The sequence below is a fragment of the Ochlerotatus camptorhynchus genome, unplaced genomic scaffold, assembly GCF_037179485.1.
Source record: "Ochlerotatus camptorhynchus isolate MF236.1 unplaced genomic scaffold, CSIRO-AGI_Acam_v1.1 ptg000538l, whole genome shotgun sequence".
NCBI classification, from domain to species: Eukaryota; Metazoa; Arthropoda; class Insecta; order Diptera; family Culicidae; genus Ochlerotatus; species Ochlerotatus camptorhynchus.
The window spans coordinates 54,638-342,995 of NW_027041021.1; the positions used below are offsets into that span (position 1 = coordinate 54,638).

General features: G+C 40.3%; 4 protein-coding genes, 1 non-coding gene and 1 pseudogene across 6 annotated transcripts; 3 read left to right on the forward strand and 3 right to left on the reverse strand.

Moving 5' to 3' along the window:
• The first annotated feature begins 7,327 nt into the window (after positions 1-7,327).
• On the forward strand, positions 7,328-11,076 carry LOC135713111 (uncharacterized). Its single transcript, XM_065236222.1, has 2 exons — positions 7,328-7,755; positions 7,854-11,076. The coding sequence occupies exons 1-2, from the start codon at positions 7,328-7,330 to the stop codon at positions 11,074-11,076; spliced, it is 3,651 nt and encodes a 1,216-aa protein (XP_065092294.1).
• Positions 11,077-40,034: 28,958 nt separating this feature from the next.
• Positions 40,035-40,115, reverse strand: LOC135713125 (U6atac minor spliceosomal RNA). Its single transcript, XR_010518706.1, has one exon. It is a non-coding gene; the product is annotated as a U6atac minor spliceosomal RNA (small nuclear RNA).
• Positions 40,116-40,664: 549 nt separating this feature from the next.
• Positions 40,665-46,454, reverse strand: LOC135713113 (uncharacterized). The gene has a single exon (XM_065236223.1). It carries the CDS (start codon positions 46,452-46,454, stop codon positions 40,665-40,667), a length of 5,790 nt encoding a protein of 1,929 aa, XP_065092295.1.
• A 4,243-nt stretch (positions 46,455-50,697) lies between these two features.
• On the reverse strand, positions 50,698-147,844 carry LOC135713118 (uncharacterized). Of its 2 annotated transcripts, none has more exons than XM_065236229.1 (16): positions 147,732-147,844; positions 147,556-147,676; positions 127,749-127,966; positions 127,451-127,680; positions 124,036-124,304; positions 123,613-123,981; positions 121,318-121,824; positions 120,838-121,236; positions 115,236-115,457; positions 114,933-115,183; positions 114,314-114,537; positions 78,058-78,785; positions 77,197-77,996; positions 53,536-54,700; positions 53,411-53,478; positions 50,698-51,013 (listed from the first exon to the last, which is right to left on the reverse strand). In XM_065236229.1, exons 1-16 carry the CDS (start codon positions 147,774-147,776, stop codon positions 50,966-50,968), a joined length of 5,664 nt encoding a protein of 1,887 aa, XP_065092301.1. In that variant the 5' UTR covers positions 147,777-147,844; the 3' UTR covers positions 50,698-50,965. The 2 variants fall into 2 exon arrangements, with proteins under 2 accessions (XP_065092301.1, XP_065092300.1); XM_065236228.1 differs by having other exon boundaries at positions 127,749-127,972.
• Positions 147,845-156,026: 8,182 nt separating this feature from the next.
• Positions 156,027-157,084, forward strand: LOC135713117 (transcriptional regulator ATRX homolog; annotated as a pseudogene).
• A 32,755-nt stretch (positions 157,085-189,839) lies between these two features.
• On the forward strand, positions 189,840-253,367 carry LOC135713119 (serine/threonine-protein kinase Warts-like). The gene is made up of 8 exons (XM_065236230.1): positions 189,840-190,215; positions 224,002-224,169; positions 224,232-226,413; positions 251,929-252,049; positions 252,119-252,234; positions 252,423-252,495; positions 252,565-252,760; positions 252,842-253,367. The coding sequence occupies exons 2-8, from the start codon at positions 224,050-224,052 to the stop codon at positions 253,268-253,270; spliced, it is 3,237 nt and encodes a 1,078-aa protein (XP_065092302.1). The 5' UTR covers positions 189,840-190,215; positions 224,002-224,049; the 3' UTR covers positions 253,271-253,367.
• Positions 253,368-288,358: the final 34,991 nt, after the last annotated feature.

The following is a 288,358-nucleotide window of genomic DNA, read 5'->3' on the forward strand; positions in this document are numbered from 1 at the left end:
GAAATATTTTCAGATTAATAGTTTTCAAAATTTAAATAAAATTGGGTACTCATATTTACATGATTTACAAAAATAAAAATAATGTTTATTCATATATTTTATAAACAAAAAACAAAATCATCCATTGTTAAAATTACCAGAGCAAATTTGGTCCGAACCAGAGCAAATTTTGGTCCGAAACAAAAGAAGGTATTCGGTCCAACCTCGGGTCCACGGCATTTTCGGAATTTTCCTCGTTCAAAATGACGATAAACAAAATAAAAGGCGATGATTACGAAGAGTGCTTATCCCAATATCACTCCATGGAAACGGCATTCTTGACGACGTCTTCCTGCTGGAGCAACATTGTTCTCCATGAACTGACGATAAGGAATCTACAAAAACAAAAATACAACCTTTGAAATACAAGCCACAACCATTGCATACCTCAAAAGTGGAACATTCACCGTAGCAATATCCAGCAGAATGGTGAAGACTTTCATAAATGTCATCAGCATCGATTGGAGGTAGTTTTCGTACACTGATTCCACCGTAAAATGCTTTTTTTTTTACTTCGTCTGGTCCACTCAAATTCAATTTTGGCGGCAAATAAAGTTGGGTTCAGAGCTTCAGTGCTGCCAAAAACTTTGCTATGAACAGGTATTTTTGACAGTTGAACAACTTTTATAAAAACATAATGCACTTTTAAAATCACAAGTCCAAAGTGAAAGAAAAACTTTCAAACCAAAGATATAACTTTCATTTTGAAAATTTTCACAGTTAAAACAACGAAATTTGGGAAACTTTCATTTTGAAATTGCATTATTTTTATAGCAACAATTTTTGTTTTTTGTGTGTACATTTGGTCAAAATGCTAGTTCAATCTAGTAGTCTTTGCTCAATCAATGTTACTCAGATTTTGACATTTTGTTCAAAAATACCAAACTGAGTAGAAGTTACTCACTTTTGAGTAACATTGAGCGAGTGTGTGCGAACAAAAATAAATATATTTATTTTAAACACGCTTCTTATGTTTGAAAGAAACATACTTAATTTTAAATTATATTAGCATTTGAATGTAAGATAAAGCAGAAAAATGGATTGCCAAGAGATGAAAAAACGATCTGCAGGAAGATCCCGAATTCAGTTTGATTGCAATGCCCGTTGCAATGTAGGATTGGAAATGCAGGAATCGGAAGAAGGTGAGGATGATGAGAAACCGTTGAGTTCGGTAAGGAAGGAGGATGAATGCAGCACTGATTTTAGTAAGAAGTTGATCCAACAAATTAATCAGTCGAGTCAGGATTGTGTGAATATGATAAAGCTTGCTGAAGTTTCGAAGCGAATGGAAAATGAGCGGATGAAGTTGGAGCAATTACGGAAAGAGCAAGAACACCAGGCAGGTGTAAATGAGGAGCATGTTTCGGATCTGCTTGTGGCAGGAGAGAAGATCGAAGACAAAAGCTCGAAGCAAACAGGAAGAAATTACTTTTTCAGAGGGGCTGGAGGATCCGGAATAGATTCAAAATCCATTTCTGATTTTCGTTTCCCTTTGTTAAGATACTTACCTAGGTGGGTTTCCGCATCCATGACTTCGGTTTTGTTGCGGGCCGTTTTCCTGTTGATTGGCAAAGCTGGGGAATTTTTTTTCCGAATGTAAACAAGAAGGAAAAAATGCAGGGCACGCTAAAAATCGTTTACCCAAATTCTATATCAAGAGCAAATTTTCATTACGTCGAATGTAACAAAGGTAAACAAAGTCGAGCTATCAGTGTCAATCGATTCTCCTGCTATTACACTATATACTGTCCGAATATAGGATCAAATCCCATTTTTAAATTTATTTGCCAGCCAAATTGCTTTTTGACGTAATCACCTTCCGATCAAAATAGTTTTCGATGTTACTTAAGTCACCCAATTTCTATGGAGATAATGGAGATAACAGCGCTGAGAAACCCGTGAAAAGTGTACTTTCGTCGTTTCGCTTTCTCATTATTAAAGTGAATAAATCGAACTGTTTGTTGCTAAGATGATTTCGGTGGTCCTAAAATGATGAATGGGCTGCACGTAAGGAGACGTAATTGATAATTCTCCCGAATATCCTGGTAAATACACTTTGACTTAAGTAACAATAGGGGCCACCAAACGACGTATAATAACTTTTGACTCAAAAACCAGTATTTTTTAGCATGAAAGCTAGCGATTTGCATTTGTATGATTAAAACCCTGCTAAATATGTTAAACATTGCTATCACTATGAGATGATATGTGTTTACTTGGAAATAGGAATAACTTTTCGGTCATCAAAACTAAACTTTATTTTTCTCGGATTGGTGCGAATGTTACTTACGACATAATGAAAATTTGCTCTTGATATGTAATAAACATGCTTCTGACTTTAATTAAATACATTTATTTTTGTTGCAAACATGGTTTTAATTTATTTTGAATTATTCATATGTTTATAGAATGAACATTTTTATTTTTGAATTAAATGAACAAAATTCGGTTCCGTGTTGGGAGTGACAAGTTGACAAATGAACATCGTTCACGCAGAAAAAAATATTTTAAACGTAATAACAACAATCAATACGAAACTAACGATTTTAAATTGGCTCCCCGAAAAAAAAATTACAGTGAAATTTTCAGTGGAAACAATGCTCTAACATTAATATTTATTGTCGACAATAAAAATGATTGTTATAATGTTGTACTCTTCCGAAAACGGCAAAACTGCTACCTAGCTGTACAATGAATGTACATAATAAAATGTTGTTACAATGATTTTTATCGTATTTTTCATTTATTTTATTGTTAACATGATTCGATCATGAATAATAATGAACAACTCTATTACAATAAAAATTGTTGTTACATTAAATATTGGTGTATTTTCATTGTGGGTTACTTCACGAACAATAAAAATAAATCTGATTGAAGCATGCAGACTATGAGAGGGTCAGCAACACTGCCAATGTAATTAAGATAGGCGCTGCTCGTATCTCTGGCTTTGACAGTTCGTTTGGCTCAAAACCAGGCAGTCCGTGTCCGCTCATATCTTATCCTAGGCCCTCTCTAAAGCTTAATGGAGACCTTGTCCGTGCAGTCAATAATCATACAATAATAATAAAAAATTCCACCACTTGAAGATGTCAGGAAGGAACTCTCAGGTGGAAGCATATTTCATGGGTGATTCTCTCCAGTCGAATGCATTAACTTATCAACGACGCTAAACCACCAAGGAGACGTGACCTAGGGATATCGAGCGCAGGGGAGTTGGCCTGCATTTCTCACAAGTTCCGGATCGAATCTCGATCCATAACCAGTAAAAAAAAGGACCACCCGTAACAGACATACCACCCCCTTCCCTTCCCGGGGCAAAGTTTTATTTTTTCGATTTATTTTTAAAGTCGATAAAGTAGATCTGTCAAGCCAACACATACACTCTAAAGTACACTGTTATTTTTTTAATCAATAAATTCGCCAACCAACAGTAAAATAACAATAATATATAATGTTATTGAAAAAAAATTATATGGGAAAATCACGAAAATTTCATTGTTAAGATACTTAACAACCCCCCTTTTTTATTGTAAATTTTCCATTTACCATGAAATTTATTGTTTTGTACAACATAAATCAAGGTAAATTTATTGTAGACGTAACAATATAAATCATTGTTAAGACAATAATTTTCGTCTTATTGTTACATTGTTTTTTAATGTATTTTTGTTGTTATTTTTTTTCGGGTCACCACTTTAGTAGCCTATTGGTCCCAAGTAAACGATTAACGTACCCTATTCTAGTTGAAATTCTATTACTACACTATGTTTGTTTTGATTCGCTATGAAAGTTTGACAGATAACATCAGGGGTGTGTGGATTCATGCAGAACATGCAGGGGTGAGAGAAATAGCTTGGGACTGCTTGGGACCGTTCAGGCATAACATTTGATAACGGCACAAAAGCATTTGTAAACAATCTTTCTAAGGCCCTTTACACGTGAACCAAAGTACGCCCACGCAAACCAACAACATGATCGGATAGGAGCAACTATCACCTTTCCGAAAATGGTATTGGTTTGCGTGGGCGTACTTTGGTTCGCGTGTAAAGGGCCTTAGAAAGTTTGTTTACAAATGCTTTTGTGCCGTTATCAAATGTTATGCCTGCGTTGTTCTGGTACTGAGTGAGCCAAAAATAATAATGATTTTCTTCGGGACCCAGTGGTCTTAGAGTTACCTCTATGGTAATAATATTTGACGTAAAATCAACAAAAAAATTTCATTTTGTTTTGGCTGCAAAAAGAAATCATTATTGTTTCAACAATCCAGTATTTTTGTTCCTCAAAACCCATGGATTGTTAAATCAAAAAGAAAATCTTTTCGAATTTACAAGAGCTTTCATGGTTTTGACGTAAGCTGTCAAATTTAGGAGCTGGGTCATCAACAAAAATATGTTTGTTTTTAAAAGAGATTTCTTGTTGATGCAATCATATTTATTTTATGAAGTCTGACAATTCATGCAGTAGAAATAAAAATATGTTTATTGATTCAAATAATATGATCAATTTTTTTATGTTTTGTTTTCTATTTCACTGATCATCCTTCGGAAGGGAAGTAAAGCCGTTGGTCCCCAGTTAATTAGTCTGGGTCGATATGTAGGGTCCAGGTGTGGGAGCTGCCTTCCTGGCGTCAGGAGCATTGATACTCAGTACGGAAAACAAGATCGACGGAAAAAAATCAAGGAAAAAAATTGATTATATTTAGCAACTGCAGCTCAAACTGCAGCATACTTACTTACCTCAAGTCTCAAGATTTTCGGAAATTTTGCACTTATTTCCCGAAATTCACAAGTTTTGTTATTGTTTACATTTTTTTCCGGGTGAAAACGAGGGAATGGTTGGTAGTTATTTTTGCATTCATGGCCCGGGGAACGGACACAGCAAATAAATGCTATTGTTGGATTAATAATAGAATATAGTTATTTTTACAATAGTTGCAGTTGAAAAGTGGCTTATTAAAACAAAAAGAATCCTATTTTGAATTAATATGAATAAGTATTATTGAAACAACAAAATGCAATATAATTTCAACCGGAATTGTTTGTTCAAATACAACTAAAGTTTTGTTTGGTTCAATGCAAACAATTTTCTGTCCGTGTTGATATGAATCCGATCGACGTTGTTCATTTGTCAACTAGTCACTCCCAACACAGTTTACCCATTTTTGAGTAGGTTCAGTTTTGACATATCTGAGTGGATTATACCCAAATTTGGGTAGTTTTGAAATAGCGTGTGTATCAGTGATAGAAAAAAATGATAGATAGATGATAGAGGGTACTATCAACAATCAATACCAAACTAGCGATTTTAAATTGGCTCACTACTTGACTAGCCTATTGGTCCCAAGCAAACGATAAACGTACCCCATTCTAGTCGAAATTCTACTACTACACAATGTTTGTTTTGATTCGCTATGAAAGTTTGACAGATAAAATGAGGGGCTAGTGGATTTTCCTATTGTGGCGACCCCTCGGTCGGCGCGCCTCACCACCTGGGTTAGATCAACCGTGCATTCACATCGAAATGATTTTTATCACCAGCTCGCGGTTGATGACAACTGTCAAGCTACTGACAACGAACGGGAGCAGTGTGGCGTGCGTTTTGAGGTCATTTTGTCAAGTGCAAATTTATTACCCTACAATCTCTTACAAACTACAATTATTAAAAGCTAAAATAATAGTGAACTATAATCTGAATTACATTTACTTATACTCTAATATCGACAGTTAAGTGTAACGCTACGGTAAACAGTAAATTATAACATAACATTGAGTTGAAAACTTACAGTTAAAATCTCTTAAAGCTAACCTTAAAACTAGAGTAAAAATCTCTTTGTGGAACTATACATCGTGGAAATCGAACTGGGCTGCCGTATACGGTAATAGAAATTTGAAACCAGAAAAGATAGATTATTAATATAATGAATTACAGCAAAAAACACATATAGAGGACAGGAAAATAGGAACAAAGGTCGTTTTACCAACAATTGAAAACACTAAACGTAAGTAGCCACTGTGTACAATGTTTGAAAATTGCCTAATTAGCTACACTATTGTAGGATTTTTTTAATACACGCTAGTTATTAAAAAACCGGAATATTATTTCAATTCCCGTTGGCCGAGCGCCAACATCTTAAAAAAATCGTTTATCCCCGTCCGGATAACGATGTCGAAGCGGAGTGAATCGGAAGCGACTAGTACCAGTTCCGATGCGGCAATGCCGGAAACCTGCAAGGCGTGCAACGGAACGGATGACTCCCGAATGGTCCAGTGCGACAAGTGTGACGACTGGTACCACTACGACTGTGTGGGGGTGAATCAGGACGTCGAGAATCAAGATTGGCTCTGCTCGGTCTGCCAAGAGAAGCAGCAAGCCAAGAACAAGGAATCGACGGAACCTATTCCTCCTCCGGTGCCACCCGTAAGTACATGCGTCACCTGCCCGGTGAGTACTACCAGCATGATTCCGTTGAACTCCTCATCCGATGTAATGACGAGCACATCCGTCACATCATCCGTGATTTTTCCGCCAAATACACTATGTCCTCCATTCATGCAAAATGTGCCAATGCCATTCCACTCACTAATGCCACCCCACTCGCTCATGCCACCCCAGTCGTATATGTCACCTTATTATTTGATGCCACCCAATCAGTCAATGCAAATTAATTGCCCTATGTCAATACCACCAATATCGTCGTATCGTCTGTCAAGTTCGTACGCTTCGTTTTCGGGAGTGAACAACGGGTCATGTTATACAGTGCCATCAAGTTTCGCTCAGCCTATTCCGTCAGTGCCCAGCACCGTGCCACCAACGCCCAGTCATGTTGTACCAACGACCGTCCCAAGGGAAAGACTTCGAAAACAGCTACCGGAGCCACTGCATCCAGAGAATCCTCTGAAAACCAAGCAACAAGTTTTGGAGGATAACACGAGCCAGTATTCCGAAGCAAGTTCCAGAAGGTCCACCAAGCAGAGGCAGTTGAAGTTGGAGTTGCAAATTCTGGACGAAGATAGGAAAGTACAGGAAGCAGAAGAAGCACACCGACGCGAATACATGCGCAAACGACACGAGCTGTTGAAGGAGATGATCAACGAGAATGGTTCGATGACCGATGGGGAGAAAGAGCGATCGGACAATAGGATAGCTATTGACGATGGACGATGACAACAACTTGACACGTAATCAAGTCGCCGCTCACCAAGCCGTTTCGCGAGAACTCCCCCAATTCAGCGGAACTCCGGAAGAATGGCCGTTGTTTTACTCAACGTTTACAACAACGACCACCATGTGTGGCTATACGCAAGAGGAGAATCTGATACGCCTGCAGAAGTGTCTAAAAGGGAAGGCTTACGAAGCGGTTAAGTGTAGATTGATGCATCCTGCCAACGTTCTGGGAATTATATCTACTCTGAAGATGCTGTACGGAAATCCAGAGATTATCGTGCAGAATATGGTGACCAAGATCCATGCTACTCCAGCTCCGAAAGCGGATAGGTTGGATCGAGGGTTGGATACACTCATCGAGTTTTCGCTGGCTGTGCAGAACCTGTGTGCTACGATCGACGCATGCCAATTGGAGGAGTATTCGTACAACGTTGCCCTGTTGCATGAACTTGTGGATAAGCTTCCTTCAGGGTTCAAAGTGGAATGGGCTAAACATCGTCGAACTATACCACGGGTGAATCTCGAGGCATTTTCGAAGTGGCTGTACGAGTTAGCGGAAGTAGTGTGCCCGATCGCAAATTTACAAATCAGCGAGTCAAAACCATTGCGTGGTAACAAGAAACCCTCGCCTTCCTCAACGCGCACAGTGGAGAGACGTCCTGCAAGCTGGAAGACAAACTGCATCATCAAGTGAAGAGTGGCCCAGCCGGCTCCGACTCCAAGACGTGTGTGGTATGCAAGGGCAGCTGTCCAAATCTGGATAAGTGTCACCGTTTCAGTGAATTGGGGTACAACGCCAGGTGGGCTGCGGTGAAGGAGTTCGGGTTATGCCGGAAGTGCCTCCGGAAACACAACGGTACGTGTAAATACAAGCAAGTTTGCGGGAAGAATGGGTGTACATTTAAACACCATCAACTTCTCCACAACAACCAACGTGATGGAGCTGCCACCAACGTTTCCAGAGCTTCGGGCGAGAACTCCGCTACAATTGCGCAAAACACTTCCGTTCGTGAATGCAATGCTCATCACAAATTCACAAACAAAGGACTTTTCCGAGTAGCGCCGGTTATCATCCATGGACCGGGTAAGTCCATCAAGAACTTTGCGTTCCTGGACGATGGGTCGTCACTCACACTTGTGGATTCATCGATAGTGCAGGAGTTGAAGCTACAAGGAAAATCGGAACCGTTATGCCTCAAGTGGACTGGCAACAAGAGGCGAATGGAGAGTGATTCACTAAAGTTGGACCTTGAGATTTCCGGAACAGGACAGATACAGAAGAAATATCGCCTCGCAGGAGCTCATACTGTTGCTAGCCTGGATCTGTTCCATCAGTCCGTAGATATGCGAAAGCTGAGTGAAAAATATTCTCATCTGCAGGGTATTCCGATCGAGTCTTATAAAAATATTCAACCACGAATCTTGATCGGAATCGATAACGCCAACCTCACATTACCACTCAAGGGAAGGGAAGGAAAGATGTACGAACCAATCGCAACGAAAACGCGTCTTGGATGGATCGTCCACGGAGGTGCGGATACCGGAGAAGCTCTAGTGGGACACCACAACCACAGCGTCCAGACTTGCCCATGCAGCGAGCGGTCCGATGAAATGTTGCAGCAAGCTGTACGTGACTACTTCTCTCTGGATGGGCTTGGGATCTACAAGTCGGAAAAGCTTCTCATCTCTAACGCAGAACAGCGCGCGCAGCGAATACTGGAGTCAGCCACCCAGAAGGAAAGCGGTCGATACCAAGTTAGCCTTCTATGGAAGTTCGACGACATCAAGTTACCCAACAGCAAACCGGCAGCTTTACGGCGTTTCCATTGCTTGGAGGCTAGAATGAAGAAGCAGCCGGATCTAGCGGAAGTATTGCGAGAGAAGATCGAAGATTACCGACTGAAAGGGTACATCAGGAAACTTTCCGACGAGGAGTTGCAAACTTCACAAGAGCGGGTGTGGTATCTGCCATTGTTCCCGGTGTTCAACCCAAACAAACCCGGAAAGGTGAGAATCGTGTGGGATGCAGCAGCTAAAACCAACGGTGTTTCACTGAACTCAATGCTCCTGACAGGGCCGGACCTTCTCACACCGCTCGACTACGTTCTCTACCGGTTCCGAGAATTCCTAGTGGGGCTCAGTGGTGACATCAGGGAGATGTACTTGCAGGTGTTCATGTGCAAGAAGGATCAGCATTGTCTCAGAGTGCTCTGGTGCGACGACTCGTCTGGTGACCCAAGCATCTACGTGACACAAGTTATGCCGTTCGGTACCTGCTGTTCGCCAAGCTGCGCACAATACGTGAAAAACCTCAACGCCCGCAAGTTTGAACGAGAATATCCTGCAGCCGCTCAAGCGATCACCAAGCAACACTATGTGGACGACATGCTGGTGAGCGTCGAATCAGAACAGGAGGCCATTCAGCTCGCCAGGGATGTAAAATTCGTGCACACTCATGCTGGGTTCGATATGCGAAACTGGATTTCCAACTCACCTGCAGTCGTGGAGGCGATGAAGGAAGAGAAGACCAACGAGAAGAGCTTAAATCTCACGATGGAACTGGGAACAGAGAAGGTTTTGGGTATGTGGTGGTGTACGTCTACCGACACGTTCACCTACAAGCTTTCACCAAAGCATGACCGGGAGCTGCTCGAAGGTAAACGCAAACCGACGAAGCGGGAGGTTCTACGGACGTTAATGGTTGTCTTTGATCCGCTAGGACTGATATCGAACGTGCTCATCTACCTGAAGGTTCTCTTCCAAGAAGTTTGGCGAGCTGGCATCGGATGGGATGACGTGATTCCGGAAAGTCTCAACGAAAAATGGGAGAAATGGTTGGAGATTCTACCGAAGGTGCAGGACATCAGCATACCTCGCTGTTACCGTTCCTTGACGGAACTGAGTCCACACACGAACATCCAATTGCACACGTTTGTCGACGCAAGCCTGTCAGGCTACGCAGCGGTCGTTTATCTACGTTTTGAGCAGGGCAGCACTGTGGAATGTGCTATCGTAGGTGCGAAGACTCGGGTGGCTCCCCTCAAGTTTGTGTCCATACCGAGGTTGGAGTTACAGGCCGCGGTCATCGGAGTCAGGTTGGCTGATAGGATTACGAAGTCCTTGTCGTTCAAGGTTCATCAGCGGTTTTTCTGGAGCGACTCGCGTGACGTCCTGTGCTGGATCCGGTCAGATCATCGGCGGTATTCGCAATTCGTTGCATTCCGCATCAGTGAAATTCTGGAAACAACGAACATAGCAGACTGGGGTTACAAGCGGTCGAAGGAAAATGTTGCTGACGATGCTACCAAGTGGCAGGGTATGCCAAACCTCACCGAAGATAGCCGGTGGTTCAAAGGACCCAGTTATTTGTGGGAACGTCAAGACCGCTGGCCATCTAATCCGTACCGTGAAGCTGGCACCCATGAAGAACTCCGTGCAAATCTCTTCTACCATCAGGTGCAACCTCAACCAATCATCAACGTTCGTGAATATTCTTGTTGGGGGCGCCTGTTACGAGTCACAGCTACAATATTTAGAGCCTCACGCAACATGCGCAGCAACGCGAATAACACAGAACGCATCACTGGTCCGCTATCAGCTGAGGAACTGAAGCATGCAACTAACTATTTGCTTCGACTTGCTCAGGCAGAAGCCTTTCCAGACGAGATAAGTGTCCTTAGCGCGGGTGCTGCCAGCAAGGCGTTGCAAACGTCGAGTACGATCTACGTACTGAACCCTTTCATGGATGAGCAGAAGGTACTTCGGATGCATGGCAGGATCAACGCATGCGAGAACGCTTCCATGGACGCTAGGAATCCAATAATTCTCCCGAAAGATCATCATGTCACATGGCTCATACACGGAGAATAATGAGTCTAGTTTGAAACAACAAAAAATATGGTTGAAATTCAAACTAATATTCTTGTTGAATCAAAGTCAATATTTGTTTGTTGTAAACCAGTGAGTTAATTCGAAATAAACGACTTTATCACCTGGTTTCTACCCATATAACCGTATTGTCTCAACATAAATTTTGGTTGATTCAAACTAAGGTTATAGTTATTTTCAAACATTTGCTTTTATCTTCGATTTGTTTTGCTTGAAATTGTATGTTTGCTGGCTGCATCTAAATCGTTTTCAATCGCAAGTCGCATTTACACAAGGTAATGTGTTTAAATTTCAGTGAAATTAGTGAATACTCGCCTAAATAATCTACCTCAAGGCAAGAAAATATGTTTTCGGTAAAGGTAGTCCACTGTTCGAGAAGAAAACCATTTACAAAAGACGATTTGAATGACTTGCTACTGATCTAGGAGGCTGCTGCAGCATTATGGTAAAACTTTTATCTTGCGAAGTTATCTTTTTACATCCGGATTACGAAAAAGTAGCTATTACAAAACTTAGAACAGAAACAGAAATGTATATGATAAAAACATTATTGTATTTGCCAAGGAATATCTCATGTCTAATTAATAAAATAAATCCCAGTAAAATCTTCAACTGTCCATGATCTACGGAATACGACTGTTTTGCTTACATCGGCAGTCTAGATATATAAAAGAAAACACTAAAATACAGGGGTAATAAAAAAAATTTTGGTTGTATCAAACGAGATCGTTGGTTACTTGTAGCATTTCGTTGCTTATTTCAAGCAACGAGTTAATTGGCATTGAACTAAACTTTGTTTGGAATTAACTATATGATTTGTTTGAATTTACCTATGTTTTATCAGCTGTCAAAATCAAACAACCAACATTATGGTTATTTAAAACAAATGTTTGTTGAATTTAGGTTGGAAACAGAAACAATAAACAACCTCACATTTTAGTTTATTTCAAACATCAAAGTTTGTCAGGATAAAATAAAGATATGTTTGTGCAATTTTCAAAATGGAAATTTGATTGAAGCCATAGTTTTCTCTCCGTGTAGTAAAGGATCATCATGAGCGGTACCATCATCAAAACCACACTACCGTCGTGAACGAGTTGCGGCAAACATTCCGGATCCCGAAGATCAGGCAGCTATTTCAACGAGTAAGAGCAAGCTGTCAGGAATGCAAAAACCTAAGGGCTGTCCCACGTCCACCTCCTATGGGCGACCTTCCTGAAGCAAGACTGGCGGCATTCACGCGGCCGTTTTCGTTCATTGGCATTGATTATTTCGGTCCTTTGTTGGTGGCGGTAGGGCGTAGAACTGAAAAGCGGTGGGGTGTGCTTATAACATGCATGACTATACGGGCGGTACATATTGAAATTGCACATTCGCTTAGTGCGAATTCGTGCGTAATGGCATTGAGAAACTTTATGGCACGGCGAGGCGTACCGAGAAAGATCTATAGTGATCGAGGCACAAACTTTACGGCAGCAAGCAAGGAACTTGTTGTGTCGAATGAGGATCTTGAGGCGGCGCTCACGGAGATGGACCAGGAGATGTTAATCAAGGAGATAGTCAGTCCCGAGACGGAATGGACATTTCTTCCTCCAGCGTCTCCCCATATGGGAGGAGCCTGGGAAAGGCTAATACAGTCGGTGAAGAAAAATCTCTCAGCGATGAAACCAGGGCGAAATCCAACCGACGAAAGTCTCCGCAATATGCTGATCGAAGTGGAAAATATCATTAATTCCCGTCCGCTTACGTACGTTCCAGTGGAGGATCCAGGTGCTCCTGTATTGACACCCAACCATTTCCTGCTGGGTTCCTCCAGTGGTCTCAAACCATCCACGGTGTTCGACGATAGTGCAGTGGTTCTACCATAGAGGTAACTCTAAGACTACTGGGTCCCGAAGAAAATCATTATTATTTTTGGCTCACTCAGTACCAGAACAACGGTCCCAAGCAGTCCCAAGCTATTTCACTCACCCCTGCATGTTCTGCATGAATCCACACACCCCTGATGTTATCTGCCAAACTTTCATAGCGAATCAAAACAAACATAGTGTAGTAATAGAATTTCAACTAGAATAGGGTACGTTAATCGTTTGCTTGGGACCAATAGGCTACTAAAGTGGTGAGCCAATTTAAAATCGTTAGTTTCGTATTGATTGTTGGTTCTACGACGGTCATGGTGTGCATCACAGGTAGAGGCGAATATTTTTTGGAGACGATGGGTACGAGACTACCTGCCGGACCTAACCAAGCGAACAAAGTGGTTCAACGAGGTCAAGCCGATTGAAGTGAACGATATTGTGGTAGTAGTCGATTCTGGATTACCCCGGAACTGTTGGCCTAAGGGAAGGGTCATCTCAGTCAACAAGGGTAAAGACGCACAGGTGAGGTCAGCGGCGGTTCAGACCCAGACGGGCATCTACGAACGTCCGGCGACAAAGCTGGCCGTCCTTCAGGTTCGTCGCGATGAGGAGGTAAACCAAGGTCTTGGCGTACCCTGGGGGGAGTGTGGCAACCCCTCGGTCGGCGCGCCTCACCACCTGGGTTAGATCAACCGTGCATTCCCATCGAAATGATTTTTATCACCAGCTCGCGGTTGATGACAACTGTCAAGCTACTGACAACGAACGGGAGCAGTGTGGCGTGCGTTTTGAGGTCATTTTGTCAAGTGCAAATTTATTACCCTACAATCTCTTACAAACTACAATTATTAAAAGCTAATATAATAGTGAACTATAATCTGAATTACATTTACTTATACTCTAATATCGACAGTTAAGTGTAACGCTACGGTAAACAGTAAATTATAACATAACATTGAGTTGAAAACTTACAGTTAAAATCTCTTAAAGCTAACCTTAAAACTAGAGTAAAAATCTCTTTGTGGAACTATACATCGTGGAAATCGAACTGGGCTGCCGTATACGGTAATAGAAATTTGAAACCAGAAAAGATAGATTATTAATATAATGAATTACAGCAAAAAACACATATAGAGGACAGGAAAATAGGAACAAAGGTCGTTTTACCAACAATTGAAAACACTAAACGTAAGTAGCCACTGTGTACAATGTTTGAAAATTGCCTAATTAGCTACACTATTGTAGGATTTTTTTAATACACGCTAGTTATTAAAAAACCGGAATATTATTTCAATTCCCGTTGGCCGAGCGCCAACACCTATGTTTCGAGGGGTGAATCGATTAGCTTGGGACTGAAGAGAGTACCAGAGCTGAGCCAAAAAGTTGAGCACGTTATTTCGGGACCTTCTAGTCTTAGAGTTACCTCTATGGTACTATCAACAATCAATACGAAACTAACGATTTTAAATTGGCTCACCACTTTAGTAGCCTATTGGTCCCAAGCAAACGATTAACGTACCCTATTCTAGTTGAAATTCTATTACTACACTATGTTTGTTTTGATTCGCTATGAAAGTTTGACAGATAACATCAGGGGTGTGTGGATTCATGCAGAACATGCAGGGGTGAGTGAAATAGCTTGGGACTGCTTGGGACCGTTGTTCTGGTACTGAGTGAGCCAAAAATAATAATGATTTTCTTCGGGACCCAGTGGTCTTAGAGTTACCTCTATGGTACTATCCCTATCATTGATAGGAGTGAGAGTGATATTATCAGCAGCGAACCTATCAATGATGGAGATGTTATTATCCATCCCTATCTTTTGAGAGAACGTTTGTGATATTATGATCACAGACAAACAGACATAACACATTGAATATTTTTCACTGTAAAACATCGTCGCTAAAACATTACCACCATCTGTTGAGTACACTGTGGTAGGTAGTACGCTGAACAGATGGCGGTAGTGTGCAAACGTCAAACGCAAGGGAATTGACTATGCGCGCCACAGGTGGCGGTACTACCAACTATGATACTTTTAAATTGACCGTTAAATGCTTGTTCGATGAACAACTTGCGAGTGTTATGTCTGTTTGTCTGTGTTATGATTATCAATTAAACGATTTACGGGTTTTAGACGTCATCCTGATTCTGGAAATACCCATATTGAAGGGTATTTCGTAGTATTTCCGACTTTTTCTGAAATTGGAAGCTGCACGGAACCAAATTTTGTTCTTTTAAGTTAAAAATATATATGTTTATTAAACGAAAATATGTATAGGTCAAAGTAAATTAAAAACATGTTTTCAACAAAAATATGTATGCTTAAATTAAATTCAAAAGCATACTTATTTTAACAATACATAATCTGAGTAATCAATTTTTAGCGTGTCTTTTTTTTTCCTTCTTGTTCACAATCTTCAAACTTAACCGGCCTGCAAGCGGCGAAACCGAAGTAGAGGGTCCGGAAACCCACGCAAACAAGCACACTAATCCAGCACACTAAGATTTTTTTACAGGAGTCAGTATTTTTTACTGGGTTTTTGAATTGCTGAAAAAGTCGGTAAAAATTCAAATGACCGTTATCCGTAAGGAATCAATGAAATCGATCAATTTTATTTTCTATCATTAAATGAGGTTAACAGAACTAAGTATGTACAAGTTCAGAACAAATTTTCTCATTAATAAATTTTCCACAGATTTTTAAACTTTTACCGAACAGTTCCGCAATTCAAAAACTCGGTAAAACCGTACTGACTCGATTAGTGTGAGCATTTAGTTGTTCGGTTTTTTTTTGTACTGGGCTTACACGGTAAAACGAAAGCTTTACTGAACATTCAGTTTAAATCAGGTGAATAACCGACGTTCTGCAAAACAAAAACTGAACTTCGGTATCGTTTGATGCAAAATACTGAACACAGAATATTTATTTACTGAGAAAGTCGTTAATTTCCAAATTTTCGTGATTTCACGAAAAGTCAGCAAAAATAATTACTGTACCCAAAGTAGTCTTTATTTTTTTACCGACTGGTCAGCAAAATAGCCACCTTGTTTTACCGACCACGAATTGTAAAACTCTAAACTGTCAATTTTATTCCCGCCGCCATTTTAGCTTCAGTAAAATCCGGGAGCAAGTGTTTAATCGCGCGGTTTTGTTAAAACTTGAATTATATCATGACGGAACTGAGTAAGCTCGACAGCGAAATTGAAGTACTATCAACAATCAATACGAAACTAACGATTTTAAATTGGCTCACCACTTTAGTAGCCTATTGGTCCCAAGCAAACGATTAACGTACCCTATTCTAGTTGAAATTCTATTACTACACTATGTTTGTTTTGATTCGCTATGAAAGTTTGACAGATAACATCAGGGGTGTGTGGATTCATGCAGAACATGCAGGGGTGAGTGAAATAGCTTGGGACTGCTTGGGACCGTTGTTCTGGTACTGAGTGAGCCAAAAATAATAATGATTTTCTTCGGGACCCAGTGGTCTTAGAGTTACCTCTATGGTACTATTTCGTTAGTACCAACAATTATTATTTACTCTTTTTGCAGTTCCTTGATCTCCAACAAATTTTGATTAACGAAATGGATGTTTGCATTGTTTGCTTTCACTGTCGACGCGCTATTCCGGGGTACGTCAAGGGATTAAGTCGTCATATTAATTGGCATATTATAAACGGTGAATTGCACCAGGATTCATGCTTTTATGACTGCAAATTCACTACTTTTAATATAACTGGGTAACACGGTATAATAATGAACCAAATAACTGTCTTTTCAGTTAAATTGCAGCAAAATAAACAAAAAGAAACTGCTGGGTTTTCCAGTATACGCAACTCGAACCAATTACTGAATGAACAGTTATTTTTGACAGATTGACTTTACGGACAGTTCGGTAATGCAAATTATTTCTGTGATGACTACTGGGCGATCCGCAATTCAAAAACCCAGTAAAATTTTACTGACTCCAGTAATCTAAAGTTAGTGTGAGTGTTCCAAGCTCGACAAAACCGGTGGAACCTCACAATATTAATATCACGTCGGTCTCTAGACGGCATCCCGATTCCGAAAATATCCATATTAAAGGGTATTTAGCAGTATTTCCCACTTTTTCTGAAATCGGTAGCCGCCATCTTGGATTTCAAGATGGCGCTGGACATCGATTTTCGGTCTATAGACGTCATCTCAATTCCAAAAATACCCATATTGAAGGGTATTCAACAATATTTCTCAATAATAATGTGACCGGAAGCCGCCATCTTGGATTTAAAAATGATGGCGAACATTGCGTCTAAGATTTACACGTCATCTTCGTTCTTAAAATATCCATACTGTAAGAACAGAAATCAATTTCTGGCATCTACACTTTGTCCCCGGTCCGAAATATAAATATTGATTAAGATTCGAATGTTTTTTATGTTGACCAGGAGGTGGAATGTCCGTTGTGCAGTAAAAAAATTAAGGCCGGCGCACAATAGATACGTTTTCAGGTTTTTTGACAGTTAGCCCATGCATTATCTGTCAAAAAACCCGAAAACGTATCTATTGTGCGCCGGCCTTTATAATTTCGAACTATCATTGATACAGATAGAATTCCCATCTCTATCATGTGATAGTTCAACTATCAGATGGACCATTTATCATGACAGCAATGGAAAATGATATTGTATCTATCTCTCCTATCCCATCATTGATTCTATCTATCATTTTTTTTCTATCATGATAGTATCAGAGTTAGGATAGAGGTTCTATCAACAATCAATACGAAACTAACGATTTTAAATTGGCTCACCACTTTAGTAGCCTATTGGTTCCAAGCAAACGATTAACGTACCCTATTCTAGTCGAAATTCTAGTACTACGCAATGTTTGTTTTGATTCGCTATGAAAGTTTGGCAGATAAAATGAGGGGTTATTGGTTTTTCCTATGTTTCGAGGGGTGAATCGATTAGCTTGGGACCGAAGAGAGTACCAGAGCTGAGCCAAAAAGTTGAGCACGTTATTTCGGGACCTTCTAGTCTTAGAGTTACCTCTATGGTTCTATCATGATAGACTGAGAGAGACTCTATCAAATAGAAACCTATCACTGTGATAAGCCTCTATCTGATAGATGATCCCGAAAAAAAAAATTACAGTGAAATTTTCAGCGGAAACAATGCTCTAACATTAATATTTATTGTCGACAATAAAAATGATTGTTATAATGTTGTTCCTTTCCGAAAACGGCAAAAGTGCTACCTAGATGTACAATGAAGGTACATAATAAAATGTTGTTACAATCATTTTTATCGTATTTTTCATTTATTTTATTGTTAACATGATTCGATCATGAACAATAATGAACAACTCTATTACAATAAAAATTGTTGTTCCATTAAATATTGATGTGTTTTCATTGTGGGTTACGTACCGAACAATAAAAATAAATCTAATTGAAGCATGCAGACTATGAGAGGGTCAGCAACACTGCCAATGTAATCAAGATTGTCGTTGACGGCACCGTCGAAAAATTTGCTCTTCCAGCAAATATAGACAGTTTCTTATGGGAATTTTCGGTGGAGTGAAAGGATAGTACAAAGTCCGCCATGTTTCACGCACAGTCTGACGTTTGCTTATGGATTTTCTCATAGGAGTAAAGAGTTACAGAGTCGCCGTCAACGCCAATAGGCGCTGCCCGTATGGCTCCCCGCATAAACGCGAACCATCACATGACCTTACCGATAATGGTTATAAATTGTTTATAATCCCTGCTAAACTTCAACTGAAATGGTTATGGAACTTTACATGAACGTTTGTGTGATAAAGTTTTAACCTTATGTGTTATGGTTTTTTGGAAGCGGACCTTACAAATAATAGGTTGTTAAGAACCATTACCATTCCAAATTCTTGTTTTCTCCATCACAGAAAAACAAAACTACCCACCGCTTGGGTTTTTTAAACTCAAATTTGAGTTATTTGACCTCTGTCCGTTTCATTTCCTCTCGCTATTGTTGTCAAAAATAGAACGAAAGATTCGACTCAACCGTCTAGTTCCGTACAAGAAGCCAAAATTGAGTAATATGCGATATACCCAAATTTGAGTTAATTGAACTTAATTTTGGGTAGAAAAAATTAAAAATTACTTAGCGATGGGTAATTTTTTTTGCCGTGCTTAAATGCAAACTACTTTGAGCCGGTTTACCCAAATTTGGCTTATTGTACGGAACATGGGAGATGAGTGAAAAGAACTTAATTTTGGGTTGTTTTGAATTTCTGTGTACATTTTTGGAAAGAGAACTATATTAAAACGTTTTTACTTATGGTTTGAGAACATTAATGGTTATGGTTATGGTAGTCAGTAAGGTCCATTAATGGTTTTGTATTATCACTCTACTTTACGTGAAATATATCGTGAATTGGTAATCAGTAATTTACAGGCAACCAATTCGCGATATATTCCACATAAAGTTGATCGATGTTACAAAACCATTCATGGACCTTACTGGTTACCATAACCATTACCATTAATGTTTTAAAACCATAAGTTAAAAGGTTTTAGTATAGTTTTCTTTCCGAAAATGTATGGAGAAAACAAGAATTTTGAATGGTAATGGTTCTTAACAACCCATTATTTGTAAGGTCCACTTCCAAAAAACTATAATACTTAAGGTTAAAACTTTATCATTAAACGTTCATGTAAAGTTCCATAACCATTTCAGTTGAAGTTTAGCAGGGATTATAAACAATTTATAACCATTATCGGTAAGGTCAATTTATGGTTCGCGCTTATGCGGGTCTGGCTTTGACAGATCGTTTGGCTGACCGATATCGGACTGGCTCTATTCGTTGCCAAGTCAATTGAACGCCTACGACCAGATCGGTTTGAGTTGAATTCAACTCACCTGCCTCATCTAAATCCCGCTTAATGCAGACCTTTCCGTGCAGTCAATAATCATACAATAATAATAAAAAAATCCACCACTTGAAGATATCAGGAAGGAATTCTCAGGTGGAAGCATACGTCATGGGCGATTCTCTCCAGTCGAATGTATTAACTTATCAACGACGCTCAACCACCAAAGAGACGTGACCTAGGGAGATCGAGTGCAGGGGAGTTGGCCTGCATTTCTCACAAGTTCCGGATCGAATCTCAATCCAAAACCAGTAAAAAAGGACTCACCCGTAACAAACATAATACTACCCCCTTCCCTTTCCGGAGCGATGTTTTTTTTCGATTTTTTTAAAGTCGATAAAGTAGATCTGTCTAGCCAACACATACACTCTAAAGTACACTGTTATTTTTTTTAATCAATAAATTCGCCAACCAACAGTAAAATAACAATAATATATACTGTTAATGAACAAAAATTATATGTGGAAATCTCGAAAATTTCATTGTTAAGATACTTAATCCCCCCCCCCCTTTTTTATTGTAAATTTTCCATTTACCATGAAATTTACTGTTTAGTACTACAAAAATCAAGGTAAATTTATTGTAGACGTAACAATATAAATCATTGTTAAGACAACAATTTTTCGTCTTATTGTTACATTGTTTTTTAATGTATTTTTGTTGTTATTTTTTTTTCGGGATAGTATCACCATTTATTAGATAATGTTGATGCCTGGTCCTGACTAGACCTGTGCACCACCGTGCCACGCCATCGCCGCCGCCGCCGCCACCGATGAAATTGAACCGCCGCCGCAGTAAAATCTTTCACGCCGCCGAATACATTCACGGCGAATGAGAACGACCCAAATTTGAGTTAAGTTCACTCATAATCGCCAAAAGTGCAGGAACTCAGCGATGAGTAAAATTTGTCTCATGGCCCCACTCCTCCCCCTGTGTAGAAAATTGTCCATACAAAAAAAAATTGTATGGGCCGTGGATGATTGCCAACCCCCTCCCCTAAGCTGTCTACGTAGTTTATGAACAGCCCCTTTTCGGTAAAATGCATCTTGAAAGCGTTGAAATTAGAACTTGTGTGTGGTTACCATTTAGTTTTTTGACGTTTGTTCGCACTTTCTCGATCTAGCATACAGGAATGAATCATTCGGATCGGATTTACATTAAGGTTGATAAGTGACTATTATCAACAATCAATACGAAACTAACGATTTTAAATTGGCTCACCACTTTAGTAGCCTATTGGTCCCAAGCAAACGATTAACGTACCCTATACTAGTTGAAATTCTATTACTACACTATGTTTGTTTTGATTCGCTATGAAAGTTTGACAGATAACATCAGGGGTGTGTGGATTCATGCAGAACATGCAGGGGTGAGTGAAATAGCTTGGGACTGCTTGGGACCGTTGTTCTGGTACTGAGTGAGCCAAAAATAATGATTTTCTTCGGGACCCTCTATGCTATTATTAACAACACGTTGATTTTTTACTTTTTTTTTAATCTCTTATAGCGGTAAGCTCCATGGAGGATAATACGCCAATCTCGTATTATCCTCGATTTTGCTAATTACCATGGCGTATTATCCTCAATTTAAATCTCGGATTTCACTTTAATACCCCGATTTCGGGGTATTAAAGAAAATCCGAGATTTTCAACAAGTACGCAGCCAAAACAACATCTGGCTCTCTCCGCTATCACACACACACACACACACACACATACACAACAAATGTCATTTGCATAAAAAAAGAACAGGACTAAAAATTCTCGCGTCACTTATTAATAGGTCCTATCTACATTGATCGATTATCTCCATCGACTTTCTCTTTTAATCGAGGCCGTGTTAAGATATTTCCGAATATTTTCAACTAATACTTATATGGAAGAAGCAAAAATCTAGCTTTTAAAACGACAAAGACTACAGGAAACGTTTTTGTAGCCAAGTTATTTAAGAAAGAGAGATTCGATAAAGAGAATCGATCAATGTAGATTTGTTTATTTGAAAATTGACGCGAGAATTGTCCGCTAACGACATCCGTAACCGGCTTCTGAATCCAATCGCCCTTTCAGCGGGCAGGACTCTTCAGGTTTGTCTAAAAAACCCACCGTCAAATCAGCGGCTTCATCTGCAGTAACCAGCGCGGACAATTAACAGCCAAACGGATATCGTTCCGTCGATTTGGAGCGATTATGAGTGTCACTAGAATAACTTTTTTGTCACTTGGTGACGAGTCGCGTCACTGGAGCGATTATGAGCGTTATTTTTCCATCACTTTTTGTAACTCAGTAACGACCCTAATAAAAAAATACCATAAACGAACGATAACCCAAGTGATCGAACTATTCCACAAATGGTTTGAATGATTTCCTTAACACGTCGTTAAGAAAAATAACCATAACAAATATAATACACGGAAAAACGAGTTTATGCATTGATGACTATTTTTTTAACCACTTTTGGGAGCTTGGTTGAAATTTATAGCAAAAAAGTGTATAGAATTTAGACATTTCCAGAGAAAACCATTTTTCAACACAAGTGTTTAAATTTTATTCACTATTGGTTGAAAAAAAACTTGACAACAATCATTTTTAGAAAACGCGGCAGCCATCATTGATCAACTTTTTCGCAGGTAGATATATTGTTTATAGTATATTAGATACAGTTTAATAGTAATTTATCATTCTCTTTTCATTTCCAGAGTTCGATGAGAACTACCAGAAGAAGCCATCAACGTCGCCAGCAGTGGGAATCAGGAATTGCTACTTCCTTCGCAATCGAGTGGCGGACCGAAAATGAAGTTTTTTCCATTTCCGACTTTGGAGAGATGGAAACAACTTTCAATGGAAAAGCAATCACTAAAATGACCTTCCCAACATGATTTCCGGTTCATTACAGTCTTTCCCAAGCAGAAAGTACTACTGTAAATATTCTTCTTGCCATGGTATTAACACCACAATGCTTCGCTTATAGACTGAATCAGACTAAATCGTCCTCCTTCCAGCAGGCTGAAACGGCTTTACAACATCATCAACATGGCAAGGTATCATCGCGGATGGACCACTGGCGGAGCACCGACCGATACAATCAACAAGACTTCGTCTACACCCACCGCGGGTTTGGCTGACTGCGGGATCATCTGTGATACAGAGCATGATCTATTTCATCGATATACTGCAGAACGTCGTGGCGCAAATAGTTCCGGCCAATGGAAATCATGTGTGAGTATTGCCGTATGCCCACGATCATCAGATTTTAATAATAATTGTGCACCTGATAACTGTGTTTATTCATCAAGAAATACACATAACTTTTTATTGGTTTTTTATTTTATTGCTATCATAATAAATTATTTTGAAAATATGAGAAATCAACCATTTAAAATCCTTCCGGTGTATAAAATTTAACCACTTTTGAGAAAAACGTCTTTATTCATTAATGATTAAAATTTAATCACTTTCGAGAAAAACGCGTTTATTCATCCGATGAGTAAACAGCGTTTATTCATTTTATGAATATGTGCGGGTTTTCTCGAAACTGTTTAAAATTTAAACATTAATGCATACTTTTTTCTTAGCGTGTAGGGGAGTAACGTCACATGGTTGACAAGTGAATGCAGTGTTTTTAGAAACTTGAATGACGAGTCGTGTCAGTGGTGATGTTTTGTATATAGTCACTATATTTATAGTCTGGCGGATACAAAATCCGGAAAACTGGTAACTAGGATTTCTAAATAAAAAAACTGACAACCCTTGAAAATGTTCAAGCCCTTGCAGAACCCTTTCGTTTGGCGTAACTCAAACATTGTTTTTAATCGGTCTGTCAACAAAAATGAAGTGTTTTTATAAGAACTGTACGAACAGTTCACGTTGTTCCATGAAAAATGTGGGATATTTTCGCTTTCCAAAGGAAGATGTCACAAAAAAACAGTGGCTTGTTTTCTGTGAACTTCCAATTGATTTTATCGTTCCAGAAAGTGCAAGATTGTGCAGTGTATGTCATCAGAATCGTATGTTGATCGCAAAAATTATAATGTGTATTTATTCAAGCAGCTCCACTATGATGAACAAGACCTGTATTTATCACCGAGTGGCAAGATAATGAAAACCAAACAAGCAGTTCCGGTGTTCAAAACTGTGACGCAACTGAAGATTATATCACCAGCATCCGTTGAACCGGACGGAAGTGACAAAGAAAACTGTTATTCCGGTATTTTTGAGGCAATCACCAGCACACACAAAGTCAATAATAAACCGAAGAATAGAAGTCATCAAATGGGATTGCTTCACACAGAGGCAGCTTTGGAATATGTACATATGGAGTTCCTAGACGAAGCATTTCATCATCCAGAAGGGCTAGGAGGCGTTGCATTGGGGAAACAGATGGTGACAGTTCCGAACTGTGAAAACTGCAGTGAAAAATCAAGGTAAGCATATTTTCAATGGAAGGTACATGGTATTACTTATAGTTTAATTTTAGCATCCTGCATAAGTGCTGTGACGAGAATAAAACTTTAAAAAGAAAGCTGGAGGATGTGGTGGCGAACACAAACAAGGACCAGTTTCGTTTGATGACCGAAAATTTGAAAAAAATTAAACGGTGGTCGGAGCCGAGTATTGTAGAAGGACTGAGATGCAAGTTTGCTTGTGGATCAACTGCATACGAAATTGAAAGGAAAAAAAGATTCTTGCCTAGTAGCCGAACACTAAGAGAGCGTCTGCAGTCACTCCATTTCGAAAGTGGCATTCTGAATGAAGTTTACAATCTTCTATCGCACAAAGTAAACAGCATATCTGTAGCCGACAGAAATTGTGTGTTGATTTTCGATGAGATGGCCATTCAGCCCGGATTGAACTACTGTAACAACTTAAAAAAGTTCATTGGTGAGAACACTCTTCCTCAACACACTGGATTGGCGAACCACGTTATGGTTTTTATGCTGGCTGGACTCAAAGCACGATGGAAACAAGTAGTGGCATATTTCTACACGGGTGATGCAATTCAACATGGATGTCTAAAAACGATTTTGTTCGATATTATCCGTACAAATGAATCCACGGGACTTCATGTGCATGCGGTTATCAGCGATTGTGGGGGTAGCTGTATAGTTCTTTAAAATAAAATGTGGATAATAAATTTTCATTATTAATATCCCATATTCTATTTAACAGGAAATAACAAGCGATTTTGGAATGACTGTGGCGTTTTACATACCCGAGATAAGGTTCTTCTCAACAAAGCGATCGAACATCCAGTAGATTCATCCCGTACTCTCGAAATCATGCCAGATAGCGTACATGTTTGTAAAAGCTTGATTCAGGGATGGATTACAAACCGTATCATCGAGATAGATAAGCGAATCGTTGAAGTAAATGGTCTCATCACACCCGTAGCTGATATAGATCATTTGAGAGAACTTGTCGTGTACGAACAAGACTGCGATTTACGTATGGCTTGTGGATTAAAGCTCGAGGATGTGGATTTTTCAAAAAGTACTTCAAATTTCGAGAAAATGAAAGTCAAAAACTCCACGAAGTATGCCAGCCACGCAGTAGCAGCTGCTCTACGGATTTTCGGAAAAGAGACGGGAAGAACAGACGTTCTGACAACAGCTTTTCTGATAGATCAGATAGCTTCATGGTTTTCGTACATGACCACACGTTCGATTCAGCTTGCGTTCAGCCTAAAAAACGAAAATGCTTATGCCAAGGCAATTTCATCGATGAATACGTTTCGGTCAATCATATACAGCTGTAAGGTTGGAGCCGAAGGTAGAAATAAACCATGGCAATCCGCAGTAGTGATGGCTACCGACAGCATACTTAGGCTCCAGGAGTGTTTTCTCCGTGACCACGGATATGATTTTTTCTTGGGTGGTAGACTTACACAGGACTCGCTAGAAAATGTGTTTTCGCAGCTTCGAAGTCGCCAAATTCGGCCAAATGCATTGCAGGTCAAAGACAGCTTAAAGCTACTAACGGTTTCGCAATACCTCAACGATATCGCTACAACATCATATGAATGGGATGAAGGTAGCTGGTTACTAGAATTTCCGAATCAAGTAGCCTCCAGTTCTGCAGACGGAGTAATTACTGCTGATGACGCTCTTGAATCTTCAGCTACCCGTGAGGAGGAATTGCTATCAGATGAGGATATGATTGAAGAGTGTAATGTCCTCTGCAACCGATCGTCTGAGCAGAACGTAATTTATTATTTGTCTGGCATGGTGATGCGTCAGATTGCACGACAGTCTCGGGTTTGTATGAATTGCGTAAATAGTTGTATTGCAACCGGGATTCCCATGGACGATGTTGCTTTTTTTACTCAACTTAGAGATTATACTGGTAATGCATTGACATATGTCAATGTCGACACTTTTAACTTTTTCACAGAACTGGAAGAAACGTTTAAAATGAATATCGATCAACTTAAAGTTATTAATGTGGATTTGCATAAAAAGCTATATGAGCTGATGACAACTATACCTGCGTTGCATATGCCAGAATGCCATTCGATCCGTACCAAAATTATCAATAAGTATATTCTTTTCCGTCTGCGCATTAGCCGTGTCAATACTCCTCGTGAAAAACGTAAAGATAGCAAGTCAATGGCTATTTGAAGTTTGTTTTTATTATTCTTTTGTTGAGAAACAACGAATATTGTTGTTCATGTTATTAGTTCATAAGAATTTCCATAAATAAACCATGGTTTTGATTCTCCGATAATTCTTTCAATTTTCAAAAAGTCCGAAATAAAACAAAATGTGTACCTACCGTACAACGCTTTAATAAATTATTACCCAAAACTATTTCATTTTCATCTTATTTATTTATTGCTACGACTACAATACTCTCTTTCCATTTATTCAAATAAAACAGTAATGCTCGATTGGCTCCGGCAAGTGACAGTTCCAATTGGCTCCCGTCATTGTATCCGCCAGACTATAAATATAGTGACTATAGTTTTGTAATAATATTTCAAAAACTGCCCATAAGTAAAAATATTACTTAAGTTATTCACTTCGATTTCTTCAATAAAATATTTTACTGTAAAGTATTTTGTTGGAGAAATCGAAAAAATCAATCAACGGACAATTGCGCTCTTTAAACTCTTCTTTGGTGGCGTGGGTGATGGATGCAAATTATCAAAATGTAGAAAAAACTTTAATAAGGTAAAATTTGCCTTTTTAAAAGATTTTCATAAAAAATTGATGTTTTACCATTTAGTCTTAACCAGGCTATCCAAAATATCTATCATATGGCTATTAAAAATATCGTAAACCGACAAAATGACTAGCAAAAAGCAAGCCAAAACAAGTAACGGTAAGCATATAAAATTTAGCTCTCAATTCCTTCCATCTTAAACGAGTACATTTCTTGATTTCAATAACTATTTTTCTGATTTTTTAATTTGATTCCTTTGTTCCAACTTTCTTTAGAAAACACAACTAGCAGTTGAACTAGCTTCAAAATGTGGATTTCGTACATTGCAATAATGCCTGTGTTAAATTCAAATAGCGGAAAATAATAATTCAAACTGTAAATAATTAGCAGTGCATAAGCTTTGTTTAGATGAAGATTTTTGTAATCTTTGAAACCAGAGAAGAGCTATAAGGGATGCATCAAATCCATTGAAACTATCGACTGAAATGTAAGCTGAGCCTCAATATATTGGAGTGATTGTAATATTCCAGGTTTGCGCAGTATTTCAGAATTTCGAAAGATTTTTTATTCGTATCTGGATTCTAAACGTCATTTCATGAAGGAAATTGGTTGGAAATGCTATCTACACTAAACTTTAGTGTGATAATTTATTAGCTAGATGATGATCTGAAGAGTGTATGTATAGATAGTTCCGCTACAGTACGGCAATATGGAAATTGAATATAAGTTGAAAATGAGTGAAGGGCTAATTAATGCGACCGTACTAGTCAAACGTACGCTTCTTTACTCGCATAAATGCGAACCATAACTAACCTTGCCGAAAATGGCTAAACATTGTTTATCATCCCTGCTAAACTTTAACTGAAGTGGTTATGGAACTTTACATGAAGGATTGTGTGAACTTTTAACCTTATGAATTATGGTTTTTTGGAAGTGAACCTTACAAATAATGGGTTGTTAAGAACCATTACCATTCCAAATTCTTTTTTTCTCCATACATGTTTGGTAAAGGAATTATATTGGAGTCTTTAATTCCAAATAATTATAAAAGTAATATAATAATTATATACTTTGACAATATGTTTTAGTATTACTTCTACGTGAAGTCAACGATTTACATAGTTGAAGATGCTAATTTCAAATAACAGACTTTTTTTTCCTTTAGTTTGTTTTTTCCGTCGATCTTGTTTTCCGTGCTGAGCACCAATGCTACCGACGTGCCAGGAAGGCAGCTCTCACACCTGGACCCTACCTATCGACCCATCAACTTATGAACCGGGGACCAACGGCTTTACTTCCCATCCGAAGGAAGGCGTGATTAGAGATGTTATGCCTCAGAACATCCCAGCGGCGCCGACTGGAATTGAACCCAGGCCTGCTGGGGTGAGAGGTAATCACGCTTACCACTACGCCACCGGCGCCGTTTAAATAACAGACTGTAGTGGTAATTTTTATACGACAGATGGTGTAGATGAAAGCATAGAGTTGATAGTTCCGTTAGAGTACGGCAGTGTAAAGATTGCATATAGATATTAGAATAGCGAGCTAGCTCTTTACCAAACTCCCCCTTTGGAGAAGGATGGTGAGGGGTGTCCCAGTGGTGGCGGGGGGGGGGGGGACATTGATATGTGCATTTTATGAGCAGACCTAAGGGAAGGCCAGCTTCAAGTATAAGCATCAATACCGATGGTGGAAATATTAAATATTTTAATATTTGTGGTATTTGTGAATGTCATACTTAGTCTGACAGTTTTTTTTTTTTTTGTTTTTGACTATTTTTGGTATTAAGTGTACATTTGACATTCGTTTAATGGAAAATGGATTTCACACGAGAGGCAAGTGATTCCCTTCACTATTATTCATTTTTTTTTAATTTGAATATTTGGTTCTTTGATCACGGAACCAAATTTTGTTCATTTAAGTTAAAAATATATATGTTTATTAAATAAAAATATGAATAGTTCAAAGTAAATTACAAACATGTTTTCAACAAAAATATGTATGTTTAAAATAAATTCAAAAGCATGTTTATTTCAACAATACATAATCTGGGTAGTCAATTTTTAGCGTGTCCTTTTTTCCTTTTTTTTACATTCGGCAAACTTAACCGAAAACGGCCTGCAAGCGGCGAAACCGAAATAGAGGGTCCGGAAACCCACGCAAGCAATTGTTCCAAGCTCGACAAAACCGGTGGAACATCACAATATTAACGTCAATCCGTCGTTTCTGATACCGATCCCCATATCATCCTCACCCCCTACCCGACGTCGAATAAAAAACAGATCATCCCCGAACACTAAACTTAGAAAGAGGCCGGTATGAGGACCAGCGTCAGAAACGACAAAATGACGCTAATATCACAAAGTTTCACCGGTTTTACTGAACTGGATCGGATCGGGCACCCACCCCGACGGCCTCCCGTATCCAAACATCCACAGACTTTCCATAATCACAGGAATTTCCATTAATTTGCTATCCATTTTATTTTGATTTTTTCAGTATTCAAATGATAAAATAATTTCAAAATATGTTTGTTTATTTTAAACATGAAAACCATGTTTAAAATAAAATATTAATTTTTGATTGCATATAGTTTTCAAATAAATCAAAAATATTCACGTTTATTTTCAACACGAATATTTTTAAAATAAACGTAACATTATTTTTGTTTTAAACATTATTATCAATGGATTCAAACGTAGAATACGTTTGAAATCAACCTAGTTTATGTTTGTGGCCAGAACAAACTGAGTTTACGTTTAAATTTACCTAAAATATTTTTGTTTCGGCGGTAAATTTTTCTGCGTGATAAAAAAAAAACTTGAATGCGTGAAATATACGGGATTTACGCAGAAAACCCGTAAAAATTTACTTTTCTCAGAGGGGATAAAAAACTAATCCTGAAGCTGGCAAACACCATTCGTGATGCAGGCTTGCATCAATTCATGCCATCCAGCAAAACGAACAATTCGAAATCCGAGCCAATAAATTCATTTGAAACGGAAGTGCTAGAAAGAATCCAATCATAATTCAAAGAACGGTATACATTTGTTTGAATTATTTTTCCAATTATTTATCAAATGCTGTGGATCTGTGTTGATTGATTCTAATTGAATGTAAAGTTTTTTGCCGGACTCGGAAATCTATCGGCAAGTGTATCTCTGTCGAAAGGAAGGTACAGAATGGCAATCATTACCTGTGTTCTCAAGTTCTCAATTATTATTCCCTATTTATTTATGAACACGCAGATGCACATGTAAAACAAGGAAAAATAATCGAAGTTGAAGAATGGAGCGGGGGTCTTATCTGGGTGGGATGACTGTAGCCCGAGGGGGGCGACACATCTAAATCTCAAGTTTAGATGCTCAACAAATCTTACACTAGCGAATCAATCTTCGAAAAATCTTCTTTCATTTGTCGCATCTACTTGCATCGCGCATCATCTTCTTGCAGGAAATCTTCAGAATCGTCATCAATCTTCTTTCTATCTACTCCGCGTGCGCGCAGCTAGCCACAGCATAACACAATTTTTTCTGCATCGTAGATAGAGCCGTCCCCCTCGCTGTAGCCTGTCTTTTACCAACACGAAATTAAAAAAAAAAACATCGACACGCCTAAGCCTCCGTGCATCCTCGATGGAACACAACACTTGATCTTGCTGGCAGTCACCACCGAAATCCACTCCTTGTCCTCCTAAATTCGACATTCCTTGGTAGCTTGGTACATGATATCAATATACACGTTTCGTGGTCGTTTTCGCTTGATTCGCCATGAGCCGTTAGTCGACATTCAAACTCTTGATATTTACAACCGAGAGTATATTACCTTGTTTATGTATATTGTGTATTTACTCGAAAGCTGGATTATAACGGTTACTTCTGTAGGGCTGCCAAGTAATCGTTTAATTACGAGGGATATGTGAACGATAAACAGAGTTTTCAAATTTATGGATTATTTCTTCTTTTCAGCTCCCACATAAGTCCTTCAAATAAATAGAATTTTCAATATATTTTTACACTACGTAAACTATGGTTGAAAATATTTTAAATATAATATTCACATTATTTACAAAAAAATAAAACTTGTTTTCATCATCCTTCTCCTGCTTGCACATATGGCTACCCCCCGCGTGCTAAAAGTAAATAAAAAACAATAATAACTTTAACACTGTGTGTACTGCTTGGCGGAACCAAACGAAAATAAATAAACATTGAACAGCAACTTTGACCGGATTTAGAAGGTAAATACTCTTTTTATTAAGTCTCAGTTTATACTTATCTGATTTAATGAATTTTTTAATGTTTAGAATGGACAAATCTGACAGCCCAGACTCTGGAGACGAGCAGGAAGAGGGGAACTACTGCAACGTGGAATTTTTACATCTAGATAGTGCATCGGATCTTCTGTCGGAACGTCATCCCAGTTTTGAAGAATCTTCGGTTGAAAACCCCGAAGCAACACTGCAAGATGGTGCTGGATCCAGTTTTTCCGAGCAGTCGTTGTCCCTGAAAAGCACAGCTATGGAATTCAATGTAGCAGTGAATCTTTCAGCGAAGGAATTCAAGAAGTACGCTTTTCATTTTGTTGGTGTGTTTTACGTGAGATGTTTCAAAACACAACGATTGGCCGATCCAGTATACTCGAAGAACGTTGTTGGAAACACCATTGAGGAACTGTTCCAATGCTTATGGCAGGAAAGCAGCTCTCATGTTTCTCGTGAAGTGGTGGTAGATCATACACAGGAAGAAAAATCTGTGTATTGGTCCACAAATGAGAAGCCGAATTTGATCGATATCAACAAATTTGTTGTAATCCGTCATCAAAAAACCAAGAAGCTGTATTCGATAGATGATTTGCGTGAAGGCTCGAAGATTTTGACCAGTTGGCGAGGAAAACGCATTCAAATTCATATCTACAAGTATTCGACGTCAGTTACATCGAGCACCATTTGGGGATTGGTGGACAAAAATTTACTACGACCGGGTAAAAAAGATCGTGCTGGTGCCCCCACAACGGAAGAGCTGTTTGCTTACATCAGCAAGCTGAAAGAGGTACATTGCCATTACACAGCATTGTATTCGTCCTGGGCAAAGTGGGCGAATTTCATACTTTCACAACAAGGAGATCAACATTCGAAACTAGTCAATGAAGCTCCGCCAGATGAATATCTACATCTGTTCCGGGCACCACCCATTTCAGAAGGAAGCCAACTGCAAGTCACTCGTCGAGGAAATCAAATTGCATTCAGCGTATGCGACAGTATGTCATCAGATGTTAACCGGCTGTGTGATGTTGTCGATGTGCTCGCAAAAGAGGTGAATAATGTTCAAATGCTAGCCCATCAGTTGAAGGCTAAAGTTGACACTTCTCTCTCACTTCTCAATGCAATGCAAAGTTCAATGCCACCAGAGGAATCGGAATTCAGTAAGAAATTAGCTTCTTCAGTCGGTGATATGGTTGACACTTGGGCTATGAAGCTGGGTATCGAATTCTCTCTGGAGAAAACTGAGTTGGTTGTTTTTTCTAGGAAGCATCATCCTGCACAGTTACAGCTTCAACTAAAGGGTAGAACAATCACTCAAAGTATATCTTTCAAGTATTTAGGTGTCTGGTTCGATTCCAAAAGCACGTGGGGAAAACATATTGCGTATGTGAAACAAAAATGCCAACAAAGAATCAATTTTCTTCGTACAATTACTGGAACTTGGTGGTGAGCACACCCGGAAAATCTGATCAGGTTGTATCGAACAACCATCTTGTCGGTTCTAGAGTACACGGTAGCTTCTGTTTTCAATCCGCGGCGAAAACACATATCCTGAAGCTGCAACGGGTTCAATACCGTTGCCTCCGAATCGCGCTTGGCTGTATGCACTCAACGCATACAATGAGCCTCGAAGTACTCGCGGGTGTTCTCCCACTGACAGATCGTTTCGCGGAACTGTCCTTCCGGTTTCTTATCCGTTGTGAAGTAATGAACCCATTGGTAATAGAAAACTTTGAGAAGCTGCTCGACAGAAATCCTCAAAACAAGATTCATGAGTCTCTATTACGAGTACATGACGCTGGAGATTGGCCCTGCTTCATTCAATTCCTCTCGTGTTTGTCTCCAAGACTTTTATAGTTCCTCTGTAAATTTTGATCTGACCATGTTGCAAGAAATCCGTGGAATACCAGATCACCATCGGTCGATAGTTGTTCCCTTAATTTTTACAAACAAGTACCACCATGTTAGTAACAATAAGAGTTTTTTTCACAGATGGGTCAACTATAAACGCTTCCACTGGATTTGGAGTATTCAACGAATTTCATAGCGCCTCATATCAACTGCAAAAACCCTGTTCCGTATACGTTGCGGAACTAGCAGCCATATTTTACGCAGTAGAGCAAATTGCCTCACTACCATCTGATCACTATTTTATTTTTACAGATAGCCTTAGCTCGTTGAAGGCTATTCGATCAATGAGGCCGATGAAGCACTCCTCGTATTTCCTGACCGAAATCCGAGCTAAATTGAGTACTTTATCTAACTGCTCCTATACTATCACCTTAGTTTGGGTCCCATCTCATTGTTCAATTCCGGGTAATGAGAAAGCGGACTCGCTAGCTAAGGCGGGCGCTATGGAAGGCGATATTTTTGATCGACAAATCGCCTTTGCGGAATTTTTCTCAATTACCCGTCAGCACGTCCTCACCAACTGGCAACAAAAATGGAATGAGAGTGATCTGGGAAGATGGTTACATTCTATTCTCCCACAGGTATCGAACAAACCATGGTTCAAAGGATTGGACATGAGCCGTGACTTTATACGTGTCATATCAAGGGTCATGTCCAATCACTACTCGTTAGACTAGCATTTCTTCCGAATCGGGCTCGCAGGCAGCAATTTGTGCGCTTGTGGTAGTGGCTATCACGATATCGACCACATGCTTTGGTCATGCACCCTCCATTGTGTTGCTTGATCCGAGTTATCCGCATCCCTCAGGGCCCGAGGAAAACAACCCATGTTAGATGTTAGAGACATCTTGGCGAGCCGAAATCTCGACTATTGCAATTTAACTTATGTGTTTTTAAAACGGATAGATCTGCGGATTTAGTAGTTAGTGTTATCTTGTGTTCCCCCATATTGTTAGCTGCCCATCGGTGTACCCCCATGTTTGTCTTTTTCATCAGTTGGTCGCTTAGTTCGAGATCAAGAGCACATTGCTCTCCAAACCTTGTGCTCTCAATCCCTACCCTGCCATCCATTTGTTACAATTTGTTACCCCTAACCTCGAGATAGCCGCGAGTAATCGGCCCCCACTTTACTAACGTTAGTTTTAAGAAATTTTGTAACCTAAACAATGAATATCGGCTCCGCAAAGCTACGGCACATGAGCCTGGAAAAATAAACTCATTTAAAAAAATAAACGCATTTAAAAAAAAGCATTGTCGTTAAATGATGCTCTACATGTGGGGCCAGTTGTCCAAAGTGATTCGTTTACCATAACCACAGACAAACAGACGTAACTCTTTGAAAAACTTGTTCTTGAAAACATAGTATCTCAAAACATATAACTTCAGTAACGACATCTATCTGGCTTCTCGCGGAAAACAAGCTTGCCCGCTAACTCGTAAACAATATTGCATAAAATTTCTATAGAATATATAGAAACGTCAAAGTGATCCGATGCCAGCGCTGCGGCGAGTAGTTCGCGGAACTGATAATATTCAAATCAATCGTTAAATGCATGAACGAAGATACACAATGAAGAGTTACGTCTGTTTGTCTGTGCCATAACGATTCGTTTTCGGAAGTATAAGTTCGTATTTTCTGCCGACGTATCGAATATGTACTGACAGGTGTTGGAGGACACGTGTTTTCTGCGGATTTTTTGGAGAGAAGACTCATCGCTGCCATTACGAGTACTGGAGCTCAATACGGTTACGTATGGTACAGCTTCAGCGCCGTTCCAAGCCACTCGATGCCTTATCCAACTTGCCGAAAACGATTCTAGTATTCTTCCCGAAGTAGTTCGGATTATTAAGGAGGACTTTTATGTGGATTATGTGCTTTCAGGTGCAGATACCATCGATAAAGCCGTCGAATACTATAAGCAGTTGAAATCATCACTGGCTGGAGGAGGCACCCATTGACCAAGTGGTGCTCTAACTCAAGGGAATTTCTCCAGCACGTCCCACCGGAAGACCAAGAGAAGCAGCAATCGATTCCAGTATATGGAGTAAACGAGTTGATCAAGCTTTTGGGACTCATTTGGGATCCGAAGGCTGATACTTTCAAAATTGCAATCCCACCTGCCTCATCGTTATCCAACGCCAATTGTGCCACCAAGAGAACCATCTACTCTGAAGTGGCAAAGCTATATGATCCCCTAGGTCTTTTTTCTCCGGTGATCGTAACTGCCAAACTCCTAATACAGCAACTGTGGAAATCGAAGTTAGGATGAGATGATGATCCAGTGGAAAAGGAGTGAGCATGAGCATAAGCATGATTGACCGCCCACGTTTGCTACTCTGTTATTGCCAGACCAGCTGTAATTACACAGAGAACCAATAGACGATGCTTGGGACTAGCAATCATCCTCAATGTGTAAAAACTGGTGATCTCAAACTAGGCAATACCAGCGCCGGCCGCGCCCGAACACAGGTCAAGAAAGGAAGGGGTAGGAATGTGTTGACGTAACACTCGCTTTGATGGAAGCCGAGAAAACCTCTGCACTTTCACGAGGAATCACTGGGATATTGGGTAATAGGGTTGGGTTTGCAGCAGGGTTCGTTTTGGTAAACGATAAACTGAATTGATGTCCTAACAATCATATAACGCGAAGGAGCTTGGGATTGAACCCACGGTCTTCTGCTCAGTAAGCAAAAACGTTTGCCACTAGGCAGACGAGCTCCTTTTTTTATCATCGAGTTGCTGTTATTACCATGTAGTCATGTTAACAAATAAAACGATTGACGAATCTTGAATGTGGATGGGCTTGAGATTAGACTCATGATGTTCTGCTCAGTAAGCAAAACCGGTTGCTCTAAGGCCACCGAGCCCCTCATATCACATTATAGCGTTACTCAAGTTTTTATGACTATTCAGACCCGGCACCGACGACAACGAAAAGTTTTACGAAATACACGATAAACAAGCGATCTAACCATACATTTTTAATATGAAAGGATCTGAGACCGCGTTTTTCTGCTCAGTAAGCAAGTCACTGCAACCGACGATCTTTGAAATTCTTAAAGTAAAAGCTATGAAAGAGGCCTTCATTAAGATCCATTTTCACGCGACGTTAAATGTTTCGATTTTCTCTTTACGCATGGTTCAGGTAATCATAACAAGCTATGACCGACATGACGATTGTTTAAGACCTGGTTGAACAAGCTATTCAAATGAAATTACGTTCTCGAATTTTACTTGGCATGTAATGAACAACAGAAATACGCGATAATTCATATTTTCAGCGGTTGCTGGTTAATTTTAAATATACTAACGGTACTGCCTACGACTACGACGGCGATTACGACAGCGACTACGACGGCGCTTACGACAACGACAACAGCGAATTTGTAACTTACCATTTGTCTAGGATAAACACCTTTGCCCGGCACCTCCACTGGCTCATCATATCCGCTATCTGTCACTGTTTGCAAAATATCTAATAGCAATTACCTTCCAATACCAATACTTCCTGTATTGCCATGGTCATCTGGGAGGAGGGTCGAATCTAGTGCTTTCCCCAGGAACCGTTCACGGCCACCAGCTACTGCCCGTCCACTCTTGGGCTAATCTCCGACACTCAATGCAAATCGCAGGCACACTTACGCTAGTTACAAAAAAAAAACACACCCGTGAAAAGAAACGGATCAAATAAACGTCACTCTCGCGAAAGCACACCCGTCGTCGTCGAACGGCAAAAAAAAAGGAATCGGTGTGTAATTTTGTGATACGGATTTCCAAAATCAACCCGGAATGCACGAATTTCACCACACCCAACTACGAAACACGTTCAGAAGCACTTTTGGTACACTTTCGTTCGAAAACACTTAATTTTTTTTTTCAAAAATAGTTGCGAGTGAACCAACATCATCACCGCGTAAATAAACAAAATTAAAATTATCGCTCGCGATGCCACAAATTTCTGGACCGGGAGAAAAAATCAAATAACGCAGATAGCGTCAAATCTTCTGTTGCTTGCAAACATGATGAATCATGTTTTTTTCGATGATCCAGTGGAAAAGGAGTGTCAGCAAAAATGGAACGAATTCCGGCAAGCACTACCGCAACTAGCCCTTATCCAAGTTCCGAGGAGAGTAACAAGTGATAACGCAGTATCCTTCGAGCTGCACGAATTCGCCGAATTCGCAGATGCGTCTGCAGTTGCCTACGGTGCTACGGTGCTTGTTGTTATGTACGAAGTGTTTTCCCGAATGGATCTGCACAGCTTGTGTTGTTGGTAAGCAAATCAAAGGTGGCGCCACTCCATGACCTATCGATTCCCAGGAAGGAACTGTGTGCAGCATTACTTTTGACTCGTCTGATGCAAAAGGTGATTCCAGCGATGAAAATGGCATTCCGTGAAGTCGTGTTATGGTCCGACAGCACCATCGTTCTTGCGTGGTTGAAAAAACCGTTAGACCAGCTCCAGATTTTCGTGCGAAACCGTGTAGCGGAGATCTGTAGTATCACGGCGGATTATCAATGGAAGTACGTAAGTTCGAAGAATAATCCAGCTGACATCGTTCGAGGGGGCAGTTACCTGAAGTTCTTAGCCAGAAGCGTATTTGAAAACACGGCCCAGAATTTCTAACACATCCAAACTATGAAAAGGAGATAGCAGAGAGCATTACGCCTGAGCCACTTCCCGAAATGAAGATCGTTGTGACAGCACTAGCCAAAGTGGACACCTCTATGTTCCAGTTCTTGCATCTCTACAGCGATTTCCGCAAGGTTCAGCGAATCATGGGGTATGTTTGGAGGTTTTTAGATAACTGTCGCAAGAAAGATCCGTGTCAACGAGTGAAGAAATCGTACTTAACCGTCTGCGAATTACGCCAAGCAAGCGATGAAATCTTTAGATTTGTTCAGCATACTCATTTGAACGACGAGATCAAGCTAGCTTCGTCAGGCGAATCATGTAAGAGAATTGGTAACCAACGTCCAGTGTACATGGACGGTTTACTTCGTGTTGGTGGACGTCTGGATAAGTCAGCATTGCCCTTTGAATCTAAGCATCCTATTATCCTGCCCGATAAGGATCCAGTGGTAAGAATGTTTGTCCGAAGCATGCACAGGGAGCTCCTTCATGTTGGACAGACCGGTTTGATCAATGCCATCCGGCAAAGATACTGGCTGCTCAACTCACGTTCTACCATCAGGCAGGTAACACGCAGCTGTGTGAGGTGTTTCCGTACCAACCCGAAAGACACTACGCAGCTCATTGGCATCATTGAAAAGATTCGTCAGTCGTCGAAGCTTAGTACAGCGGCTTTATTCCGATAACGCCACAAACTATAAAGGAGCGCATCATGAAATGAACGAACTCTTTGTACAGTTCACAAATCAGAAAACGGTCCAGGGAATCCACCAGTTCTGCCAAACGCGTGAGATAGAATGGCACTTCATTCCGCCGGACGCTCCTGAGTTCGGTGGACTTTGGGAGTCAGCGGTAAAATCAGCAAAAACACACTTGAAGAGAATCGTTGGAAATTCCAAATTGACGTTAGAGGAGTTTGCGATCGTTTTGGCAGATATTGAAGCAGTATTAAACTCACGTCCTTTGTTCGCCATCTCAAACGACCCAGCTGATTGCGATGTAATAACTCCAGCTCATTATCTGATCGGTCGTCCACTTATTGCCCCTGCCGAACCATCACTGGAAGACCTCAACGTGAATCGTTTGGATCGCTGGCAGCACCTGCAATTAATGAGAGATCATTTCTGGAAAGCTTGGAGTCGTGATTATCTCAACACTTAGCAGCCTCGTAAGAAGTACTTGAAGACAACGTCGAATATCCGAGTGGGAATGGTTGTGTTGATCCACGAAAACACGCAACCGCCTCTTAGCTGATTCCTAGAGAAGAATGTTGAAATCTTCATTCCAACGGGGGGTGTAAGTTCTAACTGTCATTCAAACGCCCCTCGGTTGCTGCGATGGGTAAAAAAGCTACGAAGAGAGAACGACGACGAACAGCAGCGAAGTTTTACTTTTAGCATTCTACGATTCTACTGCAGAACAGATAGCTGTCATTTAGACGGAAGAGAATAAAGTAGTAGATAGTAGCACTGAGTTTTAGTTGGTTCCGTTCCCAAGATCCGAAGTGTCACAGTGGGTGACCGTCGTGTTCCGCCGTTTCCGATTGTATAGTGCCACAGTGTGTGGAACCGTATTGCCTTTATGTCCGTTTGGTCACAGAGTCACAGTGTGTGGCTGCAGTGCAATCTTGTCGAAGAGATTACAGTCCCGTCAATGAACTTCGTTTTTCCGTTACAGTCCCGAACAAGGGAGTTTTGTAGATGGAAATATTGTAGAAATTTCATTGATAGTCTGAGATGTTGATCAAATTTCAGGGAGCAGTACATTAAATTTACAAGTTCAGACATCTTTGAAAAAAATAGTTTCGAACCAATTCCATTAAGGTTTCCGTTTTTTTCATGTTTTATCACCTGAAAATCACTTTCGGTACAATAACCACGCTTCTTCGGCGGCAAAAACGCTGCAGACAGCGAATCGAAAATGAACGCAAAAAAAACGCTGCCAAAACGCGCGAACAGCGTCAACTTGCCGCGATGATTTGGTTCCGTAAGGCGCCATGCATTTAAAACGCGGCGAATTATTCGCGCCAGTTTGGGGGGACCTTAATAGCGGTGGCGGCACACTTCGATTGCATTTCTGAAACACAACCTCAACGCACAAACACGACGATGACAACGTTCCGGGAGGCGGAACGCACAAATAAAGGGAAGACAAAATGCACACACAGAACACGGTACGAACTGAACTGCTAACGTTGAAAGCCAAACGCGAACTGTAGAATTTTGTGCCATCCCGGCCCAATGTGTGTTCCATCCTTGTCAAGGGGAGTGCTAACCTGCTCTCCTTTCAAAAGACACACTTTAAATTTTGACCTATAGGGTTTACTACCTCATTCCCGGCCTATTAAGCACAACCCGCACTTAGTCTTTCTTAATCTAGCGCAGTTTAGCACCAAACGGAATAGTGTTAAAAGTCTAACACTGCTTGTTCGGATCACTAATGAAAACTCTTTTTTTGCAGCAGCGTTGATTTACAGCAGCTCAAAACTGTAAGATTAGTTTGTATTCAGTTAATTGTTAATTTTTGGTTTAATCTACAAAACTCACATGAATAGTTTTCACTTCACCGTGTTTTCTCCTTTTGTGTCTGCTAGTGCCGTGTTATTTGCCTGACTACAACAATAATTATGAATTTCACATTTTTAATCTAATTGTTCCATACAAACTTACTTCTTTAATACCGCAATTCACAAACGATTCCACTTAACTAACTAATTATGCCCTCTACTGATCAATTTCACCATAAATTCACTAAATCGCTTCATTCAACTACAATCGACTATTTCCATCCACTAATGTTTACTTATGTTGCTATGTTTACGTTTTTGACCGTTTGATTCGGGTCGGCTATCCGCACTCAGGTACGCCCGACGACTGCGCGTGTGTTGGTAGCTGCGCGTTCGGTGATGACGTCACCGGTGCCTCAACAGCCCCTCCCCGTAACACTGGCGTAGGCTCTCCGCTGGAGCCAGATTTACTAACACGTATCTCCGGCACCGCAAGCTTTGCCACCGGACGCCTGTATGTTCCTTTTGCTGTGCGCACCACTGCTTGTCTAATTCTTCCATCGGCTCCTTGGATGACCTCCTCTACTACTGCTCGAACCCAGCACTTTCGATTGTCGTCGTCTGCCACAAACACGACTTCGCCTACTTCCAGTGGGTTCTGTTCGCTATGCCACTTCGATCGCCGGTTGATGAACGGAAGGTACTCAGCCAACCACCGTTTCCATATACGGTCAGCCAGCATCTGCGACCTTTTGTAGCTGTCCCGTAGCGCCTCAGCTTCGTTGGTCGGTAGTACACAACCTCCCATTTCGCCTGACGAAAGCCCTCTCAGAAAATGGTTGGGAGTTATCGAACCAGTATTCCCCGGTTCTTGAGGAATATAGGTTAGAGGTCTGGAGTTCACCATGTCCTCTGCTTCAGCTAACGTAGTCTGGAGTATCTCATCCGTCAGTTTACGCCCATCGTCCAACACCTTCACCGCTTCTTTGACCGAACGGACGAGTCGTTCCCACACTCCGCCGAAGTGTGGTGCCGATGGTGGATTGAAATTCCATCGGGTCCTTGAACTCGTTAGCTCCTCAGAACAGTTCGCTTTGATCTCCTTCACGATCTCCTTGCTTGCGCCTACGAAGTTTGTCCCATTGTCAGAGAAATACTCAATGGGAACTCCACGCCTGCAAACGAAACGTCGGATGGCCATTAGACATGCCTGTGACGACAGACTATGGACGACTTCAAGATGGATGGCTCTAGTTCCAAGGCAAGTGAAAAGAGCACACCAACGCTTTTCTGTGTGTCGTCCAACCACTACGTTGATTGGACCGAAGAAGTCAACTCCGGTGTAGCTGAACGGTCTAACGAAAGGAGTGGTTCGTTGATTCGGAAGCGGAGCCATTCTTGGAATCACCGGTTTGCATTTCTGGACCTTGCACCGCATACAGCTTTTCGCAACTCTTTCCAGCTCTCTGCGGACTCCTGGGATGTAAAAACGTTGTCTCAACTCGTTCACTACAGTTTCCCGGTTCGCGTGACCGAACAGCTGGTGATAGTGTTCTATCAGCTTGACCGTCACCGGGTGCCCCTTTGGCAGGATTACCGGAAACTGTAGCTCAAACGGAACGAACTCTCCCTCCTGCACTCTGCCATCCATTCGCATCACATTATGCTCGTCCAGAATAGGCGACAGCTTGAAAATATCACTGGAACGATCAATGGCTTCGTACTTCCCTTCTCTGCATCTAGCTAACGTCTTCACTTCGTCTGCGAACGATTCGCCTTGCGCCATTTTCCACAGATGGCGCTCCGCCTCTTGGTACTCCTCCCTCGAAAACGGACGTTCTACTGCTGATACGGACCCTCTACCTAATCTCACTACCCTGGGATCAGCTGGTAGCGATTCAATTGGCAAACCTCGCTGCTTCCGGCGAATGTTCGACACGAACCTAAGAACGTTCGCCACCGTTCGGACTACAATATTCCACTTCGAAATGCGGCTACAGTTGATCAGCGGCCTTGCGATCTCGATACTGTGGAACAGTAAACTGGCACGTAACTCTTCCTTCACGTTCGGTCTCGGTGGCTCCGGATGTGGCCACGTATCCTCCGTCTCGTACAGAAACTTAGGACCCATGAACCACGGGCTGTTCGATGTGATCCTGGTTCCTTCCTTCCACTTGGTCAAATCATACGCTATGTTTAGCTTTGTGCGGATCCAGCGCCAATCCGACGGGTTCGTCTTGCTCAATATTTCGCCGATTCTGTATGCGACGAACACTTTGTATTTCCGGTGATCCGACACGATCCAGGAATACACCGTACTTGAATCCGTCCAGAACTGTACACGGTTGATGCGCAAACTGTGATTTTTCTTTACGGTTTCGGCCATTTTTGCTCCAAGCACTGCTGCCATCAACTCCAAACGTGGCGTCGAATACTGCCTCAGCGGTGCCACCTTGGACCTGGCTTGCACCAAAGTACACCGAGGAATCCCATCTACTAGCATTCGAAGGTATGCCACGCATCCATATGCACCTGCACTGGCATCTACGAACACGTGGAGTTGCAGTGATTCGTAGTCCAGTGATTCGCCACCACCGAAATAGTGACGGGGAATTTTCACTCGCTCAATATCCGGTAACAGCGCTGTCCATCTTTGCCACTTTTCGAAACTCTCATCGTCGATCGACTCATCCCACTCACAACCTGTACGCCACAAGTCCTGTATCAGCATCTTACCGTGGATGGTGAACATCGTCAGCAGGCCTAACGGATCGAACAGACTCATCACGATGCTCAAAACGATTCGTTTGGTCGGACGCTCGTCTCCGGACAAGTACGGTTGCAGATTCTCTCGCAGCTGCAACGCGAACGTAAACACGTCCTCTTGAGGGTCCCAGACAATACCCAAAACCCGCTCGGAACCCGTAGCCTTGTCGGTATTGAAATGGACAATTTGGTTCGATTTCGACTCACCTAGTTGCTGAAGTACCTCGCTTGAATTTGATACCCAGTTTCGGATTTCGAAACCGCCCTTTGAGTGGATGTACCGGACCTCGGTTGCCTTTTTCACCGCCTCCTCGACGGTCTCTGTGCTGTCAAAGTAGTCATCCACGTAATGTCGGTTGACAATCGCATCCACGGCATCTGGGAACTGCAACATAAATTCACTGGCGTTGCGATCTTTCACGAAGAGAGCCTGACTCGGCGAACATGTCGCTCCGAATATCGCGCAGTCCATCACATAGACCTCGCCGTCGAACATGAACCGCAGAGCTTGCCTATCCTCCAGTCGTATCTTCAGTTGGTGGAACATCTCTCGGATATCTCCACCGAACCCGACACTGTATTGCCGGAACTTGCACACTACCGACGGCAACGATGTGAGGAAATCAGGACCTTTAAGCAGCTTTGAATTCAGCGAGACACCTCCAACAGCGGAAGCAGCATCCCATACCAGCCGGAGTTTATTAGGTTTCTTCGGGTTGATCACGATGTTGAGGGGAAGATACCACACCTTCTTGGGGTCGGTCTCATTTAGTTCTCCAACCGTCGCTTTGTGGCAGTATCCCTTGCTTTGATACTCGATGAGTTGGTTCCGAACGTTTTGTTGCAGTTGTGGACTCTGCGAGAGGCGTTTATCCAAGCTCTTCATCCGGCGTGCTGCCATTGGATAACTGTCCGGAAACGATGGATCATCTTCCTTCCACAGCAGTCCCGTTTCGAACCTGTCCCCAACTCGCTTCGTTGTCCTTTCCAGAATCTCGCGGGCCCGTTGATCTTCAGCTGATTCAGGCAAAACTTCCACCGACACTCCTGCTTCTTCGAGTACATAGTGCGACTTCAGCAGATCGTGCAACTCCTGATTGGACACCCCAGCGCATGAATGATGGCCAACGTATGCAGTCCGCAGACTGCCTCCTTCTTGTGGGCCATACACCGTCCAGCCAAGACTGGATCTGACAGCTATCGGCTCTCCTGCTTGACCGATCCGAGATTCAATAGGTGCGAATAAGTGAAGATGCTTCAAACCTACCAAGATCTTCGGCGAGTCGTTCGGATATTCAGCCACCGGAAGGTTTCGAAGATGGCTGTAACGCTGCACCAATTCCTGGTAGTTCAAGGACTGTGCTGGCAACTTGAGCTCCTTCACGGTGTGTACTTTTTCCATCGGAAACTGTTCCTTCGATCCGACGGCAGATATCGTCAGATTCAGCAGCATTGACTCTCGTTCTAGTCTCGTCATTCCAGCGGTCCAGGTTACCCGTAGTGGCTGTGGTTTCCCAGTCGCCTTCAGCTGGTTCGTGATGGAACTTTCCACCAACGAAAACGAACTGCCCTCGTCGAGAAAAGCCATAATGTTAATGGACTTTTCTCCAAAGCTCAACGTCACTGGAATCATCCGGAAGAGTATCGGCAGCTGAAGACTCACACTGTGAGCGTTGCAGTCCGATCGCATTTCGGTTACCTGCTGATGAAGCATGGTATTGTGTTGCCCTTGACACCTATCGACTTTACACCGGATGTTTGCTTTACACCTACTCCTCCCGTGGGCGTTCAGGCATGATCGACATAGATCGAAACGTTCGACAACTTCCAGCCGCTGTTGAACTCCCATCTTCCGAAATTCGTCGCAATTTCTCAGCCGATGATCTGTGCCTCCGCACGTTGGACACGGCTTTCTTTCTGCGAACGATTCTTCGCTGTGTGAGTTGATGTGGCTCTCGTTCTCTTTCGGTCTTCCTCCTTTTGCCTTACCGGAACGATTACCAGTCGGATTCGATGGCATATCGACGATCCCAGTCACTTCGCTAGCAGTAGACACCAGTTCGGACAAGAAGTCGGCCAACGTCCGCAGCGTTACCCTTTCGTGTTGCCGCTTGAACCGAACCCAGTCCATTTTCGTCCCCGGTGGTAGCTTTTCGACTAACTCCTGGATGAGGAGAGGATTCACCAGGTGGTCGTTAAGCTTTGTTGCTTCGAGATGGTCGCATAATTGCTGTACTACCATCCCAAAGCTGATGAACGTACCCAGCCGGTCCGCTTTCGGGCAATCTGCCTTTCTCACCTTCACAAGCAACGTGTTCAGCAACTGCTCCGGTCGCCCGTACAACATCCGCAACGTTTCAATGATTTGCGGAACTGCTTCTGGCAACAACATCCGACTACAAACTGCCTCCCGTGCAGGGCCTCGCAAGCTCTCCTGCAAACGAGCAAGGTTCTCCAAATTCGAAAATCCGCAAGCCTTCGTCGTGGTGTTGTAGCTGCTGATGAATATTGGCCACTCGTCTGGCCGACCTGTAAAGGTAGGCAGCTTTCGCGAAAGGAACTGTCGTGCCGATATCTGCGCCTTCGTTGGGTTTTCTTCATCCTGTTTGTTCTTCCGCTTACTCTTCTTTAGATCCTTGTCTTCTTCCTCGTCTTCAGAACATGTTCTGCTACTGTCCTCGTTAGAATCGTCCGACTGTTCATCCTGCGAACTCACCTTCGAACCATCGTCGTCACTATCACTTTCATCCTCCTCTTCTTCCTTTGCTGGCTTCTTTACAACAGGTACTGACTTAACCTTAGTTGTCTTCTTCTTCATTCCCTCCGTGGATGTAGACGGCTTTGGATCGACTATCGGTGTGGAGCTAACGCGTAGTTTTCCTCCTGATGACTTCGTTCCTTTGGAACTTTCACGCTTCTTCTTTTTCTCCAGTTCCATCTGCGCTTTAGCCAATGCCAACTTTTGCTCCATCTTCCTCTTCAGACGCTCTTTCTGCTTCTTCACCGCTTCCATTGCTTTCACAATCTCCTTTTCGTCGTCCGGGTTAGATTTTGCACTGACCTTCGCTTCCTTCGCTTTGGATTGGCCGTCAACACTATCGTCAACGGGAATAACATCGTCATCGTCAACATCATCTTCCGAATCACTATCATCCGGCTCTTTTTCACAGCACGATGAACATCTCCAGTTCTCGTCGTATTCCACGGCCGATCCAACTCCGGCACAACTGAAGTGGAACCATTTCGTGCAGCCTTCGCAGTACACCATATGATCGTCCTCATGATCCGGACGTGTACAAATCGCGCAGTTGTACGCCGTCTCATCCGGATTGAGGTTAGATCCATCCCCTTTAGATCTATTCATTTTTGAGGATGTTCGGATCACTAATGAAAACTCTTTTTTTGCAGCAGCGTTGATTTACAGCAGCTCAAAACTGTAAGATTAGTTTGTATTCAGTTAATTGTTAATTTTTGGTTTAATCTACAAAACTCACATGAATAGTTTTCACTTCACCGTGTTTTCTCCTTTTGTGTCTGCTAGTGCCGTGTTATTTGCCTGACTACAACAATAATTATGAATTTCACATTTTTAATCTAATTGTTCCATACAAACTTACTTCTTTAATACCGCAATTCACAAACGATTCCACTTAACTAACTAATTATGCCCTCTACTGATCAATTTCACCATAAATTCACTAAATCGCTTCATTCAACTACAATCGACTATTTCCATCCACTAATGTTTACTTATGTTGCTATGTTTACGTTTTTGACCGTTTGATTCGGGTCGGCTATCCGCACTCAGGTACGCCCGACGACTGCGCGTGTGTTGGTAGCTGCGCGTTCGGTGATGACGTCACCGGTGCCTCAACACTGCTTCTTGACGCCAAACTCGGTCTACGGATTCTAAACTCGGCCTAACGCATTGAAACGCCAATGAATTCACTTCGGCCTATCTAATGAAGATACAAATTGATTCGATCGGAGCGCTTTTTTTGTTTTTGGGAATAATGGGTGTAAACCTTCATATCACGCGTTCTCATTGACTTCGTTCCGTACCTTATTAAATAAAGTATCGTACCAAACGCATAATTGACTTTTTAACTCTGAAATCATGGATTTATTTGAAGTTTTCTACTCTATAGGCCCAAAATGGGCGATTAGCCCGAAGTAGTTCTCTACCCTACCTTTTTTATTATATCTTAGTTCGAATGCTTCATTTTGAAGTAAGTTTCCTAGCTGATTTTTAAATTACATAGGGTATATGCTCCAACTATGCTCGGACGCTTCCACTATGTCGCACCACAAAAATATGAGTATGAGTATGTCACAATAGAAGCACGCCACAGTGGAAATCCCGAGTCATAGTTCAAACACTTATCCCAAATCAAAATGAAGCACATATAAGATTAGTTACAACCTACCATGTACCAAAATGGTGTTTAGCATTGTTCCCTGAGTAATACCTCAATGAAAACAACAATGAAAGCTTGTCACGCGAATAGAAGGAGCACTGTTGGGCACTTTCTGAAATATTTCAACAGTACAATTGCCTTGCAAACCCAAATAAATCTATCTGCGTAAAAATAAATAAAATAAGAGTGATTTGCGGCAAAACCAGCTAGTATCGCACCCAACGTCAGTGCCTATACGTAAGCGTACTACAACGCGGCTCTCAAATAAAGGAGTAACAATTGTGATACTATCACTGCTGGACTAGATCTTTGGTTTTGTCATGCAGTGGTTCATCAGAGAGGGGAAGCTTAGTAATCCCCATCGCCTGCCCATGACGCCATTCTATCGCTGCATGAGCCAGCAACGCCGACCATAAACCTACCGTCTCCAACACTCCACTATAAAGCTTAAAATTAAGCCCGCCCACCAACAACAAGGTGCAAAAACTAGCTAAGGGGAAGGAAAAAATAATGCATTTTCATTTAAAATGCAAATTTTCTTGAAAATTACCTTTGCGTCTCTGGCCTATTTTACTGCCCTAAATGTTGTTGTTAATTTGGCTCTAGTTTTCTCAATTTTTTACCAATTCAAACCAAACACCCTGCACATAATCGAGAAATTACCAGAGTTTCATAAGTCACACTTGTTGGTCACGTCGCAGATGTGTATATACATAGATATTCCTTGGGTTCTATCCAATGGTGAGACATTTTCATTATTTTTTTTGACGTAGAACTACGTCTTTGTCGACTATTTATACTGGGCTGCAAATCAAAAAATATGTGTGGTGAAGGAGTGTTAGGTTTTGAACGTTTGTAACATTGTCATTTATAGATGAAATTAAAATCCAAATACGCCAATCGATAGGATACTACATTACAAACCTGTTGAAATAAATATTTTTCCATTTTTTTTTGTAATTAAACTTTTGAAAATGTACATATGATAATTTTATCACTGATTTCATGAAATAAGCCTTTTTACCAAACCCAGCCATTATAAACGAATACCACTTGGTTGCACATCATTCTGCATGAACCTGAAAAGATATAAATCAGCGCTGCTCTCATGCCTCTGCTCATTACCGCTTCGGACGGCGTGGCACTAGGTCCTGCATCAAGCAGGACTAGGTCAGCGGCTAAAGGTGGATCACGGCGTGTCCACCACAATGAGGAATGAGACTTGAAAAAACGTGCATGTATAATAGTCAAAAATGCATGAAAAACATCAATTTTGTGTGGTTCTACGTCATACCCTCATACCGTCATAACCCTTTAACTTTTTCTAATATGAACCGAATCGTATATATGTGGCTTTGTGGATCATGCACGACTTATTACTATGTATACCGAAAATTAGAGGTTTTCCAAATCGTCTAGAACATCAGTTGATTTGTTCTACTAGATCAACCAAGACTGCAATAATGTCTGTAGTATCGGAAAATGTCCAATCAGATTCAAAGAGTCTATGTGGATCATGCATGATCTATTTCCGAGTAATCCAGATGTTCAAGGTTCTTCAAATCGTCCTGGAGTTCAGATAATTAGATCTACTACATCAACCGAGATTGGGACAATGTATTTAGTATCGAAATATTTCCAGACAGATGCACAGTGTCTATGTGGATCATGCATGAACTATTGCCATGTATACCAGATGTTTCAAGTTCTCCAAATCGTTCTGGAGTTCAAATGATTTATTCTACTAGATCAACCATGACTGGGATAAAGTCTGTAGTATCGAAGTATGCCCAAACAGATTCATAGTGCCTATATAGATAATGTTTAATTATTTCCACGTATACCAGATTATCTAGGTTCTCCAAATCGTCGTGCAGTTCAGATGATTTGTTTTACTAGATCAACAAAGACTAGAATCATATCTGTAGTACTGAATTATCGATTTGGAAATCCTAGAGCATTTGGCATACACGGAAATAGGTTGGCATGATCCACATAGACACTGTAAATTTGTTTGGGCATTTTTCGATACTACAGATATTGAATTAGTCTTGGATGATCTAGTAGAAAAATAATCTGATCTCCAGAATGATTTCAGAACCTATAACATCTTGTATACGTAGCAATAGTTTGGGTATAATCCACATAGACACTTTGAATCTGTTTGGACATATTTCGATAATACAGACGATATTGGATTCTTGGTTTATATAATAGAACAAATCAACTGAACTCCAGAACGATTTGAAGAACCTAGAATATCCGGTATACATGACAATTACTGGCATATATACGATTCGGTTATGATTTGACAACGAAAAATGCTATGATCACATTGAAAAAAAAAGGAAAATGTCTCACATTAGACAGACCTCAGGTAATTCCCGTGTAAATCCGGTGTGACTTATGGATTTGAGATCATTTCTCGATTATTTGCAGGGTGTTTGGTTTGAATCGGTAAAAAATTGAGAGCCAAATGAACAACAAAATAATCCGTCCCGGAAAGGTTACAATGAATTCCACAATTTTTGTGAAAGCACATTTTCGCTACATTATTTTATGTTTCCGCGATTTTCGCAACTGAAAGTTTCTAATCCGCGACAAATCCGCGAAAATCGCGAAATCCGCGCCTGTTGTAACAGCCCTGCAAATGGTTTAAGGATCCCATAACGCCTAAATGGTTTAAGGATCCCATAATGTTGTTCTCAAGAACTAAGTATTAATTGAATAAACAAGTGCGCGGTTCAATTCCATTTCCTCACTCTGCACTCAATTTTCAATCTCGATTTTTTTTAAACAAACTATTTACTAAGTTGATTTAAGATCACGAATTGGTTGATTTTTGCAACACATGTCGTTAGTAGAAAAAAATCGTAACCTTTATTTTACCGAACCTGGTCACGATTTTTTTTTTCTGTATTCTTTTTTAAAATCGATATTGCTTATAATCGCAATGCTGTCCAGTAGTGGTGAGATTGAAACTGATAGCTTACATTAATCCATTAGCCCGAACAATTGAGACATATAGAAAATATGTTCAAAGTCTCGTTAATTGACCATTTTAAGGCATTAAATTTTAGAGATATATAATATAGAAACTTCCGTAACCTCTGGAATAAAGAAACATTTCCATAACTCTGTGACCTAGATAACTTTCTAGATCACAGTCTATGAAAAAAAAAACAATTAATCTGGAATAAAAAAAGCTGTTTCATGTTTCAAAGCTAAAGCGTATTTCTTAGATCAGAAATTAATTAGAAGTGTACAACACCAATTTACAATCACTAGAACACGCTTTGTACTGTAAATTTTTACTTAAAATTATCCATTAACAACAAACTAATTACAGAAAAATCTGTATAACAACAAAACTTAACTATCATAAACTGCTAAAGAACACCTAAGCATATAAAACAATACATTGATTTGCCCCATGTAATATGCTGTCAGCACTATCCTAGTTGATATCTGCTGCTAGTCTGCCATACGAAAGCTGCTTCCATCCCTGGAAAATATCAAAAATAACAATTAGGTAGTTATTATTATCATTATCATATAAAAGGCGTTTATGGACAAGTTTGAGCCTCCCAGTTAGCAAAGGTGCAACTATTATGCAAAAAAAAACATACTGAGGTCATTTCCGGTTCTGTCAAAGAAATTATCGGGATGGAAAGATTCTCGATTTTCCTGGACATATGAGATAGGTATGCTTGCCACATCATATAATAACGAACACAGAAATGATGCAGGTATCCTACACAGCAAAAAAAGTTGTTGAATATTACATCGAAACTGCTGCAACCAGGTCAATTCATCGGTTGTGTAATATCACATTGTACGATATACATCGATTTTGCGAACAAAATTACATCCATTGATGTAATATTGTATCTGCTTTTTGCTATTACATCATTATTTCATATATCAGCTTAAATTACGTTGATCGATATTACATTTTTTTTGCTGTGTACACCGAAAAAAGTTTTCATATAGTTTCCATTATGAACGCACATGATATTTTTTCCAAAATTAATGATTCTTATCTGAAATTCACATAACATTCATATGCTCACATGAATTCTATGTGATAAATCACATAAATTTCATTGAACACATAAGGTTCATGTGATTTTGTAGTGAGATTCCCAATTATGAGATCACATGAAAGTTATGTGAAATTCTAATGGATATTTTCCATTGGAAATGTGATTTATTTTTTGAGTGTAGGAGACATAGTCGCTATATTCATAGTCTGGCGGATAGAATCTCGGGAACCAATTGAGCTGTCAAATAGCGGAACCAATCGAGCAAATCACGACCAACAACAGAAAAGAGCACATCAGCTATGCTGCCGCTATTCGCATAACAGTCCCATGCCCTATGGATTTCCTATCTACATAGGACTGTTATGCGAATAGCGGCAGTATGGCGATCAAAACTTCGGAAACCCTTTTCTCGTGACTCAAGGTTCGCCTATGCAAACTAACACCATCTTTGGGTTGGGGAAAGTTGACCCTATCCGATGTTGCTGGTTATTTGCGATCGATTGGCGAGGAAAGAATAATCAACGTTTTGTTTATAAAAGTTGATAGTACCTTTTCAATAGTCCAACAAATATATTGAAATGGTTCCGCTTTTTGATTTTTTTTTCCTCTGTTCGGGACATAAAACCACTGCGACCAGTAATTTGATCTATTGTAGTATATCCCGTGTCCTTAGTTTAGTGCATGTCGTATTACTCCATCACTATTGAGAAATGATGAAGTATTCGGTTTTGATACAGTTGTCATTCTTGCCTTTATCGCAAGGAATCGATTCTAATTGAAAGGTCCCGCTATTTATACCCTTCGGAGTGTTGAAACACCCTCCAAAGGCGCGCCCCTTTGTCAGTCAAAATTGGATTCCTTAGCAAAAAAAACAAGACATGACACCGATAATGACCATGCATCAGAACCCTAGTCTTAACCACTTCAAACTAGGAAACAACGAATAGAAGATTAGGAATCACATAGGTGAAGACTAACTAACTCATTTTTTCCTTGTTTCAAGATCATCCTCGGTCCACGCAACCCGAGGACTTATCACTATCAACAAGGCATAAAAAGTAACAAGGACTAAGATGTGTTCCTTTGATTACTGTAAAATCCTGTTCCCCTAGTTTGAAGTAGTCAAGACTAGGAATCGGTGGTAGATCTTACTAAAGAGCCTGAATTTATAAAGAGACGACATGTCAAAATTGGAATAATCGATTGTCTGTCAAAGTCATAGGAAAAGTCATTCCAATCGAGCAGAAGACCTGTCAAATGGATAAGATGTCGCCTCTTTATAAATTCAGGCTCTTTAGATCTTACATCTCGTAACGTACCACGAAAAGGTGATCTACCCACGTTACGGGGCTCCGCTTTTTGATAGATCGTAATTCTATCCGCCAGACTATAAATATAGCGACTATAAGGAGACCTACTGCCCTCATGATGTTTTGGGTTATGTCAAAAAAATGTAAATATTATTGACCTGTGCACCGAAAACTAGACAAAACGTGGAATAAGGGGGATAAAAATCGAATGGCCAAAAAATCGAATTATTCAAAAAGGGCCAACTCACCAAACGTCGAATGATTAGAAGAGAGACAAGAGGTTAAATGAACGAACTGTCAATTGATTAGTTAGAAGGAGGATAAATATCAAAACAATAGGATTTTTTGATTAGTTAGATAACAAAATAGTCCGCAAAAAATGAGACGATAGGGACAGATTTTGAACTTAAGTCAAAAATTTTATTGCAGCTTCTATGGTCCTATATGCCAGTTTGCCAGTCAAAGGACCAGCAACCCGCCACCTCTAGCATGATGTTGTTGAATAATGTGTTATACAATAAAATAATATGCTTATGTTGTACCCACCTCAAGACTATTGTGAACGTATATGTAAATCAAATTATCCACCGTAGATATCTGTAGCGCCGGGAACCCTGTAGAGAAATAACTACCATTAAAAATCTCCAGTAATGCTTCCAAGATAAATTTACCTTGTAATCTGAATGCTCTTAATGAAGCCACGGTTGAGTCGAAAATGATCTTTTGATATAATGTTGAGTATGAATGGTCCATTGCAAATATGTCCAAAATGTTGGAACTTTTCTCCGAAATCGCTATCATAATCATTTCCTCGACATTTACGGCCACAACAGCATTATAGCTACCACTGAACGTTTTGAAGTTTATGAACCGCATCGCAATTGGATCGTAATAGTACAGTTTGAGCTTAGGAATCAGCGTATGCAATTGAAGTTGTAGAGAATCGGATACGGCCAGTAAGAGTGACGTATCGTTAGCGGAAACCAAATAAAATTCGGCACCGAATGTATTTAGTGGAAGTTCTTGCAGAACACTAAGCTCTTTATTCTTGTGCACAAGTATAACTAGAACAGATTTTCCTTTTATCTCCACCAATGATACAATCAAAATTTCGTTCTCCTCGATGTACGGCAATTCTTTCCATTCCGATCTTATCAAAACACCATCTATCAAAGTATTAGCGAAAAATTGGTCGCCACGTGATGACTTTTGGTGAACAGTAACGTTGATACGATTCACACCGTTTATACAGGTATTATCCAAATTAATTGTTCTGGACGCATCAGATTTTTCACTGTATTGTCGACTTGCGGTGCTTTGCACCATAATAATCCCATCATCTAAAGGAACGTTTTCTATGTATAACATGTGCGATTCCGTTGCACTATTAGCAACATACGCATCACTTGAAACGGATAGTTGCTCTCTGATTACTGGAATTAGTGGCAATAGATCTTCTACTGAGGAAAGTCGGAGCTTCATCATTTTCTGCACTGATATACCATTTAGCGTATATTCAATGGACAATCCATTTTGCAAAGTACCTTCGGCGGTAAATATCAACTTTTTGAAAAACAGCTCAGCGGCATGCAGCATAAAGCTCGACTTGTATGCATCGAGCAAGTTGAAATCATTGCATGTCATTATAGACGTAGGTCCAAGTAGCTGAATGGTTCCTTTTAAACGTTTGGGTTCAACCATGACCTGGTGCTCATTCGACGATCTAGAGACAATCTCATTCACTGGAATTCCATTGATTACGTGAACTGTATTTTGTTTATTTGATAGCACCAAGTTTGAGAAAGTAACATATCCAGTAACTTGTTGGGACTTTTCCTAAAAATATTATAACATAAAAGAGAAAATAATGGTTAAGCAATTTTTTATATGGTGATTTTCAGCTGTAAGATATTTCATCTTGCATATTCCTAGGCAGCACCAGGTTATTAGATGATAGTTTATTAGGCGAAAAGAACATATCAAGAAGACTGGCAACTTTAGCAGAATCAAAAGCATAAATACAGTGGCGCTGCGGGGGGATGATCGAACGGACGAACGTAAAACTATGAACACCTGAATATCGCAGAAGTAAAGAAATAAGACAGCAGGAGGAATGACTTCATCTGTAGGGTCAGGTAGGGCAAGAGTGCCACCCCCAATAATTTTGAAAATACATATATTTTCCAGTGGCGTCGCCGTAACCTCAATCTACCTGTTCAACAACTCTCAACACGTAACCAAACAAAACAATATTGGATCAAATGGATACAAATCAGTGAAACTAGAATACCCTGTGCCTTTTGAAACTGATATGAATGTAAACATGACCCTAAATAACGTTTTCAAAGTTGTTGAACAGGCAGGCATAGAAAATCATTTGCATTCATTTTGTGCATTCATTTACATTCATTTGCCCCTAACTATTTTCATCAACAGAATTTCGCAAAATGGTTTAAGGAATTTTTGTAGGTTTTGTTATTAGCTACAATTTTTGTTAAAAACTCAAATCCGTATCTCTTATGCATGACGAACCAGAGCAAACAGAATCCACTACTGTTTTTCAGTGAATGTATTTTACATTCACTGAAAAACAGTAACGAGTTCTGCCCGCTCTAATTCGTTATGCATAAGAGATACAGATTTTAGTTCTTAACAAAAGTTGTAGCTAATAATAAAACCTACAAAAGCTTAAGACATTGCTTTGCGGAATGCTGTTGATGAAAAAAGTTAGAGACAAATGAATGTAAATGAATACATGAAATTAATGTAAATGATTTTCCATGCCTGTGAACAGGTAAAAAGTGAGGTAACGCGACGCCACTGATATTTTCAATGCTATACCTCACCCATGAAACTATGGAGTACGTACTACGAAAGGCCGAATCACAAAAGGCCGAAAAAAAAACTCGGGAAAGCGACAAAGTTCAGAGTTTTTTCGGCCTTTTGTTAATTTGTTTTGAATAAATTAAATTACATTATTAAAGTAAAGTTTCAATAAATCTTCGAAATAAAATGTAATTGAAGCTACTTAATAGCCATTTGATTTCCGTAATGAAAATTAAAAAATAAACTTAAAATTTGGTAGCTTTATTTTTATGTTTGTTTGAGTGTTTAACGACGATTTAATGACAACCCTAATAAACAAATTCCATAAACGAACAGTATCCCGGATGGGTAAACTATCCTACAAATGGTTTGGATGATACCCCGAACACGTCGTTAAGCTCTCTTTTATGATTAGAAAGGCTTCAGAGGCTGAATGAGAGAGAAAGTGATAGCTTTATTTATTTAACGTCGATAAGGTGGCTTCGCAATGATGAAATTCAATATGGGAGGTATTCTCAAATCGAAAATTTTCGTTAGCAGCGATATTGCTGTTGGTGCGTTTTGCTGAACGTTCTAGTTACACACATTCGACTGCTTGCGCAACTCGCCACCTAATCAGAATGTTGAGTAGGGTAGATGGGGCAATATGGTCCCCCTAAGAAGAACACATCATAACACATGAAAAACATTCATAAATGTATGATAGATGTGATCATGCTCATGCATTGGAATATGTTTGATAATATACAACGTTCAAAATATGGACAAAATATAATAGACTCAATAAATTATTATGTTTGAAAATTTTTAGTTTTTGCTCCGATCAACAACCATACGGGGCAATATGAGCACCCTAGTAAAAGTTAACGTTTTGACAGGTTTTCACTAGAAAATAACATTCAGGAATCATGTGAAATAGAAACATAAGTTCTTTTAGCAACAGTTACGTGTATTGCTCGCTGTAGAACCAGCGGATCAGTAAAATGTAATATAGTGAATGCAATGTTTGTTTTCTTGACTGCATATCTTATAATATTCCAGAGATTTTGGGCTAATGTTACATTTCCATTATTATCTTAGACATGTAATTGAATTTTGATAGGTTTACATGGAGAGGCATTTTTTTTTGTAGTGATCACAGTGTCAGCACTTGCCTAAACTCTACACTGGACCCCTTTTATTGATAAATTTTGCTTCTATGAGCCTCTATTTTAAATCAACACACAGACGTTCCTAGACTATGGTCCCCGTTTGGTCACTGTTGTTTTTGTCTTGATCCAAATAGTTTTGATAATATAATTGCGCATTCTTGTTTTTTTAAACGGTTGATTTTTGTCCCAGTCTTGTCTTCTGTCACTTATTTTGTTTTTTTTTTTTAACTCTTTATTTGTTTCAAATTCAAAATAAATTACATTTCATTTTAACCTAGGTGCTCCAGTTACTGCAGTAACGTACCAGCCTTAATTGTTATGATATATATCTAAGTGTTTTTACATTGTTCATGTCTTGGCAATTCAGTATTTTAAACAGGTTTTTTAACCTGCATGTCAGTATAACAATTGATAGCTTAAAACTAAAAACTAAAACTAAATCTTATCTAAGTATAAAGGGAATTAATCGTTGCAATTGAGGATTGCAACGATTTTTGCCTGAAATTATTAATTATTTTGTTGGACATTTGTTCTAAAGTCTCAACATTCGAAATTCTATGTACCTCGGTAGTACTGTACCAGGAAGGCAACTTCAAAATCATTTTCAGAACTTTGTTCTGAATCATTTGAAGTGCTTTTTTCCTGGTAGTGCAACAACAAGACCATATTGGCACAGCGTAAAGCATGGCCGGTCTAAAAACTTGTTTAAATATTAGAAGTTTATTCGTCAGGCAAAGTTTGGATTTCCTGTTTATAAGAGGATACAAACATTTAATATATTTGTTACATTTAGCTTGAATGCCCTCAATGTGATCTTTAAAAGTTAATTTTTGGTCAAGTATTAATCCAAGATATTTCACTTGGTATTTCACAGGAAATTGGAACTCCGTTCATAGTGACTATGTGACTACTACTAGGTTTCAAAAAGTAAGCTCTAGGCTTATGTGGAAATATTATAAGTTGAGTTTTGGAAGCGTTGGGAGAAATCTTCCATTTTTGTAAATAAGAAGAGAAAATATCTAAACTTTTCTGCAGTCTGCTGCAAATAACACGAAGACTTCTTCCTTTAGCGGAAATGCCTGTGTCATCAGCGAACAAAGATTTGTCACTTATTTTGTCATTTTGTCTTGTGTATTGTGTCAACTTGTGTCTATTGTCCTTCCCCATCTGTTTTTTAACTCGTTCTGTTACTCTGTTCATTGATATATAAAATAGTAATATCAGAGTTGGTTGGAAATGCTAACATGAAGCTTTAGTGTGATGATTTATTAGCTAGAGAATGATCTTTAGAAGAGGGTAGATGGATAGTTCCGTTAGAGTACGGCAGTATGAAAATTGAATAGAAGTAGTAATATCAATTATACGATAATATGGTCGCATCAGCTCCTGCAAACAATGCATCCAATCGTCGATCCGGCGCAACTGGTAGCTCGCAAAAGCCTACCAACACCACTAGCAGGTAGAGGAAAATTTCCCTATCTGATGGTAGTGCTAGCATGCGTGGGCGAGCCACCAGCCACGCCAAATCGACGAGCCACCAGCCACGCCACGTTCCTCTGAAAAAGTTATCGAGATTTCTACTAATTAATGACTTATTGACAATTACCTCTCATGATCCTTGGCTCCACTATGATTTTAAGTTACCACTTTTTGATTATTTATCAAATACCTCTCCGAGTATATAACGCCCCGATGCCTTGTTGGTTTCTGGTCTCATTTGGATTGGTCCTGAATTTGTTTGATATCCTGTTCGAAGTGTTTTTATTCCTTATCCTTAGTCCATTGAGTTAGGTTATTTCTTTGAATTCCAGCTTGTTTTATGATTCGCCATTCATAAAGATAATGGGTTAAAAGGGAGCAAATCATACATAAAGGTAGATTAGTATTAGTTGTACTTGATCCAAACAATAGAAAGAAGCATAGATAAATTAGTAGGAAAATAAAACTAATATATAACTAAAAGTGCAATGGATAAGTGTATAGTTCCGGGATCATTTTAGTGTTAAGAGTTATGTCAGTTTTGATCCGTATTCAGCCCTGCCGCCCCCTCCAGCACTATTTGCAGCAATTGTTATAAGATTATGCGACACTGCTACTACTACTATGTTAGATGAATGACTTGTCAATTTTCGCTAGAATAGAATACTGTTTTCTAACGCAACGCAATGTTTCAATGAAGGTGTCTTTCAATAAATAACTCAATCAATTTAATTTTTGAAAATTTGCTCAAAAGGGTTTAGTTGACACATCATACCTTACCGAAAACTAAAGCAGAACAATCCTAATTCTTATTTCAAACCTATCAACATATTTAACACACCTTTCCTAAAACTTCACTTATTCGTGAGCACCTGATTGAAGATATGATTGCTATTGACATTGCCTGTAATTACCAAATATACTAAATAGAAAGATTTATTATACAACTCTAAAGGCTAGTTGCCTCCCTAAGCGGACTCCCCGCGTCCTATCTCATATTATGTCAATTAACTTTCTGAATTCTCTAATTGAAGTTCATTTGATGATTATTTAGTCTTATTTAAAAAATAACTGAAATCTCTACCTACCTACACAATCATAACCCATGCTTTTAAACTAAAATTTAACGTGTTTCAAGTACTTCTGGCTTTGACATATATTTATTATATCTTTGTTCGTTCAAGTGACTAAAATGCTTCTCTTTGTTACAATACCATGTACAAAAATGGTGTTTAGCATTGTTCCCTGAGTAATACCTTCAATAGTATTATTCCCTTGCAAACCCAAATAAATCTATCTGCGTAAAAAAAAAGAAAAAAAAAAGAGTGATTTGCGGCAAAACCCGCCAGTATCGCACCCAACGTCAGTGCCTATACGTAAGCGTACTACGACGCGGCTCTCAATCAAAAAAGTAACAAGTGTGATACTATCACTGCTAGACTAGATCTTTGGTTCTCTCATGCAGTGGTTCATCAGAGGGGAAGCTTAGTAATCCCCATTGCCTGCCCATGGCGCCATTTTATCGCGGCATGAGCCAGCAACGCCGGCCATAAACCTACCGTCTCCAACACTCCACTAAAAAGCATGAAATTAAGCCCGCCCACCAGCAACAAGGTGCAAAAACTAGCCAAGGGGAGGGTTTACATGGACATGCATATTAGAAGCATTTTCAACAAGTTTGTAAAAAAATTAGATTTTCGACCTTTCTGGCTTTCGGCCTTTTTGATTTTAGGCCTTTTCGATTTTCGGCCTTTTGTGGTACCTTAGAATATTTTCGGCCTTTTGTGATTCAGTCTTCTATACGGGTTCCGAGCGGTGCTCCTATATTATTGAAAGTTCTGTGCTGATGTATCGAAAATCGAAATTATTTATAATAATTAGACATAATAAAATAAGGTGGGCGTTGGCCAAATTTGGATTTTTCAGATAAAATCCTAAATAGGACTTAGATTTTTTAATACTCTAGTAACCTCAAGTCCGTGCTCTTTCACAATGTTTCATGGTGATTAATCAACACTCAAGGGGGTAAAATATAAAATTTGGGGTGAATTTCAAAGAAAGGGAACTTGGAGTGCAGAGCGCACTGCCCACTGGACGAGTCTGAAGCCTGGCCAAGTGAGTGAGGTATGGGTTTATTTGATTGAACGTCATTTCCAATGTATATATTGATACATTCAAACCATTGGCATTTGAGATAAGACAGAGATAGGATGCGGAGGGCCCGCTTAGGAGGAGCGTAACCCATGTTATGGTTTCCATTTATTAAATAGTTCAGATAGGCTAGAAATTACAGGTTCATAGTGAGAAAATGTACCATATGGCCTGTAGACATAGACATACTTCAAGTCTCCGCGTACATCGTACGGGTTAAGCAAAAGATGTGCGTTTGACTTTATACTGTCGCATTAATGGCCCTTCGCTCACTTCTATTCAATTTTCATATTGCCGTACTCTAACGGAACTATCCACCTACCCTTTTATAAAGATCATTCTCTAGCTAATAAATTATCACACTAAAGCCTCATGTTAGCATTTCCAACCAACTCTGAAAATCGCTAACTTCGCGTATGAAGTAACATAAAACACTTTGAAAGTGTATGTTGGTTTCGTCTATTAATATAATAAGTAAACCTTGTTTGGTTATTTTGGATATTGAGGGATCTTCGTTAGAAATCGTCTGTATCAGTAATAAGCAAAAACCGATACTTTTCCAGTTTTGTCAATCCATTACGAAAATATGACCAGAAAGTGATTGTGAAAAATAGGGTTAAATTGAAATTTTTTATTTATCTATTCGTCGTCAATCAAATGTTTAATTTACAAAAAAAAAACCTGTTTACGAGTAGAATCAATCCCATCCCATCGAACTACAACCCTGTATCAGCTGTAGGTCCGCTACAATAGGCTGCAGAAACTGATTCTTCCATCGTCATTGTTCCACACGATCAGATTGTGCAGATTAATCGAGAGTGGGATAACTCTGACGTCACTCGTATGGTTCTGCGGTGGTGAGTTTTGCGGACAACGGTTACGGTGATAAGAGAGTGGGAGATACTCTCATCCAGGACCCGAAGAAGAACATCGCAAGGGAGCGATCACGGTTGCATGATGACCTGTCTAACACAGTTGTAAAAGGGCAATCCAACCACCGAGTGCGATCGGAAACTGCGCGTGCGGGCACTTTTAATTCGTTTGTTTTGTATTTAGGCTTAAGTGAAAATTAAATGTTAAAATAAGACAAATAAATGTAGTGTTAATTGTATGTTTCGTGTATTAAAATAAATGTAGTGTTTTCTATTCGCGTGTGTAATTTTATTGTGAATAAGAAGGGAGGACTAGGTTGGCCGCAGGACATGGATGAAAATTAATTGTTCGCCCAACTCGACCCATACATCACCCTTCGAGTGTTGAGGAGCCAGACGTAGTCGAAGGCGGAAGAAGGTATTCGGTTCCCCAACATTTAAGGTCCTTCGAACCGGATCGGTTGGACTACGGAGATTTGGAACGGACAGTATCAGTTGGGCTGATTCAGACCCGTACGGTAGCCTGAGGCAGGCTTGGATTGGCGCCATCGCGGACGGCGTTGAATAGGAAATCGCCATATCTCCCGTGAACAACAGTTTTACGGCCATCACACAGGAAGATAATTAACACCGCGCCATCACTACATTACGGCACAAAGGACATCCAAGGATAAGGGATCCATTCTTACCCTCACTATTCAAGAGGACAGCGTGGCTTCGTTTTGGGCATCCATCGGTTGGATTGTTCCCACAGGTGAGTTGGAACAAAAAACCTATATGTCCATTCGATGCTAGGGAATTGCGCCATCCTAACACACGTTTTTTCTGCAATCTATTTGATTATTCGGTTGGACTGCCCGGCTTTGAGGATTTGCATGCGTATGCCAGGAGTGTTGGACATCGGTAATCGATCTCGACGTATGGAATTACATAGAATCATTGGATCGTTCGTAGGTTTGGACAACTGATCCAGCACCAGATTTACTTCTCCAGGTAAATATATTTAGATCAGTATATGTCCAGCCTTTGCAAGTGTTTACGCGATACTAACGCCACATTTCGACGTATTTCTTTGCATCCATCCTTTAATATCCACCGAGACGGAAAGACGCTGTTCGAAGACGAGTTGTTGGTTTGTTTTCTCGACCTACATTCCTGGAACTGGAACTGGTAGAACCACGAAGACAGACGTCATCCTAATTCCATTTGATTGAGGAGCATCACGGCCATCTTCGAGGAGACGATTTGGAGCGTGACAAGAAGAGGCGGCATCGATTCATTTTCTCTGTGGTGAGTGACAAGAATGTATATGTCTCCGAAGCGGGACCTCAGATAATATACGCTTTTTAAATGAATTTCGAATCCTCTTCAAATCATTTACAACGCAATCCCTGAGCAAAAACTGTTCGTTATCAGAACAATTGACTCATTCTGCTGTGAATTTTGGACGCTTTTGGACGTTTTTTCTGGCCGTTTTTGGATTGGATTGGTGCCGTTACTGGTTCCACGGGTTAGTTTGAACAGTATATGTTCTGCCGAAGCTTTACTTTGGATACTACATGCATTCCTTCCTCTTCTTTGGATCCCAATCTGAACTGTTTTGCTGACAAGTTGAACGAGTGGACTTTCGCTTTGTAAATCGGACACAGCGAGCTGTTTGGAATCGAGTTAGCAGTTGCTGTTTGTTCTCATAGGTGAGCTACAACAGTATATGTCCGCCGAAGCCAGGTTTTGGATACTACAGTTGGTTCTTTCCTCCTCTTTCCTCATCAATCGAACGATTACGAGCTAAGCTGCAACAATCGGTGTGAAGTCACTGTAATCAACGACGCTACAATTTACTGGGTTAGGTGTAGCAGGTCGCAGTATATCGTTCTGTTCTCTCAGGTAGGCTTCAACAGTGTATGCCAGCCGAAGCCTTGGACTATCGGATCTCTACACCACCCAATTCTTCTATTTACCGGTTTGAGTGACGCATATCAACAATGCCGACCCGCGACAAGAAGCCGCCAGCGTTCAAGCTGTTGATGGTCCAGCTTAACAACATCCAGACATCTTTGGACGACATCTGGAGATTCGTGGACGGTTACCCGTCGACAACTACAGCAAGTCAGGTCAACGTTCGCTTGAATAGGATCGATGAGTTGTGGGAAAGGTATGGAGAGATTCTAATCGATGTTCAAGCTCATGATGACTTTGAGGATCAGGATCAGGAGTTCGATAAGGCTAGGTTAGCGTATAGTGATAAGTACTACTATTGTAAGGCGTTCTTGATGGATAGGGCCAAGGAACTGCAGGATCCGGAGGAAGTTGAACAATCCATACGAGCAAATGAGTCGTTGACACACGGCCATGGTACCCTTGATCATGTGCGTTTGCCTCAAATTAAGCTACAAGTTTTCAACGGGGACATCGATGAGTGGATCAGCTTCCGTGATCTGTTCACTTCACTTATACATCGGAAGACGGACTTGCCCGAAGTGGAAAAGTTCCACTATCTCAAGGGATGCCTGCAGGGAGAACCAAAGAGCCTGATTGATTCATTGAAGATTACGAAGAACAACTACCAAATTGCGTGGGATATGCTGTTGAAGCGTTATGACAACAGCAAGCAATTGAAAAAGCGACAGGTACAAGCTTTATTCAATTTGCCAACATTATCCAAGGAAGCGGTAACGGATCTGCATACTCTGACTGATGGTTTCGAGAGAGTGGTGCAGAATTTGGACCAGGTGATCAAGCCTGAGGATTACAAGGACCTGTTGCTCGTAAATCTGCTCACAAACCGGCTGGATCCGGTAACGCGCCGAGGTTGGGAGGAACATTCCTCGACCAAGGATCAAGACACGTTAGAAGATCTCTCGGATTTCTTACATCGTAGAATCCGGATTCTGGAGTCATTACCAACGAAGGCTTCGGATTCCAAGACTTCGTATCAAGTACAACAACCGTTGAGACAGAAATCGTCTGTTGTGAAGGCCAGCTACGGTTCTGTGCAATCGTCTGGGGGACGATGTGCGGTATGCAAGGAGAACCATCCACTCTACCAGTGTTCATCCTTCCAACGGTTGTCGGTGCGAGAAAGAGATGCAGTGCTGAGGGCGAACTCCCTATGCAGGAACTGCTTCAGATCGGGCCATCTGGCAAAAGATTGTCCGTCAAAATACTTCTGTCGTAGTTGCAAGGGTCGTCATCATACATTGGTATGCTTCAAACCGCAGAAGGATGGGTTGGCGAAGGTCGCTGCTGTTGCTCGAAACAACAATCCTCCTCCTCAAACGGAATCTGGTGAACCATCCACTTCTACATCCTCCCAGGTGGTCAACATGGCAGCCACCGAAATAACAGTCTCTGGGTCCACTCAACAGTTCTCCTCCAAGGTTTTGCTGGCTACTGCGGTCGTTATCGTGGAAGATGATGAGGGTAGTCAGTTCCCGGTTCGTGCTCTGTTGGATTCCGGCTCCGAGAGTAATTTCATCGCTGAACGGTTGAGTCAACGGCTCAGGACACATCGAGAGAAAGTAGATATATCTGTGCACGGTATTGGTCACGCGGCTACAAAGGTTAAGTACCAGATTACCGCGATGGTTCGTTCGCGAGCTACGGCTTTCTCGCAGAACATGAATTTCCTCGTGCTCCCAAAGGTTACGGTAAATATACCTACGGCGAAGGTGAATACACAAGGCTGGACGGTGCCTAACGGGATCATCCTGGCGGATCCCACCTTTTTCAATCCAAGCTCAGTGGACATGGTGTTGGGCATCGAATCCTTTTTTGATTTCTTCGAAACTGGTCGAAGAATTCCCCTCGGAGATCAATTGCCGACACTAAACGAATCAGTGTTCGGTTGGGTGGTCTGCGGAGGTCTGACAAATCCAAGTCAAGGCTTAAGCATCAATTGTAGTACGGCAACTACACAAGGATTAGAGGAGCTAGTCGCACGGTTTTGGGCTAGTGAAGAGATTGGCAGTTCCAAGGTTCTTTCGTTGGAGGAAAGTAAATGTGAGGACATTTTCCGGAAGTCGGTTCGCAGGGAATCCGACGGTCGATACTCCGTTTCGTTGCCGAAAGATGAAGACGCAATTTCCAGGTTGGGCGAGTCACGGGACATCGCATTCCGGCGGCTTCAAGGCACAGAACGTAGATTGGCGAGGGATGTTGGTCTGCGAGAACAGTACCATCAGTTCATGGAGGAATACATCCGATTAGGGCATATGACGAAGATAGAGGAAACGGCTGATCTCGAAAAACGATGCTATCTGCCACATCATCCGGTAATTAAGGAGGCCAGCACCACAACTAAGGTCCGTGTGGTATTCGACGCGTCATGCAAGACGTCGTCCGGCGTTTCGCTCAATGACGCTCTGCTGGTGGGACCGATTGTACAGGAGGACTTACGATCTATCATGCTCCGGAGCCGCGTCAAGATAATCATGCTGGTAGCCGATGTAGAGAAGATGTTCCGGCAAATCTTTGTTCTACAGGTGGATAGGCCACTCCAATGCATTCTATGGCGCTTCGATCCGTCGGAACCGGTAGGCGTGTACAAGCTCAACACTGTCACGTATGGAACGAAACCTGCGCCCTTTCTGGCAACGCGTACATTAAACCAGCTTGCGATGGATGAAGAAGAACAGTACCCAATGGCTGCAAGGGCAACCACGGAGGATACGTATATGGATGACGTTATCACAGGAGCGGATACGTTCGAAAACGCAAGGGAGCTATGCAAGCAACTCAACGAGATGACTTCCAAAGGAGGTTTTAAGCTTCGGAAATGGGCATCAAACCATCAAGCAGTATTGGAAAGCGTTTCCGAGGACAATCTGGCTATTCGAGTTTCGGAAGGGATTAATCTGGACCCTGACCCGGTTGTAAAAACTCTAGGGTTGACTTGGATGCCTACTTCCGATCAACTGAAGTTTCAATTTACCATTCCGGGTTGGAATGCATCACACCAACCAACCAAAAGGGAAGTTCTGTCGGTGATCGCCAGTTTATTCGATCCTCTAGGACTACTCGGTGCTGCAATCACTACAGCCAAGGTTATTATGCAGCTTCTGTGGAGGATTCGGAACGACGATGACCAAGCATTAGATTGGGACCAGCCACTGCCTTTGACGGTGGGTGAGATGTGGAAGAAATACTACGACGAGCTTCCTCTGTTCAACAGCATTCGTATTGATCGTTGCGTCATTGTTCCAGAAGCAACATTGATCGAGATTCATTGCTTTTCCGATGCTTCGAACAAAGCATATGGCGGATGTGTCTATATAAGAAGTCAGGATTCGGAAGGGAGATTCATGGTTCGACTGCTTTCGTCCAAATCCAAGGTAGCACCGTTGAAAACACAGTCTATCCCAAGATTGGAGCTGAGTGGCGCTCTACTGACCGCGCAGCTGTATGAAAGGGTTTGAGACTCTATTAGAATTCCTGCTCAAACATATTTCTGGACTGATTCAACTTGTGTTCTGCGGTGGATACAAGCTTCTCCAAACATCTGGACCACTTACATCGCGAATCGGGTCGCGAAAATCCAAGACATTGCTGAACCAACTCAGTGGCGGCACGTCCCAGGAAAGGAAAACCCAGCGGATTTGATTTCCAGAGGGATTTCTCCGAGGGATATTACCAATAATACTTTCTGGTGGGAGGGACCAGATTGGTTAAAGAAAGGTCCTGATTACTGGCCTGTTTCTCCCAAAGAATTTCCATTGGAGGAGGCAGAGAAAGAGAAACGACGAACGGTTGCTTGTGCACTGTCGGTGAACACGGAGTTCAACGATTGGTACCTGAAGAAGTTTACGTCGTACACGGATCTCGTTCGGAAAACAGCAATTTGGCTGAAATTAATGCGGTTGCTGCAGACCGATCCACAAGAAAGGATTCCAGCAGAGTTCTTGTCCACCCAGGAAATTCGGCAGGCGGAATATGCTATAGTGCGTCGTGTTCAACAGGAGGTTTTCATCGACGAGTGGAAGGCACTTTCAAAAGGGGAAGCTGTTTCGAGAAGATCTCCACTTCGATGGTTTAATCCATACATTTCCAACGATAACGTCATTAGAATTGGAGGGCGACTTGGTCATTCTTTAGAGCGAGAGGATACGAAACATCCGATGGTGCTTCCAGCACGGCATAAGTTCACCCGAATGGTCCTCCAACATTATCATCTGCAGCTGATGCATGCTGGTCCGCAATTATTACTAGGAGTTGTTCGCCTACGATTCTGGCCATTGGGTGGAAGAAGCGTTGCAAGAAACATTGTTCACCAATGCTTGAAATGTTTTCGGGCAAAACCTACACCAATTCAGCAGTTCATGGGGGAGCTGCCAGCGCCAAGAGTCACCGTGTCTAGGCCATTTTCGCAGACCGGTGTAGACTACTTCGGTCCGTTTTATGTAAGACCCGTTCCCCGACGACCGGTAGTCAAGGTATATGTTGCAGTTTTCGTTTGTCTTTGTACCAAAGCGGTTCATCTAGAGCTGGTGACGGACTTGAGCACAGACCGATTCTTGCAAGCTCTACGACGTTTCATTGCCAGGAGAGGAAAATGTCAAGACCTGTATTCCGATAATGGGACGAACTTCGTTGGAGCCAGGAACAAGATGCAGGAGTTCTTGAATCTGTTACGGAGCTCAGACCACCGAGAAACGGTCGTCAAGGAGTGCGCGGAAAAAGGAATCCAGTGGCATTTCAATCCGCCCAGTGCACCACATTTTGGAGGACTGTGGGAAGCAGCAGTACGGTCAGCTAAAACCCACTTGATCAAGGTCGTGGGAGAAACACTGTTGTTGACCGAAGATTTGACCACACTTCTGGTGCAGATTGAAGGTTGCCTCAACTCACGACCGTTAACGCCGATGTCCGATGATCCCACTGATTTTGAGCCTCTGACGCCTGGTCACTTCTTGATTGGCTCCTCATTACAGTCGTTCCCCGAGCCGAATCTGGAAGGCCTCGCATTGAACCGATTGACTAAATTCCAGTTAATCCAACGGATGTTGCAGGATTTCTGGAGAAGGTGGCGAAGGGAGTATCTGTGCCAGTTGCAGGGCAGGTCCAAGCGCTGGAAGCCAGCTATTAATATCGAGGTTGGGAAATTGGTTGTTATCCGGGACGATAATCTCCCACCGATGAAGTGGCGAATGGGACGGATCGTTGCATCCAGGAAACGATGGAGTAGTGCGTGTTGTAACGCTGAAAACGGAAACTGGTACAATGAAACGTCCAGTAGAAAAACTGTCTTTGTTACCTATCCACGACGTTGACCAGAACTAGCAATCATCAGCGTAGACCCAAATCCTTTCCCTTCCCGTTCCCATTAGAAGAGGATTTTGTTTCTTTTCAGAAATTAGGAGAATTTCAGGGTGGGTGAGGATGTTTACGAGTAGAATCAATCCCATCCCATCGAACTACAACCCTGTATCAGCTGTAGGTCCGCTACAATAGGCTGCAGAAACTGATTCTTCCATCGTCATTGTTCCACACGATCAGATTGTGCAGATTAATCGAGAGTGGGATAACTCTGACGTCACTCGTATGGTTCTGCGGTGGTGAGTTTTGCGGACAACGGTTACGGTGATAAGAGAGTGGGAGATACTCTCATCCAGGACCCGAAGAAGAACATCGCAAGGGAGCGATCACGGTTGCATGATGACCTGTCTAACACAGTTGTAAAAGGGCAATCCAACCACCGAGTGCGATCGGAAACTGCGCGTGCGGGCACTTTTAATTCGTTTGTTTTGTATTTAGGCTTAAGTGAAAATTAAATGTTAAAATAAGACAAATAAATGTAGTGTTAATTGTATGTTTCGTGTATTAAAATAAATGTAGTGTTTTCTATTCGCGTGTGTAATTTTATTGTGAATAAGAAGGGAGGACTAGGTTGGCCGCAGGACATGGATGAAAATTAATTGTTCGCCCAACTCGACCCATACATCACCCTTCGAGTGTTGAGGAGCCAGACGTAGTCGAAGGCGGAAGAAGGTATTCGGTTCCCCAACAAAACCACTTAACACTATTTTAATTTTCAATCTCTGACTAACCTCGAAAAGAAACGTTTTTAAGAGCATTTTTGTTCATTGTCAATTGTCAATTGTTTTATAATGTTCATTATAACAAGACATCATTCTATTCGTTCCTGGCATAGTTTGTTCTTTGGCTATTAATATAAAACATATTTCTGTTTCTTAAGGAACGAGTGGGATCATAAAAATTTAGATTTTCTAAAATCACTGTGGCATTCACTCTTTGTGCTACAACATCGATTATAAAATTTATCATTGCAAACTGCCTTCGCTTTTCAAGTGTATCCAAATTGATCAACATACATCGCGACTCATAAGCAGACATGAAAAATCATTTGCTTTCATTTTATACATTCATTTACATTCATTTGCCTCTAACTTTTTTCATCATGATAGTGGCACCGGTGGGTGGTGTAGTGGTAAGCGTGAATCCCATTCGGTGCCGCCGGGATGTTCTGAGGCATAACAGCTCTGATCACGCCTTCCTTCGGAAGGGAAGCAAAGCTGTTGGTCCCCGGTTCATGAGTTGATGGGTCGATAGGTAGGGTCCAGGTGTGGGAGCTGCCTTCCTGGCGTCGCACAGTGGCACGAATATGAATAAAGACGGTCAAAAATATTTTCTACCCTTTTTCGACGTTTTAGAGACTGGGTGTCTTGGGAGAAGTTGCTCAAAATTATAACTCGCATCTTTTGAAATACACACCTGAATAATCTTTAAGCTAGTATTACACATCCAAATTCTAACTTTTTCCAGTTACGAGATAATGGTTCCATGTCTTGGACAAAGTTGCAGAGCAGTTGATTTTATGAACATTTGCTAAAGACACCAAATTTCTACATCATAACTCTGTAGAGCTATAATAGATTTTCTTTTAAGACTACCTTAATATTGGTTTTTTAAGTTAATTAGTGCTTTTTTCAAATTTGATCAATTTATCATGTTCTAAGAAATTGTTGGCATCATTAAAATATACAACTTTGCTGAATACACCAATGCTTTTCATTGACATCCATGTGATATACAGCCCATCAAGCGTTTTTGTGACGTCATATTCAACGGCTCGAAAAGAGGGTGGGCGGGCCCTGATGTAGTCGAAAACTGATTGTATTTGGAAGATCACCTTATAAAATAGTACTCCTAAAAATTTGAGCTTTGGGTACCGAGGGGTACCTAGTCAAATCTCGTTTATATATATTTAGTACAAGTTATAAACCAATGTGTGCTACGAGTGTGCTACTTACTCATGATAAAATTTACAACTGTATAAAAAACGCATTCTCTTGAAATGTAAGCAATGGATTTGTTCATCAACTGCATATTCTGAACTTTGATATTTTGAGTATGCCAATATTGAAAAAAATATGTTTTAATTACTCCTTACCTGACTATCTTCGATAACATTTGACATGACGATTTCCATGATTCTGCTCCGCCCACACTTTGAACAAGTCCATCCGACAAAGATTGAATGAATTCATTTTGAACCACAACTTCAATACAAGTTGTTCGTGAAAAAAATCACACCTAGATAATTAAATAAACTCTATCGCTCTTTGCTATCGCCAAAACGTCAAGCGCAAAATAGTCATCTGCAGCAGCGTTCAGCGATGTGCACGCGGAAGTTTCAAACATCTGTTGTGAAGTCACGTTCCATGTTCTGAAAAGAGGGTGGGGTGAGTAGGTCCAAAGTTGGAACCCTTTAGAACCGTAGTCAGAATTTTATCATTTATTCTAGTTTTCTTGAAAGTTATACCGATATTTTAGTCCATATTGTATATAATAAAGGGCAAAAAATATACCAATATTATTAGCTTGCATCATAATATTTGCAACTATCAACATATGAGTATCAATATTGCAATGAATGTACATATCAATGTAGGTACACTGAAGAACAAACACATTAAGAACAAACCCATTAAATACATCTCCAGATTAAGCTTAATAATTTAAATAATTTGCAAGTTCAAACATGTGTAGGTTAAAATCATTGATTCATAGCTCCCAACGCTGAATTTTTCAGGAGCACTATTTTATAATGTAATCTTCGAAATTCAATCGGTTTTAAACCCTGCCAGGGGCCACCTACCATCTTTTCGGGCCGTTCAATATGGCGTCACAAAACCGTCCGATGGGCTGTATATAATATTGACATTTTCGAATCGAGATTTGGCTAGGTACCCCTCAGTACCCAACGCTGAAATTTTCAGAAGTACTATTTTATAAGGTAATCTTCAAAATACAACCAGTTTTAGACCCCGCCAGGGCCCGCCCACCCTCTTTTCGAGCCGTTGAATATGACGTCACAAAAACGCTTGATGGGCTGTATATCACATGGATGTCAATGAAAAGCATTGGTGTATTCAGCAAAGTTGTATATTTTAATGATGCCAACAATTTCTTAGAACATGATAAATTGATCAAATTTGAAAAAAGCACTAATTAACTTGAAAAACCAATATTAAGGTAGTCTTAAAAGAAAATCTATTATAGCTCTACAGAGTTATGATGTAGAAATTTGGTGTCTTTAGCAAATGTTCATAAAATCAACTGCTCTGCAACTTTGTCCAAGACATGGAACCATTATCTCGTAACTGGAAAAAGTTAGAATTTGGATGTGTAATACTAGCTTAAAGATTATTCAGGTGTGTATTTCAAAAGATGCGAGTTATAATTTTGAGCAACTTCTCCCAAGACACCCAGTCTCTAAAACGTCGAAAAAGGGTAGAAAATATTTTTGACCGTCTTTATTCATATTCGTGCCACTGTGCGTCGGTAGCATTGGTGCTCAGCACAAAAAACAAGATCGTCGGAAAAAAACAAATCAAGGAAAAAAACTTTTTTCATCAACAGCATTCCGCAAAATGATGTATAGAGCTATTGTAGGTTTTGTTATTAGCTACAAGTTTTGCTCATAACTCAAATCTGTATCTCTTATGCATCACGAACTAGAGCGGGCAGAACTGTTACTGTTTTTCAGTGAATGTAAAATACATTAACTGAAAAACAGTAGTGGCTTCTGTTCGCTCTGCTTCGTCATGCATAAGAGATACGGATTTGACTTGTATGTATGTATGTATGTAAGGTAGCCACCATCCCTTCGAAGATCTTGTCTTGTATGCAGCTCCACTTAATAGCAAGATCAATTTGAGCTACCGATCTGAATTCACAATATCGCTGTATGAAGGGCCAAAAACGGTGGGGTGGATATGGAGCCCAGACTATACTACAGTACTCCAGGAGGGGCCTAACATATGCAACGTATAATGTTTTGATTGTGTATGGATCATTGAAACCCTAGCATGTTGCTTGCCTTGTAGATAATGTTATTATAATGTTCAACAAAGCTTAATTTTTAATCTAGTATAACACCTAAATCTCTAACTTGGTTGCACCTTTCAACTCTGTTTTGTCCTATTGTTAAATTTTCTTGCCTAATAATTTTCTTTCTTGTAAATGAAATGGAATTATATTTCTTCACATTAAGCTTTAATAAAATTTTCGAGCACCAAGTGTAAAAGTTATCAATTCCTGAAATACTACAAGATCAGACGTTTCATGAATTTCCAGGAAATGTTTCATGTCGTCTGCATATATTGAGACATTCAGAATATTCAATATGTGCTCTACATCATCAACAAATAGAATAAACAGTAATGGTTCAAGATGGGAACCTTGTGGCACACCAGATGTTACATTGACTACTGATGACAAATCTCCTTCAAATCTAACTCTTTGTGTCCTACCGGTCAAGTATGACTGAATCCACTTTAATAAATGTAAAACCTAACTTGGATAATTTGAATAGCAAAAGAGGAATATCAACTCTATCAAACGCTTTACTGAAGTCAGTATATAGTGCCTCAACATAATGTCCCTTATCCATTGCGTTAATAGAGAATGTTACAAAATTCAACAGATTAGTAGTCGTTGAATGTCCTTTAACAAAACCATGCTGTTTGTCTGTAATTAAATGTTTAACTTGTGCAAAAACACTTTGATTTATTATAGATTCAAAGAATTTAGGAATGCAGGACAATATAGCAACTCCACGGTAATTTTTTTTTCACTTTTGAAAATTGGAATCAAATACGATTCCTTCCAAATTGACAGAAAACATGATTCGAGCGAAGAGTTGAACAGCCAGAACACTGGCTTTACTATCTCCTGCGATACTGATTTCAAGAATACTGGTGGCAATCCATCTGGACCTTCACCCTTTGATGCATCCAATGTACTTAGAGAATATAAGATTTCGTTGAGGGTAACATTATTAACTACAATATCTCTCATTGGCTCAGGAAGGTATGAGAAATACTGGTAATCCCGGTCTTGGTCATCATGATTTGTGTTAATGTCCTGAAAAACTCAGCAAATAAGTTTCTGATCTCGCTAGTCGTTTTCCCTGTTTTGTTGTCTAAAGGGTGTCCACGATGAAATTGCCACACACAAAATTGATTCGCAAAATTCAAGTTTTCATCCGATTGCCATCAAATTTTCAGGGATTGAGAAATAACTATTAAACTTCATTTTACCATTTTACTCGTATTTTATTTACAGTCCATACGCAAATGCCCGCACCTTGGCCTTAACCCAGGCCATAAGATTCTGCACAACCTGTGAATCAACCGTTTTTTGCATGTAAACCCATACTTTCTTCAGTTCCTCGACTGTCTTCACTACCTTAGGTCGTTTAAGAAGGTGCTGCTTCATAATCGCCCAGTACTTTTCGATGGGGCGGAGCTCCGGAGTGTTGGGAGGGTTGAACATTTTCGGCACGAAATTGACCTTATTGTCCGCATACCACTTCAGCACGTCCTTGGAGTAGTGGCATGAGGCCAAATCCGGCCAGAAGATTGTTGGGACGTTGTGGGCCTTCAGGAGAGGAAGCAGCCGCTTCTGGCACTCTTTTATGTACAGTATGTACACCTGTCCGTTCATCGTGTCCTGGGTCACGAAAGGTGCACTCCGCTTTCCGCACGTGCAGATGGCTTGCCAAACCAGGAATTTCTTCGCAAATTTGGACATCTTCTGAGTGCGGACATGCTCCGGAACGCTGAACTTATCCTTGGCCGTGAAAAACAGGTTGCCGGGGATCTGTTCGAAGTCGGCCTTCACATATGTTCCGTCGTCCATGATGCAGCATTCAACTTTCGTCAGCATGTTGAGGTACAACTTCCTGGCACGGGTTTTGGCGGACTTGTTCTGCTTCTCGTCGCGATTAGGGTCCTTTTGTACCTTGAACGGTCGAAGCCCAGCCTTAGTTTTGGCCTTCTGGACAAAACTTCGGCTTAGGTGCAGATTCTTAGCCACATCCCTAACGGAGGCGTTCGGATTTCGGTTGAAGGCCCCAACTACGCGGTTGTGATTTTTGGTGTTGTACGGAATACTTTTTCCTTCACTTCTGGGCTTCCGATCGGTGGTCAACCGTTCCTCGAACCGCTTAATCACTCGCGACACCGTGGAATTCGCGATTCCCAACGTTTTAGCGATGGATCGATGCGAGAGATCCTTGTTCTCGTGATGAATGCGCAAGATTTTATCACGCACGAGCTGTTCTTTCGACTCCATTTCCGCGAGTTTTGATCACAGGACTTTAAAACTTGCAGGATGTAAATAATGCACTATGAACTAAATCCACCCAAATTTTCATTAAATTCTACCCAACGGTTAAAAAGTTAGAGCAATTTCATAGTGTGGCAATTTCATCGTGGACACCCTTTAGGTAAATTTTCGAAGGATAATTATTTGACTTCTGTTTGTCTCTAACAAAGTTAAAAAATTGAGGGTGAGGCCTATAGTAAAATTTAACGGTAAAGAAGAATTGATGGAATTATTGGTGCTCGAGTGACAATTTCTTTCCTTTATTATGTCTTCCCAGTTCCTCTGTATACAGAACAAATCTGATACTATAATCAGAATTGCTCAGTCTGCATGAAGCAGTCGATTTCATCAAGGAAGTTCTATTAACAACCAAGAATTAATCGTTTGAGGCATACTGAAGCATTAAGAAAGTGATATGTGTCACTATGGGAAATCATCATTGTTGCAAATATAAAGAGATTAAACATAACCCTTTGCTTCAGTACCGTCAACCTCCATGTCCAATATGGTCTAGTTCTTGCACTACCAGGAAAAAAGCACTTCAAAGGATTCAGAACAAAATTCTGAAGTTGCCTCCCTGGTACAGTACTATCGAAGTAAATAGAATTTCGAATGTTGAGACTTTAGAACAAACGTCCAACAAAATAATTAATAATTTCAAGCAAAAACCGTTGCAATCCTCAATTGCAACGGTTAAAATTCCCTTTATACTTAGATAAAATTTAGTTTTAGTTTTTTAGTTTTAAGATTTCAATTGTTACCCGAGAAAAGTCGGTTAACAAAATGAAAGCAAAACGATATTAAAGTTTGCAGTTCCTATCATAATAAAAACTCATTTTGATTTCAATTGTCGCGACAGAAGTCTGATATCATATTGTGCTTTCATTATGCAGTTAAGACTTTTTAAATCAAAGCAACGTAACTTGAAGTTCTGCTGATAATTTCTTGTTTAAAATTTGATTTAAGTTCATCTGTCATTGAAGTAACGATTATTGTTTATTTGTTTTGTTTAACACATTTTAGGTCATTCGTAACTAGCCCGAGGTGACATTTGAGCTTAAATCTTTCAGCGTGATAAGCATGGATGCTAACCATTTACGACAAGCCCGTATTCAGTCAAACATTATCAATGCAAAATCAGTAATCAAATTGATTTCATTGAAAGCAGAATTAGTGTAAAATTTTGCTCTCATTTTTGCTGTGTTAACCGTTAAGTCAACCAAAATGATATCAAATGGAGTATTCAAAATAAGTTACATCATAACAGCAAATTCTGATTTCAATTTGATCTCTAACTTTGCTCGGGTATACTGACATGCAGCTTTGAAAAAAAAACTGTTTAAAATACTGAATTTTCAAGGCAGGAACAATGTAAAAACACTTAGATATATCATAACAATTAAGGCTGGTAAGTTACTGTAGTAACTGGAGCACCTAGGTTAAAATGAAATGTAATCTATTTTGAATGTGGAACAAATAAAGCGTTAAAAAATAGCTTACGATTTGATTGATTGACGAATAAATAAATAAATAAATATCCCTACTAATGACGATTTTCGATTTGAGAATACCTCCCATATTGAATTTCATCTTGAACGAAGCTATCATCGTCATTGAATACTCAAAACATCTGGAATAATAAAGCTAACTATCACTTTCTCTCTCATTCAGCATCTGAAGCCTTTCTGCTGTTACAACTGAGTCACCTCGTTGAATGGTCCACATTCACAAAAAACGAAGCCATCTTGTCATTAAATCGTAGTTAAACACTCAAACAAACATAAAAATAAAGCTACCCAAATTTTAAGCTTTTTTTTTTTAATTCCATTATATTTTATTTCGAAGGTGCAGAATAATAATTATTGCAACATTACTTTAATAATGTAATTTAATGTATTAAAAACAAATTAACAAAAGGCCGAAAAAGCTCGGGCTTTTGTGATTTGGCCTTTCGTATTACTCCCCAGAAATCAAATACCAAAAAAGTGTGACCTTAAATCGTTAAAAACTTATTTAGTAGTGATGAAATATTATAATATTTCATAGTCTCATGAACAGTGGAAAACAAATAAAGTGTTTAGGTTGTTTTTACTCAAACAATGTTTAATAGGGAGGGGGTGTGCTCAAATCACCCCGTATGCTCGTTATGTCCCTCCCTTGAGAATTTGTGACATTTAGTTGTTAGAGAAAATATGAACAACAACTTGTAAGGAATACATACCCGATACTCATGCGCGAATGTTTGATTTTTAACAACACGGGTAGCAAGGAAATGTTGCAGTGAATAATCGTTGATGGCATCCACATATAAATTACCAATAACGACTGTTGGCTTTTCAAAATGATACCGTTTCCTTGGCATTTGGCTTGTTTCTGAATGGAGGTCAAGGTGATGCGGATACAGATTACCGGTCAGCTCGTCGTTACATAACAGCTGCACTACTTTGACTTCTTCTTCAAAGTACTTGGTCGATTTGATCATTTCCTGTTGGTGACCAACAGGATGTATGCTACGGTTTAAGTGTATCACGTCTATTCCATTTACTAGCGATGCTGTAATCAAATCGTTAGATGCCACTGATCCAGAACACACAATATCAAGAAATGATTTGCCAACACTGCTGAAAACTAGATTCTTTTGTATCCTTTTCACCGAATCCAACAATAGATGGATGAAATTACAACTTCTGCTAAATATTTTGCCCTCGTTCCAAATGTTAAGCATATCGATGAAATTTCCATGGAAGACGATTGTCTTATCGAAAACGTCTGTCTGACCAGTCACGGCTGATAGTATAATATCAAAGAAAAATGTTCCAGGTTTCCACTGTTGCAGCAAAAATGATCCTTGAACAGCTAGACTAGCGACCGACTGAATATTCGGTGCCATCGTGGCTGATGAACTGTTAGGGAAAATGATGCCGTGCACATTTGACGATACCAACAGTGTTTCAACCGATATATCATGTTTAATGTTAAATGTCTTCAAATTTGAATTCTGCAAATATTTGGTCGGTATATCTGGAGGAGAAGAAAGCAAAAACATTAACGATTACTATATGATAAATTATACAATACCTACCGTTGATTTGCTTTGTCGCAACATATTTTGCTACCAAATGACCAATATACCATGAACCTACGACGTTCTGACGCATGGATTTCCTAGCCGAATTGTAAAGTAAGCTGTCCATAATCAAGCGATTGATAAGCACTACATTTAGTTTTCCATCAACTGTCAAACCTTTCTGTAATGACTTACAGCCCCCAATTTCCCACTGCTTTACATTGTGGTTATCCTTCAGGGTTAATAGTTTTAGGTATTCCTTCACATTGACTGTATTCAGATATTCCATAAATATTTGACTTGTTGAAATAATGTTCTTTCGAACTACCAGATTGTCGATCTTGAACTGTGTCGCGAAAGGATCCACGCGGTAAGTGAAATCATCTATTTCGGTGATAAAATCTTCCGCATTCACGCCGTTTATTAGAGCTGCTTGAAGATGTTCCACTTTGATGTCCGGTAGAATTAAGTATTCTAGTTTTTGTGGGTTATGGACGTTCACGCTGTTCTCTACAATATCCGCGAACGGGGCATCGTGGAAATCCTTCAAAGTCAACCTACCAAGTAGTTCAATATAACATTCTTCTGCTGACAACCTCTCGATTTGCTTGGCACCATCGAGAAACGCCAGTGTACTAGTGTCAGTTGCCAAGCTTTGTATGCTTATCGAATCTACAACATCTGCTACGAACGTATCTGTATGAAGATGACCGGTGAACACTTTACGTCCTGATACAGTTGACCTGTAAAAAATATGTGTATGTAATATCGGTAGGAAATAGTGTAATGTAATGTAATAGTAAATGTTCGAGCAAATAAGACCTGCTTTTAACGAATTGAACCTAATTGGAGTTGGGTATCGTTAACAGCAATTAATAAAAAGAAAAATTACGATTACACGACAAATGAGGTCGACTCAAAGTTGAGATTAGTTGACTCTTATTCTTGAAAACGTAGTTAACTCATAGACTGAGTAAAACTTTACGAGCTTTTACGAGAATTTGTTTTCTAATATGAGAAACATCTCGATGTACATATGAAATTAGTACACGGAAAAAAGTTTTCATGTAATTTCCATTGGGAATGCACATAATATTTTTCAATTAACAAAACCAATGATTGATATCTAAATTTCACATAACATACATGTAATCACATGAGTTCTATATGATAAATCACTTAAATTTCATTTGACACATAAGGTTCATGTGATTTTGTGGTGCAATTCCCAATTATGATATCACATGTAAGTTATGTGAATTTCTAATGAATATTTTCATATTTGAAAAGTTTTATTAAGGCTCGGAAAATTTGCTGATACCAACCTTTTTACCAAGGTGAACCGAAAGGCTATGATATCGCTTGAAAACATAATTTCGTTCCAAGACCCGAAGAGACGAATGGCATATACAAGTTCCAGAAGATGTGTTTCAGATCCCCATAGATTTCTATTGATTTTTTTTACCGATCGGAATTATGGTTCCGAAAATATGAACAAAAATGTGCATTCCAGGTTCCACTGGGGAGTTCGCAAAAGATTGATATATCAAAAACTCATCATGCGACAACTCAAATCACATTAGAATTTTACTATAAGACCCAATGCTCACAATGACCTCTTTCAGATATACCGAGTACCCCCGGGAAGATTATGACATACGCAGAAATACATCGTGCGATACCTCAAATCACTCAACATAGTGATAAGTGCAAGTATTTATATTGATTTTCCATAAAACCTCATTGAAATCTATTTATAGAAGAGAAAAAGTGCGTATTCATGATCGAAAAAGTAAAATTTTGGAATGTAAACAAAATTTCCCACTCACTTTTCTCGACGATATCTGAACCGATTTGAGTGAAACCAATTTTATTTTTTTTGTTTGGTTCTTCCATAAGACGAATGAAATAATGAATTTTATCCCGATTGCACATTGGATTGCGGAGATATGGCAAAAAAAGTGAAATTTTGAAATAGAAAGTAAAACTTACTCACTTTTCTGATGATGGCTGAACCGATTTGAGTGAAACCAGTTCCACTTTGTTTAAACTGTTCTCCCATATGACGCTATTGAATTTTATCATAATCGCACATTGGGTTCCGCACATTTGGGTTTTTCTGTGACAGTGACTATAGACAGTCATGTTATAGACCGGCCAGCGAGAGTTGAGTTATCCAAACAAACCGTCAATTCGTATGGAAAATGTTCGTTTTGGATACAACATGGCAGCACATTGACAGGTCTACAACTATGACCGTCTATAACAGTGACAGCTCGTTCGTGTGGTGAATTTTAAAACGCGCGATTTTCTAATGCGTGTTGCAAAATGCATCGCATGTAATTTGATTAAAGATGTAAAACAGTGTAACCAAATAAATTTTAAAATTTTCCCTAGGTTAGAAAAGTCTGTAAATGTCTGTGAAAAAACTAAAAAGTCTGTAAATTTCTGTAACGAAAAAAATGTCTGTGAAAAAAATAAAAGTCTGTTAATTCAGCAAGCATCTCTGCTTCCAGGCTTTATTATCTGTACAATCTTTTGAGAAAATATGTGAAATTCGCATGGAGTGAAAACTGTCAAACATAGTTTGAAGAAAGCAAAAAGTCACTATTGGAAACACAATTTTTGGAGTTTTATGACCCAAAGAAGCCAATAGTTGTAGTAACTGAAGCTTCTGGATATGAACTTGGATGAGTAATTGCTCATATTGTAGATGAAATAGAAAAACCAATTTGTTTTACTTCTTTTACGTTAAATGACGCTCAAAAATCATACCCTATTCTTCATTCGGAAGCATTACCCGCATAAACGCGAACCATAAATTGACCTTACCTAAAATGGTTAAAAATTGTTTATAATCCCTGCTAAACTTTAACTGAAATGGTTATGGAACTTTACATGAACGTTTAATGATAAAGTTTCAACCTTATGTATTATGGTTTTTTGGAACTGGACCTTACAAATAATGGGTTGTTAAGAACCATTACCATTCCAAATACTTGTTTTCTCCATACATTTTCAGAAAGAGAACTATATAAGAACGTTTTTACTTATGATTTGAGAACATTAATGGTAATGGTTATGGTAGTCAGTAAGGTCCATTAATGGTTTTGTATTATCGCTCAACTTTACGTGGAATATATCGTGAATTGGTAATCAGTAAATTACAGGCAACCAATTCGCGATATATTCCACATAAAGTTGATCGATGTTACAAAACCATTCGTGGACCTTACTGACTACCATAACCATTACCATTAAAGTTCTCAAACCATAAGTTAAAAAGTTCTAATATAGTTCTCTTTCCGAAAATGTATGGAGAAAACAAGTATTTGGAATGGTAATGGTTCTTAACAACCCATTATTTGTAAGGTCCAGTTCCAAAAAACCATAATACATAAGGTTGAAACTTTATCATTAAACGTTCATGTAAAGTTCCATAACCATTTCAGTTAAAGTTTAGCAGGGATTATAAACAATTTTTAACCATTTTAGGTAAGGTCAATTTATGGTTCGCGTTTATGCGGGTAGCTCTGGTTTGCACGATTAAAAAATTCCACAAGTATCTCTATGGCCAAACATTTACAGTTTTCACTGATCATAAGCCTCTAGTTGCAATTTTTGCAAAACCGGACAAGCGTTCGATTTTCGTAACACGACTTCAAAGATATATTCTAGAATTTTCAATTTATGGCTATGAAATTCAATACCGGCCTTCAGCAAAAATGGGTAATGCGGACTTCTGTCCAAGATTCCCTTTAGAACAGTTAGTTCCCGTTGAGTATGATACTGAAGTTATAAGAAATATAAATTTCGGCGAAGAAATCCCATTAAATCATGCCATTATTGCAAAGTTGACAAAGGTTGATAAGTTTCTGCATATACTTAAATAATGGTTGGCCGAAACGAGTGGAGTGTGTTTTATAGATGTATTTTCTAATCAGCATAATTTGGAAATGGTTCAAGACTGCTTATTTTACCGAGACAGGGTTATTATACAGCAACAAATTCAAAAAGAAATTTTAAAACTATTACATGCTAACCATTCTGTAATCGTTAAATTTAGTTTTCAGTTTGCTCTCACTGATAGCAGAAATAGTTTTCAATGTGATGTAACAGGAAGATTTCTTTGCTCTCAATTTTGATATTTTAACCGTTAAAACGACCAAAACGACAGCAATCATTATCAGCGAAATCACAAAATCAAATTTAGATTTCAATTTGATCTCAGACTTTGCTCGGTATATTGGTTCGGTATAAACAAAGCCATAGAATGATTAGTTTCAAAATGTGATGTTTTTTTTTAATAATTCGTTTATTTTTCCAGGCTTATTTGCTGTAGCTTTGCGGAGCCGATATTCATTGTTAAGATAACAAAATTACTTAAAACTAACGTTAGTAAAGCGGGGGCCGATTACTTGCGGCTATCTCGAGGTTAGGGGTAACAAATTGTAACAAATGGATGGCAGGGTAGGGATTGTGAACACAAGGTTTGGAGAGCAATGTGCTCTTGATCTCGAACTAGGCGACACTCTGATGAAAAAGACAAACATGGGGGTACACCGATGGGTAGCTAACAACTTGGGAGAACACAAGATGACACTAACTTCTAAATCCTCAAATCTATCCGTTTTAAAAACACATAAATTAAATTCAAATAGTCGAGGTCTCGGCTCGCCAAGACATCTCTAACGGGTATCGCGGGTTGTTTTCCTCGGGCCCTGAGGGATGTGGATAACTCAGATCTGGCAACACGGTGTAAGGTACACAACCAAACAACATGCTCGATATCGTGATAACCACTGCCACACGCACATAAATTGCTGCCTGAGAGCCCAATTCGATAGAAGTGCGAGTCTAACGAGCAGTGATTGGACATAAGCCTTGATATAACGCGTATAAAGTCGCGGCTCATGTCCAACCCTTTGAATCATGGTTTGTTCGACACCTGTGGGAGAATAGAATGTAACCATCTTCCCAATTCACCATCATTCCATTTTTGTTGCCAACTGATGAGGACTTGCTGGCGAGAAATGGAGAAAAATTCGTTGAAGGCGATTTGTCACTCAAAAATACCGCCTCCCATAGCGCCCACCTTAGCCAATGAGTCCGCTTTCTCATTACCCGGAATTGAGCAATGAGATGGGACCCAAGCTAAGGTGATAGTATAGGAGCAGTTAGATAAAGCACTTAGTTTAGTTCGTATTTCAGGCAGGAAATACGAGGAGTGCTTCATCGGCCTCATTGAACGAATAGCCTCCAATGAGCTAAGACTATCCGTAAAAATGAAATAATGGTCAGAAGGTAGTGAGGCAATTCGCTCTACTGCGTAAAATATAGCTACGAGTTCCGCAACATATACGGAGCATGGCTTCTGCAGTTTATAGGAGGCGCTATGAAATTGATTAAATACACCAAATCCAGTGGAAGCATTTATGGTTGATCCATCTGTGAAAAATCTTTTATCGTTACTTACATGGTGGTACTTGATTGCAAAAATTGAGGGAACAACCATCGACCGATGGTGATCTGGTATTCCATGGATTTATTGCATCATGGTCAGATCAAAATTTACAGAGGAACTATAGAAGGCTTGAAAGCAATCACGATTGGAGATTAATGAAGAAGGACCAACCTCCAGCGTCATGTACTCATAGTACAAACTCATGAATCTTGTTTGAGGATTTTGGTCGAGCAGCTTCTCAAAGTGTTCAATTACCAAAGGATTCAATACTTCACAACGGATGAGAAACCGGAAAGACAGCTCAGCGAAACGATCTGTCAGTGGGAGAACACCCGCGAGTACTTCGAGGCTCATCGTATGAGTCGAGTGCATACAGCTTAGCGCAATACGAAGGCAACGGTATTGAATCCGTTGCAGCTTAAGAATGTGTGTTTTTGCTGCGGATTGGAAGCAAAAGCTGCCGTACTCTAAAACCGAAAGGATGGTTGTTCGGTACAACCTGATCAGATCTTCCGGGTGTACTCCCCACCAAGTTCCGGTAATTGTACGAAGAAAATTGATTCTTTGTTGGCATTTTTGTTTCAGATACGCAATATGTTTTCCCCACGTGCTTTTGGAATCGAACCAGACACCTAAATACTTGAAAGATATACTTTGAGTGATTGTTCTACCCTTTAGTTGAAGCTGTAACTGTGCAGGATGATGCTTCCTAGAAAAAACAACCAACTCAGTTTTCTCCGGAGAGAATTCGATACCCAGCTTCATAGCCCAAGTAGACAAATTGTCTAAGGTATCTTGCAATGGTCCTTGCAGGTCCGGTGCACTTGGCCCTATAACGGACACAACGCCGTCATCTGCAAGCTGCCTTAGCGAGCAATTTTCATCAAGACAACCATCAATGTCTTTTACATAAAAATTATAAAGAAGGGGGCTTAAATATGAGCCCTGGGGGAGACCCATGTAACTAATTCGTGAAGTTGTCGAGTTTCCATGAGAAAAGCTCATATATTTCTCAGACAACAAGTTGCTCAAATAGTTGTTCATAATTGGTGAAAGCCCACTATCGTGGAGTTTATCCGAAAGGACATCGATACAAACAGACTCAAAAGCCCCCTTGATGTCCAAGAAAACTGAACCCCTTTGCTGTTTTTGCGCATAGGCCAGTAGAATTTCAGTTGAAAGCAACGCAAGACAGTCGCTCGTTCTTTGCCTCTCCGAAATCCAAATTGCGTATCGGAAAGTAAACCATTCGACTCGACCCATTTGTCTAGACGAAAAAGAATCATTTTCTCCAACAATTTCCGTATACAGGACAGCATCGCGATGGGACGGTACGAGTTATAATCCGACGTGGGTTTACCGGGTTTTCGAATGGCGATAACTCTTACTTGCCTCCAATCATCCGGAACAATGTTGTGCTCCAGAAATTGATTGAATAAGTTCAACAAGCGTCTCTTCGCGACGTCTGGGAGATTTTTGAGCAAGTTGAACTTGATTCTATCCATTCCTGGAGCTGAGTTGTTACATGAGAGGAGAGCAAGTGAGAATTCCACCATCGAAAACGGAGAATCTATTTCGTTACTACCCGACGGACTATCACGAACGTTGGTTTGAACCGACACCGAATCCGGGCATACTTTCCGCGCGAAGCTGAATATCCAACTGTCTGAGTACTCCTTGTCTTCGTTGACCGGTGATGACGCGTTTCGCATTCTCCTGCCGACATTCCAGAGCGTTCTCATGGAAATCTCTCGCGACAAACAATCGACGAACCGACGCCAGTAACCGCGTTTTTTGGCTTTAATCAAGCTCTTAAAAGTTTTCTCGAGGTCGGTGTACCGGTCGAAGTCCCCGACCTTACCGTGTTTGCGGAAGCGTTTAAACGCGGCGGACTTCTCGCTGTTAGCGTCGGTGCAATCCTTATCCCACCACGGAGTGAGAGGTCGTTTGCGAACGGAACCACCCGGAACGCGTTTCTTCTGTGCTTGAAGAGCGCAGTCAACGATAAGTCGCGATAAAAAGGAGTACTCGTCCAGCGGAGGGAGTATCTCAACCGATTCAATACCACCGAGAACCGTGGCCGCAAATTTTTGCCAGTCGATATTTTTCGTGAGGTCGTACCCGATGTCAACCGAGCGAGTGGAAGATGAACCATTGGTAATAGAAATTTTGATTGGCAAGTGGTCACTACCGTAGGGATCTTGAATTACTTTCCACGAGCAATCCAACGATAGTGAGCTCGAATTGAGGGAGAGGTCTAATCTACTTTCTCTTGCTGGAGGTTTGGCCACTCGTGTTACTTCCCCAGTGTTTAGAATTGTCATATTGAAGTTATCGCAAAGGTCGTATATCAGGGTTGAGCGGTTGTCATCGTACAGTTCCCCCAGCCTGTACCGTGGGAGTTAAAATCTCCTAAGATCAACCGAGGCTCAGATAAAGCTGAGCAGATATCTGAGAGACCTTGGCGAGAAATCGCAGTTCTTGGAGGAAGATATACTGAGGCAATACTGAGGCTTTTACCTCGAATATTTACCTGACATGCGACAACTTCAATGCCTGTCACGGAAGGCAGATCGATTCTATGAAAGGAATGGAGCTTATTAATCCCGAGAAGCACCCCTCCATACGAATCTGCTCGATCAAGGCGAATAATGTTAAAATCGTGGAAAGGGAGATCGGTGTCTGAAGAAAGCCATGTTTCACAAAGAGCAAATGCATCACAAAGTGAGTTGTGAACTAAAAATTTGAATGTGTCAAGTTTCGGTATAAGACTTCTACAGTTCCACTGAAGAACAGAGATCATATCCCCGATCTCATTCGGAAAATTATCCATCAAAGGATATGATCGATGCAAGGAAGGACCACCTAGAAGCTAGTTGCTTCAAAAGAGTTTTCACGAATGAAAGCACTAAATTAATAATGTTCCTCGTTGAGTCAGAGACGTTGAATATATTGAAGATGCTCTCCACAATTCCAGAAAACGTGAACATGGCATCATGTTCTTGCTGATTATTCAGCTGTTTTTCTGGCTGAAAAACTGGGATATCTGGGGTTTTAGATGATCCCGGAAGTGGCGGAAAGTCCTTGTTAAAATTACAAGATTTAAATCCCGGTGGTGGGGGTTTCGGTACATTTCCGCTACCTCTTAAATTTGTCAAGGTAGGTTGGGAGTCCATACGAGAGGTCTTACGCGGATTTTGAGTGACGTTTTTTTTAATCGCTTTCTCGTGTTGCCTTTAAAGACAAAGGGACTACCTTCACCAACCTCTGAGTCAGAGCCCCGATCATCATCTGGCAAAATGGAGTATGTGTTTTTGGTTTTTGGGGTGGTTTGGGAAGATGAAGCGGTGTTTTTTAAGAGTTCTGCAAGTGACCTCCTGGAGCGAGCTTGCAAAGACCGCTTAAGTTTTTCTCCCTGCTGTTTGTACTTCGGGCAATCAACCAAAGCATGCAGAGTATCCTTGCAGTAAACACATTTTGGGGTAGCCCGGCAAGGACCATCTGCATGCAGCTCGCCGCATTGATCGCAGCTCGGTTTGTTGGAGCAGAAGTCAGCGGTGTGACCAAGTTGCTTGCATTTTGAGCAGTTCATTACCCGCGGTACAAACAAGCGTACAGGCAGTCGAACCTTCCCAATTACGACGTAGTCAGGTAGCGCTGATCCTGAAAAGGTCACACGGAACGAGTCTGACAGAGAGTACGTTTTTTTCGTGCCAATGAGAGACACTGATTGCATTTGGATGCAATCCAGAATCTTCACTTTCGGAAGGGCACGGTTTTTAAAAATACCGAAGGATTCGGCATGAAGGAAATCTTCGCAAGTTAGACTCGCTTCGGTGACCACTCCTTCGATTTCTACGTCGCAACTGGGGATGTAGACTCGATATTCCATCGTAAAAAGCTCATAGGCAACAATTCGGTTTGCCTGTTTCAGGTCATCAACGGTAACGCGCAGTTTGTTTGGCGTCACCTTATAGATATCGGTTACGGCCGAAAAATGTTTTGTCAGATCCTTCGAAATCCTAGAAATATTCAAAGGTTTTTGTTTGGGCCGGAAAAAAACAACCCACGGACCTTTTGAGCCGCTTGGGTAAGCTTTATGGCGGGGGGTCGCAGAAATTTTTAAGGGAACTGTTGGAGTAGGGGGAACAGGTGGACGAGGGGGTGATGGTGGAGAAGGGGGGGCAGGGGGTGCAGGAGGCTGTTGTTTAGACATCACCTTTGGGTAAGCTCCAGTGCTCGTTTTGGGGTCCGAAGTAGAGTCCCCTGAGGTATTCATTTTCTCTTCAGTGAGAAGCAGATTTTCGAATGATGGAGATTCAACAGACTCATCATCGGAGATATCTGCTAGCGAAATACCCCCGCCATCATTTGTTTCATCCATTGCGGGGTCTTAAGTACCTCCGCAACAGATTTCGACATAAACAAGAAAAAAAATATGCGTAAGGAAAATAAAAAAAAAAAAATAAATAAAAAATAAAATATAAAAAAAATATAAGAAAAAAAACTTATCCAGAAAATATAACGGTAAAAATAATACTTAATCCAACAAAAAAAAATGTGCCAGGAAAGTTAATCAATACTATAGGGAGATTTCATCTTACTGCGTCCTAGCAAGAAGTACGGTCGACTTGTTTCGCGCTCCGTTGTTTTGGTAGTTTTCTCGGTATTCGCTTGATATAAATTATCAGTTTTTTCTCACTAAGTGACTCCTGGCATAGTTCCCGGTAAATTGATCGAAAAGTGAGCTTTTTTTTTAGTAGAAAGTGTCATTTTCAGAAAGAGTAATCCGTGCTATTGGAAATTCGCGAACCAATTTGGGCATCATCGTTGCGTGGTCACGCATACGCGCTTACGCATACCCGCGCACGTATCATCATCATTGAGTGTGAGCACCCGTTTCTACATCTACATCGTTCATCAATCATCGTGCGCCTGTGTGCGCTGAGTACCGAGCCTCGATCAAGTGCACCACAACGAAGGTCATCCACGCAGCGCGTCTCTTCCAGCCATCTGTGTAAACTTTTTTTTTTTTTTTTTCTTTATTAAAGAGATATTTAGCCATAGGCTAGTTCATCTCTTAAGAATCTGTGTAAACGCCTACACATATAACGCTCGGTGGTAGTAGTTTAGAATTATCAGATAAGTTTTTGTTTTTTTTTGTTTCTTTTCCTCCCCCATTAGTTAAATTTTCATTTTGCATTTCTGTGTTTGTAGTGTTTTCTGTGTATTGTGTCTGTGCGTTCAGTGGGACAGCGTTTTGCGCTCCCACTAGTTGAACAAAATGGATGTTTTGTCAGAAGACGACATGGATGACCATTCATCTAAGAAAAATGATGATGTCATCCATGGTTCGTCGTCTCAGTCTGACAATGGGCAGGCTAAGAAAAGCTCCAGATTGCGGGCCTACCCGAATGACTCGACTGGCCCATGGGTTGTCTATTTTCAGCCCAAAAACAAACCCTTGAATGTTGTTCAGATATCTGATGATCTGACAAAGCGATTCTCTGCCGTGACCGAAATAACGAAGGTTAGGCACAACAAACTTCGTGTGACCGTCGCTAACCTGAAACAGGCCAATGAAATTGCTGTTTCCCAGTTTTTCACACTGGAATATAGGGTGTACATTCCAGCATCTGATGTGGAGATCGAAGGCATGGTCACTGAGGCGAGCCTGAACCCCGAGATACTGGAGAAGCAAGCGGTTGGCCGATTTAAGAACCCCTTGCTTCCTCCGATAAAGTTACTGGCCGTTCATAGAATGAAGTCAGTATCGCTCAGCGAGGGTAAAAAGAGTTTTACCCCCACAGACTCGTTTCGGGTGACCTTTTCTGGATCTGTCCTTCCTCAATACATCGAGCTGGGAAAACTTCGTCTTCCTGTGCGGTTGTTTGTACCTCGGGTCATGAGCTGCCAAAATTGTAAGCGGTTGGGACATACGGCCTCCCACTGCGGCAATAAGGCACGCTGCTCCACATGCGGGGAGAAGCATGAGGATGGCGCCTGCGCAGCTACTGCACCAAAATGCGTGTACTGCAACGGAACTCCTCCTCATGCTCTCTCGTCGTGCCCGGCGTACAAACAGCTCGGGGACAAAATGAAACGCTCACTTAAGGAACGTTCCAGGCGGTCTTTTGCAAAAATGCTTAAGACAGCCACGCCATCGACCAATGACAAAAATCCCTTTTCTCTTTTGTCAGATGACGAGTCTGACTCTGAGTTGGCTGAGGAGGGAACTTCTTTCAGTTTTCCGGAAGGTTCTGCACGGAAACGAAAGCGCATCCGTTCGCGGATTGTTGCAAATAAAGAACCCCAAATCAGCTTGCCCAAATCAAGGAGTGGTGGAAAAAAGGAGACTTCTACTCCTCCTGGATTCCGCAGAACTGACTATACCCAGGATTTTCCACCTCTTCCGGGGACATCCAAAACCCCTGATGCCCCTATTTTTCATCTGGGCTGTTCTCATTTGATGACATTGTGGACAGTATTCTCAAATACCTCAACATTTCTGATCCTCTGAAAAGCATTGTCCTCACATTGCTTCCCACTGTGAAATCCTTCTTGAAGCAATTGACTTCAAAATGGCCCCTTCTTGCAGCTATCACCTCCTTCGATGGATAATTTTCCAAACGAGGTCGGGGATTTGATCACTGTTCTACAGTGGAATTGTCGAAGTCTTATTCCGAAATTAGATTCGTTCAAGTATTTAGTCCATAACAATAATTGCGATGCATTTGCCCTCTGTGAAACATGGCTCTCTTCAGAAATTGATCTCCCTTTTTATGATTTTAACATTATTCGATTGGATCGTGAGGATTCACGTGGAGGAGGGGTACTTTTGGAGATCAAAAAGTGCCATTCCTTCTATAGAGTGAATCTTCCCGAATTCCCCGGTATTGAAGTTGTCGCATGTCAGGCTACCATTAAAGGTAAGAGCCTTTGTATTGCTTCTGTACATATTGCTCCTAGAGTCTCTGTTAATCGCAAACAACTTTTCGACATATGTGCGGTACTTCCCGCTCCATGGTTGATCATGGGAGATTTTAACTCCCACGGTACAGGCTGGGGGGAGCTGTACGATGATAACCGTTCTACTTTGATTTATGATCTCTGCGACAACTTCAACATGACAATACTTAACAATGGAGAAGTAACACGTTTGGCTGGTCCATCCTCGAATGGTAGCAGATTAGACCTCTAATTCACTATCGTTGGATTGCACTTGGCATGTAATCCAGGATCCGCACGGTAGTGATCATCTGCCGATCAAAATTTCGATTGCCAGTGGGTTCAACTCGTCAGAATCCGTTAACGTCGCGTATGATCTAACCCGTAACATCGATTGGACTAAGTTCCAATCCGCGATAGGCGATACAGTATCGTCAGTGGAAGAGCTTCCGCCGTTGGAGGAATATAATTTCCTCTCTAATCTCATCGTCGACAGCGCACTTCAAGCTCAAACACGACCGGTGCCGCGATCGTCAATCCGTAAGAAAACACCATCGCTCTGGTGGGATCAACAATGCACGGAGGTTTACCGTAAAAAGTCCGACGCGTTTAAACTTTTTCGGAAACGCGGAACACGCGAGCATTTCGACGCATACACATCTCTTGAACGCGAACTCAAGAGCCTCATCAAGGCCAAAAAACGGGGTTACTGGCGGCAGTTTGTAGACGGATTGTCGCGCGAAACGTCTATGAATACGCTTTGGAGTACGGCGCGAAGAATGCGTAACCGGTCTACTAACAACGAAAGCGAGGAATGCTCGGATCAATGGATTCTTAAATTCGCGCGAAAAGTGTGTCCGGATTCCGTGCCGTCGCAGTTGATTCCTCGCGAAACCGCGAATTCGGTAGACGAAATCAGTCAGCCTTTTTCAATGGTCGAACTTTCACTCGCTCTCCTTTCGTGTGGCAATTCTGCCCCGGGATCTGATAGAATCAAGTTCAACTTGCTGAAAAGCCTCCCAGACGTTGCTAAGAGGCGCATGTTGAACTTGTACAATCAGTTCTTGGAGCTCAATATTGTTTCCGACGATTGGAGACGAGTAAGGGTGATAACCATTAAAAAGCCTGATAAACCCGCGTCGGATCACAATTCGTATCGGCCCATCGCGATGCTGTCGTGTATTCGGAAATTGATGGAGAAAATGATCCTTTTTCGCCTCGACAAATGGGTTGAGACGAACCATCTTCTTTCAGATACTCAATTTGGTTTCCGTAGGGGTAAGGGAACGAACGACTGTCTCGCGTTGCTTTCCTCGGAAATTCAGTTGGCTTTTGCTAAGAAAGAGCAAATGGCTTCTGTGTTCTTGGATATCAAGGGGGCTTTTGATTCAGTATCCGTTGAAGTTCTTTCAGAGAAACTCCACGCTTGTGGATTGTCTCCATTAATGAATAATTTTTTGTACAATTTGCTGTCAGAAAAACATATGAGCTTTTCTCATGGAAACTCTACAGCTTTTCGATTTAGCTACATGGGTCTCCCCCAAGGCTCATGTTTAAGCCTCCTTTTGTAAAATTTCTACGTTAGAGAAATTGCCAATTGTCTTAATGACAATTGCACGTTGAGACAACTTGCAGATGACGGCGTAGTGTCTATCACAGGGCCAAAAGAGGTTGACCTGCAAGGACCCTTACAGGATACCTTGGACAATTTGTCTACTTGGGCTATTCAGCTGGGTATCGAATTCTCCACGGAGAAAACTGAGTTGGTCGTTTTTTCTAGGAAGCATAGCCCAGCACAACCGAAGCTTCAACTTTTGGGTAAACCGATCACTCATTCCATGTCGTTCAAATATCTTGGGGTCTGGTTCGATTCCAAATGCACCTGGAGATCCCACATTGAGTATCTGAGACGAAAATGCCAACCAAGGATCAATTTCCTTCGATCAATTACCGGAACGTGGTGGGGAGCCCATCCACAAGATCTTCTGACGTTGTACCGGACAACGATTTTATCGGTTCTAGAATATGGTTTTTTTTTTTTGACGTAGGACTACGTCTTTGATTTCTATATGGGGGTACACTTTGTGAAAACCGAAAATGGAACATGTAACAAATTAAGAAAGATTTTGAACGTTAATAACTCAGCTGCCCCTGGTCCAATTTCAATAATTTTATCACCAATCGATCAGAAATATGGCTACGCATTGATAACATTGCTTCCGAATGTTAATTTTCAACAAGAAACTATTGAAAAACTGGTAAATGTCCAGCATTGCCCAAAAGCGTCGAATTAACTAACAAATCCACCAATTACCTACATGCATATGCTGCTTCCCCAGCACAGTCGTCAGAGAGTAGTAAGTAGACGAAACAAGTCGAAGTGGCATTCGCCTCCAATCCTCGGGCGCGTGCGAATAGGGAGGATGGAATTGCGTAATATTTTGCACACTCATCGCCATAATCAGAACCGAACGCAAATTCTTCGAGATAACAACCATCCGTCGTCTGGCTCGCCGTGGCGGTGTCTGGCGTATCTCCGGTCTGATTTACGAGGTATGCTGAAGCTGAAAAATGAGATCCGTGATGCTGTCACCTACACTAAACACGCCAAGCGTAAGCGGTCATGGATGTCATCTACGTTTTGAAGTGACAGAGACGCACTCTGTTTGGTTTCGAGGGTTGAATCATCACCAACTTGGGCAACAAAACGGCTCTTTTCAGGGCCGCTTATTACAGTAAAGAAAAGGAATAGAATTCATCTGCCTGTTTGTCCATATTCAGAACCAACGATCACACAAAATGCTCATGTAATCAATCTGGAAGCAGGACGCCAGGAAACATTTGTGAAGCCGAGTTATTTACGAAATAGAGTGTCGATGAAGAGAATCGATCAATGTAGATAGGACCTATTGAAAAGCGTTGCGAGATTTGTTTTCCATACTGAGCTCCAATGCTACAGACGCCAGGGAGGCAGCTCCCACACCTGGACCCTACCAATCGACCCATCAACTCAACCGGGGACCAACGGCTTTACTTCCCGAAGGAAGGCGTGATCAGAGATGTTATGCCTTAGAACATGCCGGTGGCGCCGACTGAGATTGGACCCAGGCTTGCTGGGGTGAGAGGTAATCACGCTAGCCACCGGCGCCGATATCTTTCAAGGTGATATCACGGCGCATGAGATCGACCCAAATTTGAGTTTAGTTATCTCAGAAATAAGAAATAAAGTGCAGGAATTCAGCGATGAGTAAATTTGCCTCATGGTTTCCCAGGTTTTTCCAGGATTTTCCAAATTTACAAATTTACTCATCGCTGAGTTCCTGCACTTTTGGCGATTATGATTGAACTAACCTCAAATTTGGGTCGTTTTCATTCGCCGTGTACGCAAAAGGAAAAGAGCCAGTGTCGCTACTTGATAGCAAACTACTCATAATGGGAGGAGTCTTTGTAGCTTTTATACCACTTGGTTGTACATCATTCTGCTTTAACCTGAAAAGATATAAAAGAGCGCTGCTGTATGTCATTAGCTCATTTTCGCTTCGGACGGCGTGGTGAACAGCAATAGCAGCAGTAGGAAGGTGGTGGCTAGTCCACTCCTTCACACCTAACAAGCGACAATTGACTGGTCGTGGCAAAGGAGGAAAAGGTCTGGTAAAGGAGGCGCCAAGCGTCATCGCAAAGTTCTTCGAGATAACCGCCATCGGTCGTCTGGCTCGCCGTGGTGGTGTCAAACGTTTTTCCGGTCTGATCTACGAGGTGTGCTGAAGGTGTTCCTGGAAAATAAGGTGGAAGATGCTCTTCAATAAAACGGCCCTTTTCAGGGCCATCAAGCTTACATTAGTAAAGAGTTGGAATAGAATTTATCTGTGCTTGTTTGTCCATATTCAGAACCACAAGCCCCCAACGACCACACAAAATGCTCTCCAGAGTTGTAATCTTGTAACCAAACTTGGAAGCAGGGGTGCAAGTGATTTTGATTGATTATCTTAATCAACTTTCTCTTTGAAAAAAATTACTACAAACGGAAAGAGTTGAGATAATAGATAATTGATCAATTAAAAGAACTAAATGCTTTTCACATTTATTTCGTCCACTAGCGGTACTACGTCAAGCTTCCGTTCGTGCCCCTAGGCACAGACCCCTCTACTTTTTTTTTTTTTTTTAACTCTTTATTTGTTTCAAATTCAAAATAAATTACATTTCATTTTAACCTAGGTGCTCCAGTTACTGCAGTAACGTACCAGCCTTAATTGTTATGATATATATCTAAGTGTTTTTACATTGTTCATGTCTTGGCAATTCAGTATTTTAAACAGGTTTTTCAACCTGCATGTCAGTATAACAATTGATATCTTAAAACTAAAAACTAAAACTAAATCTTATCTAAGTATAAAGGGAATTAATCGTTGCAATTGAGGATTGCAACGATTTTTGCCTGAAATTATTAATTATTTTGTTGGACATTTGTGCTAAAGTCTCAACATTCGAAATTCTATGTACTTCGGTTGTACTGTACCAGGGAGGCAACTTCAAAATCATTTTCAGAATTTTGTTCTGAATCCTTTGAAGTGCTTTTTTCCTGGTAGTGCAGCAACTAGACCATATTGGCACAGCGTAAAGCATGGCCGGTCTAAAAACTTGTTTAAATATTTGAAGTTTATTCGTCAGGCAAAGTTTGGATTTCCTGTTTATAAGAGGATACAAACATTTAATATATGTGTTACATTTGGCTTGAATGCCCTCAATGTGATCTTTAAAAGTTAATTTTTGGTCAAGTATTAATCCAAGATATTTCACTTGGTTTGACCAGGAAATTGGAACTCCGTTCATAGTGACTATGTGACTACTACTAGGTTTCAAAAACGAAGCTCTAGGCTTATGTGGAAATATTATAAGTTGAGTTTTGGAAGCGTTGGGAGAAATCTTCCATTTTTGTAAATAAGAAGAGAAAATATCTAAACTTTTCTGCAGTCTGCTGCAAATAACACGAAGACTTCTTCCTTTAGCGGAAATGCCTGTGTCATCAGCGAACAAAGATTTGTGGCAACCCTGAGGCAAATCAGGGAGGTCCGAAGTGAAAATGTTATACAATATAGGCCCAAGAATGCTACCCTGAGGAACTCCTGCCCTAACAGGTAGTCGATTAGATTTGGAATTTTGATAATTTACTTGAAGAGTTCTGTCAGTTAAATAATTTTGAACTAATTTCATAATATAAAGTGGAAAATTAAACTTTTTCAATTTAGCAATCAAACCTTCATGCCAAACACTGTCGAATGCTTTTTCTATGTCTAGAAGAGCAACTCCAGTTGAGTGGCCTTCCGATTTGTTTGAACGAATTAAATTGGTAACTCTTAAGAGTTGATGAGTAGTTGAATGCCCATGGCGAAATCCAAACTGCTCATCTGCAAAAATTGAGTTCGTATTGATGTGAAGCATCATTCTATTCAAAATTATCTTTTCAAAAAGTTTACTTATTGAAGAAAGCAAACTTATTGGACGGTAGCTAGAAGCTTCAGCTGGATTTTTATCCGGCTTCAAAATTGGAACAACTTTTGCATTTTTCCATTTATCAGGAAAGTATGCCAAATGGAAACATCTGTTAAATAATTTTACCAAGAAAGACAAGGTACTCTCTGGGAGTTTTTTGATGAGGATATAGAAAATTCCATCATCACCTGGAGCTTTCATATTTTGAAAATTTTTAGTTATAAACCTTACTTCGTCCAAATCAGTCCCCCAGGAATCATCAAAAATATTTTCCCGAGAGAAAATATTCAGAAAATCCCGAGCAACCTGATTCTCAATAGGACTAGTAAGACCCAAACTGAAATTATGGGAACTCTCGAATTGCTTAGCAAGTTTCTGAGCTTTTTCCAAATTTGTGATCAAAATTTTACCACCTTCTTTAAGCGCTGGAATAGGCTTTTGAGGTTTTTTCAAAATTTTTGTGAGTTTCCAAAAGGGTTTGGAACTCGGGTCTAATTTAGAAATATTATTTTCAAAAGTTTTGTTCCTCAGGGCAGAGAATCGCTTTTTAATTTGTTTTTGCAAATCCCGCCAGATAACTTTCATGGCAGGATCGCGTGTTCTTTGATATTGTCTCCTACGGACATTTTTAAGACGGATCAAGAGCTGAAGATTGTCGTCTATTATAATTGAATCGAATTTAACCTTGCATTTTGGTACTGAGGCAGCTCTTGCTTCAACTATAGAAGTAGTCAGAGATTCAAGAGCATAATTAATTTCATCTTTGGTTTGCAAAGGAATGTTTGGATCGAAGTTATATTCCATAAATGTTCGATACTGCTCCCAATCAGCTCTATGGTAATTGAAAGTAGAGCTGTTGGGATTACAAATTATTTCTTGGGATATTTCAAAAGTTACTGGAAGGTGATCAGAACCGAAGTCAGCATGGGTAACCAATTGGCTACAAAGTTGACATGAATCAGTTAAGACCAAATCAATAGTGGAGGGATTTATTGCAGAAGAAAAGCATGTTGGGCTGTTTGGATATTGAATAGTGTAATAACCTGCAGAACAATCATCAAACAGAATATTACCATTGGAATTGCTTTGAGCATTATTCCATGAGCGGTGTTTTGCATTAAAATCACCAATAATGAAGAATTTAGACCTATGACGGGTAAGTTTCTGGAGGTCACCCTTGAGAAAATTCTTTTGCTGGCCTACGCATTGGAATGGCAAATAGGCAGCTATAAACGTAAGTTGTCCAAATTTTGTTTCAACAGAAACTCCCAAAGTTTCAAAAACTTTGGTTTCAAATGAAGAAAGAATTTTATGTTTGATTCGTCTATGAATAATGATGGCAACGCCACCACAGGGTCCATCAAGACGATCATTTCTATAAATCAAGTAATTTGCGTCCTTCTTAACCTTATGGGCAGGTTTAAGGAACGTTTCAGTTATAACGGCAATATGCACGTTATGAACTCTCAAAAAGTTAAATAGCTCGTCTTCATTATCTTTAAGAGATCGAGCATTCCAATTTACAATATTTAATGCTTTAAAATCCATTACTGAATTTAAAAGTCATGACAATATTATTTGCAAATTTTACTCCAGTTTGAATAGCATCAAACATGGAGTTAGATTTAAGCATATCAGAAATCATGTCAATTAATGAATTCTGTAAAAATTCCATTTTGGGGGCAGTAATGCTTCCTAAGTCAAAATTGTCAAAATTTCCGTTAGAACGTTGGTTAGTATTTTGATTTCTACCCGCTGCAATAGCAGCATAGGTAGCTCCATTAACTCGCTGAACATTGTTAGCAGCGAGGGGAGTAGGTACAGATGAAACATTTGAAGAAGGGGAGATATTTGTACCTACGGGTACGAATGTAGAATTTGTTCCTCGCTGACCGTTGTTAACAGCAGAGGAATTTGTACCTGGTCGGAAACGTGGAGCGTTTCCTACCTGACGGTTAGAACGAGATTGTAGGATCGCTTTGCGAGTCTTACATTCTCAAAAATTGGATTTGTGGTTTTCACCACAATTTGAACATTTAAATTTCTTAGGATCTTCCTTCACAGGACAGTCGTCCTTTGCGTGAGAGGAATCACCACAATTCATGCATTTAGCTGGCATGTAGCAATTTTTAGTTCCGTGACCCCATCCCTGGCACTTACGGCACTGGGTGAGGTTTTGGAAATTTCCTCCAGTCTTCCTGAAGTGTTCCCACTTCACTCGGACATGGAGCATAAGGCTAGCTTTTTCTAAGGCCTTAAGGTTGTTTAGTTCACTAGACTTGAAGTGAACTAAATAAAAATCATTAGAAATCCCGTTGCGCGAATCGCCAGGACGGGATTTCATTTTCATTTTGATTACTTGGAGTGGCACAACTCCAAGTAATTTTGCCAGTTCATCTTTGATCTGATCCAGGGATTCACCACTGGGCAGTCCTTTCATGACAACCTTGAACACACGTTCAGTTTTGGTGTCGTAAGTAAAAAATCTGTGCTTCTTCTCAGTAAGATACTTGAGAAGACATTTAAATCCGTCCAAGGTTTCAGCCAATACACGGCATTCACCCCGACGTCCAATTTGTAGTGAAAACTTAACTTTCACGAAATTCAAAAGTTCCATGCGAAGAGCATGGAAATCGGTAGTGGTTATCACAATAGGGGGAATCTTTTCCTTCTTGGCATTAAGCCGGGAAAGTTTACTAGAATTTTTCTTGAATGATGGATCATTCTCATCATCCGTGAGCAAATCAAATTGATTACTCAAATTAATTTCATCAGAAGGGGGGTCAAGAGTTTGCCCCTTTCTTTTGTGTTTAGGCGCCATGGCGGCAGTAAATTTTTATCCAAATCGACTTCCAAGCAGATTACTATAAGAATCTGAAGGATCGAAGAGGAATTTTCCAAATCGATATCCAAGAAGGATTACCTCGGGTAGGGTCCAAACAAGGATCGAAGAGGAATAAGAGTTGAACAAGGTAGAAAAATTTTACAGGTTGAGCACTGAAAAGTGCTGTTTAAATTTGTTGTAGCTTTAGGTAGTAGTAACACTTCCTTCAGCAAAAAGCAAATAGATCCGCACGGCAAGAGAGCACGATGCGGACTGTTCTAGAATATGGTAGTTTTTGTTTCCAGTCGGCAGCTAAAACCCACATCATCAAGCTGGAACGGATCCAGTATCGTTGTCTTCGTATCGTGTTAGGATGCATGCACTCGACTCATACTATGAGTCTCGAAGTGCTGACGGGCATGTTGCCACTATCCGTCCGTTTTTCAGAGTTATCTCTGAGGCTCCTCACCCGTTGCGAAGTAATGAACCCACTGGTGATCGAAAACTTTGAGAAGCTTCTGGAGCTAAATCCTCAAACATGTTTTATGACTTTGTACTACCTTTATTTAACACAGGATGTCAGCCCTTCAAGAAATATTCCCAATCGTGTAGTCTTCTCCGATTTCGGCAATTCAGTGAATTTTGATTTATCTATGACGCAGGAAATCCGCGGAATTCCAGAGCATCATCGTCCTATGATTGCTCCGTCATTATACGCTGCAAAGTTTGGCCATGTTGATTCTGCAAGAACGTTTTTCACAGATGGATCTCTAATAGAGGAGTCCGCTGGTTTTGGTGTATTTAATGAATTTCATAGCGCCTCTAGAAAACTTGAAGCTCCTTGTTCTGTGTATGTGGCTGAACTGGCAGCAATTCACTACACTTTGGAAACTATTGCTTCACTTCTTCCACACCACTACTTTATTTTTACGGATAGTCTCAGTTCTGTCGAGGCTATCCGTTCCATTAGGCCGGTAAAGCACTTCTCGTATTTTCTCAATTTTAGGCAATGAGAAGGCGGATTCACTTGCGAAGATGGGCGCTATGGAAGGCGACATTTATGATCGACAAATCGCCTATAGTGAATTTTTCTTTATCGTCAGCAGTCGCTCGTTAGCTGGCAACATCAATGGAGTGAAGGGAGCTTGGGACGATGGCTACATTCAATTATCCCTAAGGTGTCGAAGTTTGCATGGTTCAAAGGGTTGGACTTGGGTCGAGACTTCATACGCGTGATGTCTCGTCTCATGTCCAATCACTATTGTCTAAACGCTCACTTGTTCCGTGTGGGGTTGGGAGACAGCAATCTCTGTGAATGTGGACAAGGTTATCAGGACGCTGATCACATCCTTTGGTCTTGTGCGGAGTATCGTGGAGTCAGATCACATTTTTATGATTCCCTTCGGGCTCGAGGTAGACAACCTAATGTTCCAGTTCGGGATATTCTGGAGTTTATGAAACTCATATATGTTTACTTTAAGGATATTAACCTTAGATTGTAAGTTTGATTAACCTTGTGTTTAGTTTGTATTTTGTACGTGTGGGGTTTTTTTTTTCAATGTTTGTTTTCAAGATGAATAGAAATAATTTCATGCTTTAGGATTAATTAAATAGTTGTATCGTAAACCACATTTCAAACCTCCTTCTTCCCTTTTCCCATCCAAAAAATTGTAAATCTCCACTAACCTCGAGACAACCGCGAGTACACGGTCCAGTTCTTTTAATTTTAAATTTAAGACAGTAATAATGTATAACGCAAAGAATAACTCGGCTCTGTAAAGTTTATTCGATTGAGCCTGTACAAATAAAGTAAATATATAAAAAAAATATAGGGAGATTAATCAGACTGCAAAAAAACAGTAAGTGAAAAAAAAATGAAAACTTTTTCAGGAAAAAACAAAAAGGTGTCAGAAAAGTTAATCACCACTATAAGGAGATTAATCAGATTACAAAAAAAAAACCGAAGTGAAAAAGAAAAAGAAAAAAAATGAAAACTTTTTCAGGAAAAAAACAAAAAGGCGTCAGAAAAGTTAATCAACGCTGTATGGAGATTAATCAGGTTGCGGAGAACGGAAGATAACCGTTTGTTACTTAACTCTCCACACAAGCGCACGGAGTGTGGCTGATGACGATGATCTACTGATGTGAGGATGATGGTGGTGATCGTTCTATTGTTGCCCTCGAGTGTTTTCAACAAAGCACCGGCTGGCTCGCCGGCTGGTGAACTCGATGACCTTGATGTTGCAGTGGCGTGATGCGATGAAATTTGTTGGCTAAAGATGAACAGCTCATCTGCCGGACTCGGCCGGAAATGACTGCTTCCTTTCTCGAACGGTTGTGCGGCAAATGCAATTCCGCGATGCTCACTACACTTGTATATACTATAACACCACTTAGTGTGAAAGCGGATTGAAAAAAAAACCTCAATAGGGAAAAAAAACGAGTACTGATAACGGAGTGCAAGCAACACTAGACAGAAACAGTCGAACGTTCGATGCGGAATGAAAATGTGATGTTTGCAACAGTATGGCAGCAGTGTCGTCTCAATGGACACCAGCCTTAAGACCGATAGGTGGGATTCATATTGATTTTTTTTTTCTTTGAACGCCGGACATTTTTACTGACAATTGACAGTTTTTCCAATTGGCTAGAAGTCGAATGGATGAGAAATGGCAGTGATTGTGGAAAAGTTCTTAATGCCCTAGTTGAACTATTTGTAAGGTACGGTTCGCCGGATGTTTTGATTTCGGACAATGGTCCTCTGTTCAATGCTCATGCATTAATACGATTTTTAGAACGGCAAGGAATAGTAGTGATGAAAAGTCCTCCATTTAATCCTTCTAGCAATGGGCAGGCTGGAAGGCTTGTAAGAACAGTTAAAGCTTATAGTCGCTATATTCATAGTCTGGCAAAAAAGAATCTCGGGAAATTATTGAGCTGTCAAATAGCGGAACCAATCGAGCAAATCACGACCAACAACAGAAAATAGCACATCAACTTTTGCGAACAAAACTTCGGAAACCCTTTTCTCGTGATTCAAGGCTCGCCTACGCAAACTAACGCCATCTTTGGGTTGTGGATAGTTTCCCCTATCCGATGATACTGGTTCGGATAGGCGTTCGATTGGCGAGGAAAGAATAATCAACGTTTTGTTTATAAAAGTAGATACTACCTTTTCAATTGTTGAACTAAAATATATTGAATTGGTACCGCTTTTTGATAGATCGAAATTCTATCCGCCAGACTATAAATATAGCCAGTATATGAAAGATGTGCTAAAAATGTTCATATTGGTTCTAGAATATGCGCATTCCGTATCGAGCGCTGAGCCAGTTAACAGTGTCCTGGTCTCTTCTTTTTTATCTAGTTCGTTTATTTGTAAGGCTCAATCGCGTTAGCTTTACGGAGCCGATAATTCATTGTTCTTTGTTTGTAACAAAATTCACTTAATTCTATGTCTAGTAGGAGTTGGGCCGGATACTCGCGGCTTACTCGAGGTTAGAGGGATACATTGTCGAAGGATAGGAAAAGGGGAGGAGCTTGAGAGTAGGGTATCGTTGCCTCATCAGAGCGTTGTCGTCAGTATGAACGGTAGTGTGGTTCTAGATTCGTCTGGGGTTCGACCGGCTATGGTGACCAGTGAGCGACGATGAGGCTCATCGAGACGGGGGACAAGACAAACAAAAACTAATAAAGAGATACAAAAGACAAACGAATTAAATTCTTATACTGGACATTTGCAGAAACACATAAATCAGCTGCATATAGCAGAGATCGCGGGTACCCAACACGTCTCTGATAGGGATATAGGGTTGTCTTCCTTGGGCCTCGAGGGTATTCAAAAGTCGCTCTCTGGCGGCGTCATTATCCGTACATTGCCAAACTGCGTGATCGATGTCGTCGTAACCGTTTCCACACCGACATATGCTGCTGTCCACGAGGTTTATTCTATTGAGATGCGCATCTAGCGAGTAGTGGTTGGACATAAGTCTACTCATCACGCGAATAAAGTCACGACTTAAGCCCAAGCCTTTAAACCACGCTCTCGAAGAAACATTAGGAATAATTGAATGTAACCACCGTCCAAGATTTCCATTGTCCCAATCGGTTTGCCAACTCGAAAGGGTACTCTGACGCACTAAATGGTAAAATTCATCGTGTGAAAGTTGCCTGTCATAAAATTCGCCTTCCTGCGCGCCTCCGCCTTCTCATTGCCTGGGATTGAGCAATGTGAGGGGACCCATACAAAGGTTATCATATATGATCTTTCGACCAGCACACACATCTGCTCCCTTACCTTTGAAAGGAAATAAGATGAGTGCCTACCTTGTTTCATCAACCAAATAGCCTCAATCGAACTGAGACTATCGGAGAAGATGAAGTAATGGTCTGCGGGCATGTTGGAAATCATCCCCAATGCGAAGTTGATTGCTGCCAGCTCAGCTACAAAAACGGAACAAGGTTCCTGGAGTTTGCGGAAGGCGCTAGAGTTTTCATTGAAGACACCGAAGCCAGTGGATCCACTGAGACGAGACCCGTCTGTAAAATATCTGTTCACGCAATTGATGTGTTGGTACTTTTCAGTAAAAATACGCGGGATAATAATTGGTCGAAGTTGATCGGGAATCCCATGAGTTGCTTGTTTCATGGTCAGATCATATTCAATTGAGGAACTGCGATTGGTGAAGTGAGCACGGTGTGGAGTGTAACAAGGAAGACACATATCTGACGATATGTAGTGGTGGTAGATTCTCATAAATCGAGATTGTGTGTTCAGCCCAAGAATTTCTTCAAAATTTTCAATTATAAGTGTGTTCGTCACTCCGCATTAGATTAGTATTCTGAGAGAGAGCTCCCAGAAACGGTTCTGGAGGGGTGTTACTCCTACCAGAACCTCGAGACTCATGTTATGCGTTGAGTGCATACAGCCGAGAGCAATACGCAGACAACGATATTGAATTCGTTCCAATTTTATTAGGTGACATTTTCTTGCCGAGAGAAAGCAGAAAGAGCCGTGCTCTAGAACAGAGAGAATTTTTGTTTTATAAAGCGTTATGAGGTCTCCCGGATGAGCACCCCACCATGTGCCGCAAATTGAACGGAGAAAGTTGATCCTCTGTTGACATTTTTGCTTCAAATACGTAATATGGGCATTCCAAGTGCAATTTGAATCAAACCAGACCCCAAGGTACTTGAAAGACAATGATTGAGTAATGTTTCTGCCCAAAAGATCAAGTTGCATTTGGGCTGGGTACCGCTTTCGAGTAAACACTTCAGTTTTCTGCGGCGAGAATTCGATCCCTAGATTCCTAGCCCAAGAAGACAAGTTATCTAAGGAACTTTGTAATGGTCCTTGCAAGTCCACGGCATGTGGACCTCTTACGGAAACCACACCGTCATCTGCAAGTTGTCTTAGCGTGCATTGTTCTGCCAAACAGTTGTCGATATCTTTGACATAAAAGTTATGAAGAAGAGGGCTGAGACATGAGCCTTGGGGCAGGCCCATGTAGCTAATTCTGGAAGTTGTCAGTTGTCCAAGGGAAAAGCTCATTTGCTTTTCTGACAACAAATTGTACACGAAATTATTTAAAATTCCGGAAAGTCCACATCTGTGCAGTTTGTCTGACAGAATTTCAATGGAAACTGAATCAAAAGCCCCCTTAATGTCCAAGAATACTGAGGCCAATTGCTTCGTTTGTCTTTTGTCTCTTTTTATTAGTTTTTGTTTGTCTTGTTCCCCCGTCTCGATGAATCTCATCGTCGCCTACTGATCACCATAGCCGGTCGAACTCCAGACGAAACTAGAACCGCACTACCGTTCATACTGGTGACAACGCTCTGATGAGACAACGAAACCTTACCCCCAAGCTCCTCCCCTGATCCTATCCTTCGACAATGTACCTCTCTAACCTCGAGTAAGCCGCGAGTATTCGACCCAACTCCTACTAGACATAGAATTAAGTGAATTTTGTTACAAACAAAGAACAATGAACTATCGGCTCCGTAAAGCTAACGCGATTGAGCCTTCCAAATAAACGAACTAGTTAAAAAAAAACAAGAATATGCGAACATAGGGGATCAGATAAATTTCTTTTTGTTTAGTTATAGAAACAACTGTTTGACGGAGGATGATAGATTTCTATCTGAGAACATTTTCTCATTTTTACATAAGCAACTCATTGATTTCATCAACCCAAAAAAACATTATAAAAGGCATTTGTCTCAAACACAAACAACAACAAATGATGATAGTTTAAGGATTAACAATGATGCTAACTTGGCAATAGATCCTTTTAACAATCTGATGGAAGGAGCCCGAGCAAAGTCCAGAACCAAAATGACAGCAAATTGTAATCAAATTTTATATATCAACATCAAACTGAAATCATAATTTGATTTCAGTTTACGCAATTGACAAATTTGATACCAAATTTTGTTTTCATTTTGCTGTACATTTGTTCTTCAAATATATGTTGTTGCGGGTTTGTTTTCATTGCCTTAGTACAACATCAAATTGAATACACTGGAGTCGCTTTTTACGCGGTTTTTTTTTACACGGTTTTTTTTTACGCGGTTTTTTTTTACGCGGATTTCGGAATTTACGCGGTTTTTTTTTACGCGGATTCCGGAATTTACGCGGTTTTTTTTACGCGGATTTTGGTTTTTTTTTTACGCGGATTTCAGAATTTACGCGATATATCGCTTTTTATGCGTTTTTTTCTTACACGGTCTTTTTTACTCGGTTTTTTTTTACGCGGATTTCGGAATTTACGCGGTTTTTTTTACGCGGATTCCGGAATTTACGCGGTTTTTTTTTACGCGGTTTTTTTTTACGCGGGACGTATCACCCGCGTAAAAAGCGACTCCAGTGTACTTGTTTTGTTATCAACAGGAAAAAAATATATCAAACAATGTGATGTCACAGGAAGATTTTTTTGCTCTCAATTTTGATATTTTAACCGTTAAAACGACCAAAACGACAGCAACCTAAGGAATCATTATTAGCGAAATCACAACATCAAATTTAGATTTCAATTTGATCTCAGACTTTGCTCGGGAGATGTGCTATGGTACAAGAATCATAATCCTCACCTTCCTGCCAAATGGATTAAAGGTAACCATCTAAAGCAATTTTCTAAAAACACATTCCAAATCATAATTGGAAATGTACCAACCACGGCGCACCGAAATCAACTTAGATTTCCTAAGACACTGAACCGGAAACCGAAACAGTACAAGACCACGACGATCATTACGAAAGCGGGAGTAGTCCTGAACCTCCAGTGAAACCGATGCGAAAGCGCAAGCTAACGTTGGGAGAGCCCAGAAGATCAAAAAGAGCGCGTAAAGAAAAACATGATAAGGATTTTGTTTATAGTTAAACATTCTGAATGAAATAATTGAACGAAATTAATTCGAGGTGAATTGTAAAACTTCTATTCTTAGCTGAAATTATAACGATGTATTCGAAATATTTAGCACGAAATTTGATTAATGTCAAATAGAAATCGTTGAGTGTAAGCATAAATAAATGATTGTAGGTGCTTTATTTTTTATTAATTACTTTATTTGTACAGGCTCAATCGAATAAACTTTACAGAGCCGAGTTATCATTTTTGTTATACATTATTGATTTCTTATATTTAAAGTTAAAGGAGCTGGACCGGATACTCGCGGTTGTCTCGAGGTTAGTGGGGATTTACATTTTTTTTTTTGATGGGAAAAGGGAGAGGGAGGTTTGAAATGTGGTTTACGATACAAATATTTAATTAATCCTAAAACATGAACTAATTTCTATTCATCTTGAAAACAAACATAAAAAAAAACCCACACGTACAAAATACAAACTAAACACATGGTTAATAAAACTTACAATCTAATGTTAATATTCTTAAAGTAAACATATATGAGTTTCATAAACTCCAGATCGCGTCTAGCCAAAATATCCCGAACTGGAACATTAGGTTGTCTACCTCGAGCCCGAAGGGAATCGTACTGTTCAGATCTGACTCCGCGATGCTCAGCACAAGACCAAATAATGTGATCTGCGTCCTGGTAACCTTGTCCACATTCACAGAGATTGCTGTCCTTCAGCCCAACACGGAACAAGTGAGCGTTTAACGAATAGTGATTGGACATGAGGCGAGACATCATACGAATGAAGTCTCGACCCACATCCAACCCCTTGAACCAAGAACTCTTCGACACCTTAGGGATGATCGAATATAGCCATCGTCCCAAACTCCCTTCACTCCACTTATTCTGCCAGATGACGAGTGACTGTTGACGATAAATAAAGAAAAATTCATCGTAGGCGATTTGTCGATCGTAAATATCGCCTTCCATAGCGCCCACCTTAGCAAGTGAGTCAGCCATCTCATTGCCCGGAATCGAGCAATGAGATGGGACCCATGCAAAGGTGATGACAAAAGATCTTAAAGATAAAGCACTTAAAAGCTCTCGTATTTTCATGAGAAAATACGAGGAGTGCTTTACCGGCCTCATAGAGCGAATAGCCTCGACAGAACTGAGACTATCCGTAAAAATAAAATAATGATCTGGTGCAAGTGAGGCGATCGTTTCTAGCGTATAATGTATTGCCGCCAGCTCAGCAACATATACGGAACAAGTAGCTTGAAGCATTCGAGAGGCGCTATGAAATTCGTTAAAAATACCAAAACCAGCGGACGACTCTATTAGTGATCCATCTGTGAAGAACGATCTTGCGGAATCAACTTGGCCAAACTTTGCAGCGCAAATTGACGGAACAATCATGGAACGATGATGTTCTGGGATCCCACGAATCTCCCGCGTCATAGATAAATCAAAACTAACTGAATTGCCGAAGTCGGAGAAGCATACATGATGAGGATTACGCTGTGAAGGGCTGACATCCTGTGTTATGTACACATAGTACAATGACATAAAACGAGTTTGAGGGTTCAGCTCAAGAAGCTTTTCAAAGTTTTCGATTACCAGTGGGTTCATAACTTCGCAACGGGTGAGGAGCCTGAGGACAATTCCGAGAACCGATCCGATAGTGGCAACATGCCCGCCAACACTTCTAGACTCATCGTATGAGTCGAGTGCATGCATCCTAACGCGATACGAAGACAACGATACTGGATACGTTCCAGTTTGATGATGTGAGTTTTAGCCGCCGACTGGAAACAAAAACTACCGTATTCTAAAACCGATAAAATCGTTGTCCGGTACAACGTTAGAAGATCTTGCGGATGGGCTCCCCACCACGTTCCGGTAATTGTTCGGAGAAAATTGATCCTTTGTTGGCATTTTCGTCTCAGATACTCAATGTGGGATCTCCAGGTGAATTTTGAATCGAACCAGACCCCAAGATATTTGAAGGACATAGAATGAGTGATCGGTTTACCCAAAAGTTGAAGCTTTGGTTGTGCTGGGCTATGCTTCCTAGAAAAAACGACCAACTCAGTTTTCTCCGTGGAGAATTCGATACCTAGCTGAATAGCCAAGTAGACAAATTGTCTAAGGTATCCTGTAAGGGTCCTTGCAGGTCGACCCCTTTGGGCCCTGTCATAGACACTACGCCGTCATCTGCAAGTTGTCTCAACGTGCAGTTGTCACTTAGACAATTGTCAATTTCTCTGACGTAGAAATTATACAAAAGGGGGCTTAAACATGAGCCCTGGGGGAGACCCATGTAACTAAATCGAGAAGCTGTAGAGTTTCCATGAGAAAAGCTCATATGTTTCTCTGACAGCAAATTGTACAAAAAGTTATTTATTAATGGAGAAAGGCCACAAGCGTGGAGTTTGTCTGAAAGGACTTCAACGGATACTGAATCAAAAGCCCCCTTGATATCCAAGAATACAGAAGCCATTTGCTCTTTTTTAGCAAAAGCCAACTGAATTTCTGTGGAAAGCAACGCGAGACAGTCGTTCGTTCCCTTGCCCCTTCGGAATCCAAATTGAGTATCTGAGAGTAGGTGGTTCGTCTCAACCCATTTGTCCAAGCGAAAAAGGATCATTTTCTCCAACAATTTTCGAATGCACGATAACATCGCGATGGGACGATACGAGTTATGATCTGAAGCGGGTTTTCCAGGCTTTTTAATGGCTATAACTCTCACTTGCCTCCAATCATCCGGAACAATATTGAGCTCCAGGAACTGACAAAACAAGTTCAACATGCGCCTCTTAGCGACATCTGGGAGGTTCTTCAACAAGTTGAACTTGATTCTATCAGCCCCCGGAGCCGAATTGCCACACGAAAGGAGCGCGAGTGAGAGTTCCAGCATTGAAAAAGGCTGGCTGATCTCGTCTACAGAATTCGTCGTTTCGCGAGGAATCATCTGTGCCGGCACGGAATCAGGACATACTTTTCGCGCGAACTTGAGAATCCAACGATCTGAGTACTCCTCGCTCTCGTTGTTCGAAGACCGGTTACGCATCCTTCGCGCCGTGTTCCAAAGCGTATTCATCGACGTTTCGCGCGATAATCCGTCCACGAATTGCCGCCAGTATCCGCGTTTCTTGGCTTTGATGAGGCTCTTGAGTTCGCGTTCAAGAGCCGAGTACGCTTCGAAATACACGGGTGTTCCACGTTTCCGGAAAAGCTTAAACGCGTCGGACTTTTTACGATAAACCTCAGTGCATTGGTGGTCCCACCAAGGGGAAGGAGGTTTCCTACGCAAAGACGTTCCTGGAACCGGCCGAGTTTGAGCTCGAAGCGCGCTGTCCAAGATCAGATTGGAGAGGAAGTTATATTCCTCCAACGGTGGAAGCCCTTCTACCGACGACACGGCTTCCTCTATCGCGGTCTTGAACGTTGTCCAATCGATATTACGGGTGAGGTCGTACGCGACGTTAACGGATTCCGACGGATTGAACCCACTGGCAATCGAAATTTTGATCGGCAAGTGATCACTACCGTGGGGATCCTGGATCACATTCCACGTGCAATCCAACGATAATGAGTTAGAGCAAAGTGTGAGGTCTAATTTACTTCCATTCGAGGATGGTCCAGCCAAACGTGTTACTTCTCCATTGTTAAGAATCGTCATATTGAAGTTATCACAGAGGTCATATATAAAAGTAGAACGGTTGTCATCATACAGTTCCCCCCAGCCTGTACCGTGGGAATTAAAATCTCCCATAATCAACCGTGGAGCAGGAAGTACTGAACATATATCTGAAAGTTGTTTTCGATTAACAACGGCTCTAGGAGGAATATAAACAGAAGCAATACAAAGGCTCTTACCTTTAATAATAGCCTGACATGCGACAACTTCAATACCTGTAAATTGTGGAAGATTCACTCTATAGAAAGAATGGCACTTTTTGATCCCCAAAAGTACCCCTCCTCCACGCGAATCCTCACGATCCAGTCGAATAATGTTAAAATCATAAAAAGGAAGATCTATATCTGAAGAGAGCCAAGTTTCACAAAGAGCAAATGCATCACAATCATTATTGTGAACTAAAAACTTAAAAGAGTCTTATTTAGGAATAAGACTTCGACAATTCCACTGTAGAATAGTGATCAAATCCCCGACCTCGTTTGGAAAATTATCCATCGAAGGAAATGATTGCTGCAATGAGGGGCCACTTCAACGTCAATTGCTTCAAGAGGGTCTTCACAGTAGGAAGCATTGCCAGAACAATGCTTTTGAGAGGATCAGAAATATTCAGGTACTTGAGAATATCGTCCACAATTTTATCAAATGAGAACAACCCAGATGAAGAAGGGGCTTCTGTTCTTAAAAATGGGACATCAGGGGTTTTGGATGTCCCCGGGAGAGGTGGAAAATCCTGGGTATAGTCAGTTCTTCTGAATCCAGGAGGAGTAGAAACTTCCTTTTTTTCACCACTCCTTGATTTGGGCAAGCTGATTTGGGGTTCTTCATTCTCAACTTTCCGCGAACGGATGCGTTTTCGTTTCCGTGCTGAAAAACAGAAAGAAGTTCCCTCCTCAGCCAAGTCAGAGTCAGTCTCGTCATCTGACAAAAGAGAAAAGGGATTTTGTCGTTGGTCGATGGCGTGGCCGTCTTAAGCATTTCTGCAAAAGACTGCCGGGAACGTTCCTTGAGTGCGCGTTGTAATTTCTCCCCGCGTTGTTTGTACACCGGGCATGACGAGAGACCATGAGGAGTTCCCTTACAGTACACGCATTTTGGTGCAGTGACTGTGCAGGCGCCATCCTCGTGCTTCTCTCCGCATTTGGAACAGCGTGCCTTGCTGCCACAGTGGGAGGCCGTATGTCCCAACTGCTTACAGTTTTGGCAGTTCATGACCCGGGGAACGAACAAACGCACAGGTAGTCGAAGTTTTCCCAGCTCGATGTAGTGAGGAAGGGCTGAACCAGAAAAGGTCACACGGAACGAGTCTGTGGGGGTAAAACTCTTTTTACCCTCGCTGACAGATACTGACCCCAGTTTTTGGACATCCAGTATCTTCACCGGAGGAAGCAAACGGTTCTTGAAACGGCCAACCGCCTGCTTCTCCAAGATCTCGGGGGTCAGACTCGCTTCGGTGACCACACCTTCGATCTCCACATCACGAGCTGGGATGTAAACTCTGTACTCGAGCGTGAAGAGCTGGGAGGCAGCAATCTCGTTAGCCTGCTTCAGGTTAGAGACGGAGACACGAAGTTTATTGTGCCTAACCTTCGTGATTTCAGTCACGGCCGAGTATCGCTTCGTCAGATCATTAGTAATTTGCATTACATTCAAAGGTTTGTTTCTGGGCTGAAAGTAGACAACCCATGGGCCAGTCGAGTCATCTGGATAGGCTCGCGATCGGGGGTTTATCTGACCCTGTCCTTTGCCAGACTGAGACGATGAACCAGGGAGAGATGACGTACGTTTTCGACCCTTCTTGCCATCGCGTGGCAAAGTGGTGTCATCTTCCGACAAAAACTCCATTTCGTCTTGCGACAAAATGTCCATTTTGCCGTACTAGTGGGAGCGAAAAACGCTCTACCACTGAAACGATTATCACTCGGACACAATACACAAAAAAAAACTACAAACACAGAACACAAACTTAAAATTTAACTGTGGGCGAAAGAGAGAAACAAGAACAAAAACTTATCTGATAATCCTATACTACTACCACCGAGCGTTTAAACGGCAGCAGCGGAGCGACGCGCAGCGTGGATGATCTTCGATCAGCGTGTGCGGGCGGTCTTCGTTGGTGTGTGCTTATGTGAGGGTCGGCACTCAGCTGAACACACGATGATAGATGAGCGGTGTAAATGCGGAGGCAGATGCTGACACTCGATGACGATGATCCGTGTGCAGGTATGCGTTACCACGCACCGATGGTGCGCAAAATGGTTGGCGAATTGGCAATCGTAAAAACAATTTTCCTTCCGATGATGCCGAAAACACACTTTCTTCTCAGAAAAAAAACTCACTTTTAGTTAATTATTTAGCTGGGAACTCTAAGCGAGAAAAAACTGACAATTTAAATCAAGCGAATAGCGAGAAAACTTCCAAAATAGCGGAGCGCGAACTAAGTCGACCGTACTTCTTGCTAGGACGCAGTGATGTGTAGGTACTTTATAATAAATTACATTTTCTTAAAGAGGGAAGAGTACACTTCAACTCGTCTAATGACGAAGATAACAAATGAAAAGTTCGATCTGAAAATATATTACCCACTGGAAAACGAATCAGTAATACTTGTAACGCTATCGAGCCCCGTACCGTGGATAGATCACCTTTTCGTGGTACGTGACGGGATGTAAGATCTACCACCGATTCCTAGTCATGACTACTTCAAACTAGGGGAACAGGATTGTTCAGTAATCCAAGGAACACATCTTAGTCCTTGTTACTTTTTATGTCTTGTTGATAATGACAAGACTCGGCTTTGTCTACCGTGGATGATCTTGAAACAAGGAAAAAAATTAGTTAGTTGTCTTCATCTATGTGATTCCCAATCTTCTATTCGTTGTTCCCTAGTTCCTGACTACTTCACACTAGGGGAACAGGATTTTTCAGTAAACCAAGGAACACATCTTAGTCCTTATTACTTTTTATGCCTTGTTGATAGTGACAAGACTCGGCTTTATCTACCGAGGATGATCTTGAAACAAGGAAAAAAATGAGTTAGTTAGTCTTCATCTATGTGATTCCTAATCTTCTATTCGTTGTTCCCTAGTTTGCCACCGCCAGAGGATCTTTCCATTCGACAAGGAGTCAGCAAGCTCAGACTGAGAACACTACTTTGCGCCGCTCACCTGCTAACCCGGTTAGTACAAAAGGTATTACCAGTCCTGGATATGGAGTTCCGAGAAATTGTGCTATGGTGCGAAAGTACGATAGTCCTGGCCTGGATCAACAAACCGCTCAACCAACTACAGTCGTTCGGAAGAAACCGAATCGCTGTGATCCAGAAACAAACCGATATCGTGTCTTGATGGAGTGGTCCTGAGTTCCTCCAGGGAGAAAGGTACAACATCGAACTACCCGAAAATGTTCCAGACCAGATGATACCTGCACTGAAAGCAGTTATCGTCAACCCAGATGACCCAGTTGACCTGAAGAAAAATCAACACTTGATCATCCCACACCCACGCCAGGCAAACGAAACTATCACCCAAGTGGTTCAGTTTGTCCATTTGGCGGACGACATTCAGTGAGTTGTTGCCCACGACCCTTGCAAGAAATTGGCAAACCTGCATCCGATCTACACTGATGGCCTGGAAGCGTTATACGATCTGAGCACCGATGCCTTCTGGACATTCTTCAAGCGTTTAATTTGACGACGAGGACCCAGGAAGAAGAACCTACGAACCATGCCGATCATCCGTGAAAACCTGGTTATTCCACGTCATCGAAAAATTCAGCCCACACAACCGTTGCAGGAAGTTGCAGATACCGACACCCAATCAGCAAGGTTTCGTTGCTGCCCATCGAAGACAACGTGTCCAATTATAGACACTCGTTATTAATCGTTGCGTCACCTCAACCGGGGTAGTACGTTCACACCAACAAGCCGTGAAGAAGGAGACCATCAATAGGCTACAACAGCCACCAATCAGCGATGACCACATCAACGATCGTTGCTTTAAAAGTGGCATGCATCACCGTGCAAAACAAGGTAACTAAAACCGGCTCAAGGCCGAATATTTGTCCAGATTTATTTTTCGAACCATCAGAAAATTTGTCATGTAATTGTCTATGCTATTTCGAGATCACAGGCAAGGGGAAAAATAGAAATTGTATAATCTGGTCTGGACAAGTATAGATCACGAAGTTGAAAAAAAAAAATGAAAATATTAGTGATTCCATCACCACCGATTGGACAGTTCTGATCTATTCGCAACTCTTCTCGTCGAACTTTACAAGCTGTTTTTTAATTAACCAGATCAAGCCTAGCCACTAAAAATGACCTGCTACCGGCTTTGGATAGTTGGCATGTAAAAAAGACCAAAGTTAATCACAACACTGTTTTTTTGACATTCAACCCTTTATGAGCTGTTTCGAGTTGATTTGGGCTAGTGTAACTGGTTCTGTTCAACATCTGATTACATATAAAGCCTAAATGTAATATACTTACATGGATCCGCGCTGAACAGCTTCGGAATGGATGTATTGTAGGAAAGTCGGGGTTGTAACATACGTCTTGACAAAGCCCCGAACATAAGCTTTCGACATTTCAAGAGATAAATGCGAAGGCCAGTTATCTCCTCTCAGATAGCTGACAGTGGGATTGTAATTCAGTTCCCCACACACCAGATGGTTAACCTCAACTTGGCGGTTGAAAGTGAAGCTGCCTATTTCCTACAAAAAATAAAGATAAACGATTCATGAACATAACATTAGCAAAAGTGACAGTTAATTATTACAAACTCCACATGATAATTAAATCGGTGAAGAAAGGTGATATCCGTGAACAGTTCTAATGTACTGCCAATGGACGCATAGCTATCCCCATGTGTACATGAAATCCCATAGAGTACGGAACAGTTATGTAGCTGTTCTTCCAAATCGAATGACATTTTCATTATACACTCAAAAAAGAATCCCGTTAGTGTTACGTGAACACACAGGTAGTTCGCTCAGTAGTAAAATATGACACACCTCCGATACGCTTGTCACATATTTATGACCCAACTCTCTCTATCTGCCCCTTAGAACTGACGTATTTAATACATGGTATTTTGACAACTACAAACCTGTTCAAAGTGTTTCATCCAGAAATGTTTTCTTGTTTCCGGACTGGCTGTAAGTCCTCTCAGAAGCAATTGACCTTTCTGGTTTTCTAGCTGCAATTTGTTCAATTTCAGTGATCCTTTCAAATGAACACGTCCCGTGTAAATCTGCGAAAAATCTTCAACTTTTGTTCCCAATACATGCTTGGTGAAGTGCTGATCCTCAGTCGAAAGTGTAAGATCCTCAAGGACGACGAAATTAGATGCAAGTGCAGCTGTAATATAAAATATATAAATGCAATTGTTACAGATATCCTATCGTAATACCTTTTATCATCTCCGTTGAGCTTATCAACGTTATATCTCCAGGAATGTTAATTCCGTTTATAGTTTTACTATGCAAAGTCGTGGCATACACTTGCGACAAATGCACAACAGCAGAAATGGTTTGATTTGTTCTCAAGTCGAAATAATTATTTGTTGGAAAACTATTTAAACTACGAGCATACACATTCCGGATGTACAGTGGCGCCCGCAGAAAAACATTACCTGAAAGAAAAGGTTACAAAAAATAAATTTCTTCAGGAAACAAAACTTCAAATGTTCATCGGCCTTAACCCTTTCCAGAAGATTTACGTTGTATGAGATACAAAAATGTGTTTTTTTAAGAAAAAAAAATGCTAGAACAAAAAATATTCCATACATTCTAAAATTACCGAATTCGTTTAAGAAAGTTTTTGCCAAAAATCAATAGTATTTTATTTCAATAGTAGCCCAGTTGAATTCGCAAGAATACATATGGATGATAATAAAGAGCACACCTTAAATAAAATTTGAGGATCAGCTGTGTTCTACCATGGGAAGGAGAGGGTTAACCATCTCCTTTCCATGGTAGCCTCATTGTGAGATTAAACTCGCTCCACATCGCTTTTGTTGATGTGTGGTTGAGAATCGATGTTAAAAAATGATGATGGTCCCACCTCTTACCCCTACAAAGGTTTGAGTTGCTGGACGATTTATCTAAGATAATTATATATGACATTTTAACCAGGTTAGCAAACAAAATCTAACTTGTTACAGTTAGAGATATAAACTCCCTCTAGAGTTTACAGTTGCTTCACAGCGATGTAAATGTGGAAAAACTCAGGCATCCACCTCTTGGTTCGCCTTTTTGTACACCTAAAATATTCATAAGTATTCAAGAGTTAATGAACAATCAATAAAGCATCCTATTACACTAGCAACCCCGCAATCTGATGCTATGAGGAATGTTCACGAACCCCCAACATTTGCCAGAAACTTACTACTAACTCAAGATATGTTCCAAATAAGCTTCAAAGTTGCATTTTTTATCAAATTTTAAATTCAGTCCTCCATATCCGTAATACGCGTGCGAGGCTCAAACCTTTGTAGACTAGTTTTTTTTTTTCAAATATTAAAAATCCATCAGCACCATCGTGGCAAACAGAAATAGTTTTTGCAGTGCTAAACAATAATTATTAAATAGTCGTTATGACAGCTATCCAAATAAAATAATCTGTTAGTTATAACTTCGTCAAGATACATAATTTGTCAATTCATAAAAATAATCACTGCATAACTGTTCAAAAGACAGTCTAAACGTTTGAAATGCAGTGTCTTTTAAATTTTGCAAGTCTGAACGTTTAATATGTCTAGGTGTCAAATTGAAAACATTTATTCCTTTAAAATATAATGAATTTTGTGAAGCACAAGTCAAGAAATGTGGTGTTATTATTTCAACCGCGTTTCTAGTATTGTATCTATGAAAGTCACTTCCTCTTTCAATTCGATCACACAAATATCGAGGCAGCAAACCGTTAACTACTTTAAAAATGAACACCATAGTTAAATTTACAATTCTTTGCTACACCGACAACCATTGTAACATAGAGGTAACTCTAAGACTAGAAGATCCCGAATAAACGAGCTCAACTTTTTGGCTCAGCTCTTGTACTATCTTCGGTCCCAAGCTAATCGATTCACCCCTCGAAACTTAGGAAAATCAAATAACCCCTTATTTTATCTGCCAATCTTTCATAGCGAATCAAAACAAACATTGCGTAGTACTAGAATTTTGACTAGAATAGGGTACGTTAACCGTTTGCTTGGGACCAATAGGCTAGTCAAGTAGTGAGCCAATTTAAAATTGTTAGTTTCGTATTGATTGTTGATTGTAAGGCGTTTAGCATCAAAATTGAGGAAATGAATCTATTACATCTTAAAAACAAACGCATTATTTTATCCTGCAAGTGCTGTAACCTCGATATTTGTGTTGCATTGGCCAAAAATAAAATGAAAGGGCAAACGTCTAGATGAGGAGAGATGATTGATTTGTATAGCTGTATTTTACTGGCAATAGTTAAATCGTTTTTCAGTCGACATGGAATTCCATACTTCTTGGCAATTTTCTTGATGACATTGTCAATGTGACAGTTGAACTTAAGTTTGTCATCAATAATCACGCCAAGATATATAATCTCCCGAACGTGATCAATAGTCTCATCATCAATTACAACAGAGACGTTCTCATTTACTTGATTCCGTGAAATTACCATAAATTTAGTTTTACTTGTACTCAATTTCAACTGCTTATACTTCAACCATCTACTTAGAGAACGCAAATCTTCATTCAAGTGTAAAACGGCTAGTTCACCAAGGGAAAAGTTCGCGATATTTCACGAAGTTCACCAAGGGAAAAGTTCGCGAGTCATAGTGAGTTTTGCGAACTTTTCCATCACTGATCTAAATCCTTAGCTACAACGAATAACACAGTATCATCTGCAAAAAGATTAATGTCGCAAAATCGTAGAACACGTGTCATGTCATTAATATACCTAATAAATAACAGGGGCCCTAATACACTTCACTAGGTCACTCCAAGGTTATTCCCCACGGGACTGGAAACAGAATCATTAAGAACAGTTCGTTGAGTTCTGTCAGACAAATAGCTTTCAAACCATTTATATGCAGTACTCGTAATTCCAAAGAGCTTGATTGATCTTAACAATAAGGGCCTAGAAATTGTTTCAAAACCGCGTTTTAGATCCAAAAAACAGCAACAATCGTATATTTACGCTCCAATTTACATTCCACTTCGCTAATACCAAATTCAATGCGGTATCACAAGAATGACCTTCCCGATATCCCGATTGTTCTGGTATCAACAAACTATTACTATTTAAATACTCCAACACGGAACCAAATTTTGTTCATTTAATTCAAAAATATATATGTTCATTATATAAAAATATAAATAGTTCAAAGTAAATTGAAAAAAAAAAAACGTTTCCAACAAAAATATGTTTGTTTGAATTAAATTCAAAAGCATGTTTATTTCAATAATACATATTTTGGGTAAACAATTTTCAGCGTGTCCTTTTTTCCTTGTTGTTTAAATTCGACAAACTTCCGAAAACGGGCTGCAAGCGGCGAAACCGAAGTAGATGTTCCGGAAAACCACGCAAGAAAGTGTTCCAAGCTCGACAAAACCGGTGAAACCCCACAATATCAACGTCACTTCGTCGTTTCTTATGCCGATCCCCATATCATCCTCACCTCAACCCGACGTCGAAAGAAAAACAGATAATCCCCCAACACCAAACGTAGAAAAAGGCCAGTATGAAAGACCAGTGTCAGAAACGACAAAACGACGCTAATATCACAAAAGTTTCACCGGTTTACTGAACTGGAACCCCCGGACACCCACTCCGACGGCCCCCCGGATTATGGACCTGGATCCCAAAACCCATCCACCCTTAATCGCACCGAAAATAGCAGGAATATAGATGCCCTGTCTGCCGATTTCCATTTATTTGTTATCTATTTTAAATATTTTGTTTTATCCCGCATTCAAATGCTACAATAATTTCAAAATATGTTTTTTTTTTATTTTTAACATGAAAAGCATGTTTAAAATAAACATATTTATTTTTGTTCACATATAGTTGTCAAATTAACCGAAAATATTTACGTTTATTTTCAACACGAATATTTTTTAAAATAAACGTAACAATATTTTTGTTTTAAACATTATTAACAATGGCTTCAAACATGGAATATGTTTGAAAACAACCTAGTTTATGTTTGTGGCCAGAACAAACAGAGTTTACGTTTAAATTCACCTCAAATATGTTTGTTTCGACAGTAAATTTTTCTGCGTGAACAGATGACCTTTCACAACAAATTCTTAAATTTTCTCTAAGCGGCGGCGGTGTTGTAGTGGTAAGCGTGATTGCCTCTCACCCCAGCAGGCCTGGGTTGAATCCCAGTCGGCGCCCTCGGGATGTTCTGAGGCATAACATCTCTGATCACGCCTTCCTTCTGAAGGGAAGTAAAGCCGTTGGTTCCCGGTTCATGAGTTTGATGGGTCGATAGGTAGGGTCCAGGTGTGGGAGCTGCCTCACTGGCGTCGGTAGCATTGGTGCTCAGCACGGAAAACAAGATCGACGGAAAAAAAAAAAAATTTCTCTAATATGTGCAACATGTTGATGGGACGAAACTCTTCGGCTTTAATCGTTCCTGCAACTTTTTGAATAGGAACCACTAGGGATTCCTTCCAAATTTGTGGCACATGTCCAGTCTGCAAAGATTCATAGTAATGTCCAGCAAAATGTGGCCAATGAAATGAAAGCAATCTTGAATAACTCTAGCATTACAATTATCTACTCCAGCCGATTTTCCTAATGAAAAAAAAAATAACTCTAGTTTCATCTAATGTAATTGGGTTGTACCAACCGGTGAACACTCGTGTTTATTTCAGTTACCGTGGGGAGGTAATTTGTGATTAGCCCCGGTCCCTTTTAAATTGTATCATTATTTATGTTCGGTCCTTATATTTGAAATGACTTTTCACATTCATCTAGTGATGGCCGATTTTCATTCGAATAATCGATTAATCGATTAACGAACCGAACAGTAAAATATTTGTAATCGGTTATATCATGCCGATATAAGCATTAACTTCTTCAGAGGATCATCACCGATCATTTCAAACAAGTTTAGCACTCTCATTGGTGAAAAAATGACAGGACAGCGAACAAAAAATAATCGATTAGTTGTTAATCGAGTAATTAAAAAATGGGACATCTCTGATTTTGATGTGATTGTTTTGATAAAAATGAGTGCAAAATTTAATCTCTATCGAGGGAGCAGCAAAACCACAAAATTACCTTGATTACCGGGGGGTATTCATTGGATGAAAGGGACCGTGAAAGAGGACACTAACATAGAAAGTTTTTCTTCCGACAGTTTCATCTTAGTATTCATCTTTGGTTGTACCATTTGTCCCTTTTCCGTTTAAGACGCAAAAGATCCAAATTGTACTTTTAACTAGTTGATTGGTACACGTTTTCAAAGCGTTATTAAGAACAGCTGTAGATTCACCTAAGTCACCGGCCGCGAATAGAAAATGCACGCTCCTCTCAACAAGATTCGAAACAGCTTCGAATATTACCTCCAGCACTTCAATTTTACAAAATTATCGTTATCGTTAACATGGTCTAAGACATTAATCACTAAGGTCTCATGATCGGTTATTTTCAAATCAGTATCCGTAACTGAACAAATGGAATAAAAATTGGAATAAACGTGGTCAATTAAAGTTCTACTGTGCCTGGAAATATGCGTATATTCATTTAACGTTTGCTTGCAACAATATATTTAACGTTTGCAGCAACAATATATCCCGGAATACTGTACTGATCAAAAGCTTCAGTTTCTACAATATGAGTTTCAGATAATGAAACTAAAAAAGGAGCTTTTTTCAACAATCTGACGTAATGCTACGTAGTTTGTTGACAACCCCGCAATATTCGAATACAAAAATCGAATTGATTCACATTCCTGGAACTTGGCTGCTATTTATTTATATATTTATGTAGTAGCTCCTGGCAGTATTCCTACTACTTACCATTAATGGTCGATTTCTTATCGGCGTAGTACAGCTGCTGTAACAGTTCTACCACTGGTACGTTATTCAACCTGCCATTTATTACCAGATTGGCAACACCACGCGTGTCTGATAATTGTATAGGTTCTCCAACGCCAGTTCTATCGACGAAGCTACGCAGACTGGAAAAGCGTTGCATTGCTTTTACTCCATCCAATAAAAACACTTTGAGAACTTTCGTATCAATCGCCTTGAACACTTTGTGTCCTTTTTCCATAATTTTCTCAGTGGTATTAAATAGCATGTGCAGAATGGGAATTCGGTTGATTGTATTCAGCCTCATAAGAACAGTTGGTGTATAGATGTTGGTAACGTGGACGGGTGATATAATGTAGTTTATGTTATTCCGACTAAGCGTATCTGAAAAGTTAATATAAAGGAAATCGTCACTCAGTTGAAACTATAAATAAATAGTGGTTCTACTTCAGCATGGATACTAACTTTCAAATATTTTTCCATTAAATACGATTTCTCTGGCGTTGACAATGACCGAGGTGACCGTCCTTGAAGATTGAATATCTCTTTTAGAGCGAGTACGCATGTTACGCCCTTGATTAGCATGAACTTTGACACTATTCATTTTTGTTGACTTGGTATGTAAGTTACCTCGAATTTTCAAATTCGATTGCATTGTATTCATTCGGTTTAGATAGAACAAGTCTTTTGATTGGGAGTGTGAAACAGCAAGACTGTCCTTGATAGCATTCCATTCACTCACCAACTCCTGCGGCGAATTGTCAATATTTCCTTCAACAACTATGGACTCGATTGTATTCGAATCAGCCACAAATACTTTGGATGCTAATGTAACTTGTCCGGTTGATTTGCATGTGCGAATTGTTTTCCCCAATTGATATTTTATTAAATCTATCCAGTTTTTGCGTATGTTTACCATATCCTTGATGCGCATTAGACATGTTTTCAGAGCATTAAAGTTAGACTGTTCACCTAAATTGAAGAATAGTGGAAACAATAAATGTTAAATCCTAATAAACGACAATAGAGCTTATTCTTAATTTCACGATACCCGAAGAGGAAAACATGCACTGTTAGTAATATATGAAACAACACCCTATGTGGAGTGAAACAATTTTAAAATCGGTAGAAATTATAATTCAAAGCTACCAAAAGGTGACAAGCAGGGTTGCTTCCACTCACTTGCTATTAAACACTGTTTTTCGGAATTATGAAATCATTAGACGATATAATGATATTTGGTACTCGTAAGTAACAAGAAAAGAGTGTAAATATATAAAAAATATGTGTTTGACTCATAAAACCTGTAAATTTCGCTTTCAGAGCGTCACAATCAGCGATCTTATGATTCACGAGCGTTCACTCAGAGTGAGCGCTCACGAATCGTTAATTTGCTGGTTGTGACGCACTGAAAGCAATGTTGACAGGTTTTATGTGTCAAACACATACTTCATGACCTCTCCTTGTAACTTACAAGTACTAATTATCATTATAACATTTCAGTGTCAACATTTCAAAGGGGCGTAATTGCTTTTGTAAACAATGACTTTAGCCGTCAATTTCACGCGAATGATATCTTACCTCTCCAAAATTACAATGCTAGCTGGTAGAGGAAACATTCCTCTACCTGGTGGTGTTATTATTTTTTTATGAGTGAGCTTTTATTTGCGAGAAATCTATGGCTAAAGCCATTGTTTACAAATGCAATTACGCCCCTTTGAAATGTTGGCACTGAATTAATGTTTTTTTTTTTTTAATTTGGGAAAACAATTTTTTTATAGCTAGTGAGTGGAAGTAACCCTGGTGACAAGTTTCTGCTATTGGACAAAAAAGTTAGGAGTTGTGTGGTTAGCGGCGTCACCTGTCGTTCAGGCGTAATGTGAGTGTCACGAAGCAAGGGTTCGATTTCCGGTCCACCCGGTGGAACTTTTCGGATCCCGAAAATTTCCCTACTTGTCTACTGGGTGTTGTGTCTTGTTCGTTGTCTAGTGTTAAGTGTTCAGTCTGTGCAACCTCTGGTTGAAGACAGTGTTAACAATTAACATTGTGATACTAAACAAACCGTAGGGGGAGGAGGGGCATAGTGAGCATCTCGTAGTTTGGCCCTGGATCTCTAGCTGCATGAAACAAATCAACTGGTAGTAGGTTCAATATCATTATGATATTGATCCTACCACCAATAAATTTTTTTTTTCCGAATGGCCGGAAGTCCAAGCTGGTGCACGGGATGCTCACTTTGCCCCACCTGTTCACTATGCCCCTCTTACCCCTACATCAAATCCAAATCATATGGTGTATTTATAATTAAAATCCAGTCAAGTGTGCAAGTTGGGTTTTTAAACGATGTTATAAGGTTTTAACCTAACACTATTTCGTTAACTTTCATTTGAATAATTTTGGATTTGCTTCTCATTAGGCAGGTATATTCCATGAAGAGGTAGTCCTACGACAAAATATTACTTGCAATGGATATCAGTAAAACAAGAAGATTCTGTACATTTAGAAATCGATTTGATTGTAATTATTGCTACGTATCGGCCCTTATTACCGATGTCACTTCACGGTGAAGTGACAACTTATCACTCACGGTGAAGTGATTCCCATTTGATTTACACGGCTAGTGGTAACTTCACTTCGTTTTCACCGTGCAGTGACACTCGTAATAAGGGCCAACAAGTTTTTTTTTAATTGGTGCACAGGTAAAAAGTTAGGTTACGCGACGCCACTGCAGTTAGTTATATGTGGAAAACGGTAATCTACCTGGACTGGGTGAGCTCCTTCCCTTGCTTAGTCGCACTTCGAAGATATCGATTAGCTTCGGGCCTTTACTGTACAGCAAATATAGATACAACTTCTCGGTGTTTCGGTCTTTGTGCAGAAGCACATTACTGACTTGAGGAGCGATCATCAGAGAAGTGTCGACTGCAGCACCGCGTGCATCAATGACAACATATGATGAAGCCATTTTAAGCAATGGTTGATTGTTGTAGAAATAAAGTGTTCTTTCCAGTGAAATAACTGCAATATTATGATCTGATGCCATGAGGTCGATGCTCCTCGGATCAAAGCTTACTTTGCTAACACGACGGAAAAGACTCTCACCATTCCATTTGTACAAAAAACATTTTCCTTAAAAAAAATCAGTTACTACTTATATAAAAGTCATTATAAAGCCCCTCTCACCTAGCGCAAGACAGCGCAGTATGTAAAACTGGTCTTCTATTTCATAGTGTGGCATGCGATCAAAATAGAAAAACATTTCTTGTGTTTTTATCAATTTAAACTGACTGTTGAGCATGAATATGTTATTTACTGATCGTTGGGGGTATTCAGCTAACCCCAATACAAGTAGAACGAGTTGGTTAGTACCACTAAATACTAACAGATCATCACATCGTGACATTTCCTTTACATCACGCAACGAGAAATGCATATTTAACCAACGGTAAACTCTGTAAAGGAAAAAATATATCAAATTATTGATTAAAACATTTTTTAAATGATCAATGTGTTTTCCCTTCATTTTGAGGAGTGTTTTTTTCCTCGGAGATCTTTAATTTTCTTTGCGGCTTTCCCATACAAAAGAAAGCTTTAGAAACAAATGCCCAAATTGAACCACATTAGTAATAAAAGGGTCTCATAGCCTAGTCAGTAAAGGCACGGTATTACCAAGCCGGAGGCGGCGGGTTCGATTCCCGGTCCGGTCGAGGGAATCTTTCGGGTTGGAAATTTTCTCGACTTCCCTGGGCATAGAGTATCATTGTGCTTACTTACCACACAATATACAAATTCATGCATTGGTATTGGTATTGGCATCGAAAGCTCTCAATTAATAACTGTGAAAGTGCATTTAGAACACTAAGTTGAGAGTACGCAATAATATGCACTAAGCAATAAGCTTGAAATGCGAATAAGAAGAAAGAAGAAGAAGTAATAAAATTAAGGAGAAAAGTGATGACTAGCCTGTCTGACATCGCCGAACTTAGTGGATGTCTATTTCGTATTTCAAGTGAGTTGAGGTACCTATACCGGACTTTGCGTAGAAGCTTGCTGAGCGACAAGTACCCAAAGTTACTGTCAGTTGGCGCTCCGTGAGGTATGAACGAAACCATCTCAAAAGCCTATCAAGCTTAGCGATCGCAATTTCGTGGTACAGCCGACAACCAATTCAAAAAGTTTTGATACAACACTCAGCGACATGATTCCCCGGTAGTTGTTTACGTAGCGTTTGCTTCCCTTTTATGAACAGGAAACATCCGCAGTCTTCCAGCAAGACGGAAAGATGCCGCTGGAAAGAAAGAGCTGGAATATGCGGCGCAGTGGATCTAAAAGACAAGTGATGTTCTTTTTAAGAACAATCGACGGAACACCATCGAGTACAGCCTTAGCTGAAGTCTTAAGTTTAGATGCTGCTGTAGAAATCGTATATGTAGTGGCGTCGACAATGCTAAGCGTTTGGTTGACTTAAGGAACATTACTGGCCGGGGAGGTAATGAGATTGGTGGAGAGTTGCTCGTCTTCAAACACACTAGCAAATTTGGATGAGAACAGGTTGTAAATGTCTTGTTGATTGCCAGCAGTTTCACCATTAAAAATCATGGAAGAGGGTAAGCCGACTTCCCTGCGTTGCTCATTTAGAAGTTCCAGAAGGATGTCGGGTGTGATTTTAGCCGCCATTGAATCCTCCTTTGATAGCGTTGAAAACAGAGACGACTTAACCGCTTATACTCGTGGTTGAGTCTGACATAGTAGCATTTCAGCGGCAGTGTGCGGAATTTAGTAAATCTTCTGAGAGCAGCCTTCTTAGTTCTTTTCAACGAGCGAAGATCTTTCGTCATCCACGGGACGCGAGAGTCGATATGAATGATCTTTTTGGAAACGTGCCTGTGACATGCCAAGACGTGAGAAAAGGTTTGTGCAGCAATGTTGACGTCTACAGGATCTAGAATATGCTCCCAATCTAGGCTAGACAGCACATGGACAATACTGCGATGGTCAGCTCTACGGAAGCATATGACACAGCGTTTGGAGTGCTGATGAAATCATGGACAATATTATTTTCGATCACGATAACTAAAGCACTTCCTTGACTAAAGGTTCGGGTGCCATGGAGAGGAAAGGAGGTATATCACGTGCACTCACAAAGCAGAGATCCAGGATGCGGTTGTTTTCATTCAACAGGCCATTGATTTGTGACAGAATTGCGGTACTATAACTGTCCAGGAGTTGGATGGTTCCTAAGTGGAAAGATGAACGCTCGTGATCAGGACAAAAGAAACCACTATGGGTTGGAGGGTTGGAGAATGCAGAATCGGATTGATTGAGCTCCTCTCAATCTCAATCGATATGATTCAAGATTTCTTTCGACAAACGGAAGTCAAATGGAGGATAGAAAAAGCAATGTATGTAATATTTGATGATGTCAATACACCAATAGCAATTTCCTGTTTCTATTATTTCATACAGAAAATGATTAATGAAAATGAAAATCTACTAGATAGAGTTGAATTGTACTCTAATAAAAAACATAAAAATAACAAATTTGCGGACGAAATTATCCTCCTATCTATAATTGAACAACATCGCATATCAGTGAATTGCGTTTTTTTTGCAGTTTATTATAAATTCCATAAAATAATAAACCGAAATTAAAATGAAATCTACCACCTTTCCACTTGAATATTACTTTAAAATCCAGTTACATTTACTTGAAAATTAACGTAGTTTTTAAGTGAAACCTATGTGTAGATCATCGGAACATTCGATGAAATTTACGTGAAAATCACTTGATTTCTATATGAATCACATGGAACAGATTTTCATTCCCAAAACACGTAATTTTCACCTGAAAAGTACTATGGAAAATATCTACGTACATTTTCAGGTGAATATTAAGTAAACCTTTATTGCAGTGTAGGGATCTCCAAGCAAATGTCACGAACACTAAACTACCGGTGGACTAATGGACGCATATTTGTCCAACTAGAGCAATTTTTAGTTCCATTTGGACATATATGAGTTAATTATTCATGTGAGCCAAATCGACTTGTATTTTTTTTTTTCTAGAGACACTGTTTTTATGTAATATTCCAAAAGTACATATCGAATGAGGTGGGTGAGTCAGTACTGGAAGTACTAAGAAATTTCTTTATTAAAAAATAAATAAACGATAAGCATATTAGGGTGCTAAAGAAATGTATGGGAAAAAAGAAACCATCTATTTTTTAAACGGCTCATATACAAAATGTTAATTGCCTCTAAAAAGAACCTATGCAAAATTTGGGCTCAATCGGACATGATAGGGGTGCGCTAAGTTTGAGTTTATTTCATATGAAAAATATCCCAAGGTATCACAAATGTTTTGATTTTTTTTTTGTCGAAAATCGGTACTTGGAAATCGAAAATCTGAGACACGGAAATCGAAAAAAAAAAGTTGTTTAAGTTTGACAAAATAAAATAAGTCGCGTTTGGTTTGAAGAAATACAATGATTCGGGTTTGTGTCGGGTTCGGGTTTGTAAAACATGAAACCCGACCATCACTAATAAACGGAAAAATTCTGAACAGTTTTCAACGTGTTTAGGTTGAGATCATACTTACGCAATTTTACCAGAACCCGATTCCAAATAACCAGTGATCAAGAATAAATTCGACATGCTCTGAACCAGGAATGATCTTGTAGAGCGGCCTGAGCGTCCAATTCTTTGGATGGATTTGGCAGTCGCTAAGCCTTTAGGATTGCTTGAGATTTGGTAAATTTGGAATCGATCCCGCAAGTATAAAGCGACAACTAGGAATCCCTTATTCTCTGTAGCCAGTAGCTCCTCAATCTGTAGTGAATAAACAATTGAAATGTAGTTTTTTGTGCATGGAATAAATACAATAAATGATCAGTTACCTCAAATTCCGTGACTTTTTCATTTACATCTATTACGGTTGCTATTGGTGCCAGGTTGAAGTTGTCTTCGGTAATAATGACGCGTGAAATCTGCTTTCCAATGAGAAGGTATGTGTCTCCATTACTTCTGGCGCGAGCAAACAATATGTTTGGATCGGTAATTGTGCTGTTTAAGTGCAACGTAAGTTGGCGTAATGTAAAATCATACTGCGACACATCTATTTCTGAAACGAAACAATTGGCAAATTATAAAGTTGGATTGAATGTGATATTATTTTTAATCTTGAGTTTCTCATATGCTAAATACATGCATTTTAAGACATTTATCATCAATCTTTAACCGTCGATTCCACTGCGTTCTAGCAAGAAGTACTGTCGACTTGTCTCGCGCTCCGTTGTTTTGGAAGTTTTCTCGCTATTCGCTGGTGTATATTATCAGTTTTTTCTCACTTAGTGTTTTCTGGCAAAGTCCCATGGGAAATTAATTTGAAAGTGAGTTTTTTTTTCTGAGAAGAAGTGTGTTTTTCGGCATCATTGGAAGAAAAGAATCATCTATGCGATTGGCAATTTGCAAACCAATTAGTGCATCATCGTTGCGTGGTCATGCATACCTGGTCACCTTTCATCATCATCATCGAGTGTGAGCACCCGTCTCAACATCGTTCATCCATCATCGTGTGTACAGCTGAGTACCGAGCCTCATCCAAGCATATCACAACGAAGATCACCCACGCTGCGCGTCGCTTCCCAGCCACCTGTGTAGACGCCTACACATATAACGCTCGGTGGTAGTAGTATAGGATTATCAGATAAGATTTTGTTTTTGTTTTGTTTCTTTTCCTCCCCATTAGTCAAATTTTCATTTTGTGTTTCTGTGTTTGTATTGTTTTCTGTGTACTGTGTCTATGCGAGTTAAGTGGTACAGCGTATTGCGCTCCCACTAGTACGACACAATGGAAGTTTTGTTAGAAGACGACATGGATGACCAATCATCTCAAAAATCTGATGATGTTCATCCCTGGATCGTCGTCTGAGTCTGTCAATGGGCAGGCTAAGAAAAGCTCCCGATCACGGGCCTATCCGAATGACTAGACTGGTCCATGGGTTGTCTACTTTCAGCCCAAAAACAAACCTTTGAATGTGGTACAAATTTTAAATGATTTGACGAAGCGATTCTCGGCCGTGACCGAAACCACGAAGGTTAGGCACAATAAACTTCGTGTGTCCGTCTCTAACCTGAAGAGGGTGTCGACTCAGTCGAAAAAAAAAAATTCCCTGACTTTCGAGTGGGTTTTCAGAAAAAATCCAGTTCACAAAATTCCTATATTTAAACCTAAGAAGGTACAACGTGATGTGCTTTATTATACTGTAGTGCAAATTATGGTTAGTTTAAAATGAGCAGCAGAGTAAGCTTTCGAAAATATCAAGAATAGCATACTCATGGCACGCACAACAGAACTTGATACTTGTTGGAACATGGACATCCCTAACGATCGCTACCAACACTGCTGAGCTCACTGGTAGCAGCTAAGCGGGATGAGCTCTTAAGGCACAATATGGTATACGTCAGAGAAGTACCTAGAGAATTTATCTCAATTACAGGTTTAATAACATATTTGTTTACCTGTTTATGTTTTGAGCCTCTGTTATGACATACACAATTCTATCCAGGTATACAACTAATAGAGGACAGAAAAAAGGCACATGAGTGGGTTTGTTGATTATTTGGGTATATTTGAGAGTATTTACTTATAAACTTGTTTCTTTTCCGCTGCGTCTAAATAGAAACGGGTAAGTCTGACAGCTACCATATTTGAGAATGAATTGTTTGTTTTTAAATATATATTCATGGAAAAACAGCTCGATGCTGGACATCACGACTAACATTTGAAAATGGCCCAAAATGTAGAAAATTATTATAATTATTTTTTTAAATTGCATTAACTTGAGAACGGCTGGACTTAGGAAAAAAGTTTATATATGCAAAGTTTTTGAAAATTATGCGTAGAATCCAAATAAATTATTATTTTACTAAAAAATATGCAATTTCACCAACTTGTAAAAACCAACAAAAATTTCAAAAATTATAGATTTTTTAAGAAAGTTACCAGCATACACTCTTCACCAAATATTAGGGCATTTTTTCAGTTTTCTTGAAAAAAAAAATTTATAAAGATCGAAGGGGGGGTGTTTTGAGAAAATCATCGTTTTACGTTTTTTAAATACTAATTTACTAAGTTTTTCTTTCAATGTATTTTTTTCCGCAAAGATAATTTAACTACCTAAAAATTTATCTCATATGCCATTTTGATCATATCAATAGTTTTCAAGTTATGATTTTTTGAAAAAAAAAAGTAATCCATTTTTTATACGCCCTTTTCAAAAGTTACCCTGGAGGAAAAAATCATATTTAAATGAAAAATGCAACCATTAGTAGCAGCGAACACGTGAGAAATGTTTCATTCAAATCGGAAACACTCATGTCCAACCGGTTTGCGTTTTGGGCTGGAAATGCTCAATATAAATTTTTCTATAACACTAGTTTACAAAACAACATAAAAAGTGTGAACTTTAGTGGTTGACCAACGTTTCTAATGCAAAATCCTACGATGAATTCAATGCCGTGGTCAGTAAAAATTAAAGTAGAGCCATTTTTGAGATATACAAAAATTTTGATTTTTTGAATTTTGGACAAAAGTACGATTACTAAAATGTCAATATCTTTGGAACTAGTGCACCAATTTTAAATCTTTTTTTTATGAAAATGAAGCTAAATAAATTTGCTATCGTTCACTAGAATACTATGTCTTAATTAAAAATTTAATTTTGAAGTCATTTAAAAATTTACAGCATTTTTTTTTTTCCTGCGAATTTTCCATAAAAATATTTTTAACGGAATAAAAAGATTCAAAAAATCATTCCATAATTTATTCTTAAAGTCCATTAAAAACTGGAGAAAATGAGCCTTTAATGGATGAAATCGGTTGGAAATTGTCGAAGTTATGAAATTTTTTGTAAAATCATGGAAATTGAATGTTCCAAGATTGGCCGTTGTCCCGCTCCTAGGTTCATGCACCACTTCCAGTAAGCCTTTCTGTGGACGTGTACGCATACAGTGCATTTCACTAACACTACCAGCTGTCACGCAAAATTAAATGGGATATTTTCAACAATATAATTTACGCTAGTGTTAGTGAGACCGCTCGGCGAGAACCTAACGCAACCAACTCAATTTGACAGCTTTCTTTCTTTAACATTGCTTAACGATGTATACGACAAAACGTGAATTCAAGTGTAAAAATGATCCTCAAAAGTTTTGTTACGCGTGTGGCAACTATATATTTACAAAATCGGTCAATTTCACTGCTTCGTTGCAAACTGCATACAGGCTTTATTTTAAAATTGATCCTGGAGACTTTGACGAACCGTGGATTCCAAAAGTATTATGTAGTTCGTGCAAAACGTGCTTGGCTAGGTGCCTAGGTGGATGTCAGGCGCAAGGTAAATTGATTTTTTGAATAACTTTCATATAAACAATTTATGTACAGCATGGTAGTGCTTTGTTCTTTCCTGATCGACATTATCTTACTTCATCTATTTTTGATAAGTGTTAATGTCTTACTTACTAACTCACTTATTTGTTATCTGTCAGTCGCTATTTGTCCTTTGACATGCCCACCATATGGCGTCGACCGTTTTGTCATGCAACGGATTGTTATTTCTGCTTGACAAAAGTTAAGCAACAAGGACGTCACAAAACAGTTGAGTATCCACAAGTGGCTTCTATGACAAAACCTGTTCCACATTCAAGTTCGGTCCCGTATCCTGTTTATCCAAAGCGGAAACGAGCGCCCTCTGTTGAATCGACCGTTACAAAAAGTGAGGAGGAATTCAAGGAGGAATGCGAGGAAGACTTCGAGGTGGAATTGGAAAGAAACCCAAAACTGTTTACACAATCCGAATTGCTGGCATCACGCTTGAAAGAACACAACATGCTGAGCAAGGAGGTCAAAATTTCTTGTCACAGGAATTGTCACAAGAAATTTGACAAATATTATTCTACAAAGGACAAGGCATGTTTTTGCCATGACGTAAACGGCTTGTTTGAAGAGTTTGGTGAGCCATATGATCCAGCTGAATGGCGTTTATTCATCGATAGCAGCAAGTTGAGCTTGAAAGCCGTTTTACTGCATCAAGGGAATGAGAAACCTTCTATTCCATTAGCTCATGCCGTTAAGGAAACGTATGAATCAATGGCTCTATTGCTCAATTTGATAAATTACAATCAACACAATTGGAAAATTTGTTCCGATCTTAAAGTGGTTGCCATGTTGACTGGATTGCAACAGGGATACACAAAATATATGTGTTTTTTTGTGTAAATGGGACAGTCGAGCTCGTAAGGAACACTACGTCCGAAAAGATTGGCCAAAACGGGATAATTTCACAATTGGTAAAGACAACGTTAAAAATGATCCTCTTGTGGTAAAAGAACGCATAATACTTCCACCACTACATATAAAACTTGGGCTATTCAAAAATTTCGTCAAAGCGTTGCAAAAAGAAGGGCCGGCATTCCAGTACTTGAAATCAGTATTTCCAAATTTATCTGACGCAAAGATAAAGGAAGGTGTATTTGTTGGCCCACAGATCAAAAAAAACTGCTCAATAATTCCGCATTAAATACAGTTTTGACACCAGATGAGGAAGAAGCGTGGAAATCGTTCCAGCGTGTTGTCATAACCTTTTTAGGAAATTTCAGAAGCCCAGATTATGAGGAAGCCGTCGATGAATTGCTCAAAAATTATGAGAAAATAGGTATAAATCAAAAATATTGTGTTTGTTACATAGAATTAATTTCAAATCCTTTTATTTCACTGAACACAGGTGTGAATATGTCTTTGAAGATACATTTCCTACATTCTCACATGGATTTTTCCCCGGAAAATCTTGGTGACGAGAGTGATGAGCACGGCGAACGTTTTCACCAACAAATGAAGATGATGGAACGTCGTTACCAAGGGTTTTGGGATGAAGCAATGATGGGTGACTATTGTTGGTTTCTGATTCGAGAAACAAGTTCAAAACATCGAAGACAAAGTCATTCGATTCTCAATCATTTTTAATAAAACCTAAATAAATTTCTTTTGTATCAACTCGGTTTTAAATCCTGATATGCCTTAATCAAATTGATATGTAGAGAAAAGAATCTCCCATGAAAACTTTACATGCGATTTGGATGCTTACAACGACACCTAGAAAAGGAACTCTAAAGCAACATTTTTAAGTGTTTAACAAAAATGCTCATAACTTCGACAATTTCCAACCGATTCCACCCATTAAAGGCTCATTTTCTCCGGTTTTGAATGGACTTTAAGAATAAATTATGGAATGATTTTTTGAATCTTTTTATCCCATTAAAAATGTTGATTAAAACAAGATTTTTATGGAAAATTCGCAGGAAAAATAAAAAAAAAATGCTGTAAATTTTTAAATGACTTCAAAATTAAATTTTTAATTAAGACATAATATTCTAGTGAACGATAGCAAATTTATTAAGCTTCATTTACATAAAAAAAGATTTAAAATTGGTGCACTAGTTCCAAAGATATTGACATTTTAGTAATCGTACTTTTGTCCAAAATTCAAAAAATCAAAATTTTTGTATATCTCAAAAATGGCTCTACTTTATTTTTTTCTGACCACGGCATTGAATTCAGCGTAGGATTTTGCATTGGAAATGATCATCACCTTACCGAGTTCAAAAATGCTGTAAACTAGTGTAATTTGGAAGTTCTCGAAATAATTTCTTATAATTCGGAAGAATTCCTGACCAATCTCATATGATGTAAGAATATTCAAATGGTTTTATTTCAAGATCATTTGAAGATCGTCTACATGGCTCCTGATCAATGCAAAATTTTGAAAATACATTTTTACAGACCAAAGATAATCAGAAGGACTCCCGATCACTCTGTTATGACCAGGGAATATATGGAGAACTCGGTTTCAATATCCGATCGTAGGTCTTTGTATCATTTATGATAATTCGAATGAATTATTTACCAAACTGACATTGTTGGATAGTATTCAACGGGTTTAAATCAAATTTTGATGATTTGAAAGTCTTCTATATGATTCCTGATCATTATTACATTTTGTAAATACATTCTTACTGACCAAAAATGTCCAGAACAATTTCTGTTTAATTTTATGGAAAAAGAATATAGGGGAAAAGTTGGCTTCGGCAATACCTTTACCTATTATCGTCAGGGGGGTAAACAACGTCCTTGGGAGCTCAATTTTAGCATGTGGATACATTGTGTTTCAGAGCAACTATTGGCCAAATTTGAGTGCTCTAGGAATTTTTTCCCCCATGACGATAATAGGTAAAGGTATTGCCGAAGAAAACTTTTCCCCTATATGGAGAGCTCGATTTCAATTGTTCTTTTAATCGAATGCTATATGATAATTCGGATGAATTCCTGATCACTTTGATATGATGAAGGAATATATGGAAAACTCGATTTGGATTTACGATCAGTCGTAGGCCTTTGATATTATGTATGATAATTCGGAAGAATTCCTGGTCAATTTGATATGGTCATGGAATAAGGAGAACTCGATTTCAATTTCTGGTTAGAAATAGTTTTTTTTTAAATAATTTCTGATAATTCGAAAGAATTCCTGATCAACCTGATTTGATTGAGATATATATGGAAACTCGGTTGCAATTGTTCTATTAGTCGAAGACCTTCAATATAATTTCTGATAATCCGGAAGAATTTCTGAACACTTTGATAGGGTACATAGGGTACACATTATGGTGAAATCGATTTCAATTTCCAATCAGTCATAGGGTTTCCATATAACTTCTGATAATTCGGTAGAATTTCGAAATAAATCCTGATCATCCTTGTATTTTGAAATACATTCGAACTGCCCGAAGATCTTCAGAAGGATTTCTGAAGAACTCAATTTCAATTTCCAATTAGTCATACGCGTTCGATATTAATTCTGATAATTTGGAAGAAATCCTGATCAATTTTATGTGATGAGGGAACATATGGAGATCTCGATTTCAATTTCCGATATAATTTCTTATTATTCGGAATAATTCCATGATCAATATGATATGATGAAGGAATTAATGGAGAATTTGATTTCTATTTCCAATCAATCGAAGGGTTTCCATATCACTTCTGATAGTTTGGAAGAATTTCTGACCATCCTTGTATTTTGAAATATATTCTAACTGCCTGAATGTCTTCGGTAGGATTTCTGATCAATTTGATATATTAATGGAATATATGGAGAACTCAATTTCAATTTCCGATTAGTCATACGTTTTATATATAATTTCTGATTATTCGGAAGAATTAATGATCAATTTGATGTGATGATGGAATATGCAGAATTCGATTTCAATTTCCGATAAGTCGTAGGTCTTCGATAGATAAGATAAGATTTTGAAGAACTCCTGTTCAGTTTGATTTGATGAAAGAATATATGGAGATCTCAATTTCAATTTCCGATCCGTCGTAGGTCTTCGATATAATGTTTGACATTTCGGAAGAATTCCTGATCAATTTGATATGATAAGCGAACTATCGAAAAAGGACACGTGGACCTACGAACATGTGATCCGGTAGCAAAGGAACAAAAAAATGTGGCAACGTGGTAAAACAAATGCGTAATTGCTGATTGCTTCTTTACTATGCCCGTGACGAATTTACAGCGAGAATGTTTGGCGCATGGTTTGGAAATTGAAAAACTATGCTACAAATTTTCGAGAATCATATGTTTATGTATACCATCATGTTGTGCATAGTCTGCAGAATGTCTTGGTATAAAAATATGGTATACTTTTTCTTGGGAAATTCCCGGGAAAACATAGGCGCAAGATTGCATTTCCTTGCGCGCACATATACACTGACGGGAGAAATAGCCAGTAATATCAAACACCCCACGTGCATATTCTCTTTGGGTGGAAATGCCACTTTCCCGGAAAAAGCACACCACTTGAAGTTGAATGCACTTTTCCACCCAAATTTTACACCACTAAGAAAACAAAATCCTTGGCTACAATCGGACGGGATTTGTTTCCCGATATTCGCTTTCCTTCCCAGGATTTTCGGGACGCTTCCTGGAAAACCACCCAAATCACAGACAAACGGCTCAAAATGTCCGAACGATGGCCTTAAGTTCAGAGGACTTCCCAAGAGTATTGAAGACTTCTCTGAAGCTCGGAAAAAATCCATAAGTGTCATAGGATTATCCTTCAAGCAATGCCTAAAAATCGTAGAAGTTACATTTAATATGTAGAAAATTCTGTAAAATTCGTAGTTATTCCCCAAAGATTAAAGAACTTCCCTGAAGCTCGTAAAACTTCTCTGAAATTTGCAGAACTTCTCTGAAGGTTCGGAGAGATTTCCTGACCGTCGTAGGTCATCACAGTAGTTCACAGGATTTTCCTGAAACTTGTAAGACTTTCCCGAATTTTGTAGAACTTGCATGAAGTTCGAAGGCCTTATCTGAAGTTATTAGAAATAGAACTTTTTTATTTACCATGTTGAACAGGTACTTCAAAGTAGTTACGCGTCGGCACTGCTTAAGTCTGCTATCAATTAAGGTTCAATTTACTTTGATGCTTTTTGGAAAATTTCAAAAGCAGTTTTTTCCGACGCATTTTTTCTGATTGCAAACAGCTCGCACTATTCGATTCCTTTTGACATTTTACACAAAATGACGCGAGCTTTTTGCAATCTAAAATAATGTATCGAAAAAAACTGCTATTGAATTTTTAAAAATGCATCAAAGTAAATTGAACTTTAAGCACAAATCATACATGCAATTGATTCGAGAAAAAAATTAAATTAAAAATAAATACAAAATATATTTACTAAACTCTCAGGGTAAATTTTGTTCATCAATGTTTAGTTGTGTGAGAGATTTACCTTGAACAAAATGGTTAGTTTTGACCTGATTATAAAAAGAAATTTTGACATGCATAAAATTTAAAACCTATTTAAATTATACAAACAAGATTATTTTCCTGGTGGACTTATGAAATTCCTGGTTTTTTCCCGGTTTTTCCTGGTGAAAATAAATTCCTTTTTCCCGGTTTTCCTGGTTCACTTGATCAAGAGTCAATTTATGGGTAGTCCCGTTTTCTTCCAAAAATGCGTACTTTATTCACCGACAAACCGACATGAATGATCATACAAATTAGAAATAAATTTCTGATCAAAGCACAAAACTGGCATCTGCCGCCGTGTTCGCGAAAAATATGTATGCTAGCCACGATAGATATTTCTATTACGCGTACAAAATGTATGAGTTGGTTCGTGTCTAATCTATTTCGGATACATTATTTTTATCTAGATAAAACATTTCTATGGTTTCGACAGATGGGATCGCTGCACATTTGAATCGACCGTTATGTATTCTTGATCAAGAGTTAAGTTTATGTTTCCTGTCGGTTTGTCGGTGCTTTATTGGCAATCTAGCGATAGCATAAAGCGCCACTTGTGGCAAATAGGAGAACTAGAAAACTGATGATGGTATCATAATTTTGCACGGCGAGGTATGGGAGAATGTTTTAAAAACGATTTTATTTAACGAATAAAGTATTTTCTATAAATTTGGTTGTGCTTACAAGGTTAGAAAAATTCAGATCTAAAAATCTAAACTAAAATTAAGAAAAAAACATAAAATTTTAAAATTATACGTCTATTGGATACCTTTTGAGGTTTCTTCCCCCGTAGCAGCTTTCGGATAATAAATGCTTTTCATGATTTCTTTCCTATACCTCAACGCACGGAAAGACGAAACAACTCAAAATCGAGATCGAAAGTACTTAAAAATAAGTACTTCCACAACACTACTGTTTTGGGTATAATTTTGTTCTCATTGATGAGTACTTTTAACGTAAGCGTGAAGTGTTACGATAACGTCTCACTGTACATTAATTGTACTCAAGCAGCAGTCTTGAGAGAGCTCTTATTTTTGAGGATTCTTTATTTCGATTTTAAATTGTTTCGTTCCCCGTGCTTTGAAAGTATCCAAAATCGAGTGTTGCGATGGCACTTCGTTTTGGATGAAAAATCTCATCATGCGCCATGTTTATTTCGGTTTCACTTTGTCATCTGGCAAGCAAAAGATTAATAGTTTATTTTATTGTTCCGGTGATTGATGGAAATATACCGCGTCACAGTTCCACCTGAGGCAGCACCGTGGAGATCTGGTATTCAATTCCTTTCACTCAACACCTACATTGGACAGCTAGATAGGTTTGTTACGTTTAGTGAATTTTCTATGCAAATACCTAACGTAAAATTCATTTCATGATTCTGATCATGTGCAATCGCGATTTCAACATCCTGGAAAAGATTAATCAGGAGATGGTATCTAAACTTTAGTATTGCGTTAGCCGATCTCAAGGACAACTAGTTTTACGTCAGGAAGTGCCTTTCTCACCATCACCACACTATCAATGTCGATGTTGGTCAGCGAGAACGATTTTTTTTATTTGTTTAAATCTGTTTGATTGCTCATAAGTATAAATAAAAGTTTTATGTTTGCTTATAAATGCTTAACACAAACATTGAAAAATAAAATAAAACGCAATTAATGAATCAGTTTTAACAACAAAATTTGCTGAAATAAACACCCCGTTTTAAGTAATTTTTGCCCAATAATCAGTATTATTAAAACAGTTACATTTTACCCAAAAGGGTGTCTTCGCAAAATACTTGAAATTGGATACTTCGCTGATAACTCAATTTTGACTGGTTGCACTTAGGTGTCAAGATGAGTGCAAAAGACTTGATTTTGAGTTGTTTCGTCTTTCCGTGCGTGCAAAATTTTAAGAACATAATCATTTTTCTATTTCTCCTATTCGCCACGAGTGCTATCGTTAGATCGCCAATAGTCATAAAAGAGTTTTTTGCGATAACCGTGCAGGGCAATTGGCAAATCAAAGTTGGCACTCGTGGAGAATAGACGAACTATAAAAGTGATGATGGTTTTAAAAATTTTCCACGGAGAGCTATACGAGTGCAATCTTAAAATGCTTTTATTTTAAAAATGGAGCATTGTATTTAAATCTGGTTGTTGCTACAGTTGTAGAAAAGCTGAAATCTATGCATACACCTAAAAATCTGAAAAGAAATTATTTTTTCTATATTATATATCTATTGAGTAGTCCTTAAGTTTTCTCCTAACGTAGCATTAACCAGATTTAAATAAAATGCTCCATTTGCAAAATAAAGGCATTTTAAGATTGAACTCGTATACCTCACCGTGTAAAATTTTGAAACCATCATCACTTTCATAGTTCATCTATTCTCCACGAGTGCCAACTTTGATTTGCCAATAGGCTTTTTAATGCACCACCAACGTAGAGTGCGCCACGCGAGTTCGAGAAGAAACGTCAACTCTGGAGGAGGAGGAGTGGCTATTACACTAAGGAGAAACATCTGCTGTCGACTGATGCCCAGCTTTCAGCTGAAGATCATCGAAGACGTAGGGGTGGAAGTTTCTACTCCTATCGGCCCCATCACCATCGTCGCGACTTACTGCCCCAAACAAGTCAACATCAGGGACGGATCGGCAGCAGATCTGCGACGAGATATTATCAAGCTAACACGACGACGGGAAAACTTTATCATCGCTGGCGACCTGAACGCCAAACATCAAGCTTGGGGCAACAATCGGCGCAATCAAAACGGCACCATCCTGAACAACGACCTGCAGGAAGCGCAGTACAACATCTTGAGTCCGGAAACTCCCACCCGATTGAGTCGGTCCGGTGTTCACGCTACCATCGATATCTTCATCAGCAACATGGGCAAAAACATCGCTCAACCTATCACCTATCAGGAACTCAGCTCGGACCACTACCCGGTGGTGGCCGAAGTTGGATCCTCGGTAAACCGATTCGAAGCTTCCCGGCGCAACTACCATCGAGTCAACTGGGCGCAATATCAACACTGCGTCGACACAACCATCGACTACGATGTCCAACCGGGGACGTCGGTAGATGTTGACCGGTGTCTACAAACCATCCAGGAGGCGATTTCCCGGGCCAGGGAACAACACGTGCCAGTATCCAGACAGGTGAGTAACACTCTGAACCTTGACAGCCCTACCAAAGATCTCATTAGACTCCGTAATACCATTCGTAGGCAGTACCAGCGTAATGGCCTGCCTAACTTGAAGACCAATTGTAATCGATTAACAAAGATCATTCAGGCCAGGTTGGTGGATCTCAGAAATAACGATTTTGCTAGTTAGATCCGCTCTCTCCCAGATTGTGCTAAGCCCTTCTGGAAACTTACAAAAATTCTTAAAAACCAACAAGCCTAGGCCCATTCCCCCACTGACCCCACTGGATCGTCCCGGCGATCCAGTGGTTTATCTGATAGCTCCTGAAGAGAAGGCTACCGCGATAGGTCAACACTTCGTCAGCTCCCATAATCTCGGACAAAACATCGTCAGCCCTCATGAATCTGAGGTAGCTGAAAATGCAACCAATCTTCTTCAGATTCCTAACATTTTTCCAGAGGAATCCGAGATTACGGTTGACGAACTGTTGGCCTATACCAAATCATCTAAAAACATGAAGGCCCCAGGTTTTGACAACATCCTGAATCTGGAACTCAAACACTTGAGTTCCAGATTCTACAACCATCTGGCACTGATTTTTAATCAGTGCCTCAGACTTGGCTACTTCCCCTTGTGTTGGAAGTCAGCTAAAGTCATACCCATTCGGAAACCTGGGAAGGATCCGTCCTCTCCTTCAAGTTATCGACCAATCAGCCTTCTCTCAGGGTTATCAAAACTGTTCGAAAGAGCACTGTACGACCGGCTCCTAACATCTGCCGATGAAAACAACTTGTTACTCGAGGAACAGTTTGGTTTTCGGAAAGGTCGTTCGACCGTCCACCAGCTGACTCGAGTAACAAACATTCTCAGACGGAACAAGTCTGTTTCAAAAACATCTGCCATGGCGTTGTTAGACGTTGAAAAAGCATTCGACAATGTCTGGCATGATGGCCTGGTGTTCAAATTGCAGCAGTACGATCTTCCAATCTTCCTAGTGAAGATCATAAACAACTATCTATCAGACAGGACGTTCCGAGTCTCTCTGAATGGAATCTCATCGGATGCTTTCAACATCGGTGCCGGGGTTCCACAAGGAAGCATTCTTGGCCCCATCCTATTCAACCTGTTCACCTCCGATATGCCGGCTCTCCCTGATGGTGGATCGTTGTCTCTGTTCGCAGATGACACATCCATCGTCTACAAGGGTAGGGTCATCGGAGCTCTGACTGCCAAACTTCAGAGAGGCCTGGACGTCCTGTCTGAATATTTCAACAGCTGGAAGATCCGTATCAACGCGGCAAAGACCCAGGTCATTATCTTTCCACACTCTAAATCTCCTAGACTTGTTCCGTCGGAGAATAACAAGATCTGCCTGAACGGCACAGTGGTGGAATGGTCCAAAGAGATCGTGTATCTAGGGCTAACACTAGACAGCAAGCTTCTTTTCAGGGAGCACGTTGACAAAACCAAAACCAAGTGCAACATCTTGATAAGATCGTTGTATCCACTTATCAACAGGAAGTCAACCCTGTCCCTGAAAAATAAGCTTGCTGTCTACAAACAAATCATCCTTCCTGTAATCGAGTACGGTATGCCAATCTGGGAGAGTTGCGCAAAATGCCATCACCTTAAACTCCAAAGGATCCAGAACAAGATCCTTAGGATGGTCCTAAACAGTCCCCCGCGGACTAGAAATTCTGAGATCCACTTCCTGGCTGGAATTCAAACATTAGAAGAACGGAGAGTATTCATCCTGGAAAGGTTCAGAGACACCTGTCTGAGATCAAATCATCAGATCATACGTGATCTAGCACGTTAGGTTAAGTTATACTCGTAGTTAGGTAGGTTCGAGGGTAGGTTATCACTTTTTTTCAATTCAAATAAAACACATCCCCAAAGGGATATTCTGTAAACTAGTTGAAAAACGCAAATATTAAATTAGAATATCAAATTAAACAAAGATGAAGAGCCAAGTAGGCTAATCAATTAAAATGATAAATCAATGTACATACCATAATCAACAGAAATAAACATAATTTTACTACTAGTTCTACGTCATTCTCTGCTTGTTCGTCAAGCAGTACAGTCAGTATTTGCTCGCTCTGTCGAGTTGTTCGATAATTTATTCCAAACGTTTATTCGCGTTGTCAGTAGTGTCGGTCGCATCGTGCAGGCTCCGTGAGAAAGCGGAGAGGAACAGTGGAAAGTGTAGCACGAGTTTAAATATTTTAAATAGGTACGGTACTCTTCCCACCGACGTTGGGAGACCACCTCCGTTACGGTGAAGCGATCCAAGAAGAGGAAGAAAAACCAAGACCAGTCCGATGGTGCGAGTGGACGTGATGACGTCACAGCAACGAACGCCAGCGACATCGGTGATTTCGGCGACGCCATCGACAACGAAAATTCTGCCGTCCCGAGTGCGGCAAAAGTGAAGCTACAACCATTGGTAGTGAAAAATGCTCATCTTAATGAGCTCATCGCGGATCTAGCGACGCTGGGCGTTAAAGCCGAATACAAGTTGGACAGAGTCGGCACCAAGGTGGTGCTCCGTACCAAAGCGGAGTATTACTTGGTCGTCACCCACCTGAGGACTTCCAAGGCGAAATACTTCACCCACGACATTCCCGGTGAGAAACCATTCAAGAAACCATCCTTGGTGGTGCTCACCAAGGTTCCGACAGACAGTGCTCCAAACGCATCCGAAATCAGGCGGCAACTAACTTCAAACAGGACGCAAGAAGGACAAAGTCCCGGCATTTCGGACGGAGGATTTCCCGCCTCTTCGTGCTGCTCAGCAAAGGCAAGCGAATTCGCGGGTGCATTCCGCTCAAGCAACTTCTGGTGATTCTGCTGGCCAAAGCTCTCCATCCCCCTCTGGATTCTGGAGACAACCACTAGCGCAAAACAACAACCCCGATCTGTTATCAGCGGATGAACTGATGGAAATTTTCGTCAACATGACCGGTGCTCTACGTAAGTGCCGCAATAAGCCCGAACAGATCCAAGTGCTCGGTACGTTCATCATCCAGTATGGTGTCTAAACCGCTAACCATCGCTACCTGGAACGCTTGCTCTGTAAGAGCAAAACAGATTGAGCTTGCCGACTTCCTCCGCAAGCATAGCATCGACGTGGTTCTTCTAACCGAGACCCACCTAAAGTCCGGTGACAGCTTCTGGTTGCCTGACCACAACATTATCCGGCTTGATCGCACCAGCTCCAGGGGGGGGGGTGTAGCGGTCATCGTCAGAAAGGGAATCAAGTTTTGCACTCTGCCCCACATCCGCACTTCTATCATCGAGGCCATTAGTGTGGAGGTGGAATCGCCAACTGGAAACGTCCGGTTCATCGTTGTTTACTGCCCACGCCAGTGTACCACAAGCAACGGATTAGGAATCCAGAAGGACCTGACCGCCATCACCCGTACTAGCTCCCGATTCATCGTTGGGGGCGACCTGAACGCCCGCCATGAAGCTTGGCGGAACTACCAGAGGAACCGGAACGGATGTCTATTGTTCGACCACGCGCAACATGGACTATACACTGTGCAGTTTCCGGCGAACCAACTTTCATCTCTCCGGCGGGAAATCCCTCCACGCTGGACTTTTTCCAGTCAAACATCGGACTATCCAAGCCGGAGGCGCACAACGATCTCAGCTCCGACCACCAACCGGTGGTGACTGAAGTCGGTGTCAACGTGGTTCCTGCTAGAAGCTGCCTGCGCAAAGACTACCACCATGTCAACTGGGTGCAGTACGGACGAATGGTGGACAGCAACATCGATGAAAATCCACTGCTCAACACCGTAGATGACATCGACCGGACGATGGAAGGACTCCAACAGGCCATATCCATGGCTGACGAGGCATACGTTCGACAAGTTCCTGTGAGGGGTAAGTTTGTTGCTATTGATTCCCACACCCAATTACTGATTCGGTTGAGAAATGTTTCGCCAGTTTCAGAGGACTGGAGATCTGGGCACAAAACGTGAAATGCCCGATCTGAACAGGCAGATTGCTTCCAGAATGGACTCACTCCGAAATGAAAGTTTCCGGCGTGTTGTCCAGAATCTGGATGACCGCTCCAGACCATTCTGGAAGGTAGCCAAGGTCCTGAAAACTCATCCCAAACCCGTTCCACCTCTCAGAGTCACCCCACAGGAGAAAGCAAATGCGATCGGCAAGCATGTCGCTTCATCGCATTTGCTTGGCTCCACTATCCAAAATCCGCTCGATGATCAGGTTGCTCAATGCGTTCAAAACCTAGATGCCTCCCCTTGTGTCGTGCCTCCGGCGGATATGATTACAGTACAACAGATTTGCTCAGCGCTGAAATGCACCAAGAACATGAAGGCTCCCGGGTTTGACGGTATATTCAACTTGATCTTGAAGAGACTCAGCATGAAATTGCAGTCTCTTCTAACCGCTATCTTCAACAGATGTTTGGAACTGCACTACTTTCCAAGCATCTGGAAAGTAGCAAAAATCATACCAATCCGCAAACCCGGTAAGGATCCAACATTGTCTTCAAGCTACAGACCAATCAGCCTCCTTTCAGCGCTGAGCAAATTGTTCGAAAAACTCATTCTCAATCGTTTGCTCAAGATTTTCGAGGAAAACAACATTCTCCTTCCGGAACAGTTTGGATTCAGAAAGGGGCACTCCACCAATCATCAACGTGTGATGATTAACATCCGAAGTAACAAAGCTGTATCCAAGTCCACAGCCATGGTCTTGTTAGACGTTGAAAAGGCGCTTGACAATGTTTGTCATGACGGACTTGTGTACAAGCTTTCTAACTTCAACTTCCCATTACATCTGGTTAAAATCACCCGTAACTACCTCCAGCAAAGGTCGTTTAAGGTATCGTTGAATGGTTGTCTTTCAGACACGTTTTCCATCCCAGCAGGAGTCCCACAAGGCAGTCTGCTGGGCCCCTTGCTTTACAGCATTTATACTTCCGACATTCCTCCCCTCGGTGACGGTTGCGTGTTTTTCCTGTTCGCAGATGATACCGCAATAGCCGTCAAAGAAAGGATGCCTCGCGAAATAACGAACAAACTTCAACGATGCCTTAACGCCTTTGCTGATTATGCCACCACGTGGAAAATCAAAATCAATGCCTCCAAAACACAAGCGATCATGTTCCTCCATCGGCAATCGCCCAAACTGAAGGTTCAACAACCCATCATTGTTTTTTCAATCATCATCAAAAAATCAAAAGCAGTTTTTTCGTTCAAATTCAAAATTCTGCCAACGAAAATGTCATCATTGCATTCTACTGCCTTACCGGAACACAGTGATGACATTTTCATTGGCAGAATTTTGAATTTGAACGAAAAAACTGCTTTTGATGATTGAAAATTTAATGATGGTTTGTTGAATCTGAAACCGGCTCCATCTTGTACTGTAATCATGTGTGGCACAAGGGTTGAGTGGTCCGCCGAAGTAACCTATCTCGGAATGTTGTTCGATGAAAAGCTCCTCTTCCGTTCGCATGTAGAGAAAACAGTAGTCAAGTGTTCTGCCTTGGTTAGGTGTCTCTATCCGCTGATTTGCCGCAGATCCCGCATCTCAAGAGTAAACAAACTGGCTGTCTACAAACAAATCATAGCACCTGCGATTCTCTACGCAGCTCCGGTGTGGGAATCATGTGCACAGACTCACAGGAACAAAATCCAGGTCGCTTAGAATAGAGTGCTGAGGATGGTTCTTGATCGTCCTTTCGACACTAGAATAACGAATTTTCATAAACGAAATTAAGAATAAATTTGCACAAAAATGTAATTTATCAGAACATGCTTTGATAAGTAATTTGTATATAGTAGATAAGGTGTATATAGTAGTTGTAGGTTAGTTATAGTTGTAAATAGTAGTTAAAAGTAGTCTCCTTTTTCAAATTTAAAACAAACCAATCCCACCAAGGTGGTCATACTTTAAAACAGGCCTGATAGGACTAGGAACTGTAATTAATAATAATTGAAATTTCAAAGAAACTAAAGTTGAAAAGACGCATCTGTGTCACTTGATAAGTTATACATGTAAACCACACAAATTCAAGTAATATAGATCATTTAAAGTCAAAAGTCAAAAAAGTCATGAGGTCATACCATAGAGGTAACTCTAAGACCACTGGGTCCCGAAGAAAATCATTATTATTTTTGGCTCACTCAGTACCAGAACAACGGTCCCAAGCAGTCCCAAGCTATTTCACTCACCCCTGCATGTTCTGCATGAATCCACACACCCCTGATGTTATCTGTCAAACTTTCATAGCGAATCAAAACAAACATAGTGTAGTAATAGAATTTCAACTAGAATAGGGTAAGTTAATCGTTTGCTTGGGACCAATAGCACAAACGAAGTGACAGACGGAGCGGCTCGAAAACTTTGGTGACTAACCTGCTATTGCAATTTTTCAGTGTACCACATGGCAACACCACTACTACTGGATTGTACCACATGGCAACACTACTACCACAAACGAAGTGACAGACGACTAACGGGCGAAGAAATTCATTAAAATAATGTGGTTCACTGTAATAGAATTTTCTTGGAAGCTTGTGCCATCATCCACCAGATGGGTTAGTTTTTTTGTTTTGATTTGAACAAAGTTGATTTTGTGTACAATGATTCTTTGACAGTGTGCAAAGAGTGCGTATCATTTTGTCATTTTTTTATGCATTTCAGTTTTCAGTAGAGTGAAAGAGATAGAACCAAAATATTCTAGTACATTTGGTGAAAAAATTTGATATAAAATGGTTCCAATATAATTTCTTTCCCAAAAATGTATGGAGAAAACAAGAATTTGGAATGGTAATGGTTCTTAACAACCCATTAAATTTGGTTGGTTCATTAAAAAAAACCATAATACATAAGGTTAAAACATGAACGTTCATGTAAATTTCCATAACCATTTCAATTTAAGTTTAGCAGGGATTATAAACAATAATTATTTTTAACAATTTTTTGTAAGGTCTAGTAATGTTTTTCGCATTCATGCGGCAGGTTCCAGCCCTGTACAAAATAGATCACATCTATAAGATTATATTACCCACCGAGTATGACACAACCTGTTAGAAAAATTGATAAACTTTCTAAGGCTGTGTTCCATTTGGTGAATTTTTACTTAAATTTGACAGATGGAAAATTTTCAAATAAACCTGCTATTCCTGCAGACTTATTTCTGACAGACAAGGAATAAATTTTGACAGACGCTTTCTCGAAAATCGGCCGATCAACAACAGAGGGATTTTCGAACATCTTAATTTATTTTCGAAGTGTCAAATATAAGTGAAAATTTTCCAAATGGAACACAGCCTAAGGCTGTGGACCATTTGGTGGATTATTTTAACTTTTGGTTAAAATTAAACAGATGGAAAGTTATAGAAAAAAAATTAGAAAGAAATTAACTCGTGGTTAAAAGTGACATTTCGAAAGTTATTTCTTATGTTCGAAAATCCCCGTGCTGTCGATCGACCGGTTTTCGAGCCACGGTCGTCAAAATTTAACTTCTTGTCTGTCAGAAATAACCACGCTCGGATAGCAGGGTTAATCGATAACTTTCCATCTGTCAAATTTTAACCAAAAGTTAAAATAATCCACCAAATGGTTCAGAGCCTAAGTAGAACTTATTACCCAGTTTAAGTCTAACCATATAAATCTTTCATATTCTTCTTTTAATTTCCATGACACTCACCTGGGGCAACCACGTGTGAAGAAACCTGCCTAATCATCCGGTCAGACAATAGATCTAGTTTGCGCCGCATGAACAGAGCCACTTCGGTGCTGTCATCTATGCCGCTCCAGCAGGTAATCAACTGTTATTAATTATTCGTTTTAACACCGCAACAATATTAAATTTGTATCAGTTACCTGCGATGTTAGCAGCAAGAAATAAATTAATTTCGATATTGACATGGTTTTAATGATCTGAAAAAACTTGATCACATCACTCCGCAGTCCGGACTTTTCTTTAACCTCAATGCCGACTGCTATCTATTAGTATTGGGCGATCTTGGATTGATATTTGGAACATCGATCTTTTTAATCCCGATTTCTCGCGTTCAATTTGAAAAAGGGCCTATCCTCGTGGACCGATTCTCTTCGGTTTATTGGCAAATCAAAGTTGGCACTCGTGGAGAATAGAAGAACTATGAAAGTGATGATGGTTTCAAAATTTTCCACGGGAAGGTATACGAATGCAATCTTAAAATGCTTTTATTTTTCAAATGGAGCATTTTATTCAAATCTGGTTTCTGCTATAGTGGTAGAAAAGCTGAAATCTATGTATACACTTAAAAATCAGAAAAGAAATTATTTTTTCTATATTATATGTTTATTGAGTAGTCCTTATGTTTTCTACTAACGTAGCATCAACCAGATTTAAATAAGATGCTCCATTTGCAAATTATTAGCATTTTAAAATTGAACTCGTATACCTCACCGTGTAAAATTTTGAAACCATCATCACTTTCATAGTTCTTCTATTCTCCACAAGTACCAACTTTGATTTGCCAATTACGGCAACATATATGTTCAAATCAAAACAAAAATACTAGCCCATCTGGTGGCTGATGGCACAAGCTTCTAAGAAAATTCTATTACAGCGAACCACATTATTTTAATTGTTTTCTTCGCCAGTTAAGCCTGGTACGCAGCTGAAAAGAAAACGGAAAAGTAATTTTTGTGGATTTTTCCCAAAAGAAAATTTGACAGCTATTGGCAAATCAAAGTTGGCACTCGTGGAGAATAGAAGAACTATGAAAGTGATGATGGTTTCAAAATTTTGCACGGGGAAGTATACGAGTGCAATCTTAAAATGCTTTTATTTTGAAAATGGAGCATTTTATTTAAATCTGGTTACTGATACAGTGGTAGAAAAGCGGAAGTCTATGTTTACAACTAAAAATCTGAAAAGAAATTAAGTTTTCTGTATTATATGTCTATTGAGTAGTCCTGAAGTTTTCTACTAACGTAGCACTTACCAGATTTAAATAAAATGCTCCATTCACAAAATAAAAGCATTTTAAGATTGCACTCGTATACTTCCCCGTGGAAAATTTTGAAACCATCATCACTTTCATAGTTCTTCTATTCTCCACGCGTTTTAATTTTGAGATTATAGGGAGATGTGGTCAAATTGTAAAATCAACACTTATTAGTGTTTATGTTGTTTAAATGCATCCAAAACATTAGTTTTGCAATAAACGTCAACATTACCTAACGGAATAATGGATCAGACCATTATTCCGCAAGGAAAGTGAAATTGCATTCAGAATGCGCCACCTTCATGTCGATCACGATACTAATGTAATCGATCTTTCCTTTACCGATTTCTTTTGAACTGCGTACTGGGTCAAGAAATGCTGAGGAAAAGTAATTTCTTTTGCATTCCGTGTCCTATCCCGTAGCACGTAAAAACGTCATTACTTTGACAGTTGTCACAAATGACATCAAGATGCCTAACGGAAGTCGATTTGGTTTCAACAAGTGTTCAATCCGACAAGTTGGCTTACTCAGATCGGGCTTTTCCACTGCCGTTGCCGTTCCGCTTCCGCTGTCATTGGGCCTTTAGTCGTCTGTCACTTCATTTGTGCTTTTACCACAGACAAACAGACATAACTCTTAAAAGAAAATTCTTCGGAAAAATATCGTCAACTAACTGGCGAAGAAATCAATTAAAATAATGTGGTTCGCTGTAATAGAATTTTCTTAGAAGCTTGTGCCATCAGCCACCAGATGGGCTAGTATTTTTGTTTTGATTTGAACATAGTTGATTTTGTGTGCAATATGATCTTTGACAGTGTGCAAAGAGTGTATCATTTTGATAGAGATAGAACCAAAACATTCTAGTAAATTTAGTGTTGCCATGTGGTACAATCCATTAGTAGTGTTGCCATGTGGTACAATCCAGTAGTAGCACAAACGAAGTGACAGACGGAGCGGCTCGAAAACTTTGGTGACTAACCTGCTATTGCAATTTTTCAGTGTACCACATGGCAACACCACTACTACTGGATTGAAACACATGGCAACACTACTACCACAAACGAAGTGACAGACGGAGCGGCTCGAAATTTGGTTTGACGCACTTACATTTGAAATTTTCGAGTGTACCTCACGGCAACACTATCTACTCATATGTACTAGCTTAAAGTAGTTGATGCTATTGGGGCACCGCCTGTTATCTCTTTTTCTCTAACGAAAATTGAAAGGGAGAGCCTGTTGTCAAACTGCATGTCACTATGTTGTGTTCATTGTTATCTGCACTTCTTTTGTATAATGAAAGACCTTAGGCCAAAATGATTAGGAGTAAACACATCGGGTTAACATTTGCTTACAAGTAAACAATGTTGAGCTGTCAATGACTCGCGCTTTTTGGCGGCAATTGTTGCTAAAGATTTCATCAGTCGGTGCTCCTAACCAAAGCCATGGTCATTCGCGACCGAGAAGATATCGTTGTTGGACGCCAAACAGGACCCGACCGTAAAAAAATCCAATAAAAATATAATGATTTTGAATGGAGATTTTTGTTGATTATCATAAAATCAAAACGAAAATCATGGTATATGAGAAATGTACAGTAAAAAAGGGGGGTTGTTAAGCATCTTAACAATAAAAAAACTGATTTTTCTCGAACAAATTTGATCTCATCAAATTAATTTTCATTGAGAATTGTATCTTTTAAAACGAAATTTATTTTTTCACCCGTCCAATAATTTAACAATAAATTTATAATGTGCCCGAAATTCAACCGTAAAAATCATTGTAATTTCGTTATTTTATTATAATTATTTTTTTTTCGGGTGGCCATACTCGGTATGCATTTGCTCCTCCGTAGAGGAACTGAAAGCTCTCGACGAGGGCGATCTGAAGGAGGAAAATTTACTCCAAAATCATGCCGAAATCCATCGAATCGATCGACGTGCTGAAGGTGAGATGGTGAGAATGAAGGAGGATCGGATGAAACCAATTTTGTTCAATTTATTATTTATTTCGGCTAAAGATGCTGTATGTCACGCGTTTGAGCATGATTGCGGTACGATGGTGCGATGCTCTATTCTGGACCGGGCTACTAGACGTGGCAAAACTAGTCATTATACCTGCTACGTGTACCTTGTTACCTGAAGACGAGGAGGGAATCTTCGGATTCATGGAGGAGGACATCAGAAATGAGGAAGCTCGTATCCGAGGACAAAAGTGTTACATCTGCAAGGAACGGTATGCAAACGTTTGGTGTTGCGCGAAGAAGTGCTTCCGTTCATTCCATACGCTTTGTGGGATGCAGAATGAGTGCCTGTCGCATTACGTGGAAACGTTCCAGTCGTGGTGCGATAAGCACGTAGCGCTGGTGGATAAGGTGAAACATGTTGAGAGGTAGCAATTCCACTATTCGACTTTACTGTCGGAACCCCTTTTTTCGTACACAACTGTCAATTTCTTTTTCCTGAAATGATATACAAAACAAAACCTCAAAGAATATAAACGTGCTTATTTTACTCCGTAATTTTCTCTAGTTTAATTCCGGTTTATCACGGTCAAACCTATTTCCCATTAGGTTATGGGCCCAGAATAACGCGAGTAATCGGTTCGGGAGTGTTTATCGACCGGAAAAGGTGAATTTGTGAGAAATGGAAGAGGAGAAGGACACGCATGATGTGCATCGTGTGCATCTATTTGACGGGACCAACTTCCCCACGTGGAAGTATCGGATGGAGGTAGTTCTGGATGAATATGAACTACTGGAATTCATCACGACGGAAGCACGCGAACGGGAAGAGTTGGTCGTCAATGCAGCGGACACGGCGCCGGAAAAAGAACGCAAGGAGAAGGAGCTGGCAAAGGCGAAGAAAAGGGAACGCAAATGTAAATCCCTCATCGTCTCCCGGATAAGTGACAGCCAAATCGAGTACGTACAGGGACATGAGACTCCGAAGGCCATCTGGAGTGCACTTTCTCGTGTGTTCGAGCGCAAAAGCGTTGCAAAAAGGATGCACCTAAGTCGACAGTTGAAGGAACTGAAATACGAAGGCGGACCATTGCAGCAACATTTTCTGAAGTACGAATCGCTCGTCCGGCAGCTGCGCGGAATCGGAGCGGTGATGGAAGATGTCGATGTTGTCTGTGGATTGCTTTTGAGCCTGGGTGAAGAGTACGCAACTGTTGTTACGACGATGGAGTCGCTTCCAGCCGAAACGCTTACGCTCGAGTTTGCGAAATGCCGGCTGCTGGACCAGGAAATTAAGCAGAATGCATCCGGTAGTGTGAGTGCTGTATCGAAGCAGGAATCAGCGGCGTTCGGTAGCAGCTCTAAAGGAAAGTCCGCGGGAAAACAGAAGACATTCAAGTGCTTTTACTGCCAAAAGGTTGGCCATAAAGCTTCAGAGTGCCCTGTGAAGGAGAAGGAGAAGAAGAATAAATCGAAGCAGACCGCTCATTTCTCGGAAGAAGGCAAGGGTGTGTGCTTCGTCAGTGTTGGAAATCCGTGCGCAATCAAGAAGATTCAGTGGTTCGTGGACTCCGGCGCGTCCGAACACATTGTAAACAATCGGGACCTTTTCGTGAAGCTTCACCGGTTGGAGCGGCCGATGGAGATTGCCGTTGTGAAGGACGGTGAAAGCATCGTAGCGAAGTACACCGGAACTATCGTTGTGAACTCCGTAGTCGGTAAGAAGAAGATTGAGTGCCAAGTGAAGGACGTGCTTTTCGTACCCGAAGCAAGATGAAATCTATTCTCCGTGAGAAAGGTTGAAAGTGCGGGAATGTCGGTAATTTTCCAAAACGGGACGGTGAAGATTCTGAACGGCACGGAAGTGGTCGCGATCGGTAAGCGTGGTCATTTGCTCTACGAACTCGAGTTTTACGCGGTTGATAAGGCGGCAAATGCGTCGTTGCTGTATTCGTGCGGCGAAGTTCGTAAGTGTGACGAGTTATGGCATCGTCGGTATGGCCATCTGAGCCAGAAGAACTTGGTGTGTCTCGTTGAAAACGGAATGGTCGACGGGATGAAGAAGGCATTGAATTCGAAAGATAGTGACACCGTCGTTATTTGTGAATCGTGCGTCGAGGGTAAGCAAACCCGGAAGCCTTTCGATAAGGGACACGTCGGAAAACGTTCGTCGCGAGTTCTCGAGTTGGTGCACACAGACGTGTGTGGGCCAGTGACTCCAGTGAGTCATCATGGAGCAAGGTACTTTGTATGCTTCATTGATGACTGGAGTCGCTTTGTGAAAGTGTACCCTATTGCAACGAAAGACGAAGTGCTACAGTGCTTTGAGGAGTACACGGCCATCGCGGAGGCGCAGTTCGGGAAGCGGATTTCTCGGATCCGCTGTGACAACGGTGGCGAGTACCGGGGCAGTGCGTTCGTCAAGTTTTGCCGCAAGAAGGGAATCCAGGTGGAGTACACCGTGCCCTACACGCCAGAGCAAAATGGGGTCAGCGAGCGCATGAACCGTACTTTGGTGGAAAAGGCTCGCTCGATGCTCGTTCAATCTGAAATCAGCAAGAAATTTTGGAGCGAAGCGGTTGAAACCGCTGCTTATTTGACAAATCGGAGTCCGGCGAGTGCAGTGGAGCGAAACAAAACACCGTTTGAATTGTGGAGTGGAAGCAAGCCTGATATCTCCAACCTACGTGTGTTTGGGTGTGTTGCATACTGCCATATCCCCAAGGAACACCGGAAGAAGCTCGATGGTAAGTCCTGGAAGGGCATCTTCGTTGGGTACGCCAAGAACGGATATCGCGTCTTCGATCCAAGGAGCAAGAAGGTTTCAATCGTTCGTGACGTGGTCTTCGACGAGAACGTCGGCGGCAAGATCAGCGGGGAAGGTGTTGCAGAACCAAAGAAGCAATCGGAGAGTGGTGACTTTCTGAGTATCCGTCGTTGTGAGTCGAGTGATTCATTGAGTAGTGATGCCAGCGGTGCTACCGGTGGTACTGACGATCGCCAAAGCAGTGACACCAAAGAAGTGTCAGATGTTTCTGACGAAGAGTTCGAAGGATTCACCAGCTGTGACAACATACACCTTGGAGAGGAAGAAGGCTTGGAGGAAGATCAAGAAGTGAATGATGAGCAACAGGAACAGACCGACCGAAGTCGTCGTATTAGGAAACCCCCTGTGTGGCAGAAGGATTTTGATATGGACTTCGCGGGATTCGCCTTGAGTGCCATCGGATTCGTAGAGGATCTTCCAGATACGCTGCAGGAAATTCGGAAGCGTGACGATTGGCCGAAATGGCAGACGGCCGTGCAAGAAGAAATGGACTCGTTGACTCGCAATCGGACGTGGATGCTAACGAAGTTACCAGCTGGAAGGAAGCCAATCTTATGTAAGTGGATTTTTAAAGTGAAGCCTGCTGCGAACGGTGAACCGGACCGTTATAAGGCAAGGTTGGTAGCTCGTGGGTTCACTCAGCGGTATGGGTATGATTATACCGAAACATACGCGCCGGTGGCGAGGTTGAACACCTTGCGAGCGGTTTTAGCAGTGGCGAACCAGCAACGATTATTAGTCCACCAAATGGACGTCCGGACCGCCTTCCTAAACGGTCAATTAGAGGAGGAAATCTATATGGTCCAACCGGAAGGGTTTCAGCAGGGACACGACCTGGTGTGTCGCCTAAACCGATCTATTTATGGCCTGAAGCAAGCTTCACGGGCCTGGAACGACCGGTTCCACCGGTTTGTGACCAGTATTGGATTTAAGCGCAGCGACAACGATCCGTGTCTGTATATTCGGAGCTCTGGACAGGAGAAAGTGTTCCTCGTTCTTTATGTGGACGATATACTCGTTGTAAGCCTCAGTCTGAAGGTGATCCGGATCGTAAAGATGCTGTTGTCGAAGGAGTTTGAGATGGTGGATCTTGGCGCCGTGAATAGTTTCCTGGGGATGCGCATCGAGCGTGACGTGGACGGAAGGATTATGCGGATTGACCAACAAGCGTATCTGAAGGGTTTGCTGAAAAGGTTCGGTATGGACGAGTGCCGACCGGTGTCCACACCGATTGAATGCCATCTGAAATTGCAGAAAGGAGAAGAGAGCCAACGTACTGACAAGCCTTACCGTGAATTAGTCGGCTGTCTGATGTACGTTACGCTTGCCAGCAGACCAGATTTGTCTGCATCTGTGAACTACATGAGCCAGTACCAAAGCTGTCCGACGGAGGAGCACTGGGTACATCTGAAGAGGATCTTGAGATACGTGAAGGGAACGCTGAACCTGGTACTGGAATTTCGCGGTGATGATCGAGAGGTTGCCCTGACTGCATTCAGCGACGCTGATTGGGCCAACGACGTGAATGATCGGCGATCAGTGACTGGGTATTTGTTCAAGATCTTCGGAAGTACGAGCGTTTGGCTAACACGGAAACAGCCGACCGTGTCGCTCTCTTCAACTGAGGCGGAGTTTGTTGCCTTGTGCACAGCTGCCTGTGAGGGAGTTTGGTTGGTGCGTCTTCTAGCGGATCTTGGAATCGGACTTGGCCATCCGGTAACATACTATGAGGACAACCAATCGTGCATTCGAGTTGCGGAGGAGCCTCGCGACAGCCGAAGGATGAAACATGTGGAAGTGAAGTATTATTTCATCCGTGACCTGATCAAGGCAGGAAGCATTCAGGTGGAATATGTTCCCTCCGAAGACCAACAAGCTGACATTCTAACGAAGGGATTACCGACTGCAACGTTCGTTAAGCTACGAGAGATGATCGGGTTGAAGGAATCTCGGAATTGAGCAGGGATGTTGAGAGGTAGCAATTCCACTATTCAACTTTACTGTCGGAACCCCTTTTTTTCGTACACAACTGTCAATTTCTTTTTCCTGAAATGATATACAAAACAAAACCTCAAAGAATATAAACGTGCTTATTTTACTCCGTAATTTTCTCTAGTTTAATTCCGGTTTATCACGGTCAAACCTATTTCCCATTAAAACACTCCTAGAATCGAATCGATTCGTGCCCCGTGCTGTCAGAATGGCTGGTTCCATCGGAGCTACGTGGCACAGTTTGCCCAATCGGCGAGGTACTTTTTCAATTGCCCTTTGTGCAACAAGGACGACTTTAGTCAGCAGATCCATCAGCGTGGCATTTATATTCCGGAAAATTTAGTGAAGCGGCGGAGGTGGGTGAATCGGTATTTGAATACTGAATATTTTATTTTAATTGTTCGAGGGATGCCTCGTGGGAGCTGGAACCGAATGTATTCAACGATCAGTTGGAACGTCCTTCGGAGTGTGACGCTGAAGAGTGTCGCTGTCGGTATGGGCGAGATTACGACGATTGCAAGCGTTGGGATCTGATCCTTTGTGCAACGTGCGGTTCGACTTGTCGCCAAGATCAGTGCATGGAGGTTCCCTCGAAGAACTATGTTTTCACCTTTTGTCGTCCGATTGCCCGAAAGACGCCGGAAGCGGTTTTGAAGCTAGCCGAGGCTTCCCGAAGAGTGGAAGCAGCAAGATGGGCGGAAGCCGGTAACGATAGCAGAGAGGGGAGTTCTAGGGGCCGATCTAGTGGCAGACGTCAGATTGAATCGGATGATTCAGATTCTGAAGAGTCAGTTGCATTGACGACCAAACGCAAATCTCAGAAAAGACGAACCGCAATAGACAGTGACGACAGCGATTCCGATCTGGTTTCTACACGAAAGAAACCAACGTCGAAATGACGGCTGTCCACGTCTTCATCTAGTTCTTCCTCGTTCGTTTCTTCGAAGCGAAGAAATCAGTCTGGAGGAACTGGTCAAGAAGATTCCACTGCCACGAGGAACTTCCGTCAAAAAATTACTTCGAGTCAAACCGGTCGTAAGGCTCGAGAAGCTCAGCTCGGAAAAGATCAAATCGTTGACTTCTTCGGAGAATGAAGACGAAGCATCCTCCGCCGGATCGTCGACCGTGTTCGATTTCAACTATCGTGTGAAGTTAAACAAAAAGCAGGGCCGAAAATCGATGGTAGAATTGTAGCCGATCAAACAGGTCATCCGCTCCGACACGAACACGCTAACGGATGCCTCGGTGGAGATCGTGCGTCCCAAGACGCCTGCCCAGAAATCTTTTGGAAAGCAGTTCAAACTGAAGCTTTTTGGGTCCCACGAAAACGTTCCACCAGCGAGTCTGATCCGGAGTACGTTACAGCGAAGAAAAGTTGATTTAATTTTAATGACGAACTTGCAGAATTTTCCAGCACTAGTGCACTAAGCAGGTCTTTCCCACGGCGCAATAGATTACTGCCAACGGTGCCACCTCAAGCGAAAATGCGATTCGAGACCGGGCTGACGTTGATGCTCAAAAGTGAGAAAATGTTCCGGATTTCTCTACCCATGCGAATGCCAGCTGGTATCACACTGCTTACAGGTACTGAGGGAGAACCTTCCAAAACTTCTAGTGTTTGGACTGGTAATATGGCACAAAGAATGCACAATGCACCACGAACCGACGGAGAATCGTATGTGCTGTGATCAATGTGATTGGTGAGGCAGAAGGAAACAAGCCAGCACTTGCATTATCACGACGTTCTTATGCATAATCTAGTGTGACGAAACGTTGGATCATGCGTAAGAACACCGTGAGAACGACAGAGTCGACTACATTCCTTCTGCCGCACCTATAGTAACGCACACGGCTCCCGCACTGACTGTTCCTTACTTTCTCACTCTAATCAAAATTTCCTTCGATGAGTGAGAAAACAGCACCCCGTCAACACGAGCAAGGACACGAGTTGCCAGATCATTGCACACAAAACCAACTTGAATTAATTCAAAACAAAAATACTAGCGAACCTGGCGGTGAGGGGCGGAAGGTGGACTAAAATTCTATTACAGAGAACCACATTATTTTAATTCATTTCTTCGGAGAAAGTCGTCTGTAACTTCGTTTGTGCTACTACTAGATTGAACTAGCATTTTCACCAAATGTACTAGAATGTTTTGGTTCTATCTCTTTCACTCTACTCAAAACTAAAATGCATAAAAAAATGACAAAATGATACGCACTCTTTGCACACTGTCAAAGAATCATTGTACACAAAATCAACTTTGTTCAAATCAAAACAAAAAAACTAACCCATCTGGTGGATGATGGCACAAGCTTCCAAGACAATTCTATTACAGTGAACCACATTATTAAAATGGATTTCCTCGCCAGTTAGTCGTCTGTCACTTCGTTTGTGGTAGTAGTGGTGTTGCCATGTGGTACTCTGACAAATTGCAATAGCAGGTGCGTCACCAAAGTTTTCGAGCCGCTCCGTCTGCCACTTCGTTTGTGCTAGCACCATAGAGGTAACCCCTAATAAAAAATAACCATAAACGAACGATAACCCAAATCATTGAACTATTCCACAAATGGTGTGGATGATACCCAGAACACGTCGTTAAGCAAATTAACCATACAATTTTTATTAGGGACTCTAAGACTAGTAGCACAAACGAAGTTACAGACGACTTTCTCCGAAGAAATTAAAACTTGCATATAGATTAAATTTTATGCATTTGATGGTTTTTCAAAATTTATACATTGGTTCGATTAAAATTTTCGTCAAAATTATACTAAGTCCGAATAACGGAGTGGAATTCGATCAGTGTTTACTAAAATGACAGGAAAAATAACATTTGGATTCTCTTCGCAGCTTCGCGCTTGTGAAGAGCTTTGTTCCGGCGGATTTCAACTGCGCCTGTGATCTGCTGGGCAGCTAGACTGCGTGAGCTCGTGAGCACGAGTTCATCTTAATGAACATCGAAATGGTAAGTATTTTTTTAAAATAATATTCATAAAAAATAAAATAATTAAAAAACCTTCATGAGAAAATTTTTATTTCTATATGAAAACAATAATATTTACCATAAATAAAATAAAGAAGCAAAAAAGACATTCTCTCGATTAAACCGTATCTATCCAGCTTTCCATGCTCGGTAATGGCGGCCTGTTTGTATGAATAAATGTATCCTTCACTGTGCTTTTTGACACTATCTGGATGTTCGAATTTCAACCCCTTCCCTTTCCCTCTCCCAGGAACAGAAGAAAATGGAACAACATGCGCCCTCCAGTTAGTGTCAAAAAGCACAGTGAAGGATACATTTATTCATACAAACAGGCCGCCATTACCGAGCATGGAAAGCTGGATACATTGTAAGTATATTTCGATTTTATACTATGGCACGCATAAACCATTTTTATACTAAGTTTGCATTCTCTCCATTTATACCGACCTTTGCGTCGGTACCGAGAGTTGCGATTTAGCCTTGGATTTAGCGTAACAAGATCGACGGAAAAAAATAAAGGAAAAAAAAAACAGAAAAATTGATTATATTTATTACCTGCAGCTCGAATTGCAGCATACTTACTTAACTCAAGTCTCAAGATTTTCGAAAATCTTGCACTTATTTCCCGAAATTTACAATTAAAAACAATACTTACGTGGAAAGCGTACACTCAAAAATAATACAATTCGTTAATAGATTAAAAAATAAACATTTTTCAAATTCACCGGTTGTATACGCTCCATAGATTAAATTTTTACACTATCATAACTTAAACTTTATACCAAGTATGAATAGCAGTCAAAAAGCCTTCCCAAAGTATTCATGTCTAGGGTGATTATTTCTTACCACACCTAGATTAGTCGTGCTGCAAGCGGTAGGTGGGTAGGTGGCGCGTTTTGTTTTTTTGTTTTTACCGTGGTCCAAGCTGGCGGTCATTAGTGCATATTATGGAAATTGTGTCGATTAGACTGGAACTGGTGGAAAATCTGACCATTACGTGGAATCCGTGGATTGAGTTTCATGGTGTTTCACAAAAAGTGGCGCATTCGGGTGCTCTACCGCTGTCTGGTAGGTTTGCTTACATTTGTTAGGTTGTGAATGATTAGCTAATGGGAAATTTATTTCAGCTGCTGACGTCGAATTTGGTCCATCATGGGGAAGACGAGGAGGGAATCTTCGGATTCATGGAGGAGGACATCAGGAATGAGGAAGCTCGTATCCGAGGACAAAAGTGCTACATCTGCAAGGAGCGGTATGCTACCGTTACTTGCTGCGTAGAGCAGTGCTTCTGTAAATTTCATACGCTCTGTGGGATGCGGAAAAGGTGCCTGTTGCATACGTGCGATCCATGGATACGTTCCAGTCGTGGTGCGATAAGCTCGTAGCGCTGGTGGATAAGGTGAAATACTCTGAGACCGAGGCCGGTGGGATTTGCAACGATGAGATGGGACCTACAGGAAGCTGGAATCGATTCGTGCCCCGTGCCCCGTGCTGTCCGAATGGCTGGTTCCATCGGAGCTGCGTGGCACAGCTTCCCCATTCGGCGGGGTACTTTCTCAAGTGCCCTTTGTGCAGCAACAAGGACGACTTTAGCCAGGAGATGCAGCAGCGTATGATTTATATACCGGAAAAGTAAGTGAGGCGGAGGTGGGTGAATCGGTATTGGAATACTGAATATTTTTCATTTGTTCTAGGGATGCCTCGTGGGAGCTGGTAACTGGTCAAGAAGATTTGACTGCCACGAGGGGCTTCCGTCGAAAAGTTGCTTCGAGCCATACCGGTCGTAAGGCTCGAGAAGCTCAGCTCGAAAAAGATCAAATCGTTGACTTCTCCGAAGAATGAAGTATCCTCCGCCGGATTATCGACCGTGTTCGATTTCAACTATCGTGTGAAGTTGAACAAAAAGCAGCGTCGAAAATCGATGGTAGAATTGCAGTCGATCAAGGAGGTCATCCGTTCCGACACGGATATGCTAACGGATGCCTCGGCGGAACAGGAGATCGTACGTACCAAAACGCCTGCCCAGAAATCCTTTGCCAAGCAGTTCAAACTAAAGCTTCTCGGGTCCAAATGCGAACCAAGAAAACGGTCGACCAGAGAGTCTGATCCGGAGCACGATTGCAAAAGATTTGATTGCTTCACCAAGGTTTTCACTTTTCTAAGAAAATAAATTATACATTGTTTGAATTTATTGCTTTTCAATCAATAAAAATACCAAAATTAAAAGGACAGTGATCAAATACATTGTATAGATAATCCACCGGTAAACTACGCATGAATATTCAAAAGATAAACTATACCCCTTATACTTCAAGTTTATACTAGGCTCGTTTTGTTGGCAACTAAACGAAGCCTGGGGTCAACCAGGCGAATAGCGTTTTAGTGTGATTTTTAAACTAATTAGTTTAATTTTTTTTCTGAGTGTAAGTATTGTTATTGTTTACATTTTTGTCCGGGTGAAAACGAGGGAATGGTTGGTAGTTATTTTTGCTTTAATGGCCCAGAGAATGGACACAGCAAATAAATGCTAAATTAAAATTAACTATTGTTGGCTTAATAATAGAATATTGTTATTTTTACAATAGTTGCATTTGAAAAGTGGCTGATTAAAACAAAACTATTTTGAATTTATATGAATAAGTATTATTGAAACAACAAAAAGCAATATAATTTCAACTGGAATTGTTTGCTTAAATACAATTAAAGATTTTTTTGGTTCAATGCAAACAATTTTCTGTCCGTGTTTGTTTATCTGACGTGTGGACCGTACATAAATAATGAAACAATTTGAAAGGGACCGGACTAATCACAAATTACGTCCCCACGGTAACTGAAATAAACACGAGTGTTCACCGGTTGGTCTTAGGTTCGTTGTGGGGAAGCACCTGGGTACTGCGCACACAGCCGTTTTTGTTTTGCAAGTCAGCAGAAAACAACTTGAAAATTTTCCGATATCACAAATTGTTTTGCTAATGCACTGCTCACAATTTGCATATACATGCTGTCGAAAGTTCACCCTTTGCTCCATAAATAACGTGTACATGGTGTTGGGAGTGCACCTACCCACATGACTCTTATAAAGTTTGTTTGCATTCTTCCTTCAGCAGTTCGTGCAGGTTCGTTCGTTCGTTACATTGTTTACATCCGAGTATTTGAGCAAGTTTTTTGTTGAAGAATATTAGTAAAAAAAATGCCGAAATGACAATATTTTCAACATTGACCACAATACTTTCTCTGCCGACGGGGATTGTATGAGAAAAGTATCACTTTTAGCAGCTGCTGACTTGCAAAACAAAAACGGCTGTGTTCGCAGTACCCAGGTTATTACAGGTATCGATAAGCTCTCGATTTCATTTGTCATCCTTCTTGCAAAATTCTAGTAAATGAAAAGATGCAAGGTTAGCTCAAAACACTGCATATGTCTGTTTCACGTATTAATTCCAAGAAGAAGAAGTTCCGCTACAGCTATCAAATGAACAAGGCTTCAAAGAATCGCCAGCTAATTATACTTCAATTTCTCAACGCACACTATGTTTTTTGTTTTCAATATTCAGCTCTCTTTTTATACTGGTGGTAGAACTTTGACAGCTTCTTAAGATTTGCAATATACTTATATATAAACCAGGATTGCAAAATGATGCTGCTTTAAACTGTATCCATCAAACTCCAAATTTGGGCGGTCGTTTATTTCCTCATACATTATGAAATGAAATCAAAGTTTGATGCAATTGGTTCCAACAAAAAAATTTAATGGAAAAAATGGAGCATACATTTATTATCTAAATTTATCATAGAGCAAGAAGTTTCTCAAATTTTCGGTAATAATTACAGAAAAGCAATACGCATCGCTTTCATAATTGAATTGTTAACAGTTTACCCATGGCACCTTAAAATTAGGTTTTTTAGGTGGCAAGTCATCGCTTAAAACATCTTCAAAAATTGTCTCCTTTTTTATGCAAACGATAATTTATAATTATAAATTAAGTTATATAATTAAAAATAAAGAACGTAAATTATTATGGCAATACAAAGACAAGAGTTCCAGAGCGCTAAGAAGATATAGAATTATAAACCACATTAGAAATAATTTAATAGAATTGACTACCCCCTTGATCTCCTTTCACAATTTACAGCTGGTATAACCAGTTTGACAGATCGATGTCCTACTATACCACTTGAAATCACTGAAATGGGGTCAATTTTTTATGACCAAGTTCCACATATTTATGTTATGTGTGCAACGTATCAATAAGGATGTTCAACTTATCCGGATTCCTCCAGCGGATCAATTTTGATGTAACTATTTTCCAAAATTGATCCGCTGAAGGAACCCGGCTGAGTTAAGCATCCTTACTGATGCAACGCATGCCGATGCTGATCCCGATGTTTATGTTTAAGGTAAAGTTAAGTGAATGTTTTATTAAGGTTAAGTAAAAGTTAAAGTTATTTTAAAGTTAAGTTAAATTAAGTATGTTACAACTAAATTTAAGATAAAATTATGTTAAAGTTAAGTTGAAGTTCGGCTAATTAAGTTAGGGTTATGTTAAAGTTATGCTACAATTATGTTAAAGTAAAGTTAAAGTTAAGTTAATGTTATGTTAAAGTTATAGTTATGTTAATGGTAAGATAAACTTATGTTAAAGCAAAAGTTAAATTTTAGTTAAAGTTAAGTTAGAGTTAAGTTAAGGTTATGTTTAATTTAAGTTAAAGGTAAGTTAAAGTTATGATTTAGATAAGATAAAGTTAAGTTAAAGTTATGTTTAAGATAAAGTAAAGTTAAAGGTAAGTTGATGTTATGTTGAAGTTAAGTTAACTTTAAGTTTAAGTTAAGTAAAATTTAAGTTACTGTTAAGTTAACGGTAAGTTAAAATTATGTTAAGTTGAAGTTTATTAAGTTTGGAGCGTTTATGGAAGTGACTTGACGAAATCCACACAGTATGGAGACATCCATCGTTTTGACACCGGGCGGACGGCCGAAGAGCGAACGACGACAACACCAACACTCTCTCACTCTCTGTGTAAATTCCGTGCGAACGAGTGACCGGTCGTGGCCGTCAGGGCAAACGAGTCAGTCAATGACTGTACTGACAAAGAACGTGGAATAAAAGTACAAGCGGTCGCAAATCAAATCGTGTGCGTTCTTTTACAAAGTAAATATCGGTCCGAAAACGACAGAACATAATGGTCCTTCGAACCGGATGATCTGGTTCTCCGGAGGACACAGTTTCGGAATTATTTCGTTGTTGTTTCGGACATTTACAATCCATTGTCGAATGAGAATTTTGGCGGACGCCAAGCAGAAAATCCCAGCGGACGCTGACGGATGCGAACAAAAAACGGACGCCATCTAAAACAATACGACGAGCGCCATCGTAAGTGGTCTCCGATCATTGACCTCAGCCAAGCTTTGTGTGACGGCCATTTAGTCTGCAGTGAGCGCCCAACAAAAGGTAAGATCGTTTCACTTGAGCAAATAAAAGAACACCTGAGTTTTTGAATATTTCCTGCACTGCCAACTGTTGAAGAAATAGTATCTCGAGCAATTGTTGAGCTACGTTTCTTTTCGCGGATCGCGTCGGTAGACAAATTCGTTTCGTTTCGCGGTCGCGACGGTTGAGCAATTCGTTTCGAATCGTATCATTTGCGACACATCTGGAATATTTTGAGCAAAGTCGTGAGAAAATCCGTCGGGAAATATGAGTGCACAAACTAATAGCGAATTCGTTTATTATCGGGGTTAACACCAGTTCCAACCCAGTGCGAAACCGAACTTTTTGTCAGTGTAAACCTCAACCTGAGCTAGGTTTTAAAAACAAACGAGCAAACTGACGTTTGTCAGAAAACAAGCAGACCCAATCTTGATACCCGATCCAGGTTGGAACTGAATAATAAACGAATTCGCTATAAGCAACAAATTGTTGCGCTTTACCGGTCGCTTTCCTGCATAGAATCGAAGCTTAAAAAGTACTGCTGGTCGTGCAAAATTTCGATGTGGAGAAGAATGAAAAAGTGCGTTTAGACGATATTCTTGAATCAACTATCGAGTTGAACGAAGCTTTCCGGTCGGACCAATTAAAACTTTTCGGGTTAGTGAAAGAAGAAGAAGAAGTAAAGGACGTGGAGATGATGGGTGAAACTATACAAGATTTACTCCATGAAGTGCGTGTGTATTCGAAGAAGAAACTATCGCTTTTCAAAGAGGATCAACGAAAACCCCTTGTTGTTCCATCCACATCCACCGAATCCACCAGGAGCACAGTGAAGCTGCTTGAAATCCCTCTGCCTCTTTTCGACGGACATTGTGAAAACTGGCTTTATTTCAAGGATCAATTTAAAAGCTTGATGAAACGAAACGAGCACCTCAACGATTATCAAAAGCTGCAGTATCTAAAATCATCATTGAGAGGAGAAGCTAGAGCGATTGAATCCAAGGAAGAGTCCGTCCAATCGCTTTGGACAGCGCTTTCGGATCGGTACCAAAACGAGAAGCTTCTAGTCGACAAACACGTTTCGGAGTTGTACCGGTTTAAAGCAATCGATCCTCCGGAGCCCTACGTGAATTGATGAATGGAGTCCTCAAGCACATCCGTGCACTTACTGAGTTAGGATTTCCAATCGACAAGACGTCCGAGGTTTTCCTAGTGCATATGTTTTTTTATTTATTTATTTATTTATTTGTCGTCAATCAGTGTAGACCGTTTTACAATTGTTGTCTTAAGTGCTATTTTTACAATTTTGTCTGTTTATATTTATAATATGTCTTAAGAACAAGATAAAACATTACTTCTATCCATCATTTGGTTCAAGGGTCCAAATTTGGCAAAATTATTACGATGACGATTTGTAGCAAATATATTTCTATTTCGTAAATGCCTAGATGGTGTATATAAATTTAAGGATGACAATAGTTCTATTGAATCAATTCGATGTGATACGATATCGTTTACGAAAGAAATCATAGCAAATTCACGACGCTTTTTTAATGTTTGGATATTTATGAGCATACACCGAGCTGTATAAGATTGCAGAGGAAATACAGTCCAACCTAACTTGCGGAGTGCATACAATAGAAACTGCTTTTGAACGGACTCTATTCTTTCTTCGTGTGTGATTGAAAAAGGTGATCGTTGTGGACAGAGAGACTCGTAAGCTCGCTCGTAAGGCATTCGAAATGCAACAAACCGATTCTACCTACCCTCGCTGGTCAGTGATGATTACGTTTCTCCAAGACCGTTGCAGAATTTTAGAAAGCATCGAATGTGGACAAGACCGTACGGATGAAAGGAATTCGAGAACAAGACAAGCCAACACCAATCCAAGGCAAATATTTACATCGAGAGCTCCTGTATCAAACGCTGCTATTTCATCTGGAGGCCCTCGAAATAAATGCTTTCTGTGTGGAGGTGGACATTATCTGAATGAATGCAACAGATTCCACAATATGTCCATTGCCGAACGAGTGAATAAGGTCAAAGAGCTTCGACTTTGCATGAACTGTTTGAGCAACAAACACTTCATTGCGGACTGGCCTAGTACTTCTTGCAGACGGTGTTCGAAACGACACCATACCATGTTGCATTTTGAGTTATCAGCAGCTAAACGGGACACGAACAAACCTACAGTTACTTCTGAACCGTCTTCAGCAAACAAACAGCAGAACACTTCAAGCGAACCTTCTGATTCGCCGCAAAACATGTCATCGTTGTCCCATGCTGCAATTGCTTCCAAGCAAATTTTGTTGTACACAGTCTTACTTCTGGTGGAAACTCGGGTGGAAAACACCTACGGTGAACGCTTTGAGTGTAGAGCATTATTGGATGGTGCATCAATGGTCAGTTTGATAACCACGGATTGCGTCAGACGGGTGAGTTTGAAGTTGAAAGCAACAAATATTTGTTTGGGTGGTGTATGCAGTCAGCATTCCCAGATTCGTCACAGTGTGCGCGCCAAAGTTTTGTCCAAACATAGCAACTACGAACGTGAAGTGGAGTTCCTAGAAACAACGAATGTAACTACGCACTTGCCGATACAACCATTTGATATTTCATCTTGGCAAATTCCAGAACACGTTATTATTTCTGATCCATCGTTCAGCACTCCGGGACCCGTGTACATGCTGTTAGGAATGGAGTTATACTGGGAACTGTTTTCTGGTGAACAGGTGTTTCTGAAAGATACATTCGGTTTGCGACAAATGGAATTCGGATGGGTAGTAGGTGGAGTCATCGAACGTGAGAGCAAGCTAGTTGACCAGCAAGACTGCTATTGTCAACTGATTACAAATGAGCAACTGCATAGCCAATTGCAGAAGTTCTGGGAAGGAGATGACGTTCAGTTTACCTCTAGTACAGAATCAGAAGGGCTTCTTGCAGAACGCCACTTTGTCGAGACATACAAACGATTGCCAGATGGTTCGTACATGACTAGATTACCCTTTCGTGAAGTTTCAACATTGGGAACATCGAAGCATAAGGCACATCAAAGGTTCCTGTCGATGGAGCGTCGTTTGATAAAGGATCCACAACTATACGAAGCTTACAAGTGTTTTATGGACGAGTATGAATCCATGGGGCCACATAACATATATGGAACTCCGAAAAAAAAGTTGACCCCTATTCGGTATTTCTTTGTAGTATAAGAAGGCAACGAAATGTCAAAATCATTATACCAGCATTAAAATCTTCAAGGGGCTTTGCAATAGCGAAAAAAATAGGATTATTTTTAAGTTTTCCTTTTGAGTGTTTAACTTCATAACTTCATAACTTCTTTTATACTAGTCAGAAAAAATCTAATAAACATACAATGATTTTCACTGCTGGGCCACATTGGATCCGGATCTGATGCATAGTCCTCTCCAGGTGGGTTTGTATTGGTGCGATTTGCGTGTGTTAGTGAGATGAAATTTTTTGTTTGCTGTAAGAACTGTCTTTCTAAAGTAAAAATAAACAACAAAACAAAAACAAACCCTACGCTTGCACGGTAACAGTCAAGTACCCTTTTGTGAGTAAAGGTTAACCTATTTTTGATAAAAATGGCTTTACTCATTAATGACTAAATTATTTTAATAACAATGAGTTTCTGCTAACAGTAGCTAACAGTTACTACTTAATTGGCATAATGAATTAATGATTAATTAGTGGTGCCGCTTTTATTGACAATGGGTTCACTTTTACTCATAAATGGATGTTTGATTTTTACCGTGCACATGACAGTATACGCTAGTGTGTGTAAAATTATGTTATTAGTGTAGTGTTCGTGAGCTCCTGCTTGGAGAACTCAATTGTGGCAAAGTGACGACTAAATCTATTATATAACTGTCAAATTTACGTCTGTAGAATATAGATAACTCTCTAGCGTAACAGAGCTATACTGATTTACTGGACGGCAGTCAGTGACTTGTAAACCCTAGCATAGAATAAGTGTGTAGAGAAGAGAAAACGAAATACACGGGCAGTTGATGGTAGACTACGCAGCGAAGTGGTTGTTATTTCTTTTCGTTCCGAGTTCCGACACGACATTTTGACGACGAGGATTAAAATTGTTCCGGTTGGTTATAGTTGCATGGTGTTTTTGGCAGTGGAAATTGTTCAGCGTGATACGTGGAAGGTGAGTTTTTTTTTAACGAAACAAGGAAGCATTTTCCGAAACAGTTCATGAAAATTTGGAATCAGTAATTTGTTCGTGATGGTGGTTTTTCAAATGGCGTCACGAATGAGGGGATATAGCTGAAAATTAATGAATGAGTGTACATCTGGAATCGGGTGCAAAGTTATTAAATTTTACGTTTACATAGTGGATGCAAAGTGCCTAATGTTCGAATAAGTGAGTGGGAAAAATCTAAAATAAAAGGAAAGCAAATGGTGCATGATAATGTTGAGTTTGGAGAAGTTTGGAATGCACAAATATGGGTGCTATGTGCACTTGATGTTGTACAAATAGACATGCAGCTCTAAGGTGGTACGAGGCGACGGTGAAAAAGGTAGGTCAATATGATTTCCATTTTCCTATTTTTTTTCTTTGTGTTGTCGGCTAAGACCGCTCATAGTCCGTCTCGCCACTATGATTTTTTTTTACATGACATAAACAGTACCATGATTCGCAAATGGGTGCGACTGAACAGGCAATAAGATTATGGTAGTGCAACTGTGTGTGAAAGGAAAGGCAACTGGGTGCCACATATGAAAGTGAATGATACATGAGCGGCTATCATGCAACTGTGTGCGAGAGGTACGGCAACTGGGTGCCATAAGGTAAAAAAAAAGGTGGAAGAAGAAGACATGCATTTGCGAATGTGTGCATGAGGAAAGGCAACTGTGTGCCATTTTCGAAGAAGAAAATACGGGAGAAGAGTCGCAACTGTGTGCGTTTCGATCGGCAACAGGGTGCCATGTACATGAAAGAGAAAAAGCGTTCTTGAAATATGTGAGCAAGTGGAAAGGCAACTGGAGTGCCATTAAGAATTTCGCAAATGTGTGCGTATTGGAGGTTGATGTGCTTCTCTGTTCTATTCTGGATTTATGTAAATAGGTGAGAATGGAGCTAAATAAATAAAAAAAAACCTTCACATATTGAATTTAAATCAAATGTTTTAAAAAACTGGTGCTATTGGAATGAACTATAGATGGAAATTTGGGAATAGTTTTTTTTTAGCATTGAGTGGTTTTTAATTTAAATGGACTTTACAAACAATCGAATGGCTCTGGGGGGTAAAAAAAAATATCAATTTTTAGGTTGATACATACTTATGTAGCAATGCACTGATGATTCCAGACATACATTCATTCATTGGAAAAGGGGAAAATTATAGGAAAGTTGTGTTTGAATGATTGTTTCTATATTTCGCGATTTTTTTTAGAATGGAGTCGATTCGTAAAATTAAGCCGTTTGATATGGTTGCCGATAGATCTCGGTTGCCAACAGAATGGCAGAAATGGAAAAGGGAATTGGAGCGCTATTTCGATGCAAGCGGCATTTTTTCGCAGTGGGAAAAACGGTCGGTCATGTTGCATTTGGCTGGACCAGATATACAGGAGATTTTTTACCACTTGCCTGGAGTAGATGACATCCCACAAGTGCTGATTGGCCCACCATACTATGATGTGGCAATTCAGAAGTTGGATGAACATTTCGAACCGATGTGCAGAAAGAATTATGAAAGACATCTGTTCAGACAAATTCTACAAAAATCTGATGAAAGATTTGCTGACTTTGTGTTGCGTTTGCGCATTCAGGCTAAACGATGTGAGTTTGACAAATACGATGTAAGGGAAGTAGACGACAGGATTATTGAACAGATTGTGGAGGGATGTAAATCAACCGAACTTCGACGACATGTTTTGGCGAAGGATTTGAAATTGGAGGAAATTGTGACGCTGGGGACAACGCTGGCAGACGTCCAAGAACAGGTCAAGCAGTTGGATCGCGATCAGTTGGATTTCAAATCTCATGGAAATGTCAATTTAGGGGTGAACCGAGTGTTCAACCATGGTGCGGTATCCAATTGGAGCACAACGGGAAATTTTCGTAATAGACCTTCGAACTCAGCCGGATCTACCCGAAACAAGCCGACGGATAGAAATTGTTTTGCTTGTGGTTACAAAGGTCATTTGAAGGGAGATATTTCTTGTCGGGCAAGGAATGCCAAATGCCTCAAGTGCGGTCAGGTTGGACATTTCATGAATCGTTGTCTGAAACGTTCAAACCCTGTGGACGCAGGGATACCTAAGACAAAACGTATCAGGTTGGTGGATGAAGCAAAGGAACCTACAGAGGAGAACATTTTTTTCGCAATGGGGAAAAACACGTTTGAATTCATCGTTGGGGGAATCGAAATCCCAATGATTATAGACTCAGGTGCGGATGCCAATCTGATCGACAAAGCTACGTGGAAACAAGTTCGTAGAGCCGGAATTGTGATTAAAGAATTTTCAGAGAAGCCGGATAGAAAACTACTTGCCTACGCCACGAAACAGCCGATGGAAATCAAGGGTATGTTCAAGGCAGAAATTCAAGCCGGACCGGTAAAAACCGATGCCAAGTTTTACGTGATCGAACATGGACAGCGAAATTTGTTGGGAGACAGTACGGCGAAGCAATTGAAAGTGTTGAAGGTTGGATTTAACATTGGTTCACTTCAGGAGTCGGGAGAAGAGGCATTTCCGAAAATAAAAGGGGTGCTAGTGGAGATTCCGATTGATAAGAATATTCAGCCCGTGCAACAGGCTTATCGCCGGGCACCGATTTCACTGGAAGAACGTATCTTCGAGAAGTTGCAGTATCTCTTAGAGAAGGACATCATCGAAAAGGTTGATGGGCCATCACCCTGGGTATCACCTCTTGTACCGGTGTTGAAGGAGTCTGGAGAGATTAGACTCTGCGTGGACATGAGGCAAGCAAACCAAGCTGTCCTTCGGGAGAATCACCCATTTCCGTTGATTGAAGAATTGCTAGGCAGAGTAAATGGAGCAGTCAAATTTTCCAAAGTGGATGTAAAAGATGCCTATCATCAGTTGGAGTTGTCGGAAGGATCTCGGGTGATTACTACGTTTATCACGAAGTACGGATTATTCAGGTAAACTTTGTTAAAGGCCTTTAATTTGTTTTGTATGTTTTTTGGGTTCCAATAAATAAATTGTTTTTATCTTCTATATTTCATTTTTTTGGTAATCATAGATACAAGCGCCTAATGTTTGGTATTAGTTGCGCACCTGAAATCTTCCAGAAGGTTATGGAAACGATCGTGGCAGGTCTCGAAGGGGTAGTTGTTTATTTGGATGATGTGGTGATTTCCGGAAGGTCTCAAGAAGAGCATGACATGAGGGTTGAGGCGTTGCTAGGACGTTTTGAGGAATATGGCGTGTTGTTAAATAAGCAGAAGTGTCTTTTTAACGTTGATAGTTTGGAATTTCTCGGGCATCACTTATCTACGGAAGGCATTAAACCAACAGAAAATCGGGTAACAGCAGTCAAACAGTTTCGAGAACCTGCAAACGTAGCGGAGCTGAGAAGTATCTTAGGTCTAGTAACCTATGTAGGTCGATTTATACCTCACTTGGCTTCAAAAACAGACCCACTGCGAGATTTACTGAGGACTGGAAAGAAATTCGAATGGACATCAAAGGAGCAAGTAGCATTTGATGAGATCAAATCAGCAGTGTCCGACATCCAATATCTTGGGTTTTTTGATCCTAAGGATAAAAGTATTCTCGTTACTGATGCTAGTCCATTCGGATTAGGAGCGGTTCTGCTTCAGGAATCTGTTGATGGAGTAAGACGAGCTATAGCATATGCAAGTAAATCTTTGTCTGATCTGGAACGCAAGTATTTTCAAACCGAGCGGGAGGCACTGGGACTTGTTTGGGGAGTTGAACATTTTCAACTTTACTTGCTTGGTACAAAGTTTAAGTTGGTAACAGACTGCAAACCTCTCCAGTTTTTGTTCGGTCATCGATCCAAGCCCTGTGCTCGAATAGAACGATGGGTACTTCGGTTGCAGTCATTCAATTACGAGGTAGTTTATGAGCCCGGAATCACGAATTTAGCAGATGCACTTTCCAGACTTTCCTTGCCTGAATCGCAGCCGTTTGATATTGGAGGAGAAAAATATATACAAATGCTGATCAAAATGCCAGCTCCAGTAGCAATTGCATCGGAGGAAATAGTCGCTGAATCACATAAGGACGAGCAAATAAAAGAAGTTATTGAAGCGCTGATCAGTGGGAGTTGGTCCGATCTGTCTAAGCCTTTCAAACCGTACTCTGCAGAATTGTATCAAACGGAGGGAGTATTGTTGAGAGGTGACAGAATTGTCATTCCAAATACGTTACGCCAGCGAGTATTGGAGCTGGGTCATGAAGGTCATCCCGGTATGGTAGTAATGAAACGACGATTGCGACAGAAGGTGTGGTGGCCGAGTATGGATTACCAGGTGGAACATTTTGTAAAATCCTGCAAGGAATGCGTTCTGGTTTCATCGACAGGGCCACCAGAGCCATTAGTGCGAACAAAGATGCCCGACAAACCGTGGGTGCATATTGCGGTAGATTTTATGGGACCGCTTCCGTCAGGCCATAACTTATTGGTAATAGTAGACTATTTCAGCAGGTTTGTTGAAGTAGTTATTATGAAGGAAATAACGGCTAAACTTACGGTTCAAGCTCTCCATGAAATTTTCTGTCGATACGGCATTCCGGAGTCAATCAAAACGGACAATGGTCCACAGTTTGTGAGTGAGGCACTACACATTTTCTGTAAGGAATATGCAGTGGAACTACGGAAAACTACCCCTTACTGGCCACAAGCCAACGGGGAAGTGGAAAGAGCTAATCGAGCATTAAAGAAGAGATTGCAGATAAGCCAGGAAACCGTGGGTTCAGACTGGAAGTGGGATTTAAGGATGTATTTGCTCATGTACAATTCCACGCCCCATTCAACGACAGGAGTTGCGCCATCGCTATTAATGTTTGGGAGAGTTTTGCGCGATAAGCTACCAGCGGTTCCACATTCAGGTATGAAGCTAGTTGAGGAAATTCAAGATCGGGATCGTGAAAAGAAGGCTAAGGAGGCGGAGTACGCAGATTCACAACGACGAGCTAAACCCAATTCACTTAAAGAGGGAGACATGGTGGTAGCAAAACGAATGACGAAAGACAATAAGCTCGCTACTAATTTCAGTCCGGAAGAGCTAACGGTATTAGAACGTTGTGGCCCAGACGTCAAATTGCATTCTAGGGAAACGGGAAGAGTGTTTCATCGGAATGTGTCCCATTTGAAGCGGTTGGAAACAAGACCAGGAAACAACCCACAAATTCCAGAATCATCGTCGACCAGTTCCAGCCTTGGCCCAGAGAGTTCAGTTTCAACAGATTCATCGAGATCAACAGCAGTTATGGCATTACCAGAACGACCCCGTCGAGATAGCAAGAAACCAACGTACTTGAGAAATTATCGATTGGGTGCAGTTACAGATTATCGAGAAGGAGGGGAGATGTAGAATATAGATAACTCTCTAGCGTAACAGAGCTATACTGATTTACTGGACGGCAGTCAGTGACTTGTAAACCCTAGCATAGAATAAGTGTGTAGAGAAGAGAAAACGAAATACACGGGCAGTTGATGGTAGACTACGCAGCGAAGTGGTTGTTATTTCTTTTCGTTCCGAGTTCCGACACGACAACGTCAACGCAACGCAAACGGATCTAATGTGGGTGGCCCTTTACTGTAACCATGATAATTATTGTCAAAACGATGGAAATTTTTGTCCATTCCTAAATAATCACATCGAATTCATGGTTCACAACAATAAAAATCTTGGTATTTGAGACAATTACCACAAAAAAGAGGGGTTGTCAAGTATCTTAACAGTGTAACAAGTTTTCGCGAGCAATTTTGAATCCAATACAGTAATTTTTATTGTTTGAGTGTTGTTTTCATGAAAAATCATGATTTCACCAGTACAATAATTTAACATTAAATTTTAATATAGCAGAAAATTTACACTGAAATTCATTATAATTTCATTGTTTTACCATGGTTGTTTTTTTTTTTGGGGAAGGCTATGGAAATTAATGTTTTTTTAGTCGCTTTAACACACTTGGGTCTCTCGTGACTTTTCCGGGGATGAGATTTGAACTCGTTACATTGGTGTGGAGACATGGATGTAAACCACTACGCTGTAGCCGTCTCCAAATTTACGGGTTGTCAAAGATTTCCCTTATTTAAATTTCAATTTTAAACTTAGTCAATCGAACAAAAATTAGACAATTACAACCAAAATCAAAATGCTGTACTTTGGTTTTGTTTGATAAGTTGATAAAAAATGCTTATGGTAAAAAACAACTTTAAGTTAAGTATCACAACTAGAACTTTTCTTGATACAAAAAGTTGAACAAAAACTTTTGTCGATATTTTTACATATTTTCAAAAATATTTTGATCATCACCTTAACATCACCTATTACCTCTATCAATTTAATTGACATCCTACATAGAAAATAAAACACAGCCACGGTGGCAGCAGAACGATGATGATTTAAAATTTTACACTGGTATGGGATAAGCAATTAAAAATCCTTTCATGTACCAATTTTCTTTTTTTATATATATAATATGTACAGTGAGGGAAGAAACTTAAGACGTTCCATAGACGCTCAATATAAGACAAAAATTGCCCTTTTCAATTTTAGCTAAATGGCTTGTAGTTGAAATAAATAGATTCCGACTATACCCCATAGTTCAATCAGATTTTTTTTATCAAAACCTCGCAGTGCAACATTTAGAAATCATTATCATTTTATTGGCTCTCACCACGGCGCCACGGGAACTAGCTTTTGATTGCCTATCAATGACGTTGGTGTGATTTCTTGACTGAGCCGCTTGTGTACAATTTTTATTTTACTGCGTCGGTACTGCTCACGCATGATACGGAATTATAATTAGTATGTACACAGTTCTATAACCTGGATTTCACAAAATTTTCTACAATATATTTTAATTTATCAATACTCGCATGCTTTTCTGCATCTATACGCCCCTCTGAAACTTCTGACAGTATTTTTTTTAAAGATTATTCACTTATGTTCAGCATTAAACTGAACTACACCGGTAGATGAGCGACCAAACAGTTGTTTGAGTCCCATCTTTTTCAATACTCTTTCGTGCCATCGTTTCGGCGACAAGCAGATCGGGATTGTTGTGAATCGACTCTCTTGAACAGCGGTTACACAGTATAAATGTCAACGAAACTAGTATAAAAGCATAGAGATTGCTGACGTTTATTGTACGCACACTACGTCACGTATACGTATACGCAAATTGTTTTCATCGGGAAAAAAAATACTTCATAGCGGAAAATTTTCCCGATGAAAACAAATCACTGACACAATCATACTGTAGCAATCTCTATGTTTCACAAAATAGATGCACCAACACAAGATTGCTGTCTCACTCATTCCTTCATGATTCTTAGCTTGCAGAAAATATAGGTTGTTTCGCTGTTCCATTTAAATGCAAAGGGAAGGAATGAGACAATAAATTCTCATTTTGAGGTTTGTTTTATTTGAGCACTGTAGAAAAAATTTAACCACCGTCGATGAAAATTTATTTTTTAAGCTAAAGAAAATGCCGTTCAGGAAGTGTTATTATCCATATTGTTGCAATATTGCAAAAAAAAAGCTGGACAGTCTTTTCACGCATTAGCTAAACGGTATGTAGGAACCCAGTGGAGGCGAACCAGCCCAAGGCTGAAAGCCTCATTAATAAAGTTAAATAATAATAATATGTAGGAACCCCAAAATTTGAAATCATAATTAAAACTCATTATTTATCCTTTTTAAATTTAGATACCCAAAAGTACAAGCAACAATCAATACGAAACTAACGATTTTAAATTGGCTCACTATACTTGACTAGCCTATTGGTCCCAAGCAAACGATTAACGTGCCCCATTCTAGTCGAAATTCTAGTACTACGCATTGTTTGTTTTCATTCGCTATGAAAGTTTGACAGATAAAATGAGGGTTTATTGGTGTTTCCTATGTTTCGAGGGGTGAATCGATTAGCTTGGGACCGAAGAGAGTACCAGAGCTGAGCCAAAAAGTTGAGCACGTTATTTCGGGACCTTCTAGTCTTAGAGTTACCTCTATGGTACAAGCGTGCTGGATGCTGGCGAAAAATTCAGACAAGAAATTTACTGAAAAAGAAAAAGAGGCTATATTCATTTGTTCGGAGCATTTCCTTGAGTGTGACTACCCATTTGAATTCGCTATAGAAAAATCAAAAGGGTCACGGTAACCAGCGTAAACACATTAATGTGTAAAATTTCACACATTTCGTGAAAAAAGGGGTCTACTCATAAAATGTGTAAACTGCGTTTACACATTTATGTGTAAACCCAGCAAACGTCAATAGAAGTGTATTTTTTACACATTTTTCAAGAACGGTTTTTACAGCAAAATGTGTAAAAAGTAATCATTTCTAGAACTTAAATATAATGGGTGCGCATGGTTTTTTATTGCCTTCGGAATTTTCTTATTTGTGTTAATCATAAAATAAAGATTGCTCGAATACAATGATATTTTATTAAAAAAAAGGAATGCCATCAAAAAATCAGTACCGGCGCCGGTGTTTTAAGCGTGATTGCCTCTTTCCCCAGCAGGCCTGATTTCAATCCCAGTCGGCACCGCTGGGATGTTCTGAGGCATAACATCTCTGATCACGCCGAGAATCACGCCTTCCTTCGGAAGGGAAGTAAATCCATTGGTTCCCGGTTCATGAGTTGATGGATCGATAGGTAGGATCCAGGTGTGGGAGCTTCCTTCCTGGCGTCAGTAGCATTGGTGCTCAGCACGGAAAACAAATTAAGGAAAAAACAAAAATCAGTATGAAGCAAGCAAGTTTTTCCAAAACTTAACTATGAAAATAGTATAAATCACCTACCTTCTAGTATGTCCATCGTCGTACTGTCCAGTTTGGACCGTAGTTCCTCCATTTTCCTGTTGTACTGCACTGAAATATAAACAAATTACGTGCGTAAACAAGGCAGGATACAGCAAAGTTTGAAGTTTTTTTTACCCATTAATGAGTATAAAAATACACATTTTTTGACTGGTACTACATTCTTAAAATGTGTATTTTTTTACACATTTTAAGATCTCCAAATTTACACATTTTTTGACAGCTGCATATAAATATAAAAAATGTGTATTTTTTTACTCATTTATGTGTTTACGCTGGTTACCGTGAAGCAGAATATTTTCATAGTGCCCAAAATCTCCATCAACATAAAAACCACAGACAAACAGACATAACACATTGAATATTTCTCACTGTAAAACATCGTCGCTAAAACATAACCGCCATCTGTTGAATACACAGTGGTGGGTAGTACACTGAACAGATGGCGGTAGTGTGTAAACGTCAAACGCAAGGGAATTGACTATGCGCGCCACAGGTGGTGGTACTACCAACTACGATACTTTTAAATTGACCGTTAAATGCTTGTTCGATGAACAATTTGCGAGTGTTATGTCTGTTTGTCTGTGTAAAAACGGTTACAGTGGGTCTTTAGTTAGCACGGTGTAAGTAGCTACGCATTATTTTATTCACTTCAATTATTACAATTTTTATTTTAATGACTTACAGCTATTTCTGTAGGGTTTTCTGTAAAGGTGACTTAAATGATATATTTATAAACTACAGAGATTGTGGCATAATTTTCAATATGAAGTGCTGGCTTACTGCAGATTCGTGAATTTAAATTGGAATTCAGCTAGTAAAAAGAGTCAGATTTCAAGAGATGAATAAATCTAGGATTTCAGATGGATAGGGTGGGCAGACTATTTTATTAATTATCGGAATTTTGTTTAAAGGTTTATCGGTAATTAAAGTACCAGACAGTTGCACACAGCAAAACAAATTGTAATATCGAGTTAGATTCGCAGTCCGGCCTAGGTATTTTCGGGATAAAATATTTATTGATTTCCCTGGGCATAGAGTATGATCACAAACGAAGTGTATGACGGAGCGGCACGAAAACTTTGGTGACGAACCTGCTATTATATTTTTTTCAGTGTACCACATGGCAACACTACTACTGGATTGTACTAGCATTTTCACCAAATGTACTAGAATGTTTTGGTTCTATCTCTTTCACTCTACTCAAAACTGAAATGCGTACAAAAAATGACAAGTGAAACACTCTTTGCACACTGTCAAAGATCATTGCACACAAAATCAACTTTGTTCAAATCAGAACAAAAATACTAGCCCATCTGATGGCTCAAGTGTCTAAGAAAATTTTATTACAGCAAACCACATTTTTTAATTGAGTTCTTCGCCAGTTAGTCGTCTTTCAGTTTGTTTGTGGTACGATGGTACGTACCACACAATAATACTAATGCAAAAATAGGGAAACATATTTAGAACGTTATTATTTGCGTCAAAAAGGCTTCAATAATGTTAACCATACACAGTGGATGTGCCATATTTTAACCTACAATGGGGTTATGTTGTTAATTTAAATACCAGGAAACCTTCATATAGCCGTGAACAAATCTATAATTATATTCGCCAAGAATATCACCTGAAGAACCATAATAACTTGCTACCAAGTAACGGCATATAAAGCTAACAAATGTGTGTGCAACGATCCATTAATGTATACAATATTGCAAAGTTTTTCGTTTGACTGCAAACGCTTAAAGTAATCCATTAAAATATTATGTTGTGCATAGGAAATAATAATTTATACTTTGAGCATCTTTTTATTAATACGGAAATTTTTATTCCGTGCAAATACTGGTTTGACATTAATTATACCAGTTTCAAGAAGATCGACAAAACAAACAGTGACATTTTATTTTTTGTTTACGAATTTCATGTGACAGATCGATGCCTAACTATACCAGTTATACCACCTTTGCCAGCATTAAAAGGTGTCAGGTTTGGATTCAATTTTATTAAGAAGTTCCACATATGTTATGTGGTTTACGGAATCCCCATCGGGACCCGTATTAGGTTTCCCCATCGGGATTCGTTTACGGAATCCTCATTGGGATCCGTTTACGGAATCCCCATCGGGATCCGTCTATGGAATCCCCATCGCGATCCGTCTACGGAATACCCATCGGGATCCGTCTACGGAATCCAGCTACGTAATCCGTCATTGGGATCCGTCTACGGAATTCGTCATCGGTATCCGTCTGCGGTATCCGTCTACGGAATCCGTCATTGGGATTCGTCTACGGAATCCGTCATCGAGATCCGTCATCGGGATCCGTCTACGGAATCCTTCATCGGGATTCGTCTACAGAATCCGTCTTTGGAATTTGTCTACGAAACCCGTTTTCGGGATCCGTCTACGGAACCCGTCATCGAAATCCGTCTACGGACCCGTCATCGGATTTCCATCGGGGTCCACCTCCACTTCCTCTTAACTTTTAGTAAACACATTCACTAACCTGCAAAGAGATCCGGTTTAGAACTCCCTTCTGGCTGGTGCACTTTCCAAAATAAAAACATGTAATTAATTAACAATTAATTCACATTTACTTTCCTGAAAAAAACAGCCTTCCTTTTCCTTGAAGCGACGGTTATTAGTTTTCCTCCTCACAACAAAAACAAAAAAAAAAACACTTCGGCGCGCTTTTCTTGTTTTTTTTTTTTTTTTTTTTGTCAAAGAAAATAGCTACACATCTCACGTTGCAACTCGGTCTTCAAATTTGTAGACCCACCACACAGCAAAAAAAAATGTAATATCGATCAATGTAATACAAGCTGATGTATGAAATATTGATGTAATAGCAAAAAGCAGATACAATATTACATCAATGGATGTAATTTTGTTCGCAAAATCGATGTACATCGTACAACGTTATATTACACAACCGATGGATGACCTGGTTGCAGCTGTTTGGATGTAATATTCAACAACTTTTATTTCTGTGTACTACCCGGGAGTGTGTTCACGGTTGAGTTTTCATTTTGCACACACATTTAGCACCCCTTGATAGGTTGCTAAAGTGGGTATTAAACCGAGTATTAAACTCCGTTTAGCGCTTGGCAGTGGAGATGCTCTTATAAACAATTTTTAACCATTTTCGGTAAGGTCAATATATGATTTGCGTTTTATGCGGACAACCTGGCGCTGGTTCACGTTTGAAAGTTAATTAGTTCATAAAAGTCCCCCTATTGTCTCCTCCTCGGTCTCCTCTTCCTCTTATCTCACACCCAAAGTCATTCACTCAAAAAATAAATCACATTTCCAATGGAAAATATCCATTAGAATTTCACATAACAATCATGTGATCTCATAATTGGGAATCACACTGCAACATCACTAGAACCTTATGTGTCCAATTAAATTTATGTGATTTATCACGTACAATTCATATGATCATATATGAATTATATGTGAATTTCAGATAAAAATCATTAATTTTGTTATTGGAATAATATCATGTGCACAGAAAAAAAAGTTGTGGAATATTACATCCAAACAGCTGCACAGAGGTCATTCCGCCGGTTGTGTAATATTACGTTGTACGATGAACATCGATTTTGCGAACAAAATTACATCTATTGATGTAATATTGTATCAGCTTTTTGCTATTACATCATTATTTCACACATCAGCTTGAATTACGTTGATCGATATTACAATTTTTTTGCTGTGTGGGTTCCCAATGGAAACTAATTCAAGATTCAAAAATTCAAGAGCAAATTTTCATTATGTCGTAAGTAACATTCGCACCAATCCGAGAAAAATAAAGTTTTGTTTTGATGACCGAAAAGTTATTCCTATTTCCAAGTAAACACAGTGATAGCAATGTTTAACATATTTAGCAGGGTTTTAATCATACAAATGCAAATCGCTAGCTTTCATGCTAAAAAATACTGGTTTTTGAGTCAAAAGTTATTATACGTCGTTTGGTGGCCCCTATTGTTACTTAAGTCAAAGTGTATTTACCAGGATATTCGGGAGAATTATCAATTACGTCTCCTTACGTGCAGCCCATTCATCATTTTAGGACTACCGAAATCATCTTAGCAACAAACAGTTCGATTTATTCACTTTAATAATGAGAAAGCGAAACGACGAACGTACACTTTTCACGGGTTTCTCAGCGCTGTTATTTAAGTCAAACGGCATCTCCATAGAAATTGGGTGACTTAAGTAGCATCGAAAACTATTTTGATCGGAAGGTGATTACGTCAAAAAGCAATTTGACTGGCAAATAAATTTAAAAATGGGATTTGATCCTATATTCGGACAGTATATACACCTCTATTCCCGTTTTCGTACGAACCGGATTCGTTCGAAACGAAAGCAATTTCCCATTCCCGTTTTCGTTCGAAGCAATTCTAACTTTCGAACATCGTTCGTTCGAACGATGTTGCTATTCCCATTTTCGTACGAATGCGTTTTTTTGTCCGCTTTCCAAACGTCACTCCAAACTCGCGAATCGCGAGACAGCCAAGGGATAAAAACTTTGAAATTTTTTGTAATCCCTAATAAAAATGTTAATTTGCTTAACGACGTGTTCGGGGTTGATTGATTGATTTATCTTTATTAAGGAGGCTTTCAGCCTGAGGCTGGTTCGCCTCCAACGTGTTCGGGGTATCATCCAAACTATTTTTGGAATAGTTCAATCATTTGGGTAATCGTTCGTGTATGGTATTTTTTATAAGGGATGGCCTTAGTGTACAAAAAAATCTACAACCAAATTTTTGGTGTTTGATTGTAATAATTTTACTTAACATTACGTGAAGTTAAAGATCTCATATGGAAATTGATTGAAAAATCATGCAATAAAAATATAATTTAGATTAAAAAAAGGATCGAAACAACTAGAAAATTTTGGACAAAGGCATTTCTGTAACAGCTTACATAACAAATATTTATGTATTTAATAAGGACTCCAAAACATTGCCATAGCCATATACAGTCAAGATTCCTATAGTGCGGATTCGTTCTTGCCGGATTCCTATAGTACGGTCGATCCGGCATTAACGAATACACGTAGCATATGGGATTAGAGCTAATTGGGACCAAACACTGATTGTACGGCAATTTGAAGAGATAACTTCCTGATGTCTTTTGAGAAGTTGTTAAGCAGAATGTTGGCCACCTTTTGGGAAGATTTAGTTTCCGGTAGGACACAAGTCTGATCCTGTGGAAGATCCGGAATATCCGTAAAAGTGGCCAATTCATGAAACTGATCCTAGAGCTCCGTGGATTTTTCGAAACCACTCATAAACGTCTTATCAGAATGAATTTGGAGTTGTGACCAGAATATTGACCCTGGTGACCACGGGATAGTTCACCGGAAGATCCGGAACATCCGTAAATGTGGTCAATTCACGAAACTGATCCTAGAGCTCCGCGGATTTTTTGAAACCACTCATACACGTCTTATCAGAATGAGTTCGGAGTTATGACCGAAAAATTGACCCTGGGGACTACGGAATGATCCATTATAATGTCCGGAACATCCGTAAAAGTGGTCAATTCATGAAACTGATCCTAGAGCACCACGGATTTTTTGAAACCACTCATAGACGTCTTATCACAATAAATTCGGAGTTGTGTTCGGAAAATGTACTCTGGGGACTACGGAATGGTTCACCGGTAGATCCGGAACATCCTGAGAAGTGGTTAATTCATAAAACTGATCCTAGTGCTCCGTGTTTTTTTTCGAAACCGCTCATAGACGTCTTATCACAATTAATTCGGAGTTTTGACTGGAATATGGACTCTGGGGACTACAAGATGGTCCACGGGAAGATCCGGAACATCCGTAAAAGTTGTAAAGTTATGAAACTGATCCTAGAACTCCGTGAACTTTCCGAAAATACTCATACACGTCTTATCAGAATGAATTCAGAGTTGTGACCTGAATATTGATTGTGGGGACCACAGGATGGTTCAAAAGAAGATCCGGAACATCCGTAAAAGTGGTCAATTCATGCAACTGATCTTAGAGCTCCATGTTTTTGTTTAAACCTTTCATAAACGTCTTACTACAATTAATTCGGAGTTTTGACTAGAATTTGGACCCTGGGGACTACAGGATGGTCCACCGAAAGATCCGGAACATCCGCAAAAGTTGTCAATTCATGAGACTGATTCTAGAGCTCCATGAGTTTGCGAAACCACTCATAAAAGTTTTATCAGAATGAATTTGAAGTTGTGACCGGAATATGCACGCTTAGACGGAAAATGGACCTTTGGGACCACCTGATGGTTCACCAGGAAGATCCTGAACATCCATAAAAGCCGTATTTATGAAGACAAAAATATTAGCACCAAAACCATAACTTTTAGGTATATGGTGTCTTCGGGAAAGCTTATTCGTATTTTTTAGCCGATTTGAAATTAGGGTGGTGCTTAAAATTGGTGAATTGAAAATTCAACCTTTTTTATTACTTGAGATAGACTAATGCAGTTTTTTTAAAGTTGTAAAACAATCAATTTGAACCAACTTTGCTCATGGCATCACATTTTTATCTCTTATGGTTCATGACTTATGGTTTTTTTAAACAAGTAGGTTGGAGTGGCCCCTAGAAAATCTTTCTTTAAATATTTTTATTCGTGATCAACGTATAAACAATATTTAAAGAAAGCCGATTTTCTAGGGGCCACCCTAACCTCTCGTAAAAACATTATTCCAAATACTTTTAGAACTTTTTATGACGCATATTTTTGCAGAAGTCACTAATTTGATACTCCTTATGGTTAATTTATGGCTAGTTTTTGATAAAAAAAAAGATTTTTTTTAAATTAAATTTAATACTTTAAACAAAAAACGCTCTCACAGTTTTCCCACAAATACTGAAAAAACACGATCTTTTAAATGAAATCGAAAGTTTGAAAATCGGTTTGCTCCATTTAGAGACATTGTCATTTTAATAGAATCATTTTTTCGAAGAAAATCTCCATTAATTTTCTAATAATAAAAAAGATAGCAACCGGACGCTTCAGCAAAAATATGCGTCATCATAAGTTCTAAATGTAACCGAAACAAGGTTTTACGAGAAATGAACTTATGAAAAGATATTCGAAGACATCTGTTTTTTATGGGCCATTCTAACCTGCTTGTTTAAAAAATCATAACTCATGAACCTTAAGAGATAAAAATGTGGTGTCTTGAGCAAAATTGCTTCGAATTGATTGTTCTACAACTTTTAGAAAATTGCATTGGTCTATCGCAAACATCGCAAATAATTAAAAAAAGTATGTATTTTAAAAACTCCAATTTTGTGGACCACCCTAATTTCACTAACATAAAAAGATCGGCCAAACAATATGAAGAATCTTTCCCGAAGACACTATATACCTAAAACTGACGGTATGGGCGCAAACATTTTTGTCTTCCTAAATACGGCTTTTGGGACCATTGTTCAGTGGATGGTCCTCCGAAAGATCCGAAACATCCGTAAAAAGGCTCAATCCATGGAACTGATCCAAGAACTCCGTTTTTTTTCGTATACTCTCATACACACTTATAGCGAATTTGTTTATTATCGGGGTTGGAACCAGTTCTAACCCAGTGTGAAACCGAACTTTTTGTCAGTGCGAACCTGAACCTGAGGTAGGTTTAAAAACAAACGATCAAACTGACGTTTGTCAGAAAACAAGCAGAGCCGATCTTGATACCCGATCCAGGTTGCAACTGAATAATAAACAAATTCGCTATTAATCTAGCTCGGTAAAATCTCCAAAAGCCGATTACCTCGGTATTCTCTTTTGCTGATATCTCTGCAAAATATCTGTTTGTTAGCTGACAGCTCAGCAAAACGTTATTTGTTAGCTGAGTCTCGGCAATTGTTTTACTGAATCTCAGTAAAATAAATTGCAGAATTACTCGGCTGTTGGAATCTCGGCGAAAATATTTAAGTGTGTAGACGTCTTAGAATTATGAATTCGGAGTTATGATCGGAAAACAGACCCTGGAGACCATGAACGCTCCTCTGGAAAATAAAAGACAACTCATCAGAATGAACTCGGAGTTGTGACTGGAAAATGGACCCCAGGGTCCATTGGATGGTCCTTCGGAATATCCGGAACATCCATTAAAGTGTATAGGTCAAGAAAACTGATCTAAGCACTCTATGGTTTTTTAGAACTGCTCATAGACACATTTTTTTTTTATTTATTATCATGGATGATTTCTAAGTGGTATTTAAATAATTAATAACTTTTAGTGCTTTCTAAAAAATCGTGGAGCTCAAGGATCAATTTCATGAATTGAGCACTTTTAGGGATGTTCCGGATCTTTCGGTGGACCATTCTGTAGTCTCCATATTCTTATTTCTGAACACAACTCCGAATACATTCTGACAAGACGTTTATGAGTGGTTCCGAAAAATCCGTAGAGCTCTAGGATTAGTTTAATGAATTGACCACTTTTACGGATGTTCCGGATCTTCCGGTGGACCATCATGTAGTCCCCAGAGTCCAAATTAAGGTCACAACTCCGAAGACATTCTGATAAGACGTCTATAAGTGGTTTGAAAAATCCACGGAGCTCAAGGATCAGTTTCATGAATTGACCAATTTTCTGATGTTCCGGATCTTCCGGTGAACCATCTCGTGGTCCGCACGGTCCATATTCCAGTCACAATTCCGAATTCATTCTGATAAGACGTGTATGAGTGGTTTTGAAAAAAACCGCGGAGCTCTAGGATCAGTTTCATGAATTGACCACTTTTACGGATGTTCCGGTTCTTTTAGTGGACCATCCTGTAGTCCCCAGTGTCCATATTTCGGTCACAACTCCGAATTCATTCTGATAAGACGTTTATGAGTGGTTTCTAAAAAACGCGGAGTTCTAGGATCAGTTTCATGAATTGACCACTTTTACGGATATTCCGGATCATCCACAGGATCAGACTTGTATCCTACCGGAAACTGAATCGTCCCAAAAGGTGGCCAACTTTCTGCTTAACAACTTCTCAGAAGACATCAGGAAGTTATCTTTTCAAATCAGTAAGATTTTCAAATTTTCAACTAAAAAATTTCAACAATGTTATTGTTTTGTTGACATCGTTTGACAGTCCACTTGACCGAATAATGTCAATTTCGTGCGCGGTCTATGCTTAGAATTGTTAGGAAATGTCAAAGTGCATCTGGTACCACTAACACTGTTTATTTTCGAAAAAGCTTTCGTTCGAACGGGTTCGTACGAAAACCAGAATGCCGTTTTCGAACTCGTTCGAATCGAGTCGTTCGAACGAAAGTCCGATACGGCCGTAAACAAGAATAAGGGTGATAGTGTAATAGCAGGAGAATCGATTGACACTGATAGCTCGACTTTGTTTACCTTTGTTACATTCTTTTTTTCCTTTGGTTTGTTTTTTTTTTCGTCGATCTTGTTTTCCGTGCTGAGCATCAATGCTACCGACGTGCCAGGAAGGCAGCTCCCACACCTGGACCCTACCTGTCGACCCATCAACTCATGAACCGGGGACCAACGGCTTTACTTCCCATCCGAAGGAAGGCGTGATCAGAGATGTTATGCCTCAGAACATCCGGCGGCGCCGACTGGGATTGAACCCAGGCCTGCTGGGGTGAGAGGTAATCACGCTTACCACTGCACCACCGGCGCCGTTGTTTTTTTTTTGTTACATTCGACGTAATGAAAATTTGCTCTTGAATATAGTCACAAACGAAGTGACAGACGACTAACTGCCCTAATAAAAAATAACCATAAACGAACGATAACCCAAATCATTGAACTATTCCATAAATGGTTTGGATGATACCCAGAACACGTCGTTAAGCAAATTAACCATACAATTTTTATTAGGGTGGCGAAGAAATCCATTAAAATAATGTGGTTCACTGTAATAGAATTTTCTTGGAAGTTTGTGCCATCATTCACCAGATGGATTAATTTTTTTGTTTTGATTTGAACAAAGTTGATTTTGTGTACAATGATTCTTTGACAGTGTGCAAAGAGTGTATCATTTTGAGATTTGAGTCTAGCTGCCCAGCAGATCACAGGCGCAGTTGAAATCCGCCGGAACAAAGCTCTTCACAAGCGCGAAGCTGCGAAGAGAATCCAAATGTTATTTTTCCTGTCATTTTAGTAAGCACTGATCGAATTCCACTCCGTTATTCGGACTTAGTATAATTTTGACGAAAATTTTAATCGAATCAATGTATAAATTTTGAAAAACCATAAAATGCATAAAATTTAATCTATATTCGTTTTGTTATATTTTTGAGTGCAGGAGAATCGATTGACACTGATAGCTCGACTTTGTTTACCTTTGTTACATTCGACGTATAATGAAAATTTGCTCTTGATATGAAAACTTTTTTCGGTGTTGTCTACGTTTGGTTGTTCTTCTTCTTCTTCTTCTTCTTTCCTTTATTTAACGTCGGTCTCTGTTCCGCAATCTAGTGCCAATCACCGACGGACATCGATTGCCATCCATTGACGGCAATCGAATGTGCAGGAAGGCAGCTTCCACACCTGCGTAGGATATCGCACCCATTCAAACACACATATGGGCCGGGACCAACGGCTTTACTTCCCTTCCGAAGGAAGACGTGACCAGAGATTTTTATGCCTCAGAAAAATCCCACCGACCTCGGCTGGGATTGAACCCAGACGCATTGGGGTGAGAAAGCAGTCACGCTTACCACTACACCACCGGCGCCGGCCAACACGTTTGGTTGTTCCGCCTTTTTAATTGTTGGTCTATAGAATTGTTAACTTTTCATGATACACGCTAACTTGAAAGTACCCATTAGTGGTTGAAAAAGACTCATTTTGAAGAAAAGTGGCTTAACTCATTAAATGAGTAATTTTTTTACCCATTAATGAGTATCTGTTACCCATTAATGAGTAATTGTTAATCATTAATGGGTAACAGATACTCATTAATGGGTAAAATTGTTTAATCATTAATGAGTTAAGCCACTTTTCTTCAAAATGGGTCTTTTTTTACTCATTAATGAGTACTTTCAAGTTAGCGTGTAGGCCTTTCTGACATGTTTACCTGAGTTGCCTGTTTATACGCTATTTCGAAACTACTCAAATTTGGGTAGAATCCACCCAGATCCGTCAAAACTGAACCTACCCAAAAATGGGTAAACTGTGTTGGGAGTTGACAAATGAACAACGGCGATCGGATTGATGTCAATGTTGTTCACATACCCACGCTAACTTGAAGGTACCCATTAATGGTTGAAAAAGACCCATTTTGAAGAAAAGAGGCTTAACTCAGTAAATGAGTAAATTTTTTACCCATTAATGAGTATCTGTTACCCATTAATGAGTAATTGTTAATCATTAATGGGTAACAGATACTCACTAATGGGTAAAATTGTTTAATCATTAATGAGTTAAGCCACTTTTCTTCGAAATGGGTCTTTTTTTACTCATTAATGAGTACTTTCAAGTTAGCGTGCACGCTAACTTGAAAGTACCCATTAATGGTTGAAAAAGACTCATTTTGAAGAAAAGTGGCTTAACTCATTAAATGAGTAAATTTTTTACCCATTAATGAGTATCTGTTACCCATTAATGAGTAATTGTTAATCATTAATGGGTGACAGATACTCATTAATGGGTAAAATTGTTTAATCATTAATGAGTTAAGCCACTTTTCTTCAAAATGGGTCTTTTTTTACTCATTAATGAGTACTTTCAAGTTAGCGTGTACGGTAACCAGCGTTAACACATAAATGAGTAAAAATATACACATTTTTTAAATTTATGTGCCGCTGTCAAAAAATGTGTAAATTTGGAGATCTTAAAATGTGTAAAAAAAACACACATTTTAAGAATGTATTACCAGTCAAAAAATGTGTATTTTTAAACTCATTAATGGGTAAAAAAAAACTTCAAATCTTGCCACATCCTCCTTCGTTGATGCACGACATTTGCCAAAGCGAAAAACTTTCAGCAATTTTAACTGAAAAAATAAGAAACTACGGTCCAAACTGTAACAGAGCAACGGTGGACAAGCTAGAGGGTAAGTAATTTATATTATTTTCATAGCTAAGTCCTAGAAAGGAAAAATAAACATTAAGGTTTTCATTGTCCGGTGTCTGGCTGCGATTTTTTTAATAAAATATTATTGAATCCGATCAATTTTCATTTAATCCTTGACACAAATAAGAAAACTCCGATATTAATAAAAAACCATGTGTCCTTATCATATTTAAATTCTTTGAATGATTACTTTTTACACATTCTGCGGTAAAAACCGTTCTTGAAAAATGTGATAAAAAATACACATCTATTGACGTTTGATGGGTTTACACATAAATGTGTACACGCAGTTTACACATTTTATGAGTAGACCCCTTTTTTCACGAAATAGAGATTGCTAAAGTATGATTGTGTCAGTGATTTGTTTTCATCGGGAAAATTTTCTGCTATGAAGTTTTTTTTTCCCGATGAAAACATTTTGCGTATACGTATACATGACGTAGTGTGCGTATGATAAACGTCAGCAATCTCTATATGTGAAATTATACACATTAATGTGTTTACGCTGGTTACCGTGCATTTGTCAACTGGTCACTCCCTGTCACTCCCAACACAGTTTACCCATTTTTGGGTAAGTTCAGTTTTCATGGATCTGGGTGGATTCTACCCAAATTGGGGTAGTTTTGAAATAGCGTGTACACTATTCAACAATGGTGAGTGTCGCAACACTCCTAAAATGACAGCCCTGGTGACGATTCCGAGGACTACAAATATTGGCCATGGCAGCTGCTACCATTAAAAAGTGATATTCTACAATGTTGATAAATGTCAAACAGGTTTTTTTTGTAAAAAATAATCCTAAATTTTAACAAAATTAGTGCAGTATGAACAAAATAAGATTCAATAACACGGTGGATTAATTCCACATACAAAGTGATTTGAAAATACGGTGCAGGAGTGAATAAAGCAAGTGTTTACAGAGTTGATGAAAGGCGAAAAATAATATGGAGGAATTCACAAAAGCAACTTTTCTACATAAAGAAGTACCAATACGTCAAATATGGGTATTATTGATTCCTACATTGAAAATTTGTACGAGTTTATCGCAGTTGGAATGGATTGCCTGCAATTCTCGAGATCGACAACGGGAACCTAAGGTAAGTTCAGAACCGTCATACACTAATAGTCGAACTTGGTCCCTAGTCATAAATTCCAATATCATGCAATCTGTGTGTGGACCCAGCACGTAGTGAAAAAAGGAAAACCGGACAGTTCTGATGTTTACGCTCGTAGTGCTACTCCCTCCTGGATGTCAGGATGCACTTAATGTTTTTATTCTTCTGAAATTGCATTTTTGGCTGGTAGTTATCATATAGTATAAGTATATATAAGTATTATTCTTTCCTATAGTCTTCCAATATTTACTTTTGTCTTAGCATTAATCTTATTGGATTGGAAGCATCAACAAATTACCACAAGACATTGCATTACATGTAATGTCAAATTCCGCAAGCTTTATTATGTCTTCTTGATTGACAATCGCAGTATATATTTATTATCTAGGGGAAATGGATGTAATGTCGGCCTAAATGCTCCTAATTTGGGCCCATACATAAATTCAGCAATCGACTAAATTTTCAATAGCGACCAAAAATACCCACTAGAACCATCCCAATGACGCGTTCATCTAGATAAAATTGATAAATAGCAGATTTTTAGCGATGAGCCCAATCTTAGATCCATAGGCCAACATTAGGGCCCCTATATATTTTAAAAGTCAATTTTATTTTAAACTTTAGGGTTATATGCAGTTATGTGTTGTAGATTTAATACGTATATAATGAATTATAATTAAATTATATTAGATTGATGAAGCATGTTTCAATACAACATGTTCTTCGGATACTCACTGAAGAAAGGCAAATGGACTGTAATTTAATATTTATTTTTATTGAAAAGAAAACACATCTTCACCGCGCGAGTACTACTACTTTAATCATTTTTCTCTTCCTAGTCTCCTCTCTGTTTCCGCTCTTGACGGCCAAACTCTCCACAACTCCTAACAATTATCGTCTACACTGAAACAATACATTTGTCGTTTCTTTTAGTGTAACATCCTGCCCCCGGTGAGGCAAGGGCCTCACTTCGCCTTGGATCCCACTTGATCCATGCAGTCATCGATTGGTAGAACTGCAATCTGTGTCGTCGGTCGCTTGTACGTGTTGTTGCTTGTGCGGATTGTGACCACACGTATAATCCCGTCCTTTCCTGGATGCGTTTCGATGATGCGACCCAGTTTCCATGTTTTAGGTGGCCAATCAAGACCACCAGCAGCCCATTCTGCAGTTGTGTGGAATCCTTGTACCATTTGCTACGCTTCTGTAGCCCTGTCACGTACTCATTTGACCACCTCTGCCAAAAATGCTGCATCCGTTTCTGCACCAGCTGATACCGCGACAGACTCGTTTCCTTCAGGTCCTCGTAAAGCGGTTCTGCTACTGCTATTAATTCTCGTCCAACTAAGAAGTGTCCAGGGCTCAGTGCTTCATAGTCGAACGGATCATCAGTCAGCTGTACAAGTGGTCTTGAATTCAATATGCTCTCTATCTGTATCAGCAAAGTATTCAGCTCTTCGTATGTCAGGTAACTCTCGTTCAAAGTCTTGTGCAGATGAGACTTCATACATTTCACGTTGGCCTCCCATCACGGAGGAAGCCTGGGGGGATTAAAATTCCAATTTATTCATCTCGGCTGGCAGAACTCGTTCACCTTGTCGCTCAAAATCTGCGACTGCAGTAAATTAAATAACTCCAAAAGCTCTCGATCTGCTCCTCGGAAATTTGTTCCGTTATCGGAGAACAATTCCGCTGGATTTCCACGTCGACCAACAAACCGGTGGAGTGCCGCCAAGAATCCATCAGTTGTCAATGAACTCACCAGTTCGAGGTGAATGGATTTGGTGGCCATACAAACAAACAGACATACGTACACCTTCACCTTTGCTCTCATTCGTCCGATCTTAATAAAAAAGGGTCCCGCATAGTCCATTCCGGTTCTTGCAAAAGGTTGGGCTGCAGTAACTCGACAAATCGGGAGGTCTCCCATATACTGCTGTATGTCTCTGGGGTTCATCCGGAAGCAGCGTACACATTTCTTCAAAACCGGATGGATGGTTCGTTTTGCATTCACTGGCCAGTACCTTTGTCGAACCACTGCGAGGAGTCCATTTAATCCAACATGAAGATGCTCTCGATGCAAGGCTTCGACGAGGATCTCTGAAAAGTGGTTATTTTCATGCAAAATCATCGGGTGCTTCTGATCTTTGGGTAAGTCAGAGTTCCGTATGCGACCGCCAATTCTCAGCAGCCTTTCGTCGTTGTCGTACATCGGATTCAAGTTTCGCAGCTTCCCCTTGACTGCTTGCCTTGTCTGAATGCAACCGATTTCAACTTTGAAGACCACCTGCTGCACAATGATCACCATCGCTCTCTGTGCCTCGTTGTAATCTTCATTGCAAAGCTCTCCTGTTCTACGTTTAGTCTTGTTACCCTTGAAGCTGCAATTATGAATGAAACGGGTAATGTACGCAAAAATACGCTGCAACTTGCGATAGCTGCTGTGGTTCAGGATTACGTCATACGGGTCACGCTGTTTTTCCCTGTGCAATTGCAGCAATCAGTTTCTGCGGTACGGCAACTGCTGCAATTTGATGGAGAGACACCTGCTCAGCATCTTCCGGTTCCACCAACCCAAGTTACCTTCCTCCTCGACGGTAATATGAAGCACACAAGGACCAGACCACCATTGTTCACAACGCATTAGATCTGCCGGGAAGACTCCACGGGACACCAAATCCGCAGGGTTATGTTGCGTCGAGATGTAATGCCACTTGGTGGATGTAAACAGCTTTCGAATCTTCATTACGCGGTTTTTAACGAACACGGGAGTACCTGTCTTCATTTGCTTCAACCAGCTCAACACGATTTTCGAATCCGACCAAAGCACAACCTTTGTGGTTGTTAATGCTAAGGTTTCGCGCACTTTTTCCATTTGTTCAGCTAGCAGCAACGCAGCACATAGCTCAAGCCTCGGGATCGTCATCTCGTCAGGCGTTGCATCCACCTTGATGTCTCGTTGTATCTCTTTTATCGGGGCGACCCTCGACTTGCCGCAAATCAGCTGAATTTCTGCTGTCCCATCACTCTTCACGCTTCTCATGTAAATGCAACACCCGTACGCTACCTTGGAAGCATCAGCGAACCCGTGCAACTCCAAAGCAATTGTTTTTTTTTTTTTTTTTATTAATTAACTTTATTGTACAGGTTCAATCGACTAAACTTTACAGAGCCAAGTTATCATTTGCGTTATACATAATTGATGTCTTACACCTAGATTTAAAGGAACTAAACCGATTACTCGCGGTCATCTCGAGAGGGAGGAGGAGGATTGAGTTATGATTTACGATACAAATATTTCATTATTCCTAAAACATGAACTTATTCCTATTCAATTTGGTATCCACAGTGTAATTATACAATTATTACAAAAACAAACATTAAAAAAAAACCCACACGAACAAAACAAAAACTAACACGGTTAGTCAAACTTACAATCTAAGGTTAATATTCTTAAAGAAAACATATATAAGTTTCATAAACTCCAGATCGCGTCTACCCAAAATATCTCGAACTGGAACATTAGGTTGTCTACCTCGAGCCCGAAGGGAATCGTACAGTTCAGATCTGACTCCGCGATGCTCAGCATAAGACCAAATAATGTGATCTGCGTCCTGGTTACCTTGTCCACATTCACAGAGATTGCTGTCCCCCAGCCCAACACGGAACAAGTGCGCGTTTAACGAGTAGTGATTGGACATGAGGCGAGACATCATACGAATGAAGTCTCAACCCACATCCAACCCCTTGAACCAAGGACTCTTCGACACCTTAGGGATGATCGAATATAGCCATCGTCCCAAACTTCCTTCGCTCCATTTATTCTGCCAGCTGACGAGTGACTGTTGACGATAAATGAAGAAAAATTCATCGTTGGCGATTTGTCGATCGTAAATATCGCCTTCCATAGCGCCCACCTTAGCAAGTGAGTCCGCCATCTTATTGCCCGGAATCGAGCAATGAGATGGGACCCATGCAAAGGTGATGACAAAAGATCTTAAAGATAAAGCACTTAGAAACTCTCGTATTTCATGAGAAAATACTAGGAGTGCTTTACCGGCCTCATAGAGCGAATAGCCTCGACAGAACTGAGACTATCCGTAAAAATAAAATAGTGATCTGGTGGAAGTGAGGCGATCGTTTCTAGCGTATAGTATATAGCCGCCAGCTCAGCAATATATACGGAACAGGGAGCTTGAAGCATTCGAGAGGCGCTATGAAATTTGTTATACATACCAAAATCTCTATTAATGATCCATCTGTGAAGAACGATCTTGCGGAATCAACTTGGCCAAACTTTGCAGCATAAATTGACGGAACAATCATGGAACGATGATGTTCTGGGATCCCACGAATCTCCCGCGTCATAGATAAATCTAAACTAACTGAATTGCCGAAGTCGGAGAAGCATACACGATGAGGATTATGCTGTGAAGGGCTGACATCCAGTGTTATGTACACGTAGTACAATGACATAAAACGAGTTTGAGGGTTCAGCTCAAGAAGCTTTTCAAAGTTTTCGATTACCAGTGGGTTCATAACTTCGCAACGGGTGAGAAGCATGAGGGACAATTCCGAAAACCGATCCGATAGTGGCAACATGTCCGCCAACACTTCTAGACTCATCGTATGAGTCGAGTGCATGCATCCTAACTCGATACGAAGACAACGATACTGGATACGTTCCAGTTTGATGATGTGAGTTTTAGCCGCCGACTGGAAACAAAAACTACCGTATTCTAAAACCGATAAAATCGTTGTCCGGTACAACGTTAGAAGATCTTGCGGATGAGCTCCCCACCACGTTCCGGTAATTGTTCGGAGAAAATTGATCCTTTGTTGGCATTTTCGTCTCAGATACTCAATGTGGGATCTCCAGGTGCATTTTGAATCGAACCAGACCCCAAGATATTTAAAGGACATAGAATGAGTGATCGGTTTACCCAAAAGTTGAAGCTTTGGTTGTGCTGGGCTATGCTTCCTAGAAAAAACGACCAACTCAGTTTTCTCCGTGGAGAATTCGATACCTAGCTGAATAGCCCAAGTAGACAAATTGTCTAAGGTATCCTGTAAGGGTCCTTACAGGTCGACCCCTTTGGGCCCTGTCATAGACACTACGCCGTCATCTGCAAGTTGTCTCAACGTGCAGTTGTCACTTAGACAATTGTCAATTTCTCCGACGTAGAAATTATACAAAAGGGGGCTTAAACATGAGCCCTGGGGGAGACCCATGTAACTAAATCGAGAAGATGTAGATTTTCCATGAGAAAAGCTCATATGTTTCTCTGACAGCAAATTGTACAAAAAGTTATTAATTAATGGAGAAAGGCGTGGAGTTTGTCTGAAAGGACTTCAAACGATACTGAATCAAAAGCCCCCTTGATATCCAAGAATACAGAAGCCATTTGCTCTTTTTTAGCAAAAGCCAACTGAATTTCTGTGGAAAGCAACGCGAGACAGTCGTTCGTTCCCTTGCCCCTACGGAATCCAAATTGAGTATCTGAGAGTAGGTGGTTCGTCTCAACCCATTTGTCCAAGCGAAAAAGGATCATTTTCTCCAACAATTTTCGAATGCACGATAACATCGCGATGGGACGATACGAGTTATGATCTGAAGCGGGTTTTCCAGGCTTTTTAATGGCTATAAATGTCACTTGCCTCCAATCATCCGGAACAATATTGAGCACCAGGAACTGACAAAACAAGTTCAACATGCGCCTCTTAGCGACGTCTGGGAGGTTCTTCAACAAGTTGAACTTGATTCTATCAGCCCCCGGAGCCGAATTGCCACACGAAAGGAGCGCGAGTGAGAGTTCCAGCATTGAAAAAGGCTGGCTGATCTCGTCTACCGAATTCGTCGTTTCGCGAGGAATCATCTGTGCCGGCACGGAATCAGGACATACTTTTCGCGCGAACTTGAGAATCCAACGATCTGAGTACTCCTCGCTCTCGTTGTTCGCAGACCGGTTACGCATCCTTCGCGCCGCGTTCCAAAGCGTATTCATCGATGTTTCGTGCGATAATCCGTCCACGAATTGCCGCCAGTATCCGCGTTTCTTGGCTTTGATGAGGCTCTTGAGTTCGCGTTCAAGAGAAGAGTACGCTTCGAAATTCACGGGTGTTCCACGTTTCCGGAAAAGCTTAAACGCGTCGGATTTTTTACGATAAACCTCAGTGCATTGCTGGTCCCACCAAGGGGAAGGAGGTTTCCTACGGAAAGACGTTCCAGGAACCGGCCGAGTTTGAGCTCGAAGCGCGCTGTCCAAGATCAGGTTGGAGAGAAAGTTATATTCCTCCAACGGTGGAAGCCCTTCTACCGACGACACGGCTTCCTCTATCGCGGTCTTGAACGTTGTCCAATCGATATTACGGGTGAGGTCGTACGCGACTTTAACGGATTCCGACGGATTGAACCCACTGGCAATCGAAATTTTGATCGGCATGTAATCACTACCGTGGGGATCTTGGATCACATTCCACGTGCAATCCAACGATAATGAGTTAGAGCAAAGTGTGAGGTCTAATTTACTTCCATTTGAGGATGGACCAGCCAAACGTGTTACTTCTCCATTGTTAAGAATTGTCATATTGAAGTTGCCACAGAGGTCATATATCATAGTAGAACGGTTGTCATCATACAGTTCCCCCCAGCCTGTACCGTGGGAATTAAAATCTCCCATAATCAACCGTGGAGCAGGAAGTACTGAACATATATCTGAAAGTTGTTTTCGATTAACAACAGCTCTAGGAGGAATATAAGCAGAAGCAATACAAAGGCTATTACCTTTAATAATAGCCTGACATGCGACAACTTCAATACCTGTAAATTGTGGAAGATTCACTCTATAGAAGGAATGGCACTTTTTGATCCCCAAAAGTACCCCTCCTCCACGCGAATCCTCACGATCCAGTCGAATAATGTTAAAATTATAAAAAGGAAGATCTATATCTGAAGAGAGCCAAGTTTCACAAAGAGCAAATGCATCACAATCATTATTGTGAACTAAAAACTTATTTTTTTTTTTCCTTTGGTTTGTTTTTTCCGTCGATCTTGTTTTCCGTGCTGGGCACCAATGCTACCGACGTGCCAGGAAGGCAGCTCCCACACATGGACCCTACCTATCGACCCATCAACTCATGAACCGGGGACCAACGGCTTTACTTCCCATCCGAAGGAAGGCGTGATCAGAGATGTTATGCCTCAGAACATCCGGGTGGCGCCGACTGGGATTGAACCCAGGCCTACTGGGGTGAGAGGTAATCACGCTTACCACTACACCACCGGCGCCGTTTCCTAAAAACTTAAAAGAGTCTAATTTTGGAATAAGGCTTCGGCAATTCCACTGTAGAACAGTGATCAAATCCCCGACCTCGTTTGAAAAATTATCCATCGAAGGAAATGATTGCTGCAAGGAGGGGTCACTTCAATGTCAATTGCTTCAAGAGGGTCTTCACAGAAGGAATCATTGCCAGAACAATGCTTTTGAGAGGATCAGAAATATTGAGGTACTTGAGGATATCGTCCACAATTTTATCAAATGAGAACAACCCAGATGAAGAAGGGGTTTCTGTTCTTAAAAATGGGACATCAGGGGTTTTGGATGTCCCCGGGAGAGGTGGAAAATCCTGGGTATAGTCAGTTCTGCGGAACCCAGGAAGAGTAGAAGTCTCTTTTTTCCACCACTCCTTGATTTGGGCAAGCTGATTTGGGGTTCTTCATTGTCAACTTTCCGCGAACGGATGCGTTTTCGTTTCCGTGCAGAAAAACGGAAAGAAGTTCCCTCCTCAGCCAAGTCAGAGTCAGTCTCGTCATCTGACAAAAGAGAGAATGGATTTTTGTCGTTCGTCGATGACGTGGCCGTCTTAAGCATTTCCGCAAAAGACTTCCGGGAACGTTCCTTGAGTGAGCGTTGTAATTTCATCCCGCGTTGTTTGTACACCGGGCATGACGAGAGACCATGAGGAGTTCCCTTACAGTACACGCATTTTGGTGCAGTGACTGTGCAAGCGCCATCCTCGTGCTTTTCCCCGCATTTGGAACAGCGTGCCTTGCTGCCACAGTGGGACGCCGTATGTCCCAACTGCTTACAGTTTTGGCAGTTCATGACCCGGGGAACGAACAAGTGCACAGGTAGTCGAAGTTTTCCCAGCTCGATGTAGTAGGAAGGGCTGAACCAGAAAAGGTCACACGGAACGAGTCTGTGGGGGTAAAACTCTTTTTACCCTCGCTGACAGATACTGAGCCCAGTTTTTGGACATCCAGTATCTTCACCGCGGGAAGCAAACGGTTCTTGAAACGGCCAACCGCCTGCTTCTCCAAGATCTCGCTTCGGTGACCACACCTTCGATCTCCACACCACGAGCTGGGATGTAAACTCTATACTCAAGCGTAAAGAGCTGGGAGACAGCAATCTCATTAGCCTGTTTCAGGTTAGAGACGGACACACGAAGTTTATTGTGACTAACCTTCGTGATTTCGGTCACGGCCGAGAATCGCTTCGTCAAATCATTTGAGATTTGCACAATGTTCAAAGGTTTGTTTTTGGGCTGAAAGTAGACAACCCATGGGCCAGTCGAGTCATCTGGATAGGCTCGCGATTGGGGGTTTTTCTGAGCCGGACCTTTGTCAGACTGAGACGACGAACCAGGGAAGGCATCATCTGTCTTCTGAGAAGACGTACGTTTTCGACCCTTCTTGCCATCGCGTGGCAAAGAAGTGTCATCTTCCGACAAAACGTCCATTTCGTCTTGCGACAAAATGTCCATTTTGCCGTACTAGTGGGAGCGAAAAACGCTCTACCACTGAAACGATAATCACTCGGACACAATACACGAAAAAAAAACTACAAACACAGAAAAACAAACTTAAATATAACTGATGGGCGAAAGAAAGAAACAAGAACAAAAAATTATCTGAAAATCCGATACTACTACTACCGATCGTTTACACAGCAGCAGCGGAGCGACGCGCAGCGTAGATGATCTTCGATCCGCGTGTGCGGGCGGTCTTCGTTGGTGTGTGCTTGTATTAGGGTCGGCACTCAGCTGAACACACGATGATAGATGAGCGGTGGAAATGCGGAGGCAGATGCTGACACTCGATGACGATGATCCGTGTGCAGGTATGCGTTACCACGCACCGATGGTGCGCAAAATGGTTGGCGAATTGGCAATCGCAAAAACAATTGTCCTTCCGATGATGCCGAAAACACACTTTCTTCTCAGAAAAAAACTCACTTTTAGTTAATTATTTAGCTGGGAACTCTAAGCGAGAAAAAACTGATAATTTAAATCAAGCGAATAGCGAGAAAACTTCCAAAATAGCGGAGCGCGAACTAAGTCGACCGTACTTGTAGCTAGGGCGCAGTGGAGTGCAAAGCAATTGTGTCATCAACAGTTATCCGCCGTTTGATCCGCAAGGAATTCAAGCAACAAAGCTCGGATCTGAATCGGTTCCAAGTTCGAAGCAGTTCTTTCGGAATCGGATCATTCCATCCCACATTGTGTTGCCATAGCTGCTGCATGACAAGTTTGGCGATGAGAATTGTTGGTGCTAGTAGGGCGAGGGGGTCAAACAGTTTTGACATTTCAGATAGCACCATTTTCTTCGTTGGAATTTCAGAGCAGTCGCTTACTGGGTTCACGTGAAACATAAATTCATCTCCAAAGGGGTCCCACAATATTCCAAGTGTCTTAATTACTCCGTTGACTTCGCTGTCGTTGAAGTCCAGCTGCTTCTCCTGAGCGTCTATAGAAATGTCTTCCAGTAACGCCTCGTCGTTTGCACACCATTTGTGAAGCTGAAATCCTCCTCTATGCAGCAGTGCAATCAAATCCTTCTGGAGCTGTCTTGCGTCGTCAAGTGTATCAGCACCAGTCAATACGTCATCGACGTAGAAACATTTTTCAACTACTTCACTTGCGGCTGGAAATGTGCTTTGCTCGTTTCTGGCCAATTGAAGAATCGCTCGGGTTGCAAGAAAAGGTGCAGCAGCTGTTCCGTAAGTCACCGTGTTCAACTCCAACTCCTTGATTGGCTGCTCCTTACTGTCTCTCCACAGAATCCACTGGTACTTCCGATGAGCCTTGTCAACCATGACATGCCGATACATTTTCAAGACGTCGGCAGTGAAAACGAACTTGTACCAGCAAAATCTTAGTAGAATGTTGAACAGCGACTCTTGGACCGTTGGCCCTACACGCTAACTTGAAAGTACTCATTAATGAGTAAAAAAAGACCCATTTTGAAGAAAAGTGGCTTAACTCATTAATGATTAAACAATTTTACCCATTAATGAGTATCTGTTACCCATTAATGATTAACAATTACTCATTAATGGGTAACAGATACTCATTAATGGGTAAAAAATTTACTCATTTAATGAGTTAAGCCACTTTTCTTCAAAATGGGTATTTTTCAACCATTAATGGGTACTTTCAAGTTAGCGTGTATCTCCATCACATCGTTCAGCGACAAATCTGTACTACTTTTCGCTGAAGCGTCAAACACCACTCTCAATTTCGTGGTAGAGCTTTCTGGCTTCAACACGCAATGGTGTGGAAGGTAGTAGGCAAACTCAGGATTCTCGCACTCAGCACTCGGCACAACTCGGCAATGACCCAGCGCCAGATACTCGTTGATAAATTCCACGTACATCTGTTTCAAATCCGGATGTCTGTCCAAGCGACGCTCTAACGCCATAAATCGCTGCATTGCTTGTTTCCGGGACTCCCCGAGTTCTCCAACGGTTTCACGGAATGGCAATTTTACCACATAGCGGCCATCCTTGGTTCTGCAATGACTCTCCAGGAAGTTCAACTCGCATTCATTGTCTGACGAAAGTGACGCATCACCTCCAAACTCATCGATGGTCCAAAACTGCTTCATCATTTCACACAGTTGTTCGTCAGCTGTATCCAAAGCCCCAGCATGACACACCTTCACAGTGTCTATCACCGCAGTGTCAGCTACCGGGCCAGAAACAAGCCAACCGAGTTGACTCTCCTGCAGCAATGGTAAATTTGGGGACAACCTAATCTTACCCTCTTCTAGCACTTTGAAAAACAACTCCGCTCCGACTAGCATGTCAATCATCCGACCTGGTTCATAAAAGTATGGATCAGCTAACAACACCGACTCGGGAATGTGCCAGCTCTGTAGGTCGATCTTCAATGCTTGCAATGCACCGGTCACTCTAGGGACAACCAGGCAATCTAGCGACGATTCGAATTTGCTTGTTCTGGACTCCATTTTAGCATGCACTTTGTATTTCACTAGGGTCTTCATCCCGTTTACTCCATCCATCGAGACATTTGCACTCCCCTTTTGCAGTCGCAGCAATTCCACCATTCTAGTTGACATGAAGTTCGCCATCGCTCCAGAATCAAGTAGCATATGACACTTGTGCGCTTCCCCACTGGAAGCTGTCGCCAACAAAATCTGTTTCGTCTGCATTGGCTCGAACGTGCACTTCGCTGCAATCAATGGTTGAGTGGAGTTCTTCTCAAGTCCTGTTGCAGGCGGTTGTGTAGTTTCGGGCGCAACAGACTTCTCCTCTGGGTGCATCAATACATGGTGCTTCTTCGTGCAAGTTGGGCACACTTTACTGGTCTTACAGGTTGTCGTTCGATGTCCTCATTGTAGGCAACCAAAGCACAATCCCAGCTGCTTCGCCTTTGTGTACCGCTCATTAACACTCAGCTTCTTGAATGGTCCGCATGCTTCGATTGAATGAGCAGTTCCACACACGGGGCATCCATCGTTCGCCTTCGCAACCATCACAGTATGCGTCTTACTAGTTACAGAAGGCGTCTGAGTTCTGAACGTCGCAACTTTATCTTTCGTGACTATGACATTTTACTCACATCGCTCCAGAACGTGAGAGTGCTTTCGAAGGAATGCGATCGTATCCTTGAATATTGGTAGCTTACCGTGTTCACAAGATGCCTCCCAGCTTCTACGGGTACTCGGATCCAATTTCGACGTCATTTTATCCATCTTGAGTTTGTGGAATTCCAGGGACTCCACACGCTTCGTGCAGTCGTCGATCAACGTCCGTAATTCCAGTGACGACTCTCTGGCCATCGGTTTGAGGTTCAGCAAATTCGTGACGTAGCCATGAATCACCATCGGGAGATTCTCATACCGTTCGATCAAAATTCTCCACGCGCCTTCGTAATTGTTATCTTTTAAAGCCTGTTCGTCGATTGCCCCTTTCGCTTCTCCAACCAACGCCTTGTCCAAATAATGGGGAATCTTGTGTACAGCGGTCAACAATATCGCAGAATCTGGCCTTGAACTTATGCCACTGTTCGTACCGACCGTCAAAAGTTGGCAACGGTGTTTGTTGCAGCAACAGTGATGGTGGCATTCGTTGCTGTGCGCCACTGGTACCAACATGTCCGTCCACTACCACTGCACTACTCGCAAACTTCATGGCGAAAAGTTGCCTCTCGCGCTCCAAAGCTGCCACATCTGCAACGGCCTTTTCCATGTCCTCGAAGTGCTGGATCATCTGACTCAATGAAATTCGAACGAACTCGTATAGCTCTTCAAATTCTATGAATTTCGGCTCGAATTCCGCCCTCCTCAGTGGATCCGTGAGGTAAATACGGTTCTGGAAGTTGTTGTACTTCTCATAGGCAGAATCAACCGTCTTCATGTACAGCTTCAAGGCATGATGGGTGAACTTGTTGTGATCTGTACCGGCAATCAAAATTGCTGATCTAGCGCATCTACACTTTCCGCCATCTGTTTTCTTTTTCTGCCGATTTTCAAGCTCGTCTTTCTGCTCACGCACACTACGTAGCACACTGTCTCCACGAGATTGTGTTAGAAATGGCGTCGACAGGAACAACGATCTTTTCACTCTTCCAGAGCGCAAAAACATCACACTTGGAAATCTTCTTTTTTTAGGTTAGACCTCCATTTTTCTATTCTGCCTTTTGGCTAGCAGCAGCATTTGTCTGGAACTCGCAAGTCGCCGGATTGTTTCTTCAGCCACTAACAACCAGGCACAGTATTCAATTTCCAACAACCGCACTTATTGGAAAATATTATCCGACGCAATGCTTGCAATCGGATTCAATTCGCGATTCTCGACCGTCGCAACCGCCGAAATTCGCGTCAAATCTTTTTTGATTCGCTCACGAACCGAAAATATAAAGTCTTTTCATCCACTAATCTGACATCCGGCACGATCAGGACGAAAATGTTCATCGGATACTCACTGAAGAAAGGCAAATGAACTGTAATTTAATCTTTATTTTTATTTGTTAAGAAAACACATCTTCACCGCGCGAGTACTACTACTTTAATCATTTTTCTCTTCCTAGTCTCCTCTCTGTTTCCGCTCTTGACGGTCAAACTCTCCACAACTCCTAACAATTATCGTCTACACTGAAACAACACATTTGTCGTTTCTTTTAGTGTAGCACAACACAATAGAGTTATTTAGGCTTCAAATTATTTTAGCAAAATGGTCAGTTATAGTTAATTTACATGTTTTCCCTGTAAATATAATAAATGAGTATTACTTCCATAAATGTTAGTTTTAGCTGGTTCCTTTAAATTTCATACATCATTAAACTATATTGTTGCGTTGATGTCCTTACAAAACAAGGTCGTCTGCATAGTATGGACCGTATGAACGAAGGGAGAGGTTTTGATTTAGGGTCTTGAGAAAATGTTTTGAAGTTTAGTTTGTTTTCAGTAGGATTAATCCATTTATGCAAAGGAGTAAAGACATATGAAAAAACTGAATTTATGTTGTCTCTGAAAGAAAACGTCTCAAGCACTCAATATTTCGTTTGGTGGTTGTTACAGTGATACTGATTGTTTTTTATATAAAACTAGCTGAATGTGCCCGGTCTTGCTCGGGATTCAATGTTAGCTTGAGTTTATGCGCCGATTTAAAAAAAGCATGCTATATTGTACGTAGCCCCCCCCCCCCTATTATCTAAGGGGCTACCCCCTATGATTATCTAGCTCCTTATACCCCCACACTCGCCCCCACATGCCTAATTTGGTTCCATTTGCTTGATTAGTTCTCGAGTTATGCAGAAATTTCTGTTTCATTTGTATGGGAGCCCCCCTGTTCTTGATTGCATGATTAGCTCAGAAAATCAACTAAATGAGAATTTAGAATAATTGTCTTGTTTGGATGAATTTTTTTTGTTATTGCTTGGAGTAGCACTTTTATGATTGTATAATGATTCAAAAATACGTAAACAAGCATTGCCTTGACAGCATACAGTTGCTTTATTGAGTGTTTTAGGTCTTCACTGTAAACCTGGTAAGCTCGGAAAATTAGCTTCTCAGTATTGCAATTTGAGATGATTTTGGAGGGGGAAGCACTGTTTTTACGATATCCCACCGGAGAAATCCGGTCGCTAATAAGTGCTTGGTTAAGCGTACTATCCGGAATAATTTTCCTACAGAGGTGGATCTCAAAATGTGCACAAGCGAAAAAAAATATAAAGGAATTAAAGACAGGTGTTGAGCGTTGAGTTCGGAAACAGTCAGAAAAGATCTTCGAAGAGTGAGAAAATTGCCATGCCAAGAATCTCTTCTCGTATCATGAGGTAAGAAACGGATCACGAACTTGCTGAAATTTTAAGCATGATGAAGATTTATGTCGGTATGGTTGCAGCTTCCTGAACACAATCAATGCTTGAACTGATTATCTGGTGCTTACCACGTTTAAAGTTTGTGGATTTAGAAAAATGCGATGCCTTCCCGTTTTTGGCAACACGCGAATTTTGTTTTTTTTTTTTGTTTTGCATTCTATAACATGTATCGAACGCTTTATTCAATTTGAGATTGCACTGGACCACTCTGGTTAGAGGTTCATATATTTCATGAAAAAATGTCCTGTACCAGTACATATCTGAAGAATATAATAGCTCATGGGGTCGTGCCAAAACCGGATTACTTGGTTTTTTGTAAAAATTACAGGGAATTTGGTTTTCTTCATTGAGTCGACACCTTAATAGAGTATTTATGATTGTAATTGCCACATAATTATATTAACGCAAACATGGTACAGGCTTAGAAAGTTCTCAAACAACTGTGGAAGTACATCTACAACACTAAGTTTAGGGCCTGCGTAAAATCCCAGTACTCTTCTTCTTCTTATTCTTCTTCTTCTTCTTCGCATGTCAAGCTTATTGCATATCGCATATCGCATATTAGCTTATCGCGTGCTCTCAACTTGTGTTCTAGATACACGTCCACAGTTATTAATTGAGAGCTTTCGATGCCTGTACCATTTTTGCATTAGATAATTGTGTGGCAAGTACAATTATACCCTATTGCCCAGGGAAGTCGAGAAATTGTCCAACCCGAAAAATTCCTAGACCGGGAATCAAACCCAGCCACCTTCAGCATGGTCTTGCTTTGTAGCTGCGCCTTTACCGACTGAGCTAAGGGAGGCCCTCAGTATAGACGTAATAAAGCCAAAGAAGAACTATATTCTCTAACAAGATTCAAAAACAACATACATATAACAAACTGAGAGACATGATTAACGCTGTAATCTAGTACGTTGATTGAGGTACTAGATTAACGAAATACAATGGTAGTACAATTCAGGGATGCCAGAAGGGTTTGAAAGAACTCTTCAATCAGATCGAACAAATGTCTTCACCCCCACTTTTTAACCTGGTGAGCGAGGGGCGGAGCGTGTATCAATATTTCAATTTATTTAAAATTGATGGCATAATTCGTAATTGTATTTGAGAGGTGGCAGGGAAAGGTGATTGCCCTCGCCTTATAATTCCCTTTGAATTTTTTTTTATGAGTTTAAAAATTAACTCGATGATCGCAGCAAATTATCCAAGATTTATTTTTATTTTTATGTCTTAGATCTAAAAAGCTTATCCATTTTTATTTAATTTAATTTATACTGAATCACTGAATCGTAATTTTTTTTAAACTTATGAACGGTATTGGACCATTTGAAAAAAAAAACTTCAACTAAGATCACGAAGAGATTTTGGACTAAAATGAATCTTCAGGACTGTGGGACTTTAAAAAATATATATGGTTAAGTTGGTTACTTTCTAAAACACGAAAAGTTGTGATTTATTTTTTAAATCAAGGACCTTTAAAACAATAATCCGTCGGATTTTTGATGATTTTCCGTGATCCCAAATTTGAAAACAAACTTCAAAATTATTGGGAAATTTTCATAGTTCTTGGACTTGGAGAAGAAATTTTCATTCGTATCCTTATGCGCATAAATTTAATGAGCATTACTAAAGCAAGCTTAAGCGCATATAAATGGAATTCTAAGGATAAATCGAAATGAATTCTGAGGAGTATTCGAAGGTAGTTTTAAGGAAATATGTACGGCAGCGTTTCTCAATCTATGTGTCGCGATCCACCGGTGGATTACATGTTATCGGTACGTGGGTCGCAGAACTTTAAACTGTAATATTTTTTGGGAAAATTGTTATGGGTTTAAAAGCATAACAACGCATCAATTTTCTTTTAATTAATCAAATGAAAAATTGGGGTTTTTTTTTAAGTTTGTTGAGCAATTTATGTTTAGATTGTAGCAGTGTTTCAAAATAATTTTAGAATTTCAAAGTCCTTTTCTGCAATTTTTTTAATGTTTTAATGTTTTGAGGATATTGTTTTTGTGTTTTGAGAGTATTTTGTCATTTGTTATTTTTGTCAATTTTTTTTCCTTTTTTAGATCAATTCTTGCAGTTTTTGAACCTTTTTTGTAATTTTTATGTATTTTTTCCGTTTTTAAAGACATTTTTAGTGTTTGAGACCAATTCAGGCTATCAAATACTATGTTTGGCGCTTTGGAAACATTTTAGCGATTGTAGGCCTTGTGATGTTTGTTAGACCATTTATGACTTTTCCATGATCAGTTTTTTGTTTTCCTTACTATTTCCTTTTTGCAATTCTAGATCATTTTGTCGTTTCTTAAGCAATTTTGCGGTTTTTTTTAATCATTGTTGATGTATCTAGGTAATTTTGGCGATTCGCGACTCTTTTACAAGAATTATGACGTTTTTATGAAATGTCTAAGACCATTTGATGATTTGAAGATATTTTGCGTTTCAAAGCCGTTTTGGTGTTTCTTTGGAAAATTTCGGTACATAAAATCACATTTCAGGCAATTTTAGGCTACTTTGGTGTTTCTAAAGTAATTGCTTGGTAGTTTGGACCCATTTGAAACATTATAAGGACTGTATAGAACAAAAATTCTAAACAAATTTGTCTTTCCAAATCCATACAAAATATTTTAAAATAAAAAAAAGTTCTTCAGATATATATGTCATATCATTTTAAAGGAGTTAACTTCACAAAAACAAATATAAAATATACTTTTAGGTATTTTTGTGATCTTAGATTTCGCTTCCCTCAGAAATTTTGGACGTTTCGCCCAAGGACATCGCCGAATTTTAATCATGAATCAAACTGAAAGAACTGGTCTTTAAACATGAAGGAATCATTCCTATTAATCAAAAATATTGACTATTTAGAAAATAACGAAATCAGTACAACTTGAAGAATTCCTATAAATCAAAATTATTGATTATTTAAAATTTTCTGAAATCAGCACAACTTGAAAGAACTGGTCATGTTTAAAAGAAAGAAATATTTCTACAAATATTCAAAAGATGAAGATGGTTCCACCTCTTACCCCTACAAAGGTTTGTGCTGGACGATTTATCTTTAAGATAATTAAATATGACATTTTAACCAGGTTAGCAAACAAAATCGAACTGGTTACAGTTACAGATATAAATTCCCTCTAGAGTTTACAGTTGCTTCACAGCGATATAAATGTGAAAAAGCTCAGGCGCCCACCTCTTAGTTCGCCTTTTTTTTCACCTAAAATGTTCACAAGTATTACAAGCGATCAAGAGTTAATGAGCAATCAACAAAGCATCCTATAACACTAGCGACCCCGCAATCAGATGCTATCATAATTTTCAGCAATGTCAGGAATGCTCACGAACCCCCGACATTTGTCCGAAAACTTACTACTAACTCAAGGTATCTTTCAAATAAGCTTCAAAATTGCATTTTTTTTTTTTCAAATGTTAAATTCAGTCCTCTATATCCGTAATACGCGCGCGAGGCTCAAACCTTTGTAGACTACTTTTTTTAAATCTACGATTATTTAATCAAATATCAAAAATCCATCATCACCATCGTGGCGAACAAAATAGTTTTTGCTGTGCTACAATAATTATTGAAAAGTCGTTATAACAGCTATCCATACAAAATAATTCATTAAAAATAACTTCGCCAAGATAAATAATTTGTCATAAAAAATCACTGGATAAGCGTTCAAAAGACAGTTTTAACGTGTGAAATGCAATGTCTCTTAAATTCTGCAAGTTTTGTTGCACGTTTAATGTGTCTAGTCATCGAATTGAAAACATTTATTCCTTTAAAAAATAATGAATTCTGTGAAGCACAAGTCAAGAAATGTGGTGTTCTTATTTCATCCGCGTTTCTAGTATTATATCTATGATAATCACTTCCTCTTTCATTTTTTTCACACAAATATCGAGGATGCAAAGCGTTAACTACTCTAAAAATGAACACCATCGTCAAATATACAATTCTATGCTTCACTGACAACCATTGTAAAGCGTCCAGCATCAAAGTTGAGGAAGTGAATCTATTATATCGCAAAATCAAACGCATTATTTTATTCTGCAAGCGCTGTAATCTCGATATTTGTGTTTCATTGGACAGAAATAAAATGGATGGACAAAAGTCTAGATGAGCAGAAATGATTGATTTGTATAGCTGTATTTTACTGGCAATTGTTAAATCGTTTTTCAATCGAAAAGAATTCCATACTTCTTGGCAATTTTCTTGATAACATTGTCAATGTGAGAGTTGAACTTAAGTTTGACATCAATAATCACGCCAAGATATTTAATCTCATCATCAATTACAACAGAGACTTTCTCATTTAATCGATTTCGCCAAATTACCATAAATTTAGTTTTACTTGTAGTTTTACTTAGATATCGCAAATCTTCATTCAAGTGTGAGACGGTAACTTCTAAATCCATAGCTGCAATGAATAACACAGTATCATCTGCAAAAAGATTAATGTCGCAAAACTGTAAAACACGTCGCAAGTCATTAATATACATAATAAATAAAAGGGACCCTAATACATTTCCCTTGGGCACTCCAAGGTTATTCCCCACGGGAAACAAAATAATTCGTTGAGTTCTGTCAGATAAATAGCTTTCAAACCATTTATATGCAGTACTCGTAATTCCAATGCGCTTGATTGTACTTAACAGTAAGGGCTTAGAAATTGTTTCAATAGCGCGTTTCAGATCCAAAAAACAGCATCAGTCGTATATTTACGCTCCAAGTTGTCTTTCCACTTTGCTAACACCAAATTCAACGCAGTTTCACAAGAATTACCTTCCCAATATCCCGAATGTTCTGGTATCAACAAAGAGTTGCTATTCTAATACTCCAACAGCTGGCCTTTAACAACAAGTTCTAAGATTTTTCTAATGTTGATGGGACGAAACTCTTCGACTTTAATCGTTCCAGCCACATGAACCACTAAGGATTCCTTCCAAATTTGTGGAACATTTGAAAACCTTCAAATCTACAACTACTATTAACTGGCTCTTTTATTTCGTCAGGTTCAATAGATTGATTAATCAATGAAACACTGTCTACAAAATAATCATTAAATTTAGATGCAATTACTTGTTCTGACTGTTCTAATTTGCCATTAAAAGGTATGGACCGCGGTTTGCAATTACTAGGTTTTAATAAAGATTTCAAAATTTTCCATAACTCTTTGCTGTTGTTCTGATGCTGATCAATCTTACTTTGTACGTATTCACACCGAATTTTCTTTATCGATTGTGAATACTTATTCCGCGCGATTGTGTACCTATTCCAATGATTATCATTATTTGATCTACAAAACTTTTTGTTCCATTTGTCCATTTTCCGTTTAAGATGCAAAAGATCCAAATTGTACCAGCTGTTCGAGTTCTTCAAAGAAACAAACTTTTGCTCAACTAGGTGATTGGTACACGTTTTCAAATCGTTATTAAGAACAGCTGTAAATTCATCTAAATTACCGGCCGCGAATGGAAATTCCACGCTCCTCTGAACAAAATTCGAAACAGCCTGTTTCGAATATTTCCTCCAGCACATCAATTTAACAAAATTATCGTTATCGTTAACATGGTCTAAGACATTAATCACTAAGGTCTCATGATTGGTTATTTTCAAATCAGTATCCGTAACTGAACAAATGGAATCAAAATTGGAATAAACGTGGTCAATTAAAGTTCTACTGTGCCTGGAAATACGCGTATATTCATTTACCGTTTGCTTTAAATTAAAAAACTCAACTAAACGCTTCAAATGAATCGAATGATGGTTATCACGCCAATTAATATTAAAATCACCAGCCAATATATTTAATTTACTAGAATAAAGGAATGTCTCGAGCCAGTTCTCTAAAACTTCAACAAAACGCTGGTCACTAGAACTGGGAGAATGATACAAAACACCATAATTACCCATCTCCATGCCACGTACAACTGTAATGCCCAAGAACCAGTTGCCATCAATAACTTCGTTGATACGAAGGTCGAATTAAACTGATTATTTGACATTATTTTGACATTTATTTGACCACCAGTGTGTCTAGAATATGATAAACAAGCAGAAACAATATATCCCTGAACACTATGCTGATCAAAAGCTTCGGTTTATATGAGTTTCAGATAATAAAACTAAAAGAGGACGTTTTTCTTCAACAATCTGACGTAATGCTACGTAGTTTGTTGACAACCCCGCAATATTCAAATACAACAAATCGAATTGATTCACATTCCTGGAACTTGGCTGCTTTTTATTGAAACGCAAGCTGCTTTTTTCCGATCTTTCAATATTCTATAGAGCAAACATTCAGAGCTAAATGCGGCATGGTTGACGTCCAAGCAGGCATGGAAAATCATTTGCATTCATTTCGTGCATTCATTTACATTCATTTGCCCTTAATTTTTTTTTATCAACAAAGTTCCGCAAATGATGTGTTGAGCTTTTGTAGGTTTTATTATAAGCTACAATTTTTGTCAACAACTCAAATCCGTATCTCTTATGCATGACGAACCAGAGTGAACAGAAGCCACTACTGTTTTTCAATGAATTTATTTTACATTCACTGAAAAACAGTAACAAGTTCTGCCCGCTCTAATTCGTGATGCATACGAGATACAGATTTGGGTTATGGGCAAAAGCTGTAGCTAATAACAAAACCTACTAAAGCTCTATACATCATTTTGCGGATTGTTGTTGATGAAAATAGTTAGAGGCAAATGAATGTAAATGAATGCATGAAATGAATGTAAATGATTTTCCATGCCTGCGTCCAAGTTCATTTTACGATCTTTATTCATTTTCAAACAATTAATACATTTCAATACAGTTGACGTACACTCCGACGTTTTGTGTTGTTGGCTGCACCTAGAGCATCTCTTACAATTTTTGCAATCCATGCTCTTGTGCCCAAATATAATACACTCAGGTCTTTTTTTTTACACGGGGGATACGTACCGTGTAAAAAAAAAACCGTGTAAAAAAACCTACAGTGTTCACTCGGCTGTCGACAAAAGCAGGCCACTCTCGATGTGTGCTACGCGATCGTCTGTTTACTCGGCAGCAACAATTGTGTGGTCCTCCTCATTGTTCTTCATCAACAGTTCTTTCGGTCGATGCGTCGTCGACTTTGGAAAGCAACCGTTTCGTGATGAGTGTGTGAGTGCTGACCACGTTTTGCATCCATTGCTGCAATGGACGCGCTCTGACCCTCGTTGGCGTACAACAATTTGCCATACAATGAAACTACTGGAAGCGGCTCCAGTTCTGATGGAGGAGGCTTTTTGGATAGCGGAAGATAAAGTGTTTATTGTGTTGTACCTTTTGACTATAGCTTTAAGATGTATTGTATAGTGACCATGAATCCTCGGCTCTGTTAAGTTAATTCGGTTAAACCTTATCAAATAAATTAATACACAAAAAAAAAAATAAAAAAAACCTACGAAATTTTGATTTTTCACAAAACACAACTAATTAGCAGAGTGCCACAAAAATAAATGTGATAACCTATGTTGGCATTGGCAAATTGATTAATTTTGGTTTCCTCCATAAATATTCTGCTACTAAGAGATTCTAAGATTTCGCGTCCGTACCGGGTGGCGACTGGATTTAAGATATTAAATTCTCCGTTTTCCCGAGTGCCTCTTATATTTTTCCCGGTTTCATATAACAGCAAAATAGGTAAAAAAGGAATACCAGATTGGTTGATATAAGCAATAGATGTCACTGCAAAAAAGTAACGGTTATTTTGTAGGCAAAAAGCCAAAAAAACATCTGAATAGAAGCATTATAAAAAATCTTATTTGCATTTCCAGAAGATTCTGACATGAAAACACAAGTTATCAAAAAATCACGTGTTTAAACCGGACTTGGGCAGTGAACCGAGGCTGCACTGGATCGTTTCCATCGCGGTTCATTATAATGTGTGATTTATTTATGAGTCCTATGTTTATTCTACGTGAAGAAGAAATTAGAACATTTAACTTAATCCGTGTTTTGAAAAACCGTCGTGAAACGCGCATTGTTCGTGTAAATAGCTCTAATTTCTTCGCCAAGTTACCCAAGTAACCAACAATTCGCCTTTTTGCAATATAAGGCTGATACACGGCTAACATGCACGGAACCGAAAAATTACCCAAAATTAAGTTCTTTTCACTCATCTCCCATGTTCCATTCAATAATGCTAATTTTCAGTAAACCGCTTATAGTAGTTTACATTTGATACGGCAAAAATAATTACTTACTCGTGAGTATTTTCTACCCAAAATTAAGTTCAATTGACTCAAATTTGAGAATATCTCATATACTCACTAGTAGCTTATTGGACGATAATCACGAGAAAATCGAATCTCTCGTTCCGTTTTCGACAACAACAAAAAGTGAGAGAGGGATGCAAAACTCAAAATTACCTAAAATTAAGTAAAAAGAACTTAAACTTTTTTTTTCTCTGTGTGCATGCTAAGCAGTGGCGTCGCGACCACATGTGAAACCTGTGCACGACACAGTTGTAAATATTTGCGATTAGATTTTAATAGATTTTATGGTCACATTATAGCTGTACTTCTTTACTCCAGACCACAAGTGACCATGAATACACTATTTTATAGTGTGGATCAATTATTAAATCATCGACCTTGGTTTGCTTCAAAAAGGATTAAATTCAGTTCAGATAATCTACCTAATCCCCAATGCATTGATTTCGAAGCATGTCGATATCACTACCATGACAAAACTCGTTAAGGTGATTCATTGTAGAGTCCACAAACGGTCGCCACGTAGGCTATACATGCACTTCCACTTAAAATTTTCAATTACACAAATCTCGGGTTCATCTCACTGCGTCCTAGCAAGAAGAACAGTCGACTTGTTTCGCGCTCCGTTAATTTGGAAGTTTTCTCGCTATTATCTGACGTAAATAATCAGTTTTTTCTCGCTTAGTGATTCCTGGCATAATTCCCGATAAATTTATCAAAAAGTGAGTTTTTTTCTGAGAAGAAAGTGTGTTTTCGGCATCATCGGAAGGAAAATTGTTTTTGCGATTGCCAATTCGCCAACCATTTTGCGCACCATCGGTGCGTGGTCACGCATACCTGTGCACACGGATCATCGTCATCGAGTGTCAGCATCTGCCTCCACATTCAAACCGCTCATCCATCTCGTGTGTTCAGCTGAGTGCCGAGCGTCATACAAGCACACACCAACGAAGACCGCCCGCACACGCGGATCGAAGATCATCAAAGCTGCGCGTCGCTCCGCTGCTGCTGTGTAAACGCTCGGTGGTAGTAGTATAGGATTATCAGATAAGTTTTTGTTCTTGTTTCTTTCTTTCTCCCATCAGTTAAATTTTAAGTTTGTGTTTCTGTGTTTGTATTTTTTTTTCTCGTGTATTGTGTCCGAGTAATTTTGATTATCGTTGCAGTGGTAGAGCGTTTTTCGCTCCCACTAGTACGGCAAAATGGACATTTTGTCGGAAGACGAAATGGACGTTTTGTCGGAAGATGACACCACTTTGCCACGCGATAGCAAGAAGGGTCGAAAACGTCTGTCATCCCAGAAATCAGATGATGTCATCCCTGGTTCGTCATCTCAGTCTGGTAATGGGCAGGGACAGATAAGCCCCCGATCGCGAGCCTACCCAGAAGACTCGACTGGCCCATGGGTTGTTTACTTTCAGCCCAAAAAGAAACCTTTGAATGTAATGCAAATTACTAATGATCTGACGAAGCGGTTCTCGGCCGTGACCGAAATCTCGAAGGTGAGGTACAATAAACTTCGCGTTGTCGTCTCTAACCTGAAACAAGCTAACGAGATTGCTGCCTCCCAGCTCTTTACACTCGAGTATAGAGTGTACATCCCAGCTCGTAATGTGGAGATCGAAGGTGTGGTCACCGAAGCGAGTCTGACCCCCGAGATCTTGGCGAAGCAAGCGGTTGGCCGTTTCAAAAACCCCTTGCTTCCCACGGTTGAGATACTGGAAGTCCAGAAGCTGAACTCAGTATCTTTCAGCGAGGGTAAAAAGAGCTTTACCCCCACAGACTCGTTTCGAGTGACCTTTTCTGGTTCAGCCCTTCCTCACTACATCGAGTTGGGAAAACTTCGGCTACCTGTGCGTTTGTTTGTTCCTCGGGTCATGAACTGCCAAAACTGCAAACAGTTGGGACATACGGCCTCTCACTGTGGCAGCAAGGCACGCTGTTCTAAATGCGGGGAGAAGCACGAGGATGGCGCCTGCACAGTCACTGCATCAAAATGCGTGTACTGTAAGGGAACTCCTCATGGTCTCTCATCGTGCCCGGCGTACAAACAACGCGGGGAGAAACTAGAACGCTCTCTTAAGGAGCGTTCCAGGCAGTCTTTTGCAGCAATGCTAAAAACAGCCACACCATCAACCAACGACAAAAATCCCTTTGCTGTTTTGTCTGATGACGAGTCTGACTCTGACTTGGCTGAGGAGGGAGTTTCTTTCAGTTTTCCGGAAGGTTCTGCACGGAAACGAAAACGCATCCGTTCGCGGAAAGTTGCAGATAAGGAACCCCAAATCAGCTTGCCCAAATCAAGGAGTGATGGAAAAAAGGAAGTTTCAACTCCTCCTGGTTTCCGCAGAACTGACTATAACCAGAACTTTCCATCTCTCCCGGGGACATCAAAAACCCCTGATGGCCCATTTTTAAGAACAGAAGCCCCTTCTTCATCCGGGTTGTTCTCATTTGATAAAATTGTGGACGATATTCTCAAGTACCTCAATATTTCTGATCCTCTCAAAAGCATTGTTCTGGCAATGCTTCCTTCTGTGAAGACCCTCTTGAAGCAATTGACATTGAAGTGGCCCCTCATTGCAGCAATCATTTCCTTCGATGGATAATTTTCCAAACGAGGTCGGGGATTTGATCACTGTTCTACAGTGGAATTGTCGAAGTCTCATTCCTAAATTAGATTCTTTTAAGTTTTTAATTCACAATAATGATTGTGATGCATTTGCTGTTTGTGAAACTTGGCTCTCTTCAGATATCGATCTTCCTTTTTATGATTTTAACATTATTCGACTGGATCGTGAGGATTCGCGTGGAGGAGGGGTACTTTTGGGGATCAAAAAGTGCCATTCCTTCTATAGAGTGAATCTTCCACAATTTCCAGGTATTGAAGTTGTTGCATGTCAGGCTATTATTAAAGGTAAGAGCCTTTGTATTGCTTCTGTTTATATTCCTCCTAGAGCCGTTGTTAATCGCAAACAACTTTCAGATATCTGTTCGGTACTTCCTGCTCCACGGTTGATTATGGGAGATTTGAATTCCCACGGTACAGGCTGGGGGGAACTGCATGATGACAACCGTTCTACTTTGATATATGACCTCTGCGACAGCTTTAATATGACAATTCTTAACAATGGAGAAGTAACACGTTTGGCTGGCCCATCCTCGAATGGAAGTAGATTAGACCTCACACTTTGCTCTAACTCATTATCGTTGGATTGCACGTGGAATGTGATCCAAGATCCCCACGGTAGTGATCACTTGCCGATCAAAGTTTCAGTTGCCAGTGGGTTCAATCCGTCGGAACCCGTTAACGTCGCGTACGATCTTACCCGTAATATCGATTGGACAAAGTTCAAGAATGTGATAGAAGATGCCCTAACGTCGGTAGAAGGGCTTCAACCGTTGGAGGAATATAACTTCCTCTCCAATCTGATCTTGGACAGCGCGCTTCAAGCTCAAACTCGGCCGGTTCCAGGAACGTCTTTCCGTAGGAAACCTCCTTCCCCTTGGTGGGACCAGCAATGCACTGAGGTTTATCGTAAAAAGTCCGACGCGTTTAAGCTTTTCCGGAAACGTGGAACACCCGTACATTTCGAAGCGTACTCGGCTCTTGAACGCGAACTCAAGAGCCTCATCAAAGCCAAGAAACGCGGATACTGGCGGCAATTCGTGGACGGATTATCGCGCGAAACGTCGATGAATACGCTTTGGAATGCGGCGCGAAGGATGCGTAAGCGGTCTTCAAACAACGAGAGCGAGGAGTACTCCGATAGTTGGATTCTCAAGTTCGCGCGAAAAGTATGTCCTGATTCTGTGCCGGCACAGATGATTCCTCGCGAAACGACGAATTCGGTAGACGAGATCAGCCAGCCTTTTTCAATGCTGGAGCTCTCACTCGCGCTCCTTTCGTGTGGCAATTCGGCTCCGGGGGCTGATAGAATCAAGTTCAACTTGTTGAAGAACCTCCCAGACGTCGCTAAGAGGCGCATGTTGAACTTGTTTGGTCAGTTCCTGGAGCTTAATATTGTTCCGGATGATTGGAGGCGGGTGAGAGTTATAGCCATTAAAAAGCCTGGAAAACCCGCGTCAGATCACAACTCGTATCGTCCCATTGCGATGCTATCGTGTATTCGAAAATTGTTGGAGAAAATGATCCTTTTTCGCCTGGACAAATGGGTTGAGTTGAACCACCTACTCTCAGATACTCAATTTGGTTTCCGTAGGGGCAAGGGAACGAATGACTGTCTCGCGTTGCTTTCCACTGAAATTCAGTTGGCTTTTGCTAATAAAGAGCAAATGGCTTCTGTCTTCTTGGATATTAAGGGGGCTTTTGATTCAGTATCGGTTGAAGTCCTTTCAGACAAACTCCACGCTTGTGGCCTTTCTCCATTAATTAATAACTTTTTGTACAATTTGCTGTCAGAGAAACATATGAGCTTTTCTCATGGAAACTCTACAGCTTCACGATTTAGCTACATGGGTCTCCCCCAGGGCTCATGTTTAAGCCCCCTTCTGTATAATTTCTACGTCAGAGAAATTGACAATTGTCTAAGGGACAACTGCACGTTGAGACAACTTGCAGATGACAGAGTAGTGTCTATGACAGGACCCAGAGAGGCCGACCTGCAAGGACCCTTACAGGATACCTTAGACAATTTGTCTACTTGGGCTATCCAGCTAGGTATCGAATTCTCCACGGAGAAAACTGAGTTGGTCGTTTTTTCTAGGAAGCATAGCCCAGCACAACCGAAGCTTCATCTTTTGGGTAAGCCGATCACTCATTCCATGTCTTTCAAATATCTTGGGGTCTGGTTCGATTCCAAATGCACCTGGAGATCCCACATTGAGTATCTGAAGCGGAAATGCCAACAAAGGATCAATTTTCTCCGAACAATTACCGGAACGTGGTGGGGAGCCCATCCGCAAGATCTTCTAACGTTGTACCGGACAACGATTTTATCGGTTTTAGAATACGGTAGTTTTTGTTTCCAGTCGGCGGCTAAAACTCACATCATCAAACTGGAACGGATCCAGTATCGCTGTCTTCGTATCGCGTTAGGATGCATGCACTCGACTCATACGATGAGTCTCGAAGTGTTAGCGGGCATGTTGCCACTCTCTGATCGGTTTTCGGAATTATCCCTCAGGCTCCTCACCCGTTGTGAAATTATGAACCCACTGGTGATTGCAAACTTTGAGAAGCTTCTTGAGCTAAACCCTCAAACTCGTTTTATGTCATTGTACTACGTGTACATAACACAGGATGTCAGCCCTTCGCAGCATAATCCCTATCGTGTTTGCTTCTCCGACTTCGACAGTTCTGTTCATTTTGATTTATCAATGACGCAAGAGATTCGCGGAATCCCAGAGCATCATCGTTCCATGATTGCTCCGTCAATTTTCGCTGCAAAGTTTGGCCAAGTTGATTCCGCAAGATCGTTCTTCACAGATGGATCACTAATAGAGGCGTCCGCTGGTTTTGGTATTTATAACGAATTTCATAGCGCCTCTCGAATGCTGCATGCTCCTTGTTCCGTATATGTTGCGGAACTGGCGGCAATACATTATACGCTAGAAACGATCGCCTCACTTGCACCAGATCATTATTTTATTTTTACGGATAGTCTCAGTTCTGTCGAGGCTATTCGCTCCATGAGGCCGGTAAAGCACTCCTCGTATTTTCTCATGAAAATACGAGAGCTTCTAAGTGCTTTATCTGTAAGATCTTTTGTCATCACCTTTGCATGGGTCCCATCTCATTGCTCGATTGAGGGCAATGAGAAGGCGGACTCGCTTGCAAAGGTGGGCGCTATGGAAGGCGATATTTACGATCGACAAATCGCCTACGACGAATTTTTCTTCATTTATCGTCAACAGTCACTCGCCAGCTGGCAACATAAATGGAGTGAAGGGAGTTTGGGACGATGGTTGTATTCAATTATTCCTAAGGTGTCGAAGTGTCCTTGGTTCAAAGGTTTGGAGGTGGGTCGAGACTTCATTCGTGTGATGTCTCGCCTCATGTCCAATCACTATTCACTAAGCGCTCACTTGTTCCGTGTTGGGCTGGGGGACAGTAATCTCTGTGAATGTGGACAAGGTTACCAGGACGCAGATCACATTATTTGGTCATGTGCTGAGCACCGTGGAGTCAGATCCGAGTTGTACGATTCCCTTCGGGCTCGAGGTAGACAACCTAATGTTCCAGTTCGGGATATTTTGGCTAGACGCGATCTGGAGTTTATGCAACTCATATATGTTTTCTTGAAGAATATTAACCATAGATTGTAAGTTTGATTAACCTTGTGTTTAGTTTGTGTTTTGTATGTGTGTGTGTATTTTTTTTTGTAGATTTGTTTCTGTAATAATTGTATAATTACAGAGTTGATATAACGTCGATAGGATTAAGTATTTGTTTTAGAAATAGTGAAATTTTTGAATCATAAATCATATTCCAAATCTCCTTTTCCCTCTCCCGATGCAAACAATTGTCATCCACTAACCTCGAGAAGACCGCGAGTAATCGGTTCCAATCCTTTAATTTTAGATTTAAGACATTTATAATGTATAAAGAAAATGATAACTTGGCTCTGTAAAGTTTATTCGAATGAGCCTGTACAAATAAAGTAATTAACAAAAAAAAAAAAAACAAATCTCGGAAATCGGTGACGCATTTCACCTGAAATTGCTACTTCATGTATGCTGCAGTGCAGCAAACGTGGAGAAACAATTTGAATGTTGCACAAGTTGTAGAAGCTGATACTCTAAGGAAGCCTTAGCGTGAAACTTCAAAGGCACAAATGTCAGCTTCCACAAAACAAACAAATTTGAAATTGCTACTCTCTGTTTGTAGTAGCACAGCAAACAAGGAGTAGCAATTTCAAATTTGTATGTTTTGTGGAATCTGACATTTGTGCTTTTAAAGTTTCACGCTAAGCCTTCCTTAGAGTATCACCTTAAAGTTTCGAAGTGGTTTCGAAAATAAGGATGTCCCAACGATTCATCTTAAATAGAAACTGAGCATACACTGATAAATTGAACTATTCCCATTTTGCTTGAAATTTAATCAATTTAACATTAAACTCAGTTAAATCATATGGAATGATTAAAAATTAATCCTCTCTTTCTAAAAAATAAGCATCTGATATTAATCCCAATTTAATCATGGTTGATTAGATTGTAGATTATCTTTTTTTTTGAAATTTTTTAATCATTTTTGATTCTATTTAAAAAAAATTTAATTGAATTTTAATCTTTTTTATTATATATCAGTATTGAAAAAGAATAAAATTTAATACTGGAAAGATTATTTCAATTTTAATCATGCATGACTACTGCAGAAGTAATCATGGCTCGAACTCAATAAGGTGAAGCGGGAAACTCAGTGGCGTTTCCTTAACCTCAATCTACCTGTGCACCAACTCTCTAAACATAAACGATTATCAAAATTTTGCTCGCAATGGATAGATATCAAGTAAACGAGAAGATTAAATGTATTTTTCAACCGATTTGAGTATGAATATGGCATTAAATCTGGGTTTGAAAGTTGGTGCACAGGTAAAAAGTGAGGTTACGGGACGCCACTGAGAAAACTGCATACTTTTTAAGCTTTTTTGATTTAATTTATCTTTGAGTGTATACCCGAGCAAAGCTGGAGATCAAATTTAAATCAAAATTTGCTGTTATGATGTAACTTATTTTGAATACTCCAGTTGATCTCATTTTGGTTGACTTAACGGTTAAAACAGCAAAAATGAGAGCAAAATTTTACACTGTTGAAGCAAACGGAAAACTAATTCTGCTTTCAATGAAATCAATTTGATTACTGATTTTGCATTCATAATGTTTAACTGAATACGGGCCTGGAGTAAATGGTTAGCATTCATGCTTCTCACGCTGAAAGACTTGGGCTCAAATCTCACCCCGGGCAAGTCACAAATGACCTAAAATGTGTTAAACAAAACAAATAAACAATAATCATTAGTTCAACGACAGATGAACTTCAATTAAATTTTAAACAAGAAGTTAACAGCAGAACTTCAAGTTAAGTTGCTTTCATTTACAAAGTCTTGACTGCATAATGAAAGCACAATATGATGTCAGACTTATGTCGCGACATTTGAAATCAAAATGAGTTTTCATTATGATAGGAACTGCACACTTTAATATCGATTTGCTTTCATTTTGTTAACCGACTTTGCTCGGGTACAGTGGTGGCCTTTAAATTAGCACAATAGGCCGTCAGTCCGCATCATGCTCTCATGCCGTGCGGATCTATTTGCTTTTTGCTGAAGGAAGTGTTGCTAAAGCTACAACAAATTTAAACAGCACTTTTCAGTGTTAAAAATACCTGTAAATTATCTACCTTGTTCGACTCTTATTCCTCTTAGTTCCTTGTTTGGACCCTAGTTAATCCTGCTTGGATATCGATTTGGAAAATTGCTCTTCAATCCTTCAGATTCTTATAGTAATCTGCTAGGAAGTCGATTTGGATAAAAGTTTTACTGCCGCCATGGTGCCCAAACGCAAAAGAAATCTTGAGCCCCTTTCTGATGAAATTAATTTGAGCAATCAATTTGATTTGCTCACTGATGATGAGAATGATCCATCATCCAGGAAAAATTCTAGTAAACTTTCCCGACTTAATGCCAAGAAGGAAAAGATTCCGCCCGTCTTGATGGACCCTGTGGTGGCGTTGCCATCATTGTTCATAGACGAATCAAACATAAAATTCTTCATTTGAAACCAAAGTTTTTGAAACTTTGAGAGTTTCTGTTGACACAAAATTTGGACAACTTACGTTTATAGCTGCCTGTTTGCCATTCCTATGCGTAGGCCAGCAAAATAATGCTCTCAATGGAGACCTTCAGAAACTTACCTGTCATAGGTCTAAATTCTTCATTATTAGTGATTTAAATGCAAAACACCGCCCATGGAATAATGGTCAAAGCTGTTTGATGATTGTTCTGCAGGTTATTACACTATTCAATATACAAACAGCCCTACATGCTTTTCTTCAGCAAGAAATCCATCAACTATTGATTTGGTCTTAAGGTGATTCGCTGTGACATCCTTATCCTCGGAACCACTTCGAAACTTAAAGTGCACAAATATCAGCTTCTACGATACATGCAACATTCAAATTGTTACTCCACGTTTGCTGCACTGCAGCATACATGAAGTAGCAATTTTGTGTAATTGAAAATTCGAAGTGGAAGTGCATGGATAGATTATGTAGCAGCCCTCCCCTTGGCTAGTTTTTAACCTGGACTTTATAGTGGAGCGTTGGAGACGGTTGGTTTAGGTCCGGCATCGTTGGCCCATGCCGTGGCAGAATAGCGTCATGGGCATGCGATGAGGATTACTGAGCCTCCCCTCTCTGATGAACCACTGCACGAGAGAACCAAAGATCTAGTCTAACAGTGATAGTATCACACTTGTTACTCCTTTGTTTGAGAGCCACGTCGTAGTACGCTTACGTATAGACACTAATGTTGGGTGCGATACTGGCGGGTTTTTCTGCAAATCCCTATTATTTTATTTATTTTTACATATATAGGGGGAGGAGGGGCATAGTGAACAGGTGGGGCATAGTGAGCATCCCGTAGTTTGGCCCTGGATCTCTAACTGCATAAAACAAATCAACTGGTAGTAGGTAGGTTCAATATCATTATGATATTGATCCTACCACCAACCAATTTGTTCCTAACGGCCAAAAGTCCAAGCTGGTGCACGAGAAGCTCACTATGCCCCACCTGTTCACTATGCCCCTCTTACCCCTAGATTCATTTGGGTTTGCACGGGAATTAAACTATTGAAATATTTCAGAAAGTGCCCAACAGTGCTCCTTCTATGTGCCTGACAAGCTTTCATTGTTGTTTTCATTGAAGTATTATTCAGGGAACAATGTTAAACATCATTTTTGTACATGGTATTGTAACTAATCTTATATGTGCTTCATTTTGATTTGGGATAAGTGTTTGAACTATGGCTCGGGATTTCCACTGTGGCGTGCTTCTATTGTGACATATCCATACGTAATTTTGTGGAACGACATAGTGGAAACGTGTGAGCGTAGTTGGAGCATATACCCTTTATAATTTAAAAATCAGCTAGGAAACTAACTTCAAAGTGAAGCATTTTAGTCACTTGAAGGTGTCACCTGGGACGAACTAATTTATAATAAATATAGGCCAAAGTCAAAAACAACTTGAAACACGTTAAATTTTAGATTACATGCACTAGTACAAGTACTTAATAAAGCATGGGTTATAATTGATTAGGTAGATTAGAGATTTCAATTATTTATTAAATTAGGCTAATGAGATATCATAATCATCAAACGAACTTAAACTTAAGAAAATTTAGACAGCCTAGTAACATTAAGAAGATTAACAAAAGAGGTAGGATGCGGGGGGTCCGCTTAGGGAGGCAACTAGCTTTTAAAGCAACTGGCAACTAGCCTTTTCATATATTGTCTGTTTATTTTGACGGTTGCTTTAAAATATCAATTTGGTACTTGTGGGAAAGGATGAATCAGTGGGAGATGGATTTTCGGTTTCTTTATATTTTGCAGCACAAATCTAGTACTATGTGTCATTTCCTCAAAACCCCCCAATAACCGACCTCTTCAATCCCTTCCTTTTCCCATGGCGTTCAAGTGGTCCGCATAGACTATTCAGCTATTACCCTTCCTTTATCCTCGGTTTTGGATTTACTTGCGCTCCCATTGCCCCACCAAACGCTGCAAAATTAAAATTTACGCTAAGCTTGAAAAATCTGGAATTTATTGCTTAATTTTCTCAAAATAGCTTGTTAAAGGTCGTCCCAAAACTGCTCTACAATATGATTAATTTATTTTGATTTATATTTCCATTTTGTTTTCAGTTCATGTAAATAACAGTCCGTCTCTGGTATGAAACAATTGTTGACGAAATGAATCAAAAAAGCGGTAACATTCCTTCCGCTTCACGAAATCCAGCATATAATGCCGCAGCACTAGAGAAAATAAAAAATGACCTGAAATCATACGAAGCAGGGCATGGAATTCCTCAGGTGAGTTTAAATTCGATTTGTATCATCAATTATTCCTCATATCTCCTTCGCTGTTATTTTAGAATTCCGCTGCATCTAAGTTAATACGTAAAACAAGTATCGAAAGAGAAATACCACAGTCATCGCTACATCTGCCAAGAAATAGTCCTGCACTAGATTCCGGAGCGGGCAGTTCGCGATCGAACAGTCCGCACTCACAACAGTTAGGGTCAGGAAGGGCTCAATTTTCGCCCTCGCCATCTAATTTCAGCGAGGTACCCCCTTTACCGCCACCACGATGTCCATCTACTCCCTCTACACCCCCTCCCGTTCAGCAGTTTCTAAAACGCATATCTCCCGCATCGATGGCCACATCGCGCAATGGCCAATTTCAGTCTCAAAGCCCCGCCCGAGGAACATCACCAATATCAAGCAACAGCAATCTAAGGCAGCCCATAATTGTGCAAAACGGGCCACAGGCTCAACAGCAATTGAATCAACAGATGTCAGCCTTCTATACTAACAATTCAGCGGAACCTCCCCCTCCCTATCCGATATCCCCTATTAGTCAAGTAGCGCCACCTAGCTATATGGCATCGATGCAATGTCGACAAAGTCCTACACAATCATCGCAAGATTTTCGTAAAAGCCCAAGCTCGGGAATCTACTCAAGTGCCTCGGCGAGTTCGCCCTCGCCAATTACTGTTTCGCAAAATGCTATCCCTAAACCAATTGCCTTACCACCAGCCAGAGGTTCTCGCCAAACCAATACACAACATCCTATAATTATGCATTCGGTTAAATCAACGCAAGTTCAAAAACCTGTTCTACAAACAGCTGTGGCACCTTCGGCTCCAAACACAGGAACCACGTGTACAACACTGATTCAGTCAAATCTAAGTCCTGCTCCACCGCCACCGTCGTACGCCACTTCGTTAGAACAGAAGAAGTTTAGCAGCAAGAAGACAGGCAATGTTTTACCCACTCAGCCCCACATTGTTGGAGGAAAGAGTGTTCAATTCCCTGTCGCAACAAGCCCCATGGGAGGAACTGGCAGTGTTGACCCACCTTCATACGATACAACTATGATTTTAAAACAGAAACAACCCCAAACGAGAAATTCGCAACCACCTCCTCCATATTCCGAGGGTAGCAATGCCTTCATCGCTAGCAATAATAACGATGATAATAATTTACATGACCTGAATGCCGGTAATGCTGTAAATAGTAATAGTAGTAATAATCTCAATATTATAAATCATGCTAATAATAATAGTCAATGTCTTAGCAATTTAATAAACAATAATATTAATAATAAAAACAATCATAATAATAGTAATAATACTGATAATAATATGAATAACAATAACAACACTGGTGATAAAGTTGAATGTGATGGAAAAACGATGAGTGACAACCTGAATTATGGTATTTCGTCTAGTTCAAAAATGTACGAAACGAGTATAAAAAGTATCGTGAATAACAATGGTGGTAAAAATATCAATCTTCCACCGAACGGTGCATCAGCCGGTCGTGTCAACAACCAGCTGCAGCATTTAGATGCTTGCAATAGCAATAAAAACGACCACAAGCAGCATGGCTATCGGTCTAATGCCACCAAAACCAACTGTTTACAGACGGGACCTGGCGTGGATGAACACGAGTCAAAGTCTTCCTTGAACAAGGTTCAACCACAGCAAGGGGAACCATCGAAAAAAATCAAGCATCAATCGCCGATTCCGGAACGGAAACACATTTCCAAAGAAAAGGAAGCAGAACGCTTTGAGTGTAAAGTACGTCACTATTCGCCCCAGGCATACAAGTTCTTCATGGAACAGCATATTGAGAATGTTCTGAAGTCATACACTCAACGAAACTTCCGCATCAAACAGCTAGAAAGCGAAATGTCCAAGTTGGACCTTCCGGAAGAAACGAAAATCGAGATGCGGAAGCTTCTCTGCCAAAAGGAGAGCAATTACATTCGCCTGAAGCGTGCCAAAATGGACAAGTCAATGTTTGCCCTCATCAAAACCATCGGAGTCGGCGCATTCGGAGAGGTAACTCTGGTGCGGAAAATCGATGCACCCAATCACCTGTATGCGATGAAAACCTTGCGCAAATCGGACGTACTGAAACGCAATCAGGTGGCACATGTTAAGGCCGAGCGAGATATTCTAGCTGAAGCAGACAACGAATGGGTCGTTAAGCTGTACTATAGTTTCCAGGACAAAGACAACCTGTACTTTGTTATGGATTATATACCAGGTGAGTCCCATGTTTTTATTTTTATTAAAATGTCTGATTTTGTTCGTGGGGTGAGTTGAAGAGCTGCTTTTGGTTTCTCCCATACTGATACTCGATGGGCTGTTATCCACTTCGGTGAATCTACACCGAACGAAGTTTTTTTAATTCGTTTATTTAGTAAGGCTCAAGGGTGGTAACATCGACTATTTGGAAATGCTATCTAATATCAACAAAAGCTTTAGTGTGATAACACTAGTTTACAGCATATTTGAACTATGTACGCTGATGGTCATTTCCCATGTAAAATCGTGCGCTGAATCCAAAAATGTAGTCCAAAAAATCTCAGTAGGATAGTTTTCGAGATATAGCTAAAAAATTAAATTTCACTTTAAAAAAATGTGTTCACTAAAATACAAATTATCTCCAAATAAAGTTATATTAATTATTTTAACGCCAAATTAAAGGTGATAAAATTTGCTTTCGATCGTTTGAACACCATTTTTCAGTAAGATTAGTGGTAGTGGTTGTACCATCAATTGTACATTTTTATTTGCACTGCCTAAAAACTTATCAGAAATTAAATTTTTCTTGGAAAAATGCAAGAGAAAAAAAAAATATAATAAACAAACTATTAATTAACAACAATACCACTAATCTCACGGACAGTTGATGTTCAGTTGATCGAAACATCGAAATTCTTACCTTTAATTAGGCGTTAAAATAATTGATATAGTCTCGGAGATATTTGTATTTTAGTAAACACACTTTTTTAAAGTGAATTTTCATTTTTTAGCTGTGTGTGTGTGTGTGTGTGTGTGTATACAATCTAACCCCCACTGTCCGGCAGTGTTATTATGGAAGAAAACTGCTTTTTATTACCCTTAAATTAAAGCAGGTTTAGTCCGGGAGTTAGAAGGTGTTAGCTCTATTGCAGCTCCAGCGACCCATTTCAGAATGCCTGGTAATTCACGACCACTCCGAGGTCACTTTTACTTACAATAAGCCCCGCATGTTCACTCTACCTTTATCAAATGGATAATGGTATCATAAACACACTTCCAGATTCAAAAAATATTATTTACAAATCTGGCACGTATATAGTTTTGAAATTTGTTCAACTGTATTAAATCGATTTGAATGGACATTTCTTATCAATTTTGTTTCGAATACCTCTTGATTCATCTGCTGGCAGCACTTACTGGCCCTTACCGGCGACCAACTCATCTGCCCGCAAATGCAATCGAGATATGTATAAGAACAATCTTCAACTGGAACGTACTCACCAAATCAATACATCCGGGAGCAAATTCCCGATGCTTATTTTAAGTGAATTTTCATTTTTTAGCTGTATCTCGAAAACTATCCTACTGAGATTTTTTTTTCAGCGCACGATTTTACATAAGAATTATTAGTCAAAAATTCAAGTTATTTATTTTTTTTACTTTTATTTGTAAACTAGTGTAATTTATTAGCTAGAGAAAGTTCTGAAGAGGGTAGATTGATAGTTCCGTTATAGAGTATGGCAGTGTGAAAATTGAATGGACTGTAGGATTTCGACGGACGTGACGAATAAAACGCGATAATTAATTACTAATATCAACTGCGTTCAACTTTCTTGTTATGGTGCTTGACATAGACTGACTCTCTGCAACATGGTCGTATGATTGTGTTGGTGAATGCAGGGATGAATCCATGCTACGGCACCACCACAGTAGCCCCCTCCTGTTACATCAGAAATCTAATCCTATGGCCTGATGATATGACTACAGTTTTTTTTTCACTTGCAGCATCCGGTTGCTTGGTGAGAAACGCAGGCTTGATACGATTAATAGAGATACGTTGTTGTTTACCGTTGATCATAACGTCGACAACTTTTTCTCTACGTTTGATGATTTTGTATGGTCCTTCGTACGGTATTTGCAACGGCTTTTTAACCATATCAATTCGCACGAACACGTACTGGCAATCATCCAACTCCTTATACACAAACGCTTTATGCCGCGACCAGGGTAGACGCGACACGCGACGCGACTCACGCAAGGAACAATAACAAATAATAAGATTCTTTTGAATTGGTCGCGAATCGCGTCTACCCTGGCCGTACCCTTAGGCTTGGCATGGTGCGACACATGAACTGGTTTAAGGTCGTCATGCAGCTCTCGGCTACGATCTAGGTTCTTCGTCGGTTCGTCGAAAAATTTAGCAGGGATTCGTAATTGTTGACCGTAGACGAGCTCAGCAACAGTTGAAATCTTCTTTCAACGAAGTTCGAATTCCAAGCAACACCATTGGAAGTCTTTCAACCCAGAACTTCGAACCGGTACACATCAAGGCTGATGAGTGTCCTGTGGATAAGTTCTGCTAATCCATTTGCCTGTGGGTGGTATGCAGTAGTGTGCAAGTGTTCCGATCCAAGTAATCTATTCAGCTCTCTAAACAATTCACACTCAAATTGTCTGCCTTGGTCTGTTGTAACTTGCTCAGGAACCCCGAGGATATCCATGCATAATTGAAGGTGCGTGCAACAGTTTCAGCAGTGATATCGGAAATAGGAACTGCTTCTGCGACTGTATCTGTCAATCATCGTTTGAAAGTACCGATACCCATACTTGTAGTAAGCGGTCCAACAATGTCCATATGGATATGCTTGAATCGACTTTTGGGCAACAGGAATGTACTCAGAGGAGCAGTTACATGGCGTTGTATTTTTGATTGCTGGCACGCCAAACATTGCTTAACGAAGTCTGTCACGTCTTTATTCACCGATGTCCAAGCGAATCGATCAGCTATCAACTTCCGCGTTGCTCGAACACCTGAATGTATGCATGCATTACTCGCATTACACGATTACGTTGCTGCGGTGGGACATAGGGTCGAATCTTACCTTCAATGGAAGTATCGCAGTATTGATAGAAAGTACAGCGTACATCGGTACACCCCCCGTATACTGCTAACTATAAATTGAGTTCATCTAATGTCGTTTTCGTTTTTGCGGTGTAGCTACACCGGTGCTACACCGCCGAACACAGAAAATTTTTAGGGTGTAGCTATCGGCTGCACCTTTGTTTACAAACAAATGATGATAAACTGTCAATGACTCGCGCTTATTGCTGCTTACACTACACCGGTGTAGTGTAGTAAAAACGAAAACGACATAAAAGTACGCGACCCATCAGAGAGCTCTCGAACTGCAAATCGCCATTTTGTTATTTTTATAATGTGTGAACCTTCAACCTGTAAACATCGTTGCAATATATAATAGCGAATTCGTTTATTATCGGGGTTAACACCAGTTCCAACCCAGTGCGAAACCGAACTTTTTGTCAGTGCGAACCTCAACCTGAGCTAGGTTTTAAAAACAAACGAGCAAACTGACGTTTGTTAGAAAACAAGCAGACCCAATCTTGATACCCGATCCAGGTTGGAACTGAATAATAAACGAATTCGCTATAAGTTTAATTTACTCTACTAACTGTTGTGTTTTAGTTCTGCGGTTCATCAGGTTATGGGCCCAGACGTTGTCCGCGGTGAGTTGTCCAGATGCTTGTTTGGAACTCGTTAAAGTGATTCGCGAAAAATATTTTTTTTTCTCGTGTGTGACCGGCAAAGCAAAACAAATCAAAATGGCGGATGCGAAATTCGTGGTTGAGAAACTCGGTGATACAAATTATGCTACGTGGAAATTTCGCATGGAACTTATTCTCATAAAGGAGGAATTGTATGAGATAGTGTCTAACGAAGTGCCGAACCAGCCAGATGCGGCATGGTTGGCCAAGGACGGAAAGGCTCGTGCAGTTATTGGCCTTGCTTTAGAGAATAATCAACTCACTCATGTGATGAAAGCCGTAACCGCTCGAGAAATGTGGAGATCTTTGGAGAGTTTCCACCGTCGGCGGTCGCTCGTTAATAAGGTTCATGTATTGCGGAAGTTGTTGCGGCTGCAACTGGAAGAAGATGGCAATATGGCGGATCATGTAGCAAATGTGATGGAGTTGTCACAGCGTTTGGAATCGATGGGTGACACACTTAGTTCGTTCTGGGTGGTGGCCATTTTGTTGTCCAGCCTGCCCACGTCTTATGATACGCTGATCGTAGCGCTTGAGAGCAGAAATGACGAAGAACTTGACCTTGAATTCGTCAAAGGTAAATTGATTGACGAGTGGAGAAGGCGTTCTGAGAATGCTGCAGAACATGACAAAGCTTTGAAAGTGAATACAGAGAGAAGAGTGTCCGGGAAGTATGAAATAAAGAAAACATGTCACTATTGCAAGCGAGAAGGCCACTTTCGTCGGGAATGCCCCAAGTTTGCGGAAGATCGAAGAGAGAAAGAACAGAAAGTAAAAGTGGTAAAAGAAGAAAGCAATAAAAACGACGTGTGTTTTACTGTTGGAGAAGAACTGTTATGTAAATCGGCTTGGTGTTTGGACTCGGGAGCAACGTCCCATATGTCTGGTGATTCTTCGTCGGTGTCATCCGAAGCTAGTGTGTCGATAACGCTGGCTGATGGTAGCAAGGTATCGTCGACTGGATTTGGTGATCGACAGCTAGTAGCTGTTGATGGTGATGGTAATCCACGAAAAATACAAGTGAAGAATGTGTTACATGTGCCGGCATTGAAGGGAAACCTGCTTTCAATCAGTAAGATTGCTGGAGAAGGATGTATCGTGACCTTTGACAAAGCTGAATGCAGAGTAACGATGAATGGGACTGTCGTTGCGGTCGCTGAACGACGAGGTGGTTTGTACCAGCTGAAGGAACATGATGCGGCTAATGCCTTGTTCAGACTACAGAGTTATAACATGTTATAGCGCTATCTTGATGGTGGTTTCTGTGTTGCAATTATTTGACAACCGTTATAACATGTTATAACTGCTCAGTCTGGCCAGCGCTTAAGGTAGCAGCTGTGCAACACAATGATAATTGTCAGCATATGTGGCATCGGAAGCTCGGACACCGGGATCCAGGTGCCATTGACAGGATCGTTCGCGAAAACCTTGGTACCGGTTTGAAGCTGGTGGACTGTGGAATCCGTTCTGTTTGTCATGTATGTTGTGAGGGGAAAATGTGTAGAGCTCCTTTTCCTGTGTCTGAAACGAAGACAGAAGAAATATTGGATCTTGTGCATAGTGACTTGTGTGGGCCGATGGAAGAGGCCACCCCGCGTGGAAATCGTTTTATTATGACGATGATAGACGATTTTTCACGTTTTACCATCGTTTATCTTTTGAAGAAAAAGAGTGAGGCTGAAGACAAAATAAAGGAATATGTGAATTTTGAGGAATTTTGTTCAGAATCAATTCGGAAGGAAGCCGAAGATCATTCGTGCGGATGGAGGAGGAGAGTATTCTGGGTTTTCTCTCCAACGCTTTCTTTGTGACAATGGAATCATTTTACAGCAGACCGTGCCTTATAGTCCACAGCAGAATGGAATTGCTGAGCGGAAGAACCGCAGCCTAACAGAGATGATGAGGTGCTTGCTTGCGGAATCTGGATTGAACAAGAAGTACTGGGGCGAGGCGGTAATGACAGCTAATTACTTGCAGAACCGTCTGCCTTCTACTGCGGTTTCCAGAACACCATTCGAGATCTGGACAGGGAAACCACCCTGTTACAAAGATATGCACATATTTGGAAGTGAGGCTCTGGTCCATGTACCTAGAGAGAAACGCCAGAAATGTGACATGAAAGCTGTAAAACTGATATTCGTGGGCTACGAGAAAAATCGAAAAGGTTTTCGTTTTTTAAACACAGGGAATGATGCAATAACTATCAGTCGCGACGCTAAATTTTGTGTTTTTGAAAAACCAAAAGAGACCGTCCGGGATCTTATTTCGAAACCGGCGGGAATCGAAGTCGGTCTTGAGTTCGACAAAACGAAGAAACAACAAAACCCTGAAATTGAAGTGGATGATACCACGTTTGGAGGATTCCATAAGTGAACAGAATTTGGAGAATGGTTCGTCTGTCTACGGTGATGCATCCAGTGGAGAAGAAGATTTCGTCGGATTTCCACGGCAATCAAGTCGGAGTAACAAGGGTGTTCCACCCAAAAGGTATGGTGAAAGAGCCAATTTTACATCTTGTGAAAAGGCTGAACCATCATGCTTTCAGGATGCGAAGAAACGAAGCGATAAGAACCTTTGGATGGCAGCAATGAAGGATGAAATTGAATCACATCAAACAAACAAGACGTGGGAGTTAGTTGAGCCGCCGTCTAACAGAAAAATCGTTGGGTGCAGATGGGTATACAAATTGAAGCGTAGTGCATCCGGTGAAATCGTGAAGTATAAAGCTAGATTGGTGGCACAGGGATACAGTCAACGGTATGGACTAGATTATGACGAAGTTTTTGCGCCAGTAGTGAAACAATCTACGCTTCGTACTCTCCTCGCTATAGCCAGTCGTCGTGGTATGGTACTGAAGCATTTGGACGTTAAAACCGCGTATTTGTACGGTGAATTAGAAGAGGAAATATATATGCGTCAGCCACCCGGATTCGTTGCACGTGGAGAAGAAAGATTGGTGTGCCGCCTGCGAAAAAGCATATACGGATTAAAGCAGTCAGCAAGGTGTTGGAATAAACGCTTACATGAAATGCTGATCCCTGCCTCTTCATCAAGGAACATGGACTGAAGCGTGTGTACATCCTGATCTATGTCGATGATATACTGGTTGCTTGTGATGATGCGGCAATAATTACTAAAATCCACATGGAACTGAAAAAACATTTCGAGATAACGGAGCTTGGTGATCTTCGAAGTTTCTTGGGAATGGAAATTGAGGCAGATCATGGTCGATACTCTATCAACCTTCGTGGATACATCGAAAATCTTGCTGAAAAATACGGTCTTCAGAATGCGAAACCTGTGAAAAGTCCAATAGATCCTGGTTATGTAAAGGAAGCTGGAAAGAGCAAACCACTGGAGGAAGAAACTCAGTATACGAGTCTGGTTGGTGCGCTTTTGTATGTGGCTGTAAATTGCCGTCCAGATATAGCTGCTAGTATGTCTATCCTCGGCCAAAAGGTGAGCTGTCCGAATGAAGCGGATTGGGCTACTGCAAAACGCGTCTTGAAGTACCTGTATTTTTCTCGTGACTGGAAGTTGACTTTTGGTAGTGAAAAGCAAGGCCTTCTTGGTTTTGCTGATGCAGATTGGGCGGGCGACCCGAACACAAGGAAGTCCATGAGTGGATTTGTATTTTTGTACGGTAACGGTGCTGTTTCCTGGTGTTGCCGCAAACAAAGTTGTGTATCCCTCTCATCAATGGAAGCCGAATACATTGCCCTTAGCGAAGCCTGTCAAGAAGTCATTTGGCTCCGTCAGTTGCTTGGGGACTTTGGTGAGAAGCCTGATGGAGCAACTGTTATCAACGAAGATAATCAGGGATGTATAAGTTTTGTCAACACAGAACGACATTCGAGACGATCTAAACACATTGACACGCGCCAGTGCTTTGTGAAGAATCTATGTGACCGTGGTGAGGTGATACTTAAATATTGTCCAACGGAGGAGAATATTGCGGATCTGTTAACAAAGCCCCTGGGAACACAGAGATTGCAACTATTGAGTGGCAACCTTGGATTATCATCAAAGGCAGAATCAACCGATAGTCACTGAGGAGGAGTGATGGAAAGTACAGCGTACATCGGCACACCCCCCGTAAATTGCGTTCATCTAAAAGTACGCGACCCATCAGAGAGCTCTCGAACTGCAAATCGCCATTTTGTTATTTTTATAATGTGTGAACCTTCAACCTGTAAACATCGTTGCAATATATAAGTTTAATTTACTCTACTAACTGTTGTGTTTTAGTTCTGCGGTTCATCAAGTATAACCATCTCGAAGTACCTTCTTTTTTAGTTTCAACGAAGAAGATCGCATCAACCGTGGTATCTCAGCATCGATTGGCAGCCATTTCATTGTAGTCGATGTTTGACGGCATCGTTATAGTTTCCACTCGAGAGAGAGAGAGAGAGAGAGAGAGCATTCGCTACGTAGTTATTCTTTTCAGAAATATGCCGGATGTCGTTGGTAAACTGCGACATATACTGGAGATATCGTTCTTCATGGGGAAGGCGCGAAGTTGAGTTCGATGAAGGGGAATCGCTGTGACATATTTATTCTCGGAACCACTTCGAAACTTTAAGTGTACAAATATCAGCTTCTACGACACGTGCAGCATTCAAATTGTTACTCCACGTTTGCTGAACTGCAGCATACATGAAGTAGCAGTTTCAAATTAAATGGAGCACTGATTTCCGAGATTTGTGTAATTGAAAATTCGAAGTGGAAGTGCATGCATAGCCTACGTGGCGGCCATTTTTGGACTTAACAAGGAATCACCTTAAAGCGTTCGTTAACGGATTGCGATTCGTATAGATGGTGAACTTGTGGCCTTCCACGATGTGACGGAAATACCTTACAGCCATTTTCATTGTTGTGAGCTCTCGACTGAATGTGGAGTACTTTTGTTGACATGCAAAAAACTTTTCAGAGTAGAATCCTAGTGGTCTCCACGTACTGTGCACTAACTGTTGCAGCACTGCTCCAGCTGCTGTGCTCGAAGCGTCCATCTTCAATCCCAAGGGCTTTGACGTATCCGGATAGTGGAGCAAAGTTCCATCCGATAGAGAAGCTTTGCAATTCGCGACTGCCGAATGAACCGTTTATAACCATTTATCAAGGCAAGAAATCTGCGTAACTGGAAGTTCATATTCACGAATAGCCTTCACACGGTTTGGCATAGGGAGAATTCCGTCCTTATTAACGTTGTAACCAAGAAATTCCACCTGTTTCCGAGCGAATTTACACTTCGAACGATTGATAAACAATCCGTTCTCACGTAGGTGCTGCAACACTATTTCGACATGTTGTATATGTTCTTCAGGATTAGTCGAAGCAGAACATATGTCATCGATGAATATGACAACGAAGTCCAAATCGCCGAATATTTGATGCATGTAGCGTTGAAATGTTTCTTCTTCTTTTTTAATCTAATTTGGCTTCAATACTGGACGCCTCAACACAGGAAAAAACACAATATATCACTAAATGATAACTTTATGAACACTTGAAATTAAATTTCAGCACACAACTTAACAAATTCAAGGCAAAAAAGGCTTAATTTAATTCGCTGACAAAAAATACGCAGCAAAAAAAAAAAAAAAAAAAACGCCGGTTCTTCAAATCCGCGATAATTCCGAAATATGCTAAGAATTCAGCACCGATGATTGCAACACTGACATCCGCTACAAGGAAATTCCAGCAAAACCGACGACGAAAATCCAAATCCGTGTTGACGAAGCGAGTATCGTATATTTTGATTGTTGTACCGTTGGCTACATAAAGAACAAACGAAGTCGGTCCCTTCATTCGATCCAGGCGTGCAGCTGGTATAATTGAAACATCAGAGCCGGTATCAATTAAGAATCGGCACTTACTGGAGCGATCAAAGACGAACAAACGGCGACTTTGAGAAGGAGCGTCCACCTTCGCCGTGTCTGATGGACCTCCTACTAGTTTTTTGACTCACTGAATACGCATGGTGAACGCCACTGCCGAGCGTTCCTGTCATATTTTCTATGGTACCAAAATACTGCATTCTGTTCCTCCTGATCACGACTTCGTTCACGTCGAACCCTAGCGGAGACCGACTCCTGCTTGAGCCAGTGGTTTAAAGCCGGCGAACTTCCGATTTCTAATTTGCGATTTGATCGCACTAAGTAGTTAGTTCACTTCCCGTGGATACGGCTGTCGACGCAACATTACTGCCAGTCCCAGTCGTTTCAATCATCTTATCTGCCATTTCTGCCAGTTTCGAGAGAGTTCCATCGCTTATTGACAAAATTGGTCGAATTCTCTCCGGCATCCTTTGCAGAAACAACATTTTCATCACTTCGTCGTTGATGTTCATCCCAACTTGCATACGAGCAAGCATGTGAGTGGGACGCATATCCCCGAGATCACAAGCGTGGAGGAGTTGTTCCAATTTTGCTTGTGACGAAATCTCAAAACGGGAAATCAAACGAGCTTTTACCTTGTTGTACTTTTCTTCCGCTGGAAGATTTTGAATCAAATCGGATACATGACAAACGACGTTTTGATCGATCCCTCTAATGATGTGGTAGTAGTACTTGGTATCATCTCTAACCACTTCAGCAAGCGCAAACTGCACCTCAGCTTGCACAAACCACATCGCTGGGTCATTTTCCAAAATTCAGGAAGTTTAACTGCAACTGCGGCAGTAATATTTGTGGGGTTAGGAACTGGGTCAGTCATCTTCGTTCTGCAGAAATAGAAGATGGCGTGCTCGAAATTTTTCTTTGCTGTTTGCACTATAAGTACCGTTTTTCGCGACGGGAAATCCTTTCCGAGGATTCGAGAATCGGTACCAATATCACGTCGGGGTCACCAATGTGGGATTTCGACGAACGTGGCGAATAAACGCCATAATTAATTACTAATATCAACTGCGTACATTTATTATCTTGTTATGGTGATTGACAAAGGCTAACTCACTGCAACATGGTCGTATGATTGTGTTGGTGAATGCAGGGATGAATCCATGGTACGGCATCACCACAAGACGTTGAAAATGAGCGAAGGGCACGCCACTGACAAGGCCTATACCAACAGCAGTGTTTGACAGTAGGTAGCATGTCCCGGGCTCAAATCGTTTATTTTGCTGTGCTGGGCCCGCTGTCACGGTATAACATGTTGCCTACGCGCCTGCCACTGGGCCGGCGAAGGGCCATAATGCGACATGGTTGTACCAACAATCAATACGAAACTAACGATTTTAAATTAGCTCACCACTTTAGTAGCCTATTGGTCCCAAGCAAACGATTAACGTACCCTATTCTAGTTGAAATTCTATTACTACACTATGTTTGTTTTGATTCGCTATGAAAGTTTGACAGATAACATCAGGGGTGTGTGGATTCATGCAGAACATGCAGGGGTGAGTGAAATAGCTTGGGACTGCTTGGGACCGTTGCACAGTGGGACGAATTCAAAAAAAGTGGGACATGGCTACTTGCGACGAAACTATTGAGTATAGCTTTTTGTTGTCTTCTAGAATGTTTCTTTATTTTTTAAGTACTTTATTTTAGTAGTGAAAATTTTTGGTTAAGGAGGGTATACACTCAGATAAAAAAAATAACTTTTTTATGTCTTGTTAAATTTGAAAACATTGAAGATGAAGTCTTTTTAAGAAACTTTGTCCAAGGTGTAAACTTTCTATCTCTCAATTGGACGAAGTTATAGGGTGAAAATGGACTACAAACGGTAGTACCCCTTAAAAAACGTTTTTTCACCATAACGTTTTTCTTTGAATTTTTTCGATTTTTAAATATTCTACAAAGTTGTAGGTGCTTAGAAAATGCACATTTTTGCAGAGGACAGTAAATCGTTATCTCTTTGTTGAAAGGATTTACGCCTGTTTTTACAATTTGTTTACACTATCTTTAAGGGGGTCTACCTTGCAGGTTAGCAGGTATTAGCAGCTAATGACAACGTCATTTCATTCAGCAACTTATACCCTACTGTTTTATATACAATTCATAGGGGGATCCAAGGGGATGCTTAATAATTTTTTTTTAAATGTACCTCAATGTTTTGTTACGTTTTGCTGTTTTCATGAAGATTGTTCCAAGTATGTACATACATGAAGACAAAAAACGTGTTGCTTACTGTTAATTATGACAAAAGAAATCATTATGGTGAACATTTGCACTAGCTATTAAAAGTAAACGGCAATTAAGCAGGTGACAAAACATTTATTCAAACTCTTTTGATTCTTGTTTGGTTACAATTTTTATTACAGTTGATCGTTCTCCTCCTAATCTTCATCGCTGGATGAACATGGCATCTCGTTCTTTAAAATACTCGGTTCTTTCAAAAACTTCAATGCATCTCCTCTGAATGGAATGCTTTTCCTTCTTGGAATCTTTCGCATTGATGAAATCAATGGGTCTGAAGACACCATCAGTCGGCTTAAAATGTCTTGATTTGTGGCTACACTGTTGAATACAAAAACAAAACATAAAGCATAACTATGATTAGAAAATATAAAAAGCACATATCTGTACCGTGAACATTTCCTTGCCTGATGTTCTCGAAAGTTTTTGATGTCCTTATTTCGGCATTCTTGAGGTTCTTCTGATAGAGTAGAAACAGGAAGAATAGAAGCTCTTATAATGTCTGCGCCGTGAATCAGGAAAATTCCAGGATTCGTTAGTGTCAACATCAATTACGGGATTTAAACGCAAATAAGTTCAAATAAATGTGTTACCACCTACTGTATTGCAATTTAATATTGATAGCTAGTGCAAATGTTCATCATAATGATTTCTTTTGTCATAATTAACGGCAGGGTTACTTCCACTCACTTGCTATAAAAAAATGTTTTTTGGAATTATGTAATCATGAAATATTATAATGCTAATAAGTACTTGTATGTTACAAGAAGAGGTCATGAAGTATGTGTTTGACACATAAAATCTGTCAATATTGCTTTCAGTGCGTCACAATCAGCGATTTTACGACTCGTGAGCGCTCACTCTGAGTGAACGCCCACGAATCATAAGATCGCTGATTGTGACGCGCTCAAAGCGAAATTGGCAGGTTTTATGAGTCAAACACATACTTTACACCCTCTTCCTGTTACTTACAAGTGCAACACAGCATTATAACATCTAATGATTGCATAATTCCGAAAAATATTTTTTATAGCAAGTGAATGGAAGCAACCCTGATTAACGGTAAACAACACGTTTTTTGTCTTCATGTATGTACATACTTGGAACAATCTTCATGAAAACAGCAAAACGTAACAAAACATTGAGGTACATTTTTAAATAAATTATTAAGCATCCCCTTGGATCCCCCTATGAATTGTATATGAAACAGTAGGGTATAAGTTGCTGAATGAAATGACGTTGTCATTAGCTGCTAATACCTGCTAACCTGCAAGGTAGACCCCCTTAAAGATAGTGTAAACAAATTGTAAAAACAGGCGTAAATCCTTTCAACAAAGAGATAACGATTTACTGTCTTCTGCAAAAATGTGCATTTTCTAAGCACCTACAACTTTGTAGAATATTTAAAAATCGAAAAAATTCAAAGAAAAAAGCTATGGTGAAAAAACGTTTTTTAAGGGGGTACTACCGTTTGTAGTCCATTTTCACTCTATAACTTCGTCCAATTGAGAGATAGAAAGTTTACACCTTGAACAAAGTTTCTTAAAAAGACTTCATCTTCAATGTTTTCATAGGTGTTCATCGAATTTAACAAGACATAAAAAAGTTATTTTTTTTTATTTGAGTGTATACCCTCCTTAACCAAAAATTTTCACTACTAAAATGAAGAACTTAAAAAATAAAGAAACATTCTAGAAGACAACAAAAAGCTATACTCAATAGTTTCGTCGCAAATAGCCATGTCCCACTTTTTTTTAATTCGTCCCACTGTGCGTTGTTCTGGTACTGAGTGAGCCAAAAATAATAATGATTTTCTTCGGGACCCAGTGGTCTTAGAGTTACCTCTATGGTTGTACCATTTGCAAAATTCGTTGGTTGGCGCAGCTGCAGGCGTTATCGACTATGATGCTGCCTGCACTCAAAAAATTTCACACGTCATCATGTGCCTCACACTTAATTTTGCACTTATTGTGAAACACATCCATTTCATGTGTGAATCTTATGCTTTGACCCATGTCTCAAAACTATTGGTTCGAATTGTGACGCACTTGAATTCTATGTGCCTAACATGGTGATATCAATAGCTTTGCACATCATAGTTCAATGTTCTACAATATTCTACTCTATCGACTTCTACATCACCGACTCAAAATTAAATCGACAAATATATAAACAAAGCTGCCAGAGGGTAGAGCATACACATGCCTTTTAATTAATGGGTCTGATTTGGGAATTGATCCTGGACTGTTGGGGTGTGTTGCTACAGCTCTCTTCGTTCGATCTCACTGGTCCATGGTTGTTCTCATATATGAGGCTGGTTGGTTAGTATGAAGTCACAACTTATGTTTTCAATGTTTACCTTGCAGAACAAGCATTTCACATCGCATTGAAATGCAAAACACTTCAAATCCATCTGTTATGAACAGTAGTGCGATTCAATGTGCATTACAATTGAATTGATAGAGAAAGATTATCAACATTTCAAGGTTTGAAACACAATAAATCAACGTGTAGAACACATTGAACCATGGTGAAATACACTTAAAATAAATGTGATTGTGCATATGAAATATCAAGTGTTCAAACAGTTCGATCAGAAGTGTGTAGTTTTTTGAGTGTGGGTGCCCTAATAAAAAATAACCATAAACGAACGATAACCCAAATCATTGAACTATTCCACAAATGGTTTGGATGATACCCAGAACACGTCGTTAAGCAAATTAACCATACAATTTTTATTAGGGTGACGCTGCGTGAGCGCTACGAGAACAAGCAGGCCATTGTTGACAAGCATATCGATGCAATGTTCAACCATAGAGGTAACTCTAAGACCAGAAGGTCCCGAAGAAACGAGCTCAACTTTTTGACTCAGCTCTAGTACTATCTTCGGTCCCAAGCTAATCGATGCACCCCTCGAAACATAGGAAAATCCACGAACCCCTCATTTTATCTGTCAAACTTTCATAGTGAATCAAAACAAACATAGTGCAGTACTAGAATTTCGAAAAGAATGGGGTAGGTTAATCGATTTGCTTGGGACCAATAGGCTAGTCAAGTAGTGAGCCAATTTAAAATCGTTAGTTTCGTATTGATTGTTGGTAACTCTAAGACTAGTAGGTCCCGAAGAAAAGTGCTCAACTTTTTGGCTCAGCTATGGTACTATCTTTGGTCCCAAGCTAATCGATTCACCCTTCGAAACATAGGATAATCCACTAACCCCTCATTTTATCTGTCAAACTTTCATAGCGAATCAAAACAACGGCTAAAAATCTCTCTAATAAAGTTAAAAAAAAAGAATCAAAACAAACATAGTGTAGTACTAGAATGTACCCCAATGGGTCTGGGCTTGCCGAGCCTGCTAGCCGAGGTTGGTGGGATTTTTCTGAGGCATAAAAATCTCTGGTCACGTCTTCCTTCGGAAGGGAAGTAAAACCGTTGGTCCCGGCCCATGTGTGTTGAATGGGTGCGATATCCTACGCAGGTGTGGAAGCTGCCTTCCTGCAAATTCTATTGCCGTCAATGGATGGCAATCGATGTCCGTCGGTGATTGGCACTAGATTGCGGAACAAAGACCGCCGTTAAATAAAGGAAAGCAGAAGAAGTAGTACTAGAATTTCGACAAGAATGGGATACGTTAATCGTATGCTTGGGACCAATAGGCTAGTCAAGTAATGAGCCAATTTCAAATCGATAATTTCGTATTGATTGTTGGTTCAACTTACCTGTGATGATGAAGGAAAGCACGACAGGTATACGAAAACTAATCGACATATGTTCGAAGAACGTCGATGCTCTTAGAAACCTACCAGTCAACGGATTAGGCGAGATGATGCTGCTGAATGTGCTGTCCATGAAAGTCGACAGTGATACTCAGAAGGCGTGGGCGTTGAGCCAGAAGGATAAAGAACTGGCGGATTAATCGACGATGGATCTCCTCAAAGAAAGGTGTAAAGTGTATGAGAAGATCAGCCGAAGTAGCAAGGCTCCATCGGATGTTGTGAAAACAGTGCGTCCCGTGGAAAAGATGGATTCGAAAGTGCACAGCCTTGTTACTACTAGCAACCGGTGGAAACTAACAATTTTAAGGTTCTACAAAGGGTCATTATTTTGTTTACTTCTTCTTTTTGAAATATTCTTCGATCATCATTTTCTAAATGTATTGGTAAAATTCATTGGAAATGCATGTCCCTACGCCAAAACTGCCCATGTTTCATAAATATCAACTGGTATGGTGAGGAAAGCTTAACCATCCCTTTTCTTCCTTCATTTCAATACAACAGCAAATGTGATGTCACACTATCTAGTGGATAATAATGTAGCAGACAAAACATTCACACTGCCAGACTTCGCTGTATGCAAGTTTGTTTATACCCCTGAGCGGGAAAGTGAATACCACGTTACGTGCACTGCTGCCATCAACCCTGTTATTGTTGAATTCAATGTTCTGTGACTTTTTAAATTGGACCAGTAAAATGCCTAGAATGGTCGTTTTTGTTTTATTTACTCAGTTTCAGATATTTATTCACCATTAAATACATCCAATCATCTATGTTAATGAGTCAAACTTCGCAATTGCTTGTTTTACTAAACTTCAATTCATTGCTAGATGTAATACATCTGGCAACGCTTTTTCAATGATAGTTTCACGATTGCTGGCTAAGCAGTAAAGTTGAAGTGGTTTTCTTGAAAATCATGAAATACAAGTGTTAAATTTTTGTATTAATATTATGTGAATGTATGTGTAAACCAATGATGATGATTGAAGAATATTTCAGCGACGCCGGTGGTGTAGTGGTAAGTTTTTGAATCTTTTTGGCATTTCGATTCCTATGACGAAACGACGGAATACTCTTCAGAAGATGCTTGCATCGCTCATTTTCTCGAGACGTACTGACGAGATGGCCACGGAAGATTTTTCGTTCGGCTGCTCTTCAACAGGGCGAAGGAGCAGTTGAGCGATTCTGAAAGTATGGCCAGGAAAAGGTTTTTGCCTGTCGAACGAAGACTGGATAAGGATCCGAACCTGAAAGAGCAATACGTTGCCTTTATGAGCGAATATGAAGAAATGGTACACATGGTTGAAATTACGCCTTCACAGACCGAAGATTTGACTGACGCTTTCTACGTTCCCTGTGTCTTGAAGCCAACTAGTATCACAACTAAATTGAGGGTGGTATTTGATAGTTCAGCAGAATCGTCTTCCGGAGTGTCCATCAACCAAACTCAAATAGTTGATCCGACAGTACAGAACGATTTAGTCTCCATTCACCTGAAATTTCAAACGTTTCAGTACGCTGTGAGTGCAAATGTCCCGAAAATGTACAAGCAGAAGCAGAAGTAACCGTGATGAAACTCTGAAAGTCTATACGTTGAAGACAGTGACGTATGGGCTTGCATCTTCACCGTTCATGGTAACGATGGCGCTGAGGCAACTTGCTAATGAAGAAGAAGAACGTTTTCCCCTTGCAGCGAAGGCTGTGAAAAAATCGTTCTACATCGATTATATGCTTGCTGGTGCGAATACGCTGGAGGAAGCTATGGAGCTACTGAGGCAGATTACCAGCATGCTGCACGACGATGGGTTCGGCGTACACAAGGTGTGTTTGAATTCGAATGAACTGTTAGAAATGGTTCCCGAAGAAAAGCGTGCAAAATGATGCGACTGTCAATTTGTCTGATTAAAACTCTTGGAATCGTGTGGAACCCAAGTAGTGATTTATTCACTTTCCATATTCCATCATCAACGTAGGTGCAGCTGACGAAGCGGGTGATTTTGAGCGAGATTTCCAAGATCTTCGACCCGCTAGGTTTCCTCGGACCAGTGCTTACTGCGGCTAAGCTGATTATGAGAGAGTTGTGGCTTCTTGAATTTCATTGGGGCGACGTACTATCACAAGATTTGGTGGTGCTCTGGACGGAATTTTGGATCAATTTGCAGAAGTTGAACGGATTGGAGATTCCACGTTACGTGCTGACTTAAGGTTTTATTGCTGTAGAGTTATACGAATCTACCGACGCATCCGATCTTGTAAACGGAGCCTGTCTCTATACACGATCGGTGTTCAATGATGGTAGAACTGAAATGAAATTGATATGCAGTAAATCGAGAATCTTGCCGAAGAAAAGGGGAACACAGAAAGAAGTTACGACCAGTGCTGAGATTTGTCATTGTCATTGATAGACTTTCGCGCGATGTTGACAAAATTGTTTTTCATATAGCAATATAGCAACAGATAGAGTTGATCATCAAAATAACCTTTGTCAAAATCTCATTCATTTTTTCGTCAATGACAAAGATTCACCTGGTAACAAAAAGTGTAATTTCGTGCATTATTAGTCACATTATTGTTATCCAAGCAGTTCACTTTAGTGGTTCTATGTAATTGTTTTGCTCAAATCATTTAATTTCGTTTCAAATTTAACTAAAAAAAAAACTGCACATGTTCGCCGCTGACAGCATTGTCACTGACAATTGACATGACGATTAGCTCAAATGAGTGACCACAGCAGAATTTTGAATATCGCCGTATATTGTCGAGATTTTGAAGCACTGGTTACAACATCGTGAGGAGAACTACAGGCAGCTCTTCTGCTGTCGCGCCTCACTGTGAAGTTGATTGAAGCCATGGAAATAAACTTTTCATCCGTGGTTTTGTGGAGTGACTCCCAGATAACGCTTTGTTGAACCAAGAAATCTCCAGAAACGCTGAAGATTTTCGTTGGAAACCGGGTGAAGTAAATCCAAATGCTGACGAACGGATATGATTGGCGATACATTCCGTCGAAATCGAACCCGCAGATTTAATTTCAAGAGGTGTTCAATCGAACCAATTGCGAAGTCAGAAAATTTTGTGGACAGGGCTAGAATTGCTGAAACAAGTGAAGTTCCGAATCGACACTCCTCCTCTGGTTCCGAAAGAGATTATTCCGGAGGTGCGGAGAATCGTTCTTCTCAAATTGACTATCTGCAACATACTGAACATATTTGACAATATCAGTCGATTTTCGATTATGCAATGTGCCATGGCATACGTGATTCGTTTTACGGATTTCATCAGAAGTGGAAGAAAGCAACTTACCAAAGGGTTGTTGACAACGCATGAGATGAAACGTGCAGTGCTGCTTTTTTTTTTAACTTTTTATATGTTCCAAATTCAAAATAAATTACATTTCATTTTAACCTAGGTGCTCCAGCTACTACAGTAACTTACCAGCCTTATTTTTATGATATATATCTAAGTGTTTTTACACTGTTCCTGCCTTGGCAATTCAGTATTTCAAACAGGTTTTTTAAACCTGCATGTCAGTATGACAATTGGCATCTTAAAACTAAAAACTACAACTAAATCTTATCTAAGTATAAAGGAAATTAATCGTTGCAACGATTTATGCCTAAAATTATTAATTATTTTGTTGGACACTTGTTCTAAAGTCTCAACATCTGTCAAACTTTCATAGCTAATCAAAATAAACAAAGTGTAGTACTGGGAATTCGACTAGAATGGGATAAGCTAATCGATTTGCTTGGGACCAATAGGTTAGTCAAGTATTGAGCCAATTTAATATCGTTAGTTTCCACCGGTTGGTAGTACTGTACCAGGGAGGCAACTTCAAAATCATATTCAGAACTTTGTTCTGAATCCTTTGAAGTGCTTTTTTCCTGGTTGTGCAACAACTAGACCATATTGGCACAGCATGGCCGGTCTAAAAATTTGTTTAAATATTAGAAGTTAATTCGTCAGGCAACGTCTGCTGCAAATAACACGAAGACTTCTTCCTTTAGCGGAAATGCCTGTGTCATCAGCAAACACAGATTTGTGGCAACCCTGTGGCCAATCAGGGAGCTCCAGAATGAAAATGTTATACACTATAGGCCCAAGAATGCTACCCTAAGAAACTCCTGCTCTAACAGCTAGTTGTTCATATTTGTAATTTTAATTATTTACCTGCAGAGTTCTGTCAGTTAAATAATTTTGAACTAATTTCAAAATATAAAGTGGAAAATTAAACTTTTTCAATTTAGCAATCAAACCTTTATGCCAAACACTGTCGAATGCTTTTTCTATGTCTAGAAGAGCAACTCCAGTTGAGCAGCCTTCAGATTTGTTCGAAAGAATTAAATTGGTAACTCTTAAGAGATGATGAGTAGTTGAATGCCCATGGCGAAATCCAAACTGCTCATCTGCAAATATCGAGTCAGTGAGCAAACTTATTGGACTTATTATTCTAGCTACCGAAGCTTCAGCTGGATTTTATCCGGCTTCAAAATTGGAACAACTTTTGCATTTTTCCATTTATCAGGAAAGTATGCCAAATGGAAACATCTGTTAAATAATTTAACCAACACAGACAAGGTACTCTCTGGGAGTTTTTGATGAGGATATAGAAAATTCCATCATCACCTGGAGCTTTCATATTTGGAATTTTTTAATTATAGATCTTAATTCGTCCAAATCAGGCCCCCAGGAATCATCAAAAGTATTTTCCCCAGAGAAAATATTCAGATAATCCCGAGCAACCTAATTCTCAATAGGATTAGTAAGACCCAAACTGAAATTACTGGATGATGGATCATTCTCATCATTTACATTGGATGGATTATTCTCATTATCCGTGAGCAAATCAAATTGATTGCTCAAATTAGTTTCATCAAGAAGGGGGATCAAGAGATTCCCCTTTTCTATTGCGCTTAGGCACCATGGCGCGGCAGTAAAACTTTTATCCAAATCGACTTCCAAGCAGATTACTATAAGAATCCGAAGGATCGAAGAGGAATTTTCCAAATCGATATCCAAGCAGGATTACCTCGGGTACGGTCCAAACAAGGTTTATTGATCACTGAAAAGTGCTATTTAAATTTGTTGTAGCTTTATGCCTGGTACGCAGCTAAAAAGTAATGGCGTTTTTACGTGCTACGGGATAGGACCCGGAATGCTAAAGAAATTACTTTTCCTTAGCATTTCTTGACCCAGTACGCAGTTCAAAAGAAATCGGTAAATGAATGATCGATTACATTAGTATCGTGATCGACATGAAGGTAGCGCATTCTGAGTGTAATTTCACTTTCCTTGCGGAATAATGGTCTGATCAATTAATCTGTTAGGTAATTTTAACGTTTGTTGTAAAAATGATGTTTTGGATGCATTTTAACAACATAAAAACTGATAATTATTGATTTTAAAATTAGACGACACCCCTCTATGATCGCAAAATTTAGCAAAAGACCCCTCCCTATAGCTGTCCAATTTACTTTTGGAATATTCCTCAACAAATATTTTTCCGTTTTGTTTTCAGCTGCGTACTAGGCTTTAGGTAGCAGTAACACCAAAGAAGAATACTAAGATGAAACAGTCAGAAGAAAAACTTTCGATTTTAGTGTCCTCCTTCACGGTCCCTTTCATCCAATGAATACCCCCCGTATGCGGCGCCGGTGGTGTAGTGGTAAGCGTGAATGCTTTCTCACCCCAATGGGTCTGGGTTCAATCCCAGCCGAGGTCGGTGGGATTTTTCTGAGGCATAAAAATCTCTGGTCACGGACAGGAAGTAAAGCCGTTGGTCCCGGCCCATGTGTGTTGAATGGGTGCGATATCCTACGCAGGTGTGGAAGCTGCCTTCCTGCACATTCGATTGCCGTCAATGGATGGCTATCGATGTCCGTCGGTAATTGGCACTAGATTGTGGAACAGAGACCGACGTTAAATTAAGGAAAGAATAAATAATGATACAATTTGAAAGGAACCGGGACTAATCACAAATTACCGGTTGGTAACACTTCCTTCAACAAAAAGCAAATAGACCCGCACGACGCACGACAAGAGAGCACGATGCGGATTGACGTGCAGTGCTGCTAATTGTGCGTTAAGTTCAACGTAAAAGTAAAATAAGAGCGTTTGACGGAGGAAAAGGATTTTAAGGCTGTGTTCCATTTGGAAATTTTTCCACTTTTACACTTCGAAAATAAATTAAGATGTTCGAAAATCCCTCTGTTGTTGATCGGCCGATTTTCGAAATAGCGTCTATCAAAGTTGATTCATTGTCTGTCAGAAATAAGCCTGCTTGAAAGGCAGGTTATTCAAAAAATTTCCATCTGTCAAATTTAAGTGAAAATTCACCAAATGGAACACAGCCTTAGGATGTATTCCATTTGATGAATTTTCATTTACATTTGACACTTCGAAAATAAATTATAATGTTCGAAAATCCCTCTGTTGTTGTTCATCCGATTTTTGTCAAAATTTATTCCTGGTCTGTCAGATATAAGTCTGGTACAAAGTAGGTTTATTTGAGAATTTTCCATCTGTCAAATTTAAGTGAAAATTCACCAAATGGAATATAGCCTAAGGCTGTGAACCATTTGCCGAGTTAAATTTAAGTCGTGGTTAAAAGTGACATTTCGAAAGTTATTTTCTATGTTCGAAAATCCCTGTGCTGTCGATCGACCGGTTTTCGAGAAGAACTCAGCCAAAGTTGTCAAAATTTAACTTCTTGTCTGTCAGAAGTAACCAAGCTCGGATAGCAGGGTCAATCGATAACTTTCCATCTGTCAAATTTTAACCAAAAGTTAAAATAATCCACCAAATGGTTCAGAGCCTAAGTACCCGATGAAATGCTTGAACCCTTTCATGGATGAAAAGAATGACATACTTCGTGTGGGAGGACGGATTAAAAACAATCAGATTCCTTACGGCAGTAAACATCAGATACTTCTGCCTGCAAACCATCCAATGACGATTTCCATTGTCCGCTAAGAGCAACATGCATATTGGTCAGCGTGCATTGCTTAGAGGCAACAATATTGGCCTCTAAGAGCCAAGACTGTTATTAGAAACGTGATCCATAAGTACACACCTTGCTATCGAGCAAACCTGAAGAGAGCGACGCAGTTGATGGGAGATTAGCCAGAATACAGAGTACAAACAACGTATCCATTCGCCAACGTCGGCGTGGATTTCGCCGGACCATTCACACGCTGCGGTTTCTGTTAGAAAAGGTGTGATGATCAAAGGGTACGTATGCCCTCCCCTTGGCTAGTTTTTGCACATTGTTGCTGTTGGGCGGCCTAATTTCATGCTTTTTAGTGGAGTGTTGGAGACGGTAGGCTTATGGCCGGCGTTTCTGGCTCATGCCGCTATAGAATGGCGCCATGGGCAGGCAATTGGGATTACTAAGCTTCCACTCTCTGATAAACCACTGCATGAGAGAACCAAAGATCTAGTCTAGCAGTGATAGTATCACACTTGCTACTCCTTTGTTTGAGAGCCGCGTCGTAGTACGGTTACGTACAGGCACTGACGTTGGGTGCGATACTGGCGGGTTTTGCCGCAAATCACTTTTATTTTTATTTTTAACGCAGATAGATCTATTTTGGTTTGCAAGAGAATTATACCAACAATCAATACGAAAATAACGATTTAAAATTGGCTCACTACTTGACTAGTCTATTGGTCCCAAGCAAATCGATTAACGTACCCTATTCTAGTCGAAAGTTGAGTACCAGATCTGAGCCAAAAAGTTGAGCACGTTTCTTCGGGACCTTCTGGTCTTAGAGTTACCTCTACGATTATACTATTGGAATATTTCAGAAAGTGCCCAACAGTGCTCCTTCTACTTGCGTGACAAGCTTTCATTGTTGTTTTCATTGAGGTATTACTCAGGGAACAATGTTAAACACCATTTTTGTACATGGTATTGTAACTAATTTTATATGTGCTTCATTTTGATTTGAGATAAGTTTTTAACTATGACTCGGGATTTCCACTGTAGTGTGCTTCTATTGGGTCATACCCATATGTATTTTTGTGGTGCGACATAGTGGAAACGTGAAGCGTAATTTGAACATTTACCCTATACAATATACAATTTAAAATTAGCTTGGAAAATAACTTCACAGTGAAGCATTTTAGTCACTTGAAGTTGTCAGCTGGGACGAACAAAGATATAATTAATATTTGTCAAAGGCCAGAATTACTTGAAACACGTTAAATTTTAGTTTAAAAGCATTGGTTATGATTGTGTAGGTAGATTAGAGATTTCAGTTATTTATTAAATAAGACTAAATAATCATCAAATGAACTTCAATTAGAGAATTCAGAAAGTTAATTAACTAGCCTTTAGAGTTGTATAATAAATCTTTCTATTAAGTATATTTGTTAATTACAGGCAATGTCAATAGCAGTCATATCTTCAATCAGGCGCTTACGAATAAGTGAAGTTTTAGGAAAGGTGTGTTAAATATGTTGATAAGTTTGAAATAGGAATTAGGATTGTTGTGCTTTAGTTTTCGGTAAGGTATGATGTGTCAACTAAACCCTTTTGAGCCAATTTTCAAAAATCAAATTTATTGAGTGATTTATTGAAAGACATCTTCATTGAAACATTACGTTGCGTTAGAAAACAGTATTATTCTCTAACGAACATTGAAAAGTCATACATCTAACATAGTAGTAGTAGCAGTGTCGCATAATCTAATCACAATTTCTGCAATACTGGGCTGAATACTGATCAAAACTAACATAACTCTTAACACTAAAATGATCCAGGAACTAACACTCATCAATTGCACTTTCAGTTATATATTAGTTTCATTTTCCAACTAATTTATCTATGCTTCTTTCTATTGTTTGGATCAAGTACAACTAATACTAATCTACCTTTGTGTATGCTTACTCCCTTTTAACCCATTATCTTTATGAATGGCGAATCATATGGAGCTGGAACTCAAAGAAATAACGTGATTTCAATGGACTAAGGAGAAGGAATAGAATTACTTCGAACAGGATATCAAACAAATTCAGGACCAATCCATTAGAGACCAGAAATCAACAAGGCACCTGTGAGTTATATACTCGGAGAGGTATTTGATAAATAAGCAAAAAGTGGTAAGTTAAAATCATAGTGGAGCCAAGGATCATGAGAAGTAATTGCCAATAATTCATATTATCCTATAATTGATACTACTATTTTTATATATCCTTGAAATTAGTCATAACAGAGTAACAGAAAGAGTTTAAAAACAGATGGGGAAGGACAATAGGCACAAGTTGACACAATACTCAAGACAAGTTGGGGTTAATACACAAGACAAAATGACAAAATAAGTGACGACAGAAGACTAGACTGGGACAAAAATCAACCTTTTAAAAAACAAGAATGCGCAATTATATTATCAAAACTATTTGGATCAACACACTAACAACAGTGACCAAACGGGCACCATAGCCTAGGAACGTCTGTGTGTTGATTTAAAATAGAGGCTCATAGAAGTAAAATTTATCAATAAAAGGGGTTTAGTGTAGAGTTTAAGCAAGTGTATGCTGACACTGTGATCACCATAAAAAAAAGATGACCAAAGGGTACGTAGAACAGTACGTATGCGTCTTTGTGTGTATGGCCACGCGGGCTATACATTTGGAAGCAGTTTCAAGTCTTTCAACTGATGCGTTCTTGGCTGCTCTTTCATGCTTTGTGAGCAGAAGCGGTCTACCGTCAAAGATTATCTCAGATAATGCCACCATTGCCGTTGGTGTGAATAATGATTTTGCGAAACTTGCCAAGCTGTTCGAAACGGAAATGCATCAAAAGAGGCTGAATGAATTTTTCGTTCAGCGAAACATCGATTGGTCTTTTATACCTCTCCGTAGTCCGCACTTCGGAGGGATATGGGAAGCTGGCGTGAAATCGGCCAAATTTCACCTCCGGCCGATTCTTCAACTTTGTAATGGTTATCTTCACGAATAATTTGAAAAATTTGAACAGCATGGGAAAAGTATACTATTTAAGTTGTAAATTGAACCGATCACGCGATTTGTACTCCATATTTTTACTTTAATTTTCAGGTGGTGATCTGATGTCACTTTTAATCAAGAAAGGGATATTTGAAGAAGATTTAGCTAGATTCTATATTGCCGAGCTAACGTGCGCTATCGAAAGCGTCCATAAGATGGGATTCATCCATAGGTACGAAATTGCCTTTCAAACAAGATTTGAAGTTTCACCCGCTGATGCATTTTTTTTATTTTGCCACAGGGACATCAAACCAGATAACGTACTGATTGACAAGAAGGGTCACATCAAATTAACCGACTTCGGACTCTGTACGGGGTTTCGTTGGACGCATGATTCCAAGTACTATCAAAAGAATGGTAAGTGTTAACAAACTTGTAGTTAAGATTCATCTATGCACCTTAACCAAATACGACAACTAGTGTAAGATGAGTGATTAATATTGTATATACTTGGGTATTACTTGTGCACACCAGGAGATGAAATTAAGCATTTTTCCTCGCTGCCTCGTTTTCAAAAACAATAAAACCAATAACTCTTCCTTCAGGTGATCATGCGAGGCAAGATTCAATGGAAGCATGGAGTAAAGCTGGTTCGGAAATCCCACCCCCATTGGAAAGGTAATTCTACATTAGTAATATTCAGGGCTAGTTCTCACTTATTGACGTACTTCTCGTTCTGTTCATTAGGCGAAAATTTAGGGAGAAAAATCGTGCGAAAGCGCATTCTATTGTCGGTACGCCTAATTATATAGCTCCCGAAGTACTGCTGAGGAGTGGTTATACTCAGCTTTGTGATTGGTGGAGTGTCGGTGTGATATTATACGAAATGCTGGTGGGTCAACCTCCGTTTCTGGCGAGTACGGCAGAAGAAACCCAGATCAAGGTTAATATTTGGGAAATGTTTTGCACACATCCGCGTTTATCTTTTCCCTAAGTACATCCATTCAATCATATCCTGTTTCAGGTGATAAACTGGCGACAAACCCTGAAAATTCCTCCGGAAGCAAAGCTTTCTTCAGAGTCTCAAGATATTATCCTTCGGCTGTGCAAGAATGAAGACGAACGCATGGGTAGAGATGTGGGCAAAATCAAATCACATCCATTCTTCCGGACCATCGACTTCACGAAGGATTTGCGGAATCAACCAGCACCGTATGAACCAAAAATCAAATATGCTACTGACACATCAAACTTTGATCCAATAGATCCGGCAAAGCTGCATGACTCGTCCTGCGAAGAAAGCGGCCAAAGCTTTGACGAGCTGTTCGATAGCAGTAAACCGTTTCACCATGGATTTTTCGAATTCACTTTTCGGCGATTTTTCGACGACGAAGGCGATCATAAAATATCTCTTGACGCCAGTGACAATCAGACCGAAGCTATATATGTGTGAAATGCGGAGAGTTTTACTAACAGCTATATATATGAACATTATGTTAATACTCTTAAAATATTAGCAATTATATTTAAAATACGATATGTAAAAATAATTATTATCACTATCCAGGTTATTTTATTACTCTTCAAAAATTTCAAGTTCCCTATCAACTGTTTTCGAAGTCGTCAGTAGAAGTTGTACCCAAGTTGTATTATACGCATAACATAATCCTTATGGACCGTGGGACTCTTATGTGTATAACGGCAGTATACTTAGTGAATAAAAGCTATTGTTTCGGAACGGTTTGTCCGATTTCTGCCGCTAAAACGACGCTCTTGTCGCCGCAGTTGAAGCAATAATTTAGTGAAAGTATTAAAATAAACACTAGTTCAGGGGATAAGTACAGAGTTTTGCGTATACGCAATATAGAGATGCACCGAATAGTATTGTATCGTATATACGATACCATTACTATTCGGTGATCCTTTACGCTCATGCACCAATTGCCCCTTACTGGTGCCCTTAAATTAATTTATTTACCAATTATTACCTAACCGCTGAGGAAGCGGAACTAGATTATAGTTCACATTTTTGGTAAGGATGTGTAAAATTGCAGTTTGAAGGAAATTGGTAGTACACTCTTGATAATTTTGAATATTTTCTTCAGTAAGTCGTATATGAAACTGTCACACTAAATTCACAAAGGGAATATTTCCTCTGCGCCGCATTATTATTCTAGATCATTTGAGAGTTTATGCGCCGATTAAAAAAAAGCATGCTATATTGTACGTAGCCACCCCCTTATCAAAGGGGCTACCCCCTATGACCATCTCCTTATAACTCCACATGCCAAATTTGGTTCCATTTGCTTGATTAGTTCTCGAGTTATGCAGAAATTTCTGTTTCATTTGTATTTTAGACACCCCCCCCCCCCTACAGAGAGGGGAAGGGCCTCGAAATATCATATGAACCTTTCCTGGTGTGAAAAGTGAGTGATGAGATGAGTGATTTTCGGAGTTTTGAATTCGTTAGATGTTGTAATGGAGATTTGTGTTGTTGGATGCGGGAGGAGATTGAAGGGCGGGTGTTTGACGCATAGAGCCTGTCAATTTCGCTTTCAGAGTGTCGCAGTCAGCGGTTTTATGATTCGTGAGCGCTCGCGATTCGGAGAATCGTTGATTTTGACTGCAAGTGGATCAGCCGGGTTTTGTGTGTCGGAGGCTTGCTTTTTGGCCTCTTCTTGTGTCTAACATGTGCAGAGTATCATTAAAGCGTCTAATGGTTTTGAGATTCCTGGTTGCGTGAAATATATTTGTGAGAATATCTTTTTGAGATTTTAGAAGTCACGTTTTGTTTGTAGTTTATATTTTATTTTATAGATTATAGATTTTATTTTAATTATCGTAAATAATAGTGCCCTCCCCTTGGCTAGTTTTTGCACCTTGCTGTTGGTGGGCGGGCTTAATTTCATGGTTTATAGTGGAGTGTTGGAGACGGTAGGTTTATGGTCGGCGTTGCTGGCTCATGCCGCGATAAAATGGCGACATGGGCAGGCGATGGGGATTACTAAGCTTCCCCTCTCTGATAAACCGCTGCATGAAAGAACCAATGATCTAGTCTAGCAGTGATAGTATCACACTTGTTACTCCTTTTATTGAGAGCCGCGTCGTAGTACGCTTACGTATAGGCACTGACGTTGGGTGTGATACTGGCGGGTTTTGCCGCAAATCACTCTTATTTTATTTATTTTTTACGCAGATAGATTTATTTGGGTTTGCAAGGGAATTATACTGTTGAAATATTTCAGAACGTGCCCATCGGTGCTTCTTCTATTTGCGTGACAAGCTTTCATTGTTTTTTTTCATTGAGGTATTACTCAGGGAACAATGTTAAACGCCATTTTGGTACATGGTATTGTAACTAATCTTATATGTGCTTCATTTTGATTTGGGATAAGTGTTTGAACTATGGCTCGGGATTTCCACTGTGGTGTGCTTCTATTGTGACATACCCATATGTATTTTTGTGGTGCGACATAGTGGAAACGTGAGAGCGTAATTGGAACATATGCCCTATATAATTTAAAAATCAGCTAGGAAACTAACTTCAAAATGAAGCATTTTAGTCACTTGAAGGTGTTACCTGGGTCGAAGTAAGATATAATAAATAGGTATAGGCTTAAATCAAAAGTACTTGAAACACGTTTAATTTTAGATTACAAGCACAAGTGCAGGTATTTAATAAAGCATGGGTTATGATTGATTAGGTGAATCAGAACTTTTAATAATTTATTAAATTAGACTAATGAGATATCATAATCATCAAATGAACTTAAATAAGAAACTTTAGAAAGTTTAATGACATTAAGTAGATTAACAAAAGAATTAGGATGCGGGGGTCCGCTTAGTGAGGCAATTAACCTTTAAAGTTGTAGAATAAATCTTCTTATTTAGTCTTGAACTTTAAAAAGAAAACGCAGGCAGACCAATAACATTAAGCAGATTTACAAGGAGAGGAATAGTTTAGGAAATAAGAAAAGGAAAGGAATGTGACAATTAATAGCTTTTAAACTTTTGGAGGTATTGTATTCCCCTGAGTTTATTGTACTCGATTATTATATTATTCTCTCAATACGCGAAATCTCTTATATATGCGGTTAAAGCATCTGAGTTAACTTATTTCTTAGTGTTCAAGTACTTACATTTTTAAACAGCAGTCAATGTTAATCTATGAACTAAACCATACGTAAAATCGACCTTTCCTTATGTGGTATTGATGCATGTTTAACTTTTCGCGGCTGTCGGAATCAACGCGCCTACGTCTACGGAGCTTACGCAGAAGTGATTCGCAATGCAGTAGAGCTCACCAAAAAAAAAATTTTTTTTTTGATTTTCTGTAGTATAGAATTTGTTTGGTACGGTCGCGAAATCTTGAAATGATTGATACGTGCGGTAAAATAACTAAATTGAAACAAAGCTCAACAGTAAAATAAGTAGAATATTTAGGGAGGAAACCAAAATAAATCAACTTGCCAACATAGGCTATCACATTTATTTTGCTGGCACTCTTTAAGTGATAATAAGTTGTTGTTTTCTCTATGGTTGTTTCGCGTGGCGTTCACAATTTGCGCGATTTTCGTATCTAACGTAATTTAGATGTTTAGCTATAAACGGTTTTACTGACTCGAGGTCATTTCTTAAGCGGTGTTGGTACAGGTTAAACCTTTGCCGACTGTCGGATTCAACGCGCCTACGTCTACGGAGCTTACGCAGAAGTGATACGCAATTCGGTAGAGCTTGTCAAACGCTTTTGAGCTTATAGAATTTGTTCGGTGCGGTCGCGAAATCTTGAAATGATTGATACGTTCTTTAAATTAACTAATTTGATACAAAGCTCAGTAGTAAATAAGTAGAATATCTAGGGAGGAAACCAAAATTAATCAAATTGCCAACATAGGCTATCACATTTATTTTGGTGACACTCTTTACATGATAATAAGCCTTTTTTCTCGCTTCGGTTGTTTCGCACGGCTTTCGGAATTCGCGCGGTTTTCGTAACTCACATAATTTAGATATTTCGTTCGAAACGGATTTACTTATTCAATCGGTTTACAACGCGGATGTATCTACGCGCACACGTCACAGCATTTTTTCGATAACTATCTTGAAACAATACATACGGAATCCAGTGTTCAAGCGGCCAACATAGGCTAGTCCTTCTGCTGTATTGTCAAAGATAGAAGCAAAATTTATTCAAATGGGTCAAGTCATGAAAATTAAGCTGTCACGCAGCTCGTTATTTATTAAATTATCGTAAATAATAGTTATTCAATAATAGATAGTTCATCCATATATTCGTACTTTGACACGAAGTGCTGTGGATTATGAGATGCCCGATGACCCTGGAGGGATCGATTTTGCTTACTGAGCAGAAAATCATGGATTTAACCTCAAGCTCTTCCACAGCACAATAAATCGCCACCATCATTTGTATATTTGATATTGAACATTAACCTCGGAATAACGGCGCCGGTGGTGTAGGGGTAAGCGTGATTACCTCTCACCCCAGCAGGCCTGGGTTCAATCCCAGTCGGCGCCGCCGGGATATTCTGAGGCATAACATCTCTGATCACGCCTTCCTTCGGATGGGAAGTAAAGCCGTTGGTCCCCGGTTCATGAGTTGATGGGTCGATAGGTAGGGTCCAGGTGTGGGAGCTGCCTTCCTGGCACGTCGGTAGCATTGGTGCTCAGCACGGAAAACAAGATCGACGGAAAAAACAAACCAAAGGAAAAAAAAAAAAAAAATTAACCTCGGAAACTATTTGCATATCAAGCGAAAACCTAGTCCTGTATTGTCACGAAGCGTTATGGTTCTGAGATGCTCGATGACCCGGAGGGATCGTTTTTGCTTACTGAGCAGAAAATCATGGGTTTAATCCCAAGCTCTCTGTCATGACTCTTAAAATTCATGATCACTAAACAAAATAAATATGTTCTTTCGATAGCCGGCTATCGAGAGATGAAATCAACAACAAATAAACAATACATACTTTTGGTTGCATCGCCAACTTGAGGTGAATCTTAACCGAATACCCTACCCAACCCTCCAACTCCGAAGCACTTAGGGAACATGCATAAATGACGTAGGATTTGAGGGGGGAGGTGGGGGTTTCAGAATTTGTGACCGGTCATGTATTGGATATAGCAAAATAAGCTACGAGGGGGGAGGGAGAGGTCTAAAATTGATCAAAAATATGCTACGTCATTTATGGATGCTCCCTTATGAGGGTGTCGCTAAGTCGGTGGCCTCTCGTTAAGTAAGTACTACATCAACATTTCCTTCCCTATCCCTAGTTATGGTAAAGATGGGCGTGGCCCGGAATAGCAACAGTCATACTTCTGTTACTCTTGTTTAGATTGGAACCAATGTTTACTCCCCAACATTTTTCCTGAAAGTAGTCTAACTGAGAATTTCTTAAGAGACGTGAGTGTCGCTAGTATCCAATCTACGAAGTATATCATAACAACGCTAACGCTAACATCTTACATGCTGGAATATGTCCAGTACAGTATGAATATAACATACTGCCGGCCTCACCTCCGACCACCGGGCCGTAGTGATGAATATCATCAATTACTTTTACAATTACAATTACTTTAACATGGAAGAGGGTAGACAATCATAAGCGAGCGCAGATATTGCAGATGGCTGCAATGGGTCAATCCATGCGCCGAATCGCTGCTGTGACGATGATTAATGCATCAACAGCATCTAGAATCATTCGCAGCGATGTTGAAAAAACATCAACAGTACACCTCGGTAGACCTCGGAAACAAGGAACTGGATCAAATCCATTAAAACGCACCTCTTCGATGATTCGAAGTTCGTTCGCCTGATCTAAATCCCATCGAGTTGCTCTGGGATGAGCTGGATCGGGCCACTCGAAAAATTAGACCACAAAATCATGAACATCTTTGGGAATTCCTACAGCGGTGTTGCCAACAAATAGATGATTATACTATAAGAAAATTGATCGAGCGGATGCCCAGGGTGTGCAAGACGGTGATAAATGTGAATGGATCATATTTCGAGGAATCTAAAATCTGATTGGTTCAAATAAAAATGGTTTAAACGATCCTAGAGTATTTCGCTTATTCACTTCCAAATCAGTACTTCCCAAAGAAATCTCCATTTTACATATTGGTTTTAAAATCAATATATTTCACCGTGATTCTTTACTTCTCCCGAGTCATTCAGTGTTCATCAAATTTCATACATTCCTGAAGTGATTCTGTACACAACAAATTGAATTTAAAATTTCCTTAACTGATCCATTAGCATTAGCATTAGCATCGAACAAGTTGCACAATATCGTAGGTGGTACGAATTCAAAACTATTAAGAGCAGTACGGATATCCATTACTGGACAGATAGTAAGTAGGAAATAATTACTATCTCCCAGATAAGACATATCCCGCTCCAACAGTTAAGGATTGTCCTGACCACGTCCTTACAACTGCTAGGGATAGGAAAGGTATGTTAGTCCATTTACTTAAGAGAGATGCAGAGAACTCTACGACCCCTCATAAATGTCTCGGGAATTTAAGAATTATGTTAGTAGGGAAGGTAAGCCATACCTAACAAACAATTTGAGTTGATTAACAACTGAATAAGCAATTTTTTAGCTAAAGAAGCTTATTTTTGCCTGAATAAGCTCTTATTAAACATTCAATGTTTGTTGGGTAGGATACACCCAGTCAGTGTTGCTGGCAAATTTAGATTTTTTTTATAAATGTTGAAATTGCTGTCCAGAGCGTCTGCTGGAAGATAAGGTTGCTGAAATAAACTAAAGATATAATATAGTCACACCCGTAGCTAATTAAAAGGAAGGAATTATGTCGTGTTTTATAATTTTGTTTTATTGATTGAAGGCAAAACCCGCAGGAGTGGAAATAATTTTACTACCTCTTCTCCCGTTGGCCCAAAACGTCTATTTTTTTTCAATTTGAATCATAATCAATTAAGGTTCAATTAGCTTTCATGCTTTTTCCCTGTCCAAAGATGAGGGGCTTGATGATGATTTGTCAAGTGTCGCTATGATTTTTTTTTTTTGCAATTTGATAAAATTGTAGTTTTTCTCCAGTTCATTGATTTGAAAGGTTCATGCGAGTTAATTTCACGGAGCCGTAAATTGTAGTTTTATCATAATTTTAATATTAGCATAAAATAAAATAGTAATTTTAAAATCGCTTCTGTAATGCTAAGGTAAATAGTTTGCTTTGAGTGTAAAGTTAATTTATAAGAAAGTTCTAACAGTTTTTTTTTTTTGCACTTCGAAACTTGACGGGTCATACCTCTAACATAGTAGCAGTGACAGTGTCGCATGTCCTAACTAGAGTCGGTGTATAATGAGTCACGCCAAGAGTGAAGCCAAGTCTACCTATTGAACTGTCAAAACGGCTACCTATCGTGCAAAGTAAATAAACATTACGATGCTATGAAAGGTTCACGAAAGGTATTGCAATAAAATATAAAATATAATCGAAGAAATGAGCATCAACAAGCAGTGAGCGTTAAATTGTCATGGGATACGCTCGGTAATGATTAGTAATGAGAATTTCTACTATTTTTTGTTAAGATAATTTGACAAAATCACTGATATAATGATTTACTACAGCCGCAGTATTTTTTCTCTCGCTAGAAGTCATTTGAAGTTGTTGTAGAAGTCCTCTGTTGCCAAGTGAAAAGAATTGGAATCTTTCGAAAACCGTGATGCGAGTTCAACTGTTTTTCTCTTGGCGTGACTCATTATACACCGACTCTAGTCCTAACAACAACTGCCTGCGACTAGTGTTCGAGGGGCCGACAGGGCTGAATACGGGTCAATACTAACAAAACTCTAACACTAACATGACCCCGAAACTAACGTTCATCCATTGCACTAATAGTTATAATGTAGTTGTACTTTCCTAATAACCCATCTATCACAGACAAACAGACATAACACTCAGTTGGACAGGTTGTTCATCGAATACGCATTTGACGGTCAATTAGGGTGTTTTTGGTTAGTGGTGCCGCCACCTGTGACGTCTGCACACTAGCGCCATCTGTTCAGCGTACTATCCATCACATGATACTGAACAGATGGCGGTAGTGTTTTAGTGACTATGTTTTGTGGACAGAAATATTAAATGTGTTATTTCTGTTTGTCTGTGCATCTATGTTTCTTTTTCGTTGTGTGTGTGTGTGTGTGTGTGTGTGTGGGGGGGGGGGTAAATGTAACCAATACTAATACCTTTCTCTCTGTTCTTTTATTCGTTTTCTATATCCCTTCACCATCACCCCATATCCCATCATTTTGACGAGAGATGAGTTACTTGCATGGTGCATGCCCAAGTCGTACTACAGGATAATATGCTGAGCGTGGTTCTATCACAAATCGATAGAACTGAGGAATAATGAGGTAAATTCTACACAGTATTTTAAAGGAGCCAACTCTAAGCAGGTAATAATAGCAATTAATAATCAACAACCATAAAAAGGTAAGAATGAATTTATTTATTTTAAATACAGTAATAACCCGATTTTGTCAGCCCCTCCGCGCTTCAGTTTTTTTTCTTTCAATAATTTCACATAATCATAAATCTAAATTTTTCTCATTCGTCATTCGTTAAGAGGGATATTTAAAGTATACTTTGGTGCAATAGGTTCAAGAAGATTACTGAAAAAGGGCATGGGTTTTGTAGAACATTGGAAAACAGTTTCAAAAAAGGGGGTTGACAAAATCGGGACATTACTGTATTCCATTTACATTTACATCAAGAGCAAATTTTCATTATGTCGTAAGTAACATTTGCACCAATCCGAGAAAAATAAAGTTTTGTTTTAAAGACCGAAAAGTTATTCCTATTTCCAAGTAAACACATATAATCTCATAGTGATAGCAATGTTTAACATATTTAGCAGGGTTTTAATCATACAAATGCAAATCGCTAGCTTTCATGCTAAAAAATACTGGTTTTTGAGTCAAAAGTTATTATACGTCGTTTGGTGGCCCCTATTGTTACTTAAGTCAAAGTGTATTTACCAGGATATTCGGGAGAATTATCAATTACGTCTCCTTACGTGCAGCCCATTCATCATTTTAGGACCACCGAAATCATCTTAGCAACAAACAGTTCGATTTATTCACTTTAATAATGAGAAAGCGAAACGACGAACGTACACTTTTCACGGGTTTCTCAGTGCTGTTACTTAAGTCAAACGGCATCTCGATAGAAATTGGGTGACTTAAGTAACATCGAAAACTATTTTGATCGGAAGGTGATTACGTCAAAAAGCAATTTGACTGGTAAATAAATTTAAAAATGGGATTTGATCCTATATTCGGACAGTATATAGTGTAATAGCAGGAGAATCGATTGACACTGATAGCTCGACTTTGTTTACCGTTGTTACATTCGACGTAATGAAAATTTGCTCTTGACATGATTTATCACATATTTCCGGAGAGCTTCGAGGTTGGAGCGTAGTTGCTTTTGTAGATGGGCACGTCATTTGTCGGTTTCTTGCGGATTGGGGCTCAGTCTGGAAAAACTAATAACACAAACAGGTAGAAGAATAGTTCCTTTATGATTTGTTATAGTTTGTTTGCAGGATTGTTCTTTTGTTCGCGGGAGGCCGACGATTGACGTGTTTGTTAGCAGGGGCGATTGCGCCCAGATCTCGGGGTTCTCCGGATTTATGGTCGTAATCTAATACACACAGTTGATCACAATACGAGCCTAAAAGCTGCAGTGACCTAGTGAGCACCATAGCTCGAGTCGTCTGAAAGTATTGTGTATCGTATGGAGAGCCCAACCGAGATTCTAGCCTATTAAGACTGCAGTTGGTCAACTCTCGAAAAAAAAAAATTACTTTCATGATAAATTCCAAAAGCAGTCCCTTCCGACGCATTACTTCAGATTGCAAAAAGCTCGCACTATTCGATTCCTTTTGATATTTTACACAAAATGACGCGAGCTTTTTGCAATTTAAAATAATGCGCCGAAAAAAACTGCTTTTGAACCTTTAAAAAAATGCATCAAAGTAAATTGAACCTTAAAGAAAACTTAAGTTCTTGTGATGTATTCAAATTATACGAAATCTATGTCGTTTTTGTTTTTATGGTGTAGGTACCGGTGCTACACTGCCGTACACCGAAATAATTTAGGGTGTAGATATAGGATACACCTTTGTTTACAAACAAATGATGTTGAGCTGTCAAAGACTCGCGCTTATTCCTGCTTACACTACACCGGTACTACACCGCAAAAACGAAAACGATATAACTGAAACAAGCTCACCAAATACAATAACCATGGCACAACCAACACCACCAAGTTTCGTAAAATTTCTAAAAGAAAAGGGGGAAAACAACATATACGGGGAAAAATACTACCCAAAATTTGAGTTCTTTTACTTAATATTGAGTTCAGCCTCTCACTTGCACTCCAAGGTGGCTACATATAGGTGTTCTAATGTGTCAAATTCGAGATTCAGCCATGTTGGATTTTTGTATGGGACAGCGACCGAGTTTGTTTACAATTTGCTCTAAAACCGCATTTTTTCCCCCCGCGACCTCCTCGCCTATATAGTGACAAAGCTGTATCACCATTTATATACCCACCATGTTGCACTCTTTATTGTTGTCAAAAAAGGAACGATATAGTTCAGCCCAATAAGTTACTTTTGTGTAAATTGCATATTCTCAAATTTACGTGTATTAATCTTAATTTTGGGTAGGATATACTTAAGAGTTGGTCATTTTTTGCTGGTTTTAAATGAAAACTACTATATGCTATTTACTCAAATTTGGGTTATTGGGTTGAACCCTGGAATTGAGGGAAAAGTACTTAATTTTGGTTAGTTTTTCATCTCCGCACTGAAAAAAGTTTTCACTTAGTTTCTTTTAGGAACGCACATAGTATTTTTCCAAAAACAAAAACAATGATTTTTACCTGAATATCACATAACATTAGAAATTCTATATGAGAAATCATATAGATTTCATTGGACAGATAACGTTCATGTGATTTAGTGGTGCAATTTCCAATTATGGGATCATATGAAAGTTATGTGAAATTCACATGGATATTTTCCACTGGTTATGTGATTTATTTTATGACTGCGTGTACACAACCCCAAACGAACAAATTATTGTCGCGCTTATGATAAATTCTTATTTGGTGACAGTCGAAGCGCGCCGCTCATAAGCGCGATGCAACCCCGCCCATAAGGAATATATACAGGTGTGTAATTTTGATAGTATTTTATGGCAGCGGCTTGAGGAGCGAATCCTGGATAAAGAGCCGCCGTGTGTTAAATCAATGGGCGCAGGCAGTCGTACAGTCATAAACAAATAACAGATGGTATAACCTCATTTTGAGAAATTATCCTGCCACACATCACATTATCTCATCACATTAATTTTCATTGTTTTTGGGAATATTAGAAGGAGGACACTATCAAAAGTAGGGAAAAGTGAACTGGTCGCTGGGATCCATTTTCTAGTCGTGCACTATCATTACATCTATAATGTATGGCTATTAAAAAATTGACACTAGATGGCATTACAACAAACGCTTCAATTGGTTGTTGTCTCGCCTATCTCTACCATTCTATACTCGGGATACTCGGACAAAAAAGGCTAATCAAATTAGAGTTCAGTTCACTCAAAAAGCACACAAAGTGTATCCACCTACAAATGAGCAAAATCAGAAAACGTCACACACATTGCTGCAGCTTTTCCGGAAAATGCATCCCATTCCCGAGTAAAACCACCCTCTACAATTAACGCAACACAAAACAATTGTACTTAGCTTTTTTCGGAGGACAAACCATCCATTCCTTCTTTTTCGTCTTTCGGTCATCTTACGCCAGAGGACGCAACCGTTTGTTTTTTCTACATATTGAACTTCGTATTGAACCGTCGTTCAGCCATCCGTTTCCTTCTGCTGCTCGCCATTTTCCTTTTATATTTTTATTTTCTCAATCTGCCCCAAATCTTTTTTCACATTTTCGGACATTTCTCGCTTCACTTTTCAAATAGACCAATGTAACAAATGTAAACAAATCGAGTTAAGCGATACAAACTATTGCTCTTCTATCATTGTATGTGATACAAAAACATCCATCCAAATTTACTTTCATTTATTTAAAATAATCATTGATCAAAAATTGTCCAATGTACAGTTTGAAATGATGGGTATATGATTGTTACTTCGGTCATTCGGACTGCCTAACATAATTGGTGCTCATTTTCCAAAGGCGGGGCCAATCTAAAGTTAGGTACTATACTCTGAAATCTGTGAAAGGGAATCTAGTATCATGTAGACAAAACGTCCAATGTAACACTGATTGATTATGTCGTTGAGAAAAATCGTCCAATGTAACATGTCCGATGTACAACTCGACTTGTCAAAACGTCCTATGTGGTTTTTTCTATGTTGTAGCATGAAATTCAAAGTAAAATTGTGATTTTACCGTTTCTTCTGAATTTTCAACGTTATTATACACTGACTACATTAAAAATAGTATTGCAAAATGTATTGTTTTTAAACAGTTAAAATAATAATTTGTCGAACTTCAACTTCGATTTTCTCAAAATGGTGGATATGTTACATTGGTCTATTTGAAAAGTGACGCGAGATTTCTGGGAATTCTAACACGAATCTTTTGCACGAAATCACTTTCCACCGCACTTATTCAAGCCTTACTCATATCTTTTTTAATAAATTCCACTCAATAAACTTGGAATTATGATTTAACTGGGTCGGCTATTTTTTCCACTACCACTTTTTGCGCCAGTGCCGCCAGTGCCGCCAGTCCCTCCTTAAAATTTCCTTAACTGATCCAGTGCATAAAAAAGAAATTGGGAAATTGGGCTCTTATACACATCGATTTAAGTGATTTCAAACTTTTCAGGTCTGATTCACATCCAATTCAAGTGATTTCAAACTTTTCAGGTCTGATTCACATCAAATTCATGTGATTCTAAACTTTTCAGGTCTGATTCACATCCAATTCAAGTGATTTCAAACTTTTCAGCTCTGATTCACATCAAATTCAAGTGATTTCAAACTTTTTAGTTCTTTTTTTTTTTTCCTTTGGTTTGTTTTTTCCGTCGATCTTGTTTTCCGTGCTGAGCACCAATGCTACCAACGTGCCAGGAAGGCAGCTCCCACACCTGGACCCTACCTATCGACCCATCAACTCATGAACCGGGGACCAACGGCTTTACTTCCCATCCGAAGGAAGGCGTGATCAGAGATGTTATGCCTCAGAACATCCCGGCGGCGCCGACTGGGATTGAACCCAGGCCTGCTGGGGTGAGAGGTAATCACGCTTACCACTACACCACCGGCACCGTTAACTTTTTAGTTCTGATTCACATCAAATTCAAGTGATTCCAAACTTTTCAGGGGCCGGCGCCGGTGATGTAGTGGTAAGCGTAACTGCTTTCTAACACCCCAATGGGTCTGGGTTCAATCCCCAGCCGAGGTCGGTGGGATTTTTCTGAGGCATAAAAATCTCTGGTCACGTCTTCCTTCGGAAGGGAAGTAAAACCGTTGGTCCCGGTGTATTGAATTGAATTGGTGCAATATCCTACGCAGGTGTGGAAGCTGCCTTCCTGCACATTCGATTGCCGTCAATGGATGGCAATCGATGTCCGTCGGTGATTGGCACTAGATTGCGGAACAGAGACCAACGTTAAAAAAAGAAAAAAAAAAAAAAAACTTTTCAGGTCTGATTCACATCAAATTCAAGTGATTCCAAACTTTTCAGGTCTGATTCACATCCAATTCAAGTGATTTCAAACTTTTCAGCTCTGATTCACATCAAATTCAAGTGATTCCAAACTTTTCGTTTTTCGTTTTTGGAAACATAACCATTTTATTTCCATTTCGTCAGGCCAGTGTAGACTACATACAATGATTATTACAATGTTTACTTACATACTATGCATTAATTCTATTCTGTTTTAGCTTAGTTTTTATTTGCTGCTTGGACATAGTGATGTCAATAGTTCCGCAATGCAAATTATATAGGCGCATCATTCGATTGATTGGGCTATTTTTTGCATAGTTTGTTCTGTACGATTTTTCGGAAAATAAATTCCGTGTTCTAACCCGCATAAACGCGAACCATAAATTGACCTTACCTAAAATGGTTAAAAATTGTTTATAATCCCTGCTAAACTTTAACTGAAATGGTTATGGTACTTTACATGAACGTTTAATGATGAAGTTTCAACCTTATGTATTATGGTTTTTTGGAACTGGACCTTACAAATAATGGGTTGTTAAAGGGTGTCCACGATGAAATTGCCACACACAAAATTGATTCGCAAAATTCGAGTTTTCATCCGATTGCCATCAAATTTTCAGGGATTGAGAAATAACTATTAAACTTCATTTTACCATTTTACTCGTATTTTATTTACAGTCCATACGCAAATGCCCGCACCTTGGCCTTAATCCCGGCCATAAGATTCTGCACAACCTGTGAATCAACCGTTTTTTGCATGTAAACCCTTACTTTCTTCAGTTCCTCGACTGTCTTCACTACCTTAGGTCGTTTAAGAAGGTGCTGCTTCATAATCGCCCAGTACTTCTCGATGGGGCGGAGCTCCGGAGTGTTGGGAGGGTTGAACATTTTCGGCACGAAATTGACCTTATTGTCCGCATACCACTTCAGCACGTCCTTGGAGTAGTGGCATGAGGCCAAATCCGGCCAGAAGATTGTTGGGACGTTGTGGGCCTTCAGGAGAGGAAGCAGTCGCTTCTGGAGGCACTCTTTTATGTACACCTGTCCGTTCATCGTGTCCTGGGTCACGAAAGGTGCACTCCGCTTCCCGCACGTGCAGATGGCTTGCCAAACCAGGAATTTCTTCGCAAATTTGGACATCTTCTGAGTGCGGACATGCTCCGGAACTTATCCTTGGCCGTGAAAAACAGGTTGCCGGGGATCTGTTTGAAGTCGGCCTTCACATATGTTTCGTCGTCCATGATGCAGCATTCAACTTTCGTCAGCATGTTGAGGTACAACTTCCTGGCACGGGTTTTGGCGGACTTGTTCTGCTTCTCGTCGCGATTAGGGGCCTTTTGTACCTTGAACGTTCGAAGCCCAGCCTTAGTTTTGGCCTTCTGGACAAAACTTCGGCTTAGGTGCAGCTTCTTAGCCACATCCCTAACGGAGGCGTTCGGATTTCGGTTGAAGGCCCCAACTACGCGGTTGTGATTTTTGGTGTTGTACGGAATACTTTTTCCTTCACTTCTGGGCTTCCGATCGGTGGTCAACCGTTCCTCGAACCGCTTAATCACTCGCGACACCGTGGAATCCGCGATTCCCAACGTTTTAGCGATGGAACGATGCGAGAGATCCTTGTTCTCGTAATGAATGCGCAAGATTTTATCACGCACGAGCTGTTCTTTCGACTCCATTTCCGCGAGTTTTGATCACAGGACTTTAAAACTTGCAGGATGTAAATAATGCACTATGAACTAAATCCACCCAAATTTTCATTAAATTCTACCCAACGGTTAAAAAGTTAGAGCAATTTCATAGTGTGGCAATTTCATCGTGGACACCCTTTAAGAATAATTACCATTCCAAATTCTTGTTTTCTCCATATATTTTCAGAAAGAGAACTATATAAGAACGGTTTTACTTATGATTTGAGAACATTAATGGTAATGGTTATGGTAGTCAGTAAGGTCCATTAATGGTTTTGTATTATCGCTCAACTTTACGTGGAATATATCGTGAATTGGTAATCAGTAAATTACAGGCAACCAATTCGCGATATATTCTACATAAAGTTGATCGATGTTACAAAACCATTCGTGGACCTTACTGACTACCATAACCATTACCATTAAAGTTCTCAAACCATAAGTTAAAATGTAAAAATGTATGGAGAAAACAAGAATTTGGAACGGTAATGGTTCTTAACAACCCATTATTTGTAAGGTCCAGTTCCAAAAAACCATAATACATAAGGTTGAAACTTTATTATTAAACGTTCATGTAAAGTTCCATAACCATTTCAGTTAAAGTTTAGCAGGGATTATAAACAATTTTTAACCATTTTAGGTAAGGTCAATTTATGGTTCGCGTTTATGCGGGAAGATATCGACAAGGTGTGTAAAAGTTTAATTGTGCGAGAATTTCTGCCGAATCTATGCGCATTGAAATAATGTCGTTGATGAAGAAAACCCGAAAAAAAAATTACAGTGAAATTTTCAGTGGAAACAATGCTCTAACATTAATATTTATTGTCGACAGTAAAAATTATTGTTATAATGTTGTACCCTTCCGAAAACGGCAAAACTGCTACCTAGCTGTACAATGAATGTACATAATAAAATGTTGTTACAATGATTTTTATCGTATTTTTCATTTATTTTATTGTTAACATGATTCGATCATGAACAATAACGAACAATTCTATTACAATAAAAATTGTTGTTACATTAAATATTGGTGTGTTTTCATTGTGGGTTACTTCACGAACAATAAAAATAAATCTGATTGAAGCATGCAGACTATGAGAGGGTCAGCAACACTGCCAATGTAATCAAGACAGACAATAATAATAAAAAATTCCACCACTTGAAGATGTCAGGAAGGAACTCTCAGGTGGAAGCATATTTCATGGGCGATTCTCTCCAGTCGAATTGTACAGTACACTGTTATTTTTTTAAATCAATAAATTCGTCAACCAACAGTAAAATAACAATAATATATAATGTTATTGAAAAAAAATATATGGGGAAATCACGAAAATTTCATTGTTAAGATACTTAACAACCCCCCTTTTTTATTGTAAATTTTCCATTTACCATGAAATTTGCTGTTTTGTACAACATAAATCAAGGTAAATTTATTGTAGACGTAACAATATAAATCATTGTTAAGACAATAATGTTCGTCTTATTGTTACATTGTTTTTTATTGCATTTTTGTTGTTATTTTTTTTTCGGGAAGCATTGCAAATTCAAGTGATTTCAAACTTTTCAGCTATGATTCACATCAAATTCAAATGATTTCAAATTTTTCAGGTCTGATTCACATCCAATTCAAGTGATTTCAAACTTTTCAGGTCTGATTCACATCAAATTCATGTGATTCTAAACTTTTCACGTCTAATTCACATCTAATTCAAGTGATTTCAAACTTTTCAGCTCTGATTCACATCAAATTCAAGTGATTTCAAACTTTTCAGCTCTGATGCTCATCAAATTCAAGTAATTCCGAACTTTTCAGGTCTGATTCACATCCAATTCAAGTGATTTCAAACTTTTCTGGTCTGATTCACATTAAATTCATGTGATTCTAAACTTTTCAGGTCTGATTCACATCAAATTCAAGTGATTTCAAACTTTTCAGTAATTTTTTTTTTTTTACTAGTTCGTTTATTTACTAGGCTCAGTCGTGTGTGACACTTTGCGGAGCCAAAATCAGTAATGTTTGATTTACATTTTAAATAGCAGTATTTCTAGGTTAGTATTGGGTACCAATTACTCGTGGCGGGCTCGAGGTTAATAGGTAACAATTTCAATTGGAAGGATCTAGGTAGGAAACTGGTTTCTGAAGCCTCCTTCAGATACTACTCTCGGACGGTTGACCAAATCCTGGCTGGGCAGGGGCAAGTAGCACAGGAACAGGAGGATAATAAGACTGGGACACAATGGCGGGAAATTGTTTGGAAAGGAGGGGATAGTCACATCAAACTCTAACATCAGACAAACAGAGGAATTCGTAGATCGCTTGCATGTAGGGAAGATCACGTGTTCCCAATACATCTCTTACTTCACGGAAGGGTTGTCTACCTCGGGCCACTAGGGTATCCAATAGTCGTGCTCTGGAGGCGTCATTACCCGGGCAATACCAAACTGCGTGATCGATGTCATCATAACCGGTTCTGCACCTACATATATTGCTGTCAACGAGGTTTATTCTATAGAGATGTGCGTCTAGCGAGTAGTGGTTGGACATAAGTCTTGACATCACTCGAATGAATCCCCGACTTACATCCAGACCTTTGAACCACGCTCTCGAAGAAACATTTGGAATAATGGAATGTAACCACCGCCCAAGAGAATTATTTGTCCAATCGTTTTGCCAACTTAAAAGAGAACTCTGACGTACTAATGGGAAAAATTCATCATGTGAAATTCTTCTATCATAAATCTCGCCTTGTTGTGCGCCCACCTTTGCGAGAGAGTCTGCCTTCTCATTGCCTGGGATTGAGCAATGTGAGGGGACCCATACAAAGGTAATCATATATGATCTTTCGACCAGCAAACTCATCTGTTCCCTTACCTTTGAAAGGAAATAAGATGAGTGCCTACCTTGTTTCATCGACCGAATAGCCTCAATCGAACTGAGACTATCCGAGAAGATGAAGTAATGGTCTATGGGCATATCGGAAATCATCCCCAATGCGAAGTTGATTGCTGCTAGCTCAGCAACATAAACGGAACAAGGTTCCTGAAGTTTCCGAAAGGCGGTTGAGTATTCATTGAAGACGCCGAAGCCAGTGGATCCATCAATGCGTGATCCATCAGTGAAAAATCTTCTATTGCAATTGACTTGTTGGTACTTTTCAGCAAAAATGCGGGGAATTGAGATAGGTCGAAGTTGATCTGGAACTCCTTGAATAGCCTGTTTCATGGAGAGATCATAGCCAATGGGGGAACTGTAATTAGTAAAGCATACACGAGAGGGGTTATAGCAAGGAAGGCTAATATCCGATGACATATAATTAAGATAGATTCGCACGAATCTAGACTGGATGCTCAATTCGAGCATTTCTTCGAAGTTTTCAATCACAAGGTTGTTACTGACACTACATTTAATCAATATTCTTAATGAGAGCTCCCAGAAACGGTTCTGCAGGGGTTTTACGCCCGCTAGTACCTCTAGGCTCATATTGTGTGTTGAATACATACAGCCAAGGGCAATACGTAAACAACGATATTGAATGCGTTCCATTTTAATTAGGTGGGTTTTTCTTGCCGAGAGGAAGCAAAAAGAGCCATACTCAAGAACTGAAAGAATAGTCGTTTTATATAGTTTAATGAGGTCTTCCGGGTGAGCACCCCACCATGTCCCGGAAATTGATCGTAGAAAGTTGATCCTTTGTTGACACTTTTGTTTCAAATACGTAATATGGGTACCCCAAGTGCATTTTGAATCAAACCAGACTCCAAGGTATTTGAAGGTTAAAGATTGGGTAATGTCTCTGCCCAAAAGATTTAGACGCAGTTGGGCTGGAAACCGCTTCCTTGTAAACACTACCAATTCAGTTTTTTGCGGTGAAAACTCGATCCCTAAATTTCTTGCCCAGAGAGATAGATTATTTAGGGAATTTTGCAATGGTCTTTGCAAGATTTCTGCACGTGGACCTCTCGTGGAAACCACGGCATCGTCTGCAAGCTGTCTAAGCGTGCATAGATTATCTAAGCAGTTATCAATATCTTTGACATAGAAATTATAAAGCAAGGGACTTAAACATGAACCTTGGGGTAAGCCCATGTAGCTAATTCTAGAAGTTGTCAGTTGACCTAGTTTGAAGGTCATTTGTTTTTCTGACAGCAAATTATACAAGAAATTATTCAAAATACCGGGTAATCCACTACTGTGCAAATTGTCTGACAGTATGTCTATGGAAACCGAATCAAATGCGCCCTTAATATCCAAAAAGACTGAAGCCAATTGCTCCTTGTGCGCAAAGGCCAGTTGAATATCAGATGAAAGCATCGCTAGACAATCGTTTGTTCCTTTACTCTTCCGGAAACCAAATTGCGTATTTGAAAGTAGATTGTTTGATTCAACCCAATGGTCAAGTCTTAATAGGATCATTTTTTCTAATAATTTCCTCAGGCATGATAACATAGAGATCGGACGGTAAGAATTGTGATCAGACGCTGGTTTCCCAGGCTTTTGAATAGCTATTACTTTAACCTGTCTCCATGCTGGTGGAACTATATTGAATTCCATAAATGAATTATATAGGTTAAGTAATCGTCTTTTAGCGATATCGGGGAGGTTTTTTAGAAGGTCGAATTTGATCATATCGCTTCCCGGAGCAGAGTTATTCGATGAAAGAAGTGCCATTGAAAATTCCAGTATTGTGAATGGTTCATCCAGAGAACCGTTACTTCGGACTGTATCCCGTAAAGTTGGTTGTGCTGGAACAGAATCTGGACAAACCTTTTTAGCGAAGTCGAATATCCATTGGGAGGAGTATTCTTCACTCTCATTGGAAGATGAGCGGTTTCGCATATAGCGAGCCTTTTTCCAAAGCGTTGTCATCGAGGTTTCTCTAGAAAGTCCCTCGATAAAAGTACGCCAGTAGTTTCGTTTCTTTGCTTTTAGTAAGTTTTTAAGCTTTTTTTCAAGCTTTAGATACTTTTTAAAAAGCTCAGATCTTTCATGTCTACGATAATCTTTAAAGGCATTGGATTTCTCAAGATACAACTTTGTGCATTCGTCATCCCAGCCAGGGATGGCGGGTCTTCTTTTGAGGGATGCACTTGGAACACGTCGTTTCTGAGCTTCTAATGCGCTTTTGTAGATTAGCTCGGTAAAGAAACGATACTCTTCCAGTGGTGGTAGAGGATCGGTAGAATCAATACCAAGAGTTACCGCCGATACAAATTTTTGCCAATCAATGTTCCTCGTGAGGTCAAAAGGAACTTGAATTGACTGATCTGTTTTTAGACGACCACTTTTGATTGAAATAATAATTGGCAAGTGATCACTACCATGGGGATCATTGATAACCTTCCACAGACAATCTAATGATAGTGAGTTAGAGCACAAAGAAATGTCAAGACGGCTCTCTCGAGCAGGAGGGTTTGCTATACGTGTTGCTTCACCAGTGTTCAAGATAGTCAAGTTGAAATCGTCGCACAAATCATAGAAAATACCCGCTCTATTGTCATCGTATGATTCGCCCCAACCAGTACCGTGTGAGTTCATATCGCCCAGTATTAGAACTGGAGATGGAAGGATATTAACTGAACTCCAAAGCTGACGGCGGTTTATGGAAGTCCTTGGAGGGACATATACAGAAGCTATGCAAAGATCTTTGTTCTTCACATTTATTTGGCAAGCGACAATTTCAATGCCTGAAATTATTGGGATTGAGATTTTATAGAAGGAGTAGCACTTTTTGATCCCCAAAAGTACGCCACCATATGAATCATCTCGGTCCAGGCGGATAATGTTAAAATCGTGGAAGTTTAGTTCATCTTCAGAAGAAAGCCAAGTTTCACAGAGTGCAAATATATCACAATCAGAATTGTGAATCAAATACTTGAACGAGTCTAATTTAGGTATTAAACTACGACAGTTCCATTGTAATAAAGTGATCATATCTTGATCCTCACTCGACGAATTATCCATCGAAAGATATGAATTCACCAATGAGGGGCCATGATGCAGTCAATTGCTTGAAGTAGTTTCCGACTATAGGAACAAGCAGGTCAATAAGCCCTCGAAGTGGCGATTCGTCGAGAAAGCCGAGGGCATTCAAAATGTTATCCACAATGTCCTTAAATTTAATCTTTCCTCGCTTGGACGGGAGAGTTTTCTTTGAATTGCGAGTAGACGTGGTGTTTATTTTTGGTAATCTCTTACGATTGCCTTTATTAGGTAGCGGCGGGGTGGAAAAGCTGCAGCAAGGATCAGATGGAGCAGCAATTACCGATTTGTTCGGCTTTTTCAATGAATCCCCGCTACCTTCAGATTTTTGCATGCTTTTGAGAGTGGTTTTATTTTTTTTCCGGCGCACTCCCGGGGAGCTAGTCGGCTTCCTTTTACCAGGGGCGTGTACCTCCGGAGACTCACTCTCATCTGCTATGTCAGAGTCCAGTTCATCGGAAGACAAAATCTCAAAAGTGTTTTCATTTTGAGCGGCTGATGCCAACGAAGCAGAGGTTCCATTTTGCAACTTAACCATTTCTGCAAACGTCAGCTTGGAGCGTTCTTCACATTATTGGTACGCTTCTTGTACGCGGGGCAGTCCTGCAAAGCATGAAGAGGTTCTTTGCCACAGTAAGCACATTTAGTTGCTTCCTGTTGGCAAGCACCCTCCATGTGGTCTTGGCTACATTTGCCACAACGGGGCTTGTTGTCACAAAAAGCAGCTGTGTGTCCCAACTTTTTGCAGTTGGTACAATTGTATACCCTTGGTACAAAAAGTCGCACCGGGAAAAAAACATTTTCAATTTCTAAAAACTTTGGGAGAACCGATCCAGCGAAAGACACCTGTAGTGAGCCTGAAGGGGAATAAGTCTTTTGACCATCTACCGTGGTCGCTGAATACAATATCCTGCAACCCAGAACGTCCACGGTAGATGTTGCAGCATTTTGAAGGCGCCCCATACCTTCCATGACGTCATCACACGTCAGGCTCACTGCAGAGACCACGCCGTCTATCTCCACATCTCGAGATGGGATGTAGACGTAATACTCTTCATTATAACCCTCGTCGTCAGCAATGTCATTTGCGACTTTATATGTGAGTGCAGTTATACGCAGTTTGTTCCGATTGACCTGATGAAATTCGGTCCCCGGGAAACGACGCGTCAACGTTCTTTTAATCCCTAAGAAGTTTAGGGCTTTCTCTTTCTGCCGAAAGTAGACAACCCAAGGCGAAGCAGAAGTCGCCTGGTAATGACGCTTTCTAACTTTATCATTGGGAGGCTTGACGCCCCCCTGTGCATCATCCATACGAAATTTAAAACTTTCGTTAGGAAGTAATTAATTTTATTTTTACTTTTTTTGATTTACGAACCACCCTATGTGTAATCGTTTACTGGGGGAGAGACAGACGATTCACAAGCAAACAGCCAGAGGAATGGGTATACAAAAAAAAACAGATACGTGCTACTATTTGCCCTTACCGTTTCTACTGCTTATATTGTTGCTGCTCTGCCACAATAGATGCCGGTCGTACACACCGTCCGTGCGGTGGCTCACTGCTTCCTGCTGGTAATTGTTTCCAGTTGTACGTACACACCGTCCGTGTGTTTTGCCGTATGCCGAATTTCGATATCGTCGAAGCGGGTTTTAAAGGTGGACAGTCCGACCGTAGGCTTCGCCAGGATCGGCTGCTTCCTCCAGAAATGCGCGAGTCACCTGAGGCACAAAAACTTTTTCCGGAAAATAACGTTTCGCGGTGAAAAAAAACACTTTCAAAGCTATGCCTTGTGACGAGACAACAGACCCTGATGTTGCTCATTCGCTAGCAGAACGAGGAATGACTTTTCAGTTATGATTCACTTCAAATTCAAATCATACCAAACTTTTGTGTATAGAATCGCAACGACTTCACGAGATTCTAAATTTTTCAGGTCTGATTCTCCGTGGAGCGATATTATTCTTATGGCGGGTAAAATATATTTAATGATTTACTCTTTTTCATAGTGATTTCAAACTTATCTACTAAGGATGAATAAATTTGAAATGATTTCTAGCTCAAAATGATTCAGTACTATCCATAGTGATATCTAACTTCTCTACCGTGAACTATCACTTTCTGCAAAACTTTCCTAGTCTAATTTAGAGCTTTCTGAATGTTTATCACAATAATTTAACAGTGATACAGTGAATTTGTTCAAATTTTAGTGAAAATATAAACTTTTCTTGGGTGATGCTAAACTTTTTCAGGTGATGCAATATTCAAATGAGTGTCCCATTGAGATCACTAGCCTGTTCCCAGCAACTCCTATCCCTACCTCCCCGTGGTACCGGCCGGGAACTGTCAGCAACCTTAGGGAAGATCGGGTAACCAACCCTGGTGGGAACTTTGGTAATAGGCTGACAGGGAAGGGGGGGTTTGCTTCGGCAAGCCTGAGCGTCTGTTCTCCAGGAGGAGCGGCTCACAACAGCGTCTGTTCCCATGTTAGGGGCGGCTGATCTACGTCCGAGTGCCAGTGAAGGACTCTAAGCACAACTGTGCACCCTGGTCCTCCGAAAAGTTAGGGGGTTGGTGTCAGGCCCTGTGAGCCAGGCGTGAAAAAAAGCATTGCAACGGAAAATCAGCAACAGAGGAATACTAAGCGAGACCAACGGCAACGACCCCAGCGACGAAATAGGACTTGCGATTGGAAACTCGGCACGTGGAACTGTCGATCTCTCAATTTCATCGGGAGCACCCGAATACTCGCCAATCTACTGAAGGACCGCGGATTCGGCATCGTAGCGCTGCAGGAGGTGTGTTGGACAGGATCCATGGTGCGAACGTTCAGAGGTAATCATACCATCTACCAGAGTTGCGGCAACACACGCGAGCTGGGCACAGCTTTCATCGTGATGGGCGAAATGCAGAAGCGCGTAATCGGTTGGTGGCCGATCGACGAAAGAATGTGCAGGTTGAGGATCAAGGGCCGATTCTTCAACTTTAGCATAATCAACGTGCACAGCCCTCACTCCGGAAGCACTGATGATGACAAGGACGCATTTTACGCGCAGTTTGACCTCGAGTACGATCGCTGCCCAAGCCACGACGTCAAGATCATCATAGGAGACCTAAACGCTCAGGTAGGCCAGGAGGAGGAATTCAGACCGACGATTGGAAAGTTCAGTGCCCACCAGCTGACGAACGGGAACGGCCTACGACTCATCGATTTCGCCGCCACCAAGAACATGGCCATACGTAGCACCTTCTTCCAACACCACCTCCCCTATCGTTACACCTGGAGCTCGACCTGGAGATCACCACAGCAGACGGAATCGCCAATCGACCACATTCTGATTGATGGAGGCACTTCTCCCACATTATCGACGTCAGGACCTATCGTGGCACTAACATCGACTCTGACCACTACCTGGTGATGGTAAAACTGCGCCAAAACTTTCTGTCATCAACAATGTACGGTGCCGACGCCCGCCACGGTACAACCTAGCAACTGAAGCAACCGGATGTCGCCTTAGCATACGCGCAGAATCTCGAGGCAGCGTTGCCAGAGGAGGGCGAGCTCGATGTGCCCCCTCTAGAGGACTGCTGGAGTACAGTAAAAGCAGCCATCACCGACGCAGCCGAGAGCACCATCGGGTACGTGGAAAGAAGTCGACGGAATGAATGGTTCGACGAGGAGTGCAGAGCGATTTTGGAGGAGAAGAACGCAGCGCGGGCGGTAATGCTGCAACATGGAACCCGACAGAACGTGGAACGGTATAAACAGAAGCGGAAACAGCAGACCCGCATCTTTCGGGAGAAAAAACGCCGCCTGGAAGAAGCGGGGTGCGAGGAAATGGAACTGCTGTGCCGTTCCCAAGAAACACGGAAGTTCTACCAGAAGCTCAACGCATCCCGCAACGGCTTCGTGCCGCGAGCCGAAATGTGCAAGGATAAGGACGGGAGCCTCTTGACGGACGGACGTGAGGTAATTGAAAGGTGGAAGCAGCACTTCGATGAGCACCTGTATGGCGAGGAGAACGTAGGCACGGGAGACCAGCGCAATGGAGGAAACGACTACGTCAGTGCATCAGAGGACAGAACTGACCCAACTTCCACGCTGAGGGAAGTTAAGGACTCCATTCAGCAGTTCAAAAACAACAAAGCAGCTGGTAAGGATGGTATTGCAGCCGAACTCATCAAGATGGGCCAAGAAAAGTTGGCCACCTGCCTGCACCGGATGATAGTCAGGATCTGGGAAACAGAACAGCTACCGGAGGAGTGGAAGGAGGGGGTAATCTGCCCCATTCACAAGAAAGGCGACCATTTGGAATGTGAGAACTTCAGAGCGATCACCATTTTGAATGCCGCCTACAAAGTGCTATCCCAGATCATCTTCCGTCGTCTATCACCTAAAATGACCGAGTTCGTGGGAAGTTATCAAGCCGGCTTCATTGACCGCCGATCGACAATGGACCAGATCTTCACCGTACGGCAAATCCTCCAGAAATGCCGTGAATACCAGGTCCCAACGCATCATTTGTTCATCGACTTTAAGGCGGCATACGACAGTAACGACCGCACAGAGCTATGGACAATCATGGACGAGAACGGCTTTCCTGGGAAGCTGATCAGACTGATCAAAGCAAAGATGGACGGTGTGCAAAACTGCGTAAGGGTTTCGGGTGAACTATCCAGTTCATTCGAATCTCGCCGGGGACTGCGACAAGGTGACGGACTCTAATGCCTACTCTTCAACATTGCTCTAGAAGGTGTAATGCGACGAGCCGGGCTCAACAGCCGGGGTACGATTTTCACGAAATCCGGTCAATTTGTGTGCTTTGCGGACGACATGGACATTATCGCAAAAACATTTGGAACGGTGGCAGAACTATACACCCGCCTGAAACCGAGAGGGGTGACACATCTAAATCTCAATTCTAGATGCTAAAAAAATCACACACTAGTGAATAAATCTTCGAAAAATCTTCTTTCATTTCTCGCATCTACTTGCATCGCGCATCATTTTTTTTGCAGGAAGTCTTCAAAATCGTGATAAATCTTCTTTCTATCTACTCAGCGTCCGTGCAGCTAGCCACAGCAAAACACAATATTTCCTGCATAGATAGAGTCGCCCCCCTCGCCTGAAACACGAAGCAGCAAAGGTCGGACTGGTGGTGAGTGCGTCAAAAACAAAGTACATGCTAGTAGGCGGAACCGAACATGACAGGATTCATCTAGGAAGTAATGTCACGATAGACGGGGATACTTTCGAAGTAGTGGAGGAATTCGTTTACCTTGGATCCTTAATGACGGCTGACAACAATGTGAGTCGTGAAATACGAAGGCGCATCATCAGTGGAAGTCGTGTCTACTACGGGCTCCAGAAGAAACTACGGTCAAAAAAGATTCACCCCCGCACCAAATGTACCATGTACAGAACGATAATAAGACTGGTGGTCCTCTATGGACACGAGACAGGGACTATGCTCGAGGAGGACCTGCAAGAACTCGGAGTTTTCGAGCGACGTGTGCTAAGGACGATCTTCGGCGGTGTGCAGGAGAACGGTGAGTGGCGGCGAAGAATGAACCACGAGCTCGCTGCACTCTACGGCGAACCCAGCATCCAGAAGGTGGCCAAAGCCGGAAGGATGCGGTGGACAGGGCATGTTGCAAGAATGCCGGACAACAACCCTGCAAAGTTGGTGTTCGCTACTTATCCGGTTGGCACAAGAAGGCGTGGAGCGCAGAGAGCACGATGGGCGGACCAGGTAGAGTGTGATCTAGCGAGCAGTGGGCATGACCGAGGATGGAGAGCGGCAGCCGCAAACCGAGTGGCGTACTATTGTTGATTATGTCTTATCTTAAATGTGATGTTGTACAAATAAATGTATGTATGTATGTATTGGACTGAACTGTACTGGACATATTTCAGCATGTAAGATGTACAACAAAAATGAGCTGTGTTTGTTCACATCGACTGATACTGAGCACATATCGTCGATAATAGAAGATTGTTGTGTATCAGAGAACGCTTGCGCAAAAAGACTAGGGTGGGAAACGGATTCGAAACTCAAATGTCATTAGCCAAATACATCCGTAGACTATAGGTCCACCGTTGTATAATTGGCAATGCACCCGTGTACTGAATGGGAATTGTGGGTTCGAATCCCATCGGTGCCCTTAGATTTTTTCGCAAATTTTCTCACACACGTCTCTTACCGATGATATGTGCTTACACGGATAGAAATCTCCTTATACCTTTTGGCAAATTTCTATTGCTGATTATTCATAAAATGTATAAGTCAACTAATAAGCAGACGCCTTGCAAAAAGTTAATGCAGCTCATGTGTCAAATGAAATGTATAAGCGGTCACATATACCTTTTATGCATTCTTGTAGGACCTATGTGGTTTGTCTTATGGAATGTATAAGGCTGATGCTTTGGCAAAAATGTATAAGTGAAACACATGAATAAAATAATTGATTTTCGTTTCGTGTACCTCTCAGTATGTTCAAACTTTCTTATAGATTTCAAAACTTATGGTAGATGAGCTTTCTGATATCTGTTGGATAAAGTAGAATTGCTCTTGCCTATCTGAAACGCGATTATCTGTATTCAAACTCTATTAGCTTTACAAGTAGTTTTATGAACACTGATTAACAAAAGCAAATTAAATAGTTGGAGTTGCAATGGTTAATTGCTGGATTCGATAACCGTCGTCTTGCAGAGTGTCGCATGCGTATCTTACCACCGGTCATGCGTAGTACACGCTATTTCAAAACTACCAAAATTTGGGTAGAATCCGAACTGAACCTAACCAAAAATAGGTAAACATGCAGTCACCCCAGGGTTCGCACTGCGGTACGTGCGGACGTTGATAATGTTGGAGAAAAATTTCCCGTCTATTAGAACGTGATCGATTTAGTTTTCTGTGTGTTGGTTAAGTGATCTCCAGGTGGCTTTGTGGATATCCTTGTGGGGGAAAAAGGTACTTCGAACTACCATACCCCGAGAGGCTGCAAAGTTCACGCATCGTTGGCCGTTGTCGTTCGATACGGCATGCAGGCTGTTTGGCCCAATTACCGGTCTATACATTGCCTCCCGTCCTACCTGAGCGTTCATGTCGCCGATGACTACGGGGTCCCGTTGCGAACAGCCGTCGTACACCAGCTCCAGCTGCGCATAGAACGCTTCTTTCTCGTTGTCGGGTCTCCCTTCGTATGGGCCGTGCACGTTGATGATGCTGTAGTTGAAGAAACGGCCCTTAATCCTCAACTTGCACATCCTCGTGTTGATCGGCTGCCAACCAATCACGCGTTGGCGAATGGGATACGTTAATCGTTTGCTTGGGACCAATAGGCTAGTCAAGTAGTGAGCCAATTTAAAATCGTTAGTTTCGTATTGATTGTTGGTTTTACTGTTTGTTACAAAAAGAAAACAAAACAGGGGGGCGACACATCTAAATCTCAATTCTAGATGCTCAACAAATCTCTTACTAGCGAATCAATCTTCGAAAAATCTTCATTCATTTCTCGCATCTACTTGCATCGCGCATAATATTTTTGCAGTAAAACTTCAGAATCGTCATCAATCTTTTTTCTATCTACTCAGCGTGTGCGTAGCAAAGCACAGCAAAACACAATTTTCCCTGCATCGTAGATAGAGTCGCCCCCTCGAACAAAACATAAAAATTATTATTGAATCAATAAACATATTTTTATTTCTACTGCGTATATTTTCAGGCTTAATAAAATAAATATGATTGAATCCGAGATTTAATCAACAAGAAATCTCTTTTAAAAACAAACATATTTTTTGTTGTTGACCCAGTTGCCAAATTTGTTATTTCGGGACCTTATAGTCTTAGAGTTACCTCTATGGTAAAACCTTTCTGAGGCATAAAATCTCGCCGATTCATGAGTTGATGGGTCGATAGGTAGCAAGGGCGTAGCCAGCTTTAGAGCTAGGGAGGGGCGAAAAAAAAAATTACTATGAAAAATTTGGCGGAATGCCATTTCACCGAAAGCCTTTGTCTTGCTGCCCCCCTCTGGCTACGCCTATGATATGTAGGATTCAGGTGTGGGAGCTGCCTTCCTGGCGTCGGGAGCATTGGTACTCAGTTCGGAAAATAAGATCGACGGAAAAAAAGTAAAACTGTTAATATTCAGCAACTTACTTACCTCAAGTCTCAAGATTTTCGGAAATCTTGCACTTAGGGGAAATGTCTCTAATGTTGGCGTATGGATCTAAGATTGGGCCCATCGCTAAAAATCAGCTATTTATCAATTTTATCTAGATAAACTCGTTATTGGAACGTTACTATTCGATATTTTTGGTTGCTATTGAAAATTTAGTCGATTGCTGAATTTATGAATGAGCCCAATTTAGAGACACTTAGGCCGACATTACCTGCATTTCCCCTATTTCCCGAAATTCACTGTTAAAAACAACGTCGAATGCGGAAAAGAGCTGAATCAAACGAGAATACGAGAGTTTTGTATTATTGTTTACATTCTTGTCCGGGAACGAGGGAATGGTTGGTAGTTATTTTTGCATTCATGGCCCGGGGGACGGACACAACAAATAAATGCTAAATTAAAATTAACTATTGTTGGCTTAATAAAAGAATAATGTTATTTTTACAATAGTTGCAGTTGAAAAGAATCAAAAAGCAAAAAGAATCTTATTTTGAATTTATTTGAATAAGTATTTTCGAAACAATAAAATGCAATATAATTTCAACCGGAATTGTTTGTTTAAATACAAATAAATTTTTTTTTTTGTTCGATGCGAACAATTTTCTGTCCGTGTAGATTAATCTATCGTAGCCCGGGAAGCCGAGCGATTTACAGTTCCATGTTCCGAGTTTCCAATCGTAGTCCTTATTTCTTCGCGTAGGTCTGTGCCGATTGTTCCGATCCGTATTTCTTTCTTCAGTATTTGCAACTTTATGTTTATTCCAGGGCGGCTTGTTGGGCCTGCCCTAACCCCCTGTCTCGCCGGGGGACCATCGTGCACAGCTCTGTTTAGAGTCCCACGCCGCTCCTAACATGGAGAACAGACGCCGTTTTGAGCTGCACCTCCATGGTGAACAGACGCTCGGGTTTGGTGAAGCATTTCCTCTATCACCATACTATGGTAACCGCGCCAGTGTTCACGTCGCACCTCTTCACTTTGCTATTGCCGGACTGGCAACATTACCCAGGCTACGCCACCCGGCTGCGTCCATGTTTCAGCTGATAGTCTTTTGTTATCATATGACTCGGGGAGGCGTGAAGTAGGAACTTGTGAGGACCAGAACTAGGTATTCCGCTCCGTCCAGGTTGTCAACTCACCGCAGAAACATACACGATGAGGATTATGCTGTGAAGGGCTGACATCCTGTGTTATGTACACGTAATACAATGACATAAAACGAGTTTGAAGCTTTAGCTCAAGAGGCTTCTCAAAGTTTGTAATTACCAGTGAGGTCATAATTTCACAACGGGGAGGAGCCTGAGGGACAATTCCGAAAACCGATCAGAGAGTGGTAACATGCCCGAAAACACTTCAACACTCATCGTATGAGTCGAGTGCACGTTAGAAGATCTTGCGGATGGGCTCCCCACCACGTTCCGGTAATTGTACGGAGAAAATTGATCCTTTGTTGGCATTTCCGCTTCAGATACTCAATGTGGGATCTCCAGATGCATTTAGAATCGAACCAGACCCCAAGATATTTGAACGACATAGAATAAGTGATCGGTTTACCCAAAATTTGAAGCTTCGGTTGTGCTGAGCTATGCTTCCTAGAAAAAACGACCAACTCAGTTTTCTCCGTGGAGAATTCAATACCTAGCTGAATAGTCCAAGTAGACAAATTATCTAAGGTATCCTGTAAGGGTCCTTGCAGGTCGACCCTTTTGGGCCCTGTGACAGACACTACGCCGTCATCTGCAAGTTGTCACTAAGACAATTATCAATTTCTCTGACAGAAATTATACAAAAGGGGGCTTAAACATGAGCCCTGGGGATACCCATGTAGCTAAATCGTGAAGCTTTAGAGTTTCCATGCGAAAAGCTCATATGTTTCTCTGACAGCAAATTGTACAAAAAGTTATTAATTAATGGAGAAAGGCCACAAGCGTGGAGTTTCTCTGAAAGGACTTCAACCGATACTGAATCAAAAACCCCCTTAATATCCAAGAACACAGAAGCCATTTGCTCTTTTTTAGCAAAAGCTAACTGAATTTCTGTGGAAAGCAACGCGAGACAGTCGTTCGTTCCCTTGCCCCTACGGAAACCACACTGAGTATCTGAAAGTAGGTTATTCGTCCTCAACCCATTTGTCCAAGCGAAAAAGGATCATTTTCTTTAACAATTTTGCACGACAACATCGCGATGGGTCGGTACGAGTTGTAATCTGACGCGGGTATTCCAGGCTTTTTAATGGCTATAACTCTCACTCGCCTCCAATCATCCAGGACAATATTGAGTTCCAGGAACTGACCAAACATGTTAAACATGCGCCTCTTAGCGATGTCTGGGAGGTTCTTCAACAAGTTGAACTTGATCCTATCAGCCCCCGGAGTCGAATTGCCACACGAAAGGAGCGCGATTGAGAGCTCCACCATTGAAAAAGGTTGACTGATCTCGTCTACCGAATTCGTCGTTTCGCGAGTAATCATCCGTGCCGGCACGGAATCAAGACACACTTTTCGCGCGAACTTGAGAATCCAACGATCCGTGTACTCCTCGCTGTCGTTGTTTGAGTTGTTTGAAGACCGGTAACGCATCCTTCGCGCCGCGTTCCAAAGCGTATTCATCGACGTTTCGCACGATAATGCATCCACGAATTGCCGCCAGTATCCGCGTTTCTTGGCTTTAATGAGGCTCTTGAGCTCACACTCAAGAGCCGAGTATGCTTCAAAATTTATGAGTGTTCCACGTTTCCGGAAAAGTTTAAACGCGTCGGCCTTTTTACGATAAACCTCAGTGCATTGCTGGTCCCACCAAGGGAGTGGAGGTTTCCTACGGAAAGACGTTCCTGGAACCGACCGAGTTTGAGCTTGAAGCGCGCTGTTCAAGATCAGATTAGAGAGGAAGTTATATTCCTCCAACGGTGGAAGCCCTTCTACCGACGTTAGTGCTTCATCTATCACAGTCTTGAACTTTGTCCAATCGATAAGGGTAAGATCGTACGCGACGTTAACGGCTTCCGACGGATTGAACCCACTGGCAACTGAAACTTTGATCGACAAGTGATCACTACCGTGGGGATCTTGGATCACATTCCACGTGCAATCCAACGATAATGAATTAGAGCATAGTGTGAGGTCTAATCTACTTCCATTCGAGGATAGGCCAGCCAAACGTGTTACTTCTCCAAGCTACTTGTCGGTGAGTTGTGAACCGTTCACATTTTCATCTCTCCTTTTTCACCGATAATTCATTATCCTCTCTCATACATAATCCGAAAATATCTCTCTTCAAAACCCAACGAAAATACTTTGTCATCACCCATTAGGCTCTAAAAACTACCAAGAGCGAAAAAAGTACCACCTTAAATTGTTCGGCTCCAACCCGAGGGGGGCGACACATCTAAATCTCAATTCTAGATGCTCAAAAAATCTCACATTAGCGAATAAATCTTCGAAAAATCTTCTTTCATTTCTCGTATCTACTTGCATCGCGCATCATGTTTTTGCAGGAAATCTTCAAAATCGTGATAAATCTTCTTTCTATCTACTAAGCGTACGCGCAGCTAGCCACAGGAAAACACAATATTTCCTGCATCGTAGATAGAGTCGTCCCCCTCGCTCCAACCACTGGCTGAAAGTCACTCTAATAATTATATTAGTAGGCAAGATGGGTCATCCAATTGATTTTTTTTTTATAAACATCAACAAGCTCAATTAGGGAACGACAAATCCTTATCCCTATCTAATGTATCCAAAAAATTGGCATACCCATCCAGGGGTGTCCGCCCGGGTGACACCCGTGAGAAAAGCTTAAATTTCAAGAGCAAATTTTCATTACGTCGAAAGTAACAAAGGTTAACATAGTTGAGCCAACAATCAATACGAAACTAACGATTTCAAATTGGCTCACTACTTGACTAGCCTATTGGTCCCAAGCAAATCGATTAACGTACCCCATTCTAGTATAAATTCCAGTACTACACTATGTTTGTTTTGATTCGCTATGAAAGTTTGACAGATAAATACACTGGTAAATACACTTTGACTTAAGTAACATTAAAAGCCATCAAACAACGTATAATAACTTTTGACTCAAAAACCATTATGACAGTTAGTGATCTGATTTGTATGATTAAAACCCTGTTAAACATTGCTATCACTATGAGATTAAATGTGTTTAATTAAAAATAGGAATAACTTTTCGGTCATCAAAACAAAACTTTATTTTCTCGGTGCTAATGTTACTTTCGAAAATTTGCTTTTGAGTTCTATAAAGCTCTATGTGTGGCATAATAACAAATGTATCCATGTTCAAGATATTAGTTTTTTATATCCCGAATCACAAATAAGTTTAAGTCTCAGAATCGTTAAGATTTTTAATAAACGGGGAGCAAAAAAAAAACAAGCAAAAACTTAATGTATAGATCATTAACTTGTTGTTCACGGAATCAGAATTCGTCTGAAACATTCATGGGCTAATCCCTAGAAAACTCCATCATTGATGTCTTATCCTTAATAATTTTGCCAAGAATTTTCATAAGTCAATTTCTGTAAAATTTCTTTAAAATGTTTCTCAGAATGTTCACGGTATACTCTTCAAAATAATGCTAGAATTCTCTTGAGAATTACATTGGAATTTGGTTCAGTATAATCTTAGATACATTCTGAAAATTCCATTAGAATTCATCTAGAATTCCCATGCAATTTTCCAGAGAATTCCTTTAGAACTGTACGCAGAGTTTGATTCCTTGAAACACTTTTCGGAACGGATCACATCATTTGTGCAGTTGAAAATAACGTTGCCGTGAAACAATAATTTGATTTTTTTCTCTAGAACCTCGAAAAAATAGGGTCCTATTAATGCTAAGCTTGAAAAACTCGTCGTAATTGGGAAGGTTCGACTGCCTGTACGCTTGTTTGTACCGCGGGTAATGAACTGCTCAAAATGCAAGCAACTTGGTCACACCGCTGACTTCTGCTCCAACAAACCGAGCTGCGATCAATGCGGCGAGCTGCATGCAGATGGTCCTTGCCGGGCTACCCCAAAATGTGTTTACTGCAAGGATACTCTGCATGCTTTGGTTGATTGCCCGAAGTACAAACAGCAGGGAGAAAAACTTAAGCGGTTTTTGCAAGCTCGCTCCAAGAGGTCACTTGCAGAACTCTTAAAAAACACCGCTTCATCTTCCCAAACCACCCCAAAAACCAAAAACACATACTCCATTTTGCCAGATGATGATCAGGGCTCTGACTCAGAGGTTGGTGATGGTAGTCCCTTTGTCTTCAAAGGCAACACGAGAAGGCGATTAAAAAAAAACGTCACTCAAAATCCGCGTAAGACCTCTCGTATGGACTCAAAACCTACCTTGACAAATTTAAGAGGTAGCGGAAATGTACCGAAACCCCCACCACCGGGATTTAAATCTTGTAATTTTAACAAGGACTTTCCGCCACTTCCGGGATCATCTAAAACCCCAGATATCCCAGTTTTTCAGCCAGAAAAACAGCTGAATAATCAGCAAGAACATGATGCCATGTTCACGTTTTCTGGAATTGTGAAGAGCATCTTCAATATATTCAACGTCTCTGACTCAACTCGGAACATTATTAATTTAGTGCTTCCATTCGTGAAAACTCTTTTGAAGCAACTAGCTTCTAGGTGGTCCTTCCTTGCATCGATCATATCCTTTGATGGATAATTTTCCGAATGAGGTCGGGGATATGATCACTGTTCTTCAGTGGAACTGTAGAAGTCTTATACCGAAACTTGACACATTCAAATTTTTAGTTCACAACTTACTTTGTGATGCATTTGCTCTTTGTGAAACATGGCTTTCTTCAGACACCGATCTCCCTTTCTACGATTTTAACATTATTCGTCTTGATCGAGCAGATTCGTATGGAGGGGTGCTTCTCGGGATTAATAAGTTCCATTCCTTTCATAGAATCGATCTGCCTTCCGT

Coding starts and splice junctions, on each gene's coding strand:
- LOC135713111 (XM_065236222.1), top strand. CDS start 7,328: ATGTGTGGCTATACGCAAGAGGAGAATCTGATACGCCTGCAGAAGTGT. Junction 7,756..7,853: donor TTTTCGAAGTGGCTGTACGA/GTTAGCGGAAGT, acceptor CAACGCGCACAG/TGGAGAGACGTCCTGCAAGC.
- LOC135713113 (XM_065236223.1), bottom strand. CDS start 46,454: ATGAATAGATCTAAAGGGGATGGATCTAACCTCAATCCGGATGAGACG.
- LOC135713118 (XM_065236228.1), bottom strand. CDS start 147,776: ATGTCAATATCGAAATTAATTTATTTCTTGCTGCTAACATCGCAG. Junction 127,973..147,555: donor TTCACACGTGGTTGCCCCAG/GTGAGTGTCATG, acceptor GTTTCGTTTCAG/AAATAGATGTGTCGCAGTAT. Junction 124,305..127,450: donor TCGGGTTCTGGTAAAATTGC/GTAAGTATGATC, acceptor TTTCCTTTACAG/AGTTTACCGTTGGTTAAATA.
- LOC135713119 (XM_065236230.1), top strand. CDS start 224,050: ATGAATCAAAAAAGCGGTAACATTCCTTCCGCTTCACGAAATCCAGCA. Junction 224,170..224,231: donor CAGGGCATGGAATTCCTCAG/GTGAGTTTAAAT, acceptor CTGTTATTTTAG/AATTCCGCTGCATCTAAGTT. Junction 252,761..252,841: donor CAGAAGAAACCCAGATCAAG/GTTAATATTTGG, acceptor ATCCTGTTTCAG/GTGATAAACTGGCGACAAAC.